This window comes from Anolis carolinensis, chromosome 2, assembly GCF_035594765.1.
Source record: "Anolis carolinensis isolate JA03-04 chromosome 2, rAnoCar3.1.pri, whole genome shotgun sequence".
NCBI lineage: Eukaryota > Metazoa > Chordata > Lepidosauria > Squamata > Dactyloidae > Anolis > Anolis carolinensis.
The window spans coordinates 220,413,702-220,649,801 of NC_085842.1; the positions used below are offsets into that span (position 1 = coordinate 220,413,702).

The 236,100-nt window shown below is 40.3% G+C and overlaps 2 protein-coding genes and 2 long non-coding RNA genes across 9 annotated transcripts; all 4 read left to right on the forward strand.

Annotated features, from left to right (window-relative positions):
* The first annotated feature begins 14,061 nt into the window (after positions 1-14,061).
* Positions 14,062-16,059, forward strand: LOC134295903 (uncharacterized). The gene is given in 2 exon segments (XM_062969399.1): positions 14,062-14,067; positions 15,078-16,059. Coding segments are annotated over 2 exon segments (954 nt in total). The 3' UTR covers positions 16,026-16,059.
* Positions 14,131-187,923, forward strand: znf462 (zinc finger protein 462). 6 transcript variants are annotated; one of them, XM_062971811.1, is made up of 13 exons: positions 14,131-14,252; positions 107,401-107,653; positions 108,722-114,168; positions 116,576-116,740; positions 118,605-118,888; positions 124,202-124,320; positions 131,986-132,177; positions 160,606-160,849; positions 163,076-163,212; positions 175,889-176,112; positions 177,140-177,272; positions 183,140-183,254; positions 184,968-187,923. In XM_062971811.1, exons 2-13 carry the CDS (start codon positions 107,434-107,436, stop codon positions 185,173-185,175), a joined length of 7,488 nt encoding a protein of 2,495 aa, XP_062827881.1. In that variant the 5' UTR covers positions 14,131-14,252; positions 107,401-107,433; the 3' UTR covers positions 185,176-187,923. The 6 variants fall into 6 exon arrangements, with proteins under 6 accessions (XP_062827881.1, XP_008113494.2, XP_008113500.2 ...); XM_008115287.3 differs by lacking the exon at positions 14,131-14,252 and adding an exon at positions 16,233-16,480; XM_008115293.3 differs by lacking the exon at positions 14,131-14,252 and adding an exon at positions 16,233-16,480 and having other exon boundaries at positions 118,608-118,888.
* LOC134296550 (uncharacterized) lies at positions 163,219-174,708 on the forward strand. The gene is made up of 2 exons (XR_010003346.1): positions 163,219-170,367; positions 171,316-174,708. It is a non-coding gene; the product is annotated as an uncharacterized LOC134296550 (long non-coding RNA).
* A 35,406-nt stretch (positions 187,924-223,329) lies between the features above and the next one.
* LOC134296551 (uncharacterized) lies at positions 223,330-229,801 on the forward strand. The gene is made up of 3 exons (XR_010003347.1): positions 223,330-225,661; positions 228,551-228,613; positions 229,654-229,801. It is a non-coding gene; the product is annotated as an uncharacterized LOC134296551 (long non-coding RNA).
* Positions 229,802-236,100: the final 6,299 nt, after the last annotated feature.

Below are 236,100 nucleotides of genomic sequence, written 5' to 3' on the forward strand. Positions count from 1 at the left end.
GGTCTCAACCTGGGTCCTCAGATGTTTTTGGCCTACAACTCCCAGAAATCCCAGCCAGTTTACCAGCTGTTAGGATTTCTGGGAGTTGAAGGCCAAAAACATCTGGGGATCCACAGGTTCAGAACCATTGCTGTAGGTGTTTAAATAAATGCTAGGTGGTCCTTGATTGTGTATTCTTACATGGACGGCAGAGTGTTAGACTGGATGGGCCCTTGTGGTCCTTTCCTACTCCATGTTTCTATGATTCCAAAAAGGCTTCTAGGACAATAATATACATTTTTAAAATTAAAGGTACAGTTCAAAGGAGTCTGGATGGTAGGATGGGGGTAAAAAAAAAATCTTAGTACAGTGTTCCCTCACTACTTCGCGGTTCACTTTTCATGGATTCGCTGTTTCGCAGTTTTTCAATCTATATATATAAATGAGTGATGGCATCATGGCGACTAACAAAACAACAAAACTTGTTGCCCTCCAACCTTGAAATTTGACAACACAACCCATCATCCACGCCTCTAGGTTGATACAACAAAAAGAAAAGAAAAATAAAGTCCTAATTAGAGGGAAAGGAATAATTGTTTTTATCCAATTGCTGCCAGTTAGAGGACTAATCTCTGCCCACTTGGTCTCCTAGCAACCAACTCAGCCCAGGGGACAGGCAGATTTAGGCCTCGGCCTCTTCCACAGATGATCTAATTTGCACTGGATTATATGGCAGTGTAGACTCAAGGCCCTTCCACACAGCTATATAACCCATTTATAATCTTATATTATCTGCTTTGGATTATCTGGACTCCACACTGCCATATAATCCACTTCAGTGTGCATTTTATACAGCTATGAAGAAGGGGCCCTCATATAATCCAGTTCTAAACCGATAATATAAGATTATAAATATAATATGTAATAATTACTGTGATATAATAATACAGAACAATATAATCTCTAAAATCAGGACAGTAAATAAAGATCAACACTCTGAAAGCATAAGCCACAGCAACGCGTGGCCGGGCAAAGCTAGTAAACTCTAAAAGACTATTATAAATCATTAAAAAATTACAATTTATAGCCTAAGGAAGGGAGGAAGGAGAAGCCAAAGGGAGAGAAAAGGAGCAACGGGAGGAGAAGAAGGCGATTTATTAACACACTATTGGTTGATAAAGACTTAAAATAGTGTATAACTACTAAAATAATGTATAAATATTAAAATAAATCTAGTATCCCTACTTCGCGGATTTTCATTTATTGCGGGTGGTCGTGGAACCTAACCCCAGCGATAAGTGAGGGAACACTGTAGACCACTTGTGGCCCAAGTGCCATATTTTGCCAACTATTCCATTATGTCATGATCTTGAAGATGTTAGTTCTTTTCTAGAAAAAGAACAATAATTCAATCAAAGTGAGGGGTTTTTTTTCCAGACATGGGTAAGTGAAATTCCAGGTACGGATCCTGCAGATATTGGAGTTGTACTATATTTCAGTACCCTGCCATTTAAAAAAAAAATCTGTCAAACATCTCACCAGCCAATACAGAGTATGTGCACCTTTTCTGCACTCAGGTCATGATTTTTTCATCAGCATCATACCTTGGAAAAGTTGCTTTTTGTTATGGAAATGAGAGTCAAACAAGAGAGTTCCCAAATCATTACAGATTTACTGGAACAGACAAGGCATCTGTGTAGTCTAGTATCATTCACCCTGATACTGAACTCATCTGGTGTATGCTGATAAAAATGGAGCTAAAATGATGCTACTAGGAAAGAGGTTTGAGCATTCTTCAAGGAACCTCAAGCTGATTGGAGAAGCTAAAAAAAAAAAACCTCCCAAAGCAACTTTAAAGGTGAATCTTTTCATGGAAGTTCCAATTGTTCTCTTTGCCAAAGGTTCCAGAAGTATGCGCGTTCCTCCGAAATGTGTTCTTTTCCCAGTCAAAGTCAACTAGATGCTTGCAGAAGTTCATGAATAGGACATGAATGTGAAGAATGAGCCCTGCTGTTTGTACATAATGTTCCATATTCATTATTTGGAAAGCAGAGATCATTATCTGTACATGATAAATTCAACTAAAATAGCTAAATGTAGATTTGTACCACACAAATCTGACTGATCCAGAGGTAGCAAACTCAAGTGGATGAGACAGCCAGACTCCCCTTCCTGTAAATTTCAGGGGCAATAACAATTCGACATTTGCATTGACTATATTGAGAAACAGTGATCAGTGGTAGTATTTCTTTTTTTAAAAAAAATAATTTTTATTAAATTTTGAAAATAACAATAAAATCCACTTTAGTGGGTTAGGAAAGTATGGGGGGGAGAGAGGATGGGGGAAAGGAGGAGGTGGTAGAAAGTGAGGGGAAAAGGGGTAATAAGGGTAGGGGGGGTCAGGGTCCTTGTTGATTCTTGACTTCCATTCTTCTCTATAAAGTTGTCGTAACTATTTGTATTATTTATGTTGTTGGTATCATTCATTTTTTTTGTGTCGACAGTTGACACTTCTCCTTCGTGTTAAGGGCTTTATAACAATATTCTAACTTTTTCTTTCTTCATCCAGTCCTTTACTGGTGTCCAATCTATCCTTTTTTTTGGCTTATGTTGTGTTGTTGATAGCAGGAACGTTAGGTAGTCCATATTCATTATATCCCATATTCTTTTTATCCATTTTTCCACTTTGGGTATTAATTTGTTTCCATAATCTTGCAAGAACTAATCTGTCAGCTGTTGTTAAGTGTGTAAAGATTTTGTCTTCATTCTTTCCCCATTGGTTATTCGTCATGCCCAATAGAAAGAATTCTGGGAGTAGTGGTATTTTTATCTTTAATTTTTTTTGACATTTGTCATGAATTTCCCTCCAGTACGGTTTTACCTTCTCACAAGACCACCACATGTGTAGATATGATCCTTCACCTCTTCCACATTTCCAGCATTTAATCTTCTTGCCTTTGGTAAATTTTGATATCCTTTTTGGGGTCAGGTGCCACCTATAGAACATTTTCCACCAATTTTCTTTCAATTCATTGAAAGAAAATTGAATCAGTGGTAGTATTTCTAACAATAACCTTCACCAGCCAGTCTCGAAGTGCATCTTTTCTGCACCCCCTTCATTATTTTTTTATCAACAATACAGCATGAATATCTGCATTTAAGATGACATATTCCAAGATCTTCCCATTAGTTGGTCCACTGGCCAGTTCCTTGTAAGATTTGAGGAGCTATCTTCCCCAAAAGTAACCTTTCCACACTGTGATTAGCACCTCTTGCAGCTCTTTGATTGACTTCATTACTTAAGCAAATCTGATATTCTGAACTACTCTAAGGCTCAGAATTTTCCTTTCCATACTCCTTGAGGCACTTGTGCTGCTAATTTAAAGGGAATGGTGGGGTAGACTGATGCTGATGTCGGCAGTATCAAATATTGCTGCATCAGCTTCTTTGTCCTACTAAAGGCATCAGCTCACTCTAAAGACAGCTCAGTGCTTTCTGTAGAGCATGAAGGGAAGTTGGAGACCATGCTAGACACCTAAAATAGGCTTCACATCAGAATCTCAGGCCTTGCGATTGACAAATGGGATAAAATCCTTTTGACAAAGCATCAAAACGCCCACAAATTGTTATTCCAGTCTGTACTACTAAATCTCACATTAGAAATGTGTTTCTTGTTTGTCGGCTTGCCAGAGGATGACAACAAATGGCCATGTACTCAGTGCCGATATACTTCCTACTTCTCTCCAACCCTGGGCACCTGCACATTTAGTGCATTCCTTTGGCCTCCTATGCAGAATCAGGACCTGATTTGATTAAACATGGGCAAGTCACAACTAGTAGATATGTTATTGTCAAGCGATGCAACTAGATTTTTGTTTAATACCTCAGTCAATCATATATGTCAAGAATGAGGTTGTGATCCCCCAAGGGCTATTTGGTATCCATTTCTATGATGCTTCACTACTGACTAGGGCGAATGGAATTTGTGGCCCAATATCGTGTGGTGGAGGCTCCTTCTTTGGAGGCTTTTAAGCAGAGGCTGGATGGCCATCTGTCGGGAGTGCTTTGAATGCTTCTTGGCAGGGAGTTGGATTGGAAGGCCCATGAGGTCACTTTCAACTCTATGATTATATGATTCTATCAGCAATCACTCATGTCCGAGTATGATTGCCCTCCAAGTGAGTGTCTTCGTGGTGGGTCCATAGATGACTCTAAAGACCTATTTTTGATCCGCACATTCTTTCACAGTGAAGACATCAGTTTCCAGGTGGAAGGCAGTCCCGGTCAGGGTTGGCTTGACTCGCCTTCCTCTTGACACATTTCTCCCTTTCGCCCTCCATTCATGCCTCTTTGAATTCCACAACACTGTTGGTAACAGCTGACCTCCCGTTAGTACACTCAAGGACCAGAGCTTCCTGGTTCTCAGTGTCTATGCCATAGTTTTAAAGGTTGCCTTTGAGCCCAACTTTAAATCTCTTTCTGTCCACCAACATTTTGTTTTCTATTTTTGAGTTGGGACTAGAGTAACTGCTTTGGGAGATGGTGATCAGGTGTTCCTACAATGTGGCCAGTCCAGCGAAGTTGATGGCGGAGGATCATTGCTTCAATGTTGGTGGTCTTTGCTTTTTTCAGCACTCTGACATTTCTCTGCCTGTCTTCCAAAGAACTCAATCATCACGCATTGACTCCTGGTCTACAGTGTCCATTAGACACTAGTTTTGTGTCCTGGACATCTGGGAGTGGACATCTGAAGATTTTGAGTGCATTGTCATCAATAGACAGATGGAATACAGCTCTGTCCACACAGACACCAGAACACCGAGGGAACTTTAAGGGTTCCTGATTAATTGAGGTGATAATGTGCTGGATCAGTGGTTCCCAATCTTTGTTTCTTTGGATTTCTTTGGATTTGGATTTCTTTGGATCCTTGTGTCGGCAGGACTGATGACTTGAAGGTTGGGTTGTTGACCTGAAGGTTGCCGGTTCGAATCCGGTGAAAGGGCAGATGAGCTCCCTTGGTCAGCTCCAGCTCCCTGCAGGGACATGATAGAAGCCTCCCAAAAAGATGGTAAAAAAAATCAAACATCCGGACGTCCCCTGGACAACATCTTTGCAGGTGGACAGTTCTCTCACACCAGAAGCAACTTGCAGTTTCTGAAGTGGCTCCTGACACGAAAAACAATTAGCATTCATGCAAACTAAATTCAAAATAAGAATGCCATACGATTCTTTAGGGAAGACAAAATATATTATATTGGTGGCAGCTGTTGAAATTGCCATTAAAAATCCAGGCCAGCTTTGAATCACCCCATTTAAAATTACTACAATAATCAGGTTCAGGGTCCAACATTCATGAAAGGCTTACTTCAGGAGAAATGAGGGAAGCAATTCTTCTCCCACCTCATCCCAATGCTTTGAACCTCAGAACTTGCTTTGGAGGATTGGGAATATTTTGGATCAGAAATAGGAAGAAGGGAAGAAGGTAATGTGCTACAACAGGAGTGGGAAATTGCCATGGGCCAAATTCTTGCAAATCATTCAAACAGAGGCTAAAAACAGACTGAAATTAATTCAAATTAATTCTTCATTAATTATTATTAATTTAACAACATTTCTCCCCCTTAATAAAATCTTTTAACAGTACTTGATTAATTATTATATCTATATGTATGTATGTCTGAATGGAGCTTGAATGTACTTAAAGTAACTTTAATTAAGATTGCATTGACCAGGATATTGAATATTTATACCAAACTACAAGGAACTAATTGATTGTGATATTGACAATTGCATTGACTAGAGTTCATTTAGTCCCCTTTTCCTTATTAATTAAGTTGTAATTGGCACTGGCAATTAAAAAAATTGGGTGGGGATGCCACTAAGAAGGCGGTGGGTGACTGCAAGCTGATGAAGCTTTACCCATCCCTTTGCTAGAATATGTCTTTTAACGCAATGTTGGATTTAGATCCAGGACTTTGTTGTTGTTTTTGCTATTGTTTGCTTTTCAAATGATTACCAACTTATGGTGACCCTAAGTTTAGGAGGCTAAGAATATATGAGTATTAGAGGTATTTTTAATACTAGTAGCCATATTTTCATGGTTTCCTCCTTTCTGTTGAAATTGTCCACATGCTTGTGGATTTCAATGGATTCTCTATGTAGTCTGACATGATAGTTGTTAGAATGGTCCAGTATGTCTGTGTTCTAAAAACTCTAAAATCAGAACAGTAAATAAGGAACAACACTCTGAAAACAGAGGAATTCCAGAGATGAAACAATCAGGGGCAGCTAACACCTCTGAACAAAAGATTCCCCCAGGCAGGAAGAAGCCAGGACATGATTTTGGCAAGGCCATTAATGCTAATCAAGGTGATTAATTACAACATTCACACTGGCCTCCAACAGACAAGAGTTCTTTTTTCCCACCCTGGACCTTCCACAGATATAAACCTTCCTTGCTTAGTTTTTTCCAATATACCTCACAACCTCTGAGGATACCTGCCATAGATGTGGGTGAAATGTCAGGAATGCTTCTGGAACATGCCCATACAGCTTGGAAAACACACAACAAACCCAATTAAACCTTGGTCCCCAGATGGGCTCAAGTTACACCATGCTGGCTTTACACCTACAGTAGAGTCTCACTTATCCAACGTTCTGGATTATCCAACGCATTTTTGTAGTCAATGTTTTCAATGCATTGTGATATTTTGGTGCTAAATTTGTAAATACAGTAATTACTACATAACATTAATGTGTAATGAACTACTTTTTCTGTCAAATTTGATGTATAACATGGTGTTTTTTGTTCTTAATTTGTAAAATCATAACCTATTTTGATGTTTAATAGGCGTTTTCTTAATCTCTCCTTTTTATCCAACATATTCAGTTATCCAACGTTCTGCTGGCCTGTTTATGTTGGATAAGTGAGACTACTGTAATTTAAAACTTATTTTAAAAGGTATTGTTTCATTATCCAGGTGAAGGTCACTAGGGGGCACTAGAGAGAGAAGGACAGCCCATTTTAAGGGGGTGGAGGGTGGGTTGAGGAAGTACAGTAGAGTCTCACTTATCCAACACTCGCTTATCCAAGGTTCTGGATTATCCAACGCATTTTTGTAGTCAATGTTTTCAATACATCATGATATTTTGGTGCTAAATTCGTAAATACAGTAATTACTACATAGCATTACTGCATATTAAACTACTTTTTCTGTCAAATTTGTTGTATAACATGATGTTTTGGTGCTTAATTTGTAAAATCATAACCTAATTTGATGTTCCAGCTATAGAAAACAAACCACAGTAAAAGTATTTAGTTGGTACAGTAGAGTCTCACTTATCCAACGTTCTGGATTATCCAATGCATTTTTGTAGTCAGTGTTTTCAATACATCGTGATATTTTGGTGCTAAATTCGTAAATACAGTAATTACTACATAGCATTACTGCATATTGAACTACTTTTTCTGTCAAATTTGTTGTATAATATGATGTTTTGGTGCTTAATTTGTAAAATCATAACCTAATTTGATGTTTAATAGGCTTTTCCTTAATGCCTCCTTATTATCCAACATATTTGCTTATCCAACATTCTGCCGGCCCGTTTATGTTGGATAAGTGAGACTCTACTGTAAAACAATTTCTCCCTGTTTTCTTGTTATCCCCCCGCCCCAATCCATGTCTCTGTCGAAAACAAACCTACTTTATGATATCGGAAAGGAGGAGGGGGAATAATCAGCGAAAATGGGAAAATTTTGTTTCCCTTTAACTCCACCCCATAAAAAGGACTATCCTTTTCTCTCTAGCACCCCTTAGTGGTCTCCACTTAGATAATGGAGCAGTACCAAAAAAAACCCAAACAAACCTAATTCAGTGGTTCTCGACCTGTGGATCCCCAAGGTGTTTTGCCTTACAACTCCCAGAAATCCCAGCCAGTTTATCAGCTGTTAGGATTTCTGGGAGTTGAAGGCCAAAACATCTGGGGACCCACAGGTTGAGAACCACTGCCCATCCAATGGTTCCCAACCTTTGGTCCTCCAGGTGTTTTGGACTTCATCTCCTAGAAATCACAGCCATCTTAACAGCTGTTAGGAATTGTGGAAGCTGAAGTCCAAAACACCTGGAGGACCAAAGGTCGTAATCGAACATTGCATTAATGGGACTCTGCCTACAAACACCTTGTCTCATGGGTTGACTAATGAATGTACCTTCTGAAAAGCCCCGGGGTCAAGTACAGGCCAACAATTCCATCAGATATTGGTGAAAAGCAGTTCTGGGCATCATGGTGATCAGAAGCATACATTATGCACATGGAGCTGTGATGTTCTGAGAAGATGAATCAGTAAAGGCTTGCCCTTAAGACACATGGCATTCTTAGAGACGACATTAATGGCTGTGGAGCAGTTATGACTGAGCTACCTAAAACAATCTGCACATAATTATGCTAGCCGAGCTACCAGGAAGACAAAACCCTTGTGGGCATTTCTATGGAAATGAGGTCAGCTAAGAAACCATATCCAGGAAGATTGAGTTTTGTTTTGTTTTGTCTTTCTTTCTTTCATTTTAAAAGATCACAGGCTAGAAGTTACTCAAGCTTCCCATGGTTGATGTGAAGCTCCAGCTTCCTCGTGTACTGCAGCTCTTATTTTCCAGGAGCACTGGCTGACAGAAATAGTCAGGATTCATTATTAAAAGACAAAGAGACACATTATCTGCTCAAACGCTGAAGGTACGTCAAAAGACTTTTTTTGTGAAGTCCTGGCGTTCCTTTCATGAGAAGGGATGATTTATAGAAAATTGCTGCCAGAACACATGCACACCCCCGACAGCAACAAAGACCATTCCTTCCCTTTCCTAATAGTCTTTTATCAGCATCTTAAGAGGTGTCTCTTTCATTTGTCTGCAATGAAATGATTTGAATTTTTCTGGTCTTTCTCTTCTTCCCCCAAAGTGATTTTCTGAACCCAGCCCTGATTATTTCTCCTGTCCTCAAAATTTCCGCTTTCTTGGTAGGACATCTGAAACTCTGATTTTGCACTTGAAGGCCCACATTAGCTGTGTTTGTTTGCTGTTATCATCAGAATGCCTGGAGAGATTAAAACAGATTGCATTTTAAAACGAAGTAGACGGTGATAACACCATTGTTGTTTTGTGCTTCCCAGTTGGTTCTAACTCACAGTGCCCCAAGGGAAACGATCATGGGGATTTCTGAGAAAGATTTCTTCAGAGGAGGGTGACAATTGTTTTCCTTTAAAATTGAGAGAATGCTACTTGCCCAAGGTCACTCAATGAGTTTTGATGGCCAACGGAGAACTCAAATGAGGTCTCCCAAAGATCTCGTCCAAAACTCAAACCGCCACACCAGTGGTTCTCAACCTTTGGGTCCCCAGGAGTATTGGCCTACAACTCCCAGAAACCCCAGCCAATTTACCAGCTGTTAGGATTTTTTGGGACCTGAAGGCCAAAACATCTGGGGACCTACAGGTTGAGAACCACTGCACTACACCATACTTGTTCTCATAGAACCACCCAATATGTTAAAGATATAATTATAGTTGAGTAGTTATTATCATCACCACCATCATCTTCTAACCATGATGTTCAATATATTACAGTAGAGTTTCACTTATCCAACATAAACGGGCCGGCAGAATGTTGGATAAGCGAATATGTTGGATAATAAGGAGGCATTAAGGAAAAGCCTATTAAACATCAAATTAGGTTATGATTTTACAAATTAAGCACCAAAACGTGTTATATAAGAAATTTGACAGAAAAAGTTAAATACACAGTAATGCTATGTAGTAATTACTGTATTTATGAATTTAGCACCAAAATATCATGATTTATTGAAAACATTGACTACAAAAATGCGTTGGATAATCCAGAACGTTGGATAAGCGAATGTTGGATAAGTGAGACTCTACTGTATCTCCATTTGCTCAGAAGTGTATCCTAGGGTCCTTCCACACAGCCATATATCCCAGAATATCAAGGCAGAATATCCCACATTTTCTGCTGTTTTTAACTGGAATATATGGCTGTGTGGACTCAGATAACCCAGTGAAAAGCAGATATTGTAGGATTTTCTACCTTGATATTCTGAGATATAGGGCTGTGTGGAAGGGTCACCACTGAGCTCAATGAGAGTTAAAGTATATACGATTACACATTTCAGCATTTTTGCTGGAGTGGAAACACATCTCAAGTTGCTCAGAGGATGGTCAAACTTGTTTGGCCAACTGATCTGATTTCAGTGAAAGACTCAATTCTTGCATTTGGGTCTTCTGTGAATCTTGATCTCAGTTAGATTGTGCTCTTGATTGCCTTTGTTTTGTTTTGTTCAAATGCAAATGGGCCTTGTGAATCAAACATCTCACTCTACCAGGAAGCTTTCCATACTACCTCTGGTTATTTTTCCATGTTAGGAGTGACTTGAGAAACTGCAAGTCGCTTCTGGTGTGAGAGAATTGGCCGTCTGCAAAGACGTTGCCCAGGGGACACCCAGATATTTGATGTTTTACCATTTTTGTGGGAGGCTTCTCTCATGTCCCCGCATGGGGAGCTGGAGCTGACAGAGGAAGCTCACTCACTCTCCCTGGATTCGAACCAGCGACCTATTGGTCAACAGTCCTGTCGGCACAAGGGTTTAACCCATTGTGCCACCGGGGACTCCACTACCTCTGATGTCCAAGACAAAATGAAAACATCTCTCACACATCACAGTGATAACATTTATATAGGCTGACTGTATGCCTGCCTGGTGCATGCCAAGAAAAACAGTGTAAATAACCATAACAGTAGAACATGAGAACATTTTTTGCTGCTATTAGTTAACTATTCCTCTCTTTTAAAGCAACATGGGTTTGACAATGATTAGACTGGAGCTGAAGTGGTGTAACAGTTTGACTGTTCAGTCATGGAAACTCACAGGGTCTACCTTGGCTAAGTGAACACTCTCTCAGCCTCAGTGGGAGGCAAAGGAAAACTTTTTCTGAACAAATCTTTCCAAGAAAATGCTGTGATAGGTAGCCATAGGTCAGAAATGATTTGAAGGACACAACAGAGGACAAATTTTAGTCAAAACAGTAATTAATACATGGAGAACAGCCAGAGGGACATGCATTATGGAAAAGCGGGATTGGGTTTACTACCTTAATATCATTTATTTTAGCAACGTTTGAGTTGCTGTGAGTTTTCTGAGCTGTATGGCCATGTTCTGGAAGCATTCTCTTCTGACGTTTCACTCACATCTATGGCAGGCATCCTCAGAGGTTGTGAGGTGTTGGAAACTAAGCAAGTGGGGTTTATATATCTGTGGAATATTCAGGGTGGGAGAAATAACTCTTGCCTGCCTGAGTCCATCTTGATTAGCATTGAATAGCCTGGCAGCTTCAAAGCCTGGCTATTTGCTGCCTGGGGGAGTCTTTTGTTGGGCGGTGATAACTGGCCCTGATTGTTTCTTGTCTGGAATTGCCCTGTTTTCTGAGTGTTGTTCTTTACTTACTGTCCAGATTATAGAGTTTTTTTAAATAATAATAATAATCATCATCATCTTTATTTATAGACCCCAAAGTGACTCAAGGAGGTTACCAAACATATGGCAACCATTCAATGCCCAAAGAAAACCATACAAAACAGTTTGCATCAAGACAAAGCACATTAGACAATATAAACAACCTAACTGTAACTTAATACCCAAAATGATGATCAACAAAATAAAAAATAAAAATGAAAAAAGAAATGAATAAAAATAAAATAAAACATCATAAAATACAAAAACCCAGATAATACTGGTAGCCAGACTTTGTTCCTTTTCATGGTTTCCTCCTTTCTGTTGAAATTGTCCTCATGCTTGTGGATTTCAATGGCTTCTCTGTGTAATCTGACATGGTGGTTGTTAGAGTGGTCCAGCTTTTCTGTATTCTCAGATAATATGCTTTGTCCAGGTTCCTCTCTTTCTTCCATTTCCAGAATTGCTCTCCCATAGTTCCTTGAACTGGGAGAATTAACTCATCTCTCAAGCTTGAATTGAACCAATTTCAATATCTGAATTAAATAATTATGAGGTGGATAAAGATGTGGAGACTTGCTCTTATTCAAGGTTTCTCATCCCACAGGGAACATTCCCAGACAGTTCCTCCAATAGCAAGTCCAGAGAATCTTGGAGGTGCTGCTCCCTCTCTTACCCAAAGAGAAATAGACAAGAAGCTTCAATGGTGTCACGTCTTCCAATTCAAATTGCTTTCCCTCTCACTACAGTGCCTATTGATTTTTCAATGCTAACTTCATCTCCCCTCTCAGTACCAGATTAAAGCCTGCAAAGTATTAAATTTGGCATGGAAGGAGATAGAAGGCAGCAAAAAGTAGACACTCCCATCTCTTTCTCTCTCACACAAAAAAGAGGGAATAAAAAAAAAACGCAGAATCAAGGATATATAACACGTTCACCTTTGCTTCTGCCTTGCCATCAAGGTGACGAAGGGCTAGAAGGCGTGATCACACCAAGATGACACCAAATTGGGAGGGATAGAAGCTAATACTCCAGAAGACAGGAGCAGAATTCAAAACGATCTTAACTGATTAGAGAGATGGGCCTAAACTAACAAAATGAAGTTCAGCAGGGACACTTAGGCAGAAAAAATGAAACACAAAGATACAGAATGGGGGACACGTGTCTCGACAGCAGTACCTGTGAAAAAGATCTTGGAGTGGACAACAAGTTAAACATGACCCAACAATGTGACGCAGCAGCTAAAAAAAGCCAATGGGATTTTGGCCTGCATAAATAGGAGTATAGTGTCTAGAACAATGGTTCTCAACCTGTGCATCCCCAGATGTTTTGGCCTTCAACTCCCAGAAATCCTAACAGCTGGTAAACTGGCTGGGATTTCTGGGAGTTGTAGGCCAAAACACCTGGGGACCCACAGGTTGAGAACCGCAGCTCTAGATCCAGGGAAGTCATGCTACCCTTCTATTCTGCCTTGGTCAGATCACACCTGGAGTCACACTGTGTCCAATTCTGGGCACCACAATTGAAGGGAGATGTTGACAAGCTGGAATGTGTCCAGAGGAGGGCGACTAAAATGATCAAGGGTCTGGAGAACAAGCCCTATGAGGCATGTTTAGCCTGCAGCTGGGCATGTTTAGCCTGCAGAAGAGAAGGCTGAAAGGAGACATGATGAGGGCCATGTATAAATATGTGAAGGAAAGTCATAGAGAGCAAGCTTGTTTTCTGCTGCTCTGGAGACTAGGACGTGGAACAATGGCTTCAAACTATAGGAAAGGAGATTCCACCTGAACATTGGGAAGAACTATTCAGTAGTGGAACTCTCAGCCCTGGAGTGTGGTGGAGGCTCCTTCTTTGGAGGCTTTTAAACAGGCTGGATGGCCATCTGTCAGGGATGCTTTGAATGTGATTTTCCTGCTTCTTGGAAGAATGATGTTGGACTGGATGGCCAGTGAGATCTCTTCCAACTCTTAGGATTCTATCATTTGGGCACCTTTGATTGTTAGTTTCCATGAAGTTTTATATTTACAAACACAGAAGTGCAGACAATCAGGGAGAAAGAGGAGGAGGTGGTACCAAAGTTTTATTTTTATTTTTTCAAAAAGTAGAGGAGTCCCTGCTCATCAAATCATGGAAGAGAGCTTTTAAAGGAGCAGAACGGTTTGGGTCTTCCAACACTGTGAGCAATTCTCTCTTTGTGCCTGTCTATGTGTGTGAATGTGGAGAGAGAGAGAGAGAGAGAGAGAGAGAGAGAGATGGATGCTTGGAGAAGAAATCCAACGACAAAGAGTCTTTATTTCCGGGAGAAGACTTCAAAATACGTGCTAGAAATGGACAATTTGAGTCCTTTCTCTTTTTCTGTCCCCCCTCTCCCTCAAATGCAAGAGGAGAGAGAGAGAGAAGGGGGGGATTAAAGCCAACCACGTGGTAGATCTCTGCTTTTCTTTCTCTCTGCCTTCTCCCCCTTCTCCTTTTAAATACACTTTGCAACCTCCAGTTTTCCATTTATGTTCTTTTTGTGTGTGTGTGTGCTCCTGCTCAGGGAAAAAAAGGATTAAGCCTCTCCTAAAGATGAAGGTATCTCAGGGATCAGCTTAGGGGGCAACAACACATCCATCCATCTCTGTGTGTGTGTGTCTTTCGAGCTCTCTCTTTCTTTGCAGGCTTGGAGGAGAACTTGCCATGGCTGGGAGGAGGATAGCCCTGGAGCAAGAAAGCCACCGGCACCATCTCCTCCAAGGCTGAGGAGCACTTAAACAAAGGTTGGAGGCAACATCTTGGATCTTAGAGAAAGAAGGGGGGACCTGTGTGTTGTCGAAGGCTTTCATGGCCGGAATCATTGGGTTGCTGTGAGTTTCCTGGGCTATGCTCCAGAAGCATTCTTTTCGGATGTTTCGCCTGCATCTATGGCAGGCACCCTCAGAGGTTGTGAGGTCTGTTGGAAATTAAGCAAGTGGCGTTTATATACCTGTGGAAAGCTCTCCTGATGTTTCTCTTGCATCCTCAAAGGTTGTGAGGTCTGCTGAAAACTAAGTAAGTGGGGTTTATATATCTGTGGAAAGCTCTCCTGATGTTTCGCTTGCATCCTCAAAGGTTGTGAGGACTGCTGAAAACTAAGCAAGTGGCGTTTATATATCTGTGGAAAGCTCTCCTGATGTTTCGCTTGCACCCTCAAAGGTTGTGAGGTCTGCTGAAAACTAAGCAAGACCTCACAACCTTTGTTGTGTTTCGCTTGCACCCTCAAAGGTTGTGAGGTCTGTTGGAAACTAGGCAAGTGGGGTTTATATATCTGTGGAAAGCTCTCCTGATGTTTCTCTTGCATCCTCAGAGGTTGTGAGGTCTATTGGTAAACTAAGCAAGTGGGGTTTATATATCTGTGGAAAGCTCTCCTGATGTTTCACTTGCACCCTCAAAGGTTGTGAGGTCTGCTGAAAACTAAGCAAGTGGGGTTTATATATCTGTGGAAAGTCCAAGGTGTGAGAAAGAAGTCTTGTCTCTTCGGATGGCTCTGATTCTTTCCCAGCCTCAGGAAGCCATCCCAAGAAGATTGAAGTTGAGCCATCTCCTCCAGCTTCAGGAAGGCTTAGAGAAACCATCCCAAGAGAACTGAAGTTGAGCCATCTCCTCCACCATCATCAGCATCTCCAACATTAGCATTTTCTCCACCATTAGCATCTCCTCCAACATCAACATCTCCTCCACCATTAGCATCTCCTCCACCATCCCCATCATCTCCTCCACTATCATCATTTCCTCCACCATCCCCATCTCCCCCACTATCCTCATCTCCTTCATCATCTCCTCCACCATCACCATCATCTCCTCCACTATCATCATCTCCTTCACCATCCCCATCTCCCCCACTATCCTCATCTCCTTCACCATCTCCTCCACCATCACCATAATCTCCTCCACTATCATCATCTCCTTCACCATCCCCATCTCCCCCACTATCCTCATCTCCTTCATCATCTTCTCCACCATCACCATCATCTCCTCCACTATCATCATCTCCTTCACCATCCCCATCTCTCCCACTATCCTCATCTCCTTCACCATCTCCTCCACCATCACCATCATCTCCTCCACTATCATCATCTCCTTCACCATCCCCATCTCTCCCACTATCCTCATCTCCTTCATCATCTTCTCCACCATCACCATCATCTCCTCCACTATCATCATCTCCTTCACCATCCCCATCTCCCCCACTATCCTCATCTCCTTCACCATCTTCTCCACCATCACCATCATCTCCTCCACTATCATCATCTCCTCCACCATCCCCATCTCCCCCACTATCCTCATCTCCTTCACCATCTCCTCCACTATCACCATCACTCCCACAATCTCCATCTCCTCCTCCAGCATCCTTGGCTATTTCTTCCTATGTCCCTTTGCTTCCTTGCCCTTTCCTCTCTCTCTGGATTTCTTTCTTTCTTTCTTTCTCCTTCTCCTCCACCCGGGTCTTTTTCTTCCTCCTCTTCCTGCTCCTTCTCCTCTCCCCCTGCTTTCCACGTTGTTGTTGTTGTTAGAAAGCCTTCTTGCACCCCCTGGTGCTCTTTGCGTTTTTGTGTGTGGTAGGCAAGGAGATTGGTTGGTCTTCTTTCTCTTGTTTCTCTCTCTCCCTCTGGTTGCTCATTATTCAGAGAGAGACACACGGAAGGGCTCTGAGTGAGTGAGGCAGAGAGGGAGAGAGAGAGAGAGAGAGAGACGGATATCTCAGGTCATCTGCAGCTGCAGCAAGCCAACGAAGGAGAGAGAGAGAGAGAGAGAGAGGGAGGGAGAGGAGGAGAGAGAGAGGCAAAAAAAGCAGGGAAAAAGATGGCGATCCTCCATTGCTGAGACCTGGCAAGGCGCACATGAGACAGGCAAAAACAACTTCCACAACAATTGCCAGGAGGAGGAGGAGGAGGAGGTGGAGGAGGAGAAGAAAGCGAGGGCAGCGAGGAGGAGAAAAGGGGGCAGCTCCGGACCCGGGACCTTTCCTGTAAGTTCAAAGAATCCATCCCGATCTCCCTTTCTCCCACCCTGAACGAGACCCACACTGGAGGGGAAGATCTCCTCTGCCTTGTCCCACCACCTCCTCTCTTGTTTCCTCCTGGATCTGCCGCCCCATTCATTCAGAGCAGGAGAAGTAGTAGCAGCAGAAGGCAACCATGGAGGTGGTGTTTCTTGGGGCTGGTTGGGGTTTGGGTTTTGTTTCCAGAAGTCCCTTGTCTTGTCCCTGGCCCTGAGGAAGGAGGAGGAGGAGGAGGAGGAGAAGCAGGAGGAGGAGGTGGTGGTGGAGCTGCTCTTGGGTGGGAGGAGGAGGAGGAGGAGGAGGAAGAGGAGGAGGAGGAAGGCAGTTAATTAATTTGGTGTTGTTGTTGCATTAAGGTGCGTGGGGGAGAAAGGAGATAAGTGCTCATAAGTGTGTCTGTGGGGGCAAGTTGGAGCTTTGGTGGCTGAGAAGAAAGAGAGAAAGAAAGATCCCAGATTGCTCTCCCCAGGCAAATGGGTGACCTCTTTCTTCCTTGGCTTTCTCTTTCTTTCTCTCTCTCTCTGGTGCTCCTCTTGATCTTCTCCTCCTCTCCAACCAGGACCTCTCTGTATATATCTCCCTTTCTGGGACCTATAGCCTTTGCTGAAGTTGAGATCCTGAGGATGGATCATGGGGGGTCTCCTTGGAACTGGGGTCTGGAGAGAAGCCATTACAGCAGAGTCCTGCTCCTTATTATGGGGATGATTCCCCCTTTGGAGAGGAAGAAAGGGAAGCTAACAGAGGGCTTTGCTTCTTGTGCACTTCCATGGCTTTCCAGGGAATGAGAAGCAGCTGAGCTCCTTCCCTCCCACCCTCTCTTTCTCTCTCGTGTCCCTCTTCCCCCCTTCTCTTTCTTTATCTCCTTGTCCTCCATTTGCAAGCTGTCTGCTTTGGTTCCAGTCCAGACTCCCAAAACACAAAGCTACTTCTCTTTCCCATGCACACCAGAAGGGAGAATCTCCCTCTCCATCTCAAGGCTTTTCTCGGGCTCCTCCACCACCACCACCTCTTTCCTCCTTTTCTTTCTTGGCTTTTGTAGTTTCTGCTTCTGGGTGGAGGGGGAAAGGAGGGAAGGAAGGGGAGATCTTTGCTGGAGGAGCCCCCTAAGGATCTTCTCTTTGGATCTGATTCTGGACCCCCAGGGAAAGTTTTTGTCCTCTTGGTTTTGGAAGGATCTTCTAGGAGATCCTGGATTTTTTTTTTGTTTGGATTTTTTTTTGTTTGGAAGCGAAGGAGGAAGCTGGTGAGATCTGGGGCTGCTTTCAGAAAGCTGGCTGCTTTGTGTGCTTTCCCTGCTTGTCTCATGAAGCTACTTGCATGCCTAAGAGGAAGTGAATAGTTGGACAGAGGGCTGTGATCTGAGTCAGGTAAGCCATGTCATGTTCTCTAGCTCCACCAGAAAATGGAGGAGAGGGAGAGCAAAGACAGGCTTTTCCACTAGACAAAGCTGAGATGGGAAGTGCTCATGCAATTATGGATGTTTCTCCATTTTTTTCCCCCTGAAGCTTTGTTGGCAAAGCCCTGCTTGACAATTTTTTCCTCCTTCAGTGAGCAACGTTTTGTGATGTCTCTTCTTTCTCTGACTACAGGAAATGGATGATTTGAGGAAGTTTCATAGATTCTTTTCATAGATTCTCCAGAGACAAGAAGAGAGAGACCTATGTTCTCAAAGGGACATGTTTCTCTCCTTGTCCTTTTATAGTTTCATTTTCAAACTTAGCCTTTCCTCCTCCCCCTCCAGTTTTTGTTTTGTTTCTCATTCTTTTGGTTGAACTTCCATCACATTCAAGAGGCTGATTTGGATTGACCAAAAGGCACATTTTGATTTTGAAAGAAAAGGAAATAGTTAAGCTTCATCTGATGAGGGTAGCTGTGTTCTTCTGCAGAATGACATGGAATCAATGCCAATCATTCAAAAAAAAAATATTGATGGCCTTGCTGTGGCCTTTCCATCTGATGAACAATATGATGTCTTCTGGAAGTGTTAATAATTTTTTTTGCAAATAATGTATGATTGTATAGTTTGGATTTTAATTTTCTTTGAAAACCATCCTGAGTTATTTTGAAATTCTATCTCAAATATTATTTAATTTATGGAGGAGTTACTTTTACATTTTTCAGTTATTAGCTCCAAGTGTTTCAGTGTTGGTGGCTAGAGATGTTGATTTTTATTTTCAAAAGGATGCTCATCGTTTTGTTGCACAGCCAAGCTTGAGCATGTGTCAATCCCATTATTTCAGTAGAAGAGTTATATGGAAACCCCTATATAAGGATAATCCTCTATATGTTTAACCGAGAAGGAGAACCTGCTAAGTTCAGTGAGGCTTATTCCCAGTTTATTGAATGTAGGATTGTAGTCGCAAGCATGCCTTTCTCTCTCTCCCATTGAAATCAATAGAGCATATAATTTTATTTGTCCAGATCATGAATTCTGTTTCTAAATGTAACTGTGGGAAACAAATATATTTCAAATAGGTGGCAATTTGGAGAAAGTAGGGTGTTCTTTCTAGGTTTTAATTGGTCAATATTAACAATAAATAACTCCAGCCATACCTAATTATGATCACATAAATTATCTGAAGAAGTTGATGAAGTTTGGTTTTCCATAGTTAGCAATCAAACATGAAAGGCAAACCAGCTGTTGTAGATCTCTCTCTTTCTGCATAGAAATTTCCATCTATGATATCTTCATGTCATGGATAGCTACTAGTTATGGAAAGATGGAGATTTCACCATCTTGAATTACATGCAACCAACAATAACATCTTGTGATAGAACTTTATGACTACCATGCTTCTGATACAGTAGATTTCCTGTTATAAAAAATAATGAACGTTTAATTTTGAGCAATAGCTTCTGGTTGAGGTTGTATTTTTCTTTCCTAAAACTTCTGAGATACAATGAAGAGTTGAACAAAACTCAGTGGTGCACAGCAAGATATTACTTGTATTATCCTTTAATGATGTTATGGTAGGCTTCTGTTTAGGTAGGCCTTTCTCATTGTTTGATGGTGCCCATGTGTTTCTTTTTGGATCCCCCCCCCCCCCCAGTAGAATCAATCCAATATTGTTTTTTCTTGAATCTGTTCATACACAGTTTCTGTTTAGAGAGACTTACCTCTTTTAATGGACCACAGAATATAGGTTTTTCTTTGATTTTAAGGTACAGGTAGCTCAGAGATAATTTAAAGACTCACGCTGTGGACATAGAGGACAACATCTTCAGGAAAGATCCTTTTCATGAGTTAGATATTGGTTCAGATTTATAATTTATAATCCATTATGTAGGCTGGAAAAGTAGAAAGCAAGGCCTAATATCCTTGCTCATTGAATTAGATTCATACAGCTTCTAATAGAAACCTAGCCTACATCAAGGGAATAATGCAATGGGTGCTCCTTCACTGAGGTCTCATAATATGTCATGTCATGGATGATTGGCTTATTGTAGAATATAAATTGCATATGGATGCATGCAGCAGGAGTGTCTAAAGAAAAGAAGCATTGCTTCATGTTTTGTCCATTGTGTCATCCAAGCATGGGCTTACTCAGCTCTCCAGTTCATTTCTTTACCAGTAAAAAGATGGAAATTGCAATTTGGCTTACGTTCCTTTTTCTACCAATGATTCCCAAACTCTAGTTTTGGATTTCAAGTCCCAGAAGCCTTGGTTGCCTTGGTTGCCTTGGTCAGTGATCAGTCAGTGTAGAAGCCGAAGTCCAAAACATGTGGATGACCAGAGTTTGGGAAACATTGTACAATATTAGGAGATAAGCGAGACTCAACCCATTTTTTTTTACCTAAGAAATTGAAGAAACAAACTAGAGAGCCACATGTGTCCATATTTAGGTGGCAGAATGAACAAGCTGTGGAAGAGATTTCCGTGATTTTTTCTTGCTGTGAGCAGGAGAAGTCAGGCAGCATACCGGCATGAGGTTTATTGTTAGTAGACCAAGATTCCTCCAGATCTCTGTCTCATTCATTTGTTTGACCATGGCAGTTTTTAGAAAAGCAATTGCTTATTTTGCACAGGTTCCTATATGAGACTTAATATTTTACACTTCCTCTTGACTTTAGTCTTAAAATGTGAACAGCCTCCTTTCTGATAATGTCCTGTGGCCTGGCTATCTTCACTTGCAGCCATCAAGTGTTTGCATGAACTTGTCATTAAGACAATTTCTTGTGCATCTGTAATATATTGGCCAACTTCCTTTACTGAAGTTGATTAGTTGTTTATTTGTTTGATATATCTGAATCTTTCTGGAAAGTGTTTTTTTATTTTTGGAGAGAGATGTTATATGACTAAATGCATGAATATTATCCCATACTAATGATTCTCAACCTGTGGGTCCCCAGGTGTTTTGGCCTACAACTCCCAGAAATCTCAGCCATTTTACCAGCTGTTAGGATTTCTGGGAGTTGAAGACCAAAACATCTGGGGACCCACAGGTTGAGAACCACTGCCCTGTACATAAATGGTCCACAAGAAGATTTGTTGTGCATATAACATAGGGCCTGCCAAACAGCCATATAATCCAGAATATCAATGCAGATAATCCACAATATCTGCTTTGAACTGGGTTATTTGTGTCCACACTGCCATATAATCCAGTTCAATGTGGATTTTATAGAGTTGTGTGGAAGGGGCTATGGTGACTGATACAAAAACTAAAAGAAGGGGAAGAAATAAGGGTATTAGAATGAGATTTCCTTATAATGTAATTGTAGCTACAGGAACAACATAAAGCAGCCAGGGTGTGTAAATCACACATTTTAAAAATGGTTTTAGATCAAGGGATGTAACATTATAGAGAACTTTTATCCAGAACTAGGGTCATTTAATATTACTTGTATTCTATAGTAAATGTTCAATTCTAGAGTTTATCGGCATCTTTGAATGTGTGTGGATATCTTTTCTTTAATCTGAGGTTTTTAGTAGTAGTAATAATAATAATTTATTATCAACCTCATTGCGGCTTTCCCTGATTACAACAGGAATCAGTTCTCTATCGATAAAAGTGAGAAAAATGAAAATATGTAATATTTGAGGAATTTAAATGATCTCCAACTTGATGCAAACAATAATTGGTTAAGTTGGTTAAGTTAAGGAGGTGTCAAACATTTGTGCTTACTGTTTGTTTAAATCTTTAGCAGATGTGGTACAGGAGGGAAAAATAAAAATGTATGATTATCCATTTGACTTCATAATAATTAACATTTCTGACCCTAGATGCCATCTTTGCACAATTCTCTCTCTCCTATAAATGATAATTCTTAATATAATATATATCATCATTTGGATCACTGCCAAATAACACACTTTTAAAAAATTGGGCTGTATTTGAACTTAGTTTTTGAAGTGCATGAGTGTTAAAAAATTGTGTCTCTTGCCATTTCAATAAGGGGAAAAATATTTGTATATCTTTTGATAACGGTTAATAATAAAAAACATATATTTCACAAATAAGTTTTGGAGTTCTGGTCCAAGTAATTCTTTGGGCACAAAAGAAATCATAATTTTAGTACTAGAAAGGGCGTGCTGAACTTTTAGAATAAGTTCGGTCTGAGTTTTGTAAAAGGCATTATGAAGACAAAGATAGTTTGTCAAACATGCTCTTAGTTTGGTAGTGATATGGAAAAGTGAATGCAGACTTTTCTGTAATGTGCTTATGGATTATTTTTTAAAAAGCACATTTGGGGATTGTGTACAATAAGACCTTCATAATTCTGGAACCCATATTCGCAGTTTCACTTACCTGTGCCTAGGGGAAAAAGGATCTCTAGGAATTTTCTATATCCTCCAAGTGCTTCTATGTCATGTTCCTCTCAAAAGGTATCATATAGTTGCCTTGGAGGACCTAGTAAATTTCTAAAGATCATACCTCTCTAGAAATCTCCAGGTCTTCCAGCACAACTCAATAGTATGCTGGGTCTAGAAGAAAGCAAATTTAATGCCATTTGGTCATAGTTACATGATTGCGATCTGGCCAGAAACGTATTCCCATGGATACAAGGTCTTACTCAAGTACATTTTAAAGTCTACTAATGTATGGCAGTTCTTTCTATTTCAATTAATTTCTAAAATAAAGCCGACAATCTTAGGTATGCCATTGTTAGAGCTGTAATGAGGGAAATGGCTACAAAATGCCTACAATATGGAAATGGATGAATATCTATAAAATAACAAAAATCACAATACTGGTTAACTCTAATTGTTCCGTTTTGTGGGAAGTGTGTGGGAAATCTATCCATACTTAAGTATAATGTGACAGTGAGTTCATCAAGCTCTGAAGTGTTGCAAAGAGCAATTTGGAGACATAGATAGAGGTTTTTCTTTTGAATTGGCAAATCAGACAAATACTCCTTACTTTACTAAATAAAAAATTAAAGGAAGCAATAGTTAAACCATCTTTGGATCTTCTTTCTTTTTCTCAGTAAAAGAAAAAAAAATCCACATTTTATTAGGAGAGCTACAGTGTTTTCTTTTTTGACTAGAAGGCCACCTTTTGTGTAAATAGGCATATGTCATAATTTAGGCAAGAAAAGGTTTGTCATGAATTATACCAGACAATTCTGAATTCCCATGGAGGTTATTTCTTCCCCAGAATAAAAGTCTATTTGAATTTATAGCAGAACAAATTCCAACTCTGCAGAACAGATTCTAACTATAGCACCCATTGCCATGGAATGTCGAGGTCTGGAACCTATTGAGTACCACATAGGTCCTGCCATAATGAAGGGGAAAGGGGATATCTTATTATGTATATGGAAGTTGGATGGCAATAGATGGAGCTTTCTAAAAAAAAACCCCAAAAGTCTTGGGAGACAAGATTCCCATAGAATATCAAATGTTCTGATACTGAAAACATAGGATGGATGGATGTATAAGAGCACAAGAGTGAATTCATAAGAGTGAATTATGTCCGCAGGGTTGAAACAAAAGGCAATAGGCCTTTTGTTTCAACCCTGAAGATGTAATTCACTCTTGTGAATTCCCTCTTATGCTCTAATACATCCATCCACCCATCTATCCTTTGTCATCATCATCTACCTATCTATTAACCTACCTACCTACCTAATCTTCCCATCTTCTCATCCAGGTCCCAGAACATCCTCTTTAAAACATCTCTCAAGGATAGAACAGTTCTTAAGAAAACACAAGTTCCCTTCTGCATCTTTATTGCTTTCTCTGAATAGTGTCACTAGCCATGTATTGATAGGGCAGAGGTTAACAATAAATGGAGACTTCTGCAGAGGTTAACAATAAATAGAGACTTTTCATGTATGTGGTTAATTTCTTTCCCCCAAGATGCACCTGAGACCCTCCTGTAGTGCAAAATTTGGAAAATAAATAAGGGAAACTGGCAATCCTTTCTTTCATTATTAATGGCTGGTCATTAATTTCCACAGCAGTAGTTGATAGCTCATAATGTAAGATTAGGCAAAAACTTCATGCAATGCGTGCATGGAGCAACTGACAATATAGAAACTGTACATTCTTAATCACACCCTAAAGTATTTGGCATACATGATATTTGTCTGTCTAAACTTTTGGGAAAAGGAAAGGGATAAATCTTGAAGCTCATGATACATGATGACTCTTATGATGAAATTTGTTACAAGAAGTTAGAATAGCCACTAACATAGATGACCTAAGGTTTAGACACATTTATGGAACAGGCCTGTGAATGGTTATTACTCATAGCAACTGATTGGGAAATCTCTTGATAATATGCTGATGATACTGTGGCCGGTTTCTGCATCTGTCTAGATCAGTGTTTCCCAACCTGTTTTTGATCAGGGACCACTTTGACCAGGGACCACTCCAACATTAGTAGCAAAAGGTTTATGAATCAGTTTTTGGTCAACTCCAGATTTGGTTTGGTTATTTGGGGCCCTGATTCAGAAAATTGCATTGGATAGACTACATTAGCTCTAGTTTCTGATATAGAACATATGCCATCCAGTAGTTGCCATCTACTTGCCTACAGAAAACCATATTTAATAATTTAGAGTTGATGTGGTCTATCGAATGCAATTTTCTGAATCAGCACCCCAAATAACCCCAGGAACAGGCCTAAAAACAAAGACACCAAGAATTTTTTTTTTGATTGGGCTGTGTTATTATCCATAGTAGTAACAGTGAGGTTGCAGACTGCATTTTAGTTCTTGCGGACCACTGGTGGTCCACGGACTACAGGTTGGGAACCACTGGTCTACATATTGTTGGAAATAGACTGAGACGCTGGTGAACATTTTGGTGCCTCAGATGTTAGACCTGTTTCTGGGTATATTTATATATTTAACCTGTTGGTTCTAAAAATGGCATCAGTTTTCCCCTATCAGCTCTTTGAGATATAGAACATATGCCATATACCAGTCACTATTTGCTTGCCCATAGAAAACCATGATAACCATATCTAAGAAACTAGAGTTGATGCGGTCTATCTAATGCAATTTTATGAATCAGCACCCCAATAACCCCAGGAACAGGCCTAAAACCCCAAGACACTAAGAAATTGTTGGGCTGTGTAATCTATTTGATGCTAAGGTCTGATTTGTATTGTTACTGTTGTTGATTCATTTCCCAGACCTTTTCCCTCTGCAAATTTATATTTTGTGGTACAGTAATAAGAACAATGTTGCATGGAGTTTAAAAAAAAATCCATAATTGTTATGTGATCCATTTGAAATTTAGATTCTAAAAACTAAAAAAAACCTGTATCATGGGCTATTGTGGACTGTGAACATCATCAGATGTGTGAAATGTTATTCAGAATTTGGGGTAATTTGAGTTGGGAAATTTTGATTGTAACAATTAAATGCATATCCTATTGTCTATGACTGCAGTGAACACTATATACCTAAAATTCTGGATAATGCACTGTATAGCTGAAGAAGTGGGCTGAAGAAGAGTGAAAGCTCAGGCTATAATGAATTTATTAGTCTGTAAGAAATGCCACATGGCTCCTTGTTTTACTTCATTAAACTAACATGGCTACTCTGGAGATTTCTTTTTGTGAATGTTTGGACTAAACACTGCATTAAATGTTTAAGCATTGAGATCTAAAAAAATTTCTGAATGATAAGAAACCTTTAGAGTAAGAATGAGAAGTTGTTGAATGTATAGGTGATAGCTTCTTTTGGGAGAGACACAGTTAACATTATAATGGATGAACTTCACCGTGGCAGTATTCCAGATGAGTTGACTGTTGAAAATAAAATGTTCCAGAAGAACTGGGAGAACAGGAAAGAAGTTAAAATAGCATGGTTTGTATGCCAGTGCTGAGAGAAGAAAGAGGAGGGGAAAGGCAGGCAGAAGATAATTATTGTGACTTCAGCTATCTTTTGGTTGAAGAGAATAGAACTGGAGAACTGGAGAAGAACATGGGAATGATTTTTTGAATTCATCTGATGATGCCATCCTCAAAGTAATCTTCTATCCACCCTGGCAACAAATAAATATTAGAAATTAGGAAATCAATTAACTGTATTTTTATTGATGGCAATATGATTTTTTTTTTAAAAAATCCCAATACCGTAGACGTTTTGAGACTTTATAAAGTTTGTAATTCTATTATAGATAGAACAAGCTTCTACTGTTTTATCGTTTATATGTTTAATGTATTTGATTATTTGACCTCCCCCACTCCCCAAGATGGCACTCAAAGCAGTTTACAATGTAAATTAAATCAAAATAGCTAAAAACCTGGTAGATCTGTTGAGTAGCAAAATACATCTGCATACTGTATTGTCAGTGTCCAACATTACAGTTAGCAATCTGAATCCATGAAGTCAGTCATCTACCATAATTGAACTTCGTCCTGGAACCCCTGGAGATATCAAAGACCCACTGTAATGTACTGAAGCAGTAACAAAGAATTGAATTGTGTTTGTTAAAAGATGGCTTTCTTTTGAAGGACTCCAGAAGCTTTATACAGCGTGGTATCTGATCTTATATAGCTCCATAGCAAATGCAGTGGATTTGGAGGTAAACTCATGGACCTTGTGGCTTGTTTGTCTCTTAATGAGAAGTATGGTGCGATCAGGATGAGATGGAAGATGGTCCTTAGGAGGGAAGTACAAGATAGCATATGCTTGGTGAAAAATAGATGTGTGTGTGTCTGGCTGAATTTTGCAACACTTGGTGGCATTGGTTTTAGATGATCCCATGATACAGACCTAAAAGTGGACTACCACTTTACACAAGGGATGTGTGCATCCTAGAACATTCCTCTGCGATTTTGTAATAGGTGACCAACTATTAATATCTGACTAGTTGTGTAACTGGCATCTCGGTTCAGCTATCTTGGAAGATCAGATTGCATTGAAGATGCACTTATTTTTTTGTCTTCATGTACAATCATGTTCACTTGATAGTAATCCCATTGCACCTATGCAATGGAAGTTATTTGTGATGAAGACCTCCTGAAATATGTGGAATAATTTAGGCTGCAAAACACTTATACGACTAATTCTCATGTTAGCCAAAGCCAGAATAGCCCCAGAATAGGGCTTGTTTGTCACTAGTAATGTAAATGCCACTGGTTTCAGTGGGGGTACTCTATTGGAGCTAATACCCTATTTACCCCTTAACTTGTGAGACATTGAATTCAAAGACTTTCATCAGAGTGGAGATCCATAGAACAGCACTATTAGTTGTAACCAACCTGAGTTCTGTTGCTTTTAATTGTACTCAATAGCAATTAACATCAGCTGGATTAAGTTTTGTCTGTAGAATGAAATACCGGTGACTAGAGAATAGTTTTTGCATGGTCCATCTTCTTGTTTCTAGAATGGAAAATCGCCAGAGCTAGTATTCTGTTTAGAGTAATGATAGCCACTGCTGTTCATTAAAAGACTTCCTGCTTCACCCAATGTGAGGTAAGATAGTTACCGGTAATGCATTGGAGCACCAATCCTTAAAATTGGTGATTGGAGCAGCTAGGCTATGGAGTTGTTTCCTGGTTGTCTCAAGGGTTTGATTTAGGAGCTCTTTCAATGTTACAGTGGCTTTATGGGAGCTGCTTTCATCACAGATATTGCCTGCATTGAGATATAATACTTCTCCTGCCCATGGCATTGGCAGTATCCTAAACTGGGGGCCTAGTTCCATGTGAAAGAATTTAACTATGATCAAATTGATTTTGTGAAGGTCAGTAAGTACATTTAAGAGGAGCCATGGTGGTGCAATGAGTTAAACCCTTGTGCCGGCTGAACTGTTGACCTTCAGATGAGGTTGGATATCTTCTGCCACTAAGGCTGAGAGTATATGACTTGCTCAGGATTATCAAGTGGGCTTCTAAGGCTGAGCAGGGATGTGAATTATGGTCTCCCAGAATCTTTAACAATCTAAGATTCACATTGTGGCGGCGGACTGTTGACCTGAAGGTTAGGTTGCTGACCTGAAGGTTTCTGGTTCTAATCCACGAGACAGGGTGAGCTCTCATCTATCAGCTCCAGCTTGTGGGGACATGGGAGAAGCCTCCCAGCTAACACATCCGGGCGTCCCCTGGGCAGTGTCTCTGTAGACGGCCAATTCTCTCACACCAGAAGTGGCTTGCAGTATGTTCTCAAGTAGCTTCTGTCACAAAAAAAGTACATTTAATGCAAGAAATTACTTCCAGCGGTCTTGTGGACTTCCTCAATTGTTTTTCTCCCATTCATTCACCAAAGTGATTCCAACAAGTCATCAGTAACTATAAAGGAACGTGGATGAGTGCTCTTTCTTCCTGAAGGCATTAGTGTGTCACCTAATTGCTGAAAGAATACAGGCAGTATCTTTGAAAATAAACCAAGCTTTAGGATATCTGTTTATATCCCACATATGGTTCCAGGTAGGCTTCCTTGGAGCATGACTTTGGGCCATTTTGCCTTTGCTTTAGCAGTTTAATCTTGTCGTGTGTCATCATTTGCTGGTATCTCTTGGCAGAAAGCAGCCGTTCTGTTCTTATTGGCTTCCCTCTTTGGCTGACACACTCAACATTCCTTTGGAGACACACAGTGGATACATACAATAAAAGGGGGAGATGAAAACACACATTGTGCTGTGTGAGAGGTTTTTTATTTGGTCATCTGGTGATTCTGATTGTCCTTGGTTGGCCATTGGTGGAAAGAGCATAAAAACCTTTGAAGGAAGTTCTCAATGTTCTGAGGAGCTCCATTGTTTTGTGCTGGAATGTACTAATGATCGGCAAGGGAGAGCTATTTTTGATCAGGGGAAGTCAAATGCATGGCTAGTAAAAGAGAGACCAACGACAAGGTACCTCGAGGTAATAAGCTTGATTTTTCCTGAGAATGCATTATCAGGGAAAGAATTGCGTGCAAGTGTGAGTTTTGTGAACTGATCTGCAGGACTGGGAGGATTCGAAGACCTATTTGCACGCATTGTTTGAAGCATTTGTACAACATCCTTGTGATGTAGTTCAGTACTATGTAGACAAGAGTACTTTATGCTTTCCAGGCTGCCTAGTGAAAGAACAACTGAGATGGCTGAACTTTGGAAAGCTCCTTTTTTTGGATCGCAGCTGTAGAATCACCCAGACAGTATAGTTCAGGCATGGGCAAACTTTTTTTGCCTTGGGGCTGTACTGTGGGCCCAGCTGGGAGGGCCGGGCCAGGAAAAAGGGTAGCCAGGCACATACTAGGTGGGATGCACCCGGGAGGGGGAGGGCCTGGGTAGGGCAGGTCATTCTCAGGCTGTCCTGGCATAAAGACGGGGCTGCTCCCCTCATCCTTATGCTGGGCGTAAAATGAGACATGTGACGACTGCCCCAGTCCTCCTCCCTCAAGCTTCTGACTGTCTTCTCAGAATTATGCCAGGAGGAGGGTGAGACAGGTGACCTCTGAGAGCACTCTGGAGAGCTCTCAACCGTTGCATGCCTTCCAAGCTGTCCTCCTATCATAAGGACCAGGCTGCTCACACCATTCTTATGCCAGGAAGAGGGTGAGACACACAGTGGTTGAGAGCACTCCAGAAGGGTCTCAGCTGCTGCGTGCTTCCTCCCCCATCCTTTCTCCTGCATAAAGATGTGACGGGTTGCCACAAGGGAACAGGGAAAATGAGGAGGGCCTGAGGTAAGTGCTCTAAGGGCCGCATCCAGCCCCCGGGCCTTAGTTTACCCATGCCTGGTATAGTTAGTACAGTAGAGTCTTGCTTATCCAACATAAATGGACCAGCAGAATGTTGGATAAGCAAAAATGTTGGATAGTAAGGAGGGATTAAGGAAAAGCCTATTAAACGTCAAATTACGTTATGATTTTACAAATTAAGCACCAAAACATCATGTTTTACAACAAATTGACAGAAAAAGCAGTTCAACATGGTAACGTTATGTAGTAATTACTATATTTACCAATTTAGCACCAAAACATCACAATGTATTGAAAACATTGACTACTAAAAAATTAACCACAAATAAAGATAGAATTGCATAAAATGAACTTCCAGTAACAACATTGTCTGAAGTTAAATCCATAAAAAGCTCAGTCCTTGCTGCCTAGAGAAACAGGTATGGATCCGGGCGGGAGGCAGACTGCATTGGATAATCCAGAACGTTGGATAAGTGAGACTCTACTGTAGCTAGGTTGAGAAGGCAATCTGGAATGGTGGTTGGAAAATTAACTCTTTCAAGTTCCAGGTTTGAGTTTTAAACACTAGGGCTCATACTAGATCAGCCAGGCTTCATAACGCGTGAAGATAGAATCAAGAAAAGAGGAGCTTAGTCCTTCAGCAATGCTAAGAATTCTGAAAATTCTTCATGGATTATGAAGGCCTTGGCTTGTTTTTTAATTGTTTGATTCCTTTTAGCTCTAGGTCTTGGGAGGAAAGGAACCTAGGCTACTGTATTCCGCTTCCTTCTTTTGTCTCTTCTCTTCTCTTTCCTACTTTATAGTGCAGTTAATTACTTAGTAATTATCAAGGGAAAGGAATGACCTGTGGCATAACATTCTTGTGAAACCATCTGACATCTCGTAAAGCCATCTGACACCCGAAGCCTCGAAACTGTCTTGGAAATTAAGATATGTAGTGGTTTTGTTATTTGTTGTTTTTTTTAAAAGAAAGCACTGCATGGCCTGTTATTAATGGAATGCTTTGGAAGGTGCCTAAAGACGGGAGGCTTGGCTGATGTCACCACACAGGGTTGGTTTTCGGAGGATGCAAGGATCACTGTCAGGAAAAGGAAACAGGAGACAGAGAAGCAGAAAGCAGACGGAGCTGTTAAGCCCGCACAAAAGTAGGTTAAGACATTCCATAAGCCATGTGTAGTGGAAACTCTCTGGTAACAGAGCTATCAGTGTTGGAGAAAGAGAGGCAGCGTAATTAATGAGGGAACACAAAAGAAGGTGGACGTTTCTAAAGGACTCTGTAGAAAGCCACCACCATCACTGGGTTTCAGATGGCAGAGAAGACTTTTTTATGGTCAGTAAGTACTAAGTATGGAAAGTGATGTCATCTGTGGACACTGTCTGGTTCCATGATATTTCTGACAGCTGGCAGAACAGAAAAATAAGCAGTCCCATCAGCAAGGCTGGAAGATATAAGTTGTAATTGCATTCTGTGGTTATGAAAGTAACTATGGTTTGCGTTCTGAATCCTCATGCAGTTTGTTCCTGGTGAGCAACTACTCTTTTCTGGAAGACCAGAAAAATATTGCAGGAAATCCTGTTCCACAGTAGTGAGCTGCTGCCAAGTACTATCTGTTTGGCATGAAAATGGACAATAGGATAGAACCCCAAAATGATCTTGTCCAGCAATCTCTAATATGTGCAAGACTATATATGTTGGGTATTTCATCTATGCATGCATTGCAACCAGGAATGGATGAAGATTCAGTTACAAGGGTTGGCTAGAAAATATATTCTATCTTTCCTTTACTACTTGAGGGTTGCTTGTTAGTTTACTGGGAAAGACTGCTCCAAAAATTCACTCCATGACTTTGTCTGAAAAAAACAGAGCAAACAGATTGTCACCCAAACCTGTTTTTCCCCCTCCCCTGGAAATGCTCCTCAAAAAAGTATTTCTCCAACTAGGAAATGGTGTTTTTAAGATTCTAGTATAGCTGTTTTAATGGATAAGCCCAGTGGCCTGAGGGTCAGGGAATTTTTAATAGTATAATGTCTTAATTTTTTTACATATGGTTTGTGTAGTGTGTACTTTGTTTATTTGGTTATATGATTTTTTGTTGAATTTTTATGTTATGTAATTTTTATGTTATGCCGCTTTGAATCCAACCCATGGGAGAAAAGCGGGATAAAAATAAATAAATAAATAAATAATAACTATGGCAGTGAAAGTTGGGTGTGATCAATTTGGCTGCATTAGGTTCACTCTGTGCTCAAAATGCGTAGTAAGCTTGTGAAATAATGTATTATAGCTCTTTCTGCAAGATTTTTATAGTGCTGTGGTTATGTACATAAGGCTCTTGACTATGGAGATAATGGATTAGTTACTCCAGAAACAGGACTAGCAATAATAGGAGTTTCACTAACATGCCTATGTGGCTGACATTTTTTTTAACTGTATTATCTTTTACGTATATTCTTACACGTTATATAGGGGAGAGAACTCAACACTTCAGTGAACAACCTCATTGAACAGTCTGTACAGGATAAATTAAGTGCTTGTTTCTGTATGGCATGTCTACTGTTCAGTTGCAACTCTTTCTTGCAGAATCCACTGTGGCTGGTTTATTATCTATTGACATTTATTATTATTTTGAGTTTTGTTCTGTTGCTGCAATGCCTTTTTAAAACCATGTAGGCTGTCTTGGTTTTAAATTCTCTCCCAGGTAGTCTAAAATATTTTTAAATAAGTAAAATGTGATTATTTTTGCATTTAATAGAAAAGGAAGCAACATTGAGAAGGTAATAAGTTTGTCAAAGGCCAACTTTAACATGGATTTGGATGAAGAGGTCAATAGCACCACTGAATAGAATGCAGAGAGTCACAATAAATTTGAACAAGTTTTTGGATAATGAAAAATCTTGAATTAGTGTTTACTCTTTTGTTTAACTTTGTTATATAGAAAGAAGGTTGCCTTGAGAACTAGAATTACATCCATTGAATCAGTGGAACTAAAGTTTTGGCTTCACAAGTTTCTCTATATGTAGTGTTTTCACTCTGGTTATTACCAGCAATCAGATTTAGACTTAGACTTATCAAATTGTGTAAAAACTTTACTTAAATTCTAGGATAATACATTCATTTTAAGGTTGAAATATTTTAAATTGCCAACAAATAAATATTTAAACAACTTTCCCGTGTGTGTGTGTGTGTATTCATTCATTCATTCATTCATTCATTCATTCATTCATTCCCTTAATTAAAATGCATGACTTTACAACTGGATGAACACTTTACACTGACAAAAAGCATAATGCAAACTATTTGACCATATCCAAATAATACTTATAAGTCTGGATATCATTACTGACTATGTTTGGAAATTAATGTGTGCTTTTTTCTGCACATGGAAGAAAGCTAAGGATGATCAATTATTTGAATGTTTGTGTCTCGGGCCTTTTCAGAAACACACAAAAAATAGAACTGAGGGAATTTATTTTGTTTTTTTCTGAGATGGAAAGTAAAGACATAATCCATAGTTAAACATCATAATGTCTAATTAATAGCTTTGGGAGAGTAAGATCTAGAGTAACTCCTCTTGAAATCAATGTAGTTAAACTTTTTGAAGTCGATGTTTATCTGCTTTGGTTGCAGATCATCATAATAGAAATTAAATATTTTGAATTCTCAAAAATAACACTATTTTGGTGGGAAGAGTTTGGTAGAAAAAACACTGCCAATAGCCTAGTACAGTAGAGTCTCACTTATCCAACATAAACGGGCCGGCAGAACGTTGGATAAGCAAATATGTTGGATAATAAGGAGGGATTAAGGAAAAGCCTATTACATATCAAATTAGGTTATAATTTTACTAATTAAGCACCAAAACATCATGTTTAACAACAAATTTGACAGAAAAAGTAGTTCAATACACAGTAATGCTACGTAGTAATTACTGTATTTACGAATTTAGCACCAAAATATCACGATGTATTGAAAACACTGACTACAAAAATGCATTGGATAATCCAGAACGTTGGATAAGTGAGACTCTACTGTACCAACTAAATACTTTTACTGTGGTTTGTTTTCTATAGCTGGAACCTTGGTGTAACAAGCCACATTATAAACAGGCTTACAGTTAGTATTTTTGCACCTCCTTTGATGACACGAACAATTGAATCCAGAGATTAAATCACAGTTGAATTCCATTTATAAATCTGGCTTTTCCCAAACCTGGTAAGCATTCATTTTCTAATTTGAACAAAATGAAACATTGGTTAATTCAAGATTTTCAAGTTTGATTTGTTCATACAATAAAAGTGTTGACTCGGTTGTTTAAGTTGATATGTGATTATCCAGATACAGACATAGATACATGTTACATATGAAGATCTAAATCATGGTTAAGCATGCGAAGCTACGGTTTGCATTAACATAGCCACAGGTTATAGATTCTACAGTAAGTAAATTGTGGTTATAACAGTTTGCAAACCAAGAAAGTGTAGAAGTGAGTGAACTGATTCCACAGTTTCTAGTTTCACTGAATGTCTGGGATCATAATCAGGCTTAACCAAAAAAAAGATTATTTATATCTCCAATTAAGCATTTGATGCCCATGAGTTCAATAGATAATAATGTATTTTGTTTTTTTAAAATTGTTATGTTAACTTGCTTCACAATAAGAATTCTCCCTGTTTTCCCTCCAAATGGAATGTTTTAAGCAGGATTATTAATAAATTACAATTTGATAGTGTTGATCATACTTGGCACTTAATTGACTAGATCTGTTTGGAAACTTGTAAAATTATGAACTTGATGATTTGCCTCTGTTTATTCCAGCATCTTCCTCTAACTACCATTAATTTTTGTTTTTTGTTGAGACCCTTCTATGTTTGTTCCTATCACTGTCTTTAAATAAAAGATTTCAGTATTTAAGAAAACTTTGCTTAAAACCCACCGACTTTCCTAATTTACTGCCACTCGGCTCCATGGAACATGACCTCAAATTAATACTATTATGAAAAAGAGAAAATGTTTCCTTTAACCCCAATTCAGAGTTACATCAGAACTTGATTTCTGTGGCTTCTCCAAGCTGATGTTGATGATACTTTACACTCAAAATGTAGTAGTTAGCCCTTTGAAACACAGCATACCAACACTGCCCTTGTTAAGTCTTCATTGCATATTATGAATAGAGAAGATGCTGGGCCTGTGTATGACTTAAATGCTGTTCTGGAGTTAAAATATGTTCCTTCAGGTGGTTCTCAAGTCACTTCACATAGGGCAAAATAGGGTGTGACAGCCTTCTGGTCTTCAGCAAGGAGATGTTTATTTTAAGAGTTCATGTCTACTTAGCTTTGCTAATACTATACTGCAATATCAGATCGTCTCTTGAGACTTCAGGGGGTGGGTGAGATATTTTTAGCATGCCTGTTTGGTAGATGATGTTTCAGATTATGGAATGGTGCTTTGGAGGTTCTGTTACCATATACAGAAGTCTCTGTGTGCGTCCATGGTGTCCTGCCATCTTTTGTAAATCAGATTTGTATTTTGAAAAGGTTATTACTCTTTGAGGAATGGAGGTTCACACCACTGATCCTTACCTTTTTAAAACAGTTGCTTTCCAAAACAGTTGGAAAATGGGTTTTTTGTTTTGTTTTTTCGTTTTGTTTGTTTCTGGTCATACAGTGTGCATGGTGCTATATGAAGTCCTACCATTTCAGAAAATATAGATAGGTCCCTGTTATAAAAAAGTTTTCAAGCTTATGTTTCAAACACATATCCTTGCTTTTATGATCTTGACATTACGGTAGAATAAGCAGTTTGATCCCCACAGGAGGGATCTCTTTCGTAACTCTTGCTTGATGTAAATCAAGTGTGGAATCTACACTTCGTCATAGTCTCAATTGATACTTTTGTTAAGAGATTTCAATTTAATTACGATAATTTGCTTACTGTTTCCTTTGGCATCACCATAAATATGCTTCTCTTAAAAAAACCCATAGTAAAATCAAATATTCCCTCTTACAAAGATAATAATCTTGGAATTTAGATATTTCAGCATAATCCAGTGAGTTGAAAGTATTAATGGAATATAAACTATGTTCAGTATTTTGGTGTTACACTTCTCTTGCCTTGTTTTTTTATATTGGCTGTGACTGGTGTGAATCAAACTATAAAGTTGTGGTTCTGATTATTTTGGCAAGGCATGGGCCATTAAGCCAAAATAAATACACAGTTCAGTTGCCTACTTAGGATCCTACACGTATTGATGTAAAAGTGAGTCCAGATCTTGTTTTCTTCTTATGGGTACCGCATGGTCATTTTACCTTGGTTAGGTTTTTAAGATCAAGGCAGGGGGTCCTGTGATTTTTACTTTGAATATGTTTTAATGGATTTTAACTGTGAATTTTTTATACTGTTTATATTTCATCCTGTTTTAATGTTTGCATATTTGTATATTTTTAATTGTACGCTAATGCCTTTATGTTAAGCTGCTTGAGTCTCCTTCAGGAGAGATAAAGCGGGGTATGAATAAATATAATATAATAATAATAATAATAATAATAATAATAATAATAATAATAATAATAATAATTACTATTATGAATAATAATAATAATCATCATCATCATCATCATCATCATTATATTTATTCATACCCCGCTTTATCTCTCCCAACTGCAAAAGGCCACCCTACTGGGATCTGCGTGCATCATCCGAAAATACATCACACAGTCCTAGACACTTGGGAAGTGTTCGACTTGTGATTTTGTGATACTAAATCCAGCATATCTATCTTGTTTGCTGTGTCATTAATAATAATAATAATAATAATAGAAATAATTGTTTTGACAGTCTGCCAGTGTCAACTAAAGACTGAGTATCTGATGGAGTATCGAAACAGTGGGTACAGCAAGGAAGCACCTTAATGTCCTTTCTTTCTGTTCATACTCAACCCTACTCTTCTCTTTCATCACCCTTGTTTACATTGAAGAGTCTAGCAACAAGGGAATAGCATAAAGGACCTTTATAAACATGGATTTTGAATGTAAAGAAAGTGGCAAAAATTACCAGTGAAATTAACAATTAAAGAGCTGGAAAGTGGATGAAGACAAATTATTACCGAGACCCTGTTAGGATGGAAATATGGGATTCTTCAAAATAGGAGCAGCTATCCACATGGCTCTCATTGTCAGGGTGCTTAATATGACTGATTGCCACAGTAATATCTACTCCCCTTCTTTTGTGTGTGTGCTGTATTGGTGTGAATTATGGTTTCCAATTATTTTCAGGTCATGTTCATCTCAGCAGGCCCCTTGGAGACATACCAGGCACACTGCTACATACTGAACCTATGATAGACTTGATGTGCCCCCACCCTTCATGAAATAAACTTTAATGGGGCTGATCCCAAGTGGGTGGGGGTGGGGGAAGAGACCATCTGGATAACAGAACGCTAGGCCACATAGTGTTGAGAGTGCCCCACAGACGAACCCCAGAGTAGCTAGTAAATGTGTCCAGTTGCTGCTCGCATTCAGGCTCTGAAATGGTGCCTCTCAGAGATCTGCAGAGCCAGCAGATCTGTTGCCACTGCTGTGACGCAGGAGATAATTCTGTTGGGCAAGCAGCAGCATGGGGGTGGATCTACAGCACAGGATGTGTAATGTCAACATGAAGCATTGGAGCTGGCACTAAGAAGAAAAGCAGCCATTTCATGCCAGTGCAAGAAGTCTAAAGAGATTCCTACACCTCCCCTTTCCACTCCATGCTCTGCATCTTGTCCTTTATGCTGCACCCTTCCCATTCGGGAAGAAAAGCAGCACCTTTGTGTGTTGTCATCTGGGGAGGAAAAAAAGTTCAGCCCAGCAGGATTTCTTGGCTTTCCCCACCTTTTCTTTTCTTCTCTTTTTGAACCTTCTTTTTCTCCCCCACTTCTCCTCCAGCAATTGAGGGATATTCCAAAAGCACTGTATAATGAAGGCTGGGAAGGGAGGGTTTCACAAATCTGAAGAAAAGGAAGCATTCAGTCATGTGAAAAAGTCCTAAGCTTCTGATGAAGCTCCATTGTAACATGCAGATCCCTTTGTCTCCAGCTCGGAGAGGGTTTTGTTCAGTAGCTGCAATCATCTGAGAACATTGTGTTGTAGCTGTGAAGTGGAGAAGGCTACGGAATACTGCAAATGATATGGGTTCGACCATGCAATTATGTAATTGCTACGTAACTGTAGAAAGCTATCCTGGCTCTCTTTTAACGAGAAGGTCCTATAGATTAAGTGGCCCTTTCTTTCCTTTTATATAAAACCATGCCATTCAATTAACAAGCGCTTCCAGTATATGTTGTGTTCCTCATTAAGAAAGAGCCCCATAAAAAAGAAATGGTCAGACACTTCAGAGTTCCCAAATTTCGAAGAGAGACTTCAAACAATGGAATTCACTGATTTTCATGAGTATGAGGGTTTTTTGTGAGATGCATTTGAAATCTGGCTCATCATCATCAATGTGTTTTATAGCCAGAACATGTAAGATTGATTCAGTTATGACCACAGAAGAACCTTCTTGGCTTTTCAATGCTTGTTCAGCAGGATTTTCAAAGAATATTACATTTCTCTGTAAATAGCTACTAGTCTGAGATGTTTTTGTGGAATGGCTAGAAACAAACGTTTGTGAGGCATAAATGCCCCATTTCTCAATGGCAACTGGAGTGGGAAAATACTCCTAAAATAATTTTATAGTAAGAACATTATCTTGTTCACTCTCTACTAGTTCGTGCAAGATTTTAAAAAACAAAATTAGGACATGAATTTTTGTGTAATTCGGACGTGTCGTAGACTTATTTATAGTGAGGGTCCGATAATGTCCCAAACACTTGTACTTTGGTGTTGCTTAAATGGGGACAAAAAACTAATATTATATCAGTTAATTGGTTTGTGCGAGAATGTGTTCAGTCATTCATTCATTTTATTTATATTCCACTTTTTCCCAGCATAGGGTTTAAGGTGGCTTGTATTACTTCCCATTTATGGTTTTGGAAATAGCTATTGTTTATCACTAGCTATACTTCTTGCATTTCAGTTCTTTTTGACCTCATGGTTTGCAATCCCTGCCCAGCCAAGAATGTGTATATGAATGATCAAGCCTGAAGCAGCAGTTGGTGCATCTGATGAAGTGGATAGTGTCCAGGAAAGCACATGCCACAATAAATATGCTAGTATTTAAGGAACCACAAGACACTTCGTTGGTATTGCTGTAATTGACTAATACTGCTATTTCTCTGGACATCATTAAAGCTGGTACCTTCACATATCACTATCAGAATTGTCACCACAAGTTATAATATGACCTTTGGGAGAAGCTGCAGTACACCAATCAGTTTTTAAAGGGCTCCACACAAAATCATAGGCTCCTTACACCACGAATAACGAATACAGTCCAGTTTCCACCAACATTTGTTCACATTTCTTTGTACAATAAAATGTTCAGAATAAATATTGATTTATTCACCAGATAGATAGTTTTATATTTGCATTGTTCATGTTTACTCTTTTCTGGGTAGTGGTCATAATTTCAACAGCAAATAACTGTGGTTTGGAGCCAGTGGGTCATGACCATTGAGAACTTCTATTCTATTTTAAAAAGAGTAGAAACAGACCAAGACCACTATCTCAGTTTGTCACATAAGAGTTTGGTCTACTAGAAGACAGTGCTAGATTTCTTGAAAAGCTAAATAACCTGTAGAGGATTTGATTATGAGGGATCTCTAAATACAGGAAAATACCCTTCAAAACTCTTATAATATACATTTCTGTGTGATGTTGTGGCATAGCTGGAACTTGGCAAAGTTTAGGACTTCAGGATGTCTTCATCTGGCCCTAGTGGTAAAGACTAACATCTGAGGAATGAGCTTTCCCCTTCCAGCTCCAGAAAACTAGCTACTGGAAGGGTCTGGAAATAAACATGAAAACATTTAAGGAAAGTATTCAAACAGTGACTATTCTCTATCACTATTAAAATCTTATTCTTAATGGCTGAAAGTATGAAAACTAGGATTTTGTTGACAAATATTTAATTGATAATATTTGGGACTTTGGTTATCAATTCAACACATGTTCACATGTGTTAAATATGCCTTCTGCCAAGCCAGGCTTTCAAAAGAAGCCAAAGTTGGGTTTAAAGCTACAAGGAATACTACCATATAGAGAAGGGATGAAAGATATATTACAGGTATAAGACACATTAGAACTATAATGCCCTTGTTGCTAAAACCCATGCAGACATTTTATCTCAAAGTTTTGTGGTTCATGCCTCTAGAAAGAAGCATCTTAAAATGTTGTGCGGTCTGTTTTATCTGTATAAGCCACTTCAATATACAGTAGAACCCAATATTTGCAAGACTAATACTTGTGGTTTCATTTAGCTGTGTCTGACAAAATATGGCATCTAGGCATTTTTAGATTGTCCAGATGATTCTGAGATCTGCTTCCATTGAACATTGATCATATAAGTCACATTGGAGGATCTTGTGATACCTTCTGTAGACATTTCCTAGGTCCTCCGATGCAACTATGGTATGCTTCCACCAGAAGTTGTTTGCTCAATAGGGTCTGCTTTTGCCAGCAGATTTGCATGTCCAAGCAGAGTCCTTGAACATATTCCCAATGGATACAAGTGTCATAATGTATACATTCAACCCCATGACAGATAGGGTATATATTTTTCTGAAGCTAAAATCTCTACCATTTGTACAACTGTGCTATAAGGACTATAATTCCTATGTGGCACATTAGGCTAAGAAAGCACAGTGCTCCACTTAACTGAGTTCATGGCAGAAGTGATACTTGACTCAAGGATGCTTCTTGAAACATTAGGCCATATGCTGACCTACTATGAAACAACAGCAAATAATGAGCATTTTAATTACAAATGTGGATGAACTGAAAAATCTGTGCAGCTCTTTTTTGTAGTTTTCTGCAAAAGCATCTATTTATTTTTCGCCAATTAACTCTACTCTCTCTACTAATTTATTTTTATTACTTTGTGATTTTTCTATTCCAGTTTTACTTTTATGAGTCAATTCATTTTACAGCAGAGCTAAAAGCAGTCCCACTCCAATAGGTTGCAGATGCTTAGTCTCAGACCGTAGATGTGTGTTGTATACCTGCATGTCCTTCTCTTGATCAAGTCTTTCTGTATTCCACGTCTTAGTTGGACATAGGTATAAACTCTAGGCAGACATCTCATAATTTCTATGTTTGTGCTTAATAATTATTTTTTGGGGGGGATAACAAAGGTGCATGCTCCACTTTGAAAAATTTCAGTTCTGATCCAGGGTATTTTGTTTTGCAAAGTGACGTCTTCTATCTGATCTTCCTGCAAGTAATGCTAATTGCTTCCAAATAAAGAGGTTGAATGTTATTTTCTGTTCATGGTAGAACAAACTATGCATCTGTGGTCTTGTTTGATGATCAAATCCTGACTTAATAAGCGAGGATTTGTATGGCCTTCATGGCTTTAAACAAACTTGTTTTGAATTCATCTTGTTTGCCCATCATATATATGCAAGCATGGCTTGATAGTGTTCTATTGGCAAGAAGGAAAAGACCAAAGGGAGACCAAAGACGATTTATGCAAGTGTCAAAGTATTATCCTGGCTTGTTAAACTAGGATTTAATTATCCGTGGGTCTTTACTTGAAATCTACATCTCTGGTAGTTGTAGTGTCATTGGAGCTTAACATTTAAATTAAAATTTAGCCAAATATTATGTGTAGATTGCAGTTATAAATAGAAACTTCAGTGAAAAGTAAAGAGATCACAACAAAAGACTTGTAGGTAGTTGCCTCTGTTAACCGCGAAATGCCCTATAGGTAATTTAGGACATATTTCCTTAAGGGACAGCAGTGGTGTGATGGATAGAATTCCCTCTCTACTCACTGAGTTGGACAGGGGATTAGCTTTGCCTTGCTAAAATGGTTGTGAAGAGAAAATTGGGTAAATAGATTCATTGAAAAAGAACAAATAGCAACATGTAAATATATTGAAATTAATATCTGCATCTACTATCTGGAAACCATGCCTATGAGGAGTGGCATAGGTAGTTAGCTATGTGTCGTATAGAAAAAAAAAGTTAATAAGCCCTGGTTAAAAAATTGAAAGGTTGTCATATTGAAGATAGGGCTAACATGATTTCTGCTGTTTTGGAAACTAAGGCATGGAGCAATGGCTTCAAATTACAGGAAAAGAGATTCTACCTCAGTGGTTCTCAACCTGTGGATCCCCAAATGTTTTGACCTACAACTCACCAAAATCCCATCCAGTTTACCAGCTGTTAGGATTTTTGGGAGTTGAAGGCCAAAACATCAGGGGGCCCACAGGTTGTGAACCACGTCTCTACCTAAATATTAGGGAGCACTTCCTGGCAGTTAGAGCTGATGAACTGGGTACGCTGCCTTGGAATGTGGTAGTCTCTCTCTCTAGATTTTTTAACAGGCTGAATTGCCATCTTCCAGGAGTTGCTTTCGTTATATATTCCTGCATGGCAGGAGATTAGACTGGATGACCCTTGTCTCTTCCAGCCTTCTGATTCTATATTAAGCCCAGATCTCTTACATTTACTGCCTAGATATTCATGCTAAATAGGTTCTGCTGTGCTGGAGTGGGAAGCCTTTCTAGATGTTCCTGGACCACAACTCCCAACTGTTGTTGGTTTGTAGGCTAGGGCTACTGGGCATTGCAGTTCAGCATCTGGACTGCATTACTGTCCCTGTCTTATACAGACTTATCCTTCCGTGAGCACCACTGATGACCTATTTTCCACTCTGACTTACTATAAGAGAGGGGTGATCAAATCATCTATTTTTCTTCCATCCTGCTTGGTAAGTAATACATAGTTCATGTGAGCCCAAATTTGTATCCCTTTGTGAATAAGTCCATGTCACATCTTACTTGCTGTACAGGATAACAGATGTGTGCATAATCCTAAAGCTCCAGATGAGCCTCCCACTGCATTGAGGAGATTAGTGCTTCTAACAAGACCTGAACTTTGCCCAAAGGACAAAATAAAAATGCCACAAGAAGAGCTGTGTTGGATGAGTCCAAAGGCTTATCTAGTCCAACATTCTGTTTCCTCCAGTAGCAAACTAGATTGTTCTGGGAAGGTTACATTAAGGACATGAAGGCAATAGCTCTGTCCCGCAGCAGAGGCTATGGCAACAAAATTGGCCTTTTCAGCTTGGAAAAGGAAATGTTTTTTTTTTCTCTTTCAATTTTGACATCTGAAAGGGTAATTTTGGAAACTGAAAGGGTTATACAGTAGAGTCTCGCTTATCCAACGTAAACGGGCCGGCAGAACGTTGGATAAGCGAATATGTTGGATAATAAGGAGAGACTAAGGAAAAGCCTATTAAACATCAAATTAGGTTATGATTTTACAAATTAAGCACCAAAACATCATGTTATACAACAAATTTGACAGAAAAAGTAGTTCAATACGCAGTAAGGCTATGTAGTAATTACTGTATTTACGAATTTAGCATCAAAATATCACAATATATTGAAAACATTGACTACAAAAATGTGTTGGATAATCCAGAACGTTGGATAAGCGAGTGTTGGATAAGTGAGACTCTACTGTATTTTCTTTCTGAAGAATTAGACCTCAATGCATTTGTTAGTCTCCACTAGGGACCCATTGGATCAATAGAAGTCCCAAAGTCTCATATAAACTTTCCATTGATTTTAGGTCTTCTCTAGTGAGGAACTAACAATTGAATTTAGACTTTAGTCCAGATAGATTTGCAGGAATTCGTAAACTATGTGCATCCAGATTATTTGCAATCCCTCTTTAGGATAAAGTGTTTCCATGTCTGTTATGGGTGCATGAGGAACTCTGATGGGAACCACTGAATTTAGTAGCCCTATCAGAGTTGAAAAATGTTGCTCTCTTTTTGGGTGTTTAGTTTGAGGATAACTAGAGAGGAAACACATGTTGCAACTAAGTTTTAAGATGAAACAAAGAGAGAAATTCTTACTCCTTGCCCATAAAAAAAATAATGTTTTTGGGCATGATTTTGTTGGAGTCTTCTGAACCAGGAAAATCTTGGTTCTTCTGATCTTGTGGTTTTTCCTCTTTATGGAATGAACTTGACCATTTTTAAAGTTTGTATGCCAGCAAGCCTTCTAATTCTGATGAACGAAGGAAAATTACAGAAAATCCATGGAAGCCACAAATTCAGCTTTGCTGGGGGAGATGATCTACAGAGCTAGTCCATTAATCAAGCCTTTGAAGGGCATCCGTTATATAGCAGCTAGCCACTTTATTTGGTTAATGGTTGACCTAGTTCCCCTGTTAACGTTTTCAGGAATGCACTCTCCTAGAGAATATGCACTAAACAAGATGGGGACAGCAGCAGGAAAAGGTTGGATCTATCAGAGAACTGAAATCATATCATTGGTGGCTTATGTGGCTCTTCTAAATGGGAAGACCTTCATTCAGAGATGTTTGATGTTCAAGTTATTGTACATAACATCCAATTGCAGATTAAAACAATACCTTGTACCAGGCTTTTTCCTTGCCACGTGATATGTTCTAGCACTGAAAATGGAAACGTTCAGCAGTGCAATCTTATACTTAGATGTAAGCTCCATTGAGTTCTGGGAACTAGAGTTAAAGGATTGTAGTCTGTAGTAATATCAGGATTGTGAATAGTATGTTTCCTGATGCAATGAGAGAAATTTAGCTTATACAAATATTTGTCCAGATTGACATAAATGTTCATGGATGTGTTGGCATTTTTAAAAGATATATTCGCTCATGTAACAATAGCAAAATTATTTCCAATATTTTTGAAGGCATGTATGGCATCTTTGCTGTTTACAAAATCATATAGACTTCCAATTCTCAGACAGATACTCCTGACGGTGTAAACATCACAGGCAAATAGGCAACATAAGTAAAATCGAGTATCATGAAATGGCCTTTTATGTTGCCTAAAAAAATTGTCCCTGCCTGCACTTCCGGATATTCCAGAGGCAAAGTTCTATAACTGATAAGTCCCTGCTTTTTATTACCAGTCACCGCTCTTTTGGGTTTTGGGGACTCTAAACAGGACCCTGGATAGATGGAACAGGTTTATGTTGTAACAGATAATCCTTCCAATATATTGATTTATTTAAACTTTTTGAGATTACAAGCAGCATTTTGAATTGGATCCAGGAACAAATTGATAATTTGGTCAGCTGTGCCCCCTACTAGCTGGACCCATTCACAGTATGTTGAAACACAGCCAGGTTAGATTAATAAAAACTGTTTGCAAGTGTCAAATAGGTTTTTTTAAAAAATCAGTCACACATTTTACTAACTGCTGTTAGTGCTAGGGTGCTTGGATTACTGCTGATTTGCTTTAAGGACATTATTCAGAATGCTAGATTTAACAATAAATTCTTTAAACTTATGCAAATTTTAATGAATGTGGATGTAGGTGAATAGACGTGCATACATACGTACACACATATATGTATCCACCCACATGCATTTTTATTTTTATATTTTGTTTGGGTTTGTATTAGGCTGACCAAGCATTGCCTTTGTGTGTGTGTTGTCCTTTATTATCATGTGAAGTACAGGTTGAACATCCGTTATCTTGAATTCTGAAATCCAAAATACTCCAAAACTGTCCACATGGGTGACTTGGACAGTGACATCTTTTCTTTCCGATGTTTCAATGTATGCAAACTTTTGTGTAAAAAATGATTTAAAATATTACATAAAATTACCGTCAGACTATGTGTATAGGGTATACATCAGTGTTTCTCTACCTGGGGGTCAGGACCCTTGGGGGGGGGGGTCGTGATGGGGATGTCAGAGGGGTCACCAAAGATCAGTGTTTCTGTTGGTCATGGGAGTTCTGTGTGAGAAGTTTGGCCTAATTCTATCATTGGTGGGTTCAAGGGGCTCTTTGATTGTAGATGAACTATAAATCCCAGCAACTACAACTCCCAAATATCAAGGTCTATTTTCCCCAAACTCCGCCAGTGTTCTCTAATTTGGGCAAATTCAGAATTTGTGGCAATTTTGGTCCAGATCCATCATTGTTTGAGTCCACGGTGCTCTCTGGATGTCAGTGAACTAGAACTCCAAAGCTCAAGGTAAATGCCCACCCAACCCTTCCTGTATTTTCTGTTGGTCATGGAGTTTTCTGTGCCAAATTTGGTTCAGTTCCATCATTGGTGGAGTTCAGAATGCTCTTTGATTGTAGGTGAACTATAAGTCTCAGCAACTACGACTCCCAAATAACAAAATCATTTCCTTCCCCCACCCCCCAACCCCACAGTTGGGGCTATCGTGTATTTGTGCCAAATTGGGTCCAGTGAATGAAAATATGTCTTGCATATAAGATATTTACATTACAGTTCATAACAGTAGCAAAATGATAGTTATGAAGTAGCAACAAAAATAATTGTATGGTTGCGGGTCACCACAACATGAGCAACTGTATTAAGGGGTCGCGGCATTAGGAAGGTTGAGAACCACTGGTGTACATGAAACAAAAATGAATGTTGTGTTTAGCCTTGAATCCCATCTTCAAAATACCTCATTATGTATATATATGTAAATATGGGTATTCCATATTCTGGGGGGGGGGGGGGAGAGGAATAAAAGAATATTTCAGTTAAGGGATACTCAACATATATCTGCTTTCACATTACATATTTGTAGGTTAGCATTCAGTTTTTGTGCACCCTCTCCATCTTTTCCAGCAATTTAATCTTTATTCTCAGTGAGATATATATATTCTCCTTAGATTTCTTCCATTTGAACAGGATTTAGATATTTTCTCTTCTTGGGGGATTGAGATTGGTCATGATGAGGATACACATGAGTGAAAACAATTGTTTTCATACGAAGCATCCATTATGCCGAGAAGAGGAGGAGAGTATTATCATCCTCCTTATGTGCTCAGACTGGGGGATGATAGCTTGATCCGCGTGGCCTCAATTAGAGAAGTGTGATATCTGAATGCAGAGGGCACTCAGTGCTAGTACCCATGTTGTAGGGCAGCCTGTCAGAGGAGATAGGCCAGGCTCCTTCATTGTTTGCACGTAGCGGAGAGTACAGATGATTCTTCTTATGGAAAAAAAGGGAAAGTTTTTTTGCTTTGAAATTATTATGCCAGATATCCCCCCCCCCCCCCCCGATCATTTATAGCTTTAAGGTAACTGACCCTATAGCAAGGAGGGGGATACATAGACCTCACCCTCATAGGATGAGATCACTTTTAGTTTTCATTCAAATGCTGACGTGCAGGAAAAAATTGTGAAAAATTGTTCTTGGTAGAAAATTGAAGATATGTGTGTATTTAGTCAAGGAATTAGTTTCTCATACCAAAGATGAACTTTCAGTTTATACATTGATAATAAGTGCCACTCACTGTACCCTCCTTTTTTGTTGTTATTTTTGGCAACCAGACTTGAGAATGGGATGGTTGTCATGAGCCTTGATGTTGACTCTGATGTAGGACAATCTCTGTCATAGGGTTGATTCAAAAGAGGATTACTATTGGCTTTCTCACAGGTTGGAAGAGTGTGACTTGCCCAAGGGTCGCCCACTGGGTTTCTATGGCTGAGCAGGGATTTGAACCCTAATCTCGAGGAATCTTTAAATCTTCCAGCATGATTCATAGTCAACATCCAGTGAAAGTTAACTGTAGAGTTGCACTGGACTTCAGAGTAAATAATGACTCTGATTGCTACTGTTGTTTCTATTCTGGATTTCTCTCAAAATTTGGTCCAAAGGCGGCTTACCATTTAAAATACCGTATATACTCAAGTATAAGCCTAATTTTTCAGCCCTCTTTTTAAGACTGAAAAAGCCCCCCTGGACTTATACTCGGGTGAGGGTCCTGGTTGGCTTATATTTGGGTCAGCTTATACTCGAGAATATATGGTACATTTATTATTTTTCTCTGTTATTCTTGGTATTATTACATTTATTATTTTTCTCTATTATTGTTGCTACTAGTACATTTATTTTACTCTATTATTATTATTATTATTATTACATTTATTATTTCACTCTGATATTATTATTACATGTATTATTTTACTCTATTCATTATTACATGTATTATTTTACTCTATTTATTATTATTATTATTATTACATGTACTATTTTACTTTATTATTATTAAAAGGATACATAAGCACATTTACATTGAAGAAGATGAGAATAATGATTTGATCAGAGTTGGACAGTCTTATCTTAAATTTGAGCTTTACGTAAATATTCAAAAACATTTAACCTACTGATGCCTCAATTAATGTAATTTTATTGGTATCTATTTTTATTTCTGAAATTTCCCACCCTCGGCTTATACTGGAGTCAATGTTTTCCCAGTTTTTTGTAGTAAAATTAGGTGCCTTGGCTTATATTCAGGTCGACTTATATTCCAGTATATACGGTAATTCATACAGTTAAAAACGTACAAAAAAACCTATGGACATTAAAAAGGGGGATGCTATTAAAATGGTCTGGAACTATACTTAAAAAAACACTAGTAGGATCTGCAACTTTATTCATTTATTTATATTTATTTATTTATGCATTGCATTTCTGTACCATTCCTCTCACCCCTGGGGGGATTCAGAGTGGTGTACAACATATCAAATGGCAAAAATTCAAATAATTGTATGCCGAACATACAAATAAAAGCAATAGATATTGTAATGGACTCATTAACATAAGTATATATTAAAAATATTAAAAACTATACATCAGACATTATACCATAAACATATGATATTTTAACATTGTGCTAGTCCTGCGATTATCATTTAACTGCTTCAGTGATGCTGTCACTTTTTGAATGCCTACTTGCAAAGCCAGGTTTTGAGTTGTTTTCTGAACACGAGGAGGGAGGGGGCTGATTTAATCTTATTGGGAAGGGAGTTCCACAGCTGAGGGGCCACTATTGAGAAGGCTCTGTCTCTCGTCTCCGCCAATCGAGCCTTCGAAGGCGGTGGGACCAAGACCCCGGGCGATCTTAGTGCTCAAACTAGTTCATAAAGAGAGATACGTTCGGTCAGGTAAGCTGGACCAGAACCATTTAGAATCATAGAATAGTAGAGTTGGAAGAGACCTCACGGGCCATCCAGTCCAACCCCCTGCAAGAAGCAGGAAAATCTCATTCAAAGCACCCCCGACAGATGGCCATCTAGCCTCTGCTTAAAAGCCTCCAAAGAAGGAGTCTCCACCACAGTCTGGGGCAGAGAGTTCCACTGCCAAACAGCTCTCACAGTGAGAAAGTTCTTCCTGATGTTCAGGTGGAATCTCCTTTCCTGTAGTTTGAAGCCATTGTTCCGTGTCCTAGTCTGCAGGGCAGCAGAAAACAAGCTTGCTCCCTCCTCCCTATGACTTCCCCTCACATATTTGTATATGGCTATCATGTCTCCTCTCAGCCTTCTCTTCTGCAGGCTAAACATACCCAGCTCTTTAAGCCGCTCCTCATAGGGTTTGTTCTCCAGACCCTTGATCATTTTAGGCGCCCTCCTCTGGACGCTTTTCAGCTTGTCAACATCTCCCTTCAATTGCAGTGCGCAGAATTGGACACAGTATTCCAGGTGTGGCCTGACCAAGGCAAATTTAGGGATTTATAGGCTAAAGGCAGCACTTTGAAGATAATGCTATGGTGTAGAACAATGATTCCTAAACTTCTTTTCTTCTAAATATTTTGACCTCCAATTCCTGGGAAGCTTTACCCAGCTTTGGCAATAATCAAAAATTCTGCAAGCTAAAGTCTGAAGCATCTAAAAGACAAAGGTTTGGGAACCTTTGGTGTAGAACATTTCATTCATGGTTACCTGTCTTAGTTCAAGGAACTCCCGTTTCCTCTGCCAAACAGGTTTTTGTTTTATTTGTCTCCCCATTTGTCTTCATAATTGGCCCAGTACACTGCTTAGTGTTCATCAGGCTAGTTTGGCTTCCCTTCCCTTTTTTTTTCCCCTATTACTCTTGCCAGTCTTGAAGTTCTCCCAGGCTAGATTATACCATAGTAGTAGTAGTAGCAGTAGTAGTAGTAATAATAATATACTTCATTTATATTCTGCTCTATTTCCCTGAGGGGATGATAGGTACATATATGGCAAACATTCAATGCCGTTATACAATTGACAAAGACAGATAGTAGATAAAAAGAGGCAAGGCTTCCCTCGTTTTCCATCTCCAGCATCTGTAGGCTATACTCGCCTTGACTATTTTGCTTCACTTTTCCATGCCGAGGAGCCTGTTGTCTATGGATGCCTTTCTGGTTGAATTGCCAGAATATTTTCTGGATCGCCTTTTACCTCCTCACCAAAGTAGTACCTATTTATCTAGTCACATTGTTGTTTTCAAAGCTGGGGATGATGACAGGAGCTCACCCCGACCTGCGGCTTGAACTGCCAGCCTTCTAGTTGGCAAAATCTTCTGTAGCTTGTAGGAAAAAGGAATGCAAAATGAAGTTAAAAGGCTATGTTTCTAAGGAAGGAGTGCTTGTAAACTGAAACATCCTATTTGGTTGTTGACAAACATGGCATTTGCATGTACCTTTCAAATAAATTGGCTTATCTTCTTGCAAATTGCCACAAAGTCTGGACGTGTTGAGTTAATTTGGTAACCCTCTATCCATGTCGCTAAATATTTTGTTTGTTTTGTGCATGTCTGTTAAAACGGAGATTTAGCAATATATTTCTGCCAGTGTTGTATGTAGCTTTGAAAAAACCAAGTGAGTGTTAAAACATTATGCTTTAATTGGGACAGGCATTTTATTTTTGAGGAGTTAGTGAAGAACCCCACGTCCATCATACCACACCGCCTGATCATGAAGGGAAACTGACGGCATGGATACGGTTTTCAGAACGCTTCTGAGATGCAGCTTTCTGAGCTGAGTTACTGCAGACCCACAGGGACAACTTGCTTTTGTGCTTCTCGAAAGAAGATCCCCCACATTTTTCATACAGCCCATGCTGACAGCTGCTCCGTTTCAGAAAAAAGTAAATTAGAAGGCTGTCCCCAAAGGGGAAATGGACATGTTGTGAACAAAGTGCAGTAGCACTAACACACTCTAAAGTACAGTCTCTGGCTGCTGGCCCAAATGGTTTCGCTTTTTTGTGTGTGGAAAAGACGGGGAGAGGAGGGAGGAGGCCGAGTATGGGAAAATGCATTGTTTGGAACCAAAAGGAGAAGCCTGGAGTAACACTGTCCTTTTGTATACTGTCTTTGCCAGATGGCATACTTGCTGCCGTCGGCCTAAAATAGTTTGAAGGTAGAAAAGTCAAGCTTCAGGTACTTTGCGGATCTGGAATATTTGCCAAGAGGGACTTTATGCTTTTCTAACCTGTTCATTTCACCACTCAGAGTATGAGAGAGAGAACACTTTGACCTCTGCAAAAGAGTTCAGAGGCGGCTTGGCACCACTTTAAGCTCAGCTTGAGACCCTTTTCTCCAAAGTGTCAAAGAGAGCGGGCTTTTATCTACCAGCAAAATTTTGCATCTGCCAAAGGGAATACACCCGACCAGCAGGTGCGGTGGCCGGGGTTGTGGAGTCAGAGTCAGAGTTGGAAGCAATTTTGGGTGGAATCGGAGTTGGTAGGAATGTACTGACTTCAACTTCAAAGCAAAAAAAAAAAAAAAACTACAGCAATACATGCATTACATTCTGTTAGTCCTAATTCTGTAGGTTTGGCCTGTATTTCTGTTAAAACAGTATTTAAAATGTATTCAGTGCATTGTTTGTTGCACAGTTACTTTCACAGGAATTTACAAAAGTTTTCTTGTTCAGGCGTTTTAATCAAATGGTTATATTTTATGTTCTGTCACTCCAAATAGCATGATGATTCACAGGGTGGTGATGAAATGCCATTTGCTACCGTTTGACTACAATGTATTTGTTGTTACTAATCATATATTTTCGACATTTATGAAGGAGTCGGAGTCAGTAGAAAAACAGGGGTGTTTGGCGTACTGACTCTGTGACCTGGGTGGTGGCGGTGGCCCCTCATAGGCCCAGGAAATCTCTTTTATTGAAGCCTGGGCATGTTCCTGTGTTACTCACGAGCTTCATTTGGCTGAATGGATAATAGGTTGTTTTAAAAAATCCTTCATTAAATTGTCTGTGGAAAAATTGGATTCCAAATATGGCCATTCCCCCCCCCCTTTTTTTTTTTTTTAGTTGGTAATAAGCAGCTGGGAACATCTAAATAATGAGGTGGTATTCTCACCGCATGATAGTCCCTATGGGACATCTCTTTCCTTTATTGATATTGTCCTTTCTGTTTGCAGTCACAGTTTCCCATAGCAATGAGATACACAGGTTAATTGTATTGTGAATTGTGTGAAAAGGTAATTCTGTGTTTTGGTTTTAAATCCAGAGTGTGGAAATTCTTGGGTTGTCTTCTAGGATTTGTATTTTGCTTCAGACAATGGCTCCGTCCTCACGTTTATCTATTGATGATATTCGTTTCCATTTACCTCTCCTGGAAGTTCATTGATGTGTCAAAGGAAAAAAATTCCTCCATCCTCATTTTTACTGAATTCGTTTTTCATCCTGCACCAAAGTGTCAAGCCTCCATAAGACATGTGGTGTGTGTATGTAAAAACCTTTAACTTGATATTAATAATTGTAAATGCAAAACAAAAATATCAACAGTGATGATGACATAAGGCACTGTTTCTCACCCTGGGGGTCAGGACCCCTGGAGGAGGGGTTGCGAGGGGGTGTCAGAGGGGTCACCAGAGACCAATATTTTCTGTTGGTCATGATGCTTCTGTGTGGGAAGTTTGGCTCAATTCTATCGTAGGTGGGGTTCAAGGGGTTCTTTAGCTGTACATTACCTATAAATCCCAGCAACTACAACTCCCAAATTCAAGGTCTATTTCCCCCAAACTCCACCAGTGTTCAAATTTGGGCATATTGAGTATTTTTGGCAAGTTTGGTCCAGATCCATCATTGTTTGAGTCCACGGTACTCTCTGGATGTAGGTGAACTACAGCTCCAAAACGCAGGGTCAATGCCCACCAAACCCTTCCAGTATTTTCTATTGGTCATGGAGTTCTGTGTGCCAAGTTTGGTTCAGTTCCGTTGTTGGTGGAGTTCAGAATGCTGTTTGATTGTAGTTGAACTATAAATCCCAGCAACTACAACTCCCAAATGACAAAATCATCCCCCCAACCCCCCCCCCCCCCACACACACACACCAGTATTCAGTTTTGGGCATATCGGGAATTTGTGCCAAATTTGGTCCCATGAATGAAGACACATCCTGCATATCAGATATTTACATTACAATTCATTACAGTAGCAAAATTACAGGTATGCAGTAGCAACGAAAATAATTTTATGGTTGGGGGTCACCACAACATGAGGAACTGAATTAAGGGGTCAAAGCATTAGGAAGGTTGAGAACTACTGGCATAATGGGAATATTACTTTTTATTGAACGAGAATCTAATAATTATACCAAGAATCATTAGACATCCCCTCCCCAATTGTTTCCCAAATGGCAGAATTCCTCTACATACATATACGTACACATCTGTAACAGGAATTATTGATAAAATAATTACGACCAGAATTCAACTTGTAGTACTTAGTTAACAAATAGCTTAGTTTTGTAGCTGAGTGGCATCTTTTGGCTAACTCTGACACTTATTTTACTGGGACTTCTTGGGTGTAGGAAAATGTGCCCTGATTCTAGGCAAATTGACCTCTTCTCCCTGCATGGTTGATACCTAGTAAATAGTTTGGGGAACAGTTATATCATTACAATAATGCCATGATTGTGACTATGCTAGAGGCTATGAATATGCATTTGTTATCGATGCATAATTCCAGGTTATGCATCTGTAAGTCTGATCCTGAAATTTGGCCTATATGTTCATAAAATGTCCTTTGTATATTACATTTCAGTATCCAGAAGGATAATAGTTTGAGTGTTAAATGAAGTCACACACTCTCAACCTTAGTGGTAGGTGATATCCAACCTCAGTTGAATAAATGATATTTATTTGTTTTCATACACTATGGTCCATGTATCCACACTCATCCCATACTGTATACCTGAAACTGTAAATGAAAGTGAACTCTATATTTTGAATATCGTGGCTTGGAATCATTCTATAAAATAGTATTGAAAGGAACTAGGTATACCCACAAAAACGTCTGCGGGAAATGTTTTTGTGAGCATGGATAAGTGAAACCGTGGACATCAAATCCATGGATAAAGGGGTTGTGTTGTAGTAATACCTTTTTTAGAAGGCACTTGTTGAGTTGTGTCAGTGAAGCTACATTCCTTTAAGTTTGCTAGACAGACAGAATCTGCAGTACACATATTTTCTCATTAGCCCCTCCTGTGTGAAATGCACTGGTCCATTCTTTGGTTGAAGATGACTATATAGATGAGGATATCAACAAGCTAGTGTTCTGTTAAGAAAATTTAATCGATAACTTAGCTAAAGTTAAAATACTGTGAAAGTGGCTGAAGTACTTCTTCCAGATCAGATGAAGCTGTATAAATTTGAGAAGTTATCTTTGAAAGCAAAAGAGCTGAAAATGACAAAAAAGAAAGAAAAGGAAATATTCTTTCATTTGTCCTCTTCCAAGACCCGTGTGCATTGTGAGTGTGTGCTGGGTGTTCCTAAAACTTTAGAATAGTTCTTTTCATTAATTTTCTAGAAGTGTCAAATAGGCCTCTTAAAGAAGACTTTGTGAATGTGTTCGTAAGAAGGTTTCGCAGTAACACTTTTGATAATTTTAAAGATATAATAGGAGCATGTAGAACTCATATTTGACCTATTTTACTGGGTTGTTTTAAGGAAGAGAAATACTATAGTATAAACTCTCTATTTTAGTATATTAAAGAAGGAAATTTTAGGATTGAAAGGTATCTTGAAGGTAATTTGATTTAGTCCCTCATTTAGTGCAAAATTCAGGTACAGCCCTTTTGGATGCTCCTCAGATACAGTCAGACCTCCACATTCACTGGGGTTAGAGGTGCAGGACCCCCATAAAAGTGGAAAAATTACCAATCATAAAAGCAATATTCTTTAGCCTGAAAAAACATTTCTTTAGGAATATCAAGGTGCTCCAGTGCAATTCTGCAATCACCTTCTGAATTCGATCACAGAAATTGATCACATAATCATTCTGGAATAGAATAGAATAACTTTGTTGTCATTGTACATTGTACAAAGGAATTAAATGCTTTCCCCAGCACACATCAGAAAAACAACACACCCATCCCTCCATAATCCATCACTGCACAGCCCCCAATCCTGTACCGTCTGGAGGAACTATAAATGGCTAGAGAACTGTTCTCTAGGTCCTACAGTCCAAATCTATGGTGGATGTTGCTCGTAGAGAACCTAGAGATTTCTAGAGAGACTATATTAGTCATTTCTCAAGGAGATCTGCCATTAGGCAATTTCTCCAGATCAAATATCCTTCTAGATGAATTTCTGGAATTTTCTTATCACCGCATTTTGGGGGGGGGGGCAGGAGGTGGGTGGGCATAGGGGCTGGAATTAATTATTTCCAGGATTGACAATTTTTACTTCAGTGGCAGAGATTAAAAACTGTAGTGGCAGAAAGCTTGGGGCATTGGTGGCTGCAAAGGAGGTTTATTTTGGGAAATATTTTCAGAGAAACTGAGCAAAATAATCTCCCAATTCCTGTATTTAATTAGCAGATGTGCAGTGAAGATTCCAAGAAAAGCAAATAAATAAATAAATAAAATTAAATTTGCAATAAGTTGTGAAAACTAAACTGCAATACCAAGGATGTAAAGGTATATATTGCAAGTTGTCTTACTGTAATGATTGATGTCATTATTATTTTGTTAATTTAAATTTAATCAGATCTAATGAGTCGCAGTTTCTTGGCAAATGTGCAGAGAAACTATCCACTTGAAATTCCTTCAAATACGTTCTTAACAAAAGCCAAGATTACCAAACTTGCTTTCTTTGATGCAGTGTGGTTTCAGCACATGAATGATACCATATAATTCATCCACAAGCTGAGGATGAATTTTCACACATAGCTGTACATGTGACAAAGCTTGAGCCTACAGCATATAGTTTATGAAGTGTTAAATGTGAGAGTTTTGTAGGATACTAACATTCCCTTTATCTTGGTTGTCTAAACTGTTATTTCTAAATGCTCAATTGCAAGGCTAGAAATATGGTGATTGAAGGAAAATTTAATTAGGGGAGGCATAATTTTTATTGGGGTAACAATACCTTCATTTGTTTCTTCTTTTCTTTACTCTTCACCTTCTGAGTTATATTGCAATCCACTGTTCCACCCATGAATTTCACCAATGAATGCACCACTGGATAATCATTGAAATGTGGAGAGATAGGAAAATGTTGACAAACACGTTTACAACATACAGTTTTCCATGGCAGAAGGCTTTCATCTCAGCATTGAGCCTTAAATGAAATAAACAGCCATTGTGGACATACCTACTCATACATTTTGCATAAAGGCTATTATTAGAGACTACTAATCAGATTTCTGATTCATTCAGTTTCACATATAGTTTTGAGGAGGTGGCTTTGGTACAGTGTGATTACATGTTTAGCATTGGTTAAGCTACGCACTTGAGCTTTATAATAAAGTTTGTACTAACCTTGCAAGGTATTTGGTTTGCAACTTTCAATTCAGTCAAACTTCCCAATGAACTATGTTTTTAGATGAAAGCATTGCTCATTACAGCCTATACATCTCAAGGTAGCTCTATGTTATATACTCTAGTTTTGTGCCACTTTTTTGTGAAAAACTTCATTTGCTTGACTATTAATAGCAGGGTGTTTTTAAAAAGGTGATTTAGTAAGGACAGTGTAATTAGAGAGAACGAAAAGAAGCCTTTGATAGTAAGTCCCACGGAACAGAATGGTCTTCAATTCTAAGCAGCCATATCTAGGATTATTCAAAATCTTTTCCAAGATCTGGATTATGTTGTAACGAAATATTAAAGGATGAGCTCTTATGTTGGGAATACACTTTTAACTTCTGCTTGTTGGTTAAGTCAGTAAAACTAGCAACAACTACTAAGTTTATTTTATTTTTATCCAATAACCATGCCGTGCTTGGATACATCATTAAACCCTACCAATGACAACTTCAAATGCCTGCATTCTAGAATCATTGCATTTGAAGAGTCCACCAGGGCATCCAGTTCAACCTCATACTGCCATGCAGGAATAAACATTGAAAGGGCTCATGACAGATGGCCATCCAGCCTCTATTTAAAATCCTCCAAAGAAGCTATCATACTATATGGCAGAGTAGACCCTAAGACTTATTCTCTAGTCCAGTGGTTCTCAACCTGTGAGTTCCTAGGTATTTTGGCTTACAACTCCCAGAAATCTCAGCCAGTTTGCTAGCAGTCAGAATTTCTGGGAGTTGAAGGCCAAAACATCTGGGGGCCCACAGGTTGAGAACTACTCTAGTCAATTCAGTCATACTTCTCCACCTGTGTGTCATTTCTGGCCACATGAAGAAGATAACTCCCAGTTAACTGGCACCCATGAGGATTGGTAGATGCTGGATAATTCCGATTGCTCGAGAGTTACTATTAAAAATAGGCCTAACTAATACTATACCCCATGCTGTAATACTATACATTCTGTATTGTCTTGATATTAATATGGAAATACATTAATCGGTAATCAAAAACAAATTAAGACAAACTTAACTTCATATAACACAGATAAGTTCCATTGTATTTGAATTAGAATTTCTTTGATTTTTGGCCAGTTGCTTTATTTCCCATTAGCTGAGAATCTAATGTAGTTCCATAATCTAATCTTGGAAAGGTATGCATGCATTCAGCCACTTCATCAGTGTACAGGTTTTTGCAACAGGTTACAGGAAGTAGTTTTTCTTTCTTAGACAGAGCCTGTTTAATGGAAAACTAGCAGGTCAGTGAAAAAGTCAAGTGAAGAGAGGAGCTACATTCCAAAACAGCTCAAGTCTTGGTCTACAGCAGAACAATTTTCAAGACTGAAAACAGTCTTACTGCTCTTGATATGGAGTGTCTCAAGTTCACATGTAGGTGAAACCACTGAAATTTCTCTTTAGAGAATGTGTGGCTGTTTCTGGAGTCTAGTTCCTGTCACCCATCGCCGGCATAGCTAATGGTGAGAGGTGGTAATAGTTTTGGGACAACTATGATCAGAATGCTATAATTCAGGAAATGTGCCAAACAATGCCCCACACTGCTTTTTCAATAACATCTTGCTGCGGAAGATGAGATACACTTTTAATGTCTGCAGACAGCCCAGTTATGACAAAAGGACATAACAGAGTATCTGGAAACTGAGACCATTAGAAGCCAAATAATTTGCCAGCACAGTACTGAGCAAGTACTTTCTGGCATATGTCACATATCCTGATATTAACACCAAACCTGTAAGTGTCAGCTCTCATTTAGCTGTCTTCAGGTCATTGTGTGTATACTTCCAAGTTGCGTGCTAACTTCCTGTAGCCCAGTGGTTCCCAACCTGTGGGCCACAGCCCACCAGTGGGCCATAGACCTAAAATAAGGTCCGCATGACATGCGGTGAAAATCAGCTCTAGATTATTATATATGGTTTTCTGTGGGCGAACAAATGGTGACTACTGGATGGCATATGTTCTGTATCAGAAACTAGAGCTGATGTGGTCTATCCAATGCAGTTTTCTGAATCGGTATCCCAAATAATCAAACCAAATCTAAAGTTGACCAAAAAGTGATTTGTAACCCTTTTGATACTAATGTTGGAGAGTAGTCCCTGGTCAAAGTGGTCCCTGGTCAAAAAAGTTGGGAACCACTGCTGTAGCCCCATGAATGTCATAGGGTTTTCTTAGGCAAGGAATACTCAGAAGTGATTTTGCTAGTCCCTTCCTCTGAAATGCAGCCTCAACATTTGGTATTCATGTGCAGTCTTCCATCCAAGTATTTAGATGAGATTGGGTGCCTTTATGATATTGTAGAGACATAAAATTGTATGGGATGCATGTTTGAAAACATGAAGACCCCCGTGTTTGAAAACATAAAACCCTTTTCTAGGATTATTTAGTTAGTTTTGGGTATGCTTAACAATAGATGTTCAGTTCTTACAAATAGGAATGCCCCTTCCACCTAAATAAGGAGGCACACTCTCAGTCCCAAGTGAAAAAGCGGCAGCTGCTTCAGAGGTTACTCAGAAAGACGGGTCTTGTTGCTGGACACCGGCTGTGTTCTGAGAACGGGAGTACATGTAGTGCTCTTCTCTTCCCTACAAAGGCTCACATTCATTTAACGGAGTTATATGGGGATATCCTAGAGCTCTCCTTGGCTCCGTCTTATTCTCTGTGGTGGACAGAGTCATTCAGGGTTGACTCCTGTAATGTTTACACAGCACCAAAGCTGCCGAAGTCAGAGTTGTCCTGCCGATAATGAAAAGAGAGCAAAGGCTTGTTCCTTCCCAGTTTTAAGTTTTCACTGTAATCTTAACTCTTTGCGTGATTATATATACTGACCTTTTCCATCCTGGTGTCCTCCAGATGGGTTGGACTAGAGCTACCCAAATATGGTGGGAGATATAAGTCAACACTTAGACCATAAGTTCAAGGAAGCTGTATACAAATACAATGCAGTTTGTGACCTTTTGTGTCAAATAGCCTTACAGGGATGCATAACTGCCTAACTGGAACTCAGTTAAGCACTTGTTTTTGCTTCCTGCCTGTGAAGACATAAATATGGATAGTCAGTTGCCTGATAGGCCATCATATTTACCAGGCAGGCTATTAAACTCTGTGGATTAAAAGTTTCCCTTGCCTGAGCTAGAGTGTATAGGACTTTCATCAGAGAGAAACAATACCACGGGATCGTACTTGTATTAGTATAGCCCTACTTGTATTGGTAAATATAGGTATGGCGATGGGTGCAATTGTACATTTATAAACTTCATAGCGAAAGTTTGTATTGCTTTCAGGAAGGAAGCAAAAGTTTTGCAGTGGGAGGTGGGGAGTGGGCAAAAAAGAGAAGACGCAATTTGGAAAACTCACTTTTTTGGGATTACAACTCTTCCAGCCCTACTGTCAATGACCATACTGCTTTGGAAATTCTGGGAGTTGTAATTCCCAGAGTTAATTGTGCTGAACTTTGTGGGGAAGCATTATACTATAATATAATAATAACTTTATTCTTGTACCCCGCCTCTATCTCCCCAAAGGGACTCGGGGCGGCTTACATGATAAAACAACCCAACCACAACATAAATTAACATATAATCAATAAATGTAAAACACAATATGATAACATAGTTATAAAACAACATAACATGGCAATTATTAAAACCAATACATCAATTGCTACATACAGAGAGCGATTAGTGCAAGGACTCTTCATCCCTGAATTGATAAAATAGATGATTTTTGGAAAGAACTTTTGTTCAGGCTTGCTTACATTACGTACTTATTGGAATTTAATTACTTTCATGGAGAATAGCTAGAGGTGCTGGGACAGGGCTGTCACAGGCCCAGTGATATTGTTTCCAAGGAACAAGGAATTATCCAATGGGAAAACATAGGAGACATGATGATATTAAAGGGAAGGCCTGCCAATGTCATTAGTCATGCAATTATAGTTAAGCACTATCCATAATAGCACATAGGTAAAGGTAAAGGTTTTCCCCTGACATTAAGTCTAGTCGTGTCCGACTCTGGGGGTTGGTGTTCATCTCCATTTCTAAGCTGAAGAGCCGGCATTGTCCATAGTCACCTTCAAGGTCATGTGGCCGGCATGACTGCATGAAGTGCTGTTACCTTCCTGTCAAAGTGATATCTATTGATCTCACATTTGCATGTTTTCAAACTGCTAGGTCGGCAAAACCTGGGGCTAACAGCGGGAGCTCACTCCTCTCCCCGGATTCGAACTGGTGACCTTTCGGTCAGCAAGTTCAGCAGCTCAGAGGTTTAACCCGCTGAGCCACTGTACAATTGCACATAGTACACACAATATATATATTTTTAAAGTCTAAAAATGAAGAATGTATACATGTATGCAGGGATATGTGTGCCTTCCCAGGCTTTTCAAGATAACACTCTCACCCTGAAATTCCTCTCCCCTTTGTTAAGGGTCAGAGAAGAAGGTCCAAATTCTGAGATCTGACCACACTAAATGACTTTAGTTATTCTTGTTTGGTAAATACAGGTACGGCTAAGTGTGCAATGGTACATTTATAAACTTCATAGCAAAAGTTTGTATTGCTTTCAGGAAGGAAGCCATTAGATGTGTGGGCCAGGTGTCTAGATCTGGAGTTTAAAAATAAATCACTGAACTGCCTATCTTAGGCTGCATCCATTGTGCTTTTCTTCTCATTTATTCACTACTGTACTAGTTCTGAAGAAGTGTTTTTTAAAAAGCAAGTTGCAGAAAAAAGTTTGTTAAGCATGTATTAAATGATTGTCAGTTAAATTTTAGTAGTCACATTGCCACTACATCTCATTATGTTATGGTTGTTCTGATATTATGTCAGAATTCCATAAATAGTTTTATTCCATTTTGCCAATGCATGTTACTTGGAACACTGGTTTCTAGCCAGTTTTCTCTTTTTCCAAAACAAATGGAAAAACCAAGAAGTTAAGTCTACTAGTTATGTAGGCCAAAATCTTGATGATGCCCTGTGTTAGAGTGAAAATAGCTACACGATGGGTTGTGCTTCCTTTTAGAGGCAGAAAAAATGTGGCTCCAAGTGCAGTATTGGCTATACTGATTACAGCTGCTGGCAGGTGTAAGACTATATTTTGTCCATATAGAAACTAGTGCTTATAATCTGATTTACCGGGTTTTTTGTCAGTAGTTCACAACATGCTTTACAGCGTGATTCCGGTCGGTCTACTGAATGATAATTTTGGATGATAACTATGAGAGCTATTCAGCATTGGAACGGTCTGCCCCGAAATGTGGTGGAGTCTCCTTTTTTAGAGGTTTTTAAACAGAGGCTAGATGGCCATCTGTCGAAGATGCTTTGAATGCTATTTTCCTGCTTCTTGGCAGGGGGTTGGACTATATGGCCCACTAGGTGTCTTCCAACTCTATGATTCTATCATGCTATGATGATATCAACTGGAAATGGACCCCTTATTTGCAAATTAATATATTACCCTTATATACTCAGTTATAAGTCTAGACATTTTAGTCAAAAAAATCAATCCCAAAACCCTGGGTTGACTTATTCATGGGTAAGTGTGAGTATTGTACCTTAATTCTGAACAAAACAGGAGTTGCCTACATTGAATAGAGTTGTGAAAGGCAAGAGCTTACTCCAACTCAGAATAACCTGAAAGAACGCTGATAACCATCTTCTGGCCTTTTGTAATGTTTGGGTGGGAAAATTGCAGTGGTGTCTGGCCCCCTGATGTTTTTCCCACTCTGTGGAATGATTGACTTTCGACTTCACCATGGATCATAGCAAAATCCATACTTTTGGCCCCAAAACCTGCCCTCAATGTATACACAAGGTCAACTTGTATAGGAGACTGTATGTCATGTTGCTTTGTTGTTTATTTGTTCAGTTGCTTCCGACTTGTCGTAACCTCATGGACCAGCTCCCTGTCAGCCGTCGCCACCCCCAGCTCCTTCTAGGTATCATGTGGTAGTACTTGGGTGTTCTTGTAGCCTTGGAGGTCATTCAGATGTTCTCTCAGGGAACTATACTGTTCAGGGAAAAAGCTTCCATGCTGATCACCCTGAGAAATAAGCTTTCATTACTCATCCACATTATTTGATTAAGAGTACTTGGATCATAATAAAAGAACCAGTGTGCATTTGAACTTTCCTGTAGACTTCATCATTGTTTAGCCACTGAGTTCTCCTAATCTGGAACAAGGATGGGAGTGGTGTGGCATTTCAGATGTTGTTAGACTACAGTTCTCAACAACCCTTGCCAGTACAGCCTAGGGTTAGGAATGCTGAAATTTGCACTCTGGCACTACCCATATGCCCAGTATGGCCAGTGAGTCAAATGAGATGATACTTTCTCCACAGCCTCCTGTTTGGAGAAAATATACAGGGGTAAAATGTGTTTTATCAACAGCTAAATCCCAAACTGCTTTGAACTAAGTAAAATAAAGTCTTTGGGGAAATGTAAAATTACAAGAAGAAGAAAAAAGCAAAAACCCAACACGCAGGGTTGATCCACTTGCATTAAAATTCTAGCGCATGAATATGTTATCAAATATTTGCTCCTCCTGAGGAAGAACGTCTTCAGTTCTGAAAACCACAGACTTGAGTTTTGCAGTACAGTACTGATTAAAATAGCTTTAGCACCGATTTTTTCTTCTCTCCTGTGTTGCTGCTGTGGCCTGATCTTTGTTCTGCAATCTAGCTTAGAAAAATCCCCTCTTGGCTTTATCAGCCCAATCAAACTATGGAGAAACATCTAACATTCCTTCAGAATAGCTAGGCGGAGCAACAAAAAAAATCCTTTCACTAAATTCTTCACTCGGTTTGCTGGCAGAAATTTGACATGAAGTGGAGTCAGATTTTACCAAATTTTATCTGAGTTAAAGTGAAGGGCAAATTGTCTGGTGGTTTGAAACAGAAATTTCCTAGAACATGTGTTCGGGTTTTCATGGAGAAACTTTAGATCCAGTTAAATGGCTTTAATTGTATTCTTTCTTCTTTTAAGATCCTTTGTCCCAACTTGAACAAAGTCGGGACAAATGCCTTCTTTCAACATCTGTACATAGATGAATTTCGCCCTACCCTGGTTCCCAGTGGGGTATATAATATAGTTTTCAATTTGCTGAATCAGAGATTGCAGATATCCTTGATCAATATTGTTCATTCTGTATTTTCTGTTCCAGTATTCTGAATATCTGGAAGAGCTTCCTAGTCTCGGCTTAGTGCCTAGAATGGAGCATTTCCAAAGCTAGCCTGGAAATGTTTGAGAATTTTAATTTACTGTTCAGAATGAAGGCTATGGTGGCAAGCTGCAAGAAGCCCTGGCTTTTCTCTTCTCCATCTTCACCATCACAAATTGGGGACTTGACTGAAATTGAATGTGATTGAATGGCCCACGTGGATTCAAACATTAGTTATTTTCTAGATACCATCAGTCCTAGAATTAGAAACATCTGACTTACATATGATTCTTAGTTACAAATGGGAAATGAGAGGAAATCTACTACTATGAAGGAAAATTCACCCCTATAAGAGTTATCATGGGGAAAAGGTGTCTCCACTGAAGATTTCTCGCCAGGCCTTGTTTCCATAACAAGCCAAATCTTTCAAAATCCAATTATCACAGGGATGAAAAGTGAGTTGAAATCTTCTGAACAGGGGCACAGCAAAACAAATATTACGGGGTGTTAAACCTTCCCTGTGCTATCCAAAACTTTTACAAAATGGTTGGAGGTGCACAAAAAATATACTTCTTCTGGCATACAAACAAATTCAACTAAAGAACAAATCTAGAGTGCCTATTTTGTCCATAACTCGGAGGATGCCTGGTTATTTTCTTACTTAGGACCTTATCAGACACCGTCTTCTCTGTGTCTTCTCCGTGTTTCTTCACATTGTTGAAACAGAATCCCACGTAGCATCACATGATGCAGGGCAACTTCTGTCAGCACTCCATGGGGCTCTGTTTCGGCAGCATGGAGAAACTTAGCCCAGAGTGCCTTTGGAGGAGTTGGGTATTACCCGATTCCTAATTGGAGAACATGGAAAGTAAGTGGCGAAAGGACAAGAAACTTTGTGGGATGGGATGCTACCCCAGAAGACAGGGAAAAACAGTAGGGACTGAAAGAGAACGGTTTTCTCTGCTTTCCCGTCTGATGAGATCCTAAGAGTGCATACTACTGAAGAGAGCAGACATAGAACTGAGGGTTGATCTGAGAGGTGTTCTTGCCTTAGTCTCAGAGGTTTTCACACTGTCAAGATGGAGAGTAAAAAAAAAAAGACAATAAGATACAAGGAGGAGGATGGTGGATGGGATGGATATCTAGGTCCTGTACATGGGTTTCATCACGAGATAGTTAATACTTTTTGCAGTGTATTAAAGGACACCCTAAATGTTGCAAAGTTGTGGCTCAGAACAAGGCATAAAATAATTACATAATAGTAAAAACAAAACACACTTAAAATACAGAAAGACACACCACACTGATTTTTACGGCCCATACCGCTAAAATAGATTAAGAAACCTGGGGAAACAAAAAGTAAGGTTTTTCACTTGTCCCCAGAATGATTGTTCTCTGAAAATGCTTTGTTCATTTATGGCCTGGTTGAGCTACAAAAGTCAAATCACTCTCAGGACTGCTTTGTTTCTTTAGCAACACATCTATATAGGGTACCAGAGTGATGCATGTACTGAGACTTCCAGATGGGTGGAAGCTGATAATTAACAGGGAGAAAATTCCCATGGTTACTTACTATGGATTTACTTAATTTTCTGCTTTTGGAGAACTTTGGATCGCTCCTGTGTTCCAGTGTATAATCCTACTTTTGGCACATATGTGTGCAAGCAAAATTCAAACTCAAAAAATGGGAGGAAAATGAGTTTTTTTAATTAATATTGTTATTGTATTTAATTTAACTTCAGCATTATTTTTCTTCTCACTATCAGTAACAACGCATGTTCCCTTTGAAAGGGTCAAGTGAATGCATTTATTAAATCTAAAAATGATTAATAAGGTGCAGACATGCCATGTCCCATGGATCCCAAAACTGAGGTACCAGATGGTTTGTACACTACTTTATGAAATAAGAGACTATCCCCAGTGCTTCCTTGAATAGAAAATTATTCTTGTCTGACTGGCAGTGAGATCAGTTAAGAACGGATTTGGAAAAGATGCCCTTGATAATAACACACAGAGCTTTATTGTAACTCCATATGCAGGTTCACCCATTCCTCCTTCCCTTCCCTTGTTCTTTGCAACCATGTGACTATAAACCCTACAGTTTTGGGGGTTTGCTTCAATGAAATTGTGCTTGCCTCACCATCTGAGTAATTTGACCTGTTAGGCCATTCCCGCCTGTCTTTTGCCTGCATCCTTGTGCAGGGTGATTTGCTGTAATGTAAGCCTGACTTGAAATAATCCCTTAGAGGATCCAACCATAATTCAATACAGGCTGTGTATCCCTTACCTGAAATGCTTGGGACTACAAGTGTTTTGGATTTTGTATTTCTTTCAGATTTTGGAACGTTTGTATTTGTGTATACCTTCATAATGAGATATCTCGGAGATGGGGGTCTCCAAGTCTGAACACGAAATTTAGTTAGGTTTCATACACACTTTGTATGCATAGCCCAAAGGTAATTTTACACACAGTCTTTTAAAAATAATTTTGTGCAAGAAACAAAAGTTTGTATACATTGACCCATAAAAAGCAAAGCCACTCAAGTGGACAATTTTAGATTTTGAAGTACCATATTTACTCGAGTCTAATGCGCCATCAAATGTAATGCACACCTCAATTTTAGCTGTGCATTACCAAAAAAAAAAAAGAGGATGATTTTAAAAAATAGGATGGAGAAGCAGCACCCTCTCACCAGATATAAGACTGACACCTTCTTCCTTCCTGAGAACAGGGATGCAGTTTCCCCTTAATCTCCCAGCTGAAAGATGAAGTAGAAATGGCTTGGGGTGAAAAAAAAGTCGCTGTTTCTCCATTTCCCATCTGGAGGATGAAGGAGAAATTGCTTGGGGTGGGAAGGGACACTGTTTCTCCTTCCCCCAATTTAAAGACTAAGAAGAAAGGGCTTGGGGAGGAAAGTAGCTGCTTCACCATCAATCCGAGGCTGGCGAGTTCGCTAGTCTCAGCCTGATGGAGAGGTGAAATTGGAAAGGTTTTCCCGTGCGATTGTAATGCGCCATCAAAAGCAATGCACATCTCCATTTTGGCTAAACAATTAAGCCACAAAATATCTGCATTACATTTGAGTAAATAGAGTGTTTCAGATGCTGGGATAAGGGATGCTCATCCTGTACTGGTTAGTATCACAACTGTATGCGGATTCCGATATATCTCGCCTCTTCAGGTTGTGTGTCTCCCATGCTCTGAATTCAGTCATAACCTGTCAAAGGTGATACATTGCACAGCTTGTACAATTTTTTTAAAAAAAAAAGAAGGTGGAGAGAGAACAGGGATTAACAAGGTGTGCTGTTTTTTCCACTTCACAGAGAGCGTAGTTATGTAATTGATGGGGAGGTTGGCTGAAGAGAGCCAAGCTAACATCGATTAAAGCTTTATTTGACCAGGGTCACACCTCTTCCTCACATTTTAAGCTCAGTTGTTCTTGCTAGGAAGTCCTCCAAGTAGAAACCCTTTTGAAGTGTGTGTGAATTGTTCAATGGCAGTAGTTTGTTCACTAGTTTCAATGTGATTTCAATGGAAACAAGTAGGGAAATAAGGGCTTTTATTTCAAACAATCTAATCAAGTTTTGATTGGGTAAGTTAAAGCCAAGTTCTCTGTTCATATTCATGTGAAAGTTCTCAAATAGTCCTTCCTTTTTCTTGCTGATTGAAAATGTGATGTTTCCAATGGCATGATGTTCTCATGATGTCGCCAAAGTACTCCATCTTTGCCTCTAATATCCTGCCCTCCAGTGAGCAGTCGAGCATTATTTCCTGGAGGATGGACTGGTTGGATCTTCTTGCAGCGAAGCATCTATGAGCGAAGCATCTATCTTCCTTCGCTCACCATTAGTCTATTCTTTTGAAGGAAAAAAAGAGGGGAGCGTTATACAGATAGGGGCGTGTGCTATGATCCAGTTGCATGAAAATCATTCCAACTTTGGTGTTTCATTTTTAAATAACATTTTTGGGGGAGAAAATACAGGTTTAATGTTCTTGAAAATGCCACTTATATCACTCTAGGTGTGGTCAAATAAAATTTCCAGGAGTTGTTGTGGGAGGGATCTCGATTTCTCTCTGTTCCTCTTATAATAATCTTAAGTAGTGGAAACAACTTTAGCTACTATTACTACAGTAGAGTCTTGCTTATCCATCATAAACGTGCTGGCAGAGTGTTGGATAAGCGAAAATGTTGGATAATAAGGAGGGATTAAGGAAAAGCCTATTAAACGTCAAATTACATTATGATTTTACAGTACCATGTATAATTAAACCTAAGTCTTATAACACTAAATTGGAATTAGATTTAAATCTAGCAAAAAATGAATATTCAAAAGCATTAAAACTTTCAAAACTTATTTAAAATACATAAAAACACCACAAGACACCCCCTGGCTTGATCTTAAAAACGTTCTTCAGTAAAAACTTGTATGAACAAAAAACATTGTGAAGAGTATGATAATCGTGCTGTTTTCCTACATTTCACATGTGCTGTTGGATCCATCTTTTCTCAGTGGTGAATCTGGATTGCCCAGCTGTAGATCTTTAATTATATGCACAGCTTTTAGCATTAAAAAAAATGTAATGGCTCACCGTCCAGATAGAATTGGACTTAGAAAGCAAGTCTTGAGGTTCTTGGACTGAGTTCTCTCTAAGGTACTACATGACATCATCCAATAATTGGAGATGAGATTTTGACTGATTTATTGCCATCAGAAAGCACCTCGTTGTGGAAATGTTTCAACAGAGTGAACGCCTTCAATGAGATGGAACATTTGAAATGTACACTACTCCAAGGGGTGTCAAAATGGGTTTCAGCAATTATATTCACAAATGAGATGGATCCCTACCCCCTCTTCCCCATTTAAATGTATGAGACAGAACTGCAGAGGAAGAATATGTTGGTGAGAAGACCGTCAAAATGCATTAAATCTTGGAGTATAGTTTGTGTCTATGTGAGACAACTTCCCACACGAAGTTACGTGTGTATGTGTTGTAGTGGGGAAAGTATATGATTACATGAGAAAGGGATGCTGACCTTCCCATTGGCAACATATGGGTGTCACATAAGCACATGAAGAGTGGAATTATGTCTTAGTTATGACTAGGCAAAGTAGGTAGCTAATGATTTTGACAGCTAAGATCCCTCATGCCTTAAGGACTTTTTAGCAGTCTCAGCTGTGGCAACCGCAGTTTTGCCATACACAGAAAGTAGTGACACATTTCCCCAGCTTTACTCCACTTGTGTGAAAATAAGGCTATACAACACAGTATAACCACCCACAGTTTGATAGTCTGACCATATGGTGCCTACTAGTACCATAATCTGTGTTGACCTGCTGGATATAGGTATAGGCAACCTGGGCCTAAATCCAATTATAGGCCAAGAACACACAAGACACATAGAACTCATAACCAAACGTTTGGGGTTTTTTTCTTCTTGTTTTTATATCACCAGCTTCTGTTGCTGTAGAACAGGGGTCCCCAAACTTTTTAAGCAAAGGGCCGGTCCACAATCCTTCAGACTGTTGAAGGGCCAAATTATCATTTGAAAAAAAAAATACAAACAAATTCCTATGCATACTGCACATGTCTTATTTATAGTGCAACAACAACAACAACAACAATGAAAGAATACAATATTTAAAAATGAAAACAATTTTAACCAACATAAACCTATTAGGATTTCAATGGAAAGTGTGGGCCTGCTACTGGCCAATGAGATCGTCAAGTTAATTAGGATTGTTGTTGTTGTTGTTGTGTGCCTTCAAGTCATGTCAGACTTTGGCCGAGCCTAAGTCTAAAATTAATTATTTATTTACTGCATTTATTTACTACATTTATATCCCACCCTTCTCACCCCGAAGGGGACTCAGAGCAGCTGTATGTACATACAATATATTATATTATTAGCATAACACAATATTAGCATTATATATTACTATATTGAACGATACCACTATACTATTATATAATATGTAATATATAGCATATAATTAATATTATTATATGGTATTACTATTAGTATTATATTGTATAACATAAGATTATTATCAATATTATATGTATATACAATATATTTTATTATTTAAAATGATATAAAAATATTATATTATAAAACTGAGGGCGGGGGCCAGGTAAATGACCTTGGAGGGCCGTATCCGGCCCCCGGGCCTTAGTTTGGGGACCACTGCTGTAGAACCAAACCATTTTTCAGTCTTGCCTCTTTGTCTGGAAAATGAAGATAGAGGTAGTAGCCTCATCTAATTCTTTCTAGTATATGCAACCAGCTTCTCTTGCTTGTATTTGAAAATAACATACTAGCACTTAGGGGATGAAAAGTGGTTCTAGAGGACCACAATGCTAGTGATATGTTCATTTGCGAAATAATAGAAGGCAGGAACCAAATAGTATAGTGGACAAGAGACTGGGCTTGGTCGAGAGAAACCTAGGACCTTATCACATTGAGATGTAATCCGTTTATATTGGTATTCATCTTGTACTTTTTAAAGGACTGGATGCATACTGTATCCAGATGGGATACATACTGACCCCATTACATGTGATGATTTGAAAATGCTGTGCTTTGCCTCATTACACCATAGATGGCTGTTTCCTCCCAGTCTCTTCGAATGCCTCTCTATATATGCTCTCTATCTATCTATCTATCTATCTATCTATCTATCTATCTATACACTTAATAAGGGTCCCCAGTGGGGCAGTTGGTTAAATCCCTAAACTGCAGAACTTGCTGAGTAGATCAATGGGCCGGGAAGGTAACAGTGCTTGATGCAGTTATGCCAGCCACATGACCTAGGAGGCAATTACGGACAATGCTGGCTCTTCAGCTTAGAAATGAAGATGAGCACCACCCCCCAGAGTCGGACTTGACTAGACTTAATGTTAAGGGGAAACCTTTACCTTTTATATGCTTAATATATTTCAAATAATGAGCAGTGACATAGCCTGGAAGTCTAGAACTACCATTCTCATGAGATTTTAGCTGACAGAATGTTTAGTGATTTTCGGATCACACATAAAAACAGCTCCTCACCAGTATATACAATTTTAGGAAATCCAAAAACACGATTAGAATCCCATGTGCAGTTACTTCATTTCTGCAATGTTGTGGAGACGGATTCTTGCGGAATAGGGCAAACGTCGTGTGATAGGACCCATTCAGAATCACATTCACAGAGTCTCGGAAATGGATTATATCCCAATATAAAAAGGTTCCTAGTTTCAGATTGCTGATGGGCCATGAAACGTGCTAAATAGCCACTATCGTTCAATTTTATCTGTTTCATAACATTGTCATGATAATAAAATGAGATGGCCCATGTGCTCGGCAAGCCAAATAGTTTCATTGGGTGAAAAAAGTAGCTGTTATGGACCAAAACAAAATTGTCCCAATATGCTTTTATGCCCAATTGTATTTGTTTTATAAAAAAACCTGCTTTTTATCTCTTAAAATTGTTTGGTTTCCATTTTGATGTGGTGCCACACCATTCCTTGTAACTCATGCACACTGTAGGCACTGTTTAAACGATTGCTGACTAACAGGTGATACATTCAATCTATCTCTCTATATCTCATCTTCACAGAGCTTTTTTCCATGGCAATTGCTTTCTTTGGTCTGGCTAACTCGGTATGTCTTAGGTGTCTGTGTTGGCATACTGGAAATTCTTATGATAGGCACCTGACTTATAACAGGAAAACCAAAAATACGTTTCTCTGTTCATTGTGTTCTTTACCTGTATTGGTAAGTGTCTCCCCATCTGCCATAAGTCCTTGTATAAAGCAGCTCATCTCATCCTCCACATTGTACCGTTGTCCATGTTGCACACTGAAAAAGGATGTTCTTGTAGATGTCTTTTTCTTCTAATTTCCCTTTTTCTCATTTGAAATCCCCCTTCTCATTCCCACATAAGACATATGGCCAAATTGTGAATCTGGTGATGGCCCAGGGTGGCTACAATAATTAATGAGCTGTTTGGAAATTTATTAGCATCTGCTATTCTAATTTGCTATTAAGCACAGCTGTGGTTTGAAAATTTCAAGTACAAGGTATCCAACTCCATATTTGCTTCCCTCCACCCTTTTGCTAAAGGGTTCAATTTCAGTTGTAATGAAGTAATTCTGCTACCAAGCAGGTTTGGATTTAATGCATGAAGTCAATAAAATAAAACATGTTCCCCATTTCATTTCAAGACTTTGCAAAATTTGAGATGTGTGGCCCGATTCTGTGCGTGTTGGTTTGGAAGGACATTCCACTGAATATAACTTCTCTATAATTCATCATCATAATCATCATTTAATTACTTATTAATCGCCCTCCATCCAAGATGCTCTAGGCGATTTACAAGATAAAATTGTAAAGGATAAAAATACATACATATAAATATCAATAAAATTAACATAGATTAAAAGCTCTAGTAAAGAGCCAGGTCTTGAGTGCTAGGGTAAAAGGCCCTAACTCACGCATGGCTCTCATTATGAGAGCTTATGTGCTGGTTTGGACGTTGTACTAGAAGTCTAGGAGACCAGGGTTCAAATCCCTTGAGTGACCTTGGGCAAGCCTCAGAGGAAGGTCATGGCCCCCTCCCGAACAAATTTTGGCAACAAAACCACCCCAAACAAATTTCGACAAGAAATCCAGATGATAGATTTGACTTAAGGTTGCCATGAGTTGGAAATAATTCAAAGGTGCACAACAACATTAGTTATAATTACAAAAGTGAATAGAATCTCTGATATTATTTCATGTTGGTAAGAAGCTACTGATAGGAGATTTGGAACAAAGTGGGCAGATGATGCCCAGCTCAATTTCCCTGGGACATCTGAATCCAAAGACCCGTTGCCTGGTTGTAGTACGAACTGGATGGAGGCTAATAAATTAAAGATGAAAATCAGTGAGAGATTTTGTAGGGAAGCAGTTCCCACTTGTTATGAACAGAGTTAACCTATCATTGAAGATCTATATCTGTGTGTGTGTTTGTGCATGTATGTGTGTGTATATACAGTAGAGTCTCACTTATCCAACATAAACGGGCCGGTAGAATGTTGGATAAGCGAATATGTTGGATAATAAGGAGAGATTAAAGAAAAGCCTATTAAACATCAAATTAGGTTGTGATTTTACAAATTAAGCACCAAAACATCATGTTATACAACAAATGCAGTAATGCTATGTAGTAATTACTGTATTTACGAATTTAGCACCAAAATATCACGATATATTGAAAACATTGACTACAAAAATGCGTTGGATAATCTAGAATGTTGGATAAGTGAGTGTTGGATAAGTGAGACTCTACTGTATATACAGTGTTCCCCCACTACTTCACAGTTGGCTTTTTGCGGATTCGCTGTTTTGTGGTTTTTTAATAAACTCTAAAATAATATTATAAATAATAAAAAATTACAATGTACAGCCTAAGGAAGATAAGAAGGAGAAGCCAAAGGGAGAGAAAAGGAGCCCAAGTGGTAAGAAGAGGAAAAGGAGGCAATTTATCAACACACGATAAATTGAGAACACACAATTGGGAAAGACATAAAATAATGTATAACTATTAAAATAATGTATAAAAATATAGTGTCCCTACTTCACGGATTTTCACTTATTGCGGGTGGTCCTGGAACCTAACCCGTGCGATAAGTGAGGGAATATTGTGTGTGTGTGTGTGTGTGTATGGCTCCATTTCTGTCGGAGAATCAGATGAACCTGAGTAGTGTAGAGTGGGTCTACTACCATGTATGAATTGCTTCAGTTATACTGATTTCTGGATAGCCTTGACACTGTGATCTTTGCACTGGTTGCCTCACAATTAGGGCACTACAAAACACACTTTTGGGACTACCTTTGTGCCTGGTTGAGACGCTACAGTTAATACAGAAGACAGAAATTTAGGTACTTAGTGGAACACCAAGCTATGCATAGATTTCACCTGTGTTGGAAGACCTGTATTATCAGTGGTGTAATTGTTGTTGAATACCCCTAGCTATCTTGGGAGCAGAATACAGAGCTTGCCCTTTGGGCTGATAATGATGAAGACATTTATTTTGATCCAATTCGAGACTCAACAAGCCACTTTGAGTCTCCTTATGGAGAGAAAAAGCAGGATATAAATAAACTTAATAAACATAATAACAATAATAACAACATAGCATACAAGACATAACAAAACAAATTATTGAAAGTTGGGATTGAAATGAAACCAGATTTTTGGGGTGTTGGGAATGTTGGAAGAACATGTAGGAAAAATACATGTTGTATTGTACCATATATGGTGTCCGCAGCTAGACTTATTTGTACCCCCCCAAAATGTAAAGAAAATACAGTCCAGCACCTGAGGACTGCTTGTTGAGGCAATATGATATAATGGAACTAATGATTTGTCCAGAATGATAAAAAAGAACCATTAGTCAGTTTCAAAAATGCTTAGAATGTGATATATTCGCCTGTGATATTGAAGATTCTCAGATTCTCAATTTAGTTGAATAGAAAAACTTAATTTTACATATAATAGAAAAACATTGGAAAATTAGTGCTAAGGTGAAAGTTGGACAAGTTTACAATTATGCTCTTCAAGTGGACTGGAGGAAGCTAGTTTGGGTTTTTTTAAAAAATGTCTTCTTTTTTTTATTTGTGTGTGCACATCAGTTTTGGATGTTTATTAATGTTTATATTATCTTATGTGATTCACTAGCTAAAGTGTGACTAAACAATAAAAACTAGATAACTATATCATTAAACATATGCATGTGCACATCAGCACAACAGTTAGCAAGAGCCAGAGCATTATTTTGATGGTATTGGTTTTATATAGTCAGTCATCAAATGTCTATCTTTACAAAGTAGGGGGGAGTGTACGATCAACCACTGAAATGTTCAGTGGACATCTTCCTCGTTCCTTCAAAGGCAAATAATAAAATAAAATAAAATAGTAACAGCAGGAAAGCTGGCCTTCTCAGTGGTGCCATCCATCCATGGAACTCTCTTCCTTGAGAAGTTTGAGAGACAGAAACAGTGCTTAGTTTCAAAAGACTTCTGAAGATCTACTTGACAAAGTGTTTGCCCAGGGTTCCCCAGTTCGTAATAATTTTCTTCGATTTTCACGTCTCCATCTTGTATTGACTATTGGGATATTTCTGATTATTTCATCATTTTGAAAGTATTTTAAAATTGTATTTAGTTTGTTCTGATACAATAACTTTTAATAATGATAATAATAATAATTTTCTTACCCATTTCTCCTTGTGGCTCGAGGTGGGTTACAGCATAATTAAAATAGATAAACATTGCAAAAATTCTATAAATATACATATTAAAAAGTATTTCTATAAAGGATACATATCAAAGTATAATTCTTTAAAATACATATTAAAATATCAACAGGGATTAAACACAAGGCGCGAGTTTGAACCATGCTTAAAACTAACTGGTTAGGCCTGCTGAAAGAGATAGGTCTTTAGATGGCTTTTAAATTCTGTTGGAGCTTTTCTGGCAGGTTGTTCCAAACTCTTGTAGCGGCTGATGAAAAGGTCCTCTGGGCGATGGTCACTAGTTGGGTTTTGGCTGGTTGGAGTAGCCGGCACCCAGAGGACATAAGTGTGCAGGGTAGATTGTATGGGAGAAGGCGATCCTATAAATAACCTGAGCCCAAACCATGTAGGTAAATTAATGAATTGTTTTGAGATCTTGTGATATCAAACAGTACAGAAGTAGGACAACCCGTCAAATAAATAAAATCTGTGTGCTGTAATACATAGAAATCAAAAGATGTACCGTATATACTCGAGTATGAGCCGACCTGAATATAAGCCTGGGAAAACATTGGCTCCAGTATGAGCCGAGGGTGGTAAATTTCAGAAATAAAAATAGATACTAATAAAATTACATTAATTGAGGCATCAGTAGGTTAAATGTTTTTGAATATTTACATAAAGCTCACATTTAAGATAAGACTGTCCAACTCTGATCAAATCATTATTCTCATCTTCAATGTAAATAGAGTAAAATAATACATATAATAATAATAATAAATACAGGAAAATAATACAAGTAATAATAAATAGAGTAAAATAATAAATGCAATAATAATAATATTAATAATAATATCAGAGTTAAATAATACATGTATTAATAACAATAATAAAAACAGAGTAAAATAAATGTAAGTACAGTAGAGTCTCACTTATCCAGCACTCACTTATCCAACATTCTGGATTATCCAACGCATTTTTGTAGTCGATGTTTTCAATACATCATGATATTTTGGTGCTAAATTCGTAAATACAGTAATTACTACGTAACATTACTGTGTATTGAACTACTTTTTCTTTCAAATTTGTTGTATAACATAATGCTTTGGTGCTTAACTTGTAAAATCATAACTTAATTTGATGTTTAATAGGCGTTTCCTTAATTTCTCCTTATTATCCAACATATTCGCTTATCCAATGTTCTGCCGGCCCGTTTACGTTGGATAAGAGAGACTCTACTGTAGCAACAATAATAGAGAAAAATAATAAATGTAATAATACCAATAATAATAGAGAAAAATAATAAATGTACCATATATTCTCGAGTATAAGCTGACCCAAATATAAGCCAACCAGGACCCTCACCCGAGTATAAGCCGAGGGGGGCTTTTTCAGTCTTAAAAAAAGGCTGAAAAACTAGGCTTATACTTGAGTATATATAGCAGAATGAGTAAATGCAATATGGAGTCCAGCTAAACAGATACAGTCTTCAAGGTCAGGGCAAGATATAACAGCCACCTGCTTCCTACAGGATACTATATTGGTCAAAGTTCTTGTAAGTGAAGAAAATCAAGGGCAGGGAGAGAGATGTCAATAATTGAAAACTTTGCTGCACATTTGTGTAGCACTCAGAGCATTTAAATTGCATCCACTTGTAGATCAGAAGCATTATTATCCCCATATGGGAAAGAGGAGGCATGCTGAGATGAGCTTAGATCACTTACAACACAGATTCTGAAGTGGCCTTCCTTATTTACTCCATTTTCATTTAAAATGGTATATATTATGAGTATCCCTTATCTGTAATGCCTAAAACCAGAAGTATTTTCGATCTTGTTTTTTTGGATTTTGGAATATTTATATACATGTAATGTGAAATCTTGGAGATAAATTCATTTATTTTTCATATATACCTTATGCACATGATCTGAAGGTAATTTTATGCACAATATTTTAAAAATAATTTGGTTCATGAAACAAACATTGTGTACACTGAACCATGAGAAATCAAGTTTTACTATCTCAGCCACCTTTGTGGACAATTTTGGATTTTGAGCATTTTGGAATTCCAGATAAGGATTGTTCAACCTATGTATGACATAAAAATGTACAAACTTGACCACAAGCTTTTCTAGAGTTCTGAGAAAAGGGTCTTTTTAGTTGTAGAGCATTACAACTGTATAATAATAATAATAATAATAATAATAATAATAATAATAATAATAATAATAATAACTATTTTATTTCTTACCCGCCTCTCCTTATAGCTTGAGGCGGATCATATCTTTAGTGCTAATGTTCTCATCTTGCAGATGCGTGGCTCTTGTTCAATACGAGTAGAATAGGAAAAGTTAGGTGACAATTACAGCATGATTTTAACACATTGTTGTTTTACTTCAGTGGTTCTTAAACTGGGGTTCCAAGATGTTTTTGGCCTACAACTCCCAGAAATCCCATCCAGTTTACCAGCTGTTATGTTTTCACAGTTGAGAACCACTGTTTTACTTAGTGTTTGTATAATATCAGATAGTACACAATGCCGAACTTCTGTGATATGTTCGCTTTGTATATGCTGCTTGGGAAGTTGTTCCAAATTCTGGGCAATTGGGGGTTGTTTTACACTATAGCAGGGGTGTCATTAATTTTCACTGAGGACCACATCAGCCTTATCAGCCACATCAGTCTTCAAAGGGCCATTGAATCCATGGGCGGAGAATCTGTGGATAGAGAATCTTACAGATGTTACTGTATCATAACTCCCATCACCTCTAGTCATGATGTCTAATGATGACGTATACAAGAATTGTAGTCTAGCATCTGGAAGGCCACATTAAATGAAACAGTGGGCCGAATTCGGCCCGCAGGCCTTGAGTTTGACACATGTGCACTATAGCATCATGACATCAGTTTACAGGCCATAGTTCTCCCTAATGGAATGCTGGAATCTGCAGTTTAAGACAGATGTTTTGGAATACTCGTACATAGAATGATTCACCAAGCTACAAACTCTTTCTTTTTAATGCTGTTAATATTTAATTCTACTTTAACGTTCATATATTTTTAGGTTTTAAATTGTATTGTTTTGGTTTTACTTGTAAGCCGCTTTGAATATCTTTTTAGAGGAAAAAAAAGAATATAAATAACAACAAATGTTACCATTGTGGGTAAAGCAGAATCATAGTGTTATAGTTGTATGGTGTGAAAGTGTCCCAGAAAACCCCTTATTTGCACATTTTTGGTGTTTGCAAGCATGCATGTGCGTAGAGGAAGAAAAAACACATCTCCAAAACATCGCTAAGACCATGGATAGGAGGTGAAAATTACCTTCTCAAATTGATTCGAGAATGTAATAGGAAATTGATCACGATGCTGAAGATATCCAAGCTCTCACCTAATACTTTTCATGTAGATGTTTAGAATCAGGGATGGTGGTGAAAGAGGAAGGTGAAGTTGGATGTTGTTATCTGCTGTTCATTCTCACATGGCAGTCATTTGTGTGTAGTTATTGAGTGAAGAAATCAGTTTGTAGGCTGCCTTGAACTAAATTTATGGGAACGGAGTGTAGAGATACTGACTCTAATCATAAAGACATGCATTTGTATTTATTTTGTACATGTGTATGGTGTCTTTCTTTTCATTGTGGCTGGGTAGCTAAACTCTCAGACATTGCCCTGGGACTTCCCTCCAGGAAGAAGTTCCCCCAAACTAGACATCACAGGCGGATTCTTGAGCAATGTATATTTAGACCGTTTTCCCATCTGCTCCCATTCTTTGCCAAAAGCTTCAGCGGACAAGACCATATTTGATTCTCACATTTGGCTGCATCGCTGTATTCTGAAGGTTCAATACGTTTTTGAAGACGGCTACCTTTTCTTGTCTGGGGCAGGGTCTATTTCGGGCAAGCAATATGGCACTTCAAGAGCCTTTAACGTCAAAACCGGTTCCTAATTAATGCTGAGCAGAGTAGTCTGAGGCAGTTGCTTTGAATTGAAAAGAAATCTAATTAAGTCACGCCGCTCAATCAGACAAAAGTCGGCGTGCCTTCCAGTAAAGCCTATTTAAATCTACCTTTTTGGGCATGAAACCCATTTTGTTCCTTTGGAATATAGGAAACTGCATTAAGGATATATGTCTTTTTGCTAGTGCTCGTTTATTAAAATCTTTTGGAACATAGAACACCTTAAGGGGCTTAATTGAATAGGTCCAGTATTGTCCAGATCTGCAAGAAGCTGGTGCAGGCTCAAAATCTTATCCTTCAAAATGGGAAATAATGGTTTCTGCTCCTTCAACTGCTACTGGTCTTGAGATCTTCTGGCCTACCTCTGGAAGAGATAAATACACGTGTTTTCCAAAATCCTGTCCTCCTTGATCTTCAGCGTAAAAGGCAGCACTAGAACCATAAGGCTCTAGTTTATTGAATTAGAGAATTCAGGCCTTTGCTGAGAAGGCATCTTAGTATATCTGTGTTGAACATGATGAATGCAGTGTGAGAGGGGAAAGTGTTTACAGACTTTTTTCTTCGTGTACTCTGTGAATGCACACTAATGGAGAGGCTGCGCCTGCGCAGGTCCCAACGGAAACTCTTCCCAAGCTGAAGTTCAAATTTTGGCGGTAGCCACGCCCCTCCGTCCCCGGAGGGCATATAAGGCAGCCCTCGGCGTCTCCTCCCCAGTTCCTTTTTTTCCGCCGCAAGGTTCACTTCAGATTCTCATGTCTACGACTCGCTTCAAGCGCTGCACTCAGTGTGCCGCTAAAATTCCTGATTCCGACGGCCACGCCAAGTGCCTTTACTGCCTCGGGGAGGCACATGTCGTCGGTACCTGCCGTTTTTGCCTGGCCCTAACGGCCCAGGCTAGAAAAAATAGAGCCGCGAGGCTTAGAGCGGCGCTCTACGAAAAATCGCTTGCACCTGAACCCGTTCCGTCGACTTCGGGCACGAAGCCGCCGCTTAATCCGGCACTGATGTCGGCCTCAACAGCTAAAGCTCCCTCGGCCTCGTCTAGGGCGTCCAGAGCCTCCAGGTCGTCTAAGACCGCCAAACCACCGTGCACTCTCACCACGGCTACGGTGTCGACACGTTCTGGTCGAGTGGGCCCTTCCTCGACATCGAGCTCGGTGGCCTCCGTGTCCTCGACTCGTTCCCATCTCGGGGCTCCTCCGTCGTCTTCTGCGATGAAGATCGCCTTTAAAAGAGCTCACGAGGAAGCTCGTCGGTCCCAATCCGACTCAGCAATGGTCCCTCCCACACCAGGTAAATCCCTGAGGGTTCCATCTAAGCAACCACTCGCTAAGAAGAGGGCAACCCAACGCTCTTCCTCTTCCGCTTCCTCCAAGATGGGCGTCATTTCTTCGGCGACTTCTTCTAGAAGATCCTCTCCGATCGCTCCAGCTCAGCGACCTCGCCAACCTTCTCCTCAACAACTTTCGGATGGCGAATTGCAGGACTCACCCCACCACTCCACTCAGACAGTGGTCAGGGTGCCATCTCCTCGACCTGCTATTTCTCAGCGCTCGTCCCGTCAACAGCTTTTTCCCCCGACCTCGACACCGGAACGGGGTAGACAAACCACTCGCCTGGCTCGAGCGGCCCAGGCCTCGGCCTCCAAAGAAACTCGGCCGCAGATGGCTCCTGCTCTTGAGGTTTTGCCGCCCCCAGAGACTGTGCTGTCATCTCCCCCTCAGTCCCCTCAAGGGGCTGGGGACGATGAGATTGATATAGATCGCCCTGATTCCGCTCTCTCGGCCTCGGTGGTATCCTTGGGCCTTGATCTCTCTCCTCCTCATGACGCCTATGAGGTGGACCCTCCTTCGCCTACCGACAACATTCGGGCCTTCTCCGAACAAATGGTTAGAATGGCGGATGCCCTGGGTCTAGAAATCAAACAGACTTCCAAGGCAGTAACTGACCCGGTCTTCAAACGGGTCCAAGCCCAGGCCCCTCCGGCCACACTCCTGCCGTTTTTGCCTTATCTCCTAGATGTCATCCAGTCTTCGTGGAAGACTCCTTCCTCGATCCCTCCTACCTCGAAGAGAATCGAGTCCTGGTATCGTACGGACGACGATACTTTGGAGTGGCTTAAGCACCATCCCGACCCAAATTCCATGGTTGTTAAAGCCTCTCAGTCCTCCGGTCGTGAATCCACCACCCCTGCAGACAGGGAAGGCAAGAGGTTCGACGCGGTCGGTAGGAAGCTCTACTCCGGAGCCCTTCTGCTTTGTAGGATGGCGAACTATGGGGCCTGTATGGGGGCCTACCAGCAGATCCTTTGGGAAAAAGCTCAACCCTTCTTCTCGAAGTTGTCCGATGAAGACCGGTCGGTTATGTCCACCCTCCAACAAGAGGCCGATTCATTAGCACATCATCAAATCCAGATGGCTAAGCATACGGGAGACACGGCCGGCAAGATGATTGCCCACGCCATCGCCATTCGTCGCCACGCCTGGCTGAGGTCGTCTGGTTTGTCTTCCTCCTCGAGGCAGGTCATCGAGGACCTCCCCTTCGACGCCATGGGCCTCTTTAACTCTGGCACCGACGACAAGCTTAAAACCAACCATGACTTTAAGGTGCTGGCCACTAAATGCGGTGATCAACCCCAAGTTCACCGCACCAAGTGGTTTCCTCAACGCTTTCGACGCTTCCCGCCTCCTTCTTACCGCCATCAATCCTTCAGGCGTCCCTCGGTATCGAACAACAATAACCGTCAACAGCCCCGTCGGGCTGCCCAACCACAAAGACAGCGCGGCCGGGCCACCCCCACCGCTGGTCAACCTCCCCGGCGTTCCTGACGCCATCTCTTTTCCCAAAGACTCTTTTTACGGTACCGATGCAGCTCTCATTCCTCAGCTCCTCTCCTCTTCTCCGAATCAACCTCCTGGTCTCTTTCTAGATCGCCTGGCTCCCTTCTTTCACCGGTGGAAATCTATTACTTCAGATGCCTGGGTTCTCAAAATTGTCCAAGAAGGCTATGCCTTAGAGTTCGAGGAACTCCCGCCCACGGGTCAGGTCCTTCTCTCCAACCCTTCTCAAGAAATTCTCGCAGAGGTCGACGCCCTTCTCGCCAAAGGGGCTATTCGGCCTTCTCCATCGGTACAGGACCCTCAAGGCTACTTCTCCAGGTACTTTACGGTCCCGAAGAGGGGTGGGGGCCTCCGCCCAATTTTGGACTTACGCATGCTCAATGCCTTCATACGTCCAACCAAGTTCAGGATGGTCTCCATTGCCTCCATCCTCCCGATGCTGCAGCGCGGAGACTACTTCGTATCTATAGACCTTCGAGATGCCTATTTCCACGTGGCGATTCGGGAGAACCACAGGCGCTTCCTCTCTTTCAAAGTTCTCGACCAGACCTACCAGTTCACCGTTTTACCCTTTGGCCTCGTTACGGCCCCAAGGGTCTTTACCAAAGTCGTCGCTGTCGTGGCGGCCCACCTCCGGCTCCAGGGAATCACAGTCTTCCCTTATCTAGACGACTGGCTTCTGGTCGAATCCGACCCTGCCCTCCTCCGACGTCACGTCGACTACACCCTCTCTCTTCTAAAATCTCTCGGTCTCCAGCTAAACCACGAAAAATCTCACCTCACCCCGTCGAACAAAATCCGCTTCATCGGCGCTCTGTTCGACTCAATCGCTCAGACTGTCTCTCTTCCGCTAGACAGGTTTCTGGCCCTTCGACAACAGATCACCTTTTGCGAGACCCACCGGAGGGTTCGCGCTCGATCCATCCAGGTTCTCCTCGGCCACATGGCCTCCACAGTCCTCACGACCCCGTTGGCCAGGCTCCATCTCCGGACTCTGCAGAGGTGGTTCATAGACGTTTTCAAGCCGTTTCGCCACCCCAATTCGAGGTTCCTCTCGGTCCCGCCCCACGTTCGTCGGTCGCTTCTCTGGTGGAAATCCCTCTCCAACGTCTGCAGGGGTCTCCCGTTCCACCCGGTTCCCCCCTCCACCACCATAACCACAGACTCTTCCATTTTCGGCTGGGGAGCCCACATGAAAGGTCTCACTGTTCGAGGCCTCTGGTCTCCCTCCGAGAAGGCCAATCACATAAACTTTCTCGAACTCCTTGCCATCTTCAAGGCTCTGAAAGCCTTCTCCCGCCTGATCTCCCAAAGATCGGTCCTCATCCAATCAGACAACACAGTAGCAGTCTTCTACATCAACAAACAGGGCGGCACGGGCTCAAGGAAGCTGATGCTTCTCTCCTCCCAGCTGTGGTATTGGTGCATAGCCCGCAACATTCTAATCTCGGCGATTCACCTTCCCGGGATCCAGAACAACTTGGCAGACGCCCTCAGCAGGATGACGACTTCCTCCCACGAGTGGATGCTCGACCCCGAGACTCTTCTTTCTCTTTTTCTCAAATGGGGTTTTCCCACTCTAGACCTTTTCGCCTCTCCTCAGAACGCTCAACTGCCTCGGTACGGTGCGAGACTTCCCCCATCCTCCTCTCCGGGCTGCCTGGGAGACGCCTTCCTCCTGGACTGGTCGGCGGAACCGATCTATCTCTTTCCGCCCTTTCCTCTCATACCGAGGGTCCTACAAAAACTCCGGTCGGTACCGATGTCGGCGATCCTGATAGCTCCAGCCTGGCCCCGTCAATCTTGGTTCCCGGCTCTTCTTCGCCTCTCCAAGGCGACCTTCTTCACTCTGCCGCTTCTACCTCATCTCTTGTCCAGGGAGAACGGCCAGATCCTGCACCCGGATCTCTCCTCTCTACATCTCACTGCTTGGAGGATTCTCGCCTGACTTCCCTCCCGCAGAACCTACAGGAGGTCCTCCGCGCAGCTCACAAGCCGGCTACAACCAAGGCCTACACTTATAAAATTTCTCGCTTTCGTTCCTTTCTTCGCTCTCGAAAAATTACCGTTTTCCCAACCTCGATACCGATTGTGCTGGACTTCCTTATGTCTCTGGCAGATCAAAAGCTTTCTCTTGCCTCTATGAAATCTTACCTGGCCGCTCTATCCTGGTGTTTTCAACAACATGGTAGACCATCGCTGTTCTCCGATCACCTCGTCAAAACCTTCTTGAAAGGCTATAATAACATCTGCCCGCCGTCTCAGCCTCCTACTCCGGGTTGGAGCCTCGAGCTCGTCCTTTCCCAGCTCACTGCTTCCCCTTTCGAACCATTGGCTTCGACCGACCTTCGTCTCCTGTCTTGGAAAGTTGCCTTCCTGGTGGCCATAACTTCAGCGCGCAGGCCTTCGGAGCTGACCGCCCTTCGGGTTGATGAACCTTACCTCCGTTTTCATCACGACCGCGCCGTTCTCCGTCCGGACATCACCTTCCTTCCCAAGGTGGTCTCGGCCTTTCACCTTAACCAGGACATTGTCCTTCCTGCCTTCTTTCCAGATCCCTCGTCTCCCCTTGAGCGGAGACTGCACCTCCTTGATGTGCGTAGAGCACTTCTCTTCTACCGGGACCGTACTAAGGACATTCGAAAGACCCCTAAACTTTTCGTGGCCCATGCTCCAGATAAGCTGGGGAATCCTATCTCTTCACAAAGACTGTCCCATTGGATTGCTCAGGCCATTGAACTGGCCTATGAACTGGCCAAACGCCCACCCCCTCCGTCGGTTCGCCCGCGTTCGACGAGAGGCCTCTCCACGTCGACTGCCTTCCTGAGGGGCATTCCCCTGGACTCCATCTGCAGGGCAGCGATCTGGTCCAACCCCCTTACATTTGTGTCCCACTATAGGGTAGACCAAAGAACTCTGAAGGATTCAGCCTTTGCTAGGGCAGTTTTATCTTCATGCTTGTCTTAACTTTATGCATTTATGACTTCTCTGCGGGTGTTTATTCTCATGCAACCCCTTTTTTATTGTTTCTCCTGTCCGTTACATGTTTGCACTGCTCTTTTGACAATTTATGCCTTATTTACAAATGCCTTTCCCTCCTTTTGGGAAATGATGTTCCTACTTGCACATGTGCTCTTAAAGGGTTATATCATGCCTTACCGGGCTGCTCTCGGTGTCTGGCGTGTGTTGATGCAATACTTTTTTGGGTCCTCGGACCATGTTCTGAGGTTAATAAACATATGTTTGGACAGTTTTCTCGTTGTCAGGGTTTGCTTAGCCCGCCTCCAAGACCTAAGCTTGCTAGTCTCCATTAGTGTGCATTCACAGAGTACACGAAGAAAAAGGACAGGTTGCTCACCTGTAACCATGTTTCTTCGAGTGTACTCTGTGAATTCACACAAGCCCGCCCTTCCTTCCCCTCTGGCAAACCCTCTTCCTTTCTCGTTGCCTTAGCGGCGTAGGAACTGGGGAGGAGACGCCGAGGGCTGCCTTATATGCCCTCCGGGGACGGAGGGGCGTGGCTACCGCCAAAATTTGAACTTCAGCTTGGGAAGAGTTTCCGTTGGGACCTGCGCAGGCGCAGCCTCTCCATTAGTGTGAATTCACAGAGTACACTCGAAGAAACATGGTTACAGGTGAGCAACCTGTCCTTTTAAGCCCCCAACGAGATACTGTGATCAAACTTTGGTTACAACATTCCCCTCTCTGTTATTTATTTTATTATTCCCATACTTGTATCCCGCCCTTCTCACCCCGAAGGGGACTCAGAGCGGCCTCACAACCGGCAACAATTCGATGCCCAACATACAATTCCAGAAATAACAATTACAATTAAAACCAAACATTAAACATAGATTAATTAAAACGACAATTAAAATCATGCAAGTTCCATATCGTAGTCCAGGATAGGTCAATTCGCCAGTCATCTTAAAAGTTCTCAATTATTGCACTGCTATAGTTACTGCTTAAATGCTTGGTCTCATAACCATGTTGTAAGTTTTTTTCTAAAAGGCAAGATGGAGGGGGCTGTTCTGATTTCATTGGGAGGGAGTTCCACAGGCGAGGGGCCACTACTGAGAAGGCCCTGTGTCTCATTCCCACCAATCATACTTGCGAGGGTGGTGGGATCGAGAGCAGGGCCTCCCCTGGCGATCTTAACCTCCGGGGTGTGTCATAGAGGAAGATATGTTCAGACAGGCAAGCTGGGCCAGAACCGTTTAGGACTTTATAGGCTAAAGCCAGCACTTTGAATTGTGCTTGGTAGCAAACTGGCAGCCAGTGGAGCTGATGTAACAGAGAGGTTGAGCAGTCTGGCTGCCGCCTGTTGGACTATTTGAAGCTTTCGAACAGTCTTCAAAGGCAACCCCATGTAGATTGTGTTGCAGTAATCTATTCGGGAGTGTGGACCATCTAGATCACAATATGTTCAAGATAACAGCAATTATTCCTGATGCTGTCCTAGCACAAAATAGTTGTTGATGTGTCTGTTTGAAAACCGGGATTATTTGTTTTAGTTAAGCATTTTGGCTATCCAGTCTGTTGACTTACCCCATTATAGAACACAAATTCAATCATCCCTGGTCTTGCTCCATTATAGAAATAAAATTATCATTATCATCATCAACATCCCTTCCTTGCAGGGTTTTTAAATTTTCTTACTCTTTTTGTATATTGAATGTGGAGGTGAGTCTTTTTCTAGCTATTTCAATCAACTGATCTTATCTTCCAGATCTAGAAATCATTGAATCTGGAATACAAATATTCTTAATATCATACAAATAGTAGAAAACATCTTTTGAAAGGGAAAATTAAGTGAAGAAATGCAGTGAAATCTAGAAAAAGATTTCGGTGTTCCATGGAGCTTGCTTGTACATATGTATGCGTAGGATAGTACTTCGGAGAACATTTTGTACATTAACACAGAAAAAGAATTCCTGCTATGAATCTGTATTAGAAAGAATATGCCAAGAAGATGGTTATCGTTATGTGAAATAAAAAGCCAATACAAAAAGGAGAAGAATGTAGGAATGTCTATATGGCAGCTGAGTGAAGGAGAATTTGAATTCCACAAGAGAGGTTTCTAGGTGAATGTAAATAGGACTGAGTTATTCTCAGATTTGAGGGAAAACTGCCAGATTTTAGGTTGTCTTGCTCTTTTTTGTGTTTGAATCATGACAAGTAATGTGGATTAAGATTATTTGCTGTGACTATTTTGTGTTGTCGAAGGCTTTCATGGATGGAATCACAGGGTTGTTGTGTGTTTTCTGGGCTGTTGTCCATGTTCCAGAAGTATTCTCTCCTGACGTTTCGCCCACATCTATGACAGGCATCCTCAGAGATTGTGAATGTGGGAGAAATGTCAGAAGAGAATACTTCCGGAACATGACCAAACAGCCCACAAAACACACAACAACCCTGTGACTATTTTCTTATTTTTACAACTCATGGTAATTGTAATAATGCCACCAAGATGGGACACCAGGTTATAGACAAAAGCCATTTTCATACATTTTCTGTCACATAGGCCCATGTCGTTGTATATATGAAAATAGCTAAAGTACAACTTCCATATCCATGGGAAATACTTACCTGGACTTTATGTGGATAAATGAAATGTCAGGCAATAGCAAACAATAGAAACTAATTTTAGTCCCAAGAATACTATGGAGTGGCAGCAGAGTACCTAAAAATGCACAGAGAAGGCATTTCTGTCAGATTGTATAAATGAAACTGTGGATTCCAGTATTGTGGGCACATGTCTCTCTGTGTGTGATGTTTTTTATACTGAAATTCTCTCTTTCAGTTGGTTTCTTATGGTCAGTGGGATCCACATTCAAATATAGGTTCACTGCTTGATCTCAGTATGATGGTATTTAAAACTACTGTATTGCTTCCTCAAACTTTGCTTTTCATTGCTTGATTGTTAATCGATTTCTATTTCCTCTCTTGACTCATAGGATCATTGTGGTTGAATAATGTAGTTTTGTAGGAAAGAAATGTAGCTACAAAGAGGAAGTAGTTCTGGAGGAAAGGAGAGATTTCCTTCTGTCCTGACTTTGCTTGTGTTTGAGCACTGAAGGCTTCGCAGGCCACATAAAATGAAATGGCGGGCCAGATTCGGCCCATGGGCCTTGTGTTTGACACGTGTGGTCTAAAGGTAGTATTCTAGTAATCCACTATGTTCTCCCAACTGACATGCTTCACAAATTCCTGGACTTCATAGTCCTTTACCTTTGGCCATGGGAACTGGAACCCATAGGAGATAGTACAAATGATCTATAGAGCACCAGTTTACGGAGAGCCACTGTGGCACAATGGGTTAAACCCTTATGCTGGCTGAACTGCTGATCTGAAGGTTGGGTGGCTGACCTGAAAGTTGCTGGTTCGAATCCATGAAATAGGGTGAGTTCCTGTCTGTCAGCTCTAGCTTGCAGGACATGAGAGAAGTCCCCCAGCTAACACATCCAGGTGTCCCCTGGACAACGTCTCTGTAGATGGCGAATTCTCTCACACCAGAAGAGGTTCGCAGTATATTTTCAAGTCGCTTCTGACACGATTAAAAAAAAAGGTTATGAAAGGTTGCTTTATACGGTGATTGGTAGCATTGTCTCCATATTGAACATTGGTGATGTGTGCTGAGGCTGAGACTAGAGTTTATCTCCTGAGTTAAGGACAGAGATGGGCTTTGAACTCTGGATTTCCTGTTCACAGCTCATTCTCATTCACTACGTGTCAGTGGCTCAGTTCAAAGGAGCAATAAGAAGAACTGTGGTGGGCGTTTCAGCCATTCTAAATGCCTTGTGTTTCTCACCAACACCAGGCCAAACCACAAGGGCTATAATGAGCTTGATTTAGAAATACAATTCTCACAAACTGATGAACGCACCACTTTATATTCCTCCACTGATGTAGAATAGGCATTGTTCTGCTGAACTGCAGTGTTTCCCAAACTTTGGGCCTGTTTTGGACATCAGCTCCCAGAAGTCCAATATAGCTTGGCCACCAATTCTGGGAGCTGAAGTAGGGGGGAAAAAACCTTCTGGAAGACCAGCATTTGGGAAACTCCAAACTAAAAGAAACATATATTTTAGCTTTCTCTCTCTCTCAGTAGAATCCTCCCCATGCAACAGTTAATCTGCCTGGGGCAGGGATTTGTAAAGTGGCATGCATTTTGGTTAAGGTAATCAAACAAACAATCCACATAATAAAAGTGAAAATGTGTATGTGCGTATGTGGCTGGGGTGCCCACTTCCACAGACAGGCTCCCGCTTTTGCAAACAGCTATAACCCACAGTGCTGAGGAACCACCAAAAGCCCTCTCTCCAATGACATTTCAGACTATAGCGAGCAACATGAACATGCAGCCCAACCCCTGCTAACATCCTCCCCAAATAGTATTGCCCTCCATCAAAGGAATGCTTTAATTTGGGGACAATTTCATCCTAGATTTTATGTGTTTTCTCCACCACAAACATCCCAGTGATCCTTACTCTCTCAATTGGTGTGGAATTTGCATGACCCTGCCCACAGCCTTTCCCTTAACCCTTTCCTATTCTTTTCAACTCTGCATAATAAACAGAGCAGAACTGAGCAGCAACTGAATATACAGAAGGAGTTTGGGGGAATTGACTCCACATGATGAAAGTTGTAGTTCACCCTGCCTCAAGTCAGAGCACGGTGACCCCCACTGACAATGGACCTGGATCACATTTGGCACACACACAGAAAGGCATGACCAACAGAATATACTAGAGGGACTTTGGAGGAATTGGCTTCGACATTTGGGAATTGTAGGTACTGGGATTTATAGTTCACCTGCAATCAAAGAGCACTCTGGACCCCACCAACAATGGGCTTGGACCAAACTTGGCACACAGAACTTCCATGACCAACTGGACATACTGGAAGGGTTTGAGGGGAACTGACCCACCATGATGGGAGCTGTAGTTCACCCTGCAGCCAGAGAACCCACGGATCCCACCAATGATGCATCTAGAAAGCAAACTTGCTCAACATGACAAACTGTAATCACTGATCATAGAATCATAGAATAGTAGAGTTGGAAGAGACCTCATGGGCCATCCAGTCCAACCCCCTGCTAAGAAGCAGGAAATTGCATTCAAAGCACCCCCGACAGATGGCCATCCAGACTCTGCTTAAAAGCCTCCAAAGAAGGAGCCTCCACCACGGCCCGGGGGAGAGAGTTCCACTGTCGAACAGCCCTCACAGTGAGGAAGTTCTTCCTGATGTTCAGGTGGAATCTCCTTTCCTGTAGTTTGAAGCCATTGTTCCGTGTCCTAGTCTGCAGGGCAGCAGAAAACAAGCTTGCTCCCTCCTCCCTATGACTTCACTTCACGTATTTGTACATGGCTATCATGTCTCCTCTCAGCCTTCTCTTCTGCAGGCTAAACATGCCTAGTTCTTTAAGCCGCTCCTCATAGGGCTTGTTCTCCAGACCCTTAATCATTTTAGTCGCCCTCCTCTGGACGCTTTCCAGCTTGTCAACATCTCCCTTCAACTGCGGTGCCCAAAATTGGACGCAGTATTCCAGGTGTGGTCTGACCAAGGCAGAATAGAGGGGGAGCACGACTTCCCTGGATCTAGACGCTATTCCCCTATTGATGCAGGCCAGAATCCCGTTGGCTTTTTTAGCTGCTGCATCACATTGTTGGCTCATGTTTAACTTGTTGTCCACGAGGACTCCAAGGTCTTTTTCGCACACACTGCTGTCAAGCCAGGCGTCCCCCATTCTGTATCTTTGATTTCCATTTTTTCTGCTGAAGTGAAGTATCTTGCATTTGTCCCTGTTGAACTTCATTTTGTTAGTTTCGGCCCATCTCTCTAGTCTGTCAAGATCGTTTTGAATTCTGCTCCTGTCTTCTGGAGTGTTAGCTATCCCTCCCAGTTTTGTGTCGTCTGCAAACTTGATGATCGTGCCTTCTAACCCTTCGTCTAAGTCGTTAATAAAGATGTTGAACAGAACCGGGCCCAGGACGGAGCCCTGCAGCACTCCACTTGTCACTTCTTTCCATGATGAAGACGATGCATTGGTGAGCACCCTTTGGGTTCGTTTGCTTAGCCAATTACAGATCCACCTAACCGTAGTTTTGTCTAGCCCACATTTTACTAGTTTGTTTGCCAGAAGGTCGTGGGGGACTTTGTCGAAGGCCTTACTGAAATCCAGGTAGGCTACATCCACAGCATTCCCTGTATCGACCCAACTCGTAACTCTATCAAAAAAAGAGATCAGATTAGTCTGGCATGACTTGTTTTTGGTAAATCCGTGTTGACTATTAGCAATGACCGCATTTGTTTCTAAGTGTTCGCAGACCACTTCCTTAATGCTCTTTTCCAGAATCTTTCCTGGTATCGATGTGAGGCTGACCGGACGGTAATTGTTTGGGTCGTTCTTTTTTCCCTTCTTGAAGATAGGGACTACATTCGCCCTCCTCCAATCTGCTGGGACTTCTCCCGTTCTCCAAGAACTCTTGAAGATAATTGCTAGTGGTTCTGAAATAACTTCCGCTAGTTCCTTCAATACTCTTGGATGTAGCTGATCTGGCCCTGGGGACTTGAATTTGTTTAGAGTGGCCAGGTGTTCCTGGACAACTTGTTTCCCTATTTGGGGTTGGATTTCCCTGATGGAGTGTCAGGGGGTTAACCTGGCATTATGTGATTTGTAATGCATTTTATAAAATAAAAAATGATTTTTTCAAATAACCTGGGCAATGCCGGATACCCAAGTTAGTTAATAACTTGATAATACGAAGGGCCAGTGGGCCACATATACCAAGATGTTCCCAGTTGTCAGTATCTAGTGTGTTGGAAAAGCCTATGAGATGGCAATAGTCACCCAGTCACATGAGCTATAATTAGAAGTGATGTAAGGGAAAGCATTGAGTAGAGTGTACTCTTGGCTTCCCTAAATGGCTTTCCTGGTAACGACACATCACAAGGGCTGCGTACCACAGTGGGCCCTTCTATGAATATCAAAATCTGTGCATGCTTAAGGTGCATTGTTTACAAAAGTGTAGTGAAATGGTGTCTCTTCTATAAAATTGCAAGACCTGCTTTTCAATTTTTATGGGGGGATGTTTTCAATCCATAAATCTGCGTATGCAGAATCTGTGGATACAGTGGGCCGACTGTGAGCTTCAAGATACAAGGAATGGTGAAGCTCACTCGGTGCATGGGAATCTGTTTGCTATGAAATACTTGCAAAAATGTGGTTTACTCTTTCAGCAAACTTCTCAGGCACAGCCAGCCCTTTGTCTGCTTGTCCAAAGATACTCTTTCAAGGGTAAGTTGGAGGAGAAAAGATGATACAGCAAGGACAGTTGAAGCTGCAGTTTCCCCTTAACCATATTGGCCAACTGGGGAAAGAGAAAGGGAGAGTGCAGTCAGACCGAGAAAGAGCGCTTGTCCTTTTTAGGCCAGTAAAATATGGGATAACAGGGAGGAATTGAAGGGTAATTGGTTTTAAAAGTACGAATGTTCAAAATCTACAATTCTCCTCCTGGGAGAGTGTGTTCAAGATCACAGTGGACTATTAAGCCTTCAAGATATAAAAACTTGTAAAGGCCAATGTAGATAAGCAATATTAATATATACCGCACTGGAATACAAATAGGAGAAAGAGCAACCTATAAATGTTTTATTAAATTTAAAAAACGGGATGAGATTTACACACTTTCAGGATATTGCTTATAATCCAGGGCATAAATCTAAAGGGTGTGGGGGTGGCAGGGTCAAAAGCCCACAGGGCTGCCAAATCTAGAAGACTTTGCCTTCTATCTTGTATCTGCTTCAGTTGCGTCAGGGGACAAGGATGAGAACCCTTCAGGGCACTTAATGGAGTTCATTTAGGATTTCTCCTTTGACAGAGGAGAGCATCTCTGGAAAATTTAATTGCTAGATGCTATCTACCAAATCCAAAGGATATTTGATGCAATTGCCCAGTGAGAGCAAGGAGAGGACGGCTGTAGTTGCTAACTACACTAATTAAGAGTCTTCCAAATACACAGCCACTTTTATCTGTTTCTTTCTCACACACATACAATCTCTTTATATCTAAATAACTTTTTTGGAGACTTTTTATTTAAATCATTGAATATAAGTGAAGAGTCTCTCCTTCCCTTTCCTCACAATGCCAATGAAGTACAGTGAGCCCTTGGTATCTGCTGGGGTTTTGTTCCAGGACCCTTCATGGATGCCAAAATCCATGGATGCTCAGGTCCAATTATATACAATGACAGTATCAATACATTTTCAAGCTTCGGGTGGTTGAACCCATGGATACAGAATCCATGGCTATAGAGGGCCAACTGTATTATTACTCTTCTAACCAGACTAAGGAAATCTGTGGGTCAAACTCAACAGATTGCAACCTCTACATCTAATCTCTTTACTGGGCTAAACTGCTTTATCAGCATGTTAGCTAGGAGCCACAGTGGCGCAATGGGTTAAACCCTTGTGCCGACTGAATTGCTGACTTGAAAGTTGGGTTGCGAACCTGAAGCTTGACGGTTCAAATCCACGAGATGGGGTGAGCTCCTGTCTGTCAGCTCTAGCTTATGGGAACTTGAAAGAAGCCTCCCAGCAATACATCCAGGCATCCCCTGGGCAACGTCTCTGTAGACGGCCAATTCTCTCACACCAGAAGGGACTTGTAGTACATTCTGAAGTCATTTCTGACACGATAAAATAAAAGCATGCTAGCTAGTCTAACCAAAGGAAGACCGAATAAGTGGAGATTATACCATTTTGTGCCAGATTTCAGGTCCAATTTCTTTGACGTTATTCTCTCTTGATCTTCTGCCATGGGCAAGGGATACCATTAAATGTTCTGTCTTCAAACCAAAGCTCCAACACGCCAAGCCAGTCAAAGACTGTGACAAATCAAAAGTCATTCCAATTGTAGTTTCTGCCTGAAACTGGCTGTCGTTTTGAGAACCAGTGTGGTTAGAACAGTGTGGTCCAGCCCATGGCCTGCGGACCACATGCGGCCCACCAATTCATTTTTCTTAGCCCTTGCCCTTCTTACTGGAAAAATATTTTAATTATCCAATTAAATATTAATATTTTAATTATGTAATTCAATGTTAATTCTGCAATTCGTTTTCTTTCTGGAGTGTCTCTGGCCCTCATATTCCTATACTAAAGTTTGATTGGCCCTCGGGTAACTACAAGTTGCACCACATTGGTTAGAGTATTGGACAAGGGAGACTGGGAAACCAGGGTTCAAATCACCACTTGGCCATGGAACCCCACTGGGTGACATTCTCAGCCTCAGAGGGAGAGAGGGCGGGAAGGCAAATTCCTTTTGAAAAAATTCTGCCAGGAAAACCCCACGATAGATGCCTTAGGGTTGCTATAAATCAGAAATGACTTTATGGCATACAAGTAAAGAAGATGTTCTAGTTGATAAGATCCAGCATTTCCTTGAAGCAAGTGGTGGAACTGAGCCGCTAAACAATTGAGTTTGTTGGTCCCATGATCAACATGGGGGGTCATCCTCCACCAGGGAAAAGCCAGTAGAAGATGGATTCTCAAGGGTTTTATAGTGCGGAAGCAAACAAAGGAAGATGAAATGTGCAGGTATTACCCATCTCCCATTTAAGTTGTTACGAGAGCTATATACAGGTTGCTAAAAGGAAAGTTTATTCCCCCATTCTGTTCTCTTTTCAGCCTTGAACTTCCAAGCCAAAGTGAAACTATTAGGGCCTTTTAAATTCAAATACTGTGAACACTTCCCCCCCCCCCCTCTGGGCCACTGTTAACATTTGGCCATGATGCTAACAAGGACTCTAAAACCATCTGTTAGATGAGAGGCATGGCCTTATCCCTGAATGTTTACCTGTGCTAATATCTCAGTTTTTTGTTTGCCATTGTCTGGCTCAGTATTTGTCCAGACAGTAGTTCAGCATAACAACATTTTTTGCACAGGTCTTTCTGGCTCTCCTGTGTGTCACTATAACCAATTCCCCACAATATCTTAGAAATACTACTTTTTGGACTTTTTGTGTGTGTCAAGAGCAACTTGAGAAACTGCAAGTCGCTTCTGGTGTGAGAGAATTGGCCATCTGCAAGGACGTTGCCCAGGGGATGCCTGAATGTTTTGATGTTTTTACCATCTTTGTGGAGGCTTCTCTCATGTCCCCGCATGGGGAGCTGGAGCTGACAGAGCGAGCTCATCCGCGCTCTCTCTGGGTTGGATTTGAACGGGCAACCTTCAGGTCGGCAACCCAACCTTTAAGTCACAAGGCTTTAACCCACTGCCCCACTGGGAGCTCCTTCACTTTTTGGACTAAAGCTCCAGGAATCCCCAAGCCAGCATGCTCACTGGGAACTGTAGTCAAAGAAGCAGTTATTTGATTATCTGGCTAACCAAAAGGGAAGAGTTAAGCTGAAAGGAAGAACGTGCCTCTTTCTCATCATATAATTTAAAAGTTTTTGAATTTTCAGATTGGCCTATGTCCCCAAAAACCCTACTAATCTACTGTCTCACGTGTTCAGGATAGCAGTCATACAAGATTACACTTATTATGCTAACAGGCAAGCCAGGAAGAGGAGGTCATGTGAATGAACATTTTAAAAACCAGTTTCATTTTTGCATCAGAAACTATAGAATTTACTTGAGAACAGAAAAATACTACTAAGCCATATTGATTTCTTGCTTGAAAGTAAGCCGGATAGATGTGTTCTTACAACCTGGGTCATTGAGTTGAAGTATTTTTGGGGAGTCATGGCCTCCTCTGAGAGCCTGTGCAAGGCTGTGTACCTTTCCTATGAGAAAAATACATGCAAATGTATAAACAACATTTTGCATATCCTTTAACTCAATGGTTCCCAAACATATTTGGCCTGCCACCCCCTTTCCAGAAAAAATATTACTCAACGCCCTGGAAATTATTTTTTCTTAAATTTTAATAGCAATTACAGTAGAGTCTCACTTATCCAAGCCTCGCTTATCCAAGCTTCTGGATTATCCAAGCCATTTTTGTAGTCAATGTTTTCAATATATTGTGATATTTTGGTGCTAAATTCATAAATACAGTAATTACAACATAACATTACTGCATATTGAACTACTTTTTCTGTCAAATTTGTTGTATAACATGATGTTTTGGTGCTTAATTTGTAAATTCTTAACCTATTTCAATGTTTAATAGGCTTTTCCTTAATCTCTCCTTATTATCCAAGATATTTGCTTATCCAAGCTTCTGCCGGCCCGTTTAGCTTGGATAAGTGAGATTCTACTGTAAATAGAAAGATATATGTACCTGTGGCCATCACCGCCCCCCTGGATTGCTGCAGCGCCCACCAGGGGGCGGTAGTGCCTACTTTGGGAATCACTGCTTTAACTGATCACATTGGAAACCTTCCCTTTTCATATAATAATAATAATTAATAAATTAATAAAACTTTATTTATATACTGCCCCAACTCCTCGAGAGGACTCAGGGTGGTTTCTAGCTTGAACGTAAAAAACATTCAATTGTCAAAAAAGACCATACAACGAAATTAAACATAGTAAACATAATAAACAACATCATAAGACTGATGTGGGATGAAGAAATGATAACATGCGAAAATAAGCTTTTACCTAAGAATTATAGGCAGGTTCAAATTAATAGGGAGGCGATCAAGGGAAGAAAAAAAAAACATTTTTATTCCCAGTTCATAGACTCATTCTAGTCCATCCATGACCTCTCAGGGAAAGTGCACGGAATTCCCAAAAAGGTTCCTCGTATGGTACGTTCTAGAACGCTCTTGGCTTTTCTAGCAATGTCCAGATGGTTATTTGTTTTAAAAATACTAGCATGTACCATTTTCCCTTTATTCAGTTCAGTTCTGGGAATCTCATGTTTGTGGTTCTGTTTAAAATATTTTCTCTTTGTTTTCAAACTTACTACATTGCATAAAGCACTCAGGAAATAGGAGTAGATGAAAGAAGGAAAACATGGGTTCATGTGGGATAGAGTTAAGGTTCCGCGTGGAGAGAGGGATTCTTCCCATGGAGGGGTTCCATGACCAAAACAATTTCGGAACTGCTGGTACAAAGAACAAGGACATAGTAATAGACCAGAACTGCCTGACTGTTTTACCCATCCCATGCTAGCATTACCAGTTTTGTAAACTAGAAGTAATGCTTTATGAAAGAGCCTGAGGTATTTTCTATCAGCTGTCTCGAATGCCTTAGAGAAGCATTATATCATATTTTTGGACTCAGTGCATGGCACGCTGCCAAAAAGGTTAGCCAGCACTTTTTGTGAGAGTAAATAAGTTGCTGAAACTGATTCTGCCCTTTCACAGGTTTAAAGGATTGTTAGTGTGAAGAGATCTAACTATTATCTCATAGTTATATGTCTTACAACTATTATTTATTTATTTATTTACTTGCAGTATTTATACCCAGCCCTTCCCAAAGGGGACTCAGAGCGGCTTACAAAAAGGCACAATTCGATGGCACATATACAATAAAACAAAACATATATATTAAAACCAAAAAGTTAAAAATTAAAACCACGCATAGTCAAGGAGCCATTCCGGTCGAATTGCACTATTCTATATTCACTTATTGCACTATTACTATCCAAAGACTTGGACCCACATCCATGCTTTTAATTTCTTTCTGAAGGTCAGGAGGGAGGGAGTTTATCTAATTTCACTGGGGACCTTACAACATCTGAGGATGCCTGTCATAGTTGTGGGCAAAACGTGTTCCAGAATGCTTCTGGAACATGGCCATACAGCCTGGAAAACTCACAGCAACCCTGGAATATTATTGTTAGAACTCTTTATTAAGGATGTCTGCAGGCAAAAAATATTAAAATCTTTCATTTCCCAGAAGTTTGAAATCTTCCTATTTGTGGATAGAACAATCACTCAAATAATAGAAAATTATAGAAGGTTCTGTTCAGGCTGAAAACCTAGAACAGGAATATGCCCTAATGTCTGTAGTGGCTGACTAAAAGGCACAAGAATGGGAAAGCTTCCCCTTGGGTAGTTTGAATAAGATTGGACATTTAGTAAAATACTGTATTTAAGAGGCCTTGCTTGCAAGACATAGATGTGGTCGGAGTTTCATAATGACATAGCATGTCTTGAACATTTACAACTTCCATTCTGATGTCTTTGTTTTCAGATAATGCATTGTTTTTTGTTTTAACATATCCTTTATACTCATGGATAAGTCTAAAAGTTTTAGTCAAAATATCAATCCAAAAAACTGGGGTCAACTTATTCACGGGGCCAATGTGAGCACTGTACCTTCACTCTTATCTAAGAAGGAACCCTCCTATTTTCTGAATAAAGTGACAAAAGAGTAGAGAGAGATTGTGCTTCTTCTAGGTTCTCCCATCCTGGGAGGACCTAAAAGAAGCACAAGCCCTCTCTACTCTTTCCATCCATGTGTTTCTTCTGTCCTTTTTTTAATGGACGGACGTGGTGGCGGCCAGGGGCAGGTGATCCCTCGAGGAGCCATTAGTGTTTTCCCCTCTTTGAAATGACCCTCAAGTTAACTATGGGTCATATCAAAATCCATAATTTTGGCCTCCAAACCTGCCCTTGACTTATTCATGAGGTCAATTTATACATATGGTACTTCCCTCTAAAAAAAAACCACTTTCTAGATCAAATGGGTAAGTGAACTTGAAACCTAGAATTGTGCCCTCAGTGTTTGGAAGCCTAGTTTTTATTTCATTGCTTCAGCATTGTCCCATGACAATCAGTCGTGTTGTGTTCAGTAAAGAAAAATAGGCTGTATAAACTGAAAACAGCCATAGCTAAACTTCCTCATAGCACAGTAACCATGGGGCTTGCTTCTTTGCAAGGGACAGGCCTATGCAAACAGTTTTACATTCTGTACATCAAAGGTCTATAAAGTGCATTGCAATACATGTTCCGACAATTAATTAGTTTGATTTCAAGAATGGGTTGGGCAATTTGTGGATGGCAGGACTATGAACAAATGGGAGCTGCTTGGATAGGACAAAGGAGAAGAGCGTTTTAAGATTGGCTTGTCCCTGGATCCTTAGAACAAATGAAAGGTAAGAACAATATAGACTGTAGATAGCTTGGCTTGAGTAATTAATTACTGCTTTCATTCTTGGGATAGCTGAAAGGTGAACATGAGCCATCTTGGGGCCCCAGAATACTTGTATGTGTGCCAAATGCACATTTCTCAATTTCTACGGAAAATGTGGCAGAATGCTTCCCATTTGTAAAGAATGCCAACTTTATTACACAGCTCAGTCTGTAAGGGTTAATTTGTTTCAATCCCTAAAGAAATGTCTTCAGAATGCAGACAACTCTAAACATCCAGTATTTTTCCTGCAGGACATGAAGCCAGAAGTCATTCCTAGCACAATAGTATCCTTCCCAGCAAAATATCTGTAGGAGATATCAGGGCAAACTGTGTGTCCTGTTTTTCTATGATATTAGGTCAGTGTCTTCAGATGTTTATCTTTTGGAACTCTCTTGGCAGCAGCTTGAGAAGCTATTCCTCTGGAAAAGCAAATCCTGAATACAGAAAAATACATCTAGGAACGTCTTGTTTGTTTGCAGATTGGCATGGTGATCATTTTCCCCCTCTGGTGATCAAACCTACAATGCATACATTGGTTGTGGCACAGCAGTAAAGTTCCTTAAGCAATTTCCTTATTTACTGTTTGGATTGTTGCACAACTAAACTTCAATTCCATATGTACAGCATGAGTCTTGAGTTCTGTGTTGTGAAGGACTTGTGTTCTATGGTGTTGTCCATCATTTTGAAGATCTTGTCTGAGAGTTAATAACCTATGGTACCTGGTGTGTGTGTGAGACGGAGAGGAAATCTAGATATATAGGGAGGTGTCTTATGCTAGGTCAGACTGTTGCTGCTGTCTATTTCACTGTTTTAAAGCTTCATTACTTTTTGGCTGTTTCCTTGTCCCTTAGTGATCGAATTACCCGAGAGATTCCAGGAATTGTTATCCAGAAAGTAACTTTTCCAAGGTCCACACTGCACTCTACTTCTCTACTCTCACTAGGCAGAGCTCACCAATCTTTAGCAGAAATATTTTTATCATCTGTATCAGAAGAAACCAGAGAATAAAATTAGGAATTTGAGCATGTAAATCAAGTGTTTGCAACTGGAGTATGATCTCTTCTTTCACATCCGCTACTGTCTATGGTTATGTAATATAATTCAATTTCTTACAGTGACTTCTCTAATTTTCCATGCATCATCGCAAGAATCTCTTGACTTTCACACCAGTATAACCCAATGGTTACAAAACCTAGGTGTATGAAATCAAATGAGATTCTGAATTATGCATAATTTCCCCATTATTTTTACAACATACATCTTTAATTGTAGTTTTGGACATAAGTACATGCATGACTATATTTTCACTTGTATAGTAATAGTAATAGTAGTAGTAGTAGTAATAGTAATTTTTATTTCTTGCCCGCCTCTCTTCACAGCTCGAGGTGGGTTAGAACATTGCTAAAACACACATTCACCTGAAAACATTTTTAAAATACACATATTAAGACATATTTACACAAACTACATATTAAAATACACAAAACCAAGATTAAACATAAGATGGAAGTTTAAAATTTGTCATTAAAACTGTCTGGGTAGGCCTGCCAGGAGAGATAGGTTTTCACTCATGTCTTAAATTGCGACAGCTGATCTAACTGTTGGAGCTCTTCCGGCAGGTCGTTCCACAGTTGTAGGGCGGCTGATGAAAAGGTTCTCTGGGTGACGGTTGTCAGTCAGGTTCTGGCAGGCTGGAGCAGATGCTCCCAGAGGACCTAAGTGTTTGAGGCGGATTGTTCCTACAAGGCGATCCTGTAGGTTACCTGGACCTAAACCATGTAGAGCTTTAAAGGTTAAAACCAACACTTCGTATTTTGCCCAGAAACTAATTGGCAGCCAGTGGAGTGACTTTAGAATAGATGTGATATGTTCACTCCTGGATGTTCCCGTAAGCAATCTGGATGCTGTATTTTCAACCAACTGGAGTTTCCGAACTTGGTACAAAGGTAGCCCAATAAAGTACATTGCAGAAGTCCAAGCTTGAGATTACCTGTGCATGCACTGTCATCTTAAGGTCCTCCAAATCTAGGAAGGGGTGCAGCTGGCATATCATCCAAAGCTAGTAGTAAGCACTCCTGACCATTGCATCTACCTGGGCTGACATTTGGAGAGATGGATCCACCAGTTAGAACCATTTCACATTCCAGCCATGTGTGAACTGTTTCTAACTATATTTAATTATTTTGGCCCTGCCTTGCCTTAATATATGTCTGAATAGGACACAATAAATAAACAACTCCATGCAAAATTGTATCAGTAGAGTGGTAAATGTGGATGATACCTTCAGCAAGGAGCATTTGTTGTTTGCCATTGTGTTTACCTATAAACTGGGGATCTAACACAAAGGTATCCTGGAAAAGATTTACTTTTGTTGAAGTATTGCTACTTATTTGTCTACCACCATCTCTAAAACACTTTCATTTTCTGACACCAGAAATTGCGTGAAGAATTTCCCTTCAAAAACCAACTGTTCTGCTTGCTACCAAGTAGCACAGGATGAGCTACTCACTGTAGTAACCTTCTGCTTTTATACATCGGTTGGATGCATATATTAATTAATTTGCAAAAGGTCAAATTAATTGTATTATTGTAAACATGGATGTCCACTGGTTTTAAGCAAGCTGGTACTTGGCTTTATCAGGATCGTCACTGGTATATAAGGGTGTGTGCACGCAAATATCTGTAACGTCTATATTTAGCAATAAGATATTCAAGTATAAGCTCGTTCATATATTAGGAAACTCCAGTCCATTCCTGCGAAGCCACAGATTGTAGCGTGGTATTTTCTCCAGTGTTCATAAGCTGCTTTTAACTGGCTCAACATCTGTCTACTTCCTTCCTTGCTGCTGGTCCTTGACCACATTAGACCTATCTGTGACAGATGGCCCCTATATACTAAGGCTTCTCTTAGGCTCAAGGTCAGTGTACCAATTCTCGCTGTGTTTCTGTTTGTGGTTGCTGCCTCCCATCAGCAGTTTCCTTTTTCTCACCTTTGCAATAGTGTGTGTATGTAGGTGCCTTCAAGATGCCTGTTGACTTATGGCGACCCCATGAATTTCATAGGAATTTCTTAGGGAAGGGTGTTTGTTAGTCCCTTCCTCTGAAATGTCACAATAACACTAAGACCCAGTTGCTACCTCTTTGTAATTGAAGTCTTGTAAATATTTTGAATACTGCCTACTTTCCAAGAATACGCCCAGAGCAGATTATAAGGGGAAAGGATTGTATTACTTTTCTAGGTAGTGGAAAAAGGTACAGCTAAAGACGGGGGCTGGTTTGCTTGCAAATAAAATTGAAGCAAATTTACACCAGTGCTTCTTCTTCCATTAGCCTTTACCAAAAGTAAGTGTTCATTTGTAGTTATGATTCATGCTCACTATAGTTCCCCTATACATGAGAATCTGAAACTTTGATTTCAAGTAGGCTTGCAAACCATTTACAGATAGAGAACTCAGTACATGTGCTAAATGTTGGCTAACACTTGTAAGTAAGCAAGGGGGATATTTTTGTCAATGCAAGCATTCCCAATTCTAACATCTCTCCTGGACCTAACTTTATGCTGTCCTAATGGTTACAGTTCAAAAACAACAGCAATGGAGTGGCTTTATTAAAATAACAAAATTATTCCAAAAGTTTGCTTGCAATCTAGTAGTTAGAAGTAGATGGTTTCTCTATTGCAAGTGCTACTGTTCGTTTATTATAAATCGAAGATTTCTGTGCAGAAGATAAATAAGTGCCCTATGGTGCTTATGATACTTCATGGGGCTTTTGTAAAGTCTATAATTATCTGACCATTGAATAGCATTGCTTTTTCAAAGTTTATTTATGGTAGATTAATCTCTGTCCAGTACAGAGAGAAGATTAGACCAACACGAACGCCTTCTGGATTGTATTAAGAGAACTTTGCTCAACTGTATGAAGAAAGCAAAGCTGTGCACAATTTGTCTTCTCCAGAAGGCATATCTTCGGTGCCTTCACATAAAGCACTATTTTCTCATCACAGAGAGCTTTGCACCATCTGGCCTTCTGTCTTCCTCAGTTGAACTTGAGGATTCAACTTGGACCAGACTTTGCGAAAATGCCTATCCTTCATATCTCCCCTTTTTGTAAGAAAATATTCCACAATAAGAGGTTGGAGGATTGCAACCTGTGTGGGCCTGCATGTCTGCTCTTGGAAATGATTAAGGAGGAGATTCTTTGAAGCTTAAAAGGCTTCAAAAAGAAGGGTAATTAAAAAAACACACCAGCAGCTAGGATCTAGGAAACTACTTGTAATAATGCAAAGTCATTTGGGATAGACAAGTGGATGTTTTGAGCCTTAGAATATTTGACTCACCTCATTCCTTGAACCCCACTCCATACTACAACCTGCTATTAAAAAGTTGATGTGCTTCAAAAGTAGATAGTCCTCTTGGATGAGGAGAAGGATGCTCCAGCAAATGGAGTATATTTTACAATTATGATCCATGAAGTAAATAAATAAATAACATTATGCATTCTATGAGAGTATAGGTCTTGTGTTTGGCTTTACTTGTAGTAGTTTATGTTTCCTTGTTCATCTCATCTGAATAGTTTTCTGTTCCCTGCATATTTATCTGTTCTAAATGACCACCATCCTAGATTTTAGAATCAGAATAACGGATTAAAAAAAAGAAATCTCTGGAATATTTGTGTTGTGATTGCTAAATGTTGAGTTCGGTTGGCACAAAATTGGATTAAACTTGGTATAGTATGTGTTTACCATAGGATATGGTCTGTCCTGGTTATAACCAGTGGGAGATATGGCAACTGCTCTTCTCTCATTACGGACAAACATGCCAATATTGTTTCCATATATCTCTCTTTCATGTGCATCTTGACAGCATATTAACATCTGCAGTCAAATTGGGTTCCCTTCTTCAGCTGACAGATGGGTCCCTCTGCTCTTTATCTCCCAGAGACAAAGAAAAATGTAGACATTGGATTTTTTATTTCCTTGAGTATTTAAACCATGCTAGATTTTGGGGTAGGCACCCATATTTTTAAATGTTTAATCCACAACACAAAAAATGTTTAAAAATCCCAAAAGTTAAATAAACCACTAGATTTTTCTAAAAATATAAAACTTAAAGCTAGTCAGCTGCACAGCAATTATTGCTGGCCGCTCCTGTGGCGTTATTAAGCTTTTGCATGACATGGGGATTTTTTAAATGTTAAAATAACCCCACCAAATTTTAAATATTAGTAGTCACAGTCCTCTCCTGCACAGGGCCTGTTGAAATAAACATGTGCTATGCTAGAGCACATGTGTATCATTTCAAGGAGGGATGCTGCTCCAGATAGTATCTCCCTATTAACACCTGGTGGTCACGTTTAATCTGTTTTTTTCTTCTTCTTGAGAAGAAATTGAATATTGGGTGGTGTGTGTCTTTATATGTGGGCCAGCCAGAGTTAACACTCTTCAGACTTGGAGGAAAGTGCAAGCACATGGTGCTGATTGATGACAATTCTCTGGTTGCTTTTCTTCACTAAAGAGACGGGATTTTGCCTTGCAGAGTGATGTGTAATTTTTTTTCTCTCTCTTACTCCGCTCTCCCTTCTTTTGTTTCCATTCGAAGGACTTTTTTCCAAGGAGGAGAAACAGTAGAAGGCCGTGTTTTTATCACTTTGTTCCTGAAAGACTGGAGGGTATTTAAAGGAAGAGATTCTGTCTCCCTCCCCCTTCTCTTTCCTCTTGGTTTTCCTACACAATGGAGCTTTCAGAGAACCTCTCTCTCCAAAAGGAATAGCTCCAGCCTTTGTGTTGAAGGGTGTGCCTATTGGCAAGGCTTGCTGAGGCAGACAGCTTGGCTGGTGATTAACAAAGGTCATTAGACTTTGGAATCTGGCAGGCAGAGTCAGATGGTATGTCTTCTGCGCATTGGAGAATGACTCCCAAGAGCCTGGAGTAGACCGGAGGGCTTTTCTCTCTTTCTTCGCCTTCCTATTCTTCCCCTTTCCCTTTCTTCATCCTCCTCTTCCTCTGTCACCACCACCATCATCTTTACTGCTGTTGTCATGAAAGGTCATAGCTACGCTTTTGTGTCCGTGAGACACAGTGGACAACTCTTTTGCTTGTTGTTACTGGACTGGGTTAAAGAGAAGGAACCTTTGGAGGGATTTTTTCCCATGGGGAGAAGGAAGAAGCTGGTCTGATATCACTGGCGTCTTCAGACAGCTGTTGTTTCCTGCAAAGACTAAAGCCTAAGAAGATATGCTCCTCTCCGAAGCTGGTTCCTAACATCAATCTTGGAGGCAGGGAGGGGAGAGGGTGAGAGAGAACGAGACTGAGAGAGGAGAAAGAAAGAAAAAGAGGGAGGGGGAAATCTCCTGTATGCTGGAGATGAAGCTGAGATAAGTGAAGCCATGTTGTCTGCTGGCGAGAAGCTCTGAGCCTCTCTCCCTCTTGCTGAGTACATGACTTGTCTGAGCTAAAATGGCTGCACTCTCTCTCCCCCTAAAGCTCAGAGGACTAGGGCAGCTTAGTGAGTCTTAAAGATCCAGTGACGCAGGAGTTCATATCTCTTGGAAGTGTGATAAACACATTCAGTAGAGCTGTGGCTTTGATTGGCTCAGATGAAAGGACTAAGCTTGGTGGGAGGGAGGTCAGAAGGGTGGACAGTGAAACCTGGAAGATCTGCTGCTGCTTCTTTCTTCTCCTCATTCTTCTTCCCGTGGAGCGTTCTGAATTCAGTAGTTGTCTGCTGCACCAGCGGGGCGAGGGGGGAGTTGGGTGGGTTTGTTTTCAGGTCTAATAGACTGTGCTAAAGGAGACTTCTGGGGTGGGGCCTCTGCGCTCACTGCTGTAATTTGATCCAGAGCAGATAGCAACCTTCTCAACACAGGCTGGACTGGTGCTTGCACAGAAAACTATTGAGTATCTCAATTGTTGTCAACTTGGGTTAGCAGAAAAGGAGGCATTGCTTAGCGTCCATTCTTTCAGTACAAGGAAAGCAAGAGATATAAAGCAGAGGGGGAATTTGGGGGAACAACAGTAGATTTGTCTTTCTGCTCATGGTGTCTAAAAAGAGTTTGGTGGTGATAGATAGAGATAGATGAATGACGCTATCAGGATATACTTTTTGCTGAAGAATCCTAAAAGCAGCGTTTTTCTGCACAATAATGATTCAGTTATGTACTTCTGTAGAAGTAACTTTATCTGATTGCAAAATGAGAGAATGGAATATTCATCCGGGCATAATCTGGCTGCCGTTCCATCCTTTGGACTTGTGCAGCTCTTAGTCTGAATATGACCAGTTTAGTAGGTTAAGGATTCCTGCGATACTGTGGTTGAATCATCACCATCTTCCTCTTCCCCTCCCCCCCCTCCTTCAGAAACACTTTTATGAATACTTCTTTCTATAGAAAGTGGTCTTCCCCCAATCCTAGTCTGTTATTGTTCTACAGGGTTATAGAAACAATGGATTTGAACAAATCGAGTAGTAAACTTTCATCCTTAGCTAGATCAGTAGAATCACATGATCTGTGAAATCGTAGCAAAAATGTAATTCCTATTATCCTGTTGAGTGATTCATGTTGTATCATGAATGAAAGACTAGATGCCATATTCAGTCAAACTCTGCAGAGGAGGAGATTTTCTTATTGGTGTCCTTTCTTTAGAAGGACATCAATGACAAACACATTCATAAACTAGAAAATGAGATAGACAGGTTCAATATTTGTGCAGCAGAAGAGTTGCACTGTGTTGTGGACAGAATAGACCCTCCATGAGGCACACCCTCCAGGTGTCTTGGATTATGATTTGGATCATCCCATTCTTATTGAGGGTAATAAGAGTTGTTGTCTAATCAATTTGGAGGGCATCTCACTGGGAAAGGCAAGGCTAGAGTGTTGAACCTAATCTATATGCAGAGCCCCACTCAGCTTACTGAGTGACCTTGGGCCAATGGTATGGTTTCAGCTAGACCAACTTTACAAGATTGGTTTTTGTTTATTTTTGAGAACTGTACTCTATATACAAAAAGAGCCAATGTGGTATAGTGCCTTGAGCATTGGACTATGATTTTGAAAACCAGGATTTGAATATTCTCTCAGCCTTGGAAAATCCACTGGGTGATCCACTGGACAAAGCATGCTCTCTTAGTTTCAGAGGAAGACAGAGGTAACCCCATGTGAATAAAGGTTACCAAGAAAATCCCTGATAGGCCAACCTCAGCAGCTACGTCAAAAACCACATGAAGGCACACAACACACAAGAACAAATCTTGCAAAAAAACAAAAAAACAAACAAACCCAAAACATGATAGGTTTGCCATAAGTCAGAAATAACTTGTAAGCATACACCAAAACTCATGTAGACTGCCTGCAGTGAATGCTTGGAGAAAGCCTGGCATAAAATTTCATGAGTCAATAATCTACTTGTGCTTTCAAGGAAGTGTCTGAAATTAAAATGTTTTTAACAGTAGTTTCATTGCATTTTCCTCCTATGGTTCCTTGTTTTTGTTGTAGATACTTTGTTGTGAACATCAGGATAAGAGCTGGACAACTTGAGGAGGGGAAATGCAAGTCAGGCCACTTCTGTGCTATGAGTCACACACCAGTACACTTCTAGAGTGTCACCTCTGAGTGAAATTCCTGTTAAGAGCTGATTGCTGCTTTTGTTTCACTGCTCATTTTTGTGGGAGAAAGAGAATGTTTCAGATATTTGCTCAGGACTTAAAATCTCCATGGCTATAACATTTTTTTTATGAAGCAGGAAGTAATATCAGTATTTTTTGTTTAACCCATTAATAAACAATTTGCTGACAATTTGCCTTTTCCTCTCTTTTCAGGATTTCCTAATGTAAGATTTACCAACAAGAACTATGGAGGTGCTGCAGTGTGATGGCTGTGATTTTCGAGCACCATCCTACGAAGATCTCAAAGCTCATATTCAGGATGTCCATACTGCATTTCTGCAGCCCACAGATGTTGCTGAGGAAACTCCGAGTCAGTCAAGGTTCAGTTCCATGAATAGCAATGACCAGCCTGAGGTGGAATATTCTTCTGTAAAAGACGAATTTGCAATCGCAGATGAAATAGCAGGTACGAGCTGTCTCTTTGAAAGGCTGCTATTTTAAAGATTTATTCCAGGGCATATTGTTAATACTACCCTATTTGTCTTGTTTGCTTCTTAAATTCACAGAAATTGCAGAGGGAAATCCACCTCTGATATTTATAAACAATGCAGTAAGACAATGTTCTGCATTTGATGTTGTGATTTTCATATGCATATCTTTGTATGGTTTATTGCAGTAGTTTATAAAATTGTATAAATTACAGTCAGGTCCAGCTGTTTTTGCTATAATCAGTTCTCTACATTCTCTGGGGTTAGAGGCACAGGAATCCCCCCTCCCGCCCTGAAAATGATAAACTGCAAATAAAGACATTGCTAATTTTTATCTGAGAAAACACCTCTGTAGTGATTTCTATGTTCTCTAACATGACTCTTTGGACAACTGCTAGAAGCAGACCACAGAATTGCACTGGATGGCCTAGAACAGTGGTTCTCAACCTGTGGGTCCCCAGGTGTTTTGGCCTACAACTCCCAGAAATCCCAGCCAGTGTACCAGCTGTTAGGATTTCTAGGAGTTGAAGGCCAAAACATCTGGGGACCCACAGCTTGAGAACCAATGACTTAGAGTTTCCTAGAGAGGTATTCTCTAGGAATGCCTTGTTCTTCCAATGCGAAGGAAGTTGGCCATATTGTTGCACTTGAGAACTGAGAGATTCCAAGAGAGAACACTAGTCAAGTCCATGAATGAATAAGGAAATCTGAAAATGTGGAGCAACAACCGTAGTTTTTATTGCAATGCTCACGTGATATTTCAAGAACCTAACTAAAACTTTAAAAGGTCAAAGTCTTGTGCTGCTGTTTTTTCCCCAATGGCCAACTATTTCTAGTTTCTGGTCCACTCAGAAATGCTTTGCTAATTGTCATTTACATCTCACATTTAGTTGATGCCGTTATCAACAGGTGGTGGTGAATCTATTTCATTACACATAGGACTTTGTATCAATGTGTACGTGTGTGTGCGGGGAGTGAGGTTGAGGCAGCCTGGTCAATGCAACGATTCCCAAAGTATTTATTTAATTTTTTTCTTCTCTTTCCAGGACAAAATGCAGCTCAGTTGGGGACAGCAAATTACTACAGCCATAGCCAGAATTATTATGGCCAACATATGCTCTCCAAGCCAGCAAACAAATTTTTTCAGTGTAAATTTTGCGTGCGCTATTTCAGATCCAAAAACCTTCTCATGGAACATACACGAAAGGTTCATGGTGCTCAAGCATCAGCTGGATCGCCTGGTGCTGGCTCCATGAATTACAACATCATGATGCATGAGGGATTTGGTAAGGTTTTTTCTTGCCAGTTCTGCACCTATAAATCACCGAGACGTGCAAGGATTATCAAACACCAGAAGATGTACCACAAGAACAGTCTGAAAGAGAGCTCCACCCCTCCTGCCACTTCAGCAGCTTTGTCTGAATCGGCATGTACATCTGTGTCAGTGCAGGACTCATGCAAGGAGCTTCCAGCTGAAGTTGTAGAACGCAGTATCTTGGAGTCAATGGTCAAGCCTTTAACCAAGTCAAGAGGCAACTTCTGTTGTGAATGGTGCAGCTATCAGACGCCTCGAAGGGAACGCTGGTGTGACCATATGATGAAGAAACATCGCAGCATGGTGAAAATACTTTCAAACTTGAGGCAACAACCGGATGGGACCAGTATGCCAGAAGGCTCAAGCAAAGGTCCACCAAGTCCCACCCCAAACTCCAACTATGTTCCCATGAATGCTTCTGGACGAGAGATGCCTAACGCAAATGTCACAAACTACAGAGGTTCTATGAACAATTCCCTTGGCAGGTCCAACTCTTCCTCAAAATTTTCTTCTGTTTCTTACCCACATTTGAAGCATAAGGCATCTCACAACTCGGGCATTGTTAATTTGTCTGACAGATCTCAATACGGGATGGGTGATATGGCAAATTCTTCTGCTGACATGGATACAAACAGTATGCTAAATGACTCCAGTTCTGATGATGAGCTGAATGAACTTGATAGTGAGAATGGGTTGAACTCTATGGATCACCAAAGCTCAGGATTAAGTGCAGAGCAGCTAATGGGATCTGAGGGCCACAAGTTATTGGAAACAAAGGGCATCCCATTTAGAAGGTTTATGAATAGGTTCCAGTGTCCTTTCTGCCCTTTCCTTACCATGCATCGGCGAAGCATTTCCCGCCATATCGAAAACATCCATCTATCAGGCAAGACGGCAGTATACAAATGTGATGAATGTCCTTTCACTTGTAAGAGCTCATTCAAACTCGGGGCTCATAAACAGTGTCATAGTGGTGCAGCATCAGACTGGGATGCAGTGAATTCCCAAACTGAAAGTATAGCTTCTTCTTTAAATGAAAGCACAGTATCTTATGAAGGGGGTAATATAAATGGCAGGAAATCTGGGGGAATGATAGATTCCATGCAGCAACAGTCTCCACAATCCAACTCACAGCATCCATATAAATGTACTATGTGCAATTATTCCACAACCACCTTGAAAGGTCTTCGAGTTCATCAGCAACACAAACACTCATTTTGTGACAACTTACCAAAATATGAAGGCGCCTCATCAAATACTCCACAAGACAGTGAACCTGATACTCTTGCCTCTCCTAGCACTGTGAAGAAAAGCCAGACCTCAATTCTTGGACTGTCGTCTAAAAACAACTTTGTAGCTAAAGCCTCTAGGAAGATGTCCAATGACTTTCCCCTTGACTTGTCACCAGTAAAAAAGAGAACTAGAATTGACGAGATAGCAAGCAACTTGCAGAGTAAAATAAGTCAAAACAAGCAGCAGGAAGATTCAGTAATTAATGTAGAGGATGAGGAAGACGAGGAAGAAGACAACGAAGTAGAGATAGAAGTAGAACTAGACAAAGAGGAAGAACAGGCAGAACCACTGATGGATATATCATCATTCACTTCCCAACAAATGTGGGGGAGAGATAGTAGTGACACCCAGAAAGATTCCAGCTATAGGAATATCGTCCATGAATATAATTCCACTAATGGGGCAGAAATTGAGCTCACTATATCTGAGGATGAGGAGGACTATTATTGTTCTTCAATGGGCTTGAAGGATCAGGGTCTGAATTCATCGGTTTTGGGCAGCCAGTCAAGTATATATGGATCTGATCAAAATAATGATAATTCTGATTATGGTGATTCTGGGCGGCTTTACTACTGTAAACACTGTGACTTCAGCAACAAGTCTGCCAGGAGTGTTAGCACTCATTACCAGCGGATGCATCCCTACATTAAATTCAGCTTTAGGTATATACTGGATCCTAATGATCACAGTGCAGTGTACAGATGCCTTGAATGTTACATTGATTATACAAACTTTGAAGACCTGCAACAACATTATGGTGAGCATCATCCTGAAGCAATGAATGTACTAAATTTTGATCATTCTGATTTGATCTATCGTTGTCGCTTCTGCTCTTACACCAGCCCAAATGTTAGAAGTTTAATGCCTCATTACCAAAGAATGCACCCAACAGTGAAAATTAACAATGCAATGATATTCTCAAGCTATGTAGTTGAGCAGCAGGAAAGTCTAAACGCAGAGTCTCAGACTTTGAGGGAGATCTTGAATTCAGCTCCCAAAAGTCTGGTTAGTTCGACCCCGGTTGCGCGTGGGACTGGTGTACCTGGTTCTTTTAACAAAAATTCTCCAAAAGCCAATAGCCCAGAATCTGAAAGCCAGAAGGAATCATCAGTAAATAGTGTTGTAGTGTATGACTGTGATGTCTGTTCATTTGCAAGTCCTAACATGCATTCTGTCCTAGTGCATTACCAGAAAAAACATCCAGAAGAAAAGGCTTCCTACTTCAGGATTCAGAAAACTATGCGTGTGGTGTCTGTTGAAAGGGGCTCCGCTCTGGCTCAGATGGCGTATGAAATGGGATCCCCTGTCTCGCCCAAAATGTCCAACTTGTCTTCACAGCTCCAGCCTCCGCCACCTCCAGATCTTATGACAGAGCTTTATTATTGCAAACATTGCTCTTATAGCAATAGGTCAGTAGTAGGAGTACTAGTGCATTACCAGAAAAGGCATCCAGAGATAAAAGTTACTGCAAAATACATAAGACAGGCACCTCCCACTGCGGCTATGATGAGAGCTGGAGAGTTACCTCCTGGCATCCATAGACCACCGGCATCTATGCAACAGCATAATAGAGGAAATTCTGGGAGAGCTGTTGCTTCCTCAGAGAATGAGATGTTCTTCTGCCAGCACTGTGATTATGGAAACCGGACTGTGAAAGGCGTGCTCATACATTACCAAAAGAAGCATCGTGATTTCAAAGCCAATGCCGATGTGATTAGGCAGCATACTGCCACAATCAGAAGCCTTTGTGATCGTGGCCAGAAAAACTCCCCTGGTGGCATGCATACACAGGCTTCCAATGCTGAGCAAGAAAAGGCAAAGCTGAGAGCTCTCAAATGCCGGCAATGTTCTTACACATCACCTTATTTCTATGCCCTAAGGAAGCACATTAAAAAGGACCACCCGAGCTTGAAGGCCACAGTCACATCTATTTTGCGTTGGGCCTTTCTGGATGGCCTAATAGAAGCTGGTTATCATTGTGAATGGTGTATCTACTGTCATGCTGAGCCCAGCGGCTTACTTGTTCATTACCAAAGGCGACATCCTGAGCATTATGTGGACTATACTTATATGGCAACAAAACTCTGGGCAGGGCCAGATCCTTCACCTCCAGCCATGTTGATACCCTCAGAGATGAAAACGTACAAATGCAGAGACTGCATTTTTGAAGCATCTTCCATCTGGGACATCACTAATCACTACCAAGCTTTTCATCCATGGGCTATGAATGGGGATGAATCTGTATTGCTAGATATCATTAAGGAGAAAGATGCTGCTGATAAAAGCAACGATGCCAGTGCCATATTAAATTCAGAGGACCAGATGCCAGGAACACAGTTGGACCAGGATACTGAATATGCAGGTGATTCAAACCTTTCTCAAGACAAAGCTATCCAGCTCACTTCTGTGAATCCTGCAATATCTTCAACACCATACCAATGCACAGTGTGCCAATCAGAATACAACAACTTACATGGCCTTCTAACTCACTACGGCAAAAAACATCCTGGAATGAAAGTGAAAGCTGCAGATTTTGCACAAGACATCGATATTAATCCAGGTGCTGTGTACAAATGTAGGCATTGCCCATACATCAATACACGTATCCATGGCGTTCTCACACACTATCAGAAAAGGCACCCCTCAGTTAAGGTCACTGCAGAAGATTTTGTACATGATGTGGAACAACCTGCTGACATGAACCAGAATGATGTGGAAGAGACCAGTAGGATTTTCAAGCAAGGGTATGGTGCTTACAGGTGTAAGTTGTGCCCTTATACACATGGCACTTTAGAGAAACTCAAAATCCATTATGAAAAATACCACAACCAGCCTGAATTTGATGTGTTTGCACAGTCACCTCCCAAGTTTCCTCCAACCATGGAACCTGAACTAGTCACTGAAATGAAGCCCTCCCCAGAAGAAATCCCACCTGAAGAGATCATCGGAGAAGACATTATGTCCCCTTCCCATTTTTCAAGTTCCCATTTGGTTTCTCACACTGTATTCCGGTGCCAGCTCTGTAAGTATTTTTGCTCCACAAGGAAAGGCATAGCGAGGCACTACCGAATAAAGCACAACAATGTGCGGGCCCAGCCAGAAGGCAAGAACAACCTCTTTAAATGTGCGTTGTGTTCCTACACAAATCCTATCCGTAAAGGTCTGGCTGCACATTATCAGAAGCGTCATGACATTGACGCATACTATACCCATTGCTTAGCAGCCTCGAGGACTGTAACTGACAAGCCCAATAAAGTAATTATTCCATCGCCCCAGAAAGATGATTCTCCTCAGCTAAGTGAGGAACTGAGAAGGGCTGTGGAGAAGAAGAAGTGCTCTCTGTGCTCCTTCCAGTCCTTCAGCAAAAAAGGAATTGTGTCCCATTACATGAAACGCCACCCGGGCGTGTTCCCGAAGAAACAGCATGCAAGCAAGTTGGGGGGTTACTTCACTGCTGTGTATGCCGATGAGTATGAAAAGCCGGAACCTTCCCCTGAGGAGAAGAATGATTTTGAGAAGCCGGAGGTCGAGGTCGAGGTGCCAGAGCCGGTGCCAGAAATGGAGTGGCTTCCCTTCCGGTGCGTTAAGTGTTTCAAACTCTCCTTCAGCTCAGCCGAGCTCCTGTGCATGCATTACACCGAGCACCACAGCAAGGACTTAAAGAGAGACTTTACCATCCTGGAAAGTGGCATCCATTTTCCGGACCCCCTCTACCAGTGCCGGCATTGTGATTGTAAATTGCATAGCATTGCGGAGTTGACCTCACACTTGAACAGCCACAATGAGGAATTCCAGAAGCGTGCCAAACGTCAGGAGAGAAGGAAGCAGCTTATGAGCAAGCAAAAATATGCAGATGGTGCTTTTGTAGATTTCAAGCAAGAGAGGGTAAGGATATGTTTTCACATTTTATATTTATATTTGGTGTTCTTCCTCCTTTCCCACCCTCAGGAGATTTCTCATTACTAGCATCCAGATGCACATTTCCTTTGGCAGCTGAGGAGCTACAGGCTCACCAGTGACTTAGTGTGCCAATAAGCCCTAAGTCAATTAAACATTGCAGCTTGATTACATCCTTCTATTTTTCCACTCCCCCGCCACTTCTTCGAAGTCCTGGCAAGTTGTTTCCCCTCCCACTCCCCACTTGCCCTCTTCTCCCTTTTGAAGCTAATTTCTCTTTGGCATCAAATCCTATTAGCTTTCTGGTATGAGGAAATGACTGCTTTTTACTACCTGTTCTTTTGCCCCAGGAATTGATATGGCTAAAATTTAATTTTAGTTCCTTTGCGCATTCATTGAGAAGAAAGCCTATTGCAAAGCCCTTGAAGACCATGGATTTGAAGCGGGTTTCTTATGAACTACAGATCAAAAACGTCCTTACTTCATTGAAATCCTAGCAAGAGAAGTCAACTCATTTGGCAGGAGTCATGGTTGAAATGAACCTCATCTGGTTTTTATTGACCGCTCACTCGAGTTTTTCTAGTTCTGTTGTGGAAGTTGTGTGGTCCTTCAGAGGTTGCTGAACTGCAGTTCCTAGAAGCCCTAACCTAGAAGGCTAATTGTGAGCCATGCTGGGATTTACAGTCCAATGATATCTGGTAGACCACACAATTCCCACCTTGCTTTAAGAGTATAAGAGAAGAATGATAAAAGCATTTTATTGGATCAATGGCTACTGTTGGAATGTAAAGTAATTTCGTTTTAGGTTTGCCAGCAATTGCATTCTTAAGCAAGATCATGAGCCTAGATGTTGACTCTGTTTTAGGAGAAGAGTTACTTCTGTGACAAAATAATGTAAAAGACATTATGGAGGCTGACCATTAGTCAAGCAATTCAAGGCAAGGAAATGGGGACCTCCTGTCCAGAGATTCTAAACAGAATGGTCTTCATTAAACTTTTTTGTGTGTGTCTGCACATCCAAACTACAGTTTCAAACTTCACTTGAAGAAAGCCATTAACATCCCATTGGATTAACTGGCTTGTATGTGTAGCATACATAATGCCCCGGAAATGTTAATGTAGTATGGATATGCCGTTACAGGCAATCCCTGAGTTACAAACATCCAACTTACAAACAACTCATAGTTACAAATGGGGGTGAGACAATGGAATTCAGAGAAATCTACCTCTTGGAAGGGAAATTCACTCCTGAAATAGTTCCCATAGGAAAAAGATGTCTCAACTGAAGCTTGATCTCCAATCCTTGTTTCCACAACAAGTTAGTTTTTTTAAAATCAAATTATCACAATGGGCCGAAAGGGAGGTGAAATCTTCTGAACAGGGATACAGACACTAAACCAAACACCACTGTTAACTCTTCTCTAGCTATCCAACGCTATCTATCTATCTATCTCTCTATCTCTAATCTCTCTCTCCCTCTCTCCCTCTCTCTCTCTCTCTCTCTCTCTCTCTCTCTCTCTCTCTCTCTCTCTCTCTCTATATATATATATATATATATATATATATATATATATACACACACACACACACACACACACACAAGAGTATATATAAGTTGGAACAAGTACATTTCTAACTGTAACTCCAGCCTTGTGTGCGTATATGGTGTCACACTTAAAAATGTACCTGTTCCGATTTACATACAAATTGAATTTCAGAACAAACCTACATAACCTATCTTGTTCTTAACTTGGGGAATGCCTATACTTGTTTTGTTTTTTAAAAAAATCTTGTATAAATATGGAAGAGTTTGCCTTCATGTTTTAGTATCTAATGGATTACAAATTTCAGTTTATTTTTCTTTGTGCACTAAGAGCTCAGAGCAATATTTTAATGATATATTAAATTCATGGAGGGACTTTTCAGTATCAACCTTTATAATAAACATGCACCACCTCAGTGGCTTGGTCTAACATATTGTTACTGATTGCTCTGTGGAAGTCTGTATTGCTGTCCATCAATCTTTGTTGCTCTATTGCTTTTTAAAATTAATTTTTATTTACATACATTAACAACTTACAGTGAAACAGAACACAAAACAATGAACACTTTACAAACACATAACCCCATCACCAAGGGGCCTGAACAAGTATCATTTCCTTTACCATAAAATTTATAAGCCAACCATTAAACAAATGTCATATCCAAAATTCCTGACAAGGTTGTATTGTTTTCCTTTCTAGAACATATTTAATAAAAATGGACTAGTATAAATCAAAATCATATCTATTAGTATTAGAACTAACTAATAGATCTTTGTTGCTCTATTGCTGTCTGTTATATTTGCTTCCAAAAAGGAATGTTAAATTAGCTTTCAAATTTTGTTGGCCTACAGCCTTTTGGAAGCTTGGAAGAAATTTCAAAACTGAAGGAGCGGAAGGTTGTGGGATACAAGTGTAAATTTTGTGTGGAAGTTCATCCAACTCTACGAGCCATCTGCAACCATCTTCGTAAGCATGTTCAGTATGGGAATGGTACCTCGGTGTCTGCTGCAGTCAAGGTGAGAAAGTTTAAGAGCTTTTTAAAGGGGACTTTGTCTAATTAGAAGGGAAATGCTTTAGCTGATCCTGCATTGAGCATGGCATTGGACTAGATGATTCTATGACTCTAGCAAACACATCATTTAACTCCAGAATATTTTTATTCATTGGATTGACCATTACTTTGAATATTCTCAGATTTTTCCTGATTTCATTCTCCAAAATGCATGGAAATATATTATTACAAATAAACAAAATCTTTTTGAGATGCTATTGTACTTCCTTTTAAAAATACTTTAGAAAGGAAAAATAGGATTGCGCATTTCTGAAATGTTCATGTATTTTATGCCCTATATACTAGCATGCACAGTTAATGTGGCACACTGCATGTTGTATATCCAATGTTTCAACTTCTTTTGGAATCTTATTTTTCGTTTTCTGAAAGTAATTTTCTAATCCTTATGGGGTGTGAAGCTGTGCTTGAAAGCGTGTTGACAATGCCTGGTGAGATTTGAGAAGTTGCTAAACAGCATTTTTAAGGTACTGGGTAAGGACTTCATTGCCTTGTATAACATTCCTCTCCTCCTCCCACCGGATAATCAGAAGAAAAATAAATTGTGCATAATAATAGAAAATCAAAAACACTTTCTCAGTTTGTGTGGCTTGTACCTAATTCACTGTTGCTTGCTGCAAAATCAGAGCCACCTTTGTGTCTTGTTGTACACAGAATCCTTGTATCAACAAACTATTGTTTTAAACCATGGTTCTTCAACCAGGGTTCCTTGAGAAGTTGTGAAGGTTCGCTCAGAGATTGCAATTGAAACAACTAAACAAAACTTTTTTCGAGGCTGGGAAAGTGCAAGCTAGAGCTATAATAATTCTTACACTGGGTTAACCTGACACCTGAAAATTATTTCAGGTGTTCCCCTGGGTTAAAAGGTTGAGAAAAGGTAGTATAAACCAAAGCATAGGAGATCAAAGAAGGGAGAGAGTGGACTGCTTATAAATATACTTCTTCTAATGAATCTTTGTATACGCTAGTTTTCCAGGACCACTCTGATGTATGTCCTGTCTTTCTTATGCCCAAGGAACAAAAGATGGGGTGCGAGATATGGAAAGAGCATGCCAACTTTCAGTAGAATAGCAAATCCAATATTGTCTTTCTTTAAGTCTGTGATAATAATCTCCTTGAATTTGCTGTCCTGGATTGTCCCTTAAGTACGTTTTGATGGAGATTTTTTTTTAAAAAATAATCTATAGCACTTATAAAAAGAATAGAGATTTATTACTGCCAACAAATTAACTTTAAAAATCGGGTACTTAAAGGCATGAATCAGTGTGCTTGTAAACAGCAATTAAGATGTTTTTCTAGTGCTCTTCCTCACCTCATATTACATGATAAAATAGTTTATTTTATTCAATTCTGGGAAATGTTGGTATATTAGCAGTAGATAGTGCATGGCTGCTGATGAAGATTGAAATAAAATTATTGATGCTTTTCTGCAGAAACAGCTGACCATAAAGGGTGCAGGGCTCTGTGCCAGTTTTAGTTTAGGAAGGTGAAGGAAGGAGAGTAAGCATCCCCACCACCATGAATAATAAAATTTGGCATTTCCTTGGAAATAACCATGGTGTTTCTATCCAGTTTAGTGAACCACTGTGAAAAATATTTTCTTAGAAAGCTATGCTGTTGGCGTAACGTAGTCAAGCTCTATGTTTCTTTCTAGTCATCCCTGCAGTGGGAGGGTTGTTTCCAGAATGTGCTCATAGTGGAGTTGTAGAGATGTTACTGTTAGAAGAAGACCATCGATTTCCATAGATGTGATAGTAATAATAGGCAGACGGGAGAGAATTGATGGCTTTGGGGGGATGTGTGTCTTTTAGCAGGAAGTTGAAGATCCTTCACATGCAGCTTTCTTGGAGGGTATTGAGGGAGCCAAAGACCCTGGCAGTATTGCCACTCTGGAACTTACAGAAGCTGAATCTGGACCATCACTGGAAGATGAAACCAGACCTGGTGGCTACCACTGCAGCCAGTGTGACCGGGTTTTGATGTCTATGCAGGGTCTACGATCGCATGAGAGGAGCCACATGGCACTGGCCATGTTTACTCGTGAAGACAAGTACAGCTGCCAGTATTGCTCCTTTGTCTCTGCTTTCAGGCACAAGTAAGTTTCTATTAGCTACTATTGCTACTAATTGATTTTCCATTATCACTTGCCTATGTTGTTATTTTATTGTTGCACTCGTTGGAAATGGATGAAAATGTGCCATGAGTGGTTCTTCATTGTGGACTCCAACTTTGTAGAAATTATGACATTCTCTTGGAGACTCCAGATTTCATGTGTTGGTGGATCTTGTTGGATAATAGATATTAGAGTTGCAAATACACATTGATTTCCAAATTTCCAATTAAACATTGAAAACTCAGTTGAAACAGACATTCTTTTATTAATGTAGAGTTTTCAAAGGTTTTTGCTAGCTCTGTACAACCCCACCCCAAATTCAGTAAACAGTTATCTTATTTATTTATTTATTTATTTATTTCAGTTATTTATACCCCGCCCTTCTCACCTGAGGAGACTCAGGGCGGCTTACAAGTGGCAATTGATGCCGTTACACTGATATACAATAAACTAAAATGATTAAAACAGTTAAAACAGTCATAAAATACAATATACAAAGTTTAAAACAATGCAAAGTGCTTATGCCATTCATCCACCAGACGTTATACAAGAGCCGTAATTCAGACCGCGTCGAAGCCAACACATGCTTATTCTTCAAATGCCTGCGTACATAGCCATGTCTTCAGTTTTTTTCTGAACCCCAAAAGGGATGGGGCCTGCCGAATGTCACTGGGGAGGGAGTTCCACAGCCGGGGAGCCACCACCGAGAAGGCCGTCTCTCATCCCCACCCGCCGTGCCTGTGAGGCGGGTGGGACCGAGAGCAGGGCCTCTCCAGAAGATCTTAAGGTTCTTGTGGGCTCATAGGGGAAGATACGTTCAGACAGGTAAATTGGACCAGAACCGTTTAGGGCTTTGTAGGCGAAGACCAGCACTTTGAATTGGGCTCGGTAACATATCGGCAATATTATTGCAAATCACCATACTAGGAAGATTGACTATTTTACTTCTGTGTAATTCATGTTTAGCAATACCTTGCTTCAGAGTTAGAATTATCTGAATTGTCTCACAAATATATCAATCAGAAGGAACTGATCTACATTTTTTACTTGGGAATTTGCAGATTTTATATCCTGAAAAAGCCACAATTCAGAGATCTGATGGAGGGTCAGAGATATCAAGGAGTATCAGGGTGGATATAGAACCACTTTCATTAGATGACGGAAGAATAGTCACCTGATAAATTTTCACATGCTACCACTGCTATTTTACAAACCAGTAAAAGATCAGTACATATTCCCAATTGATTTCATAAATATTGTTTTCAAGTACAGCCTTTTACTTAAACCTCTCAATGAAGGTATCTTGTCAATGTTGCTCAAATTGTGTTTTTGCACCATGAAATTCTCGCCATTTCTTCCTTTTCATAGTCTCACCATGACTGCATATCCAGATACTAAAGACCAGTAAATATGTTGACGTTACATAATAGAAGCTGGCCCATTATGCTCAGTTTAATGTTATTGTGTGGTTTCAAAGCATAGGGAATCGGAGAGTTTTCATGGCAAGATTTATTCAGTGAAGGTTTGCCATTGCCTTCATCCAAAGTGAAAAATGTTGACTTACCCAAGGTCATACAGTGAGTTTTCACAAGCAAGCAAAGATTCAAACCCTGGTACCCTGAAGTTCTGGTCTCAAACAACTATCCAATATTTTATCCCAGAAATCTAAATAAATCAACAGATCCTTGTTGTGTGGCTTGACATGCATGTGTAGCTAGACAGGCAGACATATTTGCATGTCCAGCCACAGAACAAGAATTTGTTGATTTGTCTATTTTTCTGGGATTAAATATTAAACATACATATATGTGTGTGTGTGTGTGTATACACACACACACAGATACCTAATCTAGATTTCCAATTTTTTTATCCATGGAGTTTTTGCAAGTGGGGCATTAGGTTGGAGTTCGATTTCTGATGTCTCCTCCTCTACATAGCTGAACTATGACTTGATTTTCTCTCTCTGAGATTTTTTGTTTTCACTTATAACTCCTGCAAGGTTTGTCTTAGTCTTTACTGGCTTCTCTCCTGGGAGCAGAGATGATTTTTCTCGTCTTTCCTTGAATGGAGACACAGAACCACTAGGGGGCTACATTTACAGGATGACGGGGATTAGATGTCCTCTGTGGTTATCTTTAAAGGCACTGGAACATTTTGACTTTTCTAGTTTCAATGCGCCTTTTTTTTTGTTTCTTTTGAGAGTTTTGGCAATTGGATTTTTATTGCATTGCTTTGCATTGTTGTATTGTCTTCACTTCCACTGTCTTGTAAACTGTCTTACTAGCTTCGAATTGCAAGCAGATTTGAGATACACTTCCTGATTTTTTACTCTGACTTTTTAGTGTATTGGTCTGAAGTCTTCAATATTTCCATGACAAATTGAGGCTGTTGTCTTAATATTTTATTCAAACTAGAATTTAATTGTGGATTAACAATTCTACCTGTGGTAGGCAATATATTTTAGTTACATCTTTCCCCAATAATTCATAAATTATATCAACAAAGGGAAAAGGCTAATGTTTTAAGCAAAGATGTAAAAAGCAAAATATAAATATTTTATGACTTTATCAATGATAATTAAACTCATAGTTTCTAGTTTTTTTCCTAATACAGTCCCTTCACATTTCTAAGTTTAATGTTTTCTGATTTGATCATTCACAAATTACTTGGTGCTGTTTCTACTGTTGCCTAATGACATTTTAAATAGGCAGTTCGACAATACTGGTGTTTGTCTTGGTTAGCCTTAGTCAGTACTCAAATGAGTGAGTGCAGCTACTCTACCAGTACAATTCCTTTTTTGTGTATTAAATACATTTCTCAACCTGTGGGTTCCCCAGGTGTTTTGGCCTACAATTCCCAGAAATCCCGGCCAGTTTTCCAGCTGTTGGGATTTCTGAGAGTTGAAGGCCAAACATCTGAGGACCCACATGTTGAGAACCACTGGTTTAGGGGGTGGCTAGTGATATTCATGATTTTATACTTCTGTGGGTGTCCTGTGCCCCAACCCCTGTGGAAATAGAGGACAGTGATTCTTGATTATAAAATGCAACGTTGTAGGCGTGATAGATTCAAAAAGGATTAAAGTTCGTAACAGCAAAAACAACAACACTGTTACTGTGGAATGCCAAAAAGATAATTTGTCTTATAGCAAATTGAACCTGAACTTTTACTACTAGTGAAGATGACTAAATTGAAGCTCTTGTACTGTAGAAATGTCATGAGATGACATGACTCTTGGGAAAAAAGTTATAATGAATCATAAAGTGGAAGGCGGTAGAAAAAGAGGGTGACCACATTAAATATGAACTAATTCAATCAAAGAAGTCACTGCACTGAGCTTGTAAGATCTGAGTAGGGTTGTTGATGACTACAGATATTGTAGATTTTTCTTCATAGGGGTACCATGTCAACTTGGTGACAAATAACAACAAAACAGTACAATAGTTCACTGTAATTTACATGAAATCAAATCGGCCTGCTGTACAGTGCATGCTAACCTGGTAAGAAATCCCAGATTTATTTCACTGGGGCTTCCTTCTGATCAGGTGTGTATGTAGGATTAAGGATATTTTAGCAATATTTTTAAAGCAAATGATTGAATAGGTCAGTAAATCGATCATGATAGTTGTTTTCCATTTCAGTACACGTCTTGGTTTCTTACTGGGGAAAATTGTGAGTCTTAGTTGGACCAATATTAAGCGAGAGTAGCATCTGAACCACATTTTTAGAGGCAATGTTCCAAGCATCTGGGAAGAAAAGCAACAGGAGGTTGTCTCTTATATCCTGTATATGATTTTCCTGGACAGTTTTCCTTAACCTGGCACATACCAGATGTGTTGTATTCCATGAGCATATTGGCTAGGGATAATGGAAGATGTAGTCCGATTTACTTAGAGGGCATCAGTTGAGAAAAAGCACAGCTAGAACTTTTTCTGGCTTGTCAGTCTTGGAAACCTAATTCCGATCTAAATTCTGTAATAAAATCAGGCAAAACAAAAATACATAAATATGTATACACATAAGGATTTGTTTATACTTATTTTTGCTGTCTGGTTTTACTCTGATAGCAGTAATTCTTCCAAAGGCAATCTACTTGTTTTCAGTTCAAAAATATCCCTTAATGTCACAATTGTGACTGTAACTGTAGGAAAATATCCTCTCTCACTCTCTGTTTTTGCAAGAGTAGGCACAAGCCTCATGGTACAAAGCAGGAACTTCTCAGTCACCTGCTGAATATTCTTATTTCAGCTGATAAACATTAATATGAAGGAACAATAGTAAGTCAGATAAAGAGGAGGAAAGTACTTGAAGTTACTGCATATTTACACTGAGATTAGCTATGGAAATTCCACCTCCTCTGTCCTACATATTCACATACTTCAGTCATATTTGGAGTAGATAGAAAGGGATGGAAATCAGAATTGCCATCTTATTGCCTTCCAGAATTTTAAACTCTTCTACATTTTTGTTTTCCTTGACAGATGTTCACCTTTCCAATTTAGAGCATGAAAAAATTGAACTTGAAACTTGTTTTCATTTCAGTTGAACAATTGGGAAAGACGTAGCCTGGAAAAATATTTCTCAGTCTGGTTGTCTTAAGTTGCAGGCTATGCAGATTTCATTTCAATATTAGAAGGAAAATATTGTTAATAATAAGAGCAGATAAATTAGCTCAGCAGTTTTGGTGAGTCAAGATAGGCTTGACCTTGCCGTATTGGAAGTGTTCAGGCAGAGGCTGTGTATTTCCTGCATCAAACAGAGGTTGGCCTAGAAAGGTCTACAGCCCTTTTCTAGCTCTAGAATTAAGACTTTGGTAGGGTTAAATATTGAATTCATGACTGTTGAGGCAACCAGATCTTTGTAATTTTGGCAGCTAGGTTTGTATTACAAAGTGAGAAGTATATTGGGGTCTTTTTGGTGAAATGCCTCAATTAGTCCTGACATTTGTTGGTTATGTCATTTCTCAGGCAGAAATGTTTTCTGATAACTTTCTATCCTTGACTTTATCAAAAATTGTACCAACTTGTCATGATCACCAAGTGTGAGAAATGAACAAGATATGCCCCAATTTACCTGTTTAATGGCTCACATCCTATGCTGCACTTTGACACACCTGTCATCTCATTCATGAGAATTTATTTCTGCTAATATGAGCGAAAGAAGCCATCTTATAAATGGCAAAATATATGTTCTGTTGTTACTCAGTTTTAGTTGAAATGATTTACATTCCCCCTTCTTTCCTTTTTTCCTTTTTTTTCTTTTTTTGCTTCTCATTGCTGCTTTTCCCCTGGCAAGTTTGGATCGCCATATGCAAGCTCACCATGGACATCATAAACCATTCCGCTGCAAACTCTGCCCATTCAAGTCCTCCTATAATAGCCGGCTGAAAACTCATCTGCTCAAAGCTCATGCTGGTAAGTCCTCTTCCATAATGAAGAAGGTTGTTTTCCTGTTAAACGTTCAGTTTGTAAATGAATGAGGGTATTGCCTTCAAAGTACAGCCAGTAGAAGGTTACAATGCAATGCTAAGGTTAGACCAAAACTGGAATATGTTGTTGAAGGCTTTCATGGCCGGAACCACAAGGTTGTTGTGTGTTTTCTGGGCTGTATGGCCTTGTTCCAGAAGTATTCTCTCCTGACCTCTGAGGATGCCTGCCATAGATGTGGGCGAAACGTCAGGAGGGAATACTTCTGGAACATGGCCATACATGGACTACTCGGTGAAGAAGTGATCCTAAAATGGCAACTAGCATGATGTGGCCAGAACAAGAAATTAGATGGATTAAGGCAAAGTTGGGAAACAGTGTGTGAGAGAGGAACAAAATTAAAAGGTTTGATATTATGGTACGGCCCTCTAGTTGGTTTGGAAGAGCTACGGAGGCTACTAATATAAAACATTCTGGTTTATGTAAGGAGATTTTAAGCCCCAGTTTTCCATGTTGTGTTTTGAACCTGCTCATGTTCAGTTTTCCACTCCTTCATTGTTGCTTTGCATTTGTTTTAAAACATTGACAGAATTGCTTGTTTTTCTTTCATTGTGTGAAAGAAATCTATCATGAAAGACAGTTTGCTATGCATCCTTCATCAGATTTTGATATGCAGTTGTGTCAGTAAGAGAGATTAAAGCTGCATGCTAGGAAGGACATGACGTTGGACGTTCAAGCATACAGACCTCATTGAGAGCAAGGGGATGTATACTTGAATGCACCGTTTGATGCATGTCTAAATGTGCGTTCCAGGAGATTACATTCTTACCTAGGTATTTTGATATGCATTTCCAATATCCTTTTCAGCTTATGGTCTGTATGAATTAAAATATTTCCACTGACAAGCTGCAATCCCCTTTACGGCTACAGGCTCCATATCCTTCTGATAAACCTGCTTTAGAGGTCTGGAAAAAATATTCCAAAGTTGATTTTCAGCACTGTGGAGTGCTAGAGAGGGAAAGAAAATCTCAAGTGTAGAGCTGGATGTAACCAGGTGCTTTCTATTTGTTTTTCATTGCTGTCTCTAAACAGGAAGCTTTCCTTTTTGCCAGGAAAACAATGTAATTTTCCTGCTTTGTGGCAGGGGGTTGCACTGGATGGTCCGTGAGGTCTCTTACAACTCTATGATTCTATGAAAATATCCCTTAGAAATGCTAAAAATATGGGCACTTTTTGCAAATGTTCATGTGTATGAAAATGTTTGTTTACCTAATACATTCTGGTGAAATGTCGTACTGTGTGTAGGTTGCTTGAGCTCTGAAGTACAAACTTTGCACCACAAGTGCAACATACTGTGCAAATATGTATGTTGGGCATGTAATCTCATCATAATATATTTTGTTGGCCATGATCTTCATTGGCAACATTATAAACATCATTGGAAGGTAATTTGATCGGTGTTTTTGCTCAATACTGCATGGCAACGTTGATGTTCATTTCAATACCAAGATAAAGACTTGTTTTCTACAGAGGCATCACTGCATAGATGAGCAAGAAGAATTTTGTGGACTGATATCAGGTGCTCTGTTTGTAATTTAAATGTTGTGACAAGCTTCCCAGTTCCATTTTTCATTTTGACTGCTGACCATTGTATGTGTTATTTGAGCACATTAGCCTTCATAACTATCTCCATGCAAATGTCCTGTTTTTGTGGTTCCCAGTATTTAGATGAGCATAAGGCTTGTGCTTGGCATTTGTCCTTTGTCCAGTTATGACATCCTTCTCCTTTATAACGCAGTTCCATATACAAATGTGTCTCGGGGCAAATGCAAGGGTGGTGTTAGATCCAGGCATTAGAGTACCTGGATTCTTCCCACATGAGCCACAGGTTTAGTATTGACTCTTTCAAATAGTATCAGCTCTTTCAAATTGCTGGAGAACATATCACTGAGGATTTGCTTCACCAAATGTAAGATATTTTGTTTATTTCTCTTTAGAGAAAGGTCAGGTACAGGTTGAGCATCCCTTATTTGAAATTTGAAAATGCAGTGTTCCCTCACTTATCGTTACGTTCCAGGACCATCTGCAAAAAGTGAAAATCCGCGAAGTAGGGATGCTATATTTGGACGCTATATAGCTCCTGCCGCTGCCGCTGCCTTGTGAGGCAAAAAGGAAGCTGCTTCGGCCTCCTTTTCTCTCCCTTCGGCTTCCCCTTCCTTCCTTCCTTCCTTCCTTCCTTCCTTCCTTCCTTCCTTCCTTCCTTCCTTCCTTCCTTCCTTCCTTCCTTCCTTCCTTGCTTAGGCTTCTCCTTAGGAAGGAAGTAGAAAGAGGGATTTATAGTATTATTTTATGATTTATAGTATTATTTTAGTGTTTATTAAAAAACCGCAAAACAGCAAGTCCACGAAAAGCAAACCACGAAGTAGTGAGGGAACACTGTATTCCAAAATCCCAAATTGTTCACATTAGTGGCTGATGTAGTGACACCATTGTTTTCTGATGGGTCACTGTACACATCCATTTTTATTAAAATTTTGTGTAAAATTCCTTTCAGGTAATGTGTGTAAGACGCAGATGAAACATAAACAAATGTTGTGTTTAGGTTTGGTCCCCTCTCCAAGATTTCTCATGCACCTGTCTATAAATAAAGGCATTCCAAAATCTGGGGGGGGGGGGGATTCAAAACACTCCAAGCATTTCATATAATTGATACTCAATCTATATTTCAGACTCTCTTACTCTAATGATATCTTTTAGACCAGGGCTCCTCAAACCTTTAAAGCAGAGGGCCGGTCCACGATCCCCCAGAGTGTTGGGGGGCTGGACAATAGTTTGAAAAAAAATATATGAACAAAATCTTATGCACACTGCACATGTCTTATTTGTAGTGCAAAAATAAACAATGAAAGAACAATAGAATATTTAAAAATAAGAACAATTTTAACCAACATAAATCTTATCAAAATTTCAATGGGCCTGCTTCTTGCTGATGAGTTAGTCAAGTTAATTAAGTTTATTGTTGTTGTGTGCCTTCAAGTCATTTCCGACTTAGGGCAAGGCCAAGTCTAAAACAGGGTGAGGGCCAGATAAATGACCTTGGAAGGCTGCATCTGGCCCACAGGCCCTAGTTTGGGGAGCCCTATTTTAGACTATAGCTAACTGTTGTCTATAAATACATATGTAATCCACAAGTTATTGCTTACTGTTGTGATGGTAGGGATCAACACATGATGGTGTGATTTTACAATATTTGTAAAGTTACAGTTTGAGTATTCATAGGAGCTCTACCTAGCTGAAGTATATTGCCTTTTTTCCTTTTACTGTTTCTTCTCAGAAATCATATTGATGAATTTATTCACAGCTGACCTTTCCTCCAACCTCTCTATCCTGATTTAGTTGCACTTGAATGGATGTTTATAGAATTATAAATAGCTTGGGTGAATTAGTAACAGAATTTGAGATTGCTTCATGAAATTTACCTGCCACCACCTTTAGTACCACTGACCTAGACTGTTTTAGAAGTCAGTTCAACAAAGGGATAGACAAGACCTCTATTATTCTATTCTGTTAGCTTTATGTATAGAACTGTTATGCATTTAAATACCAGGTACTTGAGACCGAAAAGAAATGTCAAGTTCTTGAGTGTAAGCTTCCCAGAGTGATTGGTTGGCCACTGTTGCAAGCAGAATACTAAACTATAGGATGACTTTGTTTTGATCTAGTATAGCTGTTCTTATGGGCTATATTATATGTGTATACTTAGTAGCATTTCATTTGACTAAATTGCAAAATATATATACATTCAGATCTGGTGCTAGCTTCTGAGTACTTAAGTGTTTATTGTTTCTGCTAAACCACTTCATTGCTGTGCTGAGTCTAAATCACTGATACGTTGGATTAGAACACATGATTAAAAATCAACATTCAAACTTCTTCACTGGACTGACAACCGTTAATTCCTGGGTTATTGTGATATTACTTAGATAAATTACCATATATTATGCAACTCAACTTTCTTGGCTTTATCTACAACATGGCCACAAAACTGATGGGATTTCAGGTGCTCTGGATTTCTGATTTGAGTGTCTAGGTGTTAACAAAAACATTGGGAAGGTCAAAATTTCCCTTATATGGACCTAGTGATTAATCTGCAGAATATTATGATGTATGGTATTATTTTGTATGGTAATCTGAGACACTTGAAAATTGTTGAAAGAACATTACTATATATTTTTTAAAGTGCCCAAACTCTATAAATAATAAATACATTTGGCAGCTGTAGCCTCCTTTTTTGTTAACTCAGCCCAGCTTATCTGCATTTATCAAATTAATCTGGCTTACATATTCTGGATATTATTTGAAATTGGCTCAACATGTCTACCTATATGTTATTCTTTGACCAAAGAAGCAATAATATGGAAAAAGGTAGTGTGGCCTGGTTTATAAGTCTTAGGTGCTGCTGTCATGCCTATGGGTCACATAGACCAGGACCAAGACCTGATCCTTTCTTACAATTGAAGAATATAATGACACCTTTCTGTCTTATAAAAGAACATTGACTCCCAGAACAAGAAAATGAGATCAACCCTCCATAGGGATGTCAGCCTTTACTTATTTCCTTCATGTGCACAACAATATTTCAATTTTCAAATGTTTTCTCCCTGCTTACAAATATATTTTGCACATTTTTTTCTATATTAGGGGATTTTATTTGCAAAAAAGCATGCTTGCAACTCTTAGCCAGAATCATGCAAAAAAAAAAAAAATCCCCAAAATTATGTGTATGTATGACTGTTGATCAGCTTTTCAGTATCTGAGTTTCAAAACAGCATTGAAGACGGGAACATGCTGTATATTCTTCAAATCTCTAGTTCTTTGCCTACCTTTGACATATCCCCGTTTTATGAGGCTGTTTCCTTCCCTGTTTTCACTAAATGTTTTAATGCTTACTTTAAGAGAGTTGTTTATTTCCTACTTCATATGCAAATCATACATCACCATGAAATCTTCCTTTTGTGTACAAAACTAGAGACATTGTGAGCCACTCTATTATACTCCTGTAGACTTTGGACCTCTAGTTTTTATATCAAGAGATTTCAGCTGTCACATTTTATAACTAGATGGCTGAAAAACTTGCTTCTGAATACATTCCTCCCAGGTTAAATTTTTAAAAGAAATTATTCTGATTTATTCCTCTCCTCCCATAACATTTTCTATAAAATATAGTCAGTATGGCGATTTGTGAGTCATCCACATGTTGTGGTTCACCAGTTGCACCCAAGGAAGAACTAGAAGCAAGGTTCAGTTCATGCTTTCTTGCACACAATTTTCTTCTGCCCTGTTGTTCAGAGAAGTGCATAAACATAATTCATGTCTTTGAAAGTCGGATCTCCCTGACCCTGTGGGAACCCTTCTTTCTCCTATCCCTTCTGTCGAGTTTTATTCCTTAAGGTGTGCTTCTCCAACCTGGTTGTTCACAACTCTATACAGCAGAAAGGAATGTGAGAAGGACATGCTGTTTTATGTTATGTTATTGACTTTTATTGACAATATTGATTTTATTGAGTTATGTTTTAATCTATGGTTGGTTTTAATTGTTGTTGGATTGAGTGTGTTCTCTATGTAAGCCACCCTGAGTCCCTCTGGGGAGATGGAGGCAGGATATAAAAATAAAGTTGTTGTTGTTGTTAGGACAGAAAAGGTGTATAAGAGAAAGCATGCAAACGTGAAGCTTTCGTTCCACTGAGGGCATTCTGGAAAGAGCAAACCATATGAGTAGGGCCAAACTGTATCCACCAGACCTCTGAAAACATTATAAATGCTCTACGTTACATATTGGTGAAATCATCCTTTAATTAGTATAAAAGCCAGGGGTCTCTTAGTGGCAACATTACTCAATATAAATGCTTCCCCATACTACTGGCAGTGCCCAAGTTATGAACAAGGTAGGCTCTGTAGATTTGTTCTTAAGTTGAATTTGGATAGCATACAGAAGGGTTAACACCCATGTGGAGTTTGTTTTGCTGTCTGTTTCCCTGTTCAGAAGATTTCACCTTACTTTCTGTCCCCATGAATTGGATTTTGAAAAATTTGGCTTGTTGCAGAAATAAGGATTGATGACAAAGCTTCTGAGGAGATCCCTTTTCCCCATGATAATAACTCTTTCAAGAGAGGATTCCTCTGCCGAGGGTTAGATTTCTCTCACTTCCTGTTGTCTCACCCCTGTTCTTAACTATGAGATGTTTGTAAGCTCAATATTCGTAACTCAGGGACTGCCTGTTTATGCTAGTTTCTCACAGGACTGAAGAAAGTGAGATCACTTGTTATACATGGATCCTATTTCACAATACCACCCCATCTTGGACGTTTGTACTTTCATATAATAATCGCTTCCGTTTAGGTTTTGAAAGCAACTTCTTTATGTTTGGATCATAATTGCATGGCTTTCTTTTATTCGTTGGCTCCTACTGTACTGCTTCCATCTGGCTTTTAAATCTGCATTGTACAGGGCATTCTCAAGCATGTGGCTCTCCTTCACGTAGACTTGCTCTGACTCAAGTGCTGGTTGTCCTGTATCTCCATCTGTAACTACTCCATGTTGGTTTATGTAACTATGGATTATCAGTCTGGCAGATGCCTTAAATTGGGCAACAGTATGGTAAAAGGTGCTACTAGATACTGTGAGGTTCGGTGGAGAATGGCAGTGCAGGGTTTTCAAGTGAGCTGCCAATGTCAACCTCATTCTCTAGTAATTTTCCTTGTGTCTGCTGTTTTATTTATACATACACACCTGTGTTGTGGCTTTCAAGAAAATACATGTGGCTTTTTCTTCCCCTATCAAGTTCATTTCCAGAAAATGGTTAAAGAATAGCTCAATTCATTCTATATTTTCCCATCTTTTCTACAAACACAAGAGCATCAACAGTGCCTCAGCCCTGGCATTATCACCTCGATTGCAGTTATATGAGTGCCACATCACTAGCTATATCAAAGCCAAGAGCCATTTTTTATTAATATTGCACCATGCTTTGGTGTCCATTTTCACAATTTCTATCCTTTTTTTCAGATCTTAGAGCAGGGGTGTCAAACCCATTTTCACCGAGGGCCACACCAGCCCTTCAAAGGGCCATTTGTAAAACTGTATGAATGTAATTATATTGCCCTGGCATTGAAAGCCTTGCAGGCTACATAAAATGATGTGGTGGCCCAGATTTGGCCCTCAGGTCTTGAGTTTGACACATATGTCTTAGACTGCTGATATGTTTGCCTCAAGGAAAAGCTGCTCACATGATACCAGAGCCTCCTTATTCGTGTGGGCATGAAATGGCGTGCAATATTGCTACCGTCTGCCTGTAGTGAATGAATCATTGGCCTACCTGCCATATGCAGGGAGTTTTGACCCCATGGGCTGAAAAAAATGGCCACCTCCCTATCGGAACCAACTGTGCCCCTGAAAGGAATACAAATAGGGTAGTTAATGTGATTTTACTCTCTTTTTAGGACTACTCTCAGGAGGAACCCATGGGATTCTCACAATGCTGAGGTCAATAGGAGGAGAAATATTTCCCCTTGTCCTCTTTTTCCCTCTTTCTTTCGTATTTTACTTCCTGTCGTCTTGGAGCTGATGACTTGCCTGTTATTTCGCTCACCCAGGTAAACATGCCTACAAATGCTCCTCCTGCTCATTTTCCACCATGACAGTCAGCCAGCTGAAAGAGCACTCCCTGAAAGTGCATGGGAAGGCACTGACACTACCAAGACCACGCATTGTCAGCCTTGTAACCTCGGATGCTCACCATGCCTCCAAGAACCACACTACCGCTGAAGAAGTGGAAGACTGTAATGGTAAGAGGCACTTCCAGAAAAAACAGAAAAAGAAAAATACATCTTAGAGAGAAAGAACACATTCAGCAGAAAAGGCAACCTGGTCAAGAAATAATGTTGTGTTTTGGTTTAAAATAAATTCAAAAACCAACACCTTTCCACTAAACAAATCACAATTCAAATGGACGTACTTGTGCTTGTTCACACTCCAGCTCTGTAAACTAGCATGTAAAATATTTTAATTCGTTTGAATTTCTCATTGGATATTTTAGGCTCTTAGATTCAAGTAAACAAAAAGCATGTTGCGAACATTCCCTAGATGAGGAATACATGGTGGATTAATTTCATTGCGGTAGTAGAAGCAAACCGGAAATATTGTCCACAGAAATATTTTACTGGCACCATGAATATGGTAGAAGTGAATGGTGTTTGTGGAAACAAGCATATCAGTACATTTTTGTATTAGACCCATTTGCAGCTAGAGTCAATGTAATGTGGCCATTCTTTAACTCTTACCTAGGCATAAATTCCAGTATACTCTTCATCAACCAAGGTTGTGATCCACTTTTTGAAATGGGTTAGCAGGTCTGGTTAAAAGCGAACATAACGAGAACCACCTAGCACCCCTGTTAAGGTGTGCCCATAAATCTACTATGGGTTTGGGGTAGTTTTCAAAGAGCTGTGCAGGGTGCTGAACCTATTTGGAGTTATCGTTCAGCAGCATGGATAACTACTTTAAAGTTCAGACTAAAATCTGTAGTGTGGTGAGTCAGCATGATGTAGTGGTTTGAGCACTGGATTAAGTCCCTGTAGCCTAGACTTAAAATTCCCACTCAGCCATGGAAACCCACTGGGTGACCATGGGCTCTCTCTCTCTCTCTCTCTCTCTCTCTCTCTCTCTCTCTCTCTCTCTCTCAGTCTCAGAGGAAGGCAATGGCAAACTCCTGAACACATCTTGCCAAGAACAACCCATGACAGCTTTGCCTCAGAGTCAATGACTTGAAGGCACACAACAACAACAACAACAACAACAGAATGTGGAATACATTCACCACCCCATGGGAAGCTCTAGCACGAAAACGGTGCTATCTACTAACAGGACTGGAAATGTGAAGAAGGAGCTTTCAGTCTTGTCCCCTGGCCCCAGCTCTGTAACAGTTGTTAAGGGAGACTCCAAGTTATATCGGCTTTGTCCCTATGATTTCCCAGTGGAGATTCGGTAGTGTGCAAGGAGAGCCTTATAGAGGTTTTGCTCTTTGCTGTGTGTGTTTATCAGAATTGTTTGTTTGAGACTTTTTGCCTGCCATGGAGCACTGACTGTTGTAAGACCATTATCTGTGGCTTTATTTCAGGTAGTATATATGAGGTAGAATGGACTGCCGTTGGTATTTTGCGTGTCCCTTTGGTTAATCCTCATGATCTGGCTTGACCTTAAGAATCTATCAATTGTAATCTTCCCAGAAGCCAGAAGATATCTAATCTGCACTTCCAGAAGTATTTGTTCGTGTTTTTCATTAGCAGTGGGTAGGAGGTTGCTGTTTTTCACCTTTCCCCCCAGAGAGCTTTCTGAAAGATCTTAATGATGCATAGGTGACGTAGATCCAACTTTTTGCTGCTCTTTCAGTTTTGATAGATGCTTTTGCCATAAGGAAAATTTTGGTTGACAAGACCCTTGTAAGAAAGTATAAGTGAACAGAAGAATGATAACAGTAAATAATTAATGCTTTTCTAACAAAGAGGAATGTTGATAGTGTATCCTGAATGGTGGTAATATATGGTGTTTCAATTTCAAAGCAGTGTATTTCATGATGGTGGCATGGTGCAGCTATACAAAAAATTACAAATGATTTAATGAGTTATCAAGTTTTACTCACCGTTCTGCTGGTATTGTTGGATAAGATTTAGCTGTATGCTGATATATTTTAGTTAGCTTAATAAATTCCATGTTAACAATAGCTGGCATTGCTATCTTGTGAACAACGGGGCGGGGGAGGGGTCGGCATCTGGTGATAATCATTTGAAACTCTATGCCCCATCCTCTCAGGTGGTAAGGGTTGTCAAAAATATTAAAATTAAGTAGGTATTTTTAATTACAAAAATGTGAGTCAAGCACTGAAAGGGTTAAATCAGCTAGCGTTGCCCTGAGGAGATTGAGTAGGCCAAAGCCTGTTAGAGTTAGTAGGCCAAAACTAGTGTCGTCCTGAGGTATGTTAGCCTCGGTGAGAGAATGTCTCAGTGTGAGGTAGACTTCATTGTTAGTCGGTCACAGTGTGAGGTAGGCCTCTGTGTGAAGTAGGCCTCTGTGTGAGAAGCTTCAGTGGGAGAAGCTCCAGGTTGAAGGCCTTGTGTTTAATACTACTGTGTAAAGCTCCAGTGTAAGTTCATTGTGAGAGGAGGCTCTGTGAGAGCGAAACTGTTTATCTTAATGAGAAAGAAGCCTAGTGAGGAAGCAGAGAAGTAAGTATAAAGAACTTTATTTGTGTTATGGAAACCTTGTTCTTGTAAATGCTGCAACCATATTATTTTGTTACAAAGAAAAGCCTCCTATGAAAGAGATAACATTGGTCTGTGTGCTTTTGTTCTTTTTATCATTTTTGGCTACTGGTGCTGGGTCACGCTGCTGCTAATAAGTTACTCTGCTATACATTTATGGCAAGGGTCTTTTGTTAATAAGCCCACTCACTCAACAAGGGCTTCATTCATGGGCGGGTCATGGTTGCAGCAGTATAGCGATTTCAGATCGGTGCCATCTTTTTGAAAAACTCTGGCTATCCTGAATAGATAGTCAAGATAATGCTTTGCCAGGTGGATTAATTGCTTGACTTGACAATAATGCAACTTATTTTGTTATCTGGCCCCAGTTTTGGGAGTTGATTTTTTTGACTAAAATTTATAGTTAGACATGAGTGTATATTAGGGGGGCCCAAACAAAGGCCTGCAGGCCAGATGTGGCCCTCCCAGGCACTTACCTTGCCCCCGCCCTAAACCTTAGACTTAGGACTTCCCTAAGTCTGAAATGACAAAGGCACACATGACAACAATCCTAATACACTTGCCTATCTCACCAGTTAAAAGCAGGCCCACATATTTCATTTAAATACTGGTAAGTTTTATGGTGGTTAGAATTGTTAATCACTTTTAATACTGTATTTACTCGGGTCTAGTCCACCAGTGAATCTAATGCACACCTCAAATTTGAGAAGGCTGAAATATAAAAAGGACTTGCTGACAAATGTCTTTTTTCAAACTGTAGTCTGTCCCCACAGTACAGTACTTGGTATGCTTCTTTGTTATCACTAAAGCCAGTTTCAGAGGTTTCACAGTACAAAATCCATGCTAGCCACTATGTCTGAACTTCCAAAATGCTGCATTCAGTCTAGCGTAGAAGTATGATACTGGCTTGTGAAACTGATAACTGTAAAGGTAAAGGTAATGGTTTTCCCCTGACATTAAGTCTAACTGTGTCCAACTCTGGGGATTGGTACTCATCTCCATTTCTAAGCCGAAGAGCCGTTGTTGTCCATAGACATCTCCAATGTCATGTGGCCGGCATGACTGCATGGAGCACTGTTATCTTCCCGCCAGAGCGATACCTATTTGTATATTTTCGAATTGCTAGGTTGGCAGAATCAGAGTCTAACAGCGGGAGCTCACCCTGCTCTCCCAGGTTTGAACCACCAACCTTTCAGTCAGTAAGTTAAGCAACTCCACTGTTAATTTAATCCACTGCACCACCGGGGGCTCCTCTGATAACTACACAGTCTTCTTAAATCTACCACAAAACGTATTTTATACATCAACGTCAAAAAGCAGCCCAAAAATGCAATTAGAGAAGAGAAACGTGTTTTTGTATCAGCAGAACTTTCAAAAGTTACTTTTTTATACTATAAGTCCCAGACTACGACAGTAGCTGATTGATTCTGGACAATATCGTCCACAAAAGTAACGTTTCTAAATTCGAAAATGTTAGTAAATATTCAGTATTTTAAAATAATATTTTTATGGCTACATCTTCCCCATAATAAGCAGCCCATCCACTTAAGATAGTGAAGAATGTCTCTGTTTCCCTGATCAGCTTCAGAAACAGAAAATGTGTTGTAGATGCCCACTCACCCTTTACTAATAGGTTTGTTAATCAAATTAATTTTTGACAATTATAGAAGCAACCTACTAAGGAGGCTGTCAGATTACAGGTGTCGTGAAATAATCAAATTAACATTCTCAGTATCACTTGATAAAGAAGGAAGTCCCTTCAGTAATTTTCTAGACTTTATGATGCTGGCTGACCTGCGTTAGTGGCTTGATATGCTTTTGGATTTGTAGAAAAGAATCGCACAGCTACGTGATACTGTACTGTTTTTAAGCCGTAGGCTTTCAAGGATGCATGACGAATAGATCAGTGTTTGCTTACAAACAGACATACTTCAGAGGATGTATGTGGAATGGGTTTTCATGTGTGCCAAAAAGTATACAAAGTGCAGGATCTCATACAGTAGATATGAATTTACAGTTAGTAGACTGTCTGCATTCTTAACAGCATAAGAGCAATTTATATTTGAGGACAAACAGTGATCTAGTTAATTTGCCGATCATGCAAAATTGGCTCAGAATTGGAGCAATCTGTTAAAATGGGCAAAAGTAATATTTCTTTTTTTTTTTAAAGGTCTTTTCCATGAATGAGTTCTAAAGATGGGTAGGATATACAACAAGCTTGGATGAAATATAGCTTGGGCTGCATATGGACCCCAGGGCCATTTTGCTGGCCTGCAGGGCCCCAGAGTTCAGAAATATTCTTGCATTTCAATACAGGTTACAGACATGCATCCGATTTTCCTACAACTCATAGTTAAGAATGGGGTGAGACAACAGGAAGTGAAAAGTTTCAGTGGTGTTAACTCTTCCCTATGTTATCCAAAACAAAAACTGTGGAGTTACACTTCAAAATTGTACTTGTTCCACCTTATATACAAATTTAACTTGAGAACAAACCTACAGAACTTATTTTGTCTGTAACTCGAGGACTGCCTGTATCCTCAATGACCTCTAGGGACATGGGGGGCATTTTCACCATATTTCCCCCAGTCTTTTGAAAACCATAAGTGACTTCCAGTCACTTTCTATTTTTGAAAACCTAAAAATGTGGCTAAATACCCCATGTTCTAAATACCCCATGTACCCTAAACATGTTCAGGACTTCTTAAACCTTTTGCACTCCTGATCCCTTTCTGTCTGAGAAACCTTTACGCAACCCTGCGTTTATAAATATATAAAATAGTTATAAAAACCAAACATTTATTGACAAATCAGCATTTGCAAAGCTTGCTAAACAGGCTGATTTTCCTTTTAATGAAGTACAGCTGAAGCATTTTCTGCAGAGTCCCCTGTAAACACTACATGTTGTTGCAAACAAATTCATGTAAATACCTTTTACTGTTGCCAATTTTTTGCATGCACCCCATCTTCTTTTGCGGGACCCCATGTGGGGATGGGATCCACAGGGCATTTGAGTGTATTTTTAATTTTTTGCAGTGATTGGGGGGGGGGGTGTCCCCCACCCAAGTAACGCAATGCCCTTGCCTACACAGCTTGGGACCTTGATGCCTCTGCCCATGTGTCTGACTGATTATTAAGATCTCCTTGGGGTAGGAGGAGGCTCTTCTGCATGCCAATGGTGAGATATGGGAGATTACCTTCTCAGCTGTGGCACCTTAATTGTGGATTGCCCTCCCACATGAGGCCTGTTGTTTAGGTGCTAGGTTAATAATAAGTTGGCTGTTCATCAAAGACTTTGGGACTCATTAACACATTTCAAACACAGTGTACACAGTTTAAATGTTTCTTTAAATCTTTTATATTTGTTTTTAACTTGTTACTGCAGTTTAATCTGTTATTGTTTAAATTAATTATTTTATGCCTTATGTAAGATCTTGCATAAGTGGTGGGATATAAATGGCAAATCTTACCAAGCAAACCTCGTGATAAGGTTGCCTTTGGGTCACCATAATTTGGAAGTGACTTGAAAGTACACAATAGCTGTAAATGTTTTAATAATAAATAGATCACACCTTCTGTCATATGTGTACTGTGGGGCTATTATTATTATTATTATTAGCATTTATTTATATTGAACTTTTATCTCAATTGAAATGCAAAGCAGTTCACAACATTAAAAAACATTTGGTGGGTATATTAGTAGGACTCAGTATTGCTTATATTTAGTAAGAGTTCATATTAGTACATATTAAAAATGCACTACACCTATTGAATAACTTTCTGATTGAACTAGTGAAGTGTTTAAGTAAAGAAGGCTTTGTGTACAATTTTTATATAACTTTTTACTGTAACTCAAAGAATATGCCAACCAGTACAGCCAGTGCCCATAGTTACTGGAGATTTGGGGGAGCTGTACTTCCCCTCATTCCACCCTCCCCCAAAGCTTTGTTCCCGAGTGTCATTTGTCTATAAGGAAATTCAAGACCTGGTAATAAACAAACCCTTTCCCCTATTAAGCCGTACATGAAAAGAAGGCCAGAAACAATTATCCATCTGTTCAATTTGTGTCCCAGTCCTATTTGGGCTAACAAAAAGAATATTGATTTTGCCAGAGACTAAGAGCCAAAGAAACAATCACCCCCAATCCAGTGTGCTCATATGATACGGGGTAGTTGTTGCAAATCGGAAAAGGTGGTTGATGTGTAGAATTTATTAATTTGATATTAGCAAACAAACCAATCTGTAGATGTTATGCAGTTGTTGTGAAATGGGTAGATAGAGCTTGAAAAAATTCCTTTTTTGAACTGCGGCTCCTGCAATGCCCAAGTCCTCTTGGATTTTGGCCATTCTGGGTAGGTGTTCTGGAAGTTGTGGTCCAAAAATGCAACCTATGTAGAGCTATGTAGACTTAACAATGGGATTTTATTATGCAGACGTTCATTGGCTTGTGTAAATTTAATTTCTAAACCCAGCAAAAAGAGAATTAAAACAACACAGGACTAATGCTGGGTTCTGAAACAGACTCACAGCAAGCGTTCTTGTTCCCCAAACTTCTAAATTTCTACTTGAATACATTTGGGAGCTTTTCAGGAAAAGTTGTCAAAGAGGTTATTAATGTATCCCTTTTTTTTGATTTATGACTACATAACTCCTAGGAGGCCTCGTGTGCTGAGATGATATCAGCTCAACTTACTTTGTGTTTTATAATGTAGGACCAATGCAACAGCTATGTCCTAATTTATACTGTTTTATTTATTAGCTGGATTTGTTGTAAATGGCTTCCTTTACAGTCTTGCAATGTGTGTTACTATTTTATCTTTGCAATTCATAATTTTTATGTATTTGAATTATGATTTGCAAAGTCCCAGATTACATGAATAATTTTATTATATCAGTAGAAATTCATGCAGGAGCCTGGGAGTATGCACACTGCGGAACTGTAAAGGGAAATGAACTCTTGAATTTGTATGCTGTTTGAATTTCTGTATTTGTTTCGACTGTTTTAAAAAAAAAGTAAATTACAATCTTTGGAGATTTGTTTTTTGAGGCAATCAAACTGCCAATAGTACATGAGTTTGGAAAGTTGCAAAGAAATGCACAGTTAGAATACAGTGTCAGAATACAAGTACAGTAGAGTCTCGCTTATTCAACATAAACGGGCCGGCAGAATGTTGGATAAGCGAATATGTTGGATAATAAGGAGAGATTAAGGAAAAGCCTATTAATCAATTAGGTTATGATTTTACAAATTAAGCACCAAAACATCATGTTATACAAAAAATTTGACAGAAAAAGTAGTTCAATAAACAGTAATACTATGTAGTAATTACTGTATTTACGAATTTAGCACCAAAATATCATGATATATTGAAAATATTGACTACAAAAATGCGTTGGATAATCCAGAATGTTGGATAAGTGAGACTCTATTGTATACATTTAGAAATACACTTTCTGTAACAGTAAAATGTGTTACAAATTGAGTATCTCTTATCTAAAACTTGCTGACCGAATGATCGGCGGCTCAAATCTGCACTACGAGGTGAGCTCCTGCTGTTAGCCCCAGCTTCTGCCAACCTAGTAGTTCGAAAACATGCAAATGTGAGTAGATCAATAGGTACCGCTTTGATGGGAAAGTAATGGCACTCCATGTAGTCATGCCAGCCACATGACATAGGAGGTGTCTACGGACAATACCGGCTCTTCAGCTTAGGAATGGAAATGAGCACCACCACCACCACCCCGAATCAGACTTGATGAGACTTAATGTTGAGAGGAAACCTTTACCATTTTTCGTCTGAAATGCTTGGAACTAGATGTGTTCTGGATTGCAGATTTTTTCCAGATTTTGGCATAACTGTATTTGACATACAGGAACATGAGATCCCTTGGAAATGTGACCCATCTGAACAAGAAGTTCATGTTTCTTTCATGTATACCTTTTACACATAGCCTAAAAGAAATGTTTTATGCAATATTTTTAATTAATTTAGTGCATGAAACAAAGGTTGTATATACTGGACCATCAGAAAGCAAAAGTGTCACTCTCCAAGCCACTCATGTTTTTGACTATGTTTTGACTATCCCTAGGAAGGGAAATTCACTCCTGAAAGAGTTATCATGGGGAAAAGGGGTCTCAAATAAAGCTTTTCACCAATCCTTGTATTCACAACAAGCCAGATTTTTCAAAATCTTATCACAGGGAAAGAAAGTGAGATGAAATCTTCTGAACAGGAGCACAGACCGCAAAACAAACACCATAGGGGTGTTAACCCTTCCCTATGCTATCCAAAGATATATGTGTGTTTGGGTGGAGTTACACTTTAAAAATGTACCTGTTCTGACTTTTATACAAATTCAGCTTAAGAACAAACCTACAGCACCAATCATGTTCATAACTTGAGGACTACTTCTAGTTCTCAAGTAGTTAGTATCTTGTTTGGCCAAAACAGCTGGAGGAAACCAGATTGACTACCATAATTTATCGCTTAATAGTCACACTTTTTAATCCCCGTTTTTCTTTGGAAAAAAGGGTGCAACACAAAGAAAATAAATTGTGTGGAGCCAACTGACTCTAGGCCATTGGTTCTCAACCTGTGGGTCCCCAGGTGTTTTGGCCTACAACTACCAGAAATCTCAGCCAGTTTACCAGCGGTTAGGATTTCTGGGAATTGACGGCCAAAACATCTGGGGACCCACAGGTTGAGAACCTCTGCTCTAGGCTTTCCTCCTCTTACTTCCGAAGAGGCAAGACGGAGAAGACTCAGAATCATAAAATCATAGAGTTGGAAGAGACCTCATGGGCCATTCAGTCCCACACCTGTCCATCCAGCTTCAGCTTAAAAGCCTCTAAAGAAGGAGCCTCCACCACACACCGGGACAGAGAGTTCCACTGCTGAACAGTTCTCACAGTGAGAAAGTTCTTCCTGATGTTCAGGTGGAATTTCCCTTCCTGTAATTTGAAGCCATTGTTCCACGTCCTAGTTTCCAGGGAAGCAAAAAACAAGCTTGCTCCTTCCTCCTTATGACTTCCCCTCACATATTGATATATGGCCCTCATCATGTCCCCTCTCAACCTTCTCTTCTGCAGGCTAAACATGCCCAGCTCTTTAAGCCGCTCCTCATAGGGCTTGTTCTCCAGACCCTTGATCATTTTAATCTCCCTCCTCTGGACACATTCCAGCTTGTCAACATCTCCCTTCAATTGCAGTGTTCAGAACTGGACACAGTGTTCCAGGTGTGGTCTGGCCAAGGCAGAATAGAGGGGTAGCATGACTTCTCTGGATCTAGACACTAGACTTCTGTTTATGCAGACCAAAATCTCATTGGCTTTTTTAGCTGCCGCATCACATTGTTGGCTCACTCAGCTGACCCTGTATTTCTTTTAAAAGAACTGCATTACCTCCAAGGAACAGGCTGGGTTTGGGGCTCTCCTTTCTCCCTCCTGCCTCCTCAGAGGTAAGGCAGGTTTTTTTTATCTTCAAAAAGGATACAAATGAATCTAGCTGGTGTCTTCTCCCTCAGAAGTACTAGTGGGAAAGTCCTGAACCCTGTTAGCTCTAATGCAATGATTATGCGAGAAAAGGAAAAATGCCAATATGGGTAGTCAAAAAGGGAGGCACGGCTATTATGCTGTGGCGACTATTATGTGGTGAAATATATCTTTGATGGTTGTTGAGAATCCCACTTCAAAGAAAGGATGCCTTATTTCCCTTCCACAACTGTGGTCTACAGATATGTGCGCCACATGTGCTTGCAAACAAGGTATCCCCAGTCTCCATCCCTACCCTGCTAATCTTGTTGAAGTCACTTTAAAAAATAGCATATTTGGTGTCAGGAAAGTGCTGCAAAGAAAAATTCTTGATGGGCCACCCTGAACTCAGTTTAGAAATAACGTTACCTGATTGTCAACTCAGACTTCAAGATCCTGCTCGCTTTATACTCCCGTTTTTCATGGACACTCGCTTTTCGGTTTTGAAGCAACCTATCTAAAGCTATAAAAAGTTCCTCTTCAGGACGTCAACCCCTAAAATTCCCTTGTGCTCACTATGGTTAGTGCCAAACCACAGGATGGCAGGTAAAATGAAATAATAGTGCTCTAATTCTGTAATATGAACGAGCCCCGATAGTTGGAACCATGTGAGTTGCTTTGGTATATTAAACATTTCCAGCAAGTTTGTTCTTACTAGTGATTAACTGGATCCTTCTGGGATCTAGAACAAACTTCAGAGACGTTCTGTGTGTGTGCATGTGTGTTTAGGAAGAATCATGGATTTCTCTAAGGATAGAAAAAAAATCGGTAGTATTTCTACCTATTCTCTATGCTACACGGTACGCAAAAATACTTGTCTGTTCCACACGCATGCACTGTGCCAGTAATGTTGAAAGCAGACGCATTTGTTCTATTATTACTTTCAGAGACTTCATCCCAAGTTTTTTTTTCTCTGGAGTAAGCAGTAACTTTTATTTCCTAAAGAATACCTGAGAAGAGGAAGGGAAAAACCAGTAGAGGGCAATTAAAGCAGACTTTCGTCTAAATCCTTGCAACATAGATCAGTAATTAAATGAAACACCCAAGGCCATATATTCTATCTTCTCTGAGACACTTGAGGTTTCCTTTTATTGAAAGGCATTGCATCATGAGAAGGTTGAAACGAAGGCCATTCACTGTGACTCACCAAAGCTTGGCCTGAGGTATAAGCTTTTCAACTCAGCTCTGTTTTCTCCTAAGCTTCTTCTCAACAAAATTTACTGTGCACACCTTGGCCACTGCAATCTTTCGAGACTTAAAGAATGGGTTTCTTTTATTGTGTATTGTTTACTGAACAGCTTTCTAGCTTGCTTTTGGGGGCATTTATACTTCATATCAACTGGTAATGTTATACAATAAATTATAAGGTATTTTTTAAAAAAATCCACATTTCATAAAAGCCACCAATTAATCCATTGTTAAAATATACTGTCAACCCAAAAGAAATAGAAAGGTAGCAAAGTGAGGTCCAGGTGTATTTCTTGGAGAAGTGTATTCAGTATTGTTCTAAGTTGCTGTATATCAGGCACACAAACAATAAAATTACTTAGACAGTTCAAATGTTTAACATATTTAACAAGAAAACAAACATACACAGGTACACATATACCTAGCATCAGGAAATGCTTTGATAAGTAGGACAGAACATACTGCATACTAGCAGTGCGTAACTTTTTCGTTAGTCATTATAAGTTGTATCAGATTTGTTAAATTCGTACTTACGATGCGATATCAGACACGCAGGCATGACCTGCTCCAAAAACTTCAGGATCAAAACGTATCCAATATTTTTTTGTTTCCTTCTTGTAAATCTTGGAAGCTTCTTTTCCTCTTTAAATTAATGGCCTCTTGCCATTGGCAGAGTTTTCTGGGAAACAAAGCACAGAATTCTGGGAAATGTAGTTTGGGAGGGCGAGGAACCCTATGTCAGTGAATTCAAAAGGCCCTGCACTAAACTACATTTCCCAGAATTCTGCTCCACATAAGAAAACCCCAATCAGAATAGGGGAGAGCTATTTTCTGTCTGTAGCAGCAGACAGTTAGAGTTCAAATAAATTGTTGAATTTGCAAAGAGGAGAACTGATTGATATTTTTGTAAGTAAATCTCTGTGCAGGGCTGGGAAGAAATCCCTAAATCGAAGTTTAATTGGTTAATATAAGAAACGTTCAATGAGATAGCTGTTGTGGCTTTTTAAAAATATTTTTGTCAAAACTTTAAAAAAATCCCTAAAATCAGTAGATGTATAAATATTTCTGAAAGTTGTGGGGAAGGATCTCCTGCTATGTTGTGTCACTGTATAGAAAATTCAAGAAGATTTTTAAAAACTTTAAAAATTCTCCAAAAATCCGTGTATAAGTGAAACATTCTTTATCTTAATGGGCTTACAGTGGTAAATGTGTTTTACCATTGTAGTGAGTTTCACCCCAAACCTGTATAAATGAGGGAGAAAGGAGCTCCTGACGTTTCCCCACAAAAAGTAATCAAATTTCATTACTCTCTTTATAGTAACAAAGGTTTTACTAACTACTATACTTTAGAAACACTTTAGAAATGAAACGCCAGCGCCCCCTAATTTTGTAATGACTTTTGAAACAGTCAGAACACAAGGTGCATCTGATCCCATAGCTGGTGCTTGCTTTTGAAATAGGGTTGTTGTTTTTGATAACTTTCTGGATGAGGAATTTTGTGAAACTGTCCCTCAATGAGACTTTTGTTCAGACCCAGGAGGATGGTCAAGAAAATCTGCTTTAAATCTACACTGCCATATAATCCAGTTCAAAGCAGAAAATTTGGATATTATACGGCAATGTAGATGGGGCCTTAGAAATTTCTCACCCTTTGAAGTTGTGGCTATTTGTCTGATTTTAGGGCAAGTGTTCTGACCTTGGATCCTAGCGCCAAGCTTGATCTTGGAGGGGGAGTTCCGATTTTGATTCCAGATCAAACCAGTTCAAATATTTTCATATTGCTTATGGACTTGCATGTTTGCTAATAACTTACTCATTTTTGAACTTTGGTTCCTCATCAAAGTTTTTATATGATACTCTACATTATGTCAGGTCGCACCGGCTGTGTTAGTCCATTTGGTAGTGTCAAGTGTGGCTGTGGAAGTTTAGCACTAGCATGGAAAGGAATAGCAAAAGTTTCTCAATTGGATTATCAGGAATTACCAAATTTTATTGATTAACCCTTAAGTCATATCACAATACCAAACCAAACAACAAGGCTTGATAAGACTTGATTACACTCTATGTAATAAGTTAAATAAGACACTTGTAACACTACAGTAAATAAATATGATAAAACTGAATATATACAACATTTCCTTATGATACTGATTTAAGTTACCAAAGAGCAGTTTCATCAACCCATACCCTACTTTTGTAATATGGGAATCTTTCAAAGAAAGATGCAGATGGCAAGGGGGGGGGGGGACAGGATGAGGATTTGTAAAGTAGGGGAAATGTTGTGATGAATTGTTAGTTCTACAACAAAACGAAAGTGTAAGAAAAGTTGGATGAAAGTTCCAAGCTTTAACATGGTAAGATAGTGACCGTGTTACTTCAGAGTTCAGACCATCATTCCTGCGTATTCCTTGCTCCCTGTTGTATTTTGTATATTCCATCAGCATCCCCAGTAATGTGCTGATGACCTCATTATTTTTGCAGGCAAAATTGTTAGATGGCATTTCATTAAACTAGGAGTCAATAAAGAAGACAAGTAGACCATGACCTCTGAAATGGCTTTGCTTGTTTTCCCTTGACAAACGATGCAACGGTCAGCATTAAACAATAATAATAATAATAATAATAATAATAATAATAATAATAATAATAATAATAATAAAACCAACAGGGACTCGGGGCGGCTTACATGGGGCCATGCCCAGGACAATACAATATAACAAAATATAAAAAACAACATATCATAATACAATTAAACAATACAATAGATAAAAAGTGCAGTACAACACAAAGTCAAGAAAGCAATATAACAAGGGCGGGCCGCATGAACACTAAGTTAAAACTCGGGGTGAGAAAGGGATCAGAATAAAAACCTCGGGGGACAGGGACATCAGATAGTGAAACAGTCTAGAGGATAAATGTTGGGGGGAGTAACAAAGGAACAGTTACTCTCCGAAAGCGCACCATTTTTAAATCTTTCCTAAAGGCTAAAAGGGGGCTTGCCTGATTTCAATGGGCAGTGAGTTATATTGTATTATATTATAAAACAATGTATTATAAGAACAGGGAAATATCTATGATAGAGTTAAATGTTCTACTGGTTGTCAGTGGGGAAAATTAGACCATCTGCTGAACCTCAGCATAGAAATCAGAGGACCTTCAGAGTCTTTTTTTCCAGGGTATCACAAGATACGTGATGGTAGCATATTTCCTTCTTGAATTTGTGATTCTGTAGAACTCATGGGATTGTGCACACTGTATGGCATGAGGACTCCTATCTTTGAATCCTTTTTCTTGAATATATCTTGTGTTCCTGTTATGAAGATGTGGTATGGAGATATGGGAACTTGGCTTACATTTCCAAATGTGTCTTTATTTTGGAACAATAGATTCCTTTGACATTCTAAAATGCAAACAAGACTTGGAGAATGGAAGATTGAATTAGTGGTGCTCTTCTGCTCTGCCTTTTCTCTTTCTTTTAAGTTGATATGAATAACTCCAATTATGTATTTCTATAATTTATGATCCATCACATTGTAACCTTTTATACTATTTTCCCCCCTAATTTAGAGAATAATCAATAGCAATTTTAAAAGACTTCAGACAGAGCAGTATGGGGCCAGGTGCCTTCCAAATTCATTTTAACTTTCTTTTAGATTAAGTTCATTTCTCTTCTGACACTTGTGCAAGCCATTGTATAGCATTTGTCCCCTCTAATCCATTCAGACTTGCGCACGGATATAATTCAAAGGGGGAGAAAGATTAAAAAGTTTCAAAGGAACAGATAACATCTTTCCAATCTTTTTCAATAGCTAACATTCCTACAGTCCAAATCTTCTGGTTGCCCTCTACAGTACCTTCTATCTGCCTATCCTTTCAATTTTTTAAAAAATGGCCAGAGACGATCAAAGGATTCCAAATCGAGCCTTGAGAGGATGCTATGTAATTTCTTGGTGGGCATAAAAGGAGAGCACAACTTACATACCTAAAAGATAGTTGTCTTGTCTTCAGTTCTTTGAACTTTTATGACAAAGCCTCATTTTTTATTGTGGCTCTTTTTTAAAAGTCTTTCCCATGCTTCTTCTTTTATAGTATTTAGAACTCAGAGGTTGCGTCCTTGCAGAGTTTGCTGTTCCGCTCCGTATTGCTCTCAGCATGTATGAGTTTCTATCTTTCCTTCATCTAATATTCCCATCTCCCCTCTTATATCTGGATATATAGCTTTGGTTATGGGGCAGTCACTAGGCTGCTTCTTGAGGTACCAAATAAAATGTTTGTTGCATCGCCTGCCCCCAAAGAGATGAGTTGCATGCATGTATAACAAAACTGTGACTGTGTATAGCAAAAATGCAGCAGAATTACCTTCCAGAAATATTTAGTTCTGTGCAATAGCAACTAATAAGTCAGTATTTCAAAGGATGCTTACTATCAGAACTTGGTAATATTACATTTTTGGGAGTAAAACACCTAGCATGGCTAATGGTGAGTAGACTTCTTTTTTCTCCACTATGTGAAATGAATTAATGTTAAGCCCTTCTTCCCCGGAGAATACCCTGAGTATTATTGGAAAGAAGCTGTGAGGGAAAGCCCTGTTCCCTCTCCGTGTAAAATCTCTGGTTCCATTCAGACTTCCTTGTTATTTTTGGTGTCCTAGGAATCCATCCTGCCTGCCGGTCATGCAGAGAGCTTCTATGCTAATAACCTGCTCCTCGGAGCCATGCTTGGAAAATGTCATGTCTAGCAGAAGCAAAAGGAATTTGCTCCAGGGAAAGAAGGAAAATCCTAAGTTTTCTCTCTTTCTATTTGAATATGTTACATACTCCTATCCGAGTCTAGATAGGACAAAACCTTGTCAGTGTTCTCATAACCAATTTTGCTGCTGGAAACAGCTTCCACTGAATTAAATATATCCCTGCCCTGTAGGAGCCAACTCCTACAGGGCAGGGATATATTTTCCAACATCGTCCCCATCCCATATGGGATTCAAATTTAGAACACCCGTCTTTATAAAGTGTTTTGCAGGAATACAAACATTACCCCCCCCCTTTTTTTTTTAGAGTATACGATGTGAACCTGCAAAAAGCTTACAGTTTAGAAGTAAGCACACATTATATGGGGGGGGGGGGGGGTCAAATGCCAGAGTAGAGCTTTCCACCAGAGTAGAGCTTTCCATACTGTGAGTTTTGATATGTTAGTGTGTTGGCTGCAGTGTGTAGGTGTGTCATGCGAACATAACAGAAAATGATAAAAAAAATCTTGGAAATGTCGTGTCTGCTGCTGCTCAGTCGTTTAGTCGTCTCCGACTCTTCGTGACCTCATGGACCAGTCCATGCCAGAGCTCCCTGTCGGCCGTCACCACCCCCAGTTCCTTCAAGGTCAAGCCTTTTTTTTTTTTTTGTGTCAAGAGCAACTGGAGTTGCTTCTGGAGTGAGAGAATTGGCCGTCTGCAAGGACGTTGCCCAGGGAACGCCCGGATGTTTTGATGTTTTTACCATCCTTGTGGGAGGCTTCTCTCATGTCCCCGCATGGAGCTGGAGCTGATAGAGGGAGCTCATCCACACTCTCCCCAGGTGGGATTCGAACCTGGCAGCTTTCAGGTCAGCAACTCAACCTTCAAGTCACTTAGTCCACTACGCCATCTGGGGGCTACCACCCCCAGTTCCTTCAAGGTCAAGCCAATGTCATGTCATTATCTTACAAATCATCTTTTTAAAAATATAAATGAGATCTTTTGTGTCCCCATCCTTTTCTTTATTACAGTCTATCTATGTGTCTGTATCTCTTATGAGGGGTTGGTTTAAACTCTGGGTTTTTAGTTAGACTGAATTACTATGTCACAAAATGATGCATATCTAAAAAGTGTCCCCAGCATGAAATGTTTGGAAAGTTCTGTTCTAGAGTGGCTTTGCTTACTTCTTGGTTCAAAATAAGGCTTGTGTATGTTTATATGTGTCTTCAAGTTGCCTTTCAACTAATGGTGACCGTGAATTTCATACGGTTTCCTTAGTTAAGAGTGACATAAAAGTAGTTTGGCCAGTTTCTTCCAGTGAAAAATTACACCTGGTATTCATTGGCAGCCTCCTGCCAAAGCACTAACTTAGGCTGACCCTGCCTAGCTTCCAAAAGTGGAAGTGATCTGGTTCCTTTAAGACAGGTATGGGCAACCCAGGCCCGGGACTTGGATGTGGCCCCTTGGGCTCTTTTCTCAGGCCCTTCTCTCTCTCACTATCCTATCCTTCCTTCCTTATCTCTTTCCTTCCTCCTTCTATCCCTTCCTTATCTCCCTCTTTTCTCCTTCCATCCTTCCTTCCCTTCCACCCTCCGTCCTTCTTTCCTTCCCCTTTTTCTCCCTCCTTTCCTCTCTCCCTCTTTCTCCTTCCTTCCCTTTTGTCTTTCTTCCCTCTTCCCTCCCTCCCTTCCTTTCCACCCTTCATTCCTCTCATCTCTTTTTCTTTCCTCCTTTCCTCCTGGGGGATATTTATCTGGCCCTTGGGGTCTCTTCCATTTTTAGGAGTCTATATCAGTGGGCAATACGGGGTCTAATGGATACAGTTTTTCTCTCCTGTCCACAATATCATCCTGACCAAGACCAACTCTTTTGGGATCCAAAAATTCCCGTCTTTCCTTCACTTTCTGTCTCCAAATAAGAAGAGGAAGGGGAGAATAGGGCAGGCTGGGAGCTTGGAGAGAACCCCCCTCCCTCCCGGCTTTCCCACCCCACTCCGGCCCACCATACAGCCCCCAAGTTAGAAAGTTTGCCCATGCCTCCTTTAAGGTATTTAGCGCCTAAAATATGATCCACAAAGGGCTAAAAAAAGCTGGCAACAATGACAAAAATTTTGGAGGAATGGCTGGCCATTTTGAGCTGAAAATTAAGTTTTGCTTCCTCCCAGTTTTGTGAAGGAAGGTTGGGAGAAGACACCTGTGCCTAACCTAAAGACCCATTGGCCCTTAGTATAAAGCCATATATTTCTGTGTGTGTAACCAAGCAGCCCAGTTATTTGAGCTACTTGAGTGGGAGACCACTTAGGAACTGTACAGTAACTGGTCTGAGCTCTTTGAAATTGATAGGTCTAATAAATACAGTTAAGTTCCCAAAGGCTTCTAAGCACCTAGATACCTTTTGCAGCACAAGGAAGTGGATAGAGGCAGACCTCTCACCCTCTGCCCTCCTCTAGTGGCAGTAATACAAATTTGTGTCAGTTTTCTGTTTGCCTATCCTTTCTGCAAGGTATGGTCAAACTGGAGCGAACAGCTTGAGTGCAACAAGGAGACGTTTTTTAGACAGAGATCCTGATACTGTCTTTGCTAAGTTAAAGAAATCAATAGCTGTTCATCTGAGGGCAGGACCGGTGTCTTCTGTTCGCACACCCAACTGTTCAAAATGTAGGAGCTGGCCAGGGACATAATGATATATCATCACATCTTTAGGAGGCTTCTGCTACGCTACGTGTTTCTTCTGTGATGTTGCTTTCAGCTTCTTTCTGCACGTCTCTCTCTCTCCCTTGAGTCTCTGTAGCATGAAGTGAGCAAATCTGCAGTGTTCTTGAACTCTGCTGGCTTCGCACAGTACTGCTGCACACATTTCTTATCACTGTTCAGTATGTCACTTTAAGGTGAAGATTTTCAAACTTGGAAGCTTTGGGTGTGGGAAGAAAACAAGGGTGGGGTTCATGGGGAGTGAATTGCATGATCTTCGTTGATCTGAACTATGCAAATTCCTTTACAGTAAATCAGTTACAGCAATTCTGTAATTTGAAACCATTGTTCCGCATCCCTGGAGACTAGGACATGGAACAATGGCTTTATATTACAGGAAAGGAGATTCCACCTGAACATTAGGAAGAACCTCTTAACTATGAGAGCTGTTCAGCAGTGGAACTTTCTGCCTCAGAGTGTGGTGGAGGCTCCTTCTTTGGAGGCTTTTAAGCAGAGGTTGGATGGCCATCTGTCAGGGGTGCTTTGAATGTGATTTTCCTACTTCTTGGCAGGGGGTTGGACTGGATGGCCCACGAGGTCTCTTCCAACTTTAGAATTCTATGATTTTATGGTACTTACTTTGCCTTCCTAGTGGTCAAATCTACACCCAGTTTCCCCTTGTTGTCTCACTCACACAAATACTGTCAATCGAAATTTACACCTAACGGGTGCTTAGAATGCGTGTGTGATATCTGCTAAACTGAAAACTTCATTTGTGGGTGGATTCACCTCACTTTATTTGCTTCCATTAGATTCTCGCTTTGTCTTCACAAGTTATTTTCAGGGGAGGTGGTAACAGAGTTGTCATGAAATTAAACCTCAAAAATAATGTGGTTATGGTAGAATAACAGGCAGTCCAAAGTTACAGACATCAGACTTACAAATGACTCATAATTAAGAACAGGGGTAGGACAACAGGAAGTGAGAGAAATCCACCCCTAGGGAGCAAAATTTACTCCAGAAAAGTTATCAAGGGAAAAAGGTATCTCCACTGAAGCTTTATCACTAATACTTTTTTCCACAAGAAGCCAAATTTTTCAACGTCACATTATCACAGGGACAGAAAATGAGGTGAAATCCTTCTGAACAGGGGCACAGATAGCAAAACAAACACCACAAGGGTGTTAATGTTTCCCTATGCTATCCAAAGCTAGCTAGCTAGCTAGCTAGCTAGCTAGCTAGCTAGCTAGCTAGATATATATATATATATATATATATATATATATATATATATATATATATATACACACACATACACACACACACACACACACACACACATACATACACACACACACACATACACACATTTTTAGTGTAACTGGAGTTACACTAAAAATGTACCTTTTCTTACTTACATACAAATTCAATTCAAGAGCAAACCTACAGAACCTTTCCTGTTTGTAATTTGGGAACTGCCTGTATTCTCCCAATTACTATGAGAATGAATGGGAAGAAATTACCTTTAGAAAGTTAATTTTTTATCCTCGGCCTCTTGAACTAAACTACCATATATACTCATGCATAAGGTCACTTCTTATTTTATGAAAAATATATAACTTATACATTGATTATATGTAAATGTATAAGTTGGGCGTCATTCCATGGAAAGGAGGAAGTTCCAACTTCCCAGAGCCATCACAGGGCCAGTTGCCTCTGGTCACTGCCACTAGTTCCCCCCCCACTCCGCACATACAAAAAGGCAGCTTTTCAGTTCTCCTGGAACAGAATAAGCTCACACCTTTTGCCACTTTATTCTGAGAAGAGAATGGTTCCTTTTTTCAGAAGAGTTAAGGTGCAGTACTCACATTGACTCATGATAAGTCAGCCCAGGTTTTTTTGGTTAGTTTTTTTAAGTATGATTTCTAGACCAATGCTATATACATTATATAGCAGGAATGGGCAAACTTTTTTGCCTTGGGGCCCGACCAGGGGAAAGGGAGGCTGGGCACACGTCGAGTGGAGAAGGCCAGGAAAGGGCAGGGCAGGGGTCATCCTCGGGTTGTTCTTTCGGCATAAGGATGGAGCTGCTCACTGCATCCTAATGCTGGGAGAAAGGCAAGACACGTGGCGATTGCCCCGACCCTCCTTCCCAGACCCTTTGGCTATCCTCTTGGCATGATGGCAGGGGGAGGGTGAGACAGGCGGTGGGACTGAGAGTGCTCCAGAGGGCTCTCAGCTGCCACGTGCCTTCCTTGAGTCGTCCTCCTGGCATAAGGATGGGGCCGCTCGCACCATCCTTATGCCGGGAGAAGGGCGAGACAAATGCCGGCGGAGAGCGCTCTAGAGGAATTTCAGCTGCTGTGTGCCTCCTTTCTCGTCTTTTTGGCATAAAGATGTGGTGGGCCACGAAGTCCGTATGCCAAGAGGACAAGGAAAAAAAGAAGGGCCTGAGATAATCGCCCAGGGGGCCGCATCCGGTCCCTGGGCCTTAGTTTGCCCATGTCTGTTATATAGGATTGGTCGTCTTCTGTCACATTGTGAGCGATTCTAACTCCAAAGAGATATTTCATGTTTAGTTTGATTATCTTGAGATTTGTTTGGTAGCTTTGCTTTTGGAATCTTGTACACACCCACGTCAAGGTGACACCCTGAATCGTAAAGTCACTTGGACACTTTGAAAAATTTCCTTGGCATTTGCATAGTAGGAATTTTCCAGTGTCTGGAAAACTATAAACCTAGGAACCATGCTTCTTGTGGTTGGATAAATAGCCACAATATGTGACCTTCTGCCAGGCATGTTAGGTTTGCCATGCATTTGTGTCATCTGAGCATCCACCTGCCAAGTACCACTGCTCCTGCTTGCTTTGAAAAACCTCTGCCAAAGAGAGTAAACCATGCTTATTTTGGCCCTTGTTATTATTGCTTTTCTGCATATTTATCTTTCTTCAATCCTTCTGGTCTCATATACCAGCTCCTCCCTTCTGACATTTTTCCCAATTGTGCCAGAACATATTACTAATACGACACTCATTTGTGTTAATTATTTGACTCACCTTTCTGTGCCCCGACAAGGATGGTTTAAACACATTCTCCAAGGTGTTGGTGACACATTTAGCGGAAAGCATCCTGGCATAGAGGTATAGCCATCCACAAAGTAGCTTATGGCTGCTAATTGTAGCCTGTGTCAGTGCAGAAGGGACCTTCCAAAAAAGAAGCAATCATATTTAGTTGATGGCACTGTTGTTTTACTGACACACCATAACTGAATGGAATGAGTACTAGACCCCATACACAGTAATATGGGAAGGTGAGTAGCAGTTATCTAGGGTTTCTTATAGGAGTATTTTCCAGCCACACTTAGAGATGCCCATGAACTGAAAATGGAGCTTTTGGTATACAATATATTTTTCTCTATCACTCTGGTATTGCCTTTCCATAGAATACTCTATTCTTAGTGCCCAGAGTACATTCACTTTCTCTTGTTGCATGTCTCCCATTGCATGAATAGGATCAAGACAATAGCATTTTGGGGTCAGATCGCAAAAATGGATTTGCATCTTGGGTTCAGCCCACAAAGCACTGCTTTTACATTTCTATTCAACTGTGAATCATAATGCATGTCTTTGATATTTGTCTGTTCTGCCTTGGTGACAATTATGAAGAAAAATAATAATAGAATAAGTACAAATTTCTTTGAAAGAGGACCAGGATCATGATGAAGGTGGTACCTACCTCTACAAGCCAAGGGTGTGTAGACTCCACACGAAGCAGCTTTTGAAATGGAGAGAAATTTCAAAGGTGGTTTGAAGACATATGGATAGTACACCCAAGCTTTGCTATTCAAAAAAATATAATAAGATCTGTAGCCCAAATACATGGGAGTAACAATCTCGTTCAAGCTTACACAAAACTGCCACGCCTGACACAAGGAAAGATAAATCATGACTTCGCAATGAAAAAGGATGCAAATTCTAAGGAATTTGCAGCTGCATTGGTTCATCAATTAATTTTTAGTCAGCTGGATATTACTTATATTAGGAGCAACCAAACGTGCCAAATTAAACATGTTTGCTATAAACAAGACATGCAAAAGTAAATTATACCTTCCAACAACCCAAGAAATAACCAATTAATACGGCTACATAGACAGTACCTACTGTGGTGTAGAATGAAATCGAAAACAATGTAAGATCCAACCATTAATATTAAAATAATTTATTTGAAAGAATACTACTTAATGGCTTATTCTTAGGATGGCTCTAACAAGCATCATGAAAACATTTGCTTTGTCTAACATTTGCTTTTGTCTATCTGTGCCTGGCCACACGTTGCTGTGGCTTATGGGAATCATTTGTTGATCAGGTGGAATAGCAGTAAATAGCCTTGCAGCCTCAAAGCCTGGTCGTTTTCTTCTTATGTGAATCTTTGTTTGATGAGCTGGAATACAATGGAATAGGCTTGCTGCTTGGAAGGCTGGGTACTTGCATTCTAGGGAAATGGTTTTTTGGCCAATTTGAATTGCACTGAATAGCCTCACTGCTTCAAAGCCTGGCCGCTTTCTATATAGGGGCATCCTTTCTTGGGCAGGTTGAATGGGACGGAGTAGCCTTGTGGCTTCAAAACCTGAGGGTTTTCTATCTAGGGAGAATCTTGGTTGGCCAGGTTGAACAGCACTGAATAGCCTTGCTGCTTGCAAGCCTGGCTGCTTTCTACCTTGTGGAATTCTTGGTTGGCCAGAATTGAATAGCAATGACTAGTCTCAGTATGGATGCTGCAATTAGTCACCTTGATCAGTATTTAATGGCCTTGCAACTTCAAAGCCTGGCTGCTTCCTCCCTTGGGGGAATCCTTTGTTGGGAGGTGTTAGCTGGCCCTGGTTGTTTCCTTTCTGGAATTCCCCTGTTTTCAGAGTGTTGCTCTTTATTTACTGTCTTGATTTTAGAGATTATATTGTTCTGTATTATTATACCACAGTAATTTTAGATATTATATTTATAATCTTATATTATCTTTTTAGATCTGGATTATATGAGGCCCCTTCTACACAGCTGTATAAAATCCACACTGAACTGGATTATATGGCAGTGTGGACTCAAGATAATCCAGTTCAAAGCAGATACTGTGGATTATCCTGCCTTGGCATTCTGGGTTATATAGGTGTGTGGTAGGGCCTTGAGTCTACACTGCCATATAATCCAGTTCAAATCAGATCATCTGTATTTTATAGGTAGTGTGGAAGAGGCCTAACTGAACCCTGGCTGTCCCTTGGCCCCCTTGGTTACTAGGAGAAGAAATGGGTGGAGCCTACCCTTCTAACTGGCAGCAAGGGGAAAAAAACAGTTATTCCTCTTCCTCTAACTTGGACTTTATTTTTCTAGGTTTTTTTGTTTGAAAGACATATTTTGAATGACTATGTCCTTTGTGGCCAAATTTGGTGTGATTTAGTTCAGTGGTTTTGTTGTTTACTCCATAATAAAATGCACATTACATTTTATATATATAGATTTAGGAGCTCATATTAGAGAAAAACCTGTTTTAAACTGACAAATAATAAATCCACAAATGTATTTATTAATGATACTAATTATTTCCATGTGGAAATGTCCATTTTGGTACCACTAGTTAGCTAAAATCAAGTAAATATTACTAGAGAACAATCTTAAAATGTTCAGCAATAAAGCAGAAGCATTTGTCTCTTTGCTATCCTTTTGCCTCTGGAAATGCCAGATTTTCCTGAGTTGTGTTTTGCCCCCACATATTTGTTGCATCTCTACATATCAGGTGCTTATATATAAATATCAGACTTAAATTTTATAGCTTCTTTTATTTGGGACATAGTTTGAATATGAGGCAGCAGACTTTAGAGAGAAAAGTTATGTATTGAAATTTCCATTCACCAAATGGGTCTGGTTAAAAGCATTTCTGTCTTAATACCCTTGAAATACTCAAAATTCTGCCATTATCTTGATTATCAGTTCCCCATTTCCTTCCCTGCCTTTTTTATGAGTGTTTCATCTGGATTATTTTAGATTTTAATTAATTTTAAATTAAGGTAAAGGTTTCCCCTGACATTAAATCCAGTCATGTCTGACTCTGGGACATGGTGCTCATCTCCATTTCTAAGCCGAAGAGCCGTCGTTGTCCGTAGACACCTCCAAGGTCATGTGGCTAGCGTGACTGCATGGAGTGCCATTACCTTCCTGCCGGAGCGGTACCTATTGATCTACTCACATTGGCATGTTTTCGAACTGCTAGGTTGGCAGAAGCTGGAACTAACAGCGGCCGCTCACGCAGCTCCCGGGGCTTGAACCTGGGACCTTTCGGTCTGCAGCTCAGTGCTTTAGTGCACTTTGCCACCGGGGCTCCATTAGAGGCCTGGAAAATATATATATTGCAGAGCATCATGCATTTAGATGTCATGGTAGAAGTAAATTTGGTGGTTCGTACAGTGGGTCCTTGGGGTCCACTGGAGTTTGGTTCCACACGCTCAGTGAATACCAAAATCCATAAATTCTATCTAGTGGCATAGTGAAATAGACTCCTTTATAGGACATCTTGTAAGGATTCTAAAAAAACATTGTATTTTAGAGTGGACATTTTTTCCTCCTTGTGGCAAAACTTGAGAAGGTTTCTTCTGTGGTTGCATGTGAGAGTCAGAATCTTGCAAATAGTCTGTATTTTGGTATCTTGGTATTATTTTATGGACTTTACATGCTTACATATTGTTTCATAACATGTTTTTCTGAATCTTATGATTTTTTGATGCATGAATCTTAAAGTAGATTAAGTTTCTTTTTTCCATTAATAGATATGCTTATGGAAATCGGTGGTTATAGCCCAAATGTAAATGGTTGTGGCGGTATTTATGGCCTGCCATTGTTCTGATGTACTTTATGCATTACACATAAAAGAAGGAGGATTTGTTGCCTTAATCTCCATCCCTTTCAAACGCTATTAAATCTTTGCAATTTGACTATTTTTATTAGTCTTTCCAGATAAGATGCCTCATACTCATATTTTTTCTAAATACATTTTTGAAATAATTATGCAATAGTAGCCTAGTTATTGAAAATAACTAAAAGTAGAAGTTAGATTAGAATCACTGACCAACATACATTTTGGTGCCTCAAACGTTAGCCCTGTTTCTGGGTATGTTTGACCTGCTGATTCCAAAAACGTCACCAAGTTCCCCCTATCAGCTCCAGGTTTTGAGATACAAAACATATGCCATATGCAGTACCAGCTTTCATCTGCCCGCCTATACAAAAATTTGATATCCATATCTAAGAAAATAGAGCTGATGCAGTCTATCCAATGCAATTTTCTGAAACAGTGTACAAATAACCCAGGAGTAGGCCTAAAAACTAGGGTTGTGCATGGATTCAGAGTGGTTGGTTCCCTTCAGCCAATCCAGCTTGTTCGCCTTGGCCAGATGGCAGTAACAGTAAGGGCTCAGCCGTCACAGTTTTCTTCGGATACAGGACCACGTGGCAACCGATCACGGCTCCTTCTCCCCTATTCCAGCACCACACGGCGCAGAGAGGCTACTGCTAGCCTGGGGTTTTTCTGTCTGCCCTGCCTGTTGGGTCAATCAGAATAGAAGAACGCCATGATGTGTCTTAAAGCAAGCTGAGGAAAGGGTCCCAGGAAGGATGCTTCCTTAACCCCGTTCTTCAAACCCAGGCTCCCTTGAAAGGAAGATAGGAAAGGGTCCCAGGAGGGGTGCTTCCTTAACCCCGTTCTTCAAACCCAGGCTCCCTTGAAAGGAAGAAAAGAAAGGACCCCAGGAAGGAAAGGGGAGCCACATTAAGTTCCCCATTTCTGCCAATGGGCCAGATCTTCCGACTACAGACCAAAAACATCTATTTGGCAACCCGCACGTTTTCAGTAGACGTGCAAAATGGATCCATGGGTCTCCTGGAATTTGGCCAGCAGAAACGGATTGAGGTTCAACCGAAATTCAGAAGCCTACTAAAAACCAAGACATCCAAGATTTTTTTTGGGGGGGGGGGGGTCATGTACTCTACTTGACTTGTCTTCAGAAATATATTTTGAAGTATTTTTTTAAAAAGTCTCCCAAGTCAGAGCAATTAAACACCAGTAAATTAGCCTCGTTGTTGATAAGATGCACCAATTGGTGCATTTGTGTATGTATGTGTCTTCAGGTTGCCTGTCGACTTGCAGCAACTCCATGCATTTTATAGGGTTTTCTTAGCCAAAGAATAGTCGGAGGTGTTTTTGCCAGTTTCTTGCATTTGTTGGTTGTATCCTATCCAAATACTAATCTACTTAGCTTCCAAGATCAGATGTGATCTAGTGCCTTTGGGATATTTAGTTTTATATTTATATAAAAAGGTAAAGGTTTCCCCTGACGTTAAGTCCAGTCATGTCTTACTCTGGGGGTTGGTTCTCATCTCCATTTCTAAGCCGAAGAGCCGCCGTTGTCCGTAGACATCTCCAAGGTCATGTGGCCGGCATGACTGCATGGAGCGCCCTATCACAGATAAGGAGTCCAGTTGTGCAATGAAAGGCACATGCAACAACTATGAATCCAGTGTTAAAGGAGAATGGCTTTGTACTCAAACATTTCTCCATCATGCAGGTCTTGTAGAATTATTCACCACTACCATCCCTTAATTTTTTCCACATTTTGTTGTGTCACAGCCTGGAATTTTAATGGTTTTAACTGCTCTTTTTACACAGGATATAGGCAGTCCCCGAGTTACAATCATCCAACTTACAAATGACTGAGACAACAGAAAGTGAGAGAAATCTACCACTAGGAAGAGAAATTCAATCCTGTAAGAGTTATCATGGGGGAAAGGTGTCTCAACTGAAGCTTTATCACCAATTCTTGTTTCCACAACATGCCACATTTTTCAAAATAAAATTATCACAGGAATAGAAAGTGAGGTGAAATCTTCTGAACAGAATCACAGGCACAAAACAAACACCACAGTGGTGTTAACCCTTCCCTATGAAATCCATATATATATTTGGCTGGAGTTACACTTTAAATTGTTCCTGTTCCAACGTATAAACAAATTCCACTTAAGAACAAACCTACAGACCCTACCCTGCCCGTAACTTGGGGACTGCCTGTACTCAATGCTGTGAAGTTGTACCGTATTGCTATTTGTGGTACAAAACCGGACTGATACTAGTAAAAGTGCCAACTAAGTCCACTTCAATATCAATCTATAAAAATTGTGAAACATGCAGTGGGAATGATGGTAACAAATGCTTTTGTGACACATTTTATCTGGATTGTGTGGTGGCTTGTAATCTGGGATTTTGCTCATTGCTGATCTAGGCTATTCATCCAGGTTTCTTGCAACTGTACCTGAGTCTGAAGAAAAGAGAGCTAAAGTTGGGTGAAATCTACATATTGCGAGCATCCATATCAAAACTTGAAATTATCTTATTGGAGTGCATTTACACTGCAGAATTAATGCATTTTTATTTTACACTGTTGAATGAATGCTATTTGTAAAATTAATACACTCTAACAGTCATGATGTGCTGTGGGAGTTGTAGTTTGGCAAGGTGTTTAGCTTTCTCTGCCAAAGAGTGCTGGTGTTTCACCAAACTACAGCTCCCAAGATGCCATAATATTGAGCTACGGCAGTTAAAGTGTTGTCAAACTGACTTAATTCTGCAGTGTAGATGCACCCTTGACCATTTTCTTCAGTGGTTTCATGTTACTAGCACTCTACTTCATCATTACCTTGTTGTAGCTCACTTTATATTATTGTACCCCACCCAGAAAATTTTGATTCCTGACCATTTAAAAATAATCAATGCTTTCTCCTCTGCAGATTCTTCCTACTCAGAGCCTCCAGATGTCCAGCAGCAATTGAACCACTACCAGTTAGCAGCTCTGGCAAGGAACAACAACAACATTAGCCCTGTCCCAGACCAGAAAGCCGAACCCGTCCTTAATTGTGAATTTTGTGAATTCTCTTCGGGTTATATTCAGAGCATTCGGCGCCATTACCGTGACAAACACGGCGGGAAGAAGTTGTTCAAATGCAAAGATTGTTCTTTTTATACTGGCTTTAAGTAAGTACTTGCAGAAGCTTTGGACACATACTTTTCACTTTTGTAAAACCTCAGTGAACTTTTGATAGTCAGGCGAAAATATAGATCAGAATTTTCTTGTTACATTTAATGCCCTACTCAACCATTTTATCATCTTTTGTGAAATGTATGTCACTATAGTTGTACTGCACAATTCTACATCTTGCACATTCTTGTCATATTAGAAATAATTCTTCTTTTGTGGTTTGTAGCATAATCTTACATCAGAAAAGGGGAGTCTTGTGTTCAGTGGAAGATTCTGTAAAGTAAGTACATAAAGCAGGTGTGGGGAAAGTGTGGCTGACAGGTTGCATGCAACCTCTGAAACCTCAAAACTATTTTCTCCAAGACTGAATCTCTCCTCTATTATTTTTATTAGTTTGATATTCAGGCAAAAATCTCACATAATTTGTTACCAAAAACCCAAGTGTGTGCATATGCCCCAAAAATACAATCTCCCCAATCCCTCTCAGAATTCCCCACACTTCTTTTTGCCTCTGAAACATTTTTTACATTAGAAGCATTCTGATGGTATCATTCTGAAGGTTGCAAGTCACTTAATGGGGCTACAAAGTGGAGCCCACGACATGTGAGTGTGGAGAAGAGCAAACCACAGACCACCTACTACAATGCAGTCTGAGCCCTGCCATATGTACAATGGAGGACCTTCTTGTAATGGCACCAGAGGCTCTCCCTGTCAAAGGACATTTAGTATAAAGCCAAGGTTTTTTTAACTTTGTGTTTTCAAATACATTACAACTTGAACCCTCGGTTCGCTTCTGGCACGATAAATAAATAAATACTCCGAAGGTTTTTACAGCCACAATTTGATCAGGATGTACTAAGGTTAGGCACAGTGATCTCTTAAAGGGAGCTGTTAGGAGAACTGGCGGTTCTATTTTTTAAAAAATAATGTAATTTACCGTGATAGGAATTGCAGATAGTTACTATGGGAGCTTCTCATTTGAGTCCCTACAGTGCAACCCAATATATGTCACTGGACCAAGAGGAAAAGTGTATACCAGTTCACTCAGTTGGGGAACATAGATGTGCCATCCCAAATAAAGAACATTAGAGCAAATAAAGAACATTAGACCAAAGGCTTGGCTTGTCCATCATTCCTTTTCCACAATAGCTAACCGGGTGGTTATGTGCAGCTCTCAAAAAGAACACTCTCTTGCTCCCGTTCCCTGGAAAATGGCATTCAGAGGCATAATGACACCAGTAGCAGGGTATATAGCTATGTGATTAATATCCCTTTTTAGAAGTCCTTGAATTTGTCTAATCTGTTAATTGGAATGTAAAAAAATCATCAATGGACTAATATGCTGGACTAACTGAATGTTGTAGGAAAGATATTCCTTTGTTTAGTTGGTTTTGAGGGGTTTTAAAATTTCTGTTCGATGTTTCGCATTGGCTGTACATCCTCATCTTTTCTGTTCCCAGTGCATTCCTAAATTTCATGCCTAGAAAGGAAGTAAACCTGATTAGCTTTGGTTTTGCTCTAGCTCATGCTGGGACTGGTCCAAATGTCACATCGATGTACCTCTGAAATCGCACTTTAGCATTAGTTGTGAAATTCATGGGGTTGCCATAAGTTGACAAACAACCTGAAAGTTCATAAATACACACACATTGGTTAGAAAGAGTGCTGGTTTGGCTTATTCAAAATCAGTTCACAGATTCAAGGGTGTATTAAAGGGTTAGGGTTAGGGTATATGATACTACAGCTCACTCCCAATTATTTTGCCACAGTTAAGAGTTCAAGTGAGAAGCATTGTGATGTGGTTTGAGCATTGGACTGCAACTCTGGAGACCAGGATTTGAATCCCCACTCAGCAGTGGGGAACCACTTGATGACCTTGGGCAAGTCACACTCTCCACCTTAGAAAAGCTCAGAAAAACCAAAGAAATCTTGGCATGAGAATCTTGTAATAGGATTGCCATAAGTTGGAAACAGCTTGAAAGCACACTAGAGTTCAAGTATTCTGAATTGGCCATGGAAAATGCTTGTTTCTTGTCCTGGGAAGGCCTGTTGTGACACATTTTGTTAACCGTTGTCTTAAAGTGGTATTCATAGAATCATAGAGTTGGAAGAGACCATAAGGGCCATTCAGTCCAATGCTCTGCCATGCTGCTGAAAAGAAATTGGCATCAACCAAATATTGTGATCTTTTGAGTTTGTTTACTTCTCCTTGTTATTTGTAGATCTGCTTTTACTATGCATGTGGAAGCTGGGCATTCAGCAGTTCTTGAGGAAGGACCCAAAGACCTCCGCTGTCCTCTCTGCCTGTACCACACCAAATATAAACGGAACATGATTGACCATATCGTCCTTCATCGAGGTAAAGGAACACTACCAGAATGTATCAGTGGCTAAACTGGTTCTGCACTAACAATTCCTGTAGCTCATTTGGAAAACTGGTACTGTAGGAAAGTGTATAACCATAATGGCATCCATCGTAGATTGTTTCTTTGGGTATCTTGTTAGACATGTTCAAATTTTAAATGGAAAGATGTTAGGACTTGGACTGTCTTCAGAACCTTATTTTATATGACATTTCAACTTAAGATGGAACACCGGCTATAATGGACTTTATGTGAGCGCGGTTTTGTGCATATGCAGGTTGAGCATCCCTTAATCCAGAAGTTTCCACATTGGTGGCTAAGATAGTGACAGCTTTGCTTTCTGATGGTTCAGTACGCATATACTTTGTGTCATGCTCAAAATAGTGTGCATAAATTGCATTCACACTATTTATGTATTTATTTATTTATTATATTTATTTACCGCCTTTCTCACCCCAAGGGGGACTCAAGGCCGTTTACAACATATTAATGGCAAGAATTCAATGCCAACATACATATAATAGAAAAATCATAATAGCTAAACACAAACACATAGCTATAAATCAAAATCATTAAGCATAGGCATAAACAACATTTGAAACAAAGACAAATAATTTTAAAACATCCTAAGGTAAATATTAAAATCACATGATCCAAAAAACTTACACTTTGGCCATTTTGATTGTCATTGGACATATTTCCTAATTACTCCTTAGAATACATTACTGGCCAAATGCTTGCTCCCACAACCACGTCTTTATTTTCTTTCTAAAGGCTGGGAGGGAGGGTGCTGAACTAATCTCACTGGGGAGAGAGTGAGTATATTTGTATAAGTATATATAAAACATAAATTAGTATTGCGTTTGGGCTTTGGTTCTGTGTCCCAAGATATCGCATTATGTCTGCATTTACAAATGCAATTACTCCCAAATCTGAAAATAATCCAAAATCCCAAACATTTCTGGTCCCAAGCATTTTGGATAAGGAATATTCAACTTGTAATATCACAGACTCATGCCTATTCCATCTTATTACTTTGCATGTCTAGCATCGAGCTGCAGGTTTGCAGCTTTCACACTATAACATTACTACTCCATCTCAACTGCCATGGCAACATCTGTAGAGTCCAGGAGTTGATGATTTGGTGAGAATTTTCCACCAGAAAGCTCCATGAATACCTCTCCATTCTCCAAAACCACAGAATGCAAACATCGTAGATAAAATAGAATCATAGCTCTGCAATTGTCTTTCTAGCACAAAGCTACAGTCTTTTAGCACTTTCTTAGGCCTCCTAACCTAAAGAAACTGAAGGAAGAATTTGTGTTGGCTGCAGAATTACATGCTCTGAAGAGACAGCTGTTTGGTCTCTTCAAGGCTGGGAATCTTGCCCATAGTTATCACACTTGATACGTAGAAATGGTCGTTTGGCTATTGCAATCCATACCCATGTGTCGGGGTGGCATTCTGCCTGATGACAGCCTGAGCAGCATTCCCTCATCAGGGAAGTAGTGTTGAGGCAAAGAGGGGTGCATGTACTATCTCTTTCCCAAAGGAATTTTTTTTGTTTTCCTTTTTTATGTTGCAGCATGCATATGGTGGCCTGCCATTTCTTCATGAGCTTCTGTTTCTTTTGAGCACCTAAGTGTAGGGCACATGAGAAGGCTGTAGAGCTCACAGCCAGTGCGCAGGAAAGAAATCCAATGACTTTCACAGATGTCCCTTTTTAAAAAATAAAAATAAAAAGTGGAAAGAGAGAGACCTCTCTGGGATTCAAAATGCATGTAACAGAGCCACCTTTCGCGAAAGCAATAGCTAAGCAAACAATGGCTTCCAGTGTTGAGCTTAAACACAGAGAGAGTTACTAGCGCCAGACTGCCAGATCCTGTTGACCTCCAGGGCATGCTAGAAGGTTTATCTGTTTACAAGGCTTTTTAGAATGGCAGAGGGGGAGGCAGAGGTACTAGAACCAGTATTGGGTTTTTTCTTTTATATCTTCCTGGAGTATATAAGTAAATCAAGGAGCTCTTGTTTATTTTTTGACATATTTTCATGGTGTTTGAAATTGTGCCGATGAAGAAATATAGATAAGGTTGGAATACTGCCAAAAAGGATGGATGAAAGTGGTGAAACACACACTCACACACACACACCAATAATAAATGTGTGGTGACTTTTCCTGTAAGTGACGTTACAGGGATTTGGCCAGTCAATTGTGATATCTGAAATAAAAGCGCCAAAATGATAGTTGTGAGCCTACTGAAATTTAGGGTCAGTTTGTCAACTCAAAGTTTATGTAATTTCTTGCATCTTTGGTAGGCCAAAGCAAGGTTTCCTGTAGATACGGGGATGTATGCTGTACCTTATTTGTGGAATTATCGTGAGCCAGATTTCCTTATTAATGCCATGCATTTCTATAGTAGAAACACCCTTGCTGACTGACAAAAGTTAAAACCATAAAGTGTAAGGATGCAGTAAAAATATCATAAAAACCTACAAAGATGTAAAACAGCAACTGATTCAAAGTAAATATAAGCACCAGAGGAAAATGATGGAAAATATCTCAATAGGGTTTTCAAACTGAAATACAGTAGAGTCACACTTATCCAACTTAAACGGGCCGGCAGAACGTTGGATAAGCGAATATGTTGGATAATAAGAAGGGGGATATAAGGAAAAGCCTATTAAACATCACATTAGGTTATGATTTTGCAAATTAAGCACCAAAACCTCCTGTTATACAACAAATTTGACAGAAAAAGTAGTTCAATACGCAGTAATGCCATGTAGTAATTACTGTATTTACGAATTTAGAACCAAAACATCACCACATTTACTCCAAAAACATTGACTACTAAAAGGCAGACTGCGTTGGATAATCCAGAACGTTGGATAAGCGAATGTTGGATAAGTGAGACTCTACTGTATTAGAAATCCTGAGAGAATAAAATAACCAATACATTCATAATGTGACCACCTTTTGTAAGAAAAGCCCTTCAAAATTGGGCTGCCGCTAACTGAGAAGCCTCTCAATTTCTTTTGGATGCCTGCTGCTAAAGCAGGTAGAGTTTTGTCAATGTGTCTGTACCATGTAGAGCTTGGACACTATCCAGTCTAAAAGTCCCTAGTGAAGGTAAATCTTAATTTAAATATTTATACAGAAATGTTTAACAGAAATCAGCTGTTCAAAACGTATTTTCATAGATCCTTCAAAATTGTACTCCAGTTGCTCCAAAGAGCAGAAATTCAAAGTAGTGGTTGGAAGCCTGTAAACCTATCTCCAAATGTAATGGAATGGATAAAAAGCTTCTACATACAAAATGCCCCAAAAGACAATGATCAATTTGCACATTTTCTAAGCCTGTTTATGGACCTCACTAGCTTTCTGTAGAACTATTCTCTTTTGTTGCTCTGTCCCATTACCAACCTACCCCCAGCCACATTGGTAAAACCCATCTCACTTGCTCTTTCACGTCTTTGGTTGTCTGTCCATAAGAAAAGGGGGAAAGATAGGTGGTGGTTCTTCATTAGGGTAGCAGAAAAGAAGGACCATGACCTATATTTATAGATTTCTTTGCCCAGTCTTATCTTCATAGGAGACCTGGGTTGGAGTGGATAGTCTAGAATTGCAAATAGTAGTCCAGAATCAAAGTGATTAGCAGGCTTCTAAAATCCAGGCTCATTAGGAAGTAGACAGAATTACGGGTTTCAGGAGTGCTGTAGGAGACAATGGACAAACATAATTTAGGATTACTTGCAGAGGTCCCATCTGATGGAGAGGTGGTCAAGAACATATTCTAGATCCAGTAAGACTAGTATAAAAGCCTTGTTCTAGAAAGTCTTCCATCCTAGAACAGAGTTATATTAGTTTTGGTTTTGAGTTGTTTGTTTGCTTTTGCATGGGTGCTTCTCAGTTTGTGAAGCAGTATGTTTTTCCTCAACTACACTTCTTGCATACAATGTGCTTTCTTTCTATGTTTGATAATTGGACCAATGCTCAGTGATTAGCTGTAGGATTCTGGAAGAAGTCTTGCTTGTCAAACCCCTCCCCCCCCTCTATGCATGTGGTGCCCTTTACGTACAAGGAGCCTTTTCCTGCAGCCAGGCAGTTCAGAACATGAGGACACTTGCCTGCCCCTTTGTGTGTAACCACTTTCAAGTCGTTTCTCTTGTGTCTCTGAACTGGACCTCTCTCCCACCCAGCAGTAAGGGAAACTTCCAGTAATTCTCTTATCTCCTATATGAGAAGTCAGTCTTCTTCTGGGCCATTAGCATAAGGGGTTCCCAGGTGCTGCCATTTAACCCAGGTCCTACTGGGCTGCATGACAACCACACTAAGTAAACACAGAGCTACACTCCCCTTACGCCTGATCATTCAGTGCCAGGCATGGGCAAATCTCGGCCTTTAGGCGTTTCAAACTTCAACTCCCACAATTCCTAACAGCCGGTAAACAGGCTGGGATTTCTGGGAGTTGAAGCCCAAAACACCCAGAGGGCTGAATTTTGCCCATGCCTGTTCTATGCCTTCATTAGAGGGGACTTCAACAGTTCTGTTAACATTTTGGGGCAACTGATGGGGGCGGGTGGAATGGTGTCATAAGGTTTCCTTTAAAAACAAGGACCATTGTAGTCGTCGGCTGACTGGTCACATTAATCCATGGTATTAAATCGACATTTTATTTGACCCATAGGCCAGTTAAGATGTTGTAGATCTCACTTGACCTTTGTAATTTCCTAGTAAATGTCATCAATATAAAGAATAATACTTGAACTTCTAAGCTAACAGCTAAATAAATGTTTAGGGCAGATGATGCTAACAGTTGTATTATAGATTACAATGCTACAAGAATATTATAGGAGAGATACTTCCATGTCAATATTTAGTATTAGTCCAATATTTCCTCTTGTGTCATACAGTCTTTCTGCTGAAGATGTTTCCACTACTAATCACCTCTACATCTACTTTCTTTTGCTGTGTATGATATTAGCAAACTAACAATAAGTGTTCAACATTTGTTCCATGTTTGTTCCATCATGTTCTGGGCTGTTGTTGGCTACAAATATAGCTGAATTTTTATATTATACTAGCTGTGCCCGGCCACGCGTTGCTGTGACGAAGTCTGGTGGTATGGGAAATAAAAGTATTGAGGAATTGGTGGTAGTTAAGGTAAAGGGTAAAGGTTTTACCTTACATTAAGTCCATTATAAATGGGTAATATAGCTGTGTGGAAGGGCCTTGAGTCTACACTGCCATATAATCCAGTTAAAATAAGATAATCTGTGGAAGAGGCTGAGGCCTAAGTCTGCCTGTCCCCTGGGCTGAGTTGGTTGCTAGGAGACCAAGTGGGCAGAGCTTAGCCTTCTAAATGGCAGCAATTGGATAAAAACAATTATTCCTTTCCCTCTAATTAGGACTTTATTTTTCTTTTCTTTTTGTTGTATCAACCTAGAGGCGTGGATAATGGGTTGTGTTGTCAAATTTCGAGGTTGGAGGGCCTGTAGTTTTGTTTTGTTGGTCGCTGTGATGCCATCACACTTTTATATATATAGATAACCGCCCGAGGTTCCCTTTAAAAGGTTTGGAAATTGGGAGTATTATTTGACCGAAACTCGAGCTTCTTCCTTCTCTCAAAGCCAAAATTCCCAGAGATTTCTGATGAGACAGGAAGGCTATTTCATGCCTGTTGATATGGCTCTTGTGTCTTCTACCTAGAAATTCTGATTAAAAGTCATATTGCGCATCAATGGATAGAAAAATCTTAGGGATTTCTCATAACAGCTTCCATAATTCATATTGACAGGAGAATTTTGAGAACAGTTGTTCCAAAATAGCAATGTTTCCAAACAATTCCTTTGGCCTGTCAGCTTCCTTCAACATAGCTAAAATAAGAAAGGGAATAAGGGGATCACCTCTGCTATAAAGAACAACCTTTTACAGATATATTATCTCTGATGGCTCCAATTTTGCCTGTCTTCACTAGCAGAGTGGTCCATTCTTGGCTATACAGAGAAAACTACAATATAATTAAACCCTTTATCAGATTTATTTTAGCATGGGCTTTCATGGATTGCAACCCGCTTTCTCAGAAAACTCCAAGGAATGCAAGTTGCATTGGAAGAAGTGGATTGTAATCCATGAAAGAATATCCCGAAATAAATCTATGGGTGTCACGTGACACTTGCTTTGATATGCCAGTCTAGATTCACTCCGCTGCCTCTTTGAAAAATTACACCAATGGAAAAAATGCTGCTTTAAAAGATAGCGGAGAAGTCAGATGGGTGCTACTTGGGAGTTTTCATTAAACCACAATTAAGATACGGCGAAATAACTTAATCTGTAGCAGACGCTATTTTCATCCAGAGTATTAGGTTGCTGGGACAGGGAGCAGTGCTCATTTTTTTAAAAGGAGGAATGTGTTTCTCATTAAGCTGTTATGGGCTACAGGATGTTATCAATCTGCCTTGGAGAGTGTTGTGTGCTCTGAATTCAGGTTGGGCAATGTGAGTGTGGTTTTAACTTACCGTATATGGGCACGGTGGGAGCTGGAACTCTTAGGTAGTTTACAAGGCTTTAAGGAGGGATTTTGGAAGACCAGAAAGTGGTAATTGCACAGAGGCAGTGGCAGCGAGAAACAGCGCCTGGCTTGTAAAGTGAGCTTGGGTTTCCTTACGGCCTGACCTCCTGAACTCTTTTTGGCACTCCCGAGCTGGAGAAATGCAAACCCACGCCCAGCCAAAGCTTGTAGGCTTTTCATTTAGCCCAGATAATGCAATTAGCTGCTGCTGTCTTCTGATAAGTCACTCCCACCCAGCCTTTGACTAAATGCCCTGACATTCTTCCAGCGCTTGAATGCCACTTACCAAGGAAAATAGGCCCGAGGACTGTACATTTTTGTAATTCCCTAACTTACTATTTCTTCTTAGGAAAGAATGGGTGATTTTAATGTGGTTTTTAAAATTGTTCATGAGCTCTATTATTTTAAAATGTAAAATGACAGTGGTACTTTTAACATTATTTAAAGCACTATTTAATTAATAGTGCATTATTAAAATAAACATTAATTATTTAATTGCATTTCTTAGCATTTGGTTTTATTTGCCTTTCTCCTACCTGTACATTAAATTCAAAGGCGCAAATCCTAAATGAAGGATATGTCACGACCCAGGCAGCAGAGCACCAATAACCTTACACAGAGGCCAGAATCTAACTAATATCTTTATTGAAGGAATATATAAGTTAATAAAAGCAAGTGTATGAAATAGTCCAGAAATAGACCTTTCAGGAAAGGTCAAAATTAGTCCAAAGAAACAATGTCCAATATGAAATATTAAGGTCCAAAGTTGTAATCCAATAACCGAAACACTCACTTTGCCAGGCAAAGTGAGGGGAGATGACAAGGTCTTTTAGTCCATGAAACTTGAGCGAGGCTAGGAAGTAACTTGATTCTTGGAAAAACGAGGCTTGATTCAAGGCAACAAGGAAACTAGGAACAAGAACAAGATCCGTGGTAATTTCTTGGCAAAATCCGGGAAACAAGACGAGGCTGAGTCTTAGAAAGCAAGGCAGGAATCGTGGAGTAAACAAAGCTGGGAACGAAGGCTTGGCGACAGGAACGGAGGCTTGGAAGCGGAGTAGCTGTCCACACACGCTACTCCGGTTGCTGACGAATTGACTCCGCAAGATCCCTTTGTGGGTAAAACACCTAAATAGGGTCCCGTTTTCCCGCCCAAGAGCAGTTCTCTGGAGAACCAGAAACGAAAGCTATTTTCTGAGTCCAGATGCATGACTCCCTAAAATTTCCCATGGGAAGCAGGCTTAATCAGCTGAATGCTTAGCAGCTATCCTAGCACTCCTGCGAGACGCCTGATCGACTCCTCTCTGTTGTTTACAAAAATCATGGCGAGAAAACGTAGGAGATTTAGACTCAGGGCTTGTTTGACAGACTTCTGGAAGACAAATCTCTTGCAGGTGCAAGGTTTCCAAATCTGGCTGGGAAAGTTCCAATTCTGACTGAAACGGCGAAAAACCCAAGTTCTCCTCCTCATCTGGCACAACAGTGCCAGAAACGGGACTACATGGCCCATGACTCATCACAGGATAGCACTGTCACAACTAGTGTAGAGCATAATTGGAAAAGATAGCATTTAATAATGATTGTACAACTCCACAAACATTGGTGATGAGGCATTACATGATGTATATTCTGACAATGTCCCAGTTCAGACTCTTGACTAAACAGGCTCTGATGTCTGTATGCAGAAATATAAATGCATCGGGTGTAGACCGCATTATCCATGTGGATGCTTGAACCCATGACACTCAAATTCATAAAAGCTCTGTTTAGATTTTGCTTTTCCAGCTTGAGTCCACATGCAAATAGGAAAATATCTAATCCTTCTCCCTTCAACCTTGTTTTCCTCATACAAAAAGTTACACATATGCAAAGGAAATATTTCCACTTCTATGGAAACTCTCAGCATGAACTGGAAGATCAGTTCTACATCTCTTCAAACTTGCAGCTCTCCATGAGAGCACAACAAGGGTGGAGGAGGAGCTACATACTGTCCTATTCTCATGTGAATTCAAATTGAGTAAATAACATCTAAATGGAGATTGTTTGAATCTGGGGTTTATAGTATGAGCCACCACATGGACCATTGGCAGGCACCACTCCATACCTAAAGAGAAACGCACCCACGGAAAGAGGTTAGGCTAATGATTCCTCTGTTCATGTTTTCATTTAGATGGGATAGGTCAGTGGTTCTCAACCTGTGGATCCCAGATGTTTTGGCCTTCAATTCCCAGAAATCCTAACAGCTGCTAAACTGGCTAGGATTTCTGGGAGTCGTAGGCCAAAACATCTGAGGACCCACAAGTTCAGAACCACTGCGATAGGTAGTGCTGGACAAGGTTGTAATTCTCTCTCCAGAAAAAAAAAGATTACATGAACTGATCCATCGCACGTACTAGCCTCAGTATGGATTAATATGCCAAAGCAGAGGTAATGGAGGTCAACAACTGTTGAGTTTATCTACAGCTTCTTCATGTATGGAAGTTGTGGGCATTTGTGCAAATCCAGCCAACATGCTAGAAAAACAGACACATTTTCTCTGAGTCACCTTCTCCCCAATTGTTTTTGCATGAATTGATCTTTAGATTGCCACCGTAGGTTAGTTGTTTTTTTAAAAAAAAAAAAGAGGGCTGGAGGGTCAAAAAAGCAAAAGCTGATTCCTTAGGCACAACCACATTCATTTTAGGCTTAGTAGGCCACAGACTCTATAGGAAAACAAAGTTTAAAAAGTGAAAGAAAGAACTTTTTGACATTCTTCCACTTCCAAATGCCACATGCTTAGTTCTTTTAATATTTATAATACTTTATTTTCCATAAATCCTGATTTGGCACATGCTATGTCAAGTTTCAAGATGGATGACTACTATTGCTGTGGATAGCAATTTTGCCTGGGTTTAATCCTAAATCTTTTTGGGAGGTGAAGACAAAGACTAACTGATTTGGGGAATCTGTTCATTTCATATTTTAATACGTATTCAATTAATTTGAACTTCTGAAACTAATGGGAAGATCTATTCCATAAGGCTAGATATTAATACTTATGAATATTTTCTACTCCACTTTTTCAGGCAAACTTTCAAATTACATCATACACCAATAAAACAATTAACTAATAATATATTAAAACAGCATTAGACAGGGGCATTAACACTTAGGCTTAAAGACATATGTATTTTGCAAATGTAAACCAATTTGAACTTGGGTTTTCCTCTCTAAAGGTCTCTTTGATACTGTAATCCTGAGAGAATACTAAAAATTCATTGCTAGAAATCCTAAGTGTCTTCTTTAAAGCTACCGCTCCAAGATTATTATCTGGGTTGGAAGTTAGGTTAGTTTGAAGACATTTCTTTCTGACGGTTTCAACCTGTGATGTAGACATAGTCCCTGTTTTCAATAATTGGCCTTGGGCAGTCCTACACAATTGGAACTTCATAATAATGTAAAATCAGCAGGGGACATCTACATAATTATATGATATTCATGTCAGATTCAGACAGCAAGAGAGAGGTTCTTGGTGGCCTCCCTCTGCGGCAAACTCCCTTTTTGAATATACCTAAGCTACTCGCAGATCCTGGAAGAAAGAGGTTATAAATAATACTTCTAAGTACGGTAGCGACTTTGTGTGCTGCAGGAAGGAAGGGGGGTAGGCGGTGTGCTGGAAGAGCAAGAGTCTAATGCTTATTTCAAAAGTAATGTAAGGAGTGAAACTGCTTTATTGATGCAACAAATAGTTTTCTAGTTATATCGAAAGGCTACTTTAGAAGTCTTTGACAGAAGGTCCTTCAAGTTTTATGCCATTCTTTCATCAATACTATAGACTGCCTATTTTTAAATAGTGATAACAAAAAGTAATGAGCATTATAACAAGCAATCCAAGAAGTTGTTGGTGGTTTTTTTCTTTCAAAATTGTCGCAAAGAACAGCAATGGGTTACTTTTCAAATATAGGAGTAATGAGAGAAGAAATTCCTTACTCAAATTAATTATCCAGGCTCTGCCCCAAAGCTGTTTAATGCCTTTGCCAGCTAACAGGATAACTGACCGCAGACTGTCACTGCCAGATCATACCGGAAATAATAATATTTGTAGCTTTGCCACTAGTATAATTTAACCTGGCTGGTTTCCTTATTGGGATGTTCTTCTCACCTTATGAAGAAAGGCTTACAGTAATTAAACCTGCTTTTAATTATTAATTCTGATAACTTCTTTTCTCCCAATAGTACCCAAGGCAGCTCACATTAATTTTAAAAGAGGTGTGTATGTATATAGGTAAAGGTAAAGGTTTTCTGAAGCTAAAGACCTGGCTATGCGCGCAAGCGTTTAATGAATGAACTCAGTTAGCATTGACATGGATTAGATTTAGGCTTTTGCACAAGGTCTGATGGATGATTGGTATATATATATTTGGTGTTGCATTGTGTTAAATTTTTATATATTGTATTTTACTATGTTATTTAATTATTTTAACTGTTTTATTCTTATTGTATTGTATTATGATGTACTGGTAGTGATCCTACCAGTTGTATAAGCCGCCCTGAGTCCCCTCGGGGAGAAGAGCGGGGTAGAAATATTGGAAATAAATAAATAAATAAATAAGTCTAGTCGAGTCCAACTCTGAGGCTTGGTCCTCATCCATTTCTAAACCAAAGAGCCGGTGTTGTTCATGGTCACCTCCTAGGTCATGTGGCCAGCATGGCTGCATGAAGTGCTATTACTTCCCACCGGAGCAATGCCTATGTATCTTCTCACATTTGCATGTTTTCGAACTGCTAGGTTGATAGAAGCTGGGGCTAACAGTGGGAGCTCATCCCGCTCCCCAGATTCATACTGTCGACCTTTTGGTCAGCAACTTCAGCAACTCAGCGGTTTAACCCGCTGTACCAGAGCTCCGTATATGTGTATGTACCGTGTGTGTGTGTGTGTGTGTGTGTGTGTGTGCGTGTGTGTAAACAAACATACATTCTACATAAAATAAAAAATTAATGACATTGATACCTTAACCCAATGCAAAATAATTGAAAATATGATATCAACACTCTAGTACACAATGCCACCATTAAAAGACCTTTTGTCATATCCAGTAAGTCTGAAACACTTGTTCTTTAGCTGCTGGAAGAAGGATAACTGGGAGGGAGCCAATCGGGGGTTTTTTTGTGTCAGGAGCAACTTGAGAAACTAGATCTGGTATGGTCTATCAAATGCAATTTTCTGAATCAGTACTCCAAATAGTCCCAGGAACAGGCCTGAAGACCAAGACATGGAGGAATTTCTTTTGGTTGGGCTTTGTGATTGGGAAGCGGGAAAAACTGGGAAGAATTACAGATATGGAATGTACAAAGGGCAGTGTGTGACAGTCAATTTGTGCAAAATAAATACAATAGCCATTACTGCAGTAACAGTGAAGAATCGCAATTAGGACAGCAGTACTGTCCAAGTTCTTGAAAAACAGGTCTATTCAAACCTAATCAGTTCATTCCATCTTCTCTCTCACACCATTCCTTGGGGAAATTATGGAGCGATATCTCATTAATTTTGGAAACATGCCAAACCAAGGGATCTTTTGGAAATATTTCATTAGCTAGGGTTGGGTCTGGCGGAATCTAAGTTAAACCAGAAAAGAGGAGGGCACCTGCATGGGTATTTTAAGGTGCCACATTGACCAGTTGAGAGCAGCTTCTTATTTCACATGTTGTAAGAATGAAACAAGAAGATGTTTATAAAATACCAGGGAGTAAATGGCAGAAAAAGAAAAGGCAAATGGATCGGTTTGAAATAAATATTGGCAAGACAGTGGAAAAAAAGTTGAAGTGACTGTGTATAGGTGTCTCAGTATTCCAGAAAAATGAATACTGGTTTTAAACCATTTCATTGGACGTGTTGCAGTAGCAGATTCCCAGATTAGTTTAGTGTTTACACAGTATTTTATTCTTTTAGTTATTTAATATTTAATGTGTCTTTACTTAAGTGATATTTGTCTTTACCGTTCTAATGTGGCACAAATCCTATGTAAAATCATACTACATATTTTTGACATTAATATTGAAATGTGAAATGTATACAGAAAGTCTTTACCCCTTAATGAAGCTTTGATTTCCCCCTAAACAGAAGAGCGAGTGGTTCCCATAGAAGTGTGCCGTTCCAAGCTGTCCAAATACCTGCAGGGAGTTGTTTTCCGCTGTGACAAGTGCACATTCACCTGCTCCAGTGATGAGAGCCTACAGCAGCACATAGAGAAGCACAATGAGCTGAGACCTTACAAATGCCAACTCTGCTACTATGAGACCAAGCACACAGATGAGCTGGACGCCCACCTCCGAGATGAGCATAAAGTAAGTGCCTTCCACCAATATTCACCGGCACCTGATTTGTCACTCTAAAATTCAACACAGCCACAGATAGAGTGAAAGAATGTGACTTCCACATCCTAATTAGAATATTCCCGCATATTTGTAAGGAAGTCCAATCGGCCCATCATATCCACAGATTCTGCATTCATAGATTCAACTATCTGCGGCTGGAAAATATTTTTTACAAATATCAGAAAGCAAAGCTTGATTTTTGCCATTTTATATAAGGGACACCATTTTTGCTATGTCATTGTATATAATGGGACTTGTTTGTTTTTGGGTTTTATGAATAGTCCCATTAGAAAATGTTGAAATACAACTCCCATCATTTTGGGTCTGTTACCCCCAAATGTTGTAAGTATTGAAAGTTGGCCATATTGGGTATACATGCTGTTTGGTCAAGATCCATTGTTAGGTTCCCAGTGCTCTCAAGATGTGGGTGAACTATAACTCCCAAAATTTAAGGTCGGTTCCCCCCAAACTCTACCATAATTTAAAGCTGGCTATGTTGGGTTTGTGTGCCAGGTTTGGTCCAGATCTGTCGACAGTGGGGGTTACAGGGCTCTCTGGAAGTGGAAGCCAATAGAAAATCAGCCACTTACATACATACATTTTTATTATATAGATAGATATGGCACCTATGGGCATTACTTGTGCTGGAAATTAAATTTCAGAACACGTTGTTCCTTCCTGCTCTTTTCAACAGAAAAGTCAATTCCAATACCCTTCTAGCTCACCCTTTTTCGCTACTTTTGGTAGCACTCTTCCATATCATTTTCATGCTCTAAGCCACTGGCCTTAGAATTCATCTGCTATTGTTGGATCTTTTTTATCACTTCCAGAGTCTTGAACCATGTCTTTGTTGACATGGGGATAATTGTTCTTGCAGAATTTGAGAGGCTGGGTTGCATAGAATATTGCTGAATGGGAAATGGAAGGGTACCAGGCATACAATGGGAGATATCAGGGAATGAGCTGGACATCTTTTTCTTCTTTTTCTTCTCTGCAGGTGAGTCGCAATTTTGAACTGGTTGGACGGGTTAACTTAGATCAGTTGGAACAATTGAAAGGGAAAGAGGAAAGTTCCAGCAGTGATGAGGAAGAAAAGGAAGAAGAGATGAGCCCCAAGACCGATGAGAGAGGTCAGTATGACTGCTTTGTCTGTAATGCTTAGCAGAATTCTGCACCCAGCTGATTCTCCATCCTCCCTTTTTACAAAACCTCACCATATTTGGGGGGAACGCATCAAGCAATGCAGTCTAGTCGTTCTGTCTCTAGTTACCAGATAACAGAGAAACAACTGGATCATATGAAATAGTTGCCAATGAAAACAATGCATGTGTGTGTATGTGTTCCCAAGCCCTTCTGAAATTAATTTTAGCACATTTAAGCCAATATGAAGCTATAAAGATGAAAGATCAAATGAGCTAGCAAATCTAGAATAACAGCGATGTTGCAGTAGGGAATAATGACCACATGGTGTGCTGGGCTTATAAATAGCTCTACATTGAAATCAACTGCATAACACATAAGGTATGCAAGAGAAGCTGGGTCCATTTTCAGTTAGATCAGTATTCCCTAGTCTGTTGCCCTTTGGAGAACTGTTTAATTACAGTTCTCATAATCCCTAATCAATAACCATTTTGGCTAGCACAGGCAGAATATCTATTACTTCAGATCTGAGATGGAACCAGGAACCAATTTACACTACAGAATTGTAGCATGATGATTCCACTTTAACTGCCATGAGATTGGGAGTTCGGGGTGTGATATTTAAAATTTTCAGTTAATTAATGGAAACAAGGTAAAACACAAATAATAAGCTAAAATCATCAACATATTAACATTTATTTGATAACCTAGGGGAGAAAAATTAAAATCTTTGCCCTGGATAATAAGTGCTAGGCAAGCATCTTTTGGGAAGGGATTCCATAACTGGGTACCACTTTTGAAATATTCCGTGTGCCGTCATCAGGATTTCATTATGGTGATGTTGTGGCTGGATCTATATCCATCTTAGTCCCCCTTGCCTTAATTCTGCCTATCTTACACAGGATCTTTCAGTTCCTTCTATTTAATTTACTTAATTTAATTTACTAGCTTGGGTACCCAGCAGAGCCTGGGTTATTTGAAAAAGACATTGTTTTTTGGGGGGTATTAAGTAATATCATTTAGTTAATTAGTAACACGATTTAATAGAAAAAGGCCAGTCTTTGATTTCGTTGTTTATGAATGATCCCCTAGGAAAATACATAATGATGTGGGTGAACTGCAATTTCCAGAATCCAGTCAATCCTCCCTAAACCAGGCCTGCATGCACAGTTGGCCATTTTGGGTGTGAGTGCTAAGTTTGGTCCAGATACGTTGTCGTCTGGGTTCAGGGCTCTCTGGATATGGATGAATTACAACCCCCAGATTTCAAGGTCAATCACCCCCAAAATCCACCAGTATGCAAAATTGGCAGTGTTGAGTATGTGTGCCAAGTTTAGTCCAGATCTGTCATTGGTGGGGTTCAGAGGGCTCATTGAATACAGGTGAACTATAACTCCCAGAATTAAAGGTCCATCACCCCCAAAGTCCACCAGTATTCCCAGTTGGCCATGTTGAATTTGTGTGCCAAGTGTGGTCCAGATCCGTCATCAGATGGGTTCAGTGTTCTCTGAATCTGTCCCTAGGAAAGTAAAGTCCTTTCTGAAAGAGTTATCATGGGAAAAAGGTGTCTCCACTGAAGTTTTCTCACCAGTCATTGTTTCCACAACAAGCCATTTTTTAAAAAATAGTAGTAGTAGTAGTAGTAGTAGTAATAATAATAATAATAATAATAATAATAATAATAATAATAAAGTAATACATCACACAGTCCTAAACACTTCAGAAGTGTTTGCCTTGTGATTTTGTGATATGAAATCCAGCATATAGGATAAGTGAATATGTTGGATAATAAGGAAGGATTAAGGAAAAGCCTATTAAACATCAAATTAGGTTATGATTTTACAAATTAAGCACCAAAACATCATGTTCTACAACAAATTTGACAGAAAAAGTAGTTTAATATGCAGTAATGCTAAGTAGTAATTACTGTATATACGAATTTAGCACCAAAATATCACTATGTATTGAAAACGTTGACTACAAAAATGCGTTGGAAAATCCAGAAAGTTGGATAAGCGAGTGTTGGATAAGTGAGACTCTACTGTATCTCATTTTCTGTGTCATACTACGTCTTTCTGTCAATAATAGTAGTAGTTGTAGTAGTAAATAATAATAATAATAATAATAATAATAATAATAATAATAATAATAAACAACTTTATTTAGTTCCTGCCAGCATCTCCCAAAAGGGACTCAGGGCGGCTTACAAAAGCACTTGGAAGTGCAACAAAATACAACAAAATACATGAGCATATAAAACAATCACGATGTAAATTTACATAAACACATATACAGAAAACATCATATAAAACTCCTACTGATTTAAAAGATTCAGTAAAATGTAGGCTGCGGATATAAAATCTAGTTCTCATTGGGACAGAAAGTGAGGTGAAATCTTCTGAACAACTTACAGAACCTATCTTGTTTGTAACTTGGGGACTGCCTGTATTCTGGGTTTCCTATTGTCCTCTGTAGAGTAGTCTTTTTTTTTTTTGGTTTTATCATTTAATTCAAAAATCTTTTAATCTGTTCCTTGCATTTGGAATTCAGAAAACAGAACATAAAACTATTCATTCTTAGCCATCATGGTGAATAGATATTAAGAGATCTGCTCTTCATAAACCTACCTATCAACTCTTGCCAAACTATTTTCCCTTATTATTTTTTCCCAATAGCTTCTCCTGCCCCTTCCCCAATCTTTCCAAATAAAACTCCCTACCCGGGAGAAGATGGTAGGACCAGGGAATAGTATGCAAATTACATAAAACATGCTGATTGAAATAAAAGTAGGAGTAAGTGCCCACTCTGAATAAATTAATTTGTAACAGCAAAATTTGGGATTTTCAATAAAACAGGACTTGTTTTTTGAGCACCACCACCTTTTCCCTTTCTGTCCTGTGGCAAATTTATTCTGCTTTTGGAGCAAACTGTGACATACTTAAGTGAATGAAGATCAGCATTTTATGAAAGGCACTTTTAGCATCAAGAGAACAAAAATCTCTTTGTAGTAACGTGCAATCCCCGATAGATAATTTTGACAATCAAGACATGGGAAAGGGCTTTGGGGGAGAAAGTGCTGGTATCTCTTTCCAGCAGTGAAACTGCCCAAAGAAAGAAAGTCAGGCACAGTGTGTATGTTTTTGTGTGTGCGCACAAGAGAGAAAGAGATATTGTTAGAAGCTTAAGTTGGCTCATGAGCTGTGTACATTATAATAAAACATGGAAATGAGGTAAGCGGAGATCAGCAGTAAATGAAGCAAAATTCCCCATTTCTTTCATTATGTACTTTGAGAGGACTCTGGGAAGGCAAAGGCATTGGCATTCTGTTGTTTTCTTGCTCAAGATAATCCCCACTAAAGAATTAATGCTTGGAGCAGATGGCACCGTCTCATTTTCAGTGAAAAGAATCAAGCAAGAGAGTCCAAGCAATTATTTTTAATGGCCTGTGTGGCGTTCATCGTAATTTTGTGAGAAAACATTTCATCTTTTGTTTGTGGCCGGGTCTCTTGTTCATGCAGGACCTGCGTTTTTCCCGTGTAGGATGTCTACTGCGACTTCAAGGTGTTGAGGGGACCCAATTAATGACTCGATAGCGCACAATCCATCCTGAGCACAATCCACTCCCATTGATTTAAGCAGATGGACCAGCTCTTTCCCACCCAAAACCAACAGAACATTTAAAGAAATTTCAACTTTGTTCGGATCTTTCCCAGTGTGCAGAGATTAATGAAATGCTTTGTTGGGTTTCATCCTGTACCAGGAACACGTTGCATTGAAGGTGGAACTTATGTGTTCAGGAAAACTGGCAGCAAGCCGCATTTTGATTAAAGCTAGTGGCACAATTCCTGCTCGTTTTGATTAATCTAGAGCACACTACAAAGTCCCAGCACTCAATGCAAAAAGACATGCCAGCATCTACTCCTCTCTTCTAGATTGCCTTCCAGAAGTCACTAGACCAGTGGTGGCAAACCTATGGCACACATACCAGAAGAGGCATGCAGCACCTTCTCTCCTGGCATGTATGTCGTCGCCCAGTCCCTTGCTCCTACGCCCCTGCTCGCTCGTCCAGCCTTCCCCCACCCGCTCACTTGCTTGCCCATTCCCCAGGTTCTCCCCCTCCCCCACTTCCACCTCCAAGCTCCCCCCCCCCCTCGGTTTGCGCATTCAGTCTCCCAAAGGTTTGTCATCACTCCACTAGACTATTGTCTTCACTTATATTGTTGTAGCCAGTTGTAATTACAGTAGAGTTCCGGTTATCCGAGATAAAGGGGCGGGCCCAATCTCGGATAAGCCATCGGGTAATTTTCTATGGCTTAGAGTTATAAAACAGCCGGAAGTGCCAAATGCTTTTATTTCCTGTTTTCTCTGCAACCTTGCAATGTCCAAACCCATTCTTCATGTCCTAAGGGTTTTTTAGTCTTCTTAATATTACTATAATTCCCAGAGTTTCTTGTTCTGAAATTGTGCCCTTGCACCTAGAATTGTTTTCAAATTTATCAAGACGGATAGTTTTAAAATAAGAATAGAAATGCAATGGAGAATACAACATTCATGATAAACCATGTATGTTTGGAAAGATGGGACTGTAATTACCCTAAAAGGATGTGTTTGTGAAATGAAATTTTAACCTCATATTATTTCTCATGTTTCTTTGGGAATGGAAATTGCTTTTTCACATGTGGTTAACAGGAACTGCTCAATACCCATTTTTCTGTTTGTGTGTGTACACATGCACACATGTGCCTTCAAGTCACCTGTTGATTTATGGGGCTCACATGAATTTCACACATTTTTCTTGGGCAAAGAGTACTTAGAGGTAGTTTGCCATTGCCTTCATGTGAAAATTATCCTGGTATTCCTTGGTGGTCTGCCCTCTGAGTACTAACCAAATCTGTCCTTACTTAATGTCTGGTGTGAGACAGGATATAGTACCTTTACAATACTTAGGCTACATCATCTCTTCTGAATTTGAATACATCCTTAAATATTGATCTGAAGGAAGGTTAGGGATTTGGATAGCTCCTCAGGGCTGTAGGATACTTCTTGAGGGGGCTGGATGACATCAAGGGGTCTTCCCTTCTCTCAATATCATCTGGGATTCTTCACCCAAGAAGAGACGAAGGAGAGGATGGTAGTAATACCTCCTTCTGGTGCCAGTCTTCCTCCTCCTTTTAAGGATCGAAAGAAGGCTGGAGCAGGGTCTTTTGCCACCTGAGTGTGCTGTCTAAGCTTGAGGTTGGCTTTGTTTCCCATTGCCTTCCACAATGGAAAAAGCAAAAGAAGTGCAAAGCCATCTTACCGTAGCCTCAAGGAATCATTGAGGTTTCTACACAATCACTCTTTCTTCTCAAAGAGGGGCCTCGCTCAAGGCTTGGTGAGCCAGATGTAGCTTGCCCATTACTAGACATTTCTTATCCATGGTTTACAGTATTGCTATTAACTAATCCAGTTTATATGCAGTTATGCAGACATCCCAACTCATATTCCTTTGAAAGCTGACATGTGTGGAGTTTGTTTCCAAAACGTACCAAAACAATTGAAAAATGAGTTCTAGGTGACTATTCATTGTTGATTAGAAGTAAAATATTATGTGCAGATCAAAACTATCAAAATGTTTCAAATCACCTTGGTACAGAGCTTGGAAAATTGCATTTTATAGCAAAAGAATGCGTATCCTGAGCACTTTTTTTCAGATTCCTGTAAAATTTGTTTAGATGGATTAGGTGCCTTTTGGAAACAAGCTCCACATGTGTTTACTTTGTTGGACTTCATAAGAAAATTCCACTTTCTTCTTCATTCTTAAGATAAATATTAGAAATCTTACTCAAGGCTTCCGTATGTTTTTTTTTCCTTCTAGAGTCCATGGGGTTCTCAGAGAATGGTCCACCAGAAAAAAGGTTTGCATGTGAATTTTGTGGCCGGACGTTTGCAGAGGGCTCCGAATGGGAAAGGCATGTACTGAGGCATGGCATGTAAGTAGCCCTAAGAACTACTTGCTAGTAACAATTCCAGGAAAGTTCTTACTACTTATGTTTTTTGTGAAGGAAACAATATCAGAGGTGAACCCCTTCTACCAAATTATTGGTGGCTGCTCTATAAATTGGGTTTCACTGTGGTTTCTTCAAATGTGTAGACTTAGAGATTTGTAGACTTGGTCTACTGAAGTTTGTGCTACTAACTTCATTCCCTCAATACTTCCTATAGTGACTTTGAAATGAGTTTGAATCTGTTAAGATTTGTGCATTATCAAAACTTGCTTAGGAATTCCAATTCAATGATTTGTCATTTCTCAGATCAGTATGATCTGCTTGATATCTTTGAATAGCTGAACCTCTTCATCTTGTGCTTTATGAGTTGGGAGTGAATTACACTTATGTGAATTGAATCCAGTTTATTGGATGCTGGATTCATTTGGAGTCTTCATAGTACTTTGATACTGCTTGAGTATATGGCTTGATATTGTCTCTTTTTTCTATTTTATGTTTTGGAGTTCTTGCCCTTTTGGTATATAGTCATCCCTCCACATTCACCAGATTAGGAGCAACTACAAATAATAACATTTCTTTTTTAAAAAATTGGAGAGAACACTTCTTTAGAAATATTTAATTTCACCACCATGCCTTTATGGTCAATTTCTGCCATATTGTACTGGAGGACCTAAAGCAGGTCTCTTCAACCTGTAGCCCTCCAGGGGTTTTGGACTTCAGCTCCCAGTATACCCAACCACTGAACAAACTGGCTAGGGCTTCTGAGAGTTGGAGGCACAAACACCTGGGGGCCACAGGTTGAAGAGGCCAGACCTAAAGATTCCTAGAAAGATGTTGTATCTAGGAATTTCTAGGTCCTCCAGCATGACTATGTTCAACTTTTGGCAATCCATAGAAGACCTAAGAGATTTTAAAAAAGAACATTTTCATCAAATCCTTGAATAGTCAAATCTACAAAAAATCAAATCCATTCCTCCCACAAGTAGATCTAAATATCTAAAAAAATGTGGATGTTCCACTGTGTCTTCGATTAGACAATTCCCCAGATTACTCGACCCCCACTAGGACATGAAATCTCATTCTTGCACTTTACTATTATTCTCTATTCAAAGACATAATGCTCCACTCTACATTGTTCTTTACCCCCAAATCTCTGTTGTTTGATTATGCACTTTACCCGTTAGCCTTTCCTTCAAAACTGATTTCCACTAGCTTGCCCACCTAAGCCTAGGAATTGACAGTTATGTCAACTTCATGGGTTGATTGATGGTTGATTTATTTTTGTTATAATGTTATTTTCTGTTTTTCTGTTGTTGTTTATGCACTTCTATGTACACACATGGTACACATGTAAGCCGCCCCGCGTCCCTTCGGAGAGATGGAGGCTGGGTACAAAAATATAATAATAATAATAATTATTATTATTATTATTATTATTATTATTATTATTATTATTATCATTATTATTATGTATGATTTGAAAGATGTGGCACAGTGAATGCTGGCCAACAAAAATATCAGAATAACTACTGACTCTACTTTGTGTCTGGTGAAACAGCCAAATGTTCCTAACCACTCTGGAATTTGTTAATAACTTTGTCTTTACCTAGTAGGGAAGTGTTTTTCAAATATGGTTTAGCATGTACTCACATGTCGGGATTTTTTTCCCCTTCTTTCTTCTCCTTTCCGGGTTCCTAGGGCTGTGAATGAAATCAATCAGGTGATTAGTGAAGACAGCCAGTCAAAAGAGAACCCAGAAGAGAATGTGAAGGTACCGTTGGCAGAAGAGATGGAAAGCAGCATGTCAATAGTGGTGGACTTTTCCCACAAGAATGAACCTGCCGTCTGTATTGTTGCTGCTGCTGATAAATCACTCCAAGAGAATACAGAGGCCAAAAGTGAATGAGCACCTGGTGTGATTTCAGACAACCTACTTGAACAGTGATGGATGGGATGGGGTGGGGAGGGGGACAAGGAAGAATCAAAGCTGCTTTTAGGACTGAATGATCTATTTTCAAAGCACTGGTACCTGTGTGTGCGTGTGTGTGTGTGCGCGTGTGTGTGTTTTTGCGTGTGTGTACATATATTAAATTTATTTAATTGAGGACAACAAAATGATGTGGCTCCATGACATCTCTGCAACTCTTCTGGATCTTGACAGTGGGACGTTTCCGTTCATTTGGACTTGAAGAGCAAACTCGCCAATGCTCTTTGCGTTACACCGTTGTGCTTTGCCATGGACACTTTGGATCATTTCAAGGATGGAAGCGTCACAAGGATGGAAGAGTGCAGGGGACAATTTTCAGCGCACAACTTTGGGCGCTTTTTTCTAATTTTAATATACATATGCTTTTCCAGACTGACTGACTGACTGACTCGCTTTAGAAGAAGAAGAAAACAAAACAAAAAAACTGCTTTTTGCTTAAAACAGTCACCTGTTTCCTAGTACCTCAGAATTAACCAAGGGAAATATTAAAAAAATACAAATCTCTGCATTTGTCAGTACTACCTGTTGTTGTTGTGGTTAAATGTAGAGACAAGACTGCTGAGCAAGATGGTGAATGGAAGAAAAACCACAAAGTTTTAAAACAAAAGGAAAACAAAATTGTGCTCAAAAATCCCTGTGGGGGTTTTATTTCTTAAAATACTGTGATTTTTTTAATTATTTTAGTAAAAAAATACAAAAAAGAAAGAGAGAAAGAGAGAGAAAGAGAATTCCTAGATACCTGTCCGTGGCTTGTCATCTTTTATTCCAGGTAAGCTGTTTGTTAGCGTTCAGCTATGATTTTAGGGTGCGTGTGTGTTGTTGTGTTTCTTTTAAAGACTCATGTGACTGACTATGTGCCGTTCTTGTTTTGCCCCATGTCTCCGTCTGCTCAGCCTAAGGGGTTACAAACACAGCACAATTAAGTTTCGGGTTGTTGGTTTGTTTTTTCACGTAAAGTATTGTTACTCTCCGCCCTGGCCCTCTACCCACCCAGGAGATGACGCTGGGAAGGGGGATTAGTTTTTGTGAATATAATGGGTTTTTTATTCTCTCCCCATCCCTGTTAGTTTCAAACATGTGAAAATAGCAAAGAAGTGACTTTAAAAAAAAAGAAAAGAGAAAAAAAGAAAGAGAAAACCCCCATTAATACTAAAGAACCAAACTTACAGCACAGCTATGCAGGTTGTGGGCCAAATGGCTCCTCGTAACCATTCTGTTGCTCGTCAGATTTCAACATCTCTCACTGGTTTTTATTTTCGTTCTTACGAATGGTTGCCTTTTCTTCGTATGTGGTGCGTCTTATTTTGGTGCGATGGGAGGGAGAAAGGGAGGGAGCTGATGGCTCTGAAATTCCCAACATTTCCGAAATTCTGAAAGCGTAATTTTGAAAGCTTGAGCTGATCAGGTTCTGTACTATTTGGAGGTAGATGGTCGACTCTTTGTGAATTTCATGAACATGCTCCCGTTAGCTCTTCGCATGATGGGAAACAGCGAAGCATAAATAGGAATCTACTACATCCATGGGGTTTTGAGACCGGTGTTCCTGATTTCATGCTAAAAGTCTCCGGGCATTTTGCGTGAACATGAATCAGAAGGTCGGGACCCATGGGGGAAATGGTCTGGCTGTGAACAAAGGGGTTTCTTTCCAAAAAGTAGAAAGTATTTGACTGAAACTTAGTTTAGAAATGCATGTGTCTCTTTGGGTTGTTCTTCATTTTCATTTCTTTTTTGGTTTGGCGCCTTTTTTTAACTTGGAGGGTTGGGGTGGGAAGGGTGGGCACGAGAGGAAGCTGGTTGAGAAGTCGAGAGCCAACAGAACTTCTCCTCAAATTGATGGCAAACGAAGATGGAGTGGGAAAGGAAACAAAAAAATGAAAAATAATACTGTTGCATTTGTGAAATAAGTGCTACTTGAAAAGCATGGTGTTTTGATTTTGAGGATTCATATTTTGTGGGGGGTAGGGACCTTTTTTTATTTGGAGGGAGGGACAGTCGTGTGGAAAACACATTGAAAGGACAAGTATAAATACACATTTTGTGTCTGAATGTTTTCTTTTAAATTGGCCTAGTTTCAAATGTATTTAAACAGTTCCATACCTGGATTGGGTGTTTGTAATGGTTACCAAAAATGAAAAAGATGAAAAAAAAAGAAAGAAATAGATGACAAAAAATGAAATAAATGATTGTGACATGCTTTTATCACTACTTTATTTTTCAAATAACATGTAAATATTGTAATCCATTGGATTTGTTTTGTTTTGTTTTTTGCTAACCTGTTAATAAATATATGGGACCATTATCCTTTTTAACAAGTCTAGAATGTCATATTTTTTCTTGTGTTTCCCCTCCCACCCTCCCAAATGTATACCTTGATATATTGTGGACACACATTTTAGATGCATTATTATGATTCTGTTGGCTGTAATGATGACCTAGGATTGAGAATAACATTTTTTTCATTTGTTTAATTTATACAGAGGACTTTTTCAGAGTTTGACAGAAGGAAATAAATAGCAAAATGATAACTCACTGGCTTCAGAACTCAGTATTTCCTAACTAAGATTAACTATTGCTCAGTGTTTGGTGGACGAGGAGTGGAAGTTCTGAATTGTTGCACTGATAATTTTTTTAAGGCAAAAGAAAATGAATAAAGAATTTTCAAAAGTGTGTGTGTGTATGGTTCTATCCCATTGAGAATTAATTTTTAATCCCTTGGCTGCTTTCTTGTGAGTCAGACAGAATAATTTGGGGATGGATGGCTGTCAGTGTATTTGTCTGCATTTTTAAAAAAATCATAAGACATGTTTTTACCTTGAATGGCAACGCTGGCGGGAGAGGCAGAGGGAATTCCATCCTGAAAAGGTTTATTTTGTATATTTATAAACATTTACAAGGCGTCCTCAACCTTTTTATGCCGAGGCCCAGTCCACGGTGCCTCAGACTGTTGGGGGGATAAACTATAATTTGAAAAAAAAAATCATGAGTGAATTCTTATGCACACTGCGCCTATCTTCTTTGTAGTGCATTTTTTTTTTAAAAAAAAACAACCCCACAATATTTGAAATTGAACAATTTCAGCCAACACAAACTTACCAGTATTTCAGTGGGAAGTGTGGGCCTTCTTTTAGCTGATGAAATAGTCAGTTAGGATTGTTGTTGTGCGCCTTCAAGTCATTTCAGACTTAGGGCAACCTTAAGTCTAAAGTTTAGGGTGGGTGTGGGTAAATGTTCTTGGAGAGCCACATCTGGCCCACAGACCTTAGTTTGTGAACCCCTGGTTTATGTTTCTTGGTGTATAAACTTAGTGAAAAGCTTGTATTTTTGTGGTGTGTCATCAAGTCGTTTCCAAGCTACAGCAACCTTAAAGTTAACTTACTGCAAGGTGTTCTTGGTAAGATTTGTTCAAAGAGGGTTTGCCGTTATCTCAGCCTGAGAGCATGGGACTTGTCCAAGGTCACGAAGTGTGTTTTCATGACTGATCAGGTATTCAATCTCTGGTCTAGCACTCAAACCACTACACCACACTGATAGCATTTGGAGAAGGGGAAAAAGAGGGAGGAGTACGAGAAATTTTGCATTGATATGAATAATATGTTACTTCAGTTTTCTAATTTTGGAATAATCTTCATTTGTCCCAGTTGAATTTACCTCTACTTCAATATGGTTAAGATTATTGTATATAATCATGTATAAGTCTAGAAATTTTAGTTAAGAAATCAGTCCAAAAACCTGAATTGACCTACGAATGGGTCAATGTAAGTACTGTAATGTAATTATTATCTGAAAAGAAACAGTCTCTTAAGTGGTTCTCAACCTTGGGTCCCCAGATGTTTTAGCCTACAACTTCCAGAAATCTGAGCCAGTTTACCAGCTGTTAGAATTTCTGGGAGTTGAAGGCCAAAACATCTGGGGACCCACGGGTTGAGAATCACTGGTCTAAGTAGAGTGACAAAAGGTGAGAGCTCAATCCATCCTGGGAGAACATAAAAGAGGAATTGACCTTTCAACTCTGCCATGATGCTGCTGCTATCCTTTTTGAATTCCTGAGTCAGAAAATTGCAGCAATAGAGATTACTGGTGCACTGGGACAGCATTGGTGCGTTATTGTCTCCAAAGAACAACCTTTGAGTTATCAGTGGGTAATTACAAAATTTATAATTTTGCCCCCAGAATCTGTCCTTGACTTATAACGGAGGTCTACTTATCCATGAATTTGTATGGTAGCTACCTTGTGGGAATCGGAACATTTTCCCTTTTGTCTCTACCTTCTCCGTTATTAAAATAATTAGTTCAATAAAAATTTTGACTGAATTAATTTTTATTCCCAGATCATTTTCTTTTGTCTGTTGCTAAGTAGCTACAGGTTTTCCAGAACTGAAAAATAAGCAAGGTTTTTTTTGCAACATTTTCTGAGAACAACCTGAGTTTTGGACAATCATCCTTAGAACTAGGTTCATTAGTAGGCAGACCATCGTAGGCAAAATTCTGATAGACTGTACCTGTTTAGCCCTTTCAACTCCTCTGGAAAACAGGGTTTTTTAATCTTTTGGGATCCATGTTCAAATCTTCATACACGTCTCCCTTTCTAGCACAAACTTAGTTCTAAACTACAGTTCTTTCTCTGGCCCATCTGTTTTGATGTTCTTTCCTTGATTTCCGTGAACTATGCCATGGCTTGTTACCTTTGGGGAAACAATACAGGAAGGAGAGAAATAAGGGAAAGAGAACAAGAGTAATGTCATATTTCAGTAGAGTAAGAGGACAATGGGATTCGGCAGCCTCCTAATGATAAGACAGCAACTCCGATCACATGTGGCAATTGGACATATTATATTCTGAGGAGAATTTGGTATCTAACCTGGAACACCATGTGTTCCCCACCTCTGGTTAAACTATAGAGAAAGTGGAGGATTGAAGGGAAAGTGGCACAAGAGAACAGTGGGGGATTTAACACCATTTCTGATAGGGGAAATGCATCTGGGATAATCAGGGATCTTTGTGGCAGGTTGCAGAAGTAGAAGCTTCTTCAGAAAAGCAGGGGAAACTAAAGATGAATTGTCTTCAGAAACTTCTATCTGAAGATAAAATTCCCAGGTATCCCTTCTCCACTCTTCACCACAATTCCCTGCTCCTCTTTGCAGCCTTTCCAGACTACATCTGTGCCTGCCAGCCTGGTTGTATGTTGCTAAATCCAGATCCAACCAACCATCGTCAGAAATTATTATGCCTTCTGTCTCGCCTCTACAGTTTTGTTTTGTTTTTGTTTTTTTTTTTGTTTTTTTGTTTTTTGCTATCAACTCGCCCCCCTCTAAATAACTCACAGCAGTTTACAGCCAATAAATAAAACCTTAGCTTAAAAAGACACAAGCCATTGGAAAAGGAAGTCTCATCTATTTCCCACGTGCAGGGTGAGAAAGTGCAGGACAAAAAGTTTTGGACTGGCACCAGCAGCATGCAGTTTTAAGTTTGTGTTACATGAGACAGCTGGGATACAGGAGAGGGAACACCTTGTGCCTCTTTCTACAGAGGAAAAAAGACATCTAAAGCTTGGAGCTGGAGGATTTTGAAATACAGTAAGACTCCCTCATAAACACAAGTATGGGTTCTCTGGTTTGACCTTGCCTGCATCCAGAGGAAAATGATCTCTAGGAATTTGCTAAATCCTCCAGTTGATTCTATGATACGCTTGACCCAGAAGTTGCCACACAATTGCACTGGAAGACCGAGCAAATTCTAGGTCCTCCAGATCACCCCTATGGTATGCTGACACCAGAAATCAGTAATTTAATAGTGATCAGCGATAGGCATGGTTTGAGGTAACTGAAGTCAGACCAGTATATATATATTACCTTTCCTCCAAAGAGTCCCTCAAAACAAGAGGACTTTGTTTTAAGGAAAGAATCCACCAGTTTGTAAAAAAAAAGAGTGAAATTCCATCAACAATCCGATTTGGGTGGTGTGTGGCCAAGAAGTGGAAATTAGCCCCCAGATCAATGCATATTAGGGCCGGGCTGTTGCGCAGCTGGCTAGTAACCAGCTGCAATAAATCAATACTGACAGAGAGGCCATGAGTTCGAAGCCCGGGTTAGGTTAAGCCCCCGACCATTAAATAGCCCGGCTTGCTGTTGACCTATGCAGCCCCGAAAGACAGTTGCATCTGTCAAGTAGGGAAATTTAGGTACGCTTTATGCGGGAGGCTAATTTAACTAATTTACAACATAAAACTGCCAGCAAAACATGAGGAAAGGAATGAGGAAGTACAGCCACTAGTGGACAGTGAAGCAACAGCTCCCCCTGTGGCTGGAATCGTGAAGCTGGAGAAAAAAAATTGTTAAATGCCTCTGTATATGTTGTTTGTCTGTTGGCATTGAATGTTTGCCATATATGTGTTCATTGTAATCCGCCCTGAGTCCCCTTCAGGGTGAGAAGGGCGGAATATAAATACTGTAAATAAATAAATAATAAATAAATATTGTCAGTTGAACAAAGCTGTTGCATGGAGAATTGAGGTGATGTATGTGAAGAAAGAGGCCAAGGAGAAGGAGGTTGAAAAGCATATGGCTATTTGCAAATAGTTGCTTCTGTATTAGATGTGCACTTCCAAATTAGAAGACTGAAAAGTTAGATACATCACTGTTACTCTTGAGAGATCATCTCCACTATTATGTGCTCAAACTGTAAGGAGCAAACCGTAATTATAAATAGCCAGAACTCTGTGTACAAGTGGCTAATTTGTTCTTGGAGAAATTGATTTCAATTGCTCATTTAAACAACATTTTGTGAGACAAGCCCGTAAGATTCTCTCAGTTAAATAATCATATAATAGCCATGACAAATACAGTTCTGATGAAAACGTTTGTAAAAATGTGCTAGTGGGTCAGGGGTTTGGAGTATCTTGGTGCTCATAACAAATGAGTTATTCTCCATCCTGCAGATGCTAGAATTTCACGACCCATCAATTGTGTCCTTTTCTCCTTGCTCCCAGATACTAAGGAAACGTCCATAACTATCCAAAGAAAGCCTTTGCCACGGCATTATTAGCTACAGCTAGTTGAGATCCATTAATCCCCTGGAAGCCAATAGAATAGAGTCATTGCTATCAAGCAGAATATTAAGTTGTTTGATGCCACTGGGACAAAGAAGATAAAAGATTAGACATGACATAGGTAGGGTAGAGTCATGTTCACCTTTCAAGGCAAGTCAATCATTAAAGTAATGGCCTATGAACCAGCATCATTCAAGAATCAGCATTGTTAGGCACCAGCTGATGATCCATGTACCCTAAAATGCCAGTTTCTCTGTTATATTGGTACATGTTCAGTTTCCCTCTCCAAGTGACTTGAGTAACAAGCAAAAAGGAAGGAAGAAGAGTCTTCAACCTCATCATACAGGTTGTTTTCCCTGTCTTCATACTGCCACCATATTGCTGGGCCAGAATCCACTGGAGTCCATCAAATGACGCAGGGCTACTTTTAGCAGAACTCTGTTGGGCTCAGTGCCGGCAGAGCTCTGAGAAGTTGGGTGACTAACCTGTTTTCTAATTGAAGAAGCCATGGACAGCACAGTTGGAAGCTGGGGACAGCACATAAACATTGTGGAATGGCAGCCCATAATCCACAACAGTAAGAGGATGAAGCTGTCCACAGGCTTCTGGGCTGTCATCTGATGAGGTCCTTTAACTTCTTTACCTTCTTCTGGGCATTGATTCTGAGAAGGCAAGTGATGGTGGTATTTGGAAGGAGGGCTCCTCAGAGAAAGGACTTACTGAGAGCATTGTGCCAGAGAATCATGCCGACTCAATTGTAGATAACATTGAAAGAATACCTAGGACATTCCAAAAATGACCCCAAAGGAAATGTCTGTCCATTGCCCTGCTCTGAGGGTTCAATATCTCAGAGCGTGGCCTTTTCTCTTCAGTTGTCAGGGTGAGGAAAAGCAATCTCAGGGTGAAAGCACCACTTTCTATAGTGGGTGTGATTTCCTCATTTGTTAGAACTGGTGGTAACTTTGGTTCAAATTGGAATCACATACTCTGAGCCAGTGTGGTTGATGCTTAATGACATAACTGGGATGGCACCTTCTAACATCGTATGGAATTGACCTTAGGACTCAGGTTTTGGTCCTGAAATATCAGGCCATGGGACAGTCCTAGCAAACCAATCCCGATGGGTGTTTGGAGGATGAGTAACTTGCTCCAAAAGAGGTGCTCACCCTATGGACCATACTGGAGATATTTCAGGGAACCAGAAGGTTGGTCAACCAAGTGGTGTAGCTCATCAGATAATGGAATCTAAGTGAAGGTGCTGTTCTTCAAAGCAAGGTATTGTGGGAGAGATGTCCTAGCAGACATGGGGAAGCATCATCGTGAGAGAAGGGAGAGCAACTAAGGGGTAAGGGAAACATGGAGCTGTGGCTGTGACAGTTGTGGTACATGAAGGTGAATGCAAAGTAGAGCAGAGGGTGTGCCCTGGTACCACAAGTAGATGAAATGGAAGAAGCTAAAATACAGAAACCCCCTTTCCCTGGAGAGTCTATGCCAGTGGCTCTCAGATGATTTTGGCCTACAACTCCCAGAATTCCCAGACAGTTTACCAGCTGTTAGGATTTCCGGGAGTTGAAGGTCAAAAACATCTGGGGACTCCAAGTTGAGAACCACTGGCCTATGCACATTGCAGGAACAAACCTTGGAAACCGTAGCAAGCAGCTGCTCTTAACAGCTGAGTGGAAAGTTTCCAAACAACTCTTTCCTCTTCTCTTGAGCTGAATTCACCAAAACTGGAGAAGTTGCATCCTTATGTCCCACTTGGAGATGCCCATGAAAACCAGACACAGGGCCAGGCCCTTCAATCTCTCAGTAGTATTTTCAATTCTGCCCAGAAACAGAGTTCTATTGGAGGAAAGATGGGAAGTAGCTAATATTCCTGCTACTTCGTCTTGGGGAAGTAAGAAATTTATTAAGACTTTATCACTTGTCCTTCTCTTTTTCTTTAGTTATGCAGGTACCTTTGCTGATGTCAGGGATTGAAGGGGAATATGCCCAAGCTTTGTTTTTAATAGCTTCACTTTATTGATATTTGTTGGCTTCATTTCAGTTTCTAATACTTATTCAGCAGGTGGAGGTTCAGCAATTCCACACCAGTCTCACTCCACAAATAACCTTCTTCAGCCACATGATAGCAAAGGAAGATGCATGCACCTATGTTCTTTCTCAGCCCTTCCCACTCGTCTGCTCTGCCAATCTGAGTAAGTTGGCTTCTCCTTTGGCTCTCTAACAGATGGGAAAGGCGACAGAACTGAAGACGGAGTTATGGCTGTATTTTCCTTGGCAGCTGCCAGGCTGCTAAAGAGGCTGACTGGTTTTCCAGGTTATGACCTGGCAGCCCCGTTAACAATTAATTTAATGCTTCCTCTCTGGAGTGTAACTTCGGGCTTCTTTCATTTCATTTTGTTACTGATATTGTGTGACTTAATTACCACTGCAAAGTATTTGAATTAGGGGAAATTTTCTAATATACAGATATTCATCTATATAAAGTTGTCTCTCCACATTTGTAGAATCTTGCTGGAGGGCCTACACATGCCTAGAGAGAACACAACTTTATGCATTTGTAGGTCTTCTAGCATGATTCCATAGTTGGCTTTAGCCAGAGGATGACCATAGAATTGCACTGGATGATCCACAAATGCTGACAGAGGGATTTTTCTCGTGTAAAAATAATCATCCACAATTTTTATTTATATTATATTTTCTTTTTGTGGTGACTCTGTACCTCTAACTCTTGCAAATATTGAGGGACTACTGTACAATTTGGGTTGTTGTTGTTGTTGTGTATATTTAAGCCGTACTTTTATTAAGATGTGAAGAAAGAAATGAACAAAGGCAATACAAAGAAAGCAGATGTTTATAATACATAACATTAGAATTATTACATCTCACAAAACAAACTCTAAAACACCCACACTAGGCTAGCACTTACATTAATATGCTACTACTTAAAATATGTTATGAACCTCAAACTCATCATCTGTTTATGTTACCCCTTATTCTATGCCCTTTAGATACTATTATATAACTACACTTCTGCTTTTAAAAACACCCCTATGATTCGTGAATCCAACAGTTGACATTTGCTTTCATTGTTTATATTCATTTTTTTTCTACCTTTGTGGGGACCCTGCATCTCTAAGGACTTCATCAGATAGGCTAAATTGCCTATCCTATGATGGTCCTGGTCTACTTGCACCACGAAGCCTGCTGGCTCCCATCCCACAATATCCAACTCCTTCTGGCAAGGCTCTGTGGTGCAAGTAGACTAGGAATATCATACGCCGCCGCAGCATCAACACGTGAGGCTTCCCGTGTTGCATAGTTAACAATGGGGGGAAGCCAAATGACGGGCGCTTCCCCCTGTGGGATAGGGTAAAGGAGAGGCGGGCAATACAGGGCATGGGGGATGAGTTCCCCACACCAGAATCACCACGATGTGTGGCGAATCCCAGAGATAATGTGATGAGGTCGTAAATCTTGCAAATACGGAGGAACTACTTTACGATTGGTTGATCCAGGCCAAACTGGGTTGCCTGGTCTAACGTGTAAACCAACATACAGGAGTGGCATTTTTAGTGTGTCACAGCAAGCCAGGCATCTGGGCTAGAATTATAAGGGTGAAATCTTCTTAAGGATATGAACACAAAGAAGAGGGTGATTTTTTTTAACTAGGCTGCTGTAGGTAATCTATACACATAATAAAAATGAAAATGTGTATGTGTGTATGTGGCAGAGTTGTCCACTTACACAGAAAGACTCTCGCCTCCACAAACAGCTATAGTTCCCACTGAGCAGGAGACATCCATAACTCCACTAAGGTTATAGTGAGCGCCATGAACATGTAGCCCAAACCCTGCCAGTGTCCTCCACAAACACCATACTGCCCCCCACTCAAGTGACGGCTTTCATGTGGGGACAATTTCATCCTAGATGTTCTGTTTTTCCTCCAAAATGGACATCCCAGTGTTCCTCTCTCTCTCCATTGGTGAGGAATTTGCATGACCTCTCCCACTGCCTCTCCCTTAACCCTTTCCTACCCTTTCTATGGCACAAAGCAAACAGAGAGGAATTGATCAGCAACTGAACATACTGGAGGAGGTTGGGAGACTGACTCAACATGATAGAAGTTTGGGGGAAATTGGCCTTGATGGGAGTTGTAGTTCACCTGCATCCAAAGAAACAGTGACCCCCACCAACAATGGACTGGGACCACACTTGGCACAGAGAAGCCCCATGACCAACTGAACATACTGCAGGGGTTTGAGTAAATTGACCTTGATTTTGGGAGTTGTCCTTCATCTGCATCCAGAAAGCACTGAACCCAGCTGACCTCAGATCTGGAACAAACTTGGCACACAGACCCAACATTGCCAACTGTGCATACAGGCCTGGTTTGGAGTGATTGACCTCAGATCTGGGATTTGTAGTTTACCCTTATCCAGAGAGCCCTGAACCCAGTCAACGACCGATCTTTACCAAACCTGGAACACAGATCCAACATGGCCAACTGTGAATACTGTTAGGGCTTGGGGGTGATTGCCCTGAGAATCTGGGAGTTGTAGTTAATCCTTATTCAGATAGCACTGAGCCCAGCCAACGACGGACCTGGACCAAACTTAAGTGATATTACCTAACATCCCAAAACAAACAATGCAATCTTCTAATAACCCGAGCACCGCCGGGTCCCCAAGCTAGTTGAATAATAAGTTGGACATGGGGATGAGAGATGGGGGAACATTCCAACCCACCTGCTCCATTTTAGCCAAATAGTGTCTCTTTCTATAAACCTCTGAAACAGTGACAGTGACAGTGTGGCACAAGAGATAGTGGAATCAAGCTGTTTCTCTTCTTCATCTTGCCCATAAATGAGAACTGCCAGTTATGCATATCTGGATTGATGACCCAGGTCTCTTTTCCCGGCATGCCGGGAAAATGTTTAGTTAAAGGAAATCCCGCTCTGCTCGCTTTGTCAAAAAATATTGTAATGACATTGCGGACATTGGATTAGTCTGAATAATAGCACAGCCACAAGTTTGTAGGTATGAAAAAAGATCTTTGGAATTGATCAAACCAGTTGGTCAAGTTTAGTCTCGCCATGTATACATACCCAACAGATGTGCTAAAAATTCCACATGTGGGAAGATTTTTTAAAAAATAGACTAGATTGTTAATGCATGGTTCTGGAACTGGGTTTAAAGAGGAGGGATTTTTGCTCTCTCCAGGAAATCCAATGCCACTGTAATTTCCTCAGGGAATTGGATGGGAAGAAGAAAGCTGCTAGAGTATTAATAGTGTGAAAGAGCCAGCATGTGTAATAGGCATTCTGATATTTTCCTACAAAGACAGGCAAAAACAAATGTTTGTTGTCAAATTTATTTACTTTATTTATTTATATGCATACATCTAGGGTGCATCAACATTGTCTAATTGCTGCAATTTGACATCACTTTAACTGCCATGGAATTATGGAAGCTGTAGTTTAGTGAGGCACCAGGACTCTTAGGCCAAAAACCATAAAGACCTCGGAAACCTTTTACTCCCATTATTCTATAGCAGTGATTCTCAACCTGTGGGTCCCCAGATGTTTTGACCTACAACTCCCATTAATCCTAACAGCTGGTAAACTGCCTGGGATTTCTGGGAGATGTAGGCCAAAATACCTGGGGATCCACAGGTTGAGAACAGGTTGAGAACCACTGTTCTATAGCATTGAACCATGGTAGTTAAAGTAGTGTCAAAATGCATAAATTCTATAGTGTGGATGCATTCTATGTCTTTTCTTTGGATGCACCCTGTGACAGGTTAGCATATGAAAACATAGACACATAGTCTACAAAAGCTTTTGCTACCAACTTTGTTCTCTAAGGTGCTACAAAAAATATTTTGCATGTTTATATGGTTTTAGTATTCGGTGTTATATTTGGGTATGTGATTCATGAATGTAATGGTATGGATTAATTGTCCACAAGACCTCAGTTGTGATGAGGTCACAATTCCTGTACCTATCAGCCATTTTCTAGCAGGAGCAAACTACTGAGAGACCGTTAAAACCAACTCTCAGATAAAGATGCACCAGTGAGAACAAAAGAGAAGCTGAGGATAAAAAGTAATGCTGAGAACCCGATTTCTAAGCTGACCTTCGCCCACGTGTTAAAGGTCTATTAATGTGCTGATTAAATAGATCAACAAGTGTTTTAGCGATAATTTGATATTTAATGTTCAGATTGCTATTAAAATGCTAATTAAATGTTTTAACATGCCACACATGTTTTATGTATTAATAAGCAATAAGCATTCGAGTTACACTTCTTGTGCGATTTAGAATTAATTGAAGGGTAGTGAGGGTTTCTCCTCTATATACCTATTAAACCCCTGTAACTGCTGTTTTTACAGTTGATTGGTGTTCATTTAACATACCATAATTGCTCTTTAAATATGTTAAGTGCGTCTTTGAGACAATTTACAGTGTTAGCGGTTCCCCAGCAGTATTCCTCAGAGGTCTACGCAGAGCAGCTTCCACGCCGGAATTCTCCCGGAAGCCTGTGGTAGATGTTTTCCCTCTTGGATTGCAAGCAAAGTCTGAAGGCACCGAGAGTCTCTCTGCCAGCTGAGAAGCGCAATGGGGAAAAGGGGCTCCCTTGATGCTGAGGAAATCATGGAGCACACCTGGCAATGGTGAGAGGAACATATGGGGGTACGGGAGGTGCCTCCCTGGAAAACAAATTAGCAGATGAAGGTGTTTGTAAATACGATGCCGTCTTTAGGAAAAGCTCTGCCTCTGCTGTGAGAGGCCTGTATGTCTTCAGAATCCAATAGTAAAAAATGTATATTTGCCCATGATTGCTCTATTTTAAAGGTATCTGAGGTGGTTGGTGGGGTGTGTGAGAGAGATTAACCTCAGACGAACTCTGATTTTTTTTTTCGTGTCACGAGCGACTTGAGAAACTGCAAGTCGCTTCTGGGGTGAGACAATTGGCCATTTGCAAGGATGTTGCCCAGGGAATGCCCGGATATTTTTGATGTTTTACCATCCTTGTGGGAGGCTTCTCCCATTCCCCCATATAGAGCTGGAGCTGACAGAAAGAGCTCATCCACGCTCTCCCTGGATTGGATTCGAACCGGCAACCTTCAGGTCAGCAACCTAACCTTCAAGTCAATCAATCAATCAATCAAATCGTTTATTTTGGTCACAGACCAGCACAGGAAATAAAGGTCACAGTTTCATACAAACTTGGTACATTTAGTACATTCAAGGTATAAACATAGTTACTGAAGCACAATAGGGGAGGTAAGAAACGGAGGGGGAAATAGGGTAAAAACTGACAACACACAGGTCTATCAGCAAATTATAGAATCAAGTGAGATGATTACTGAATTCATAGTTAACCTTTGGGGCCTGTCATCCCCTGACGTATTTTGTATGCTGCTACACAAAACTTTGCAACATTGTAGGTTGTGGCTGGATTAGTATCTACAAGTAGCAGGGAGGTATAACATTGTCCTGAATGACCTGGGTGCTTGTATATCAAAGGTAAGATAAGCCTGGTGTGGATATCCCTGTAGAATGGGCACTGGAGTAGCACATGTTCTATTGATTCTATACGACCTGAGTCTGAACCAGCTCTAATGGGGAAAAACTGGGGAAGGGGCCCAGCTGAGCTCCATACAGGAGTTGGGCAATTGAGCTCCTCTGGGCAGTGTTGGCTATATGATCTCCATGAGCTCTTCTGCCTCTCTTCAAGTCAGCAGTCCTGCCGGCACAAGGGTTTAACCCTTTGAACCATCGGGGGCTCCTCAGCTGAACTCTGATGTCTAATGGACTATGGTGGTTTCCCTCCCATTTTTGTGTGTCTACATTGTGGAAATAATGTAGTTTGACACTCCTCTAACTGGCACATCTCAATGCTATGGAAACATGGGAGTTGTCATTTTACAAGTCTTTTTAGCCTTCTCTGCCAAAAATGCTTGGTGCCTCACCAAACTACAAATTCCAGGATTCCACAGCATTGAGGCATGACAGTTAAAGTCAAACTATATTAATTCTACAGAGTGGATGCAGCCCACTTGCATTTCTTTTTTGTCTTAAAAGTTTTAAATCTGATGGTGTTTAATGGTGTTTTAATGTCAAAGACCAGTATTCTATATCGCCTACTTAGTTCTATTTATTTATCGTGTCAGAAGCGAACCGAGGGTACAAGTTGTAATGTATTTGAAAACACAAAGTTGAAAAACACACACAACAACAACAACAACTTGGTATTATACTAAATGTCCTTTGACCAGTAGCTGGTCAGCTGCCTCTGGTGTTGCTGTAAGGAGCTCCTCCTTAGTGCATAGTATACAATACTTAGTTCTGTATACGTAACAATGCTCTCCTGGTAAGACCCTCCGTTTGGTGTTACTTAACTGTTGTCAGGTGAACTTCATGGCGATTCTATGAATGAAAGACCTCCAAATCACCTTATCATCTGGTGTGGTCTTGCATATTTAGGGATGTGACTTCCTTGATTGAATCCATCCATCATTAATTGATTTAGTGATTTAGTGTTGTCTGGAAGTACCCTAAGTTACAATGAACTGGAGCCAGGTGATATCTGAGATCCTGTATAACACATGTAGCAAAGGAGTTCCACATACAGAACTGCACTACATCAGTCCTATCAACATGCTATGTTTAGCTGCTGTCATGATCACGATCAGCACTCACAGCCATTCTGTGGCTTGTGGTGGAGAGTATAGGAGGAATCAAAGGCCCCTTCTACACTGCCATATAATCCAGATTATGAAAGCAGATAATCCACACTATCTGTTTTGAACTGGATTATCTGAGTCTACACTGCCATATAATCTAGTTCAAAGCAGATAATCTGGATTTTATATGCCAGTGTAGAAGGGGCCTCAGATTCTATCTAAGAGTCTAGGAATCGGCGACATGTTACCCGATAATGTGGCACGTTGCAAGCAATGTTGCTTTTGGTAATTGTGTCATTGTGATGATTTAATTCCAATGTTTTGTCAGTCCATTAGGAATTGCTCCCAGAGCACCTATCACCACTGGAACAACCGTTGTCTTCTTTCCCTAGAGGGGCTGAATCTCAATTAGTTCGCTTCAATATTTCATAATCCTTTCTCTCTCACTGACTTTGATTCCGCTGTCCCGTAGGATTGTCACATCTATAAACCAAGCTTTTTTTCCTCAATCACTATCATGCCTGGCATATTATGTTCTAATTATTTGGCAATTTGTATCTTAAAGTCCTGGAGGATTGTTATGTCAGCATTTTCAACCACTTTTTCAAGCTTACGTTCCTAAGAGCAGCCCCCATCCCACACCCCAAACATTTACGAGTTTAACTTTTGTGGAAACCATGAAAATGAACAAAATCTGGCTATCAGTATTACAAAACTCCAAAATCAAAACAGTAGATGGGAACCAACACTCTGATGGCTTGACTGAACAAAGGATGCCCCCCAGGCAAGAGACAAAACATTTCCAATGCTAATTAGGGTGATTAACTGAAATATTAATGCTGGCTCCCAGTGACAAAGGACTCTTGCCACACCCTGGACTCTCCACAGATATATATTCTTTCCTTTCCTTACTTAGTTTCTCCATACCTCACAACCTCTGAGGATGCCTGCCATAGATGTGGGCGAAATGTCAGGAGAGAATACTTCTGGAACATGGCCACACAGCCCGAAAGACATACAACAACCCTTTTGTGGATTTGATTATGTTCTATCTAGAAATCTCAATGTCTTCCCAGTAAGAAAAAATATAACTTACTGTCAAGGAGTGAAAGTGATTGAACTAGTTTTCTTTCAGCTGCTTAGGTTGAAGAAATGAAGAGGGGAGGAAAGCAACTGTAGTCCTGCTATTACTGGAAAGGAGAGATTTCTTTTACCTGCTTAGAAGGAGTGTATGAGAGGGGCAGGAAAAACAAGAATCTTGCAGTTGTGTTGCGGCTGTAGGATATGCCCTCAACTTTCTTAGATATGTGTGAGTGTGTTATGTGTTGGTGTAGGTCTACTTTTTTCTCTTAGCAAGCCTGCTGGAGGTTAGGCACAGCCGGAGATCTGCTGCCTTTTCTCCATGGCAAGAGATGTGATGCCTCTCTTTCTCCTAGTTTCCTTTCTTCATTTGAAAAGCCTTTAGAGAAGACATAGCAGAAGTTCTACCAGTTTCTCTCTGTTAGTGTGCTCCTCTAAAGAGAACTGCTAGTAGCAAGTTAGATCATCCATCTAAGTCCCGTTGTGATTAATAGTTGTGGCCTCTTCTGGTCCTCCTGGAGAGTATCTATTTACTTCCTTAACCTTGAAAACATAAGTTCTCAGAGGAGAATTTTCTCTCAATCCCACCACCATCACAGGATCACTTGGCAAGGATATGAGAGAAAGCCTTCCCCATAGCTGCTCCCATCTTCTGGAATACCTTTCTATGGAAAGTTACCCTGGACCTTTATCTGCTTTAATTTCACCTGTAGGCAAAGACATTCCTATTCATGTGGCTTTTTTGACATAACAGGAGAGTTTTTAATGGGGGCTTATTAAAATGGGGACTTATTAAAAACTTTCATATGTTTTAAACTATTTTATACTATTTATAGAATCATAGAGTTGGAAGAGACCTCATTGGCCATCCAGTTCAACCCCTTGCCAAGAAGCAGGAAAATAACATTCAAAGCACCCCCATCCAGCCTCTGTTTGAAAGCCTCCAAAGAAAGAGTCTCTACCACATTGTACGGCAGAGAGTCCCACTGCTGAACAGCTCTCACTGTTATGAAGTTCTTCCTAATGTTTGGGTGGAATCTCCTCTCCTGAATTTTGAAGCCGTTGCTCTGCATCCTAGTCTCCAGGGCAGCAGAAAACAAGCATGCTCTCTCCTCCCTATGACTTCCTCTCACATCTTTATACATGGCCCCCTCATCATGTCTCCTCTTAGCCTTCTCTTCTGCAGGTTAAACATGCCCAGCTCTTTAAGCCACTCCTCATAGGCCTTGTTCTCCAGACCTTGATAATTTTAGTTGCCTTCCTCTGGACACATTTTAGCTTGTCAACATCCCCCTTAAATTGTGGTGCCCAGAATTGGACACAGTGTGATTCCAGGTGTGGTCTGACCAAGGCAGAATAGAGGAGTTTCCTGGATCTAGACATTATACTCCTATTTGTGCAGGCCAAAATCCCATTGGCTTTTTTTGCCGCCGCATCACACTGTAGGCTCATGTTTAACTTCTTGTCCACGAGGACTCCAAGTTCTTTTTCACACAGACTGCTATTGAGCCAGGCATCCCCCATTCTGTGTCTTTGCATTTCATTTTTTTCTGCCTAAGTGGAGTATCTTGCATTTGTCCCTGTTGAACTTCATTTTGTTAGTTTTGGCCAGTCATTTCTCTAATCTGTTAAGATCATTTTGAATTCTGCTCCTGTCTTCTGGAGTATTGGCTATCCCTCCCAATTTGGTGTCATCTGCAAACTTGATGATCATGCCTTCTAACCTTTCATCTAAGTCTAATGTGGTTCAAGTGGTTGTTTTTAAATGTTTATATTGTTTTATGTGGCTTTTCTAATTTAAATTTTTATTTTGAAATAATGTTAAATTGTTTTTGAGCGAGCTTTGGGTTCCACTCTAGGAGAAAACTGACATTCAACCGCAATCAATCAATAAATACAGCAAATGTATGTTTTATTCATTTTTTATTTTATAAAAAGGGTGCTGAGTTGAATAAAATCACTATGATTGCAGATAATTCAGGCCTATTGAAATGCATCCCCTAGGCCATCAATGACTCCTTATGGAACTGGTCTCCTTGTTTACACTTTGAATAACATTGTACGTCCAAGAGCTTACTTACTTAGAGTCGCCCAGATATGATGGCCCTCCAAGTGTTGTGTCTTGTTAGTGGGTACGTAGGTAACTGTGGAGTCCTATTCTTGACCCGCATGTGAAGGTAACTGTTTCCAGGAAGAAGGTGATGCGCCTTCCTCTTGGCACGTTTCTCCCTTTCACCCTCCATTCGTGCCTCTTCGAATTCCACAGCACTGCTGGTCACATCTGACCTCCAGTTAGAGTGCTCAAGGGTCAGGGCTTTCCTATCCTCAGTGTCTATGCTACAGTTTTTGATGATAGCTTTAAGCCCATCTTTAAATCTCTTTTCCTGTACACCCATATTCCCGTTTTCCATTCTTGAGTTGAGAGTACAATAACTGCTTTGGGAGACAGTGATCGGGCATTCTGACAACGTGGCCACTCCAGCAGAGTTGATGGCATAGGAACATCACTTCAATGCTGGTGGTCTTAGCTTTTTCCAGCATACTCACATTTGTCCGCCTATATTCCCAAGAGATTTGTAGGATTTTTTTTGGAGGTAATGCTGGTGGAATCATTCCAGAAGTTGAGTGTGACGTCTGTAGACAGTCCACATTTTGCAGACATGTAACAGGGTTGGGAGAACAATAGCTTTATAAACAACCACCTTGGTATCGCTACCAATTTCCCGATCCTCAAACACTCTCTGCTTCATTCGGGCTCCTTATGGAACTGGTCTCCTTGTTTACATTTTGAATCGTAAGCCCAGGAGCACACCTCTGATGTAAACTAAAACTCTCTTGTAGATGCTTCTATTGCTTCGCTTTCTCTTTCTCTCTTTTTTTCCTTTCTCTTTCTCCTAGTAGCTGGTCACTTACAAATTTGTGTTTTATTCGAAATTCATTCTTTCCTTTGCAATGTATCAAGGAGCAAAGCCTAGACACATACTCTGCTTATAATATTCTGGCCTGGAACATTTCACAGAGTTCATTTTTAAAAGCTCAGAGCAGGTGGGTAGAATCGCTTGCTCTCTGTAATAAATCTATTGCAGTATCATTTTTGAATGAATTAAGCCTGCTTGTAAGATAATATGCCATAGATGGGTGGAGGAAATTGGAATGTCACTGTTTTATTTGCCTCTTGGGTTACGCCCCAGAGATTAATAACCTATGAAACAAAATGGTGAATGCCATTATTCACCATTAGGCTCCGTAGTTCTCATGCACAAATAAAACGATAGTTCTGCCTAGATCTCAGAATAAGGTATCAGATATCTCTGCACAGAACTATTGGTTTTGGCAAACCTCCAACACTCCAGATGCCTTCCAAGGAGAAGAAGAGAGAAGTTGGGAGGGATGCTCTCTTCTTTTGTGAAAGGCAAGTGTGGCCTGGCCTCCCTTGTTGGATCATGTAACCTTTTTCATTTTCTTGTAAACAGGAATGGGAGAGATGAAGCCTACAGTCTTCCTGTTGTCCTATTTACAGGGTTCATACAGAACAGAGGACACTTGAAGCTGGAGGAACAGGAGAGTTTTATAATAGTATTTATTATTGAACAAAGTTAAGCTAGAAAGTGCAAGGGCAGGGTTACAATTGAACAATTAAACACAAATAATGACCATAGGTGATTTCCATTACTTTGAAAGTAGACAACGAAGATCTCAAAATTGTTAGTTCAATTGTTACTCAGAATGGACACTGCAATCAAGAAATTGGAAGACTAGGACTTTGAAGGAGATCTATACAGGAAGTAAACAAGATCCTAAAACGTAAAAATATATTGCTGAATATTTCATTATGATAGCTCAATCCATTATAGTTTCTCATTTCTATGTAGTGGTGTCTATTTTATTTCATGTCAAAAGCATTACATAAGTAAAGATAAAAAGTTTTCCCCTGACATTAGGTCTAGTTGAGTCCGACTCCGGGGGTTGGTGCTCATCTCCATTTCTAAACCGAAGAGCTGGCATTGTACACAGACACCTCCAAGGTCATGTGGCCAGCATGACTGCATACAGTGCTGTTACCTTCTCACCGGAGCAGTACCTATTAATCTACTCACATTTGCATGTTTTCAAACTGCTAGGTTGGCAGAAGCCGGGGCTGACAGCGGGAGCTCACCTCGCTCCCTGGATTAGAACCACTAACCTTTCAGTCAGCAAGTTCAACAGCTCGGCGGTTTAATCCACTGCACCACTCGGGGGCTCTCAAGCATGGCATAAATAAGTATAAAACTGATAAAATAGAGTGAGCACAAGTGACTAAATAATTTTTGACCAAAAACGGGCATGAGTGACCGCATTGTTTGTGGCTTTAGACAATTCTTCCTCTGTGCATGAGGCAGGACACTGAGGATAAGCATACAGGTGCGGAGTTGTCTGCTCTGCTCCAGTCACACAAGGTGGAGAATTCCTCTAGGAAGTGCCATTTTGCCAGGTTATCTTTTGATCTGCCCACTCCACTCCTGAGTCTGTTCAGGGTCTTCCAAGTTACCTATTCTTGATTTGCCCCTGGAGAAAGTCCCTCATGGCGGGGGGGGGGGGGGGGGGGACGACGGACATCCAGTTGGGATTGCCTGATCTAGCTGCCCAGAGGGATACTTATGCTGTTGCTGGAGGAACACTAAGAGGAGTGGTGGTTGTCATGAAGCTTTTCCTTGATTTAAGTCTACTGGGAGTAGGCTGATAGCCATGCAGTGGATGGCTCCACTGGCTGTCAGTCTGCTACCGAGCACAATTCAAAGTACTGGCTTTAGCCTGTAAAGCCCTAAAGAGTTCTGGCCCAGCTTACCTGTCCAAACATATCTCCCTCTATGAACCATCTTAGAGTTTAAGATCATCTGAGGAGGCCCTGCTCTTGGTCCTGCTTTCCTTGCAGGTGCGATTGGCTGGGATGAGGGACAGGGCCTTCTCAGTGGTGGCCCCTCAGCGGTAGAATTCCTTTCCTAGGAAGATTATATCAGCTCCATCTCTTCTGCTAATCCATAAGAGACTGTGGCTTTGTAACCAAGCCTTTGGAGAATCTGTTCAATAGACATACATGGAATGATGTGCAATTGCTTTTGGAATGGCCTGGAGTACATTTGTGGATTACTTGATTGATTGTGAATGTATTGTTTCAAATGTTTTTAATTGTTTTAACGTATTTCATAAATTTCTTTTATATCTATTTGAATTGTACATGGTTTTTAAAGCATTGAATAGTTGCCTATGAGTAAAGCTGCCTGGGGCCTTCTTGGGGGTTGAAAAAGGTGGGGTAGAAAGTAAATAAATAATAATAAATAGAATCACCCCATAGGATTGTTGTGAATTTTCCGGGCTGTATGGCCATATTCCAGAAGTATTCTCAATGATTCTGGCCATGAAAGCCTTTGACAACACAATCACCCCATACTTTTTGACAGCAAGTCAAACATCTAGGATGCTTCAGCAGCTGACTTTATGCTCATTGGTTGAAGTGGAGGCCTTTTCCGAACATCTAGATAGCTGACACTCATGTTGAACTGCAAATTGTTTACATGTGAAGTAGGACTACTACAGCGTAGGAACACTGACTTCTAAGGTTGAGCATTACTTGACACAGTGATATTCATCGTGCTGGAGAACAAAGATTGTGTTTGCATTATAAATCCGAAGGTGGGATTTCCTGACTTGCAGCCAACAGGTGAGCCAGCACTTGACACAGCAATGCATCCGTCTGGCTTGCAACACTTTTATTGAAATTAATCTTTTACTCTAGCAAAGAGGGACTGAAAAGGCAGTATCAAGAGGTGGGGTGCTTTGGCAGTGGCTTTAATTGCTTCTACTTCAGAGCTGTTCATTTTGCAGCTTGCCGCTGTTCTTTTCTAATCTACCACCTTGGATCTCAAAATGAACAGCCTTCTGTGGCTTATTGTGAATTACTATCAATTAAGCAGATCAGGGGCGGTACTTCGTTTTGCAACCTCCGTAGCCTTCAAGTTGCCAACCACCTGTAGAGCCAGATTGGCTTCCCTTGCCTGTATTCTCTCCCATATGTCGCTAAATGACATTATATGTTGATGACTCTCTCTCCCTTGCTGCTGATCTTGAACAGTGAATGTTCAACATTTGATGAACAGCATGCGTGGAAAAAAAAAAGGAAGTGTATACCGCTTTGGGGGCATTTCCAAAATTTAGCAGATATTGTCAAGGTTGGTATGAACATGAAGCCATTTGACTTCCAGGCAGTCAAATGTCCCAGGAATTGCTGCACTGCTTAATTTAGTTGCTTTTGGATACAAGAACAAGGAGGATGTACGGTGTCTTTGCAATATTTGTTTTACTGCTATTAAGACACAAGCTTTTTGTGTGTGTCAGGAGCGACTTGAGAAACTGCAAGTCACTTCTGTTGTGAGAGAATGGGTCATCTGCAAGGACATTGCCCAGGGGACGCCTGGATGTTTTGATGTTTTTACCAACCTTGTGGGAGGCTTCTCTCATGTCCCGACATGGAGCTAACGCTGAGAGAGGGAGCTCATCTGCGCTCTCCCTAGGTTGGATTCAAACTGGCATCCTTCAAGTTAGCAACTAGTCTTGTGCATTTGTATGGAATCGCTATCCGTTTTGTTTTATTTGTTTCACCCCATTTTTGCTTTCGTTTGCTGCTTCTGAAAATGGGGCTTCTATCCAAATAGGAGTTTTGTCCAATTTCCAAAAGAACAAAAAAATTTGGACCATTGGTGGCAATGGGAAAGCTTCCAAGGCTTGCCCTCTGCTCAGTTTTAGGGCTAGAGGGGTGAAAATTGCCATACATGGAGGACATATCGACCCCTTTTAGCCTACCAACTTTTTAAAGGTTTTCTAAACAGAGAGGATAGAAGCCCAACACTTTCTTTCCTTTGAAAAATATTTGTTTTTCAAAAAAAAAATTACCCGGGGGAGGAAAAAGGGAGATTTTAAACAAAGAATTAAGATAAAAGATTTAAAGATTTAAAAATATTACAATACAACAAATAGAAGCTACAGAGATCCCCTTCTTTCTCCCACCCTCGAAGCCCTGTGCACACTCCCCAGCCAAACCCATTCCACCCCAACCCCTTCAAAAATCCCAGCCCCCTTTCCTTCAAAGAAAGAATAAAAAAATAGAAGCCAAGCATGGGAAAAATTGAATACAAGCAAATCTCTTTCCCCTGGTAGCAAGGCAAGAAAGGAAGGTAAGGCAAGAGGCAAGTCAACAAGGCAGCAAGCAATAAAGCAAGCAAGCACACTAGCACAGAGAGACTGAGTGAGCTGAGCAAGCAGGAGAAAGCAAGGCAGCCAGGCAGCTAGCCAGTACCAGAAAAGGACGCAAACACAATGGGAGTTTTGCGGATAGTCACCCCATTAAATACCCTGGCAACATCACAGTTTCCTAGATCTCTGATTGGCTGAAAGCCCCAAACATCATCTCCTCCTCCTCTGACACATGCGGAAGAACTCCCTGGGCCGGGTGAGGAAAGCCGCGCGGTCCAAAAACCAAACAAAGAAACAGAAACCGTGCAACTTTCTCTTTCGTTTCATCCATTGTTTCATCCGAAAATGGGTTCTTTTGTTTCATGCCATCCGAATGGATGGTACAAAACAAATACTCAAATGAAACAAATGGAACAAATATATCACACACTTCTATTAGCAACCTAACTTTCAAGTCATCAGTCCTGCCGGGTTTAACCCATTGCGCCACCGGGGGCTCCAAGACACAAGCTGGGCATGGCACAGATACATACACTTATATAAAAACATGACATAGCAGGTATTATTGTACAACTTGTTTGGCGTATACAGACAGCCCTCTATATCCACGGAATCTACATCCATATTTAACCATCCACAGCTTGAAAATTATGTGTGTGAGTGGGGGGGGGGGGGGGGGGGGCAAAAGCAAACCACAATTTTGCCATTTTATGTAGGGGTTACCATTTGACTATATGCCATTGTATATCATGGGACTTGAGCATCCACAGATTTTGGTATTCAAATCCCAGGGGATACCAAAAAGCCATGGTATTTTTAAAAATCTTCATTATGTGATATAATGTTAATGTGCCTCTTTCCAAACATAAAAGTGCAGTGTTGATATTTTAAAAGAATAATCCTGTACCAGGTCGGGAGCCTTGAGAGAGCACTGAGCCATGAAACACTCTATGGATATTCTCTGCTAGAGAAAGCTTTAATCCGTTCCCCTGAATTACAGCACTGCAGCTCTCCAGTAGGGAATTCCAAGGAGCGCACTAAACTACCAAATCCCACACTTCCACAAGGTGAAGGCATGATGATTAAAGTAGTATCATACTGTAAGCAGCACTGTGTTGTAAGGAAACATTCTTAGGCTACGAGAGTCCTTCCTTCTGGATCGAATCCATCTACATGCAAGAATGAAGTGCCGTACACAGAAATTTCGGTAAGATTCAATGTTCTGAGAAGTATTACAACCTTTTGAGGGGAAAAGATGGGGGAAATCCCAATGAGAAATGCACCTAATCAATAGTCACCAAATGCAAACCCATACTTGGCAGAGAGAACAGAAAAGACCTCACAGATCTCAAAAGAGTATGGTTTACACTGCAACATTTTATTGTGGGATCTGACTCTTCTTTACAAATTCATCAACAAAAACTGTTTTTTGAGGTTTTTCTTCCTGTGCTCTCTGTGGGTATGTGCCTTCAAATCACCTATTGATGTATGGTGATCCCATGAGTTTCATAGCATTTCTTAGGCAAGGAATACTCAGAGGTGATTTTGCCATATCCTTCCTCTGAAATATAGCCTGCAGCACCTGGTATGCATTGGTGGTCTTGCGGTGGCGCAATAGGTTAAACCCTTCTGCCTGCTGGACTGCTGACCTGAAGGTTGGGTTGCTGACCTGAAGGTTGCCGGTTCGAATCTGCGAGATGGGGTGAGCTTCCATCTGTCAGCTCTAGCTTGCGGGGACAGGAGAGAAGCCTCCCAGCAGGATGGTAACACATTTGGGTGTCCCCTGGGTAACATCTCTGTACACGGTCAATTCTCTTACACCAGAAGCGATTTGCAGTATGCTTTCAAGTCGCTCTTGACATGACAAAAAAAATTCCAAATGCTAACCAGGGCTGATCATGCTTAGTTTTTGAGATCAGACAGGATCTGGTGTCATTAGGCCCCTCTTTGCTACCCTTAAATTTGCTCAAATGTATTGTCTTTTCAAAGTGATGATGCACATTGAATTCTGAAAAAAGGAGAGAGCAGTTTTTACATATTCTTATCATCAGATTATCTCTCCTCATTAGCTTCCACAGAGATATCTACCATAGCTCATTCTGGACTATTAGTGTTAATAACTGGACTATTAAGAGATGGTCAGATAACATCTGTATAAGTAGAGGGTAGTGTGACCAGGGTGTGGTCTTTTTATGATCTTAGATTGAGGACTTTATTTCATGAAGCTATTATTCTGCAGCAGTCACATGATCACCAATACGATACATATTGGCACAAACACCTTCATGATTTGTGTAATTGTTCAGTTTTGCTGATTCATGATCCTGTAGTTATATTTTTGAATACCCTCGTAACACTGCCTTCCCACTCTTCCACTGTAGTGTTTTAAAAAAATATTTTAAAGCAATGTTGCTGTTCCAGCAAATATTACTGTAAATCTATCTGTCTATACACATAATAAAAGTGAAAATCCTATGGCACACAGCAAATACGAACTGATCAGCAACTGAACATAGTGGAGAGGTTTGGGGAGAATTCACCATGATTTAGAGGAGTTGTAGGAACTGGGATATATAGTCCACCTGTAATCTAAGAGCACTCTGAACCACCAACAGTGGATCTGGAACTAACTTGGCACACAAACCCAACATGGCCAAATTTGCATACTGGTGGCATTTGGAGGTGATTGACCTTAACATCCAGGAGTTATAGTTCACCCGTATTCAGAGAACACTAAACCATTTGATGACGGATCTGGACCAAACTTGGCACACAAATTCAACATAGCCAACTGGGAATACTGGTGAACTTTGGAGGTGATTGATCTTTATCTCTGGGAATTATAGTTCACCCATATTCAGAGAACACTGAACCCAGCAGATGACGAATCTGGACCAAATTTGGAACACAGACCCAACATGTCCAACTGTGAATGCTGGGGAATTTGGGGAGGATTGACCCAAGATGTTTGGGAATTGTAGTTCACCCACATTCTTATGCATTTTCTAATAGGAGCATTCATTAAAAAACAACAGGAAAGACTGAGTTTATTCTAATAAATAGCATAATATATGTCCAAACTGATATTACTGAACATCCAAAAACAATGCCCTTTTCAAATAACCTGGGCATCGCCAAGTACCCAAGCTAGTTATAAAATAAACGGTTCTGAAATAGTGAGGGTAAGCAGGAGAGAAGGGAAATACCATCCCACTTTAATACTAGCACAGAATTGAAATGGACTGATTGCACAAAGTAGGAGATAACAATTTTGCAGAATGGACAGATATTGATAGTTTTTGCCTGTTGATTGGTTAGTCACGGGAGGGAGTTGGATTGACAGCAGGATGTGCACTGCATCATGTGATAGGGACTGCTTCAGTGCTGGTAACTCCTGGTATGAATCTCTGTAGAACTTATCTCTCTCTCTCCCTCCCCCCTCCCCAATCTCCAGTGACCATTTCTGGAATTTGTGGCAGCTGAGATGGCAGAAGAGTCTTGTTGCTTGTTGCTATTTGTGTCACAAACAATATTCAATGTGCGGAAGATGATACATTCCACACCTCTCCCAGAGTTGTAATAGACATGCAGGCAGGTGGGAACAAATACAGTAAGTTGAGAAAACAGGTCTCTCGGCAGCAGAGGTTCAAGCTGAAGGAAAGCAACTGTATACTTTGGAGCAGATGGATGTCAACTGTGTTGTTGGCAAGCAGAGCCTACTTATGTGGTAATATTTCTGGTCCTGGAGATGACCTATTGCTTTTACGTGCTACATTCCGGATTCTAGTGGATTTGATAAGGAATAACCATTAATATACAATTGGATTTGTATCTGGAAACTGCACTCCAACATTCTCTTAGTGCAGTGGTTCTCAACCTTCCTAATGCCACGATCCCGTAATAGTGTAGTGACCCCAACAATAAAATTATTTTTGTTGCTACTTCATAACTGTAATGTTGCTACTGTTATGAATCATAATGTAAATATCTGATATGCAGGATGTATTTTCATTGATTGGACCAAATTTGGCACAAATATCCAAACATCCAAATTTGAATACTGGTGGGTTTGGGGGGGTGGTGATTTTGTCATTTGAGAGTTGTAGTTGCTGGGATTTATAGTTAACCTACAATCAAATAGGGGCCCCTGGTGGCACAGTGTATTAAAGTGCTGAGCAGTTGAACTTGCGAACCAAAAGGTCCCAGGTTCAAATCCCGGGAGCAGAATGTTAGCCCCAGCTCCTGCCAACCTAGTAGTTCGAAAACATGCAAATGTGAGTAGATCAATAGGTACCGCTCCGGCGAGTGGGTAACAGCGCTCCATGCAGTCATGCCGGCCACATGACCTGGAGATGTCTATGGACAATGCCGGCTCTTCAGCTTAGGAATGGAGATGAGCACCAACCCCGAGTCGGTCATGACTGGACGTAACGTCAGGGGAAACCTTTACCTTTTAACAATCAAATAACTTTCTGAACAAAGAACCCACATGACCAACAGAAAATACTGGAGGGATTTGGGAGGAATTGACAGTGATTTAGGGGAGATGTAGTTCACCTACTTCCAGAGAGCATTGTGAACCTAAACAACTATGACTCTGGACCAAACAAATATGTGTTTTCTGATGGTCTTTGGTGACCCCTCTAACACTCCCCTTGCAACCCCCGAAGGGGTCTCGATCTCCAGGTTGAGAAACGCTGTCTTAGTGTAGGGTAAAAATATGCATGTGGAGATATGCTAGGCAAATACTAGGTAAGTCCCACACAAAACAATAGTACTTGGGAATGCCTAGAAGGGCATCGACACTGTAGAATGCAGTTTGGCCTCACTTTAACTGCTATGGCTCAGTCCTATAGAATCATGGCAATTTTAGGTTTACAAGGTCTCTGCCAAAGACTGCTGATGCCTCCCCAAACTATAACTCCCATGCTTCAATGGCACTGAGCCACGGCAGTTATAGTGGTGTCAAAGTGCTTTAACTCTACAATGTCAAACCAACCTTGGTTCCATTATCCAACACACAATACACATCTGCAATACAAAGTACAGGATGCACAACCACAAAGCAAAATAGAAAATGTAAAACCACAAGACAAGGTATAGGATGCAAACCCACAATGTGCAAGCACATTGCAAAGTATAGCATGCTCAGCTGCTATGTATAATATAGGATGCATTACTATAATGCATAACTGCAACACACAATGCACAATGTGTAATTTACAAAGATAACACACAAATGAACATGCTTTCAGTGTAATTCCACTTCCAATACTTCAGCAGACTATTTTGTAACACAACTGTGGTTTTTGGAGGGACACCACATGCATGGTGTTGACATTATTGAACAAGTCAACTTTGACTTACGGTGAGTCTATGAATGAAAGATCCTCCAAGTCCCTGTCTTTAGCAAACCTGCTGAGGTCTTGCAAATTCAGTGCTATGGTTTCCCTGGTTGAGTCTATCCAGGGAAACCTTATTTCCTACTGCCTTCAACCATCCCAAACAAGATGGTATTTTGTAGTGATTCATGGTCTGTCCCTAACAGAATGCCAAACTATGAATTGCTTCATATCAATTTATATATCTATACACATAATAAAAGTGAAAATCTATGTATGTATGTGGCAGACATGTCCATTTACACACAGTCAACCTCCTGGCTCCACAAACTGCTTGCTTTAACTCATAGTGATTTTGGGGATTATTGACCTTGGCATCAGAGAGTTATAGTTCACCCTTCTCTAGAGAGTACTGAACCCAGCCAATGTCAGATCTGGACCACACTTGGCATACAGATCCCAACATGGCCAACTGTGCATACAGACGGTGTTTGGGGGTGATTGTCCTTGGATCTGGGAGTTGTAGTTCACCCGTATCCAAAGAGCACTGAACCCAGCTAACGTCAGTTCTGCACCAAACTTGGCACACAGACCCAACCTGACCAGCTGTACATACAGGCGGATTTGGAGGTGATTGCCCTGAGAATCTGGGATTTGTAGTTCACCTGCATCCAGACCGAACTGAACCCAGCTGACGACGGATTTGTACCAAACTTGGCACACAGACCTAACATTGCCAGCTGTACATACAGGCCTGGTTTTTTTTTTGGGGGGGGGGGATTGACCCATGATTCTTGGAATTTGGCTTCACCCACATCGTTAGATATTTTCTAATGGGATCATTCATTAAAAAAAAAAAACAGAAAACAAAGACTGGCTTTTTCTAATAAACAGTGTTACTAATTAACTAAACGATATTTCCTAACCCCCTAAATCAAACAATGTTTTTTTCAAATAACCCGGGCACTTCCGGATACCCAAGATAGTATATATTAAAATACTTAGCCATATTGACACATCCTCTTGTATTTGAATGATGCAGCTATTCCTACAGCAGAACAAAAGAAAATTATCCCACTCACTATTGTTTTTATATTTGAAGTCATTTTCTGAACACTACACAGTGGTATAAGAAAAACCCATTAATGCTTGTCAATATTTTATGCAGAAATAGAAATTACGTACAGTGTTGATATTTGGGGAAATTAAATCAACCATCTTACCCCAGGCTGCCACATAACACATACCATAAAAAAGAGAAAAGAATTGGTTTTATATTTAAAGCAGTTTTTGTCACCATAAAGAGTATAATAAGAATAATAAGAGGATTAACTGGGAATCTCCTTGCCAAAGTGGGCCAGTTGGAAGAATGAAGTGCTAGTATGGCCCTGCACCATAAGAAAATGTATTTCAGAAAACATGTTTTCTATCTGCATGATGTGTTGCATGGTGATGGGATATGGAGCAGGGTGGTATTTGGAATTGATATTGTGTGTCATAATTTCAACTTAGAATAGTGAAATTATGGAATGAAGCATTCCTTTCACCACTTCTGCATTCTGCAGCCTAATTCCCCATCTTAATCTAGCGCATGGATAATTTTGTTGCATTGGTGACATTCTTTAGAAGCGCAGAATTAGTGAAGATGGAGGCCCACAGTCATAGAGCTCAATTTTTGTAACCAAGGATTCATTATAGCAGTGGATCTCAACCTGTGGTTTCCCTGATGTTTTGTAATTCAACTTCCAGAAATCCTAACAGCTGGTAAACTGGCTGGGATTTCTGGGAGTTGTTGGCCAAAACACCTGGGGACCCATGGGTTGAGAACTACTGCATTATAGTGAAGACAACAACATGTCTCAGTTAATATGTAGATAATCAGGCTGATGTCCACTGTGCTTATAAAGGTGATCGGATTTTTATATGACTGTCCATTGTTTATTTCCAGATCACAGAGATTTAAAGCTGGATTGTTCCTATAAGAGCTTGTGATATCAGGCAAAATAAAATATCTGGCAGTGGCATTAGAACAGCAGTAGCTTATTCACACATGCGAGTCTTCAGGTGGTGACCGTCTTATGGTCACCTGGCGTGAATCAGCCCAACAGAAGAAAACTTAATTTCAAATGCAATGCGATTAGTTCAACCTGTGTTATTCGACTTTCATTTTTGAATTGCCTTTGAAACGGTTGACTTGTGCATATTTTCTCCTGTGTATTCACTTACAAACAAGTTTCTAATGGTTATTATTTCGGCTTTGAAGGGCCTAGTTAAATTCATCCAATTATACTACAATTGTCAAGGTCACCTGTGGGACTTCTGAATTTCTAAAAGTGTGAAATCTCAAGATTATCCATGTAGGGGGGCAATCATTCTGTGTGGTAGAGGTCCCCTTTCTTGTAGAAAAAGAAATATCCCTTACAATGCTATTCCCATTGATCTCCCTTGGGCTCGAAGGTTGCCAGTTTGGAATTGTCTCAAGCCCTGAGGTCCCCCAAACCAATATCTGAGACATAGGTTCAGTGCCATGTTATGCACTGACCACAGATGTTCACAGTTTGTCATTCAAATACACACAGAGAGAGACAAATTAAGACAAATGTTAGCTAAATGAAGGTGTCCCCGGATTCATGTGAATTGCAAGTATTTTACTCTTTCTCACCTATTTAGGGAGATGGGATAAGAAAGATTTGTCAAAGGATTCCCCTAGGCAGGAAGCAGCCAGGCTTTGAAACTGCAAAGTTATTCAATTATAATCAAGATGGCCAACTAGAATATAATAATAATAATAACTACTTTATTCTTATATCCCGCCCCATCTCCCCAAAGGGACTCAGAACGGATCACATGGGGACTTAAGCCCAGCAGTACTCAATAAAATACAATCACATAAATACATTTAAAACATATAAACATAAAATCATAAAACATATAATACAGTAGAGTCTCACTTATCCAAGCCTCGATTATCCAAGTTTCTGGATTATCCAAGCCATTTTTGTAGTCAATGTTTTCAATATATCATGATATTTTGGTGCTAAATTCGTAAATACAGTAATTACAACATAACATTCCTGTGTATTGAACTACTTTTTCTGTCAAAAACATCATGTATAACATCATGTTTTGGTGCTTAATTTGTAAAATCATAACCTAATTTGATGTTTAATAGGCTTTTCCTTAATCCCTTCTTATTATTCAAGATATTCGCCTATCCAAGCTATTGCCGGCCCGTTTAGCTTGGATAAGTGAGACTCTACTGTACATTAAAACATACTCAAGCAATAGCTAATAGTCAGGCGCAAAGAACATATTCCACTGGGGGCAAAGCAAATGTTGTCTATGAGAAATATCTTATAAACCTCTACTGATGTCGAACATGCAAGCCCCTGCACTCACATTGCTCTGACATACAGCTGATTTCTGCCAGGAGTTCCACAGGCTCGCGGGAACCCTGGCTTTCCCTCCCAGAAGAACCTCAGTCACATAGAATACATTGTTTCCTCTCTACCACAGCAGAAAACCTCAGGCACTCTCTTTCCCACATTGAAGTTCCATTGACTCCTGTTACATATTAACCCAGAGCAATAAAATTGTATCAAGCTTGCTTTCACTTCCCAGCCTGCAAAAGCAACTCTTTGCAGGCAGCTTTCCCTAACCAAAATACCTTACCTAAACTTAGCTGCCATCTCGTTTTTGCCGCAGTGGCTGATTCGCCTCCAGACACACTAATTGGTTGTTTTATGAATGAGTTTTGCCTTTTTATGAATAAGCACAGGCAATGCGATCTGAAATGTCTTTAAATGAATTCCTAGGTATCAGGGACCCTTCTCCCCCTTCCTTGCATGCACCCCATTTATTCCTCGTGCCATCTCCTAGTCTCAGGGTGACCCTCAACTAGCCCCCTTGCCTGCCGGTGCTAATGGGGAAATTTTGGGATTCCTACGTACTTCCTTATGGAAATGCGAAGGGGAGTTGAAGCCCCTTCAAACGGCCATAAGATTAAATGCGTTCGTTTCCCCAACCCAAAAGGGATGCTGGATCCTGTGATTCTCCCCAAAAATGGGTCCCTCATGTGTCCACTATCATTTTATTATTATTTTTTTTGTTATTATTTGTCTTTATTATGATATCTTACCCCTTATGAACAAGGCAATTGTGACCCTGACATGAAATCTACCCAGCACATCACCTCAGCTGGGCAACACCAGGATGCCTAAGGTATGTATTTCAAATGTGGGTTATCAGAAATCATCCTCTACAGGAAAGGCAATGGACTTCATGTTGTCGAAGGCTTTCATGGCCGGGATCACAGGGTTGTTGTATGTCTTTCGGGCTGTGTGGCCATGTTCCAGAAGTATTCTCTCCTGACGTTTCGCCCACATCTATGGCAGGCATCCTCAGAGATTGTGAGTCCTTGCTTAGTTTTTTCATACCTCACAACCTCTGAGGATGCCTGCCATAGATGTGGGCGAAACGTCAAGAGAGAATACTTCTGGAACATGGCCACACAGCCCGAAAGACATACAACAACCCACCACAATGGACTTCCTTCCCGGATCATGGAGGACACAGATTTCAGGCCATCTAGGGAGGAAGGAACCCTTGGACATTCAAATCACTCATCATAAAAGACTCATTCTCCTGCCAGGGAGACTAGGAGTCATCCATGATCAGACAAAAGCCACCTTCCTTCCTTGGACTATGAATCATACATAATCCTATCAAGTTCCCACCAGGACGGCTTCTTTCACAATGAAGCTGGCCTCGTGTGTCAGACTCTCATTCATGAAACTTATTAAAAACCATCAATGAATCCATAACTCAGTCCGGTTTGAAGGCCCGAAGGCTATCACCAGATCACTGGACAAAGACTCGCCACAGAGCCACACATAATCCTGTCATTAACATATGTTTGCCCTTTGTGTTTCCCGTTGCCTCACCTCCCCCTCCCCCATTGGCTGTCAAGGGAGTGACGTCACAGGCAAGGCTCGCGCTCCCATTGGATGAGACGTGCGGGCCTCCCAGACAGCCCCTCCTGTCTTCTGACATTAGGGGCTCCCCTGACCAATCAGCAAGGAGCCAGCTGGGTGGGCGGGAGCAGGAAATTCAAAAAAAGCAAAGGTATAAAATGTGTGTTTTTCTATGTAATAGCATGCCGGTTCTTTTTGCAACTTATTGCTGCCATCATCCTGCTCCATCTGGACTAGAATAAACTCGGTGACCTCTTCTTCTAAACTTGGTGAGACTATCTTTATTAGAAACTAGCTTGGAGGCCCGGCGTTGCCCGGGTCATTTGAGAAAGGCATTGTTTGCCTGTGTTCCAAGTGTAGCCTATATCCAATGTCAGGTGGGTTCAGTGGGTGCGGGTGAGCTCCAACTCCCATATGGAAGTCCCATCGTCCAGTGTCCATCCCTGTCCAAACACAGCCAGTATGTAGAGTAGGTCATGGGGGCTGCATGTACCATGTTTGGTCTTGATCAGTCATTTGTGTGGGTCGCGGTGCTGTCAGGAAGTGAGTGAAGGTATTGGAAGTCCCATCGTCCATGGTCCATCGTCCTCCAAACTGCACCTGGGTGTAGAGTGAGTCATGGGTGTTGTCTGTGTGAAGTTTGGTCTTGATGAGACATTGATGGGGGTGACAGTGGTCTCGGGAAGTGATTGAACATACTGCAAGTCCCATCATCCAAGGTCCAAGCTCTTTCAAACCTCACCAAGATGTAGAGTGGGCCATGGTGGCTCTATGTGCCAAGTTTGGTCTTGATCAGTCATTGGTGGGGGTCACAGTAGTCCCAGGAAGTGAGTGAACATGCTGCAAGTCCCATCATCCAAGGTCCAAGCTCTTTCAAATCTCACCAAGATGTAGAGTGGGCCATGGTGGCTCTATGTGCCAAGTTTGGTCTTGATCAGTCATTGGTGGGGGTCACAGTAGTCCCAGGAAGTGACTGAAGATATTGTAAGTCCCCTCATCCACGGTCCCTCTTCCCCCAAACTGCACCAGGATGTAAAGTGGGCTACCCTGCACCTGCGTGTCAAGTTTGATACAGTTTTGTCATTCATGGGCATCACAGTGGTTTGTGGGAGGTGAATTGGATGAATGTACTGCAAATCCCATAATCCTTGGTCCACCCTCCGTCAAACTGCTGCAGCATGTGAAGTGTGTCATTTGGGATATGTGTGCCTGGTTTGGTTCAGTTGTGTGATTTGTGGCAGTTGCTGTGGTCTCAAGAAGTGAGGGAAGGTACTGCAAATTCCATCATCCTTGGTCCATCCTGCCCCAATATACATCAGGACGTAAAGGAGTCGACAGGAGTTCTGTGTGCCAAGTTTGGTCCATTTCTATCATTGGTGGGCATTGCAGTAGTCTGTGGGAGTTAAAGTGTTTGAAAGTACTGCAAATCCCATCATCTGTGGTCCATCCTCCCCCAAATGGCAGCAGGTCATAAAGTGCATCGTGGGGATGAAGTGTGCCAAGTTTGGTGCAGATCCGTCATTCCTGTTGGTCTCAGTGGGCTGGGATAGTGGCGGCCAATCAAAACGCGAGCACATATTCCGCCAGGCCAATCAAAACGCTGATACATACTCCGATTTCACTTTTATTATATATATAGATAGGGAAAATTTCATTTTGTTTCTCGTAAGCTCGCCAGGTGCCGCGGAACCCTCTTTTTGGGTCTGGCACGGGTCTCCTCTCCCAGGGAGACTCCCAAATCTTTGATCTCCACTTCACTATTGAATGGACCGGAAGGAGAGCAGTAACTGGGTCTAGGTGTAGGTAAGGGGCAGATGTCAATTTATGCCAATTTAATCAAACACACATTTAAATAGCCAGGTTTTCTGCCTCCAACAGACAAGAGTTCTTTCTCCCACCCTGAACTTGCCCACCCACTTGCCTAGTTTCCAACAGACCTCACAACTCCTGAGGATCCCTGCTACAGATGTGGGTGAAACGTCAGGAGAGAATGCTTCTGGAACAGGGCCATATAGCTCGGAAAACTGACAGCAACCCAAGGAAGATTTAATCTAGCCCTATTTGATTCTGGCCAGAAAGTGCAGAGGATGAGACATGGCACCACAAGGAAAGGAAGGGAGGCCAAATTAGTAAATACAGGGACTCTGAGAATCGTAAGATGCAGCAGCAAAGCTTGTGAACTGTAGGAAGCTGCTGCTCTGAGCTGGATCCCTTTTTTCTTGCCCATCAAAACTGGAGAATTATGTACCTTCATCTGGAGATGACCCACAAAATCAAAAACAAGCCCTGGCCTACTGTGCACAATTCTATCAGTGATGAAAAGTTGTTACGCCGACATATGATTGTGAGTTCCCTATACATAGTCTTAAATAGTTCTCTGAGACTCTTTGCTCATCTGTGCAAAAGCCAAGCCAAAAAGCAAAAAACTGAATTTTGTGTAGCATTCAGCTTGGATTGACTATAACCTTCTTTTCCCTAGCTACATTCCTATACAATAGCAAAGGTATAACCTTAAGCAAAAGAGGGCAGAACTGTAGGGAACAAGAAGTGGAAAACTTTGACTCTTTTTGGTACTTTTGACAACTTGGAAAGGCTTTCATACAGAACGAGAGTATAGTTATGCAGAAGAACAAAAAGTTAAGGTTGATAACTCTTGCTAAACCCAATAGGACTTTTCAGTGGAATAGCAGCATTACTGAAGCTGTGTCATAGGTTAAGATGGTAGTAGATTATCTAGTTTCTCTTTGCTACATGCTCTTGGCAGAAGGTAAATCTCATTTATGAATTTCATATATTGTTGAACATGCGAAATTGCCTTACAAAGAGCTACATCTATATTGCAGTTTTTTTGTGTCAGGAGTGACTTGAGAAACTGCCAGTCACTTCTGGTGTGAGATAATTGGCCGTCTGCAATGACGTTGCCCAGGGGATGCCCGGATGTTTGATGTTTTACCATCCTTGTGGGAGGCTTCTCTCATGACCCCACATGGAGAGCTGGAGCTGACAGATGGAGTTCACCTACTCTCCCTGGGTTTGAACCGCTGACCTGTAGGTCAGCAGTCCTGCCAGCAGAAGAGTTTGACCTATTACACCACCAGGGGCTGTAGAACTGATAAAGGTTGATACCACTTTAACTGCCATGGCTCAATGTTATGGAATCCTGGGATTTGTAATTTGGTAAGGCACCAGCCTATCAAAGAGAAGGCTAAAATCTTTGTAAAACTACAATGCCCATGGTACTGATAGCGAGCAACGAGGCCATTGCTTTTAGATTAATTTGACAAACAGCTGACTGCAGCAGGGAGTTAGAATCATAGAGTTGGAAGAGACCTCATGGGCCATCTAGTCCAACCCCCTACCAAGAAGCAGGAAATCGCTTTCAAAGCACCCCCGAGAGATGGCCATCCAGCCTCTGCTTAAAAGCCTCCAAAGAAGGAGCCTCCACCACAGTCTAGGGGAGAGAGTTCCACTGCTGAACAGCTCTCGCAGTGAGGAAGTTCTTCCTGATGTTCAGGTGGAATCTCCTTTCCTCTTCCTGTTCCACTGATCCAAGGATTCACCACTGCCTGAGATGGGTTTGCAGATCCAGCAAAAGCAATTCTACTAGCTGCAGCTCCAACAGAAGCTCCTTTCTTCTCTCCTGCCTCCCTTGGCCACTTTATAACCAAGCCACTAATAAAATGTATCCCTTTTCCTCTAATTTTCAGCTCTCTGGTTGATACATTGTGTCCTTTTCTGACTCCAAACTATGAATTAACCCTTTTCCAAGCCGTGGAACCTCGCAGACTTGACACGGATGCTATAGCGAGTGAGGAAACATGGTCCTTGAAACTGTGGATACGAAATCTCCATTTTGGACCCCGTATCCACGGATTCACCAATCTTCACTGAAACAACACGGTCAGTGATTTAATGGGCTCTGGTATTTTTGTTTTTCCTACTCCCTCACCTGGAAATGGGAAACAGAAAATGCAATAGGACTAGCCCTGAGTCAACAACACACCACAAGGCTTCTAAACAACTGAAAATTGATGAACTCTTCGGGGAAGGAACTGTGAGTATATTTCACTTAAACACCCTGTTTGAAACTACAACTGACAACAATGCTACTCCCTTAATTCTTCATGATAAAGCTAACGAGCCTCTATCAGTAGCCTTTGACAACAACTTGGCTGCATATCATGAAGGTTTATCCTTGGAGTCAATTGAAACAGATGCAGTAGAAGAGAACCCCCTCATTACCGAGATAAGACAACATACAGGGCAAACAATTACCACAGACTTTGTGATGAACCAATGTCTTCTTACCGCCCACACTGTTGTTTCTATCTTTGAAAGGCTAGAAAAAATAGTAGGACAGTTGGAGCTTCTCAAAATTGCTGTTGACCGCTTCACTCAGAAAAGTATACCTTTAAAAGAAAGTTCAGCTAAGGATAACAGCACGTGGGCCAGAGAGGAGGATAATATAGTGCACCAAAACACCTCTGAATTACCTACTAAGGAGCTACAAATGTAGTGGACCAACACCATTTTCTTCCTTGTCTAATTCTAACTGCCACCTCACTTTTTGCTGAACAGATCCCTAACGCCTCCAAATTTTAACTTTTTGTCCTATCCAAAGACCCCTGTGGATATCTATGAGCCTTCCATGGATTCGTGGTTCCACTAAACTTCTATGTGTTTTCCTTTGTCTCTGGGTGCATCGCCTCAAAATGGTGCCTGGATAGTGCCTGCTGATCCCAGGTCTTGTGTCTTCTCTGAACCCCCGGTTCTCATCAATGACTTGGCTACTTTTATGAATGAAACTGGGTTTTTTTTATGAATGAACTTTGACTTTTATTAATGGACTTTGGCTAAATCGGTGCCTCATTGAACCTTGTATGACTCCTTATGAATTCTCAGGTGACAGGGACCCCTTTTTCCCCATCCTGCAAGTTCCTCATGTATCCTCGTGCTGTCCTCTTAGTCTTAGAGATCCCCACAAGTTCCTTGCCTTCCCAGGAACTGACAGGGACACCTGAAGAACCCTTTTCCCCTCAAAGGCAACCTAACTTCCACCTGGTACGGGTCCTCAGGTTGCTCCTTGATCCCCATTCTGTATGTTCCCCAAAACTCCATATTGGGAGGCCTCTGCTCCTATGGGTACCCCTACCCTCTATGGACTCCTTATGTGTGCACATTATCTATTATTTCTTTCTATGATTGTATGTATTAATGTATACATATGAAGCAGGGTGACCCCGTTGTGAACTCTTGACCAGTAATTCTAAGATCTGAGTGCCCTAGGTTGCCTCAGATAATCATCTTTGTCAAAGGGACTTCAATGCATCCAACACAGTAGACAATAGACTGTTAGCTCTCCTCCCCAAGCCTCAGAGGGTCAAAGACCAGGCCACTTGGGAAGTTGAAAGCTCTTGGACATGTTAATCATTTTTCAGAAAGGACATTTCCTCTCTGTAGGGAGCAGGGAATGTTACAGTCTTCCCCACAATGACATTTCCCCTTCCCAGGAACTAAGATCATCTGATCCCACCAAGATATTTGGATTGCTGCTATTTGGACAATGGAACTAACACTGGCATGTCAGACCCACTCAAGGGAAAATGTTATTTCAAATCTTCATGTAAATAGACAGATTGGGCTGGATGGCTTCCAGCTATTGCCTGACCACTTTGACAAAAGGGCCCAGCAAGGGCTAACCACAACCCTATCATTATGTCAACATTCCTCTTTGTTTTACTGTTGCCACACCTCCACTATCACCATTGGCCAGCAGGGAGGCAGTGTCACAAATAAGGTTCATGCTCTCATTGGATGAGGCACATGAGCCCCCTAGCCGCTCCTCCTAGGGTGCTGATGTAAGAAGCGCCTTGACCAATCAGTGCCAAACTGGCTCAGGGGGCGGGAGCAGGACTTTCAAACTGGAAAACTGTATAAAAAGTGTATTTCTCTGTATTTTGGTGTGCCGGCTTATTCAGCAGATTACTGCGGTCATCCTTTCCAGCTGGAACAGAAGTAAACTTTGGTGGCTTTGCTTCATCCTGGTGAGACTTTTATCGGCTTAAGCCTTGTGACTTGAAGGTTGGGTTGCTGACCTGAAAGCTGCCAGGTTCGAATCCCACCCGAGGAGAGTGTGGATGAGCTCCCTCTATCAGCTCCAGCTCCATGCGGGGACATGAGAGAAGCCTCCCACAAGGATGATAAAACATCAAAAAACATCCGGGCGTCCCCTAGGCAACGTCCTCGCAGACGGCCAATTCTCTCACTCTAGAAGCAACTCAAGTTGCTCCTGACACGAAAAAAAAAATTGTCTTAAGAGGAAAAACTTTTATTGGCTTCTCTAGCTCGCCAGGCTTGGTGGACCCTCATTTCTCGGTCCTGCTGGTCCCTGCTTAGTGCAGGATCCCTAAATTTTTGCTCAGCTTCATCACAATGGAATTGAGTCATGGTATAAAACTGAACTCATTCTGCAATGTAGATGCATCCAATGAGTGAGTCCACTGGTCTATTTAGATCATATTGTCTACTCTGTCAGTTCTCCAAAGATTCAGCCAGGAGTTCTTTCCATTGTTATTATATAGAGGTGCAAAGAAGTAGCCATAGGATTTTCTCCATATGAAAAACTTCACTACCAAGCTACAGGTCTCCAGCATTCACATATAAGTATATGCTTTGAATATACACCATGACTTTCTCCATTCTTCTTCTGCTTAGCATATGGACTAGGGATGTTATTCCATGCAGCCCCACTCCCCCAATTTCTATACACTTGTAAAACATTAAGGAAATGAAGTACAATGGAGCCTACCACACAACGCAAGGAGACTTTCCCCTGTTGTCTGATGCTCCGTTAGCAAACAGTTTTGAAAGTGTGAAGAAACCAGGGGGAGGGGGGAAGAGAAGATGGGGAGAAATCATCTTCTGAGCTCAGGAATTGCTCTGAAACAGAAAAGCAGTGATGCCCTGGTAATCTCCCAAAATCCAACTGCTTGATCTTTGCAGTGCTATTTTAAATCACTACTTTGTTTGTGCTTGATTCTGACTTTTTGAAATTGTGCATTTCCTTCCCTGTTCCTTCCTTTTTTAAAAACTAGAGTTAGGTAAAGGTAGAGGTTTCCCCTGACATTAAGTCTAGTTGTGTCTGACTCTGAGGGGTGGTGCTCATCTCCATTTCTAACTCAAAGAGCCGGTGTTGTCCATAGACACCTCCAAGGTCATGTGGCCAGCAGGACTTCATGGTTCACTGATGTCTTCCCACCAGAGCAGTACCTACTGATCTACTCACATTTGCATGTTTTCAAACTGCTAGGTTGGCATAAGCTGGGGCTAATAGCAGGAGCTCACCCTGCTCTCCGGATTCAAACTGCCAACCTTATGGACAGCAAGTTCAATAGCTTAGCTAAGTTAACCCGCTATGCCACCAGGAGGCCCTAAAAACTAGTTAATAAAGGTAAAGGTTTTCCCCTGACATTAAGTCCAGTCATGTCTGACTCTGGGGGTTGGTGCTCATCTCCATTTCTAAGCCGAAGAGCCGGCGTTGTCCATAGACACCTCCAAGGTCATGTGGCCGGCATGACTGCATGGAGCGCCGTTACCTTCCCGCCGGAGTGGTACCTATTGATCTACTCACATTGGCATGTTTTTGAACTGCTAGGTTGGCAGAAGCTGGAGCAACAGCGGGCGCTCACTCTGCTCCCGGGGTTTGAACCTGGGACCTTTCGGTCCGCAAGTTCAGCAGTTTAGTGCTTTAACACACTTTGCCACCGGGGTTCCTTAAAACTAGTTAGCGATCCATAAAAAAACCCATTGAGAGCAGAAGGGGATAAAATGAGGTCTGCCTTAACTGCACTCACTCATGTAATAAATCTGAAAATGGATAATTTCAGGAGAAAAGGCAAGAAACAACACAGTGTGTTGGGTACTGATAAATGATACAATTTGCTTTTTAAGACTAAACATCACTGTATTCCTTGCCTAAGAAAACCATTTCAAATTCATTTGGTCACTATAACCAAACAGGCCACTTAAAACCACATCCTTTTTAAATACACACAAAAAATGCTTTTCTGAAGCATTGGGAATTATCAACACCTGATACTGAACCATAAAAAAGCTTCATGCCCTCTCTCCCTTATCCCCCCTTACTTGTATAGATGTTTCCTGACCTTCCCTTAATAGGCCATTTAATTGCTAATAGTCCAGGATGACTTGTGGTTGCTTTCTCAATGGAGCTAATGAGGAGAGATAATCTTCAGATAAGAATATGAGAAAACAGCTCAATATAGCTTGGAAAATAAAACACCCTTGAGAAAATGTAGGGGTAACAGGGAGGGGCTAAATGCTCCAAAGCTACCAGATTTAGCATTGGTAAGTAACTTGGATGGGAGACCACCAACAAATGAAAAACAGATTCTATGGACCAGTGGTTCTCAACCTGTAGGTCCCCAGATGTTTTGGCCTTCAACTCCCAGAAATCCTAACAGCTGGTAAACTGGATGGGATTTCTGGGAGTTGTAGGCCAAAACAACTGGGGACCCACAAGTTGAGAACCACTGCTAAAGACTATATTTCAGAGGAAATAACTGAAAAAGCCACCCCAAAGTATTCCTTGCTCCATTCTCACCAAGAAAAAAGTGTGGAGGAGCCATAAATTGACAGGAAAATCCACACACACACACACACATTTTGCAAGGTACAGTCTTAAAGAGCGGTCTTTTGCTTTGAGGAGTAGGGGAATGAAAGAAGGATTGAAATTCATTCCACTTCTGGATTTGCACCATTTAAACACAAATTAAAGAAGTTGATATTATAAAACCCCAAAATCACTGGTGATTAACTACTGATGAAAATACATCATTACTCTAAGGACTTCTGGTTTTGAATGTAAAGATTCACTTTAAAACACATGTTTAATATAATGTTTAATTCTCAAGGTGTGCATTGTGGAGCTGATGACCTTTTTGAACGTTACGGAAACCAGAGTTTTCCTGGACAAGGTATTTCTGTTTGACAGCATGTATTTTATCTTGCCACTAGAGGTCTGTTTAACATTGCATATGTTAGTATTGTACAGATTGAGCATCCCTTATACAGAATTCCCAAATTCAGCATACTCCAAAATTGCCCATATTGGTATCAAAAATTAGACCCTGAAATAATGAATTGTGAGACATGGCTCCACTGGGATACCCACATGGTCATTTCTGATTGCTCTGCACTAACCTTTCTATGAAATTCTGTGGAAATTCCAGAATGGTACCTCACCATGCCCTCATCTGGAGGAAATTATCATAATTAACTGGGAAGAATAGGAGGGGAACACACAATGAATTTGTGTGAGGGCCTTTAGGTCCCCTTTGTCTGTTTTCCCTGATATGATCTGGACTAGCCTAGGAATGCTCCCTTTCCCAGGTCTCTGTATCGGACTCCTATGGAAAAACTCACTGACTTGGTAAACACCTTGAAGCACTCTATTGTTCATCATGCCTAAGACCGGAGCTGAAGACATGCAGACCCATCCTAATCCATTATCACAAGACACACCACATTCCTTCTTGATTATGCTCCTCTCCTGGGTAGATCAATAAACTGACAGACACTTCAAAATAATCCAATCACAGTTTATTACATTTCCCACCACCGTAAATAGCCAATCAGCGGTGATGTCAGATGGAGTCCTTAGCCATTCAGGATGTGGATCCTAGCTTGACAGTTTCTAAGCCACTGGTTCGCAACTTGTGGGTCCCCAGATGTTTTGGCCTTCAACTCCCAGAAATCCTAATAGCTGGTAGACTGGCTGGGATTTCTGAGAGTTGCAGACCAAAACACTTGGGGACCCACAGGTTGAGAACCACTGTTCCAAGCCAATTTGAAACTGGCATGGGTTTCTTAAACAGTTGCCAAATGAAATAAAAGTGCCCTGCATTTGCAACTGCAGAATGCCAGTTCTTTGGAGTGCTTTCTCCGCTGATATCCTCTAACTATTGAAAATAAATCTCTGATTTTTCCCTCAACTTCTCTGTGTCTCATTCAACAGTTTGAAAAGCTAGACATGTCAGGCCTCCGAACCCGTGGCTCTTGTGGATGCTGAAATCACATAATCAATTGAATGGCAGAGAGTGACAACTTTGCTTCCTGGTGGAATAAAATTATCATCGGGTCACATGCATAAGGTGTATATGAAATATCAGTGAAAGTTGTATTTAGACTTGAATACCATTTCCAAGTTATACATTTATTTATTTATTTATTTCCAAAATTTATATCCCGCCCTTCTCACCCGAAGGGACTCAGGGCGGCGTATACATGAGTATATATGGGTAACCATCAATCCTAGCTAGTTGCTTTAGATAGAAATAACAATAGGTCAGTCACTAAACTCTATTCCACATAACTGTATGGTTATCTCAAACAGTGCCATACACCGTGTACCTTTTCTAGGACATCCTTGCTTAAGTGCATAACCATCCATTTCCTAAAAATGCCTGGATCTTTCCCCTGTGTTTGTAGTGAAGTTCCCATCACATTTGGCTCCTGGCCTTCACATGGATTCTAATCATGTGAGCTCGTGCCTGGAATCTGTTTTGGCTCTTTCTGTTCTTTTCCTTTTGAACTTTGCTCTTGACATTTGGCATGTGCTTGAGGATACGTCTGATCCTGCCTCTGCATATGTCTGATTTTGATCTTGTAATGGCTGCTTGCAGCTTGACAGCCCATGATAGGCACATCCCGGCAAGAAGAAGATCCAAATAATTATGTTGGAGAGTGCTGCCAAGTGGAACGACACACAACAGTTTTCAGGAGGTGCCAATGTGGTGCTTTGCTTTCGGGGCATGTATAGTTTGGCCCTTGCCCCTTTATTGATGCTAATATAATTCTCTGGATTTAGTTGCTAACACGTTCTTTTCCACTTGGCAGGGAGCACTCATTTTGCTGAACCCAAACTGAGCATGAATTCCAATCTAGCTAATCCCGCTGCTCAATTTGGATGTGTTCCGAAAACAACACACTTCGCAGCTAATGTTTCCAGCCAAACGAGAACTTGCCTTCCAATGGATTTACCAATTCTCAGCCCTCTTCTCTTATAATGGAAGGACTTAGCTGCAGCCTTTGAAATACAAAAGTTATGCATTTCCAGTACAGTGATAGACAAAATGTATTAGGTCAGAAAATCTGAGCACTTTCCTAGGCCATCCCTCCCAGCACCACTTTCCAATCTATCCTGGGAAAAGGTAATAACTAAAGATGCTGGTGAAATTTGCCATAGAATAGGCTAGTACTGCAATTTTTCTGTGAGTAAGTGTGGTGTAGTGTCCTGAGCTTTGGACTATGACTTACCAGGATTTGAATCCTGACTCAGCCATAAACCCTTCTGTGTGATCCTGGGCAAGTCACACTCTCTCAACCTCAGAAGAAGACAAAGGCAAACACCTTCTGAACAAATTTTTACAAAAATTATCCATGATACCCCCTAAGGTCACCATATGTTGGAAATTACTTAAAAGCACACGGCAATGAAAGATGTGCCTTCTAGGGCTGTGCGATCAATGAAAAAAATGTTTCAATAATCATTATGAAATTGGGGAGGGGGTGAATTGTTTTTGAAGGTGTTTCCGAAATTATGGACCTAACAAAGTAACCAAATTTTCGTTCCTTTTTTTGTTACATAATTGAACAAGTGGGGAAACTTCAGGGGCTCATTTCTCCCTCATTTGTAGAGCTATTGTGATGAAACTTGCTATAATTATACCACATATTTTCCACTGTTAGATCACCAAACTTCAGAACGTTACATTCATCCACTATTTTTTGGGGAAATTTTGATTTTTTTTTTACAAACAATATATATATTTTAAAGACCTAATAGAGATATCTACTTGAATTTTCTATACAACGCCCAAGATAACGAGGACATCAATCCCTTGGAAGTTTCAGAAAGATTCACGCACCTACTGATTTTTGGGGATTTTTAAAAGTTTAGACAAAAACAACTTATCCCCCAAAAAGCATCAACAGCAATCCCCTTGAATGGCTGTCTGTCTTTATGACACACAACTACGTAACTTCAACTTAGCATAGATTTATACTATTACTTACTTACTTTAGTCCTCTACAGATTCAATAATTTTATTTATTGATATTAGACTCACTCTAAATGGCTGGCTGCTGCAGCCCTCATTAGACTTTCTGATGCTGAGCACTGTATTCTGTGAAATGTAGTTTAGGGCAGGGCCTTTTGAATTCCCTACCACAGGGGGCCTTTCCTTCCCAAACTACATTTCCCAGAATGCTGTGTTCTCGGTCTCCTGTCCAGCCCAGCTACCCTGTTTTCCCCAAAATAAGACAGGGTCTTATATTAATTTTTGCACCAAAAGATGCTTTAGAGCTTGTTTTCAGGGGCAGTCTTATTTTTTCCAAATTGGCTTTTTAAATGAACTATATGTAGGACTTATTTTTGAAATAGAACTTTTATTTTGAGCATCCTCAGAAATGTTGAAAAATCATGATAGGTCTTATTTTCAGGGTAGGTCTTATTTTTGGGGAAACAAGGTAGCTGCCCTTCCTTATGGCAACCGGCAAGCAGCCTTGGTCTAGGAATGCCCTCTTTGGCTTTGTCAAAGTTGCTTAATGCTTATATTGAAAATTAAACTGACCTTGTTACAGAATCTTAACAAAAAATATTGGTGAGTGTCTTGATTATTACATTTTTCTCCCCTCCTTTTTTGCATGTTTTTTAATAGAGATTCATTGGCACAAATCTAACAAATTACTAATAACTTATTTTGCACAGCTCTAGTGCCTTCCTTCCAATACTGGTCTGGGATCTGTGTTCAGGCAATAAGGAACAGCTGTCTGCAAAATTGATGGAGACATTTAGGCCTTGGCCTATTGAAAACATCTTGCTTTCCATAGCGAGGGATGAGAATGCAAGAGATTCAAATAAAAGAATTTTGTTGTTATTGTTGTGATAGCATGCCTTTTTCTCAGTTCAGGGCTCAAGGAAATGTACAACAGTTAAAACGAGCACAGTTAAACATTTCCCGCATAATAAGATTAAAAAGTAGTTAAAATATCAAACATTAAAATTAAAACAGTTAAATAAAAAAATCCATTAAATGACATTGCATAAAAATCTAGGCAACGGTCACTAAAAGATCTGTTCTAAATGTTCTGCTGGAATAATATTTTAACTGTTTGCAGAAAAACAGTAAGAAGGATACCAATCTAACTTCCTTAGGAAGGGAGTTCCAAAGCTTAGGGGCAGCCACTGAAAAGGCCCTCTCTCTTGTACTTGTGAGGGTGCTGGGTTACACAGAGGAGCCTCTCTAGAAGATCACAAAACACAGACAGCCTCATATGGGAGAAGCAGGCCTTTAAATAATTTGGACCTCAGTCATAAAGAGAAAGGAGAATCACATGTTGCGTATACAACTATGTGAAGGTGACCCCCAGTTACTTTGTCTACTCCAAATTAAAAAAAAATTACTAGAATGAGTATCAGAGCTTGGGGTCATAGAAAGAGTCTGGGAACTGTAGTCCACAGAAGTAACTTTCCAAAGCTTTGATTAATCATAGAATCAAAGAGTTGGAAGGGAACTCAAGGCCATCCAGTTCAATTCCTTATCTAGCCATGATGCTAGTAGTAATAGTGATTTTGGTGGTACAGAAGGATTTACACATGTGCAGAGTCTACAAATTAACTGTTCTGTTATTGTCAACATTCACAGCTATTTCTTTAAACAACAGTTAAATGTATGTGGCTGGATATTCCCCAAATGCACCTGAGACTGCCAGCATTTCTTTGTGATTCTTACCAATCCCTCCAAATTCTGACATTTACTATAACAAGCTCTGCCCAGCTTTTTCTTACAAATCTGCGATGATGGTTCTTGAGATTTCGCAAGTAACCTAGCAGCCTTATCATTTCGCTTTCTCTATCCTTCCAGCCCTCCATCCTCCTCTCCCGATTTGCTTCCTTTCATCTGATTTGTTTTGAGGGACTGTAAATGCTTGGGAAAATCTGCTTGGCAAAGAAGCTTTCCCCCCTTTCTTTTTCCTCTCTTCCAAAAGCAGCTTGCCAAGTTCATACATCAAGGGGAATTTTTAACTCTTTAGGGATTTGGCATATATATTTCCATTCTCTTCCCCTAAGCAAACATGTAGCTAGCAATGCTGGTCTTAAAGGATTAATTAAAATCCACAGAGAAAAGAAGGAAAAGGATAATAAGACTTCCCTCGACTTAGATAAAACCATCAGTGGTTTGTGAATTGGGAGCCAAGAATCAATGCAGAACATACTCTTGGTTGCATGTAACAGAGAAAATGTCATAATCTAAAATCTGTGAAAGTAATAGCCCTCTGCATTTTAGAATGCACCTATAATACTTTAAACAGCAATTTAAAAAGTTATTCTTCACTGTGTGTATACAGCAAAGCAACATCAGAGAGATCATGTAAAATCTGATTCAAAAAACTCCTCTTCCTCCTGTACTACCATTGGATATAGTAGTTGATGTGTACAATAACTGGCAGTGCGTATATATAAACCAGTTCAAAATAGCCCATATAATTGTCTCAATATCCTGTTATCCTCCTGTGTGGCCAAGAAACAACATTTAGAAGAGAATCTGCTCTGATACTGTTTCTGACTGCAACCTTTTGTTGTCTTTGGTAGCAGTGAATGACGTTGGACCTCATCCCACAAAGGATGGATGAGGGGCAGAGAGGCAGGAGGAACTGCTTTCTTCCCATGGTGTTCAGTGACATTCTGTCTCAAAAGAAGATGGAGAATCTACTCACCCCCATTACACAGGATTGCCCCCCCCCTTTCAAGTTAAACCCTGTGCTGCATTTCTCATCACATGTTTGGGTGTTATCTTCTTCCATTCTGTCATCTGTGGAATGCCCACATCACAGGTTTAAAAAAAAGGCAGAATTTCAAAGATTCCAAATTGTACAATTCCAGCAATGAATTTTTTTTATATCAAAGGATAGAAGTCCAAACAATAATGGTGGCAGAAGGAGCATTGAGTGGCATAAAAAGATTACTCACATGCACACCTGCACTAAAACATCAGAATACGGCCATAAAATGAGCAAATGCACCCCTTCCCATCCCACGGAAAAATGTCAATTTCTAAGTATTTCTAAGCGCAGGCGGACGAGTGGAGTCAATTCCAGCCCCTCTTTAAAATCCGTCCTTTTCTACACACTGTGGAGATAGAATCACAAGGGCAACCCATAGAATGGGTGATGCATGTTTGATGAGATTTGTGGGTTTCCGTCATTTAAGTGTGTAGAAATGGAGGACAACCTACATCTGATGAGGTCCACAATCAATCATTTTTATGGTGAAAAATTGATAGCATTTGTATTGGAAAATAACTGCACCCAGTTTTTGGGCACATATCCTTTTGGCAAATGTGAATATCCATGAATATGTGGAGACCATCTTTTGAAAACCAGTAGTCATGAAAAGCATGACCTTGTTAGAAGTCAATTCTTTAAACAAGTGATATTCACAAGCATTCATGTAATGGCACACAGGGAACTCAGCTGTTAAACTGAAGAACCATGTCTTTGAACTGCCAAGGACAAAGACAAGCCATTACAAAAATATATTTGGTTAGCACAGGATGGTTTTTTAAAGTTGAAATTGCAGTTGCACTTGCCCAAAACGTATACAATCGCTTGAAACCTCAAGGATAAAAAAAAACAAAGTCTTCTTTGAAAAATAAGATATTTTGTCTACTCATAAACATCTTGTATTAATTCACAATACAGGCACATTTCTTATTAAGGTTCAGTTATAGGTAGGATATAGCTTCTCTGTGTTGAGTACACAAGGTATCATTCTTAATCAATAGTATATGATCTTTAAGTATACTTGTACTCACTGAAGTCCATAAGCACACTTCTATATTGAAGTCCAAAAAGCAACATACATGTATCCACCTCCATTGAGGTCTGATGCAAAAGTGAATACAAAATGGAGTCCCGAGTCTGAAAATGCTTAGTACAATCACATGTCTATAACTCCTCCCACACCGAAGAGGTAAGTCAAATTGGAAAATCAACATACATATAGAATACAGGGTAGCAAATATATACATTAACAAATAAATAGTGAGAGGCTTGGGAGGTAGCTATTTTCAATAATTTGGGGACAGCACTGTAGTGGGAAAGCCTTTAATGAATGAAAATAATGCTGTATATCTTGTTTTTCCACCTTAAAGCCTAAGCTGGAAGTGAGTGGGTAAAGACTCTGATCTCTGGGTTTAATCCTGTTTGAATTAGCATTGATATAGTCTGTTCTTGGAAATATGAGCCCAAGTGTGTTGAGCTGTCAATTTTTGAAAAGTTGCTCCCAAGACCTGCTTCCTGTAGACTAGGGAGGATGGAGGGAAGGAAGTTGTCCCTCTGTATCCACAAATTCAAGACATCCATAGCTTGAAAGTATTTTTTTAATCTAAAAAGCAGCTTT

Coding starts and splice junctions, on each gene's coding strand:
- znf462 (XM_062971811.1), top strand. CDS start 107,434: ATGGAGGTGCTGCAGTGTGATGGCTGTGATTTTCGAGCACCATCCTAC. Junction 118,889..124,201: donor GTCTCTGCTTTCAGGCACAA/GTAAGTTTCTAT, acceptor TCCCCTGGCAAG/TTTGGATCGCCATATGCAAG. Junction 183,255..184,967: donor CATGTACTGAGGCATGGCAT/GTAAGTAGCCCT, acceptor CCGGGTTCCTAG/GGCTGTGAATGAAATCAATC.